The 272,541-nt window shown below is 42.8% G+C and overlaps 66 protein-coding genes across 66 annotated transcripts in view; 30 read left to right on the plus strand and 36 right to left on the minus strand.

Moving 5' to 3' along the window:
* Window positions 1-3,975: 3,975 nt before the first annotated feature.
* Window positions 3,976-8,487, plus strand: K444DRAFT_668971 (uncharacterized protein; the record flags this gene model as incomplete). Its single annotated transcript, XM_024887476.1, has 6 exons — window positions 3,976-4,008; window positions 4,062-4,930; window positions 5,247-7,053; window positions 7,111-7,760; window positions 7,813-7,829; window positions 8,005-8,487. Exons 1-6 carry the CDS (start codon window positions 3,980-3,982, stop codon window positions 8,485-8,487), a joined length of 3,855 nt encoding a protein of 1,284 aa, XP_024727906.1. The 5' UTR covers window positions 3,976-3,979.
* An 86-nt stretch (window positions 8,488-8,573) lies between these two features.
* K444DRAFT_543998 (uncharacterized protein) lies at window positions 8,574-8,786 on the plus strand (the record flags this gene model as incomplete). Its single annotated transcript, XM_024876015.1, has 1 exon — window positions 8,574-8,786. A coding segment is annotated over one exon (213 nt), but the record flags the coding sequence as incomplete, so codon positions are not given.
* Window positions 8,787-12,594: 3,808 nt separating this feature from the next.
* On the plus strand, window positions 12,595-14,744 carry K444DRAFT_601197 (phosphate permease). Its single transcript, XM_024878661.1, has 4 exons — window positions 12,595-13,245; window positions 13,293-13,532; window positions 13,589-14,194; window positions 14,248-14,744. The coding sequence occupies exons 1-4, from the start codon at window positions 12,753-12,755 to the stop codon at window positions 14,628-14,630; spliced, it is 1,722 nt and encodes a 573-aa protein (XP_024727908.1). The 5' UTR covers window positions 12,595-12,752; the 3' UTR covers window positions 14,631-14,744.
* Window positions 14,745-16,569: 1,825 nt separating this feature from the next.
* Window positions 16,570-17,606, minus strand: K444DRAFT_647381 (NAD(P)-binding protein; the record flags this gene model as incomplete). The annotated part of the gene is made up of 4 exons (XM_024885325.1): window positions 16,570-16,653; window positions 16,713-16,792; window positions 16,844-16,990; window positions 17,060-17,606. The coding sequence occupies 4 exons, from the start codon at window positions 17,604-17,606 to the stop codon at window positions 16,570-16,572; spliced, it is 858 nt and encodes a 285-aa protein (XP_024727909.1).
* A 202-nt stretch (window positions 17,607-17,808) lies between these two features.
* K444DRAFT_601200 (glycoside hydrolase family 3 protein) lies at window positions 17,809-21,160 on the minus strand. The gene is made up of 6 exons (XM_024878662.1): window positions 21,027-21,160; window positions 20,476-20,952; window positions 20,088-20,405; window positions 19,703-20,040; window positions 18,974-19,654; window positions 17,809-18,927 (listed from the first exon to the last, which is right to left on the minus strand). Exons 1-6 carry the CDS (start codon window positions 21,043-21,045, stop codon window positions 18,115-18,117), a joined length of 2,646 nt encoding a protein of 881 aa, XP_024727910.1. The 5' UTR covers window positions 21,046-21,160; the 3' UTR covers window positions 17,809-18,114.
* Window positions 21,161-21,689: 529 nt separating this feature from the next.
* K444DRAFT_544592 (peptidase S41 family protein) lies at window positions 21,690-23,992 on the minus strand (the record flags this gene model as incomplete). Its single annotated transcript, XM_024876063.1, has 3 exons — window positions 21,690-22,694; window positions 22,745-23,427; window positions 23,479-23,992. The coding sequence occupies 3 exons, from the start codon at window positions 23,990-23,992 to the stop codon at window positions 21,690-21,692; spliced, it is 2,202 nt and encodes a 733-aa protein (XP_024727911.1).
* Window positions 23,993-24,980: 988 nt separating this feature from the next.
* On the minus strand, window positions 24,981-25,848 carry K444DRAFT_223059 (uncharacterized protein). Its single transcript, XM_024871163.1, has 2 exons — window positions 25,658-25,848; window positions 24,981-25,493 (listed from the first exon to the last, which is right to left on the minus strand). Exons 1-2 carry the CDS (start codon window positions 25,674-25,676, stop codon window positions 25,111-25,113), a joined length of 402 nt encoding a protein of 133 aa, XP_024727912.1. The 5' UTR covers window positions 25,677-25,848; the 3' UTR covers window positions 24,981-25,110.
* Window positions 25,849-26,766: 918 nt separating this feature from the next.
* K444DRAFT_647382 (NAD(P)-binding protein) lies at window positions 26,767-27,748 on the plus strand (the record flags this gene model as incomplete). The annotated part of the gene is made up of 3 exons (XM_024885326.1): window positions 26,767-26,800; window positions 26,845-27,528; window positions 27,576-27,748. The coding sequence occupies 3 exons, from the start codon at window positions 26,767-26,769 to the stop codon at window positions 27,746-27,748; spliced, it is 891 nt and encodes a 296-aa protein (XP_024727913.1).
* A 1,165-nt stretch (window positions 27,749-28,913) lies between these two features.
* Window positions 28,914-30,094, plus strand: K444DRAFT_544328 (NAD(P)-binding protein; the record flags this gene model as incomplete). Its single annotated transcript, XM_024876041.1, has 4 exons — window positions 28,914-29,220; window positions 29,285-29,652; window positions 29,709-29,979; window positions 30,054-30,094. 4 exons carry the CDS (start codon window positions 28,914-28,916, stop codon window positions 30,092-30,094), a joined length of 987 nt encoding a protein of 328 aa, XP_024727914.1.
* Window positions 30,095-31,013: 919 nt separating this feature from the next.
* On the minus strand, window positions 31,014-31,502 carry K444DRAFT_620193 (uncharacterized protein). Its single transcript, XM_024881652.1, has one exon. The coding sequence runs from the start codon at window positions 31,418-31,420 to the stop codon at window positions 31,106-31,108; it is 315 nt and encodes a 104-aa protein (XP_024727915.1). The 5' UTR covers window positions 31,421-31,502; the 3' UTR covers window positions 31,014-31,105.
* A 244-nt stretch (window positions 31,503-31,746) lies between these two features.
* Window positions 31,747-33,643, minus strand: K444DRAFT_601214 (MFS general substrate transporter; the record flags this gene model as incomplete). The annotated part of the gene is made up of 7 exons (XM_024878663.1): window positions 31,747-32,404; window positions 32,522-32,574; window positions 32,634-32,855; window positions 32,904-32,962; window positions 33,010-33,110; window positions 33,158-33,253; window positions 33,298-33,643. 7 exons carry the CDS (start codon window positions 33,641-33,643, stop codon window positions 31,815-31,817), a joined length of 1,467 nt encoding a protein of 488 aa, XP_024727916.1. The 3' UTR covers window positions 31,747-31,814.
* A 2,724-nt stretch (window positions 33,644-36,367) lies between these two features.
* Window positions 36,368-38,204, plus strand: K444DRAFT_223215 (uncharacterized protein). The gene is made up of 4 exons (XM_024871164.1): window positions 36,368-36,686; window positions 36,785-36,870; window positions 36,920-37,200; window positions 37,252-38,204. Exons 1-4 carry the CDS (start codon window positions 36,543-36,545, stop codon window positions 37,893-37,895), a joined length of 1,155 nt encoding a protein of 384 aa, XP_024727917.1. The 5' UTR covers window positions 36,368-36,542; the 3' UTR covers window positions 37,896-38,204.
* Window positions 38,205-41,472: 3,268 nt separating this feature from the next.
* On the minus strand, window positions 41,473-43,705 carry K444DRAFT_620196 (HET-domain-containing protein). Its single transcript, XM_024881653.1, has 2 exons — window positions 43,665-43,705; window positions 41,473-43,605 (listed from the first exon to the last, which is right to left on the minus strand). Exons 1-2 carry the CDS (start codon window positions 43,692-43,694, stop codon window positions 41,668-41,670), a joined length of 1,968 nt encoding a protein of 655 aa, XP_024727918.1. The 5' UTR covers window positions 43,695-43,705; the 3' UTR covers window positions 41,473-41,667.
* A 522-nt stretch (window positions 43,706-44,227) lies between these two features.
* K444DRAFT_223220 (uncharacterized protein) lies at window positions 44,228-44,959 on the plus strand. Its single transcript, XM_024871165.1, has one exon. It carries the CDS (start codon window positions 44,401-44,403, stop codon window positions 44,875-44,877), a length of 477 nt encoding a protein of 158 aa, XP_024727919.1. The 5' UTR covers window positions 44,228-44,400; the 3' UTR covers window positions 44,878-44,959.
* A 1,355-nt stretch (window positions 44,960-46,314) lies between these two features.
* K444DRAFT_544550 (amidase) lies at window positions 46,315-48,310 on the plus strand (the record flags this gene model as incomplete). Its single annotated transcript, XM_024876058.1, has 6 exons — window positions 46,315-46,602; window positions 46,655-46,956; window positions 47,019-47,161; window positions 47,207-47,589; window positions 47,648-48,150; window positions 48,232-48,310. 6 exons carry the CDS (start codon window positions 46,315-46,317, stop codon window positions 48,308-48,310), a joined length of 1,698 nt encoding a protein of 565 aa, XP_024727920.1.
* An 835-nt stretch (window positions 48,311-49,145) lies between these two features.
* K444DRAFT_223352 (uncharacterized protein) lies at window positions 49,146-50,127 on the minus strand. Its single transcript, XM_024871166.1, has 2 exons — window positions 49,809-50,127; window positions 49,146-49,754 (listed from the first exon to the last, which is right to left on the minus strand). Exon 2 carries the CDS (start codon window positions 49,735-49,737, stop codon window positions 49,261-49,263), a length of 477 nt encoding a protein of 158 aa, XP_024727921.1. The 5' UTR covers window positions 49,738-49,754; window positions 49,809-50,127; the 3' UTR covers window positions 49,146-49,260.
* A 1,217-nt stretch (window positions 50,128-51,344) lies between these two features.
* K444DRAFT_620202 (uncharacterized protein) lies at window positions 51,345-52,004 on the minus strand. The gene has a single exon (XM_024881654.1). It carries the CDS (start codon window positions 51,820-51,822, stop codon window positions 51,484-51,486), a length of 339 nt encoding a protein of 112 aa, XP_024727922.1. The 5' UTR covers window positions 51,823-52,004; the 3' UTR covers window positions 51,345-51,483.
* A 2,591-nt stretch (window positions 52,005-54,595) lies between these two features.
* K444DRAFT_668983 (uncharacterized protein) lies at window positions 54,596-55,543 on the minus strand. The gene is made up of 2 exons (XM_024887477.1): window positions 55,306-55,543; window positions 54,596-55,256 (listed from the first exon to the last, which is right to left on the minus strand). Exons 1-2 carry the CDS (start codon window positions 55,333-55,335, stop codon window positions 54,924-54,926), a joined length of 363 nt encoding a protein of 120 aa, XP_024727923.1. The 5' UTR covers window positions 55,336-55,543; the 3' UTR covers window positions 54,596-54,923.
* A 483-nt stretch (window positions 55,544-56,026) lies between these two features.
* Window positions 56,027-57,046, minus strand: K444DRAFT_620203 (uncharacterized protein). The gene is made up of 3 exons (XM_024881655.1): window positions 56,732-57,046; window positions 56,537-56,661; window positions 56,027-56,462 (listed from the first exon to the last, which is right to left on the minus strand). Exons 1-3 carry the CDS (start codon window positions 56,771-56,773, stop codon window positions 56,261-56,263), a joined length of 369 nt encoding a protein of 122 aa, XP_024727924.1. The 5' UTR covers window positions 56,774-57,046; the 3' UTR covers window positions 56,027-56,260.
* A 366-nt stretch (window positions 57,047-57,412) lies between these two features.
* Window positions 57,413-58,637, plus strand: K444DRAFT_620206 (uncharacterized protein; the record flags this gene model as incomplete). Its single annotated transcript, XM_024881656.1, has 3 exons — window positions 57,413-57,754; window positions 57,902-58,259; window positions 58,401-58,637. Coding segments are annotated over exons 1-3 (913 nt in total), but the record flags the coding sequence as incomplete, so codon positions are not given.
* A 959-nt stretch (window positions 58,638-59,596) lies between these two features.
* On the minus strand, window positions 59,597-60,374 carry K444DRAFT_620208 (uncharacterized protein). The gene is made up of 2 exons (XM_024881657.1): window positions 60,225-60,374; window positions 59,597-60,165 (listed from the first exon to the last, which is right to left on the minus strand). Exons 1-2 carry the CDS (start codon window positions 60,279-60,281, stop codon window positions 59,878-59,880), a joined length of 345 nt encoding a protein of 114 aa, XP_024727926.1. The 5' UTR covers window positions 60,282-60,374; the 3' UTR covers window positions 59,597-59,877.
* Window positions 60,375-61,751: 1,377 nt separating this feature from the next.
* On the plus strand, window positions 61,752-63,566 carry K444DRAFT_573438 (glycoside hydrolase family 79 protein). Its single transcript, XM_024877403.1, has 5 exons — window positions 61,752-62,001; window positions 62,055-62,174; window positions 62,222-62,361; window positions 62,409-62,516; window positions 62,560-63,566. The coding sequence occupies exons 1-5, from the start codon at window positions 61,859-61,861 to the stop codon at window positions 63,501-63,503; spliced, it is 1,455 nt and encodes a 484-aa protein (XP_024727927.1). The 5' UTR covers window positions 61,752-61,858; the 3' UTR covers window positions 63,504-63,566.
* A 5,752-nt stretch (window positions 63,567-69,318) lies between these two features.
* K444DRAFT_223584 (uncharacterized protein) lies at window positions 69,319-70,334 on the minus strand. The gene has a single exon (XM_024871167.1). It carries the CDS (start codon window positions 70,105-70,107, stop codon window positions 69,535-69,537), a length of 573 nt encoding a protein of 190 aa, XP_024727928.1. The 5' UTR covers window positions 70,108-70,334; the 3' UTR covers window positions 69,319-69,534.
* A 20,886-nt stretch (window positions 70,335-91,220) lies between these two features.
* On the plus strand, window positions 91,221-92,253 carry K444DRAFT_223598 (uncharacterized protein). Its single transcript, XM_024871168.1, has one exon. The coding sequence runs from the start codon at window positions 91,572-91,574 to the stop codon at window positions 92,136-92,138; it is 567 nt and encodes a 188-aa protein (XP_024727929.1). The 5' UTR covers window positions 91,221-91,571; the 3' UTR covers window positions 92,139-92,253.
* Window positions 92,254-94,593: 2,340 nt separating this feature from the next.
* On the minus strand, window positions 94,594-98,255 carry K444DRAFT_601229 (glycoside hydrolase family 35 protein; the record flags this gene model as incomplete). Its single annotated transcript, XM_024878664.1, has 9 exons — window positions 94,594-94,950; window positions 95,035-95,096; window positions 95,167-96,201; window positions 96,255-96,978; window positions 97,028-97,130; window positions 97,185-97,417; window positions 97,465-97,771; window positions 97,819-98,094; window positions 98,145-98,255. The coding sequence occupies 9 exons, from the start codon at window positions 98,253-98,255 to the stop codon at window positions 94,775-94,777; spliced, it is 3,027 nt and encodes a 1,008-aa protein (XP_024727930.1). The 3' UTR covers window positions 94,594-94,774.
* Window positions 98,256-106,623: 8,368 nt separating this feature from the next.
* Window positions 106,624-107,356, plus strand: K444DRAFT_647388 (uncharacterized protein; the record flags this gene model as incomplete). Its single annotated transcript, XM_024885327.1, has 2 exons — window positions 106,624-107,120; window positions 107,182-107,356. 2 exons carry the CDS (start codon window positions 106,624-106,626, stop codon window positions 107,354-107,356), a joined length of 672 nt encoding a protein of 223 aa, XP_024727931.1.
* A 116-nt stretch (window positions 107,357-107,472) lies between these two features.
* On the minus strand, window positions 107,473-108,305 carry K444DRAFT_545062 (uncharacterized protein; the record flags this gene model as incomplete). The annotated part of the gene is made up of 2 exons (XM_024876106.1): window positions 107,473-108,016; window positions 108,076-108,305. Coding segments are annotated over 2 exons (774 nt in total), but the record flags the coding sequence as incomplete, so codon positions are not given.
* Window positions 108,306-111,352: 3,047 nt separating this feature from the next.
* K444DRAFT_601231 (uncharacterized protein) lies at window positions 111,353-113,350 on the minus strand. Its single transcript, XM_024878665.1, has 7 exons — window positions 113,291-113,350; window positions 112,726-113,217; window positions 112,633-112,669; window positions 112,347-112,576; window positions 112,069-112,292; window positions 111,884-112,014; window positions 111,353-111,831 (listed from the first exon to the last, which is right to left on the minus strand). Exons 2-7 carry the CDS (start codon window positions 112,897-112,899, stop codon window positions 111,497-111,499), a joined length of 1,131 nt encoding a protein of 376 aa, XP_024727933.1. The 5' UTR covers window positions 112,900-113,217; window positions 113,291-113,350; the 3' UTR covers window positions 111,353-111,496.
* Window positions 112,656-113,777, minus strand: K444DRAFT_223626 (uncharacterized protein). The gene is made up of 2 exons (XM_024871169.1): window positions 113,291-113,777; window positions 112,656-113,217 (listed from the first exon to the last, which is right to left on the minus strand). The coding sequence occupies exons 1-2, from the start codon at window positions 113,621-113,623 to the stop codon at window positions 112,963-112,965; spliced, it is 588 nt and encodes a 195-aa protein (XP_024727934.1). The 5' UTR covers window positions 113,624-113,777; the 3' UTR covers window positions 112,656-112,962.
* Window positions 113,778-115,568: 1,791 nt separating this feature from the next.
* On the plus strand, window positions 115,569-117,947 carry K444DRAFT_601236 (putative P450 monooxygenase). The gene is made up of 6 exons (XM_024878666.1): window positions 115,569-115,839; window positions 116,035-116,582; window positions 116,644-116,961; window positions 117,038-117,148; window positions 117,217-117,551; window positions 117,609-117,947. The coding sequence occupies exons 1-6, from the start codon at window positions 115,605-115,607 to the stop codon at window positions 117,679-117,681; spliced, it is 1,620 nt and encodes a 539-aa protein (XP_024727935.1). The 5' UTR covers window positions 115,569-115,604; the 3' UTR covers window positions 117,682-117,947.
* Window positions 117,948-119,652: 1,705 nt separating this feature from the next.
* Window positions 119,653-121,604, minus strand: K444DRAFT_223694 (uncharacterized protein). Its single transcript, XM_024871170.1, has 3 exons — window positions 120,918-121,604; window positions 120,007-120,862; window positions 119,653-119,929 (listed from the first exon to the last, which is right to left on the minus strand). The coding sequence occupies exons 1-3, from the start codon at window positions 121,432-121,434 to the stop codon at window positions 119,878-119,880; spliced, it is 1,425 nt and encodes a 474-aa protein (XP_024727936.1). The 5' UTR covers window positions 121,435-121,604; the 3' UTR covers window positions 119,653-119,877.
* Window positions 121,605-123,281: 1,677 nt separating this feature from the next.
* Window positions 123,282-125,198, plus strand: K444DRAFT_668992 (uncharacterized protein). Its single transcript, XM_024887478.1, has 4 exons — window positions 123,282-123,736; window positions 123,803-124,095; window positions 124,150-124,600; window positions 124,653-125,198. Exons 1-4 carry the CDS (start codon window positions 123,709-123,711, stop codon window positions 124,985-124,987), a joined length of 1,107 nt encoding a protein of 368 aa, XP_024727937.1. The 5' UTR covers window positions 123,282-123,708; the 3' UTR covers window positions 124,988-125,198.
* Window positions 125,199-125,592: 394 nt separating this feature from the next.
* Window positions 125,593-126,403, minus strand: K444DRAFT_706850 (uncharacterized protein; the record flags this gene model as incomplete). Its single annotated transcript, XM_024888145.1, has 1 exon — window positions 125,593-126,403. One exon carries the CDS (start codon window positions 126,401-126,403, stop codon window positions 125,675-125,677), a length of 729 nt encoding a protein of 242 aa, XP_024727938.1. The 3' UTR covers window positions 125,593-125,674.
* Window positions 126,404-127,990: 1,587 nt separating this feature from the next.
* K444DRAFT_573454 (uncharacterized protein) lies at window positions 127,991-130,713 on the minus strand. Its single transcript, XM_024877404.1, has 2 exons — window positions 130,317-130,713; window positions 127,991-130,270 (listed from the first exon to the last, which is right to left on the minus strand). The coding sequence occupies exons 1-2, from the start codon at window positions 130,369-130,371 to the stop codon at window positions 128,358-128,360; spliced, it is 1,968 nt and encodes a 655-aa protein (XP_024727939.1). The 5' UTR covers window positions 130,372-130,713; the 3' UTR covers window positions 127,991-128,357.
* Window positions 130,654-131,504, minus strand: K444DRAFT_223740 (uncharacterized protein). Its single transcript, XM_024871171.1, has one exon. The coding sequence runs from the start codon at window positions 131,393-131,395 to the stop codon at window positions 130,937-130,939; it is 459 nt and encodes a 152-aa protein (XP_024727940.1). The 5' UTR covers window positions 131,396-131,504; the 3' UTR covers window positions 130,654-130,936.
* Window positions 131,505-132,039: 535 nt separating this feature from the next.
* On the plus strand, window positions 132,040-136,081 carry K444DRAFT_656547 (uncharacterized protein). Its single transcript, XM_024886091.1, has 2 exons — window positions 132,040-134,989; window positions 135,037-136,081. Exons 1-2 carry the CDS (start codon window positions 132,123-132,125, stop codon window positions 135,695-135,697), a joined length of 3,528 nt encoding a protein of 1,175 aa, XP_024727941.1. The 5' UTR covers window positions 132,040-132,122; the 3' UTR covers window positions 135,698-136,081.
* Window positions 136,082-136,196: 115 nt separating this feature from the next.
* On the minus strand, window positions 136,197-138,332 carry K444DRAFT_668995 (uncharacterized protein; the record flags this gene model as incomplete). The annotated part of the gene is made up of 4 exons (XM_024887479.1): window positions 137,883-138,332; window positions 137,321-137,813; window positions 137,184-137,263; window positions 136,197-137,136 (listed from the first exon to the last, which is right to left on the minus strand). The coding sequence occupies exons 1-4, from the start codon at window positions 138,302-138,304 to the stop codon at window positions 136,197-136,199; spliced, it is 1,935 nt and encodes a 644-aa protein (XP_024727942.1). The 5' UTR covers window positions 138,305-138,332.
* Window positions 138,333-141,488: 3,156 nt separating this feature from the next.
* Window positions 141,489-142,859, plus strand: K444DRAFT_223792 (uncharacterized protein). The gene is made up of 3 exons (XM_024871172.1): window positions 141,489-141,704; window positions 141,758-142,582; window positions 142,661-142,859. The coding sequence occupies exons 1-3, from the start codon at window positions 141,575-141,577 to the stop codon at window positions 142,663-142,665; spliced, it is 960 nt and encodes a 319-aa protein (XP_024727943.1). The 5' UTR covers window positions 141,489-141,574; the 3' UTR covers window positions 142,666-142,859.
* Window positions 142,860-143,792: 933 nt separating this feature from the next.
* Window positions 143,793-145,158, plus strand: K444DRAFT_223816 (NAD(P)-binding protein). The gene is made up of 2 exons (XM_024871174.1): window positions 143,793-144,404; window positions 144,466-145,158. The coding sequence occupies exons 1-2, from the start codon at window positions 143,930-143,932 to the stop codon at window positions 144,951-144,953; spliced, it is 963 nt and encodes a 320-aa protein (XP_024727944.1). The 5' UTR covers window positions 143,793-143,929; the 3' UTR covers window positions 144,954-145,158.
* On the minus strand, window positions 145,159-146,279 carry K444DRAFT_223795 (uncharacterized protein). Its single transcript, XM_024871173.1, has one exon. The coding sequence runs from the start codon at window positions 146,266-146,268 to the stop codon at window positions 145,363-145,365; it is 906 nt and encodes a 301-aa protein (XP_024727945.1). The 5' UTR covers window positions 146,269-146,279; the 3' UTR covers window positions 145,159-145,362.
* Window positions 146,280-147,820: 1,541 nt separating this feature from the next.
* Window positions 147,821-148,910, minus strand: K444DRAFT_647394 (Dyp-type peroxidase; the record flags this gene model as incomplete). Its single annotated transcript, XM_024885328.1, has 2 exons — window positions 147,821-148,491; window positions 148,631-148,910. 2 exons carry the CDS (start codon window positions 148,908-148,910, stop codon window positions 147,821-147,823), a joined length of 951 nt encoding a protein of 316 aa, XP_024727946.1.
* Window positions 148,911-150,890: 1,980 nt separating this feature from the next.
* On the minus strand, window positions 150,891-152,728 carry K444DRAFT_647395 (uncharacterized protein; the record flags this gene model as incomplete). The annotated part of the gene is made up of 5 exons (XM_024885329.1): window positions 150,891-151,135; window positions 151,197-152,086; window positions 152,133-152,205; window positions 152,259-152,296; window positions 152,352-152,728. The coding sequence occupies 5 exons, from the start codon at window positions 152,726-152,728 to the stop codon at window positions 150,891-150,893; spliced, it is 1,623 nt and encodes a 540-aa protein (XP_024727947.1).
* A 752-nt stretch (window positions 152,729-153,480) lies between these two features.
* K444DRAFT_546180 (uncharacterized protein) lies at window positions 153,481-155,076 on the minus strand (the record flags this gene model as incomplete). The annotated part of the gene is made up of 4 exons (XM_024876201.1): window positions 153,481-154,252; window positions 154,308-154,552; window positions 154,606-154,757; window positions 154,857-155,076. 4 exons carry the CDS (start codon window positions 155,074-155,076, stop codon window positions 153,481-153,483), a joined length of 1,389 nt encoding a protein of 462 aa, XP_024727948.1.
* A 964-nt stretch (window positions 155,077-156,040) lies between these two features.
* Window positions 156,041-157,989, plus strand: K444DRAFT_647397 (uric acid-xanthine permease; the record flags this gene model as incomplete). Its single annotated transcript, XM_024885330.1, has 4 exons — window positions 156,041-156,453; window positions 156,508-157,578; window positions 157,636-157,745; window positions 157,799-157,989. 4 exons carry the CDS (start codon window positions 156,041-156,043, stop codon window positions 157,987-157,989), a joined length of 1,785 nt encoding a protein of 594 aa, XP_024727949.1.
* A 403-nt stretch (window positions 157,990-158,392) lies between these two features.
* K444DRAFT_636425 (uncharacterized protein) lies at window positions 158,393-158,890 on the minus strand (the record flags this gene model as incomplete). Its single annotated transcript, XM_024883990.1, has 1 exon — window positions 158,393-158,890. One exon carries the CDS (start codon window positions 158,888-158,890, stop codon window positions 158,393-158,395), a length of 498 nt encoding a protein of 165 aa, XP_024727950.1.
* A 1,041-nt stretch (window positions 158,891-159,931) lies between these two features.
* K444DRAFT_543728 (glycoside hydrolase family 76 protein) lies at window positions 159,932-161,383 on the minus strand (the record flags this gene model as incomplete). The annotated part of the gene is made up of 3 exons (XM_024875985.1): window positions 159,932-160,489; window positions 160,538-161,117; window positions 161,169-161,383. 3 exons carry the CDS (start codon window positions 161,381-161,383, stop codon window positions 159,932-159,934), a joined length of 1,353 nt encoding a protein of 450 aa, XP_024727951.1.
* Window positions 161,384-162,814: 1,431 nt separating this feature from the next.
* Window positions 162,815-166,157, minus strand: K444DRAFT_669002 (uncharacterized protein; the record flags this gene model as incomplete). The annotated part of the gene is made up of 3 exons (XM_024887480.1): window positions 162,815-163,961; window positions 164,061-165,902; window positions 165,962-166,157. The coding sequence occupies 3 exons, from the start codon at window positions 166,155-166,157 to the stop codon at window positions 162,961-162,963; spliced, it is 3,039 nt and encodes a 1,012-aa protein (XP_024727952.1). The 3' UTR covers window positions 162,815-162,960.
* Window positions 166,158-167,513: 1,356 nt separating this feature from the next.
* Window positions 167,514-169,831, plus strand: K444DRAFT_223937 (uncharacterized protein). The gene is made up of 7 exons (XM_024871175.1): window positions 167,514-167,742; window positions 167,802-168,066; window positions 168,121-168,319; window positions 168,377-168,571; window positions 168,625-168,732; window positions 168,780-169,681; window positions 169,746-169,831. Exons 1-6 carry the CDS (start codon window positions 167,594-167,596, stop codon window positions 169,610-169,612), a joined length of 1,749 nt encoding a protein of 582 aa, XP_024727953.1. The 5' UTR covers window positions 167,514-167,593; the 3' UTR covers window positions 169,613-169,681; window positions 169,746-169,831.
* Window positions 169,832-171,026: 1,195 nt separating this feature from the next.
* K444DRAFT_543887 (uncharacterized protein) lies at window positions 171,027-174,516 on the minus strand (the record flags this gene model as incomplete). The annotated part of the gene is made up of 15 exons (XM_024876000.1): window positions 171,027-171,321; window positions 171,382-171,477; window positions 171,525-171,645; window positions 171,740-171,943; window positions 171,972-172,008; window positions 172,068-172,126; window positions 172,180-172,258; window positions 172,314-172,692; window positions 172,764-172,790; window positions 172,848-173,053; window positions 173,110-173,291; window positions 173,354-173,409; window positions 173,469-173,920; window positions 173,981-174,033; window positions 174,093-174,516. 15 exons carry the CDS (start codon window positions 174,514-174,516, stop codon window positions 171,027-171,029), a joined length of 2,670 nt encoding a protein of 889 aa, XP_024727954.1.
* A 2,252-nt stretch (window positions 174,517-176,768) lies between these two features.
* K444DRAFT_573481 (uncharacterized protein) lies at window positions 176,769-178,018 on the plus strand. The gene is made up of 2 exons (XM_024877405.1): window positions 176,769-177,418; window positions 177,512-178,018. The coding sequence occupies exons 1-2, from the start codon at window positions 176,868-176,870 to the stop codon at window positions 177,828-177,830; spliced, it is 870 nt and encodes a 289-aa protein (XP_024727955.1). The 5' UTR covers window positions 176,769-176,867; the 3' UTR covers window positions 177,831-178,018.
* Window positions 178,019-178,752: 734 nt separating this feature from the next.
* On the plus strand, window positions 178,753-179,279 carry K444DRAFT_620233 (uncharacterized protein). Its single transcript, XM_024881659.1, has one exon. The coding sequence runs from the start codon at window positions 178,878-178,880 to the stop codon at window positions 179,058-179,060; it is 183 nt and encodes a 60-aa protein (XP_024727956.1). The 5' UTR covers window positions 178,753-178,877; the 3' UTR covers window positions 179,061-179,279.
* A 933-nt stretch (window positions 179,280-180,212) lies between these two features.
* K444DRAFT_620234 (uncharacterized protein) lies at window positions 180,213-183,463 on the plus strand. Its single transcript, XM_024881660.1, has 5 exons — window positions 180,213-180,485; window positions 180,567-181,054; window positions 181,116-182,183; window positions 182,237-182,564; window positions 182,616-183,463. Exons 1-5 carry the CDS (start codon window positions 180,249-180,251, stop codon window positions 183,243-183,245), a joined length of 2,751 nt encoding a protein of 916 aa, XP_024727957.1. The 5' UTR covers window positions 180,213-180,248; the 3' UTR covers window positions 183,246-183,463.
* Window positions 183,464-188,123: 4,660 nt separating this feature from the next.
* K444DRAFT_546152 (uncharacterized protein) lies at window positions 188,124-188,777 on the plus strand (the record flags this gene model as incomplete). The annotated part of the gene is made up of 1 exon (XM_024876197.1): window positions 188,124-188,777. A coding segment is annotated over one exon (654 nt), but the record flags the coding sequence as incomplete, so codon positions are not given.
* A 1,684-nt stretch (window positions 188,778-190,461) lies between these two features.
* K444DRAFT_636432 (ankyrin) lies at window positions 190,462-193,791 on the minus strand (the record flags this gene model as incomplete). The annotated part of the gene is made up of 2 exons (XM_024883991.1): window positions 190,462-193,306; window positions 193,358-193,791. The coding sequence occupies 2 exons, from the start codon at window positions 193,789-193,791 to the stop codon at window positions 190,462-190,464; spliced, it is 3,279 nt and encodes a 1,092-aa protein (XP_024727959.1).
* Window positions 193,792-194,700: 909 nt separating this feature from the next.
* Window positions 194,701-195,279, plus strand: K444DRAFT_546036 (putative UPF0157 protein YqkA; the record flags this gene model as incomplete). Its single annotated transcript, XM_024876190.1, has 1 exon — window positions 194,701-195,279. One exon carries the CDS (start codon window positions 194,701-194,703, stop codon window positions 195,277-195,279), a length of 579 nt encoding a protein of 192 aa, XP_024727960.1.
* A 243-nt stretch (window positions 195,280-195,522) lies between these two features.
* Window positions 195,523-197,518, plus strand: K444DRAFT_706893 (uncharacterized protein; the record flags this gene model as incomplete). Its single annotated transcript, XM_024888146.1, has 3 exons — window positions 195,523-196,149; window positions 196,253-196,312; window positions 196,647-197,518. The coding sequence occupies exons 1-3, from the start codon at window positions 195,912-195,914 to the stop codon at window positions 197,516-197,518; spliced, it is 1,170 nt and encodes a 389-aa protein (XP_024727961.1). The 5' UTR covers window positions 195,523-195,911.
* Window positions 197,519-198,122: 604 nt separating this feature from the next.
* K444DRAFT_224112 (uncharacterized protein) lies at window positions 198,123-199,285 on the plus strand. The gene is made up of 2 exons (XM_024871176.1): window positions 198,123-198,621; window positions 198,678-199,285. The coding sequence occupies exons 1-2, from the start codon at window positions 198,399-198,401 to the stop codon at window positions 199,127-199,129; spliced, it is 675 nt and encodes a 224-aa protein (XP_024727962.1). The 5' UTR covers window positions 198,123-198,398; the 3' UTR covers window positions 199,130-199,285.
* A 1,568-nt stretch (window positions 199,286-200,853) lies between these two features.
* On the minus strand, window positions 200,854-201,347 carry K444DRAFT_636436 (uncharacterized protein; the record flags this gene model as incomplete). The annotated part of the gene is made up of 2 exons (XM_024883992.1): window positions 200,854-200,874; window positions 200,946-201,347. The coding sequence occupies 2 exons, from the start codon at window positions 201,345-201,347 to the stop codon at window positions 200,854-200,856; spliced, it is 423 nt and encodes a 140-aa protein (XP_024727963.1).
* Window positions 201,348-206,637: 5,290 nt separating this feature from the next.
* K444DRAFT_636437 (uncharacterized protein) lies at window positions 206,638-208,321 on the plus strand (the record flags this gene model as incomplete). Its single annotated transcript, XM_024883993.1, has 2 exons — window positions 206,638-207,453; window positions 207,689-208,321. 2 exons carry the CDS (start codon window positions 206,638-206,640, stop codon window positions 208,319-208,321), a joined length of 1,449 nt encoding a protein of 482 aa, XP_024727964.1.
* Window positions 208,322-208,689: 368 nt separating this feature from the next.
* Window positions 208,690-210,104, minus strand: K444DRAFT_224130 (uncharacterized protein). Its single transcript, XM_024871177.1, has 2 exons — window positions 209,629-210,104; window positions 208,690-209,479 (listed from the first exon to the last, which is right to left on the minus strand). Exons 1-2 carry the CDS (start codon window positions 209,772-209,774, stop codon window positions 208,903-208,905), a joined length of 723 nt encoding a protein of 240 aa, XP_024727965.1. The 5' UTR covers window positions 209,775-210,104; the 3' UTR covers window positions 208,690-208,902.
* A 1,388-nt stretch (window positions 210,105-211,492) lies between these two features.
* K444DRAFT_656557 (P-loop containing nucleoside triphosphate hydrolase protein) lies at window positions 211,493-218,542 on the plus strand (the record flags this gene model as incomplete). Its single annotated transcript, XM_024886092.1, has 16 exons — window positions 211,493-211,796; window positions 214,545-214,576; window positions 214,672-214,909; window positions 214,971-215,204; window positions 215,266-215,984; window positions 216,036-216,105; window positions 216,257-216,496; window positions 216,569-216,600; window positions 216,649-216,695; window positions 216,806-216,877; window positions 216,942-216,992; window positions 217,053-217,353; window positions 217,406-217,450; window positions 217,489-217,838; window positions 217,895-217,975; window positions 218,014-218,542. 16 exons carry the CDS (start codon window positions 211,493-211,495, stop codon window positions 218,540-218,542), a joined length of 3,345 nt encoding a protein of 1,114 aa, XP_024727966.1.
* Window positions 218,543-252,146: 33,604 nt separating this feature from the next.
* On the minus strand, window positions 252,147-256,927 carry K444DRAFT_601273 (uncharacterized protein; the record flags this gene model as incomplete). The annotated part of the gene is made up of 3 exons (XM_024878667.1): window positions 252,147-253,024; window positions 253,078-256,387; window positions 256,448-256,927. The coding sequence occupies 3 exons, from the start codon at window positions 256,925-256,927 to the stop codon at window positions 252,147-252,149; spliced, it is 4,668 nt and encodes a 1,555-aa protein (XP_024727967.1).
* Window positions 256,928-257,307: 380 nt separating this feature from the next.
* Window positions 257,308-260,464, plus strand: K444DRAFT_573493 (uncharacterized protein). Its single transcript, XM_024877406.1, has 2 exons — window positions 257,308-257,799; window positions 257,936-260,464. Exons 1-2 carry the CDS (start codon window positions 257,564-257,566, stop codon window positions 260,079-260,081), a joined length of 2,382 nt encoding a protein of 793 aa, XP_024727968.1. The 5' UTR covers window positions 257,308-257,563; the 3' UTR covers window positions 260,082-260,464.
* Window positions 260,465-262,180: 1,716 nt separating this feature from the next.
* On the minus strand, window positions 262,181-265,665 carry K444DRAFT_601279 (uncharacterized protein; the record flags this gene model as incomplete). Its single annotated transcript, XM_024878668.1, has 2 exons — window positions 262,181-263,314; window positions 263,427-265,665. 2 exons carry the CDS (start codon window positions 265,663-265,665, stop codon window positions 262,521-262,523), a joined length of 3,033 nt encoding a protein of 1,010 aa, XP_024727969.1. The 3' UTR covers window positions 262,181-262,520.
* Window positions 265,666-268,209: 2,544 nt separating this feature from the next.
* K444DRAFT_601282 (uncharacterized protein) lies at window positions 268,210-271,419 on the plus strand (the record flags this gene model as incomplete). The annotated part of the gene is made up of 3 exons (XM_024878669.1): window positions 268,210-268,817; window positions 269,094-269,293; window positions 269,426-271,419. The coding sequence occupies 3 exons, from the start codon at window positions 268,210-268,212 to the stop codon at window positions 271,393-271,395; spliced, it is 2,778 nt and encodes a 925-aa protein (XP_024727970.1). The 3' UTR covers window positions 271,396-271,419.
* A 752-nt stretch (window positions 271,420-272,171) lies between these two features.
* Window positions 272,172-272,541, minus strand: part of K444DRAFT_601286 (uncharacterized protein) — a 2,366-nt gene continuing 1,996 nt past the window's right edge. Inside the window, exon 1 of the mRNA XM_024878670.1 lies at window positions 272,172-272,541. This exon is cut by the window's right edge and continues 1,996 nt beyond it. Coding sequence (XP_024727971.1) covers window positions 272,399-272,541 — 143 coding nt within the window. The 3' untranslated portion in view covers window positions 272,172-272,398.

Consider the following 272,541-nt stretch of genomic DNA (forward strand, 5'->3'; position numbering starts at 1 on the left):
GAAAGAAACTTAATTAGGAGGAAGTATAATAATAGACTAAAAGAATTAATATTACTATTAATTATATCCGAGAATATATAATAATAGCTTAGGAATATTAAGCTAAGTAAGCTAATAAGAAATAGCAAGAACTAGATTTTAGTTCAGGAAATATAATTTATATAATTAAAAAAATATAGAAAACGGACTATTTATTTAATAAATTAGACTATTTCCTTACTAGATTATTTAAGATTAATAAAATAGTCGGCTATTTATATTAATTAGATCTTTTCCTATTATATAGGATTTGGCTAATTTTTTATATAAATAGACTTTATAAGAATCCTATTAACTTATTATCTGGCTAGACTAATAAAGAGCCTAGTTCTACTAAAGTTAATAGTAAACTCAAATAGGAAGTCGAAAAGATCCTCTTTTCTAAGATACTTTATAATAAGCTTTATTATAAGGTTAAATAAAAGAAATAAGATATAGATAATAAATAGTACCTTATATTAAACTTTAAGAACTTAGTACTTAAACTATATAAATTTCACGAGTAAAATCCTAGTAAAATAAGACTTCCTATCTAGTTAAATAAATAGATTTAGTATACTAAAGAGAATAAGTTTAATAAAAACTATTTAGATAATAATAAACCTTAATAATAAGACTTTCGTAACTAGAAAAGAAAAAAAAACCCTAGATATTTCCCGGGTTTTATCTAAACCCTAATATATTTCCTTTATTTTACTATATTAGTATCTATTTTCTATTCTAGAAATCTGGGTAAAATATCTTTTTTTATTATATTAGATTATACTTTATTATCTAGGCAAATTATAAAAAAAAGTAAATTCTTAAAGCTAAGCTAAAAGTAAATACTTGCCTATATTAGTTCAAAATATTATTAAAAATTAAGAGAAATCTTTCTAATTACTTTAATCTTTATAACCTTAATTATTTATATTATTACTACTATTTTAATAGAATTATTAATAAAGACGAAATAGATAAGAAATCCCGGTAATATATTATTTATAGCCAGACTAAGTAAGGCTACTTACTAGATCCTAGATAACTTGAGTAATAGTAGTAATATCTCAAGTTTAGTAGCTATTATTATTATTAATATAATTACTAGCCAAATTATTTTTATAGACAAAAATAGTAATTCCCTTATCTAAGAACAGGTTAATATATAGAATATAGTTCGTATTATTCTTGAGAATATACCTGAAATTACTATAAAAAATATCTTAGTAAAATATTCTAAGAATAATAAAATAGAGGTTTTAGTTACTAGTAATAATAAGTCTAATAGTTAAATAAGTAAAATAAATAGTACTAATAAGGGTTACCTAATTAATCTTATAGAGCCAAATACCAAGAAAGCAAAAAAGAGTAAGGCTAGCTTATTTAAGAAATATAAGGCATTAGATAATAGCAAGAATTCTAATAATAAAAAGACTAAGAATAGAAAGACTTCTAGTAATAAAGGAAACTCTAATTATAATAAAGGTAGTTAAACTAGTATTAAGATATCTATTATAACCAGAAAACGTATAGTATTAAATAGTAGTTATTATATAAAGTACTAGTCTAAAACTAAAAGCTAGTAAATAATCCTAAAAACTAAATTAAAGAAGTAATACCTTATAAATATTAATAAATTAGTAAATAATACTATTTAGGAAGTCGGAAAACCTTTTAGAAGCTCTTATAAAACCAAAATTATATAGCTTAAGGCCCGGGAATTTAATAATAAAGTAGCTCAAGTAGCTGCCCTTAATATATAAGTCTCTATTATAGAGAGATAACTTGAGAATATATATATTAAGCTCGAGAAAACCCAGAAATTAATTAAATAGCTCAGAAATAGTATAATTAAGCCAAATACTACTATTCTAACTAAAAAGAAAGGCAAGTAAGCTATTATATTAAAGCCTATATTAATAAATAGACTTAATTTACTACTCTTATTTAAAGACTACCCGATAATAATAGTTCTAATATTAGCTATGGCCTATATAGTACTTCTAGACTATATTATTAATATGGATATAGGTATAATATAAGTAATAAATACTAAGAACTAGCCGGAATATACTAGGAACTGGGTTATTCTGGCGAAGTTAAGACTATACTTTAATTATAAGTAAGCTATAGAGATTAGACGGAATAGGATTAATAGCTATTATTTCTTCTTTTTTCTTTTCTATACTATAGCTAAATAATTCCCTAAATAAGGGCATTTAGACTTCTTTTTAGGGGGGGAAGTAATATAATAGCTGGTATAAGGGTATGATTTACTAAGGATAGGATATTAGAAATAGGTATAAAACGAAGCTAAGCCAGAATTACTTGAACGGAATAATATTAAAGGTCGAGGCATCCTCTCTACTTTATTTCATAGCTTAGTATTTTCTAATATATGAGATTCTTTAAACTTTAAGCCTTTAACTATTATATTAATTCCGCTGTTATAATAACTTTAAGAGCACCTTAAATCTCTTTAATATTAGCTATTTTATGTCTCTTTACTACTACTCGCCTTATTAACGAGGTTTGAAAGGTCTTATATTATAATTAAAGTTAGTTATTAAAACTAATATACCTTAATTTCTCTTTTAATTATCTAAAAATAAGCTATCTAAAGAACTTTTAGCAAAAAAAAAATAGCTATAACTTCTAGTAAATTCTACTAATATAAATCTAAAGTAATAAAAGTAATTTAATAAAATTAATAATTTTATTAAAATATAAAATAAATTAATAAATATATTAGGGTCTTCTTTTATAACTCTTAAATACTAGCTTTTATTTATTATAAAAACAAGTAATTCGCGTTTATTTATTTATTATTAGTTATTATTAGTATTTAAATACTAGTAATTAATCTTATATTAATCTTATATTAATCTTATATTAATCTTATATTAATCTTAGTATTTAAATATAAGCTTTTATTACTTTTATAAGCTTCTCTAAAATATAATATCTTTCTAAAGATTTATATTTTATAATTCTTATAAAATATATCTTATATTAAATTATTTAGTAATAAGTAATATAAGATATAATTGTTTTATTAAATACTTTCTAATTAATAATAAAATAAATTTAGACTTAAAGGCGCTATAACTATAAGAAGTAATTACTAATTATTAGAGAGAAAAGAAGTAATAGATTTATAAGGCTAAAATGAAGTTAAATATATTAGCGGAAATAAATTTAAAACTTGTATAATTATAATAATTATTGAGTATTTATTTCTTGCAAAATACTTTTAATTTATTAAATACTAGCTTTAATTATCGAGTAATAAAAGATAGTATTTGGTTATTATAATTACTAGTAATTGAAAGACGTGCAGCCGTGCGAAACAGGCCCTCATTTAGCATATAGCCAACCAAATCTTGATAGCGGAAGCGACGTGGTTCGAAGTAGGCTTTATGCACATGATAGGAGCCTTTTGCATCTTCTCCACCAGCTCTGCTTCCCAGGCTCCGTGGCCCGTGACACTCGCGCCACCAGCAGCGGTGGCCAGGGAGCCCTTGACCAATTGTAGCAGCACTGGCGATATTATTGGTTGTGGATGTATTAAGGCTGAGCATGTAACCCAGGCTAGAAAAGTATGCCTTGGGCATTAAGGTCCGCAAATAACCTTAAAACGGTAAGGCACAATGTTGGCGGACTTTTTGATGTGGCCTCAAACTCCAGGGGAACTCAGCTAACCCACAAAATGAGTTTTAAAGTGCTTTTTGTGAGAAGCCCTACTATTTGATAGGTGGTTGGCGATGGCGATTCTGGCAGACGGACACCTGCATGCAAGCGAAGTGGCGGAGCCGTGGCGAAGCCCTTGGCGATCTCACAGAGTCTTCAGATTATAGACTGCTGCTCGCAACATAAACTTGCGCCCCGTATTGCTGTCAACTTCAAAACTCCCCTCGTGGACTTAACCTCAACTTGTGTCGTCGTCTATAGCCCATTGACAATGTCCACGACAGAGCCTACTGCTGAAAAGTGAGTATTTCGCTCTCGATCCGTTTTATGCATCCTTGCTGAGAGGAAGAAAGGATCAGCGATATTGGCTCGACAGATTCTGTATTTTGGAAATCTTGCCGAAAATTTGAAGCTTCATTGGGCGATGGCGATAAAGCATTCTTCGAGAAATTTCAATCGCCGCGGGAAATGCTCAAGCAGATTAACCACGATGTATCCAATCACAAAATCCAGCGATCTGCTATATTGAAGTGTGCTCGGAGGATTGAAGTAGTCAGCACCAAGTTGAGCCCCTTCTTCGCGATTGTCGATATTTTTGTCCAAACGAATCCAGAATACGCCGGGATATTCTGGGGTGCCATCAGACTAGTTTTCCTATGGGGAAGTAACTTCACTTCATTTCTGGAGAAAACCTGCGAGATGTTCGAGTTCATGGTCCGCACTCTCCCCGCATACGAGGACATAGTGGCGGCTCAAACGAAGCTTCTCCAGAATAGGCTCAGCGATAGGATGCTAGACGCTCTATCTATGGTTTATTGTGATATTCTTGAGTTCTGTGCGCAAGTATGTCGAATCCTCTCACCCCACCGAACCTTTTCCAGAAAGGCCAAGATGATTTGGAAGTTGTCTTGGACCCCTTTTCACATTCAATTTGGCGGCCTGCTCGAGAATTTCAGGAAGCATGCACAGATCTTTGAGCTTGAGATGAAAAGCATTGATTATCGATTGCAGGTGGAAAACCATCAGAAGCTTGACCACTTGACGGCGGAAAGCAATAAAAAGCTTGATAAGTTAAAGGCAGAAGGTAAAAAGCTCGACCGGTTGACCCTGGAAAACAACAGAAAGCTTGATGGGCTTTATGAACAGCTGAAAAATATGAGGCTGTCATCTCAGCATGCTACGAATGATGAAGCAATTTGCCACGGGGGAAACCTTTCTGATGGTAAGTTTAGAGTTATAGCTTCGCGACTTCCTATCTCACCTTTGGAACAGACGAGAAAGCAGAGAAGATACAGCAGACAATCAATACCGTGAAGGCTTGGATTAAGCCCCCAGAATGACAAGACATATACGAATTAGCTTCAGCACGCCGACTCTCCGGCACGGGGGACTGGATTTCCCAAAATCGCTCTGTAAAATCTTGGCTCTCGAGATTGGAAAGTGCATGGTCAGAGGGAACTTCTACAGATCTGAACTTTCTATTGATCAAAGGTTCATTGACTCAGAGACTTTGACTTTGCAAAACTAATGCTGGGTAGGAAAGCCGGGATACGGGAAAACAATCTTAAGCGCCGCCCTCATCGACCAGCTCCAGATGCTGCCAGATCAGCCTTGTAAAACTTTTATTCATTTCCACTATTACGACACACTCAGAGCGTGGAGCGGAAATACTGAAGCTGCTGGGGCTCTTCGGGCCTGGCTCGTTCAATTCATCCACGCATATCAAGATAAGGTAGATGAAGAAGCACTTGGTGCAATGACAATGCTGATGAGGAAAGGAGGGAGCGGCCAGCAGCGTGCTAGTGGAGAAGAAGTAGTGGCACTGTTGAAATGGTTTCTCTGTCGCCATCCGAGGACGATTATGATCATAGACGGGGTTGAGGAGGCCGACAATCCCCACGAATTCTTTCGCCTTCTGAGCATTCTCATGTCTGACCCCATCATAGCCGCACCTTCAGACGCTATTGACAGAACGGACAATCCTGCAGTTCACGAATTGCACACAAAGAATAGTCCAGAGTTAAAGTGTGCTGCGGGAATCTTGGTCTTTGCCCGCCCCAGTGTCTCAGTTCCAGACCAAATGGCCTGCGATGAAGTCACATTTGATCGAACTCTCAATCAATATGATATCGAGTGGTACTTAGAGTCCAACTTGGACGACATAGTTGGGAGGGGCTACCTGGGAGAGATGACTCAGTCTGAAGTTGAAAAAACCAGTAAACTGATTGTCAATCGCGCCGACGGCATGTTTCTCTTTGCCAAGCTTCTAATTGAATACTTGAAGACTGAGGGGCTTTTTGTCACTCAGAGAAAGGAAGTCTTGAGAAAAGTGGTTCTTTTTGAGGGGCTTGAAGAGCTATATGGAGCAATATTGAGCACACTACAGCGGCTCCTTCCCCCAGAAGCCAGAGGGAACCTCCAAAACGCACTTGAGTGGACCGCTGAATCCTTGGTACCCCTGCATTTCGACCAACTGCAGAACGCCATAAGAGTTTCGCAGGGTTGTCCAATTTCGGTGGACGACATAATACCAAACTTCCAGAAACAACTCGGACGATTTTCTGGAGCTCTTTTAGAACCGACGGCTTCTGGAACGGTTACATTCATTCATAGTACTTTGGTTGACTACCTTTACGAAGATCGATCAAAACATCGGGATGGAAACAACCACAAACACGAATTCTATCTCAATCGACGTGAGACTCGAATGAGACTTGGACTTTCCTGCACTAGTTTCTTTTCTAGAATTGTTCCGCACGGCCCTCTGGCAAGCCAATCTGACATTACCCCTTCTTGTGAGCTCATAAAACGCCAGCTCCCAATACTCAGTTATATGGTGAAGTACTGGACAGCGCACATCGAGCAGTCTATCGCAACATTCATCGATCACGCCGACGAAAGATCTGAAAACCTATTAAACGATCTCATCACAGAACTTCACAGCTTTGTTCTTAAGAAAAGGGCGGTTATGACCCGGATTGAGGCCTGTTGGTTATTCCACACCGTCCCAAGTATGGACGCTATATTAGCTACTTTCCGTGAGGACCGCTTTCGAAAATCTTGGACCAAAGATCTTCAAAACTTGACCGTTGATCTCTCGGAGCTATCTAATGACGTGCAAAAGCTGAACCAGCAATGGGATCATGTGCTGTCTGCACAACCAAACGAAATCTGGGAGCCCAGTATACCTACCCTCTCAAAATCTCGATTTTGGCTTGAAACAGACAAGGCCAAAAGCCATCAGCTTGTTTCAGTCACAAATGACGAGCCAATTGTTATCTCTCTGAAGTCTGAAGTTTCCACAAATGGCCTCGAAGTCGGCCAAGTGAACCTCATTCCGCCACAGTAAGTATAGTATCCAGCTATTCTCAGCTCAGATAAGAGATATTGACGTACAAGTAGTGACTCAAGTGTCCGTCCAGACCAGTGCAAAAGTTGCAGTGGAGAAGGTCGTTCCTACGCAAACCAAACACCCCGTATCCATGGATGGAAAGCAAGTTTCGAGGTATGGTCACTCTCCACGAAGAGGGTATTATTTTCGGCACGTTTTGATTTGAACCAATATGACGTTAGCTCTGATATCCATATCTGTAAGAATGGGCACTATTCTCCCTGGACTGCCATCAATGTTCCTCTAGCCATAGCCGGGGACCTCCGAAGGGTCCAGATCTCTAACACTCTTCTCACGATCTTGGAGCTTGACGAATCCCTGGAATCAGAGAACGCACGCGGATGTTCTTTTATCATCGATTATATCGATCCTTGGCAGGACCTTCGTCGAGAGCTTTCAAGTAGAAATCCCATTTCATTCGTTCGCGGTACCATGTTTAGCCCCCAGAGCAACTTTTTGCTGCTTGTTGACGCACACCACGGGCTAGCTATTCTTAAATTTGATAAAGACCAATGCACCGTTCTGTCCCGCATAAAGGGTTTCGGCATCGAGGATAAGACTGGTTATGTGTTGGCGCGTTATGCTTGTTTCCATCCTTTCCTGCCTATCCTGGCGGTAGTCCGGTTCAGAGATGTGTCATTGTGGGACTTCTCACAATCTGGTTCGTAGCAGTCACAGCTCCATGATATTTTTGCTTTTGACATGATATCCAGATAATCCAATGGAGTCGGTATGCTCTCGCGAGCTCGAGGAACTTCAGTTCTCGACGTGTGGAAACTTCGTTTTCGGTTTCGATAACACTGAAGGAGGAGCTCGAAAACTCCTCTTCCTGGGCATTGCGGACAAAATCAGCCGACTTCGCCCACAAAACCTCATACAAGCACAAGCGAAAAAACTTTGAGCAGTCCATATCCAGCTTACTGAACGGCTCATCCTCTGAAGGTGCTGAGGATGCTACACCGAAAAGGTCGCAAAAGCCGAATGCCGTTGTCTTTGGCAAAGATTCCCAAGGAGTTGCTTCTGCATCCATGCTCCGAGAATTTCACGAAGAAGGGACCTTACTGCTTACCACTCTCCAGCAGGACGGAACAATCCGGACCGAAACCCTCTCTCGTTTGCCAAAAGACTTCAGGCTTACAGAAGCGGTTGTGGCCATGCCATCAGAGGGCGAGAGTCAGGATATGTTTCGTATCGTTATCAATGTGAAACCGAGGTTAAGGTACAGTATAGCGCCTGATGAGAAGAGATTGCCGGTTGTCATAGAACGCACGAGAAGTTCTGTGCCAACATTCGAAAGAAAGCTTAAAAGAAGACTCGGCGCGGATCCGAGTGAGGTTTTACATATTCTTGAAGATGGGCGAGTAAGAAGTGAGGATGAAGGCGATTAGGGTCGGATGGAGTTCCTTCCCTAAGAATCAGATATCGGGGAGTTAAGCGAGGGGGTCGGATTCATTTAGCCAGATCCATTGTTATAATAGAGAGCGGGGACCGGCACGCACAATACACGCCTTTTTCGCATTGCTGGGGTACCGCTCCAATCTGGACAACTACCAAGATTCGAAAACTTCTTCCCTACTCTCAACTACCTGGAAATTCCCAAGACGCAATAGCCGTCACACGTCTGCTTGGTCTGCAATATCTTTGGATCGACTCGTCGTGCGTTCTGCAAGACTCGCCAGAATACTAGGAAATCGAGCGTGCGAACATAGCAAGTAGTTATAAGAATGCCAAAGTCACTATTTCTATAAAAGACAACTCAAGCTCGAGTCCTAGCAAATTTCTTCAAAATCTTGCTTGTCAACCCTACAATTCTTGCGAGCTGAACGATGGTTTGACTATCTCTGACCAGCCCGTTGACCGGTCGAAATTGAGAGTCCCCGAGCCTCTTGGCGTTGTGAATGAAAGAAGCTGGATTCTTCGGGAAAAGCTCTTGTTTAGACGGCTCTTACTGTCTTACACTTCGGCAAGCAGAGGATGCATTGGCAGTGCTGCCGCCATATATGATTTGAAAGTATACACGGTCCGGTCGTAGCTCTTTCGGGTGATAAAATAACTATTTCGCAACGAAATTAGCACCGGAAGGGCTCAAACGATTTGCGACTAGGGACGTGTGCTCGTATGAAGAGTGCGGCGTGAAGTGACGGGAATAAAGGGCATTTACGCTTGCGTAGGGGTCTTAGCAGCCGCCAGGGTGTGACTTAGGGTACTGCGCCCGCTATGCCTTGTAACTCTAGGCCTGAACCCTTAAAACAAGGGCTGTGAGACATTCACAAGGTGGTGGAAGATCTTCAAGAGTTATGGTGCTGCTGGCGGATCAACGGTAGCGCTCGGATGCTATGAGAGAGCTATTATAGGGCCTTTTTGCGACTCTGCCCCTGTAAGTACAGGGTATATGCCTTCTAAAGGTGTGGTACCCCTTTATAGTTTACAGCGTGTTTACAGGAGAGTAGCCTGGAGATATAGGGGGATTTAGTGGGTGAGTGTGGTAAAAAGTGGCCTGGAAGTGGACTTGCGGTACAAATGCCTTGTAATCCCCGTCACTTTAAACCGCAATCTTCGTACTGGTACGAGGTTGTACTTGACTATTTTGAGAGACAGCTGACGAGACACATCGACAAGTTACTACCCATGGTTCGAATATATAATGGAACAAGAGTTTGTTATTGTCTGAAGTAGGAATTTACCCTACCTCCATACAAAGCAGAGCTGTCTTGAATTAAGTTAGTAAGCTCACAAAACGAGGTTCAGTCAACTTGGCGAATTATCCCTTGCTCCTTGTTCAAAGCCATTCTCCTGTAAGTTCGACCATACAATCTACCCTATTCCCTCAAATCCTCCCACCAACCCCCTTCTCTCATAAACCGGCAGCTCCTCCTTCCCCGCGCCTTCACTCCCCTCCTCCCCCTTCCCGTCCAACACCCCTCCCTTCCTCTCCAGCCTCGGAACCCAGCTAGGAACCTTCGGCTCGCAGATCTCAGACCCAAAATCATTCTTCTGCAAGTAAATTCTCCCAGTCACGTTCCGCTGATGCATCTACAGTAGCACGACTTTCCGGCACTGGGCTTCCCACTCATCGGCCGTGCCGCGGAAATCCATTTGGATGATGATGCAATCGGTGGTTTTGGGGATGCTGAAGAGGCCTTTGCCCACGGATGTATAGCCACAGTCGCCCTGTCTTGTTTAGTATGAGTGGGGTGGGAGGAGGGAAAGGGAAATTGGAAAGTGGAACTACAAACCGTTGTCCGCTGTTCTCTGCGGGTGTGGTGTGGCAATCCACGCGGATTGTATCGGGAATCGCGGTTAAGGGTCTTAGAGTGTATCTCTACGATTCGCTTATAGGAGTTGTGTTGGAGTGTGGTGGCCGTCGTATTGTGAAGGGAAGTAGATTTTCAGCTGTGTCCAATGGTCGGATGGTCCGATTCAGCAAGGCTGAATATTGGCAAACAATCTGCGCTTCCGATAGATGGGACGCGATTTGATTGATGTTGTTGGCCAGGGTATGAGGTTTTGTAGCTGGGCTTGGCCCAGAAGAGCAGGTGGAAAGAGTAGTGAAACATGTGAGGAGATAGAATATCACGTGACTAAGGAGCGAGAAAAGGGGGTTCGGCGATTTGCGAGAGCCTTGCTTAACATAGAAATAAGGGCATGCATAACCTATTATGGAAGCTTACAGGCTTGATGGGTGAAGCTTTCAATTCTAATTTCTTGCATTGAACCAATCTTATGTCGTTCACAGGTTGCAAGGCCGTGGCAAAGCTCGCGGTGAGTCCGGAGCGCTGTCACCGGATTGGCAAAAACCCCTTAGCCATGTTCCGCAGCAGCAATCTAATAGGTTGCCTGACACGACGCATTCCTATAATATACTTCTTACGTACTATGTATCCTTTCAACCATTCAAAGTCTCAAACTTTAGATTCGCATGAAGTGCAAAAATAGCAGGGCTCCGGTGCATTTCGACACCGACTGCAAGGTAGAAGTTGAGATAAGCTTTTGATGGTTTAGTTTTCCTTCTGCCCAGTGTCCATCGATCCAGATGGATCTCTTGGTGCAGTAGCCAAGTGCTCGGCGGGGGAGAGTCGGTGAAGCCGCCGCAGCTCAGCGGGGCGTAGCGGCGTCTTGGCCAGCGGTGTTTCTGCCACTAAAACTCCTCTTGGCTTAGTATTCCGAGCCGCTGTTTTGGCAAAGACGAGCGCTGAAAGGCTGTTTCAACGTCGTTCATACTTTGCGGTTCCATGTTCGAAGAATCTTTCTCGAAGCTCAGGTCCAGGCAGACAAGTGTGTTCTTCTGGTCTCTGAGTGGGTGTATTTGCACGAGCTGACCGAACCGTCGAGCCAGACTGGGGATTCTGACGTACAATTCGCTGACATCCCAAGCGAAGGGCCCCGAAAAGAGCGCATTCTTTGGGCCAGCCAGGCGCAGCTTCCCTTACGGATATGACCAACAGCAGGTACATCTTTCAGTGCAAGAACTGAACTGTGGCTGTGAAATGCAGCAGTTGGACGTCGATGTTTCAGTCCACAATGCACGTGTTGCGGGACAGTTCTCGGAGTTGGCGCCTTCTCGCCTTCCCGCAAACTTGGCCGAGTATCGGTACTGTACGCAGAAATGCCATCTGGGAAAGCCGTCCATGAATCTTGGGTTGGATATACAGAAATCAATGTTAAATTTACTTGAATTCTCCTCAAGAGTTGGATACGATACTTCTCGACCCGGCCTACGAGGCAGGGACAAGGGTGAGATTGCCATGTCGCGTCTCCCGGGAAACTCTTATCCATTGGTTACCGAGCCGTTGGACCTGGAATCAATCCATCTGCCCTCAAATTGCTTGCGGCCGCACACGTGCGAAAGCGGTCACAGCTGGTCATCGTCCCATGATTTGAATACAACAGGGCCATGAAAGATCTTTCTTCGATAGTGTTTGGTGGTGCATCTAGATATGATCTGTCAGGCTTACTGGCGGGGTTGATCTGTCGGCGGATGATGTTTGTAATTGGGATGGCACATCCGAGTACATCGCAAAGAGTGGCGTGGGCACCGGGCTGCAAAAGGCAGGCGCCCAAAGGAGGTTGTCCTCGGCACAGCCGTTGCTCCTCAAACCATCGACGGCCTGTCGTCAATCCCATGTGCTTGTTGGGAGTGCCGCATGTCGAAAGCTTGCTTGCAGCCTCACGGAGGGAGGGCCGTCACCCTGGGCGCAAATCGCGCCACAGAAACTCTTCCATCGCAAGTTGCGTAACGTGCGTGTCCGTGGGGGACCCCACGTGTTTCGTTAGTTGGATGGGAAGCGCTCCATTGCCGTGCGGGGGGGCAGCGCAGGGACGGCTGGGACCGGGCACCCATGCGAGTGCAAGAAGTGAATTTATCGTCCCATTCGCCCCCCCCCTGACAGCCAGCAGCGTGTCAAGCGAGCCTATCATGCGTCTTAGCTGTGGGTGCGCAATGCAGGAAGAATAACAGAAGAAGCTCAGCTCAGGAAGCATCCAAAGGATCCTGCATCGCACCGAATACTTAAAATCAGCGTACCGCCTCTGAGTTTCTCAAGAGGCTTCTGCTTGTTTTAGTCCAGGCATTCATTACACGACCCGGATCACCATCCTCACGCATCCACCTCCAAGAAGCCACGGAAACTCGCCTCCTCGAGCTTTCACAGTCATGGCAGCAGCTCCCGTTCTGGCGAAGACGGCCGGTGGAAACTCCGCCTTCCACAACTTCAACAATGATTTCGCTCACATTCGCGATCCCAATGAGCGCAGGCGCCTGGCTCTCGCGGAAATCGACAAGGCTCCGTTCGGGTGGTACCACATCCGGGCTTGCGTCGTCGCCGGTGTTGGATTCTTCACTGATTCCTACGACATCTTTGCCGTCTCTCTCTTGTCGACCATGGTTGGCATAGTTTATTTCAACAACAAGAAGGGTGTTACTCCTCCCAATTCCGACACTGCGATCAAGGTCTCAACTTCGGCGGGTACCGTTATTGGACAATTTGGGTTTGGGGCTTTGGCCGACGTCGTGGGCCGAAAGCGAATGTACGGACTCGAACTTATCGTTATCATCGTTGCAACCCTGGCTCAAGCGCTCGTTGGTGTCGGCCCTTCAACTGAAATTGTCGGTCTACTTATTTTCTGGCGTGTAATTATGGGTATTGGTAGGTGAACTTGGAACATATGTTCTGGGCACTCTAACGTGTGATAGGAATTGGTGGCGATTACCCCCTTTCTTCCATTATCACTTCTGAATTCGCTACCACGAAATGGAGAGGCGCCATGATGGGTGCAGTTTTTGCTATGCAGGGTTTCGGACAATTGACCGGTGCTTTGGTCGCGCTCGTTACCGTTGTTGGGTTCAAGGGTTCCCTCTCACAAGCCAAGACCATCGCAACCTGCACTGGAAGCTGCGCTCTCGCGGTTGACAAGTCGTGGCGTATTCTCATCGGTATGCAATCCACTGCTCTCCACACACTTTCCGCCTACTAACGCGACGGGAATAAGGTTTCGGTGCCGTGCCTGCATGTATTGCTCTTTACTACCGTCTCACCATCCCAGAGACGCCCAGATATACCTTCGATGTTGCCCGCGATGTTGAAAAGGCCCACGACGACGTTGAGGCTTACATGAAGGGCAAGAGCGAGGGCAACCCAGACGAAGTTGCTCGCGCTCAAGCCCTTCAGGAGGCCGATCAACTCACGGTCCCCAAGGCCAGTTTCAAGGATTTCATCCACCACTACGGTCAATGGAGAAACGGCAAGATTCTTCTCGGCACAGCTGGCTCATGGTTCTTGCTTGATGTCGCTTTCTACGGTCTCAATTTAAATACTACCACTGTGCTTGGCGCTATCGGATACGGTGGCGGCTCAAGCGTTTACCACATCCTTTATAACCTCGCTGCCGGTTCCTGTATCCTCGTCTGCGCTGGTGCTATCCCTGGATATTGGTGTTCAGTCGCGACTGTCGATACCATTGGCCGTAAACCAGTGCAAATGATGGGATTCATCGCTCTCACCATTCTTTTCATCGTCTGGGGTTTCGATTTCAATCACCTCAAGCCACACGGACATCTCGCTATCTACGTCTTGGTGCAGTTCTTCTTTAACTTCGGTGAGATGCTCTCCCCTTTCTCATACACAGATCTCGTTGACTAACGGATACAGGTCCCAACTCAACAACCTTCATCGTCCCCGGTGAATGCTTTCCTACCCGCTACCGCTCAACCTCTCACGGCTTCTCCGCCGGCATGGGCAAGATCGGCTCCATCATTGGACAAGCCGGTATCGCCAAGCTCCGCACCAAGGGCGCCACCTCCAAGACAAGTGCTAACCCATACCAAAACCACGTCATGCAAATCTACTCCCTCTTCATGTTCCTCGGTATCTTCACCACGCTGTGCATTCCCGAGACCAAGAGAAAGACCCTCGAAGAGCTGTCTGGCGATGAGCAGTATACCAGCTCCAATGAGCACATCGCCGAGGTTGCGGATAACAAGAGCGAGGAGGCACCTAAGGAGCGGGTTGTTCAGGAAAGTGCAGCAGTTTAGAGGATTGGTTACCTTGGAGATCATGTTCGAGACTCAGATGTTAGCTCTGACGAAATTGTAATTCCATATATTATACCTATCTAATTCTATCCAAATAAGTATTCTTGACGGCTGAACAGATATTCGACATTGAACCAGTGAACATGGCACAGTTTTTATTATATGGTCATTCCAATTCATCGGCGTCTTTCCGTTGCCGTCGTTCCTCTCTTTGGTTTTTCAGTCACCATTTTTGCGTACGTCACGTGCTTTTCAATGCGTTAGACTGATGACTTCTCAGCTTGAACCAGACAGCATGGCTTGCGGATATTGAGAGAATAGGCTAGTAGGGATGGTGATATGATCCTGCTTGGGAAGCCAGGGTATGCGTGAGACAACCCACTCTTATGCACAGGCAAGGAAATAGGGGCTCGCTAACAAGCGAGCGAGTCCTTAGTTTCTACAATCCATCCTGGACATGCACCTTAATCCAGAATCTTATTCGTTCTAGGCAATTACGCATGCTTGCTTCAACCGCAGCGTATACGTTTTGGACTGCTTTTTTCGCGGTATTTGATTTAGAGTGGATGTAGAATGGACGGTCCTAGCGGTCGAAAGTTTGCAGACCTTTGCAAATTCGACCATTTATTCTATCCCCCGTCACGAACCAATTAAGCAGCCCAAATCACAAGTAATAAACTACGGCAGCGCGGCACTGTATAGTATACTTTCTCTCTCTGGTTTTAAGTTCCTTCTTTCTTTTCTACAAGTTTCACACCTCTAGAAAGCTCTCCTGATGGAACATAACTGCTCTTCGACAATCCACTTCGATGCTCCTCCACAAACCTCGCGACAACCTTTTCCTGAAAAATGACCAGTACTGCGACCAAGATCTTCGATCCCAAACGTGTTTTTCTACTTCATTAAACAACAGATCGCTTAGCCTTTGCGTTTCGTGCGTTAATCAAGAAGCACTTCGAAATTGTCGTACATCAACAACCAACACAATGTCTTCACTTTCACCTAACATGGCCATAATTAGCCACCCACCCGCGATGAGCTCACCCCGAACAACGCTCCCCTACCCTTTCTCAAGCTCCCAACCGAACTCGGATTGAAGATCTGGACACGCTCTACCTGGTACGTATTCCAGACCAGATCGTTTCTTATTCACGACCGGCGCCTGACTATCTTTGCATACTATCTTCCAAGTCTCTCGAAACTATCTTTGTTAAGCAATTACTGCTCTTCCGTTGAACAAGACTCCGGATTGCCCGCCTCTGTTTTAAGGCCCGGCTAATGTTATGGTGCACCGTTGGCCATCCGACGTCGATGAATTCACCATCTACGCAGCCTCAACCTCACTCGCGTTGTTGTATGCAAATCGTGAGGCCAAGGAATTCCCATTGAAAGTCTACGAGAAAGCATTTGCCACGAGCCTGCGCAAACCTGTCTACTCTTTTTCGAGCGAGACACGATGTACGGGGATTTAAACACAATTTACCATTTCCCCCCAGAATTGCAGCATACATTCGCTAATGCCATGCTATAACGATTGTAGAGAATGTTGAGGTTTTTAAGTGGAAGGATATTCTTTGAGAAATTCTATCTGGGTGGTGGAAGACAACAGTCTGTTCCGTTTCTCGGAGGCACATATGAGGGGAATGGATTACACGAATAGAGCAACGAGGTGAGGACTAGGAGCCTTTCTCTATTGTATAGTATAATCACGCAACACGCCAATGCAATAGATCTAGCAATCGTAGCAGTTTCTCCGGATGATGATATCTTGAAAAAGACAGCTGCCTATGGCTCAGCAGTCTCAAAATCACCACACATAAGCATACATCCCTGCACGTAAAACTGGTTCATGTATTGCGTTTCTCCAATCCACTCAATATCATTGACGTGCACCACTTAAGACGAAAACACGCCGCTACACGCAAGGGAAAGCGGTCAGCTACTGAGCTCCAAGGAGACCAAAGGTAAGCTTGTTAGTGTCTTCGATTTCGCGGGACATGGCCTTCAGCTCATCGACATCCCACTGCAGATAACGGTACAGGTGAGCAAGTGGGATTGGGATTTTGGTCTTCGAATACTTACGTGCGCCCAGAAGAACTTCCCATTCAAGAATTTGGCTTCTGAGCTCACTGCCCAAACCACAGAATCTCCGGGAAGAGAGACTACCGCTTATCAGTAAAACCGGTTCATTTCGCCTGGCTTGGCTCTCTCACCTTCATCGTAGTCAAAACCGGAAGTGCCGAGTGGTACCTTTGCGTCCATCTCCGTCTTGTGGGCACCTGGGTGGATGCTTATAACCGTGAAATCTGGATGCTCGTAATGAACATATTGGAAGAAGTTTACCGCAGCAAGCTTGGAGGCTATTTTGAGCATTAGTATGTCCACAGCAATGAAGGAAGTGGAAGTATTTTTCCTCCTACTTAACTTACCATGGTAAGCAGAGAAGCCTGGGGTTACTGCCAGATTTACCTGGCCACTGCTGATATTGATGATAGTTGCATCTTTAGCGGCAAAAGGCAAGAATGCGGTGACGAAGTTGAAGTTTCCTTTTACATTGACCTCGAAACAGTTCCACCACTCCTCGGGATCTGTTTCCGAGAAAGACTGGAAAGCTGCCATGTATCCAGCGTTTGCAATCAAGACATGGATAGCGCCAACAACAGAGTGGATTACCTGGAATGCAGTGTCCAGTTGGTCTCTCTTAGCAATGTCGGCGACGTACATGTAGGCCTTGGTGTCAGGGTAATCCTTTTCTAACTGTGTCTTCGTTTCTAGAAGTGTCTTCTCTCTTCGACCCAGAATGGAAATTGTAGAAGCACCCGATTTTGCAAATGATCGAGCAATTTCACGCCCGATTCCTGAGCCCCCGCCGGAAATCACTATATTCTTGCCTTTTGTTGAGAGACGTGGAGAAGTTGGGTCGATGGCAGGATACGTGTCTGTATGATAAGTCTTGACTGGACCTGAGAAATTCATTGCGGCAAGGCTGTGTTGGAAGACGTTTCAATTTGATGGTATACTTCTCAGCTGATGTTCGTACAGAGAAGAAATGACGGCCAGAGATGTCTTGCGCTCGTAAACGCGTGGTTATCTTTCTCGGGGTAGCCACACATTTAGAGAATGGGGTCGCACATCGGGAAAGTCAGATTACACAGTCTGCGAGATTGTAGCCGGTATCGCACTTTCGAGTCTTCGGCGAAGGCTAGATTTGCTTAAATTGCAAAGGCTACTGGCCGTAAGTACGTGACCTTGTCTCTTGGCCTAGCTCAGTTGCACAACAGAAGAAGGGTCGCACATCGATATTGTCGAGTTGTACGATCTGCGAGATGCCGGTATCGCATGTTCGAGTGCTGCATTGAGGGGAGGAGAAATTCGCACACATCTCCTTATTGGTACCTACTTTCCAGAACCAGTTCAAGAGGAATGTTCTTCTCATAGGGCACTTCCTTAAAACATCCAATCTCAGGAATAACCACACCCTCCATCAAACACACCTTAGCGTAGCATTCACACTCCGATCGGCCCCTGGACTTGCGTCCTCCAACAACGCAAACGTATACCTCCCCTTCTCCAATTCCCATTCCCACTCTCGATTCAAAATCAGCAAATAACGATCAACTTCCAGCTCCATCCTCACCACCCTCTTCTCTCCAGGACCCAAATATACCCTCTGAAAGGCCATAAGCTTCCGAACAGGCTGCGTCACACTGCTCATCCTCCTCAACAAATAAACCTGTACCACATAGCTCCCCTCCACATCCCCCATATTCTCCACCTCAACCCCAAAAAATATCACATCACCAACCCCAAACGTCTCATTTCCACCACTACTCCAAGCCCGAAACCCACTCGTGGTGAATGTCGTGTAGGATAACCCATACCCAAAACTATAACAAGGCTGCCACTCCTCGTCCAAGTAAACATTCGCCCTCGCCGTCTCCTTGTACCAATAATGGCTCGGCAGCGTCCCCACATCCCTAGGCACGCTAATCGGGACTCTCCCCCCAGGATTCGTGATCCCAAACAGTACATCTGAAATCGCCCGGCCCCCTGACTGGCCTGGGAAGAAAGCATTGATAACCGCAGCGGCGCGGGAATAGAATCCCGGGATCGCGAATGGACGTCCGCCTTGAAGGATTACGATTACGGGCTTGGTGAGAGAGAAGATGCGCGAGGTGAGCAGGGTTTGGTTTGCTGAGAGGGAAAGTGTGGAGCGGTCGCCACCTTCGCCGTCGGAGTCCCAGTTTGCGCCGACTGTTAAGAGAATCACATCTGCATCGGAAGCTATTTCCACAGCCTTGTGACTGTTAGCCAAGAGCAGGGCCTTGGGAGAGGAAGAGCACCTTCTCAATGGAGTGATTCCTATCAACCAAGTTCCAGAACAGCTCAACTTTCGAGTTGAAGGTCTGGACGTTCTCACGATCCCCTTCCATCTTGAATGCCTGAAACTCAAGACGTACCTTATGCACTGCCCCCTTTCTGAACGTAAACGGCGAGCCACCAGCCGGTGCATCAGTTGAGTGTCGTTGCGTGTATTTCAGACCCGGGATATTCGACTGAATCGTGCTCTTACGTGAAAACGGCGAGCCAAGAACAAGCACATCATCGATGTACAACTTCGCGGTACAATTTGCACTCGTCGCAACACCAATCCACCCATCCATATCACCATCAACTGGGACCTCTAGCCATCCTTCCCAAACAACGCTGAAGTTATTCGACGGCAACCCATTCGGTGAAGTCAATCCCCAGTCCCGATTTGGCGTTTCTTGCTGTATGAAGATCGGGTCTTTAAAGTTCAGTTCGGCGAAGTAAGTTCCTTGAAGTCCACCTTTCTCGCCACCAGGAGTGGAGAGGAGATAGCCTTGGATAGGGCGCTGGGCGATGAAATACCAGTCGTTTACGCCCCAGCTGGAGACGAGAGATACATTCGAGGCGTTAGCGGAGATGTAGGAGAGGATTGCTTGTCGGATTGTGGTGGAATGTGATGTTGGTGAGGCGCCATATTGGTCTGAATATCCACCCTTTCACCTACTGTCAGAAAGTGTGTCAGATTCGAAGGACAGACTTACATAGTTCATTGTATCCGAAAACGGCCCAATGAGAGCTATTTTGCTGATATTCTGCTTGGCTGGCTTTATAGGCAGAGTTTTGTTCCTGTTCTCAAGCAAAACAATATTCTTCTGTGCTGCCTCGAGAGTCAACGGAATATGAGCTTCTGTCAATGCTTGCGAGTTGATGCTTTCAGGGATATACGGGCTGTCGAAAAGTCCGAGGTCATACTTCACGCCCAAGATCTTGCGGACGTGCGACTGCAACGTTGAAAGTGCCACGGAACCATTCGCAACAAGCTCAACGGTTGCGTTCAGGAAAACCTCAAACGGGTAGTCATAGTACTGGATCATTCCACCTCCAGTCCTGGTTAGTTTTGATGACATCTATGACGGAGCAACTCACCAGCATTAAACCACTGCATGATCGCCTCCCCAGGACTCCCCGCAACCCAATGCCGTTGCTCAAGCATAACCATTCCACTATCATCCGCCGTAACAAAACCATCGAAGCCCCACCCCTCCAGCGCTTTGTAAAGCATTGGATGAACATGACTTGGAGTTCCATCAATCTCCGAATACGCCATCATGACGCCTCTAGCTCCTCCTAAATCGATCACTGCTTTGAAAGGACGCAGCATATCTTGCATTACCTGTCTCGTACCAAGGAGCATGGATGGCGCACCGTTTATCCCACCTTGAGGACTGCCGTAGGCTGCGAAATCTACAACCACATCAAACTCTAATAACCAACCATCTGAAGAGGGGCGAGGGTTGGAGGCGAAAGAACGTACGCTTTACAACAGGCACAACAGCATCCCAGCTCCCCCACTGCCCATCATTCGACAATCCAGACGCCATAGCAACACCCATCTGACTCGTAAGCAGCACATCCTCTCCCCATCCCTCCTGCACCCGTCCCCATCTCGCCTCGAGCCCCAAATCAAGCACCGGACTCAAACACGCACCGATGCCCAAGCTGCGCGCTTCACTTCCAATCGCTCGCCCGACTCTCTTTACAAGGTCTGTATCAAAACTCGCTGCCATCCCAAGACTCTGTGGAAACATGGATTGTCTGTAACTACCTACGCCGTGCAGACACTCCCCAAACTGCAGGACCGGGATTCCCAATCTAGATTTTTCGAGATTGGAGCGCTGGAGGGTGTTATACTGGGAGGAATTGGTGGGGTACAAATCATGCACGATTCCAATGCTGATGTTTGAGCTCTGCCCTACTATTGTGGCGGCGGATGTGAGGTGTAATTGCATCACTTGCTCGCACTCATTGGTTAATTTTCAAACTTTGAGTTAGGAGGGGAAGGGAGGGGTCGGTAGGGAGACTAACCGAGTTCAGGAACCGTCATGTTATAGACCAGTGAGTCAAGGAAAGCATCTCGTTGAATTAACGCATTATCACCACTCTCGCGTAGCGGGAGTGAGGGACCAAGTTGAATTTGCGGGAGTGAAGAGCCTGCGAAATAGTTGACAATGCCATTGAGCTGCAACGCTGACAGCAAGCTCGAAGCCGTAAAAAGCATAGCTGCGAAAATGAAACAATACAAACGACGTCCATGGAGCTTGAGCTTTGGTAATGACAGTGTTTGTTACCGCATTTCGAGAACAATGAAGATGAGATGAGATGAGAGCCGAGAGCGGTGCGAGCCTCGTTCCAGCTCCAGGGATCCTCACTCGCATAAGTGGGGTGAACCGTGAAACGAATAACAGAGTGGAGCGACTCCACTAGAATACAGAACATTTGACCTATCTAATTGGTGCAAAACAAAGTGGTCTTAGTCCTCTGAGGAGCTTTCCCCACGGATTGTGTAACGTTCCACTTGAACGGTTATCTGGATGATTATCCTCGATCGAGATGCAGAAATGTACGAACGGTTCCTCTGCCGAGATCTGCATCCCGAGGCAGCAAGGTTGATTATCGTCTCGAGATCGAGAAGTATCACGAAGTTTTCTCGCCCGGTGAGGACTTCGATATGTATACTCTATAAATCATCTACAAGAAACCCAGCACAACCGTTGAAACTGCAGAACCTACCATCAACCCCAGACTCCCTCCTCCAACTCTCGCCGCCCCGCCAAACGTCTCCCCCATAGCATTAACCCCCATCCGAAACAGTGGATCAAGACCCATACTCCCATTGACCGGCACCCTACTCCCCTCTACACAGTTCGCCGCTGGGTCCGTCCAAGTAGCATCCACAGTCCTCTTCCACACCGCCTCGGGACTGAAAATCATCTCCTTGGTATAGAAAATCCTACAATTCGCAGGCTGGTACAGGAACTGCAACGGGGTCTGGGAATCCTTGGCGGCGAAAGCATTCTTACCATTCACAGAGCCCGCGAATGCGGTGCTGGTGAGGCGTTTGAGTGCGTAGCCATCGGCGAGGACGCCCAGCTCGCTGGACTGGAGTGCGGCTTGTTCGGATTTGGGGGAGAGGGCTATAACGGCGGCGGCCGCGTCCGAGAGTTCGTCGAGGGGGAAGACTTGAGCACCTTCTACGCCGGCGATGGATTGCATTGGTCCGGTCATTGGACGGCCGCCGATGACGGTCGTTGTTACATTGAGTTGGAGAATCATGAGGTAGGAGAAGATCGTACAGGTTGAGCCGCAGGTGCCGTCTGTTAGGATCACCACATTTTCGGGCTTGAAGACCGCAGGTGGAGGATTGGCGCGGCTCCCTACGCCCGTAAGGTTGAATTGAGGGTCCGTTTCGTTGAGTGGTGCTTGCTGGTATGCGGTGAAGACATCGCCTTTCAGAGATACTGGGGCGAGAATCTGATCGACTGTGCTGAATCTGTTGCCCTCGGGGGAGAAGACGCCGCCTGGTACGAGGTTACTGACAACGGCGCTATTTTGGAGGGCTAGAATGGCGCTCTTCTGTGCTGTTGTCGTAGCGGTAAAGTTGTTCGGGATAGAATCCGTGATTCGGGAAATTTTGACGAGGCTGTCTGCGAGACGAAGATTATCTGCTTGGAATTTCGGGGCGTCAGGAAATAGCTATGCAATGGTCAGCATGCATGCTTCAGATCAATATGGCACAGACGGACCTGGGAAAAGAGTTCAAATCCAGCAATCACGAAGCCACCACCATTAGCAGAAACGTCAACAACGAGCCTAGTTTTTCCTGCTGCCTTGGACTGAGACAGGAACGATGAGACCGTAGACTGAAAGTTGCTCAAATACTCGACCGCACCTATGTCACCAGCAGGCGAGAAACCCAAGACCGAGAGTACGGCGACGTTGTCATATCCAGTTCCGTTCAGAAAGTAGCCAGAGGTCGTGTTGGCCCCGCTGTCACGAACTACTGGGAATGGATAGCCTTGAATAGTTGGCGCCAGCTTGGGAAGTGCGGTGGTGGTATTGGCTGGTGGTGCTGGTGGTGCGGCCACAACTGTTTGAGTTGCATTGGGATTGCAGAACCTGTTGTAGAAGTCTTCCCCAGTCTTTACACCTGTAAAGTTTGCGCCGGCACGAAAGACTGCAAAACTCTCTTGTGATTTCTCCTGACCGTTATCGTAGGTGAGGGTTACATTCGATCCCTGAAATGCGAGCGATGCAGCCACGGTGAGCTCCGCATCTGGACTGGCATAGGAGGGGAATTGGGTATTCCACATCGAGTCAGGGTCTTGGAAATTATTAAATTTGAGATTCAGTGCATTAATGAAAGCTGCAGCATCTTGACCGTTGATCTTTGTGATTGCAGGTGCCGTCATGTTGCTGGTGAGGGCGGCTAGAATAATCAGCAGGTGCCTTGAGTCTCCCTATTCCAGTACAGACTCACCCAAGTGATACAGCTTCGGCACCTCTTTCCCATCCTTGGATACGGAAACAATATCCGAGGCGAGCGTATTCCTGAATCCAAATGCTTTGAAGACATCGGGACGATATCCGAAGTGCCCATCATGTGCAGTAGCAAATAGCGTAACGACACCAAGCTGGAAATCATACTCGCTCGCGAAACCTCCGGCTGCTGCAGTTGCAGAAAGATTGTCCAGACCTGCCTCGATATCCGTTGGTGGGAACATGTAAGATGGCGGGGGATCCTTTAAAAATGCCAGTGTGCTTTGCCATTGGACGAATGCCTTCAAGCTCTTCACAAGTTGCATGGCCGGCTCAGGCTTGTTCGGTACGGATCGCAAGCATTCATACGCAAGTGATGCTGGGACTGTGGGTAGTTCTTTGTGAGAAAAGTTAGGGCTGGATTTTTCATACACAATTCTCTCGTTTGAACCAGCCTCGTACCTGATGAGTTTTTGGCAAGAATTGACGCTGTCGCAGCAGAAATCTGGGCACATGCTGTCGGATTTGCTGCCGTTGTCGAGTTCGAGGCTGTCGGCGCACCACATACTGCCGCAACAGAGATAACCAAAAGAACCCAAATAATTCTGTTAACGACCGAGGATAGCTCAACTACCCTATGTCCATTTGGTCCCATCCTGAAGAGATAAAAAAAAAGGGGGTCGACGAGCTGACCAAAAGCGTACTCCCCGTCATCGTGCCATTAGAGCAGAACCTCACAATCTTAAGTCGTCGCCCAGCCGTGGAAGTCAGGGCGAGAAGTTTCGTGCGTCGGCCAACGAAAGAAAAGTTATCATAAAACGCGATCTCAAACTCGCGATAAGTTCTTGGCGACTTGGGATTCTGGTCCCTTGGCTGCAGAGCTCGCCAAACTGTAGGGCCACGGTGATTCTTGGCGTCGTGCTTTTTGAATTTGGGCTGACTGATTGGTCTGATGCTCCAGATGGTTTTATGGGTTAGCTGTTGCAGATCTCACGGAGCAGATCCTATCCGCACGGTTCAGCCCTCCTCCCCCCAAGCGATCATCTCCCGCTTTGATGTCAATTTTTAAGCGTGGGATCCAAGATGGTGAGGGTTCGGAATGGTATCATTCGGAGGACTCTGATATGACTTGGACATAGGCATCGTATGGTTGTTCAAAAATTCCGTTCCGCGCACCAATTCTTCTGTCAACCGAATTGTATTGTATCGATTCCAAGAGGTTTGGCTGCCTCCATTCATAGAACACAGGGGTTTTGGCTTCTTCGCTGATGGGGATTCTGATGGCATGATAATTGCAATTTTGGAAGGTAGGAAAAATGGCAATTGCTTTGATACAGTTCCTCGAGCAAAGCTCGGAGACTGTTGAATATTCATTGCAGCGCTCTGGACCAACGTGGGCACGGACAGGCTCCAGCGCGATGCAATCTTACATCCCACCGTATATGGAGCCAACAGGTGTGGTAACACCACATGGATTTTGTTAAGTTGCTCCCAAGGATGGACAGGCAATGGAATGTTTTACAAGGATATTTGATGCATATTTTCTGTCATCAGCGCTCCGTGGTGATAATGAGATCAGACTTGGCTCGCGTGGCAGATTGACATATATGAATTGTTTCGAATTAGTGAAGAACTACAAATTTTCTTGCCCATTTAAATTGAGGGTTATGAACCATGCGGATAAACTCACCAGAGGACCGCGGAAGAAGCATTCGCCAATGATAGTAAAATGCTCAACCGAGGAAGTACTCGAGTCGTTCCGGCTTACCAAGGTGTCAGGTTGGGCATCGTCAGAAGATCTATGACTCTGCACGTAGTCCCACTTAAGAATCCGAAAATACACCAGTACCTGTGCGCCGAGTGGCAGCTGGGTTCCTGGGTGTGTTCGTCGCAAGACCCAACGACCCATTGCTCTGGGTGGGGACAGAATCGATACACGACATCGCTGGCTTGAGCACACTTGGAACCAAAAGCAAGCTCTTATCTTCGAAGAGCGCGATCTCTTTCCCAGGGAAGCTATCAGTCCTAGTTAGATCTGTCTTGCCAAGGATCAAAACTTCCATAACCTGAACTTCTTCAATAATTGCAAGATTATCAATGCCTATTTAGCCGAGATTTTCCGACGGCTGTTGGATGTGATATGAAATCCAATCCGAAAGCTTTCGAAAATAGTCACGTACGGAGCGTCGTTAGAAGCATCCCTCTTGATACTAAACACTGGGAAGGGAGCTATCCCTTTCCGTTCAAACCAAGTACACAACCGCTCGTAAGTATCGTCAATAATGCGGCACATCGTTAGTGTTCTTTAACTGGACGACTTCCAATCCTTCAGATTCCTGAATGTGTCACAAATAACGTTCGGATTGACTCAAGGGGTTGAGATGTCAGCACAATGCTGGATGAGAGCGACGCGGACTGAACCAAGACGAAGTCGCTCTTGGTATTGGAAGGGAATTTGTTGCATCATGTTGTTTCCAAGAGTCGATTTCATGAGCGGAAGATGGATCTCCTAGAGCAACGCGGGAACAATGGTGGAGGTAGGGCTCAATCAGGGTGAAGGCCGAGAGAGAAGATCGGCCACCGGAGGTCCGGTACGTGCAGGCATCCATGCAGGAGGCGGACTTCCATGACTCCACGAAGCAACCAAATTGACGGCCGGATTTCTGCGTAACAGACCGCAGACTTCGGGATTGAGGTGTTCATTCTCATTTCAAGCTGAAGATGAGATGTTGACTCAGAGAGAGGTGCGAATTGAGGACTGAGGAGGCTGTTGTTCACATCCCTGTCAATTGGTCTTTCCACTTCTGGTCTAGCACCGCAACCTAAAATCCGGGACCGAGGTCGCCAAAGAAATCTCATCACCTCCACCACACTTCACTTCCTCACAAGGAGTCTACCCAAACGCCGAATAAATCCGCGGTACTGTGGGAGCCGTTAACTGATTCCTTGATAATGCCTTTCTCGAGGTATCTGCAAGGCAGACATAACCCATATGAGGTGGGACCTGGGACCACAAGTTGACTCCCACGACCCACCCTCCACGAGTCACATCTCTCCCCACCTCTTAAGGATGTTGCCCAAACACCGCTAAGTCCGCGGTATTATGGGACTCCTTCAACCTTCCTTGTTCAGTGGCTGGTTGACCACTCATTGCGCAGCGCTTCAATGTATCTGCAGGGGCAGATATATCACATATAAAGCAGGTCTGGAGACCTCACTCTTCGCCCCTCTCTGATCTACTTCATCCTTCTGTCGTCCTCAAACAACACAACAATCATCGCCCACCAAAATGGCTCCCTACCTCAAAGAGCCCATCTTCCATGGTCCGTAAGCCCCATTCCCCCCTTACTCTAATTGACTTCCCCAGGGAAAACCTTCTGCACTCCCCACACCGACACCTACCCCGCCATCGACCCTGCCACGAAATCTAACCACACTGGACACTACATCCTGATAACCGGCGCCTCAAAGGGCGTCGGTCGCGCAACAGCACTCTCCTTCGCCAAAGCCGGCGCCGCAGGAATCGCTCTGGCAGCACGTTCCTCCTTCGGCGACCTCTCCTCCGAAATCCTGTCCGCCGCCAAATCCGCCAACAAACCCCCTCCAAAGATCCTAGAACTGCAAATGGACGTCATGTCCTACGCCTCCGTCGAAGCAGCCGTCAAGACCATCGAGAAAGAGTTCGGGAAGCTGGATATCCTGATCAATAATGCGGGGTTCTTGGGGCCGTTTGAGGAAGTTGTGGATAGTGATATCGACAAGTGGTGGATGAACTATGAGGTTAATTTACGGGGCGTGTATTGGGTTTCTAAGGCGGTGCTTCCGCTGATGCTGAAGGGAGGCGAGAAGACGATTGTGAATGTTACGAGTGCAGGCGCTCATAGTGTGGGCACTGGTGCAAGTGGGTACGCGGGGAGCAAGTTTGCGTTGTTACGGTTTACCGAGTGTTTGGTAGTTGAGCATGGGGAGGAGGGGTTGTTAGCTTATAGTGTGCATCCGTGTGGTTCAGCGACAGAACTAGGGTTGGGGATGCCGGAGCGGATGTATTTTGGTGAGTGATGTGTGGTGGGAGGGTTGGATAAGTGCTGATGAGTGTAGTTTTTACGGATACCCTTGAGATTGCGGCGGATACGATGTGCTTTTTAACAGCGGAGAGGAGGGACTGGCTGGCTGGGAGATATGTGAGTTGTCCTTGGGATATGCCGGAGTTTTTGAGCAGAGAGAAGGAGATTGTCGAAGGCGATAAGCTCAAGATGAGAATGACGTGGTGAGCAGGCGGCCATGTCAAGTAGAAATAGCTGAGAAAGTACGAAAAAGACGAAAAGCGACAGTGAGAATCAACTAACGGGCAGCCGAACACTCTGCTCCGAGACGACCTCACGACCTCATAGTACAAATGGCTTATCAAATTGGAATACTCTTTTCTAAGCCCCGGCTTCACCACTTATTCGAGCACGTGTTGTGTTGACATACCTTCGCTGCATATTCGTTGCATATTTGCTGCAGAAACCCCCGAAAGTACGAACTTCGGAGTGGCGTGGATCCAGCGGCCAACGTCTCGACGCGACAACCTTGACAAGCTCCTCTTCTCGACATGTTCTCGCCTTTCCTTCCTCAACTGAGCAGTGACATATTCAGAACTAGGGCCAGTTCAACCACTTCTATTCCTCCCCGGCACAACTAAAAGAGATCGTCCGGCCGGGTTTCCCAATCAAGCAATCCGCAAATTGTGGGGTGCGGAGAAGCTGAGGAATTGTGGGGAGCTCTCCAAACTTGAGCTCCCGCGTCCACATCCTTCCCAAGATCGCGAGAAGCCGCTTTATGCCGTGCATAGAAAAAGAAAACATTGGACATGAACAAGGCTGAGAAGAAAGCAATCGGATAATTAGAAAGAAGCTCGTGGTGCCGAACATCCCGCGCGTGCGGCGGAAGCAGCAAGATTGTCGAGCGCCCCGCTACAGTACCCCGCGATCCAAGCCACGAACTGCATGACCCCCAACTTCAGCTGCGCCCCCAAATCTGATATCTCATCTCACCTTCATGCATTAACATCGACGTCGGCCCCTCGCTTACCAAGCCAGCTCGTGTGACGTGAAGAGCCGCTCCACTCCTGTGCTTTATGGAGGAGTGGATGGAAGAGATCTGCGCTGCTCCTTCCTTTCTTAACAAAACCTTCTTTTGGTGGGGAATCTAGAGCGAGGAATTGGCCTACGCCTGTTCTAGCTTTCCGTCTATCTCTCGCCTCCTCCACTTTACTTTTTTTGAAAGAAGCAACCCGAAGCCCGAGCTTCGTCTTGTGCTACGTGGAAAGTGAAGCGTGTGATTAGGACACAATACGGCTATTTATTAGGACGGATCGACGGTGTCATAAAATCTGCCTACCCCTTTCAACTTCACTTTCAACCTCCCTAAGCTCTTCGCTCAGCCATAAGCACTATGTCGTCAACACTGCGGCTCGTTCCTCGAGCAACAAGCCGAGAATTACGCTCGCGCTCTCAAGTTCCCTTCCTTACTCAAGCTAGTCGGACATTCTCAGCACTCCCAAGATTACACACACCCGGTCCTCCAGCTCCACCAGACGCTAAATCAGCAGCACTGTACAATGGAAACACACCATCGTACTTCGAGACCACGAAACGCTTGCCAGAGTTTAACCTCGTCGATAAAGTGGTTCTTGTCTCTGGAGCAGCGAGGGGGCTAGGACTCGTGCAGGCTGAGGCGCTGTTAGAAGCTGGTGCAACTGGTACTCCTCCAATTTCCTCCCCTTCTCCCGCTTCCAAGTTTTGTTACTAATCGAAATTATCCAGTCTACGCACTCGACCGCCTCGAAACCCCCTCCCCGGACTTCTCCCGCATTAAAAAGCGTGCAGAAACGGAACTCGGCACCTCGCTCTCCTACCGCCGGATCGACGTCCGCGACGTCGACCAACTAAATGCCATCGTGACCGAAATAGCAGACAAGCACGGTCGCATGGACGGTCTCATCGCCGCGGCGGGTATCCAGCAGGAGACGCCAGCCCTAGAGTACAGCGCGAAGGATTCGGATTACATGATGAGCATTAATGTGACGGGGGTTTTTATGACCGCGCAGGCGGTTGCGAGGCAGATGGTTAGGTTTGGGGATGGGGGGAGTGTGGTGTTGATTGCGAGTATGAGCGGGACCGTTGCTAATCGTGTAAATACTCACCTCCCCATTTTCCGTAATTGGCTTGCTGATGGTGACAAAAATAGGGACTCATCTGCCCCGCCTACAACGCCTCAAAAGCTGCAGTAATCCAACTCGGCCGCAATTTGGCAAGTGAGTGGGGCCAATACGGCATCAGAGTAAACACCATCTCCCCTGGCTATATTGTGACGGCCATGGTGGAAGCGCTGTTTGAAAAGTTCCCGGAGCGGAGAGAGGAGTGGCCGAAGCAGAATATGCTGGGGAGATTGTCGCGGCCTGAGGAGTATAGAGGCGCGGCGGCGTTCCTTATCAGTGATGCGAGTAGTTTTATGACTGGTGAGTCTTCTATTCCTCTTATTTGGTGAGGAATAAGCTGGTTGGGAACGAGAACTAATATATTTGTGTCGAAGGCTCGGATTTGAGAATTGATGGTGGGCATGCTGCTTGGTAGATTGCGATCAGAAAATCGAAGCTGGAGGATGAGGTTCCAAAACTGGCGAAATTGAAAAGGGGCATAAGCGAATTTGCGGTGGGGCTTGTCATGAAATCGTGAACCGCCGAAGAGAGAATGCCTGTATGTATAATTGGTGAAAGACCGTTGCCCGCCTTTATTAAGCGTTGAGCAGGTAGGATAGATAGTAATACCAACATCGTTCCTCGTCATCCTTCATGATTCCAAGAATCATTGTTCAGATCCGTTGGCTCTGGCGAGGGAAGGGATCGCAAGTCCGATGCCTGACCATGTCGATTTTCTGATTAGGATGTCTCCATTCTTACATCCATATGTACAGCCCCTAGTTCTGTTTACATCCTTCCATATCATACATTCCGTTCCCACTCGTCATTACAGCCCATTTACATATCATACCTTTGCACCCCTCCCCTCTCACCGTCCCTTAACTCCAGAATCAGCTCGGCACCCCAACCACACCCTTCCTCCCCAATCGCCCAACAACTCCCCTCCTAAGTTCTAACCGCCTCTCAATCTCACCCCCTTCGACCCCTTCATCCCTCATCTCAAGTACCTTCCGTATAGTAATAGCATCCAGAAACTGTCTCCCCTCCCCCTTCTTGCCTAAACTCGCAAACTCTCTCTCCGCTTCCTCTGCTAACCTATATCTCGCCGTCAACAAACTAACCGCAGGATTCTGCCTCCCTCCTTGATTCTGATTTTGGTTCTGCTTAGGAAATATACTCTGCTGCGGATTCGAAGCGCTCGGCACAAAGTTCGAGGAAAGTGAGGGGTCGTGGGATGATTGCTGTGATTGTGGAGACGAAGTTTGTTTTGATATTTGTGGATTTGCCGGGTTGTGAAGCGGAGGCCGCTGATTAAAGGTTGAGGAGTTCGAGAATGTAGGATTTGGTTGTACCGGGCCGAGGGTTTTGAGGCGCGAGAGCAGGCCGCGGTTATCGAGTGCTGGGTCTTGGGCGTCTTTATTCACCACTACCCTCGTAAAGGAAATTAGCAAATGGTCCATCTAGTAGATTTCTGCTGCGAGAGTGGAGTGGAAAAGGCTGGACAAGTCACAGAGAGGTGGGGATGGCTGTAGCCTGCACGAGATTGGAAACGGACTGAGGGGCACACACCTCGATCCCTAGCTTCCGTAGCATGTGTAGGCGGATGAATGCTCGGTCCTATTGTCGTGCTCGGCGCCTCTGGCTGAGCCTTCGTTTGTGGAGATGAGAGGGGTGGTGAGCGCGTGGGGTATTTTCGAGCTGTGTTTGCTGCGGACAACTGCGTCGCAGATTTCGCGGCTTTGGATGTTGAGGTGCCCATTGCGTTGGATCAATTAATTCGCCTTTAGGATATGGGGTAAATTCGACCTGAGGTGGTGACCTGGGTGGGACGGAGAAGAGTGTGATGATGTCGATGGATGTTGGAGTGACAAGGCGAGATTTTGGCGGGCGCCTGAGGTTTGCAGCCTCGTCCTGAAGGACCCACGAGGCTGTGACCAGGGTGACGACTTGGAAAGGGGTTGAGTTCCCTTTTCAAGCAATGGCAAGAACACCATATATTATCATGTCCAAATCAAACCCAAACAAGAGAAAAATGTCTCGGCATAAATGTTAATCTTGAATTTGAGAAATACCAGATTTCTAGCCGCAAATTGCCCGTCGTCTTCGAAATTCGATCGGACCCCTAGAATCAATACTAATTCAAACCTCACAATTCAAAACACATTTCTAAACCCCCTCTCATCGCCGGTACCATCCCCACCATCGCTCTCCCTCTTCTCAAGACCTCCATTCTCCCACCACAAGCCCCCAAAAAACACACTGACCGCCAAAACCCCCAAACAACCCACCCCAACACCAGTCGCCATCCCAGTCTTAAACCCACACTTCTCCTGCTTCGCAATAAACACATTCGCGCTCACCAAGTTCCCTAATTGACTCCCTCCAATCAGTGTCGCGAACCCGACAACCCTCTCTTTCCTTCCTTTGAGATTGCTTCCCGCCCAAACAATCAAGATCGGCAACTCTATTGAAAATCCAATCAGTAGCAGGAATATCCCGGCGTAGCGTTGATGCGGCCATCCTAGACCTGTAGAGACATCAATGTGCTTCACGGCCGCGAGTTCAAGCGTCCAACCAACCAAAGTTATAGCGGAACCGAAGAGGACGTAAGGATAGCGAATGCGTGTGAGGTCGGAAGCAAAGCCGAAGAGAAGACAGAAGAAGAGTCCGCTCATGTAGACGGGTATGGTGTGGATTTGTGCGGATGAGGAGGTGAAGCCGAGGTTCTTGAGGACGGTTGGTTCTGGGTAACAGGGGAGTCAGCAATTGCTCGATTAGGACTGTTTCGGGAGAGAGCATTGCCCCAGGAGAATCTCATGAAACGGTCGAAAATAGAGAAGGGTTTCTCCCCAACACCTACGGAAAGCTGTTGTTGCTGAGGTGGCAATGTTGCATGCAAAACATGCTAGCAATCTTGTTCTTTTCAGTACACCAATTGCGGAAAGAGGGAGGGGGGTGGGAGAGGGACGAACGGGAGAACGATTTTCCAGTGTGTCATTATTTTGATGATTTGTGAGAGGGTGAGAGGTGTCTTGTCTTCGGAGGTGGCAGTCAGGTGGTCACCTTCCAAACGCTTGAGGAGGAGGGTTTTCTCGGAGGGGGTGAGAAAGGTGACGTCTTCGGGGAGGGGGACAATGAGGAAGAATGAAGTTATTGCGAGGAGGATTGTAAAGAGTCCTTCTATTATGAAGACCCTGGGATTGTCAGCATAATGTTGAGAAATGATTGGAGTTTTAACATACCATCTCCAGCCTGCATATCCTCCAATGTTGTTCATTTTCACGAGAGCATATGTAAGGAGCTACTCATTCAGCTTCAGGGTGGTTTGTACAAGGATTTGTGGCGTACCCCGCTAAAGGCGCCTCCAATGTGTGAACTGGTGAAAAAAAATGAGTATCGTCGTTGGAACTCAAACTTCTTGTAGTATTGATTCATCAAGAACGTGCAAGCTGTCGGAGTCAGTCCCTTTCCCCTTTGATCCATTGAAAAAGCTTACAAGGTATCAGCCCCGCCTCAAAGCATCCGACCAGAAACCTGCACACCAACAGACCAGCGTATGATCTCGTAATTCCCGCTCCAAGAGTAGCAACACCTATCCAATTCAGTACAATCCGAATTGTTCTCCCAAAAACTCACCCCAACCAAACATAATAAACGCAATGTAATTCCCCGGCCGGTATCTCCTCAACGCCAGACTGGAAGGCAACTCCAGCAAGATAAACGGCACCGCATAAACGATCAACGCGATGTTGTAGTCATTCCCCTTCATATCGAGATCTGTGAGCATCCCTTCGATCTTGACATTTCCTATGTTCGCTCGATCGATGAATGTAATGATGTAGGCTAGGTAGAGGAGAGGGAGGATGTGATAGTCGAGTTTCCACAGTAGCGCACGCTCTAGGGATAAATTCTCTACTTCAGAGGATGTGGAGGAGAGCTCAATAACTTCATTGGTTTTGGTTTCCGTGAAAAAATTTGTCATTTTGCAAAATGGCACAAATCGAGATAGCGTGGACAGAGGGAAGAAGTTCAAAGTAGTGAGCTGGCTAAAACCAAGTAGCAGCGAAAGCAGAGAACGGATTTAACAACATTCCAGCAACTTTGATGAAATCTTTACTTGATATACCTCCGGGTCAAAATCGGCCGGCATGGCCCAGGTGACTCTGTTTGTGAAACGTTGTTGCACAAGGATTTATCTTGTTGGCCGCGAAATGAAATGTTGCCCGAATCAACCCGGCGAATGATATGACCCCAGACCTTCTTATCGCATTCCGACATCATGGTACAGCCGATGAACATGCTCCAATAGTTGGGTTGCAAGTGTCCGGTAGCGGACGCGGTGCGCTGGTAACACTGGAGATCTGCCACTGTGTCGGCGCGATTTCTATCATGGGAGGATCTCTGAAATTTCCAGAGGAGTAGTTGGAAACTGTGAGATGAGTACGTAGGAGGAGCTCTCGCATCGAGATGTACTTAGTTGGAAATGGGGGAGTCTTGTGAGATTAGATGAAAGTGGAGAAGGACGAAACAATGGAAGTTGAAGAGGTGTAGCTGAAAAGAACAGGGAGCAACCTTCCCTGATAAAGCTTAGTGCCTACCATGTGATCTAAAAATTTCAAGAACATGAAAAAGGATGCGAATTGCCTGAAGTATGGCTCTCATTTTCTGAGACCTCAATTTCCAAGTTTACGAATCTATCTGCTATCCCTTCGTCCTGGTGAGACATTGCCAGGCGCTACATTAGCATTAGTCAGCACAGCACTGCTTTAGGTAGCTCCGTCCGTAGATGAATTCAATAGTTCTTCACAAATCGCATATCTTCACACAAATACTCGTCCTCGACTCCTCGATCATACAACTGGGGGAAACTTATCACGACCACAGGATCTTAAGGAGACACGAATTGTTCATCAAATAAAACTTAGCGTGTGTCGAGGTTCCATCCTTCAATATTTCATCCTCTAATAAACTAAAAATTGACAAGCTCTTGTTGATCAAGGCTGCCCTCGATAGTTCGAAGGCAGGATTCGGCCCCCACTGGCGAAAATGTCCTGTGAGGGGTGGAAGTGCGAAGTCCGATATGATTTGTTAGAGACTATATGTTGTGATGGCGATAAGTTCTATTGGAATTTGCTCACAACCTTTCCGATTTGAGGACTGCATTCCACGTACCTGCACGTACCCTAGGTGTACCAATAAGGTCATCGATCTATCCTCCATTACCATCAGCCAGTATTTGCTAGATGCCTCGCGAGGCTCTACGCGTGTCTTTTGGTTTCTAACATCCCTCACCTCGCTCTTCTCAGTCTCTGCTCGATTTGATATCGTCGTTTGAGGAGTTGGCCCTCTCATCTTGATGGTGGAAGTACCGGCGCTCTAGACTCTGGCGACCCCGACTATTTGCTCCTTCTCGGAAGCCCCGAATGCCTGGATTACGGAGACTCCGATCACTTGTCCTAGTATAATTGTGTAAGAGCTTTAGGAAAGAGGATAAATATAGGCTAAGGGCCTCTTTTCAAGAGGCAAGCTTGAGTCTCTTATTAGACAACCCCGGTACTTATCCTTAACAAGATACTTGTGCTCCCTTCCAGTCTACCTTCTACCTCCTTACGTACGACTTACTCTGCTGTATTATGATCTCTCCTGCTACCCTCAAGCCCTACTGTCTATTACACCTGAGGGCACCTGCGGTGACTAACCAATCCCTTTTCGTTTAGAGAGGGCGCACAAGCCAATGAGTCACCTAGGCAAGAAGACTCGCTTCCCTTTATGTTTATTTGCTTGGCCCGCACAGAGCAGAGGACGCTTTCCTTTTCCCTTTGAATTATTTTTCTTGTATATAGGGAATACCATTCGTTTGAGCAAAACGGTGCGAACCCGTGACATTAAGTCTGTCACCTGACGTCTGCACTGCATGCTGCTTTTCCGAAGCTGAAGGCAGCCCCACTATTTGCTCGCTTAGATCCTGGCTGCAGACGACTGAGTGCAGCATTTCGCAAAACGTTGCGAGATGGCCTGCGCCGGATTCAACTTTCTTGTCCGCGAGTCTTATGGCCTGATCCACTGAATTTTCAGCTGGCATGATCTACACTCCCTCTCACATGTTCCTTCCTGTCTGAATGCCTTAGTTTCGTAGGTCATTGATTAAAAAAATCGATTCCAAAGCTGTACCTGTTGTCGTATTTTGGCCACCAACATGTCTGAAGTTCACAAATTTCGCCACAGTCACCACTCCAGCCATGATAAGGGGACCCAGATCCATAAAGAATGGTCGGCTTGGCCTGATCGCGAGTCTCTGGCACAAAAGCATGCCAATGTAGCCACGACTACCAACGGGAACTCGGACCGCCACCTGACTCCAATGGAGCGTTGGGCAATAGAGCCCGTGGCGCAGACTCCTTGGAACAGTATAGCCGCGGTCAACACCAGCAGCGAGAGACGGCCCTCGGAATTTGTAGAAAGCCCAAAAGGTGGTACCCCGGAACCTGGCTCATCCTTGCGCCCGACTTGTTTAAGTGGGATTTTCAGCATTTGCGTGGCACCTACCGATAGTGCTACCAAGTTTGATAGTGAGAATACAGAGTCAGATGGCTCAGAACCCGATGACGGTGGGATCAATGAAGTGGTTCAGCGGTTAAACTGCCGTTTGCTTTCGGTTTTAAGTGGAGACCTTGACCTTGCTGCTCGTCTGATTCCAAAGATTCACGATCTCCTGGATGGAGAAGACGAGGCTGGGATTCTCAGTTTCTCGAGGTCCAGTCAGCAAAACTTTGTAAATGATCAAGGAGATGAGGGGTTGAAGGGTAAGAACCGAGCCTCCGATAGCTCTTCCTCTGCACTAATTAACAGAAACGCACCTTCTGGCTCTTCACCGCAAAACCATGGACGTGGCTCTGGGGAATCCGATAGACGTGGGGAGGGCAGCAGTTTCAAGAGACCCAGACGAGAATCTGACGGGAATTCAGGGGGTACTCCAGATGGGAGTCCCGACGGAAATCCAATTGAGAATCCGGGTGGAGATCCGGGTAAGAACCCTGACAACCCAGGTGGGGATCCTGGAGACGACCCAAGCCTTGTCAAACCTCCCGATACTCTCCCTAACTTCGCTTGCCATTTTTTCAAGCTCGATCCGAGAAAATACGGTCCTTGGACAGGCAGCAAATATGAAAAATGCCCTGGTTCCCGCATCACGGAGTTGCGTCGCATCAAGTAGGGTTCTTTTCCACTTCCACCTAATTATATAACTCATATCTCACAGATACCACTTCAAAGCAGCACACAAAACAGCATCACTGCAATGCAAGCGTTGTTTGTGCTTATTTCAGAACAACACGATTCTCGATGAGCACTATCAAGCACTCGTTGCATGCAATCCCCCAAAAGGGGCTTTGAGTCTCAAGGAAGGCATTGATGATAGTCAATGGGAAGAAATAGGGGTTGTGCTCTCTAAGAAGCGCCAGAAGCGCATCGACGACATTGCCAGATGGTATGCGATTTGGCAAATTTTATTCCCGGGGATTAAAGAGCCTTCAAACCCATGTAGGTACAACAAGCCAATTCGCAGTTTTAAATATGTCTAATGATTTCTAGGGAATGAGCCGCCAGGATATGTAGCTCGTCCCGCGTATAGTGTTGACGCCTTGCTGTCGAAATTCGAGAGACGGATTGAAGAGGACATCAGAAATGGGACCTTACAACGAGAGGAACGAATTCATGAACGTTACTTGCATCATCTTCGACAGACCTTAGAAGAAGATAAAGCTGCTTGCGGATTAATTCAGACTCAACGCTGCGGCAAGGATCGAGAAGGGGAAGTTGATTGTGCGAACTTTGTTCAACCCTACTCCTCAGGCATTGACCATATGCCCTCAATCGGTGGGGATGACCCACATCTAGCTTTCCCAAACCCAAGCGCCGAGGTTTTTGGTTTGCCGAACGACCCATTAGCTGAAGATTTGCAAGAGGAATTCCAGCCGACGGATTCATGGCACTTGTCAAGACTACCACCTGATTCCAATATGAATATCTTGACCATGGGCTTTACAGATCCTACACATGCACCGCTCAATCCGCCCGTATCGGATTCAGCTTTTGGTCACCAGAATAGGCGATCAATATACCTTAATATTGATCCCAACGAAAGTGCTCTAAATCAATTCTGCGGATATGACATCGATTCCGAGGCTGCAAATTTCTTGAGACTCTCGGCCTCACCTCAACCCGAAGGCGACTGAAATACGGCCCGTGAATGTGATCCTATACCTGATCTAGTCGACACTAATTATTTTTTGGGGGACGACTTCGTGACAGAACTTCTATAACCCGAAGACGAGATGCCGGAAGCGATGGTAATATGAAAGAACAAGCATTCTAGAAATGGGTTTCCCAGGCGAACATGAGTTGGACATTGTATATATTGTTTGATTATCCATAGCTATTAACCCCAAAATTTCCACTTCCAACGCTCATGGCATATCTCTCAGCCCGCTCTAAAAGTAATCATAGCAGTTAAGGACGTATTTAGTCAGGCGGTTTCCGTGAATAGAGAAATAGTATTAGATATTTTCCCATCATTCGGTGTCGCAATGTGAACTGGGCACCAACATTCAGGACGCCTCCTCCTCCAGTAGCACCATCATATAGCGATCTTACTGTCCCAAACCTAAGATCTCTTAGAATGGTCTTTTCTATCGAAGATTGTGTACGCACCTGGGTCACCTGGCTGAGGTTTTGGGTTTGTGTCTCCACCTCCACCAGACACTGTTTCATTATTTCCTTGATTAGAAAGTAGCGATTTTGCTGGAGAAAGCATGTTGAAGAGTACAATTAGATTGGATTGTACGGGAGTATGTTACTGAACGAGATGGTAAGGAGAATGCGCCAGTTCTTATATCAACAATCCGCAACTAAGAATCGCGAAGCTGAAGAACATTATTCTGTGAAACTTTGCGAGCTCAGGTTTTCGACCACGTTGCGATTGATTGCATCACCATTCTGCGAAGTTTTGCGAGGCGAGAAAGGGAGGCGCTCGCTTACTTCAGGGAGGTGGTGCAGCGTTCGGTATCTTAATTCATGGGGAGGAGCTAAGACGGAGTTGATCCCTGAATGCTGTGCCACAGCCGCTAAGATCTATAATCTTTATAACGCTTTTGTTCCATCTTTTTTAATCATTCCCTATTAAACCGGCAAAGTTATAATTTAGAGAGTGGTGAATTGTTCTAGTCCTTGCCCCCCGAGTGCTCTCTTATAGTCGTCGTGATGGACGCAATCGACCTGGAAAAACGACATTCAGCCAGGGGGCCGTACAAAATTTTGCCCCAGGAAGATGGTAGGCTAAAAGATCCTCCACATTACAATGACGAATCCAAGGCAGGGCCATCTAACAACAGGCGGGGAGGGAGATCGTCCCTCACTTCCATGTCGAAATCAATGCTAGACAACACTAAGTCGTCAGTCTCAGCATCCAAATACCCTCTAAAAATGACCTCTAAAGTCGTATTCTAGATCCTCGACAAGGAACTAAATCTGAAGGTACATCGTGGTCGCAAATGCTGCCTTGGCTCTAATTATAATTCCTGTTGGGTTTTCTCTGTTAATAATATTCGTTAGAATTACAGTTCCATTCGACCAACAATGGTTCACTTGTTACACCCGTAATAATCTCTCTTCTAAAATAGTGTCTAAAAATGGCTCCTCCTTTTTTAATATCAACGTAACGTTTGGGAGAATGCCATTTGGCACAGCAAAGTTCATCGATCTGGTTTGGAATGTGAGGTTCTCCCGGCGTGCTCAAGCAATATTGGAGTGGATTGCATACCAGGTCAACACAGCTACTCTGCTCCGGACCATAGAGACTCATCCGGAAATTCCCCCCTTGTCCACCTATCACCTATCAGCTTAGTAATCCGTAGGGGGCTTCTATTCCATACCTAAGCTCGTGATTTAAACCGATGTCTCCCCTTTATGGTCCTCCACTTCTTTCACATAAATGTCCCTATCTAAACAAGCTTGATAAAAGTGGAAAAGGTAATGTGAGGCATTAAGGAGGAAGAATAAAGACGGGGATCAAAACCCACGAGCTTGGAAAGCATCTTGGAATAGATGTGGCAAAGGGATTTATATTAAATTTATCTTATGCTATAGTTAAATCACTTGGCATAGTTAGAAGGTGTCTACTTTGGGATCCCTGGGTGCTTTTTTGGACTCGATGAGTATCTCGTCAAAACTTGGCGAATTTGATATAAGAGAACGCTAAGTGCTAAGTTAAACCAAGTGTGATTAGGTAAAAAAAAATATAGGAAGGTAGAATCGCAGGACGAGATGCTCAGGTGAGCTGGCTGAGCCAAGGGTGATTAGCGCCTGAGCGAGAGCGGCAAGCTTAGTAACCGAATGCGACGCAGAAGAGAGAAAGAATTGATTCATAATACCCTTGTATTTTCCATAATATGGATCAACTTTCCTCACTAAAGCCAATACTATATCTACTAGCTTTAATAATACATAGACACCAGTCCTTGTTCACACCCTCCCTCCTCTAACACCGACCTTCTCCCAACGGCCCGCCAGGCATGCCCAGCATATACTTAACCTTTACTACTAAGAAACGTATAAGTAAATTAGAATACATCTTGCTTTATTATTACTATTACTCAAGTATATGCTCAGTATATAAAACCCATATACTTAGTATATTCTTTACCTTTATTATTAAGAAGCATATAAGCAAGCTAGAATATATCCTGCTTTATTATTGCCCGTAATATATACTCGGTATATAGAACTCATATACTTAGTATATGCTAACCCCAACCCGTAGGGCCTTTATGCTTTAATATATCCCAATGCGGGGGGCTCTCACTGCCCCTCAATCCCCCGGACTAACCCTGACCCTAAGCCCCCTCGCAAGCTCGGGACTAACCCGAACCTTCCTAGCCTGTATAGTCCATAGCCTGTATATATACAGAGTATAAGAAGAGCATATATAGAGCACATGCCCAAAATATAACTGTTACAAAACCTATTCATTTGCTCGGTTAGCTGTCTCGCTTCCTTAAGCGATACTATGGATCAGCTAAATAAACGAGCATATGCAGAGTTTGATACTATGGTTCAACTAAAACCCCAGACTTTAAAGGCCGCAACCAAATTGACTATACAACGTTGGAACATCGTGAAATGTTAAATATTTTTTAATGGAAACCATCTCCGCCTATTCAAATTCTCGTTTCATGATTTTCCTCCTCTATCTATTTCTACTTCTTCTGCTACGTTGGGGTGACGGCCATGGCGTCTGGGGAGAACCTGGAAATTGCAGATAAATGCCCCGAGAACAAAGGCATGTGCTTTCGCCACAGTTACGGAAAGCCGCAAGGATGACTTCTGCCAGCGAAAAACGCAAAAAGCGAAATCTGTCTATACCCCCTCATCAGTTGGGCATATTCTTAGTGGTGAAGAATGTACACTCCTACATCTGCTTCTCTGCTTGTAGTGACATCTCCTGTGCGTTCCATCATCATCGGTTTGTTTTCCCGTGTGGTCATCTGCATATACGCAAGCTGTTGTTCTGGTGTATTAATGGTCTAACCGCAGCCCGTGACTTGATATGATCTAGTCTTCCAGTGGGAAAGGGGCTCAGAAACGCAGAGCTGAGAAAGTCGAGTCAATAGGCAACATGATGCATACTTATTCGTATCTTAATCTCTCAATGTATTGCGGTCAGTAGTATGGGAAAAGAATCTGATTGTAATTTCTGAATCTATCTTTGCGCAATTTGTATACAAGTTACTTGCAAATCCTGCCGAATCTGCAAAGCCTGCCAACTGCTTGCAAATTACGCTAATATTTCACTTAAATCAGGCATCGGCAAAGGCCTGGAAACCTCAGGGGGAAACCCCCCTTAGAAGGAATGGGTAACTAGTTAAGCTTGTGTAATTACCAATTCAACAGTTTATATAAGTGGGAAATAAACTGTTAGACATAGTACGTCTTAGTTGGCTCTGAAACACTTCAACCCAAAACAAGCATTATTTCGTCCCCGTCTTGTTCTTGCCAAACTTCTTCCACCACCCTCCCAAGGCCGCGTCGATATGCAATGCCATGCTCCCAGAATATCCAGAGAATGTTGTGGAAGTTGTACCTCTCCGACAATTTTGGCCTCTCTGGTAGGTACCATTCGTCGATCCAGCTAGAGTGGATATATTCGCTGTTACTGACGGACCCCTTGGATATGGAAACCAATTCACACATGCCATCGCCAGCATCATGTGCGACCTCTCCTCCCGGAATATTGTGATGAGGCCGTAGAGATCCCGCCCACTTTCCTTGCTTATCTAACAAAGAGTAGAAGGTACCTGCTCGATTTCTACAATGCTGCCGCTCCCCAAGATAGAGGAAGCATTTTTTTGTCTTGCATGAAAGTAGCCTTTCCATAGTGTGGGCGAATGGGAGGGAGGGGCAATTCTTGAGCAGTTCCCGCTTCTCTTCCCGCAAGTCGCCAAGGTACCATGTCACAACCGAGGATACCCGCGCCGAACCATCTTCGTTTGCGCTGAGCCCCCGTTCCCAACTTTTCGTGTCTATCCCCCCCTGCCAGCCTGCCCAGGACCAACTTGGTGGGAGAATATCATTCTCATCATCGTCTTTCGGTGCCCTCCGACGTAACTTAAGTTCTGGCTGCCAGAGTAAAGCCAGGTCGAAGAACATGTGTGGAAGTCCCCAGACAAATCCTCCTTTGAATGTTGTTAATGAAGATAATATTCCGTCAAGGGCATTCAAAGTATCAACTGAGTATGTAAATTCGCGTTTGTTGTAGACAGCGATCAGGTGACCGAACCACTCTATGTTTGGCCGCTGTTCTGTGAAAAGGTTAGCGGCTTGGGAAAGTTGGCTTTCGTCTGCGTCGTTGCATTCTGTGATTGTGTTAAAGTCGTTATCCTCGTGCCAAGTCGCCACGCTACATTCCCAACGGATCGTCTGTCCTTCAAAAATAAGCTTCCTGGGAGAGAAGAGTTCCTCCTGAAAAGTCCATCCCCGTGATGCCCATGGAGTGAATTTCTTATCCACTGACCAGGGGTGTACAATTGCTTCTCTCTCATTGCTGAGTTTGAATATCTCTTGACGTAGGTTGCGAGCTACAGATCCTGGAACACCATGCAGACCGTGAGACGAGTCAGAGCCATCTTTCGCGATGATGGTAACCGTGGCTTCTGCATATATTGACGCCATGTTGTTCAGCTGATCTTGTTTTGTGGAGTACTCATCTTGGATAATACACAACGCATCAACCCAAAGGTAATGCTCTCGAAGGATTGCAACAACATTCATGGCATCTCGTATCGTTCTAGGAATGTCGAGGCCACCAGAATCCAAGGCACCAGGGTTTTGCAACTGCTGTTTATTGCTCCGCATAGCCCTAAAGTTTCTTGCTGCCCCCCAAACATAACTCAAAGCAACATATGTCATGCCCGGCCTGCCTGCAACTATACATCTTTTGCTGACATCTACCAACCAGTTTGGCGAAGCTGGTGCTAGGAAAGTTGAATTAGGAAGACGCCTGCACTTAGAGTGATGCAAGATACAGCAATCACTTTTCCACTGTTCCATCAACGTGCAATCAATCCATTGGGAATCCAAGATGCGCCCGTATCCTGTTGATTCTTTCTTCACGAGACCAAAGCCAGGACTTGAAGTAATCGTATAATCATTCTCTTCTCCACTGTCAGCGAAGAGTCGAATGTAAGGATCCCTCAGTTTGTGGATCATAATCGTGCTGTAAGGCTCCTCCAAAATCGTTGGTGTGAGAAGCAGCTCCAGAAGATCCAGATGAGCGACGCATGGCATCGATGATAACTCCTCTACGGACCCAATATTGAAAGAGAGTGGCTTTTCGTACGGTGCCATCAACGAGTCTGATATATCATCACATTTCGCACAGCCTTTTGTAAGCTTGAAATCTGCAGTGTCAGCAATGGCGGGAAAGATGAAAGTAAATGAATTTAACCGACCTGAAATTTGCGAAGCTGTGAGAGATCCATTGTGAGAGGATGGCATGGCGAATTGAAGGCCTATGGATTTCGTGGTATCATAGTCCATGATGTTCGGCAAAGACCCAGTACTGAAGATGCATACCGGTACAAAAGCTACGCGTAAGTTGCTACGCTAGACAAGAGAAGTCAGTTGGCTGTGCCTGAATGATTTTAATTGGAGCATTACTGCATGATGGCCCTGGAAAAATAAGCTGTGTAACCACGTGCGCCGTGAAGTTTGGGGGCCATATTGTGAAGCCTATGTCAAGATTTGCTTCTGGATTTGCAATTGGTTCTGTATCTTTGGAGAGCCTTGACTTAAGATTCTTGACAGACGTGGTACTGAGACGAGAGGAAGATAAGGTGACGATAGACGAGGCTGGGGGCTGCAGCGCTAGCTTCAGGGGCTTGCTCGCCAAAATTAGCGATCTTTAGCGTTGATTAGTGAGGTGAGGTCCTAAACGACCTCAGCGATGTTGAGAGGGTAATTTTGGGGTCCGGCAAAAGAGCATATAATTGATGTAAAGGCTAAGGTTTACAAGTGCCCAAAAATCAGAGTTTTACCCTTAGCGCCATCACGTGCAAAGCAGCCCTTTCAACAAGCGAGTCAGCCCGCTGCTTCTCACTCTCCAGCTCCGCCCCTCCTCAAACCCTCATCCCTACACAACGGCACTCCCCGCCTCTCAACAACAAACTCCACTTTCACACACTCTCCATGAGGTCATTATCATCCTCACACATAAAAGAATGGCTCCACACCAGCCCCTCCCTCGTATCCCAAATCCAAGAAACCTGCCACCTTATCCTGACGGATGAGCGTTTCACCTCTGACCCCCCACGATATCTTCGGCTCCGTGGCCGTTCTCATCCTCTCTGGCACACCTCCATTGGCAAACCACCTCCTCTCCTTTCCCTTCAGAATCCCGGAATTTGCTGCTCTGTCACCAGGGCAATTACCACCTTCTTTATTACTACGTGTAAGTTCAATGAGAAGCAGAAGTTGGTGCTTGAACTGTGGTGGAGCGCAATTCCGGAAAGTGGGAGACCGTGTAATACGCCATGGAGAATAGATGGGAAGAGGTTAGAAGGTGTGAGGAAAGGGACTGATGCCGAGAGGATGGCGTGGTGGGAGGAGTGGATGATAATTGATGACTTGCGACAAAGCTCGGCATCACTACTGATGAAAACCTGAACGTCAGTGCACATCCTTGGAAAGGCTCTGGTGGTCCTGCGGAACTTGCGACTTATGCGAAGCTGTTGTGTCAGCCAAGAACGGCGTAATTCCGAGCATGGAAAACGTTCAGGAGGCCTTTGAGGCCATTGATAAGTTGCTCACGTTGCACGGTGGGCGTGGCAATGATTTCCTTGTCCGGGTGTACTTATCCTTGCGTTGCACTGTACTTGGGGAAGAAACAACAAGCGATCGAGATTTTGACGAAGGCGAATTCGAAACTACCAGGAGAGTTTCGGCTCCACAAGTTGCTAGACGTCCCGCAATTGTATGCAATGTTTGCTATACACTCATTCCAAGACCCTCCTTTGCTGAAGTTTCTGGAGGGCAATGGGTTGATGAATGTGGAAGAAGAATTGATTACTGCACTCCGCACTCGCACTGAACGTGGTGAGAAACCACCACTTCACAATATCTCTATTGGGGAGCTACTGCAACGATTCTGGAGGCTGTCTTTGTTGTGAATAAGGGTGAGCATGTGCAGGATGACATCACTTCTCCAAAGGAGATATTGCGTGAGCCGCAAACGGAGGAGGAATTGCTAAGACGGAGGAGAGATTGGGAATATGTTTACTGTGTGAGTCCGGTGGCGCAGTGTGATGACTATGCTGGTGTGACCCGAGGAGGGGTGGAGGAAGATGCAGGAAGCTGTGGGGAAAGGGGTAAGGGAAGGGGGGTATGCGTATTTACATTACGCACATTGGGCGTTGGGCGTTGGGCGGATGGAGTGGAGATTCATCATAGTGTAGGGGATTGGATTGATGGGATGACTGATGACTGTGGGGTTGGAGAGGGATGTTGCTGCTGGGAAAAGGGGATAGTATCCATTGAAATCGGTGATGAAGGCCGCATAGCAGGTCCAGAAACCAATGAATTAACAAGTCGGAGATCCTTTAATCCTAAAGCAAGGATTCAAACGTTTCATTCCCATCTCAGTGGAAAGTAATTTTGCACTGGCGAGTTTCTTCAAAAGTGACAAGGGTGGCGAGAGTGAGGGAGATTTTGCTCTTTACAGGTGCTATATTTTTGCAAAGGAAAATGATGCATTTTCACTAAAGGATAAAGTTTCTTCACTTGCAATTCTTTTATAAATTATACATGCTCTCCCAGTGGGAGAGGAAGAGAAGAGCTACCCCTGCAAGACGTTCCCAATGCGTCCTAGCCCGTGACTACCGGTACCCCTTCCCACAGCTCCACACGCATCACCACGATAACACCTTCCTTCCCTTATCAAACCCCACTTCACGTGTTTGCACAACGCAGCACAGCTCCTCCTATCCCACTCTCCAATTGAGCTCCTGTACATAAGAACCAATGGCACCCCTCAATCCAGCCTCGCTTCCCCTTTCTTCATCATTCACACTTCAGCGCGGTGACTTGTCTCTACTGACTCCTAACATGGCAGCAACAGTAACCATCTCCTCCGGCGCCACATGGCAAGAAGTCGCTGCCGACAGACAAAAACACCGCGATGTGACTCTCTCCCTACTCGATCCTCCTCTCCCCCCAATCGAAGATATACCCCTGAACACGATCCCACTTGCTCGCAAATTCCTCACAGCGGACGAGATAAAGATCACAGAGACGCTGGTTGAAGATCTAGTCCCGCAGCTTGCAAAAGGAGAGCTCAGTTCCGTAGCTGTAACGAAAGCATTTCTGCGGCGTGCAGGACTTGCTCAGAAAGCCGTCTGTACCATTCCCCCTCTTCTCCTGTGGACACCAGCTAATGACTGAGCAGACAAACTGCATCACAGAACTCCTTCCACAACCCGCCCTCGAACGTGCTGCATACCTCGATGCCTACCTCACAGGGCACAAGAAGCCTATCGGTCCTCTTCACGGCCTCCCGATCAGCGTGAAAGAACATATTGGCATGAAGGGTCTGGATTGGAATGGAGGGTTTGTGTTTTGGGTGGGGAAGGTAGCGAAAGATGATGCGCATATTTTGAGTATTTTGTGGGGTGCGGGGTGTGTGTTTTATGTGAGAAGTACACAGCCGCAGAGTTTGATGCATTTGGAGACTAGTAGTAATCTTTATGGGTATGCTGAGGAAGTGAGAGATGCGGGAGAAGAGTGTTGCGCTGGGCTAATACGGGATACAGGGTCACCACGAATCCTTTCAATACGACACTCACAGCTGGTGGTTCTTCTGGTGGAGAAGGTGCTCTTGTTGGGTTTCGAGGGAGTTGCTTGGGCATTGGGACAGACATTGGAGGGTCAATTCGAAGTCCTGCTGCGAACAATGGTCTACCTGCCATACCTAGGCTGTTGAACAGTTTCTGACAACAAGCAGGAGTATATGGCATGAAGCCTACCTCTGGCCGTCTGCCCATGAGAGGATTGACAGCCACGCAAGAGGGCGAAGAACAAATTGTTCCCACCATCGGCCCTCTGTCAACTAGTCTCGAAGGCTGCAAATTATTCATCAAAACGATCATTGACGCGAAACCTTGGTATGAAGAACCAACTTTGCTCCCATTTCCGTGGAAAGAGGAAGAATTCTTCAAAGGTAAGAAGCTGAAAGTTGGCGTTCTCTGGGATGATGGTGTCGTAAAACCACATCCACCCATCACACGGGCACTGAAGCAAGTTGTCGACAAGCTGAAGGGAAAGCCGAACATCGAGATCGTGGAATGGAAGCCCTACAAGCATGATCTTGCATGGGAACTCATCGTACGTCCTTATTCATCCCATCCCAGATGCTCGAGGTCCGAATTGATTGTCCGAGCAGGCGAATCTCTATTTCTCCGACGGTGGTGCCGACGAAGCAGGAGCTATCAACTCCTCTGGCGAGCCCTGGAGACCCCTCACCAAGCACATTTTAACAGACAATCCACATTGCCAACCCCACTCCATCTCCTCCATGTGGGCAGCAACACTCAAACGCGACGCATACCGCGCTGAATACGCCTCGCTATGGAACTCGACCGCAACATTCGTTGGACCAAACGGCGATCTAGAGGGTATGGTCGATGTGATTCTGTCTCCTGTTGGTCCGGGAGCGGCGCCGAAGATTGATACTGCCAAGTGGTGGGGTTACACGAGTCAGTGGAATCTGCTCGATTATCCCGCGCTCGTGTTCCCGGTTGATAGAGTTGATGTTGTGAATGATGGAGAGAAGGTGGAGTACGAAAGTAGGAATGAGAAAGATGCTTTCAATTGGGGGCTTTGGGAAGGACACGGTGCGGAAGGATGGGAGGGGGCGCCGGTTTGCTTGCAGCTTGTTGGGAGACGGTGAGTCTTCTTCTTTTTGTTAACATTACCTGTTCTTTCTTTACCTCGTTGATTGCAAGTGGAGCGACTGACGGTTTGTAGGTACGAAGATGAGAAGGTTATCCAGGCACTGGAGATCTTGAAAAAGGAGGCTGGATTCCCGTTTGTTGAATATATCTAGCCGCATCAAATCACGTTATCCGCATGACCCCTTTTGTCTTGGGCCGGTTACGCCTTCCAGAACATCTTGCAGATGCACGCGTTCGTGGCGTTGAGTTGTGGAAATGTTTAGCCGCCCGGTGTTGCATGCATCGACACCCTGCAGGGATCGAGTAGTTCTCGTCAATTCGATCTGGTCTTTTTGCACTGCGATTATTGGTCATGCACATGCACACAGCTCCGGCCTCGAAAATATTTAGCCAGCCTCTTCAACTTTTGTTCGCGAGTGCATTGGCATGTTTTGTTTTGCAAATCTACTCGCACTCGACAGGTCCTCGACATTTTAGGCATCCTTCCTCATCCACACCTCCGAACTTTTTCCAGCCTCCTGATTTATTCCTCCCAAATCTATTGGTACTTGATACGTTCTTCGCGCGCGTCCCTCGTAATTAGGTTTCCAATCACCTCGGTGTTCTTCCTCAAGTGAGACCCTCCGCCACCACTCACCGCGCAGGCTGGAGCTACCCCGCCTTTTGGGCACACCGTACTGGTACCCCACGGCGGCCACGTTACTCAAACAAAACAAAGACCCTGCATCATCCTGCACGCGTGTGTTGACCTGTGCATTGGATTGAATTTGTACATGACGCCTCCCCTTGCTCTGGCGGTGCGATGCGTCACGCGTGCTAGACGAGGCCGAGACCGGATTATCGTTTTCCTTCATCCCCAAAATCCCCTCCATTCCTTCTTTTTACTCGTTTGAAAAAGCGGAACATGACGGCCCCCAGCCCCTGCGATTATTTTGGAGTTGATTTCTTGTTTTTGGAGGGGAGATTGGTGGAGTTGCGTGGCGAGGGAAGAGATTTTGCCTGCACGGGACTGCACGGTGAGAACGCGTCGCAGGCGATGTGCTCCGTCAAATGTCTCACTCTGGCAGGAGTTCCTGCACGCCCGCCACACCCTTTCTTCTCCTCACCGACTCCTCGGTCTTTTCTTGTCCAATCTTGCAGCGCTTTTCGAGAAGGATGGTTTACATGTCACTTTGTGGCGTACATCTAAGTTAGGGTTGGACAATGCTGGCGGCAAAACCTCACGATGGTACCGGAATTCGGTCGCGTGCATCAACGACGTCAAATAGAAAGAGTCAGTGATGGCGAAGTTTTTTGAGGCGGAAGATATGTGATGCGGAGCTGCCCAATGCGTGGGAGAACGCGTGAAGCTCTTGCACCACGTGCAGCGATGGGAGGGCGAGAAAGGGAAGGAAAGTCGGTGCTGCCTGCAGTTCGCGACGCTTTGAAGCCAAGTGAGAGGCAACCCCCCACCCATGGCAGACTCACCGCCCATTGACTCCAAGGGTGTTGAACCTGAACTGAACCTTCTTATATACCCATCATCCTCCCTCTGCTTCAACTTTCTTTCTTCAAGCCTGGTGCTTTTATATACTCTCATCTCAAAACTCTCTCATCCTCCCCTTCCCCTCAGCCTCACCGCTTTCTAGTCTCGATATAGAATAGAACAGCCCAAGTCCATTCATCTTCACTGATCGAAATGGCAGACACGACACCCGCACCCGTGGATCCCGTTGCGGCGCTCGAGGCGAGGGAAGCTGCTGTATGTCTACCTTCCCATGATCTAAAACGAATGGCAATGTTGATCATTTGCAGGTTCTGGCACGCGAACAAGCAGCCGATAAACGAGAAGCAGATCTTGAGGCGAGAGAGGCTGCCGTGGCTGCGAGGGAGGCCGCAGCGGCACCAGCCGCTGAGCCAGAGGAGAAGGCTGTTGAGCCTGAAGCTGTAGTAAGATTTGTTTTCTTTTCCTACTCCGCCAGAAGCTCGCACATGAGCGAGGCTGCATACAACTTCGCTCTCATTCTCTTTCACACCCTCTCCGCATTGTTAGGATTACGTGATTTTACGGGAGTTGTTAGGATATAAAAAACTAACCGAAAGAAAATAGCCCGAACCAACACCTGTAGAGGAAACTCCGGCGCCCGCTGAGCCCGAGGCTGCTGCACCAGCTGCTGTGGAAGAGCCAACGCCTGCTCCCGTCGAGGCGGAAGGCGCCGCGCCAGTTGAGCCAGTGGCCCCTGCTCCATCGGAGCCTGTGACCGAAGAGGCGAAGGAGGAAACTCCAACTGCACCAGAGGAGCCCAAGGCCGAGGAGACACCCGCTCCCGCTGAACCCGAGGTCGAGGCCCCGAAGGAGGAGACTCCTACCGCCGCCGAACCTGAGATAGAGGCACCGAAGGAAGAGACAAAGCTCGAGGAGCCCACTGCTGTTGAAACCGAGGCCCCAAAACCTGAGGAGACCCCGGCACCAACTGAGCCAGAGGTCGAAGAACCCAAAACCGAAGAGCCAGCTGCTGTCGAGACTGAAGCACCGAAGGTTGAGGAGCCAGTTGCAGAGCCAGAGGCGCCAAAAGAAGAGAGCAAGGTCGAGGAGCCAGCCCCAGTTGAACCCGAGGTCGAGGCGCCAAAGGAGTCGGAGCCAACTCCCGCTCCGGTCGAGACTACGATTGCTGCTGCGCCTGTAGCTCCTGAGCCAATTGCCGTTTGACGACGATGGTGGGCACGGAGGAAAGAAAAGGCGAGGTGAGGTTGTTTGGTGGTGTTATTAATACGGTGGCGGTGGTGTGATTTTGCTGGTAGTGGTGGTGAGGTGTGCTGAAATTGAAATGCAAGTTTTGCAGCATAGTTAGCGATCCTTGTAGCGAGTCCATTTGTCAAATGTTTTTGTTTGTGTTCTGTTGATTAGTGCGTATTGATTGATTTGTTTACTTGTTTGCTTGCTCGCTTGTTTGCTAATGCAATGAGTTGTCTCTGCTCTGCTCTTCTCTAATTGCTGGGAGAAATGAATGGGAATGAATAAAAGTTAATCAAGTGAAGTGAAATGTGGCAAAGTGTGATGTGAGAAGTGATGTAAAGAATGGATGTACCTGTGCATTGAATTCGTGACTATATACTAAAGGTGCAGGAAGTTCCTGATACCTAGAAGATCGCGAGCCGAATGTCAAGAAGGAAAACACAGCCTATTTACAGAAGCAAAGGACAGAAGCCAGCCCAGCCCAACCATATACCCTGTACCTTTCCACCCCTTCCGCAGAAGGGAACCCCAAGTTCGGGCCCCCATTACCCATTTTGTCCTTTCCCGTTTTCTCTGTCTTTCTCGACAGCGAGAGGCGAGGTGCGGTATCTAGGAACCCCTGGTGATACCTCCGCCAAATTGACCGCCGCTATGGAACCCATTACCAGGCTCAGCCTCACGCTTAGAGCCCCTGGTAATACCCCCACCAAATTGGCCGCCGGTATGGAACCCATTACCCGGCTCAGCCTCGGCCTCAGCCTCTCGCTTCTCAACACTCCCAGGCTCGGCGGTTTGGATGCTCCGTGACCCTTGGTGCTTGGCGGCGCGTGCGAGACCAATACCAGGAATGACGTTAACGCCGATGTTGGCCGGTTCGGCGACGGGGAGGGAGAGGGTTCCAGAGAGGAAGAGGGTTGCGAGAAGGAGGAGTTTGGAGAAGGAAAGCATTTCTAGGGAGGTTAGCGTAAGCTTAAGGTCTAGAGTTGAAGGATGACTTACTGGCTGAGTATTTGTGTGGGGAAATGAGGTGAGATAGATCGAAGGGGGTCAAGGGATGCGTTGTTAATGACTTGGATATCAAGAAAGAGTAGAAGACTCTAGAAGATCTGTTGAAGAGGAGGAAGATGAGGAAGGTGAGGATAATATGATGAACTCCAACCGAGATATCTCGTCCGTTTTGTATTCGGATGTCTCTAGGCAAACTCGGTCCTAATGCTATACAAAGAACAAAATCTACCGATGCGAGACAGTATATAACCTTGATATTAACCTTCATCCTCGAAAGCTATATCAGGTGTGCCTTAAGGCTCCGGAAATACATGCAATGCTTTGCAGTCCTGCGTTCAGGAGGGTTCATCCCAGGCTTTGGACGGAGGACACAAGTAGAGCGTGGACCGCACCACCGGCAGTTCATCGAAATATCGGACCGAACAAACAGCAGCAAATCAGTGTGTCAAAAGATTAATCGAGGCAATTAATTAGAATTCGATTACTATCTTAAAACCTAAAAATAATTGCCTTGATTCGAATAATTACTCTACTTAATTAAATTAATACCGTGAGGAATAAATTAAGAAACTATATTTCTTTTACTTCAAAAGCTATTTAAAGGCTCTTTACTTAACCTCTTACTCTTTCTTTATATCTCTTACTTCTCTCTCTTCTCTCTTCTTATAAACTTCCCTCTTCTCGTCTTTCTATAACTCACGTATACCCCTCTCACGTCATTATCCCTTCTTATAAACTTGTCTCTTTCTATACTTTCTTTTAAGTTTTTTCTTCTTATATATTTAAGTTAAAATTATATAAAATTTCACTCAAGTCTTGTTTTAAGATGTATATAGTCTCTTGATTTTCGCTCTTTTTGTAAGCTCACGTGACTAGTCAATTAATTAGAATTCAATTATTAGGTTTTTGCCATAATTTAATTTAATTACCGGCTCATGCCCATATTTAAATAAGTCATTTGACACACTGGCAGCAGACAGACCCGTCAGAAGGGCAATTCCACATATGCTTCAATCACAATCCTAGCACGGTAATCAGCCACTGGGCAGCACATCCCCACAACCCCAAAAGCGGGGGTGAAGTTGAGCTTCACAATCTAAACTTGGCTGCAATGCTACCACAAATAAAGTTCGCCGCAGGATTGGAGACCTGATTCGCTGGGCATTTGCATAGACATGTAGGTTTGTCTTTCTTCCCGGATCGCAGCTGTTTGTGGTATCAAAGGGGAGCAGGTTCAGGCGCGAAAAGGCGTATTTATTTTGGGAAGATGGCTTCGGGCGAGTGGTTGGGGTCTTTTTACAGCCGCTCGCTTCAGGGGGATGCTGGCGTGTTTTTAGCGAGGTCTTGAAACAAGCGATGGAGTGCCGACAGCTTGCAGGAAAAGTCTCCGAGGTCCTTGCAAGTTGCAGCATTGTATTCTCAGTCAACCGCAGCTTCAACTAGTCCCCACCCCATTGTTCGGACTATCGGGACTTTCGCATCTCCATGTTATCATACGTTGTATCGCAAGCGGAGTGGGGTCGGCATCCGTGGGCGGGGATGGCGAGACGTCGCGGGCGAAATGAAGAGTTTCGGCACCAGTCACCGGTATCACTGCCCCCCTGCACCTATTCCTGCATCCTGCGCCGCTCCCGACAGAGTGGTTCACCCGCCTTTGATGGGTGTTTCCATTTAGCTTCTTCATACTCTCCCCCCCCCTAATTAAATGTAACAGTGGGTCCCCGCAAAACCAGCCTGGCACGGTCCAGTTGCCATACCAAAAACCCCTGCACTTGGACCCACCGTTACATTTATTTAGGGGGTACAGTATCGAGTTAATCTGTTCCCAGCTGACTAGCGATTTAGCCACATTCTAGAAGCCGGCAGGGACTAGGCACGAGAGGGATTAATACGAGTACGAATATAACGTGTGAGGTTCATGGAAGTCAGTGTTTACACGTGTCGAGAGCTATATCGGAACTTTACTGGTCAGCGGTCCTATTTGAAAGGCTCACTCCGAATAGGGGCCGATCGAGTCATTCCCTAAGATGTTAACCATTTCATCCCCGGCCGAGTCGCAATACCGACTGTTCGAAACCAACATTTCCACTTGTTGATTGCTGTCTCAGAACCTTACTGGTCCTATTTTGAACACCCTTTCCGGATGGACGCCGATTACACCATGCAAATGACGATGACATTTGATTCCTGGTACATTCGCAATACCGAAGAACCAAAGCAACGGTAACGCCCGGAGTTTTTGTAATCCAGAGTATCTCGACAAAAGAGACCTGGGCCTCGGGAGTATCGCTCCTATCACAAGGCGAACGTGGTTATTTCGAGTCCTGTTTCCTCGCATCGGGAAGTTCATCTCGAATCGCCAAGAATATCTACATGGTGTTACAATCTCCTTGTTCACAGCATTCGGCTTTTTGTGACTGACTGAGAATTTGTCACGACGAATAAAGGACCAAGTCATCTCAATGCAAACTCTACCCTGTGTCAGAGCGTCCACCTCCCGTGGACGAAGAACCAACAGGTTTGTGTCAGGTAGCCGACCGCGTGGAATCGGTTGGTTTGATCCTTCACCAACTCCCGGCGTGGTGGGTTGCGGCACCGTGTCGGTGTCCGGATCCCAATAGTCACTGATTTTCGAGCAAGTCGAAGCCGACTTAGATAGGCAAGCGTCATGTCGAAATCCATCGAGTTATGCAGATAAAATACAAGTTTAATGCTGTGTGTATTCCTATTCCTATCACGCTCTATCAGGCAGCCAACTCCAGGAGAGCGCAGTCCTGACCCGTACTGCTTCCTTCGCTCCTCGACCAAGTATAACCCCTCCCCTTCCTTTTTCTTTTTAATAACCTCGTTAAATCCAATACTGCAATTCAAGTGAAAGTCGGCATTACTGTATAATCTCTACCAACGGCTTTCAATCCAAACTCGCAAATCCTATCCAACGCCAGTTCAAATGCTCACAAACGTCGTTCAATTCCTTTCCTGCGGACTCCACGTCCAACTCCGCAAGCTCTAGTCTTCAAATCCAGATCCAGATCCTTCATCTAGGTGCCACAGCCACCAGCCCCTTCCAAAAACCCAGTATTGCCCTCCATACACTCCGCATTCCGCCTCGTCGCATGCAAGATTCCCCCAAACACCGACAGCGGAAGCACCAGTAATACGACTACCGCAACAGCGATGCAGATGGATGCCTTCCTTCTGTTCCTACTCCTGTCTTTAGGTGAAGGGTCTAAGGATTTGCGTTTTGCTGAGTGTGAGGCGGCTACGGCAGGGAATGGAGTAGGAGCGCGGTAAAGGGAGTAGAGCGGTGGTGGGTGAGTTGGAGAGGAGGGCGTTGGCGAGGAAGAGCGTGAGATATGGTGGTAGATGGGGAGCTGGGCGGTGTCAGTACAACTGTCTGTTCGTAGTGGAGAGCAAATATACCAGTGGTACATCTTTTGTTTCGTGGGGCATTGTTGCTTGTGGTCTTCAGATCTCTCTCAATCCTCTTTCTCCGTTTTGAAAATTCTCGGTCGCCTTGCCCTCAATTGAATTCTCTCGCAACTCAGAATTCCCAGGAAATACTGTGACAAAGGAAAGAGTTTCTCAAGTCCAATTAGGTGTTAATTTTGATCTCAATCGTGTTCTTTTCTGCCAATCACAATTGAAGCTTCAAAGTTTCTAGCAAAAATATCCCACTCTTTAAATAGGTGGCACATCCATATGTGGTCCCCCCAGCCTTCAAATATTATTTCAACAAACAGCACACTATAGATGAACCATAGGCCTGCATGGAATGCGCCTTCTATTGGTTCAGACAGGGAGGGCTCGAGGCAAAACCGTCAGCACGCCCCGGGCACACTCAGCCACCCCCAGGTCAGACCACAGGGGATGCCTGGGGGCACAGCATAAAAATTCTGGCCAGTCTGAGTTTGATACCACACACAACACGTCCAACTAAAGAGGTCGTAACTTGTGGTAATGTATTGCGGCGCCTAACTGCCAAACTCGCGCCTTGATTCGATCGACCGTGGGTAAATGCGAGGTTTCATCAGCCCGGAACTCGAACCCTCGAGCCTGCGAGCCTGCATTACGTACTCGTCTATTCTTGTGAGGCTCCATTTAAATCTCTTGTCATGTATTGCACCAGTATTGTTCAAGGTGGCATTGATTGTCATCATTGATACCTGGCTCTAAACCCTAATACATGCCGATTTGTTGAATTCAGTTTCTCCGAGACAACATCTCTAACAGCAGTCCCATTCCCATTCCCCAACGCCAAAGGTACAGGCATACTGTCGAGTCCTTCCCTGCACTATCCCCTTTTTATTCTTACCATAGGCCCGGATGGCATCAACAGCTGCGACAACAACAGCCGCAACTTAAAACACCCCCACTCCTACGCCCTAGCTTTAATCGTAAAACCCACACCCGCCCCCACCCCAAGTATTGTCAGCACGACTACGACAATAAGTACTACGAACTTCCCCCCCATCTTCGCTTTGTCCTTTCCTGTAATCTGCCTCTCTCCACTCTCGTAGTACTTGGGATCGTAGGGGGAAGGGAAGTTATCGCGGACGAGGGCTTCATCGTCTGCGGAGCTGCCAGCGAGCGAATTAGCTGTTGCATGAGTATGTTTTCGTGGTTTTTTGACATGGGAAAGGTGGAGGCTTACTTGAGAGAGCGTGGATTCCATGGGATTGCAGGGGGAGGTGCGAGAGGGACGGATGTAGGCGTGTTGATGGGTGTGTATTTGAAGGTCCTGGTGGAGGAGGTAAACGGGTCTTTGGACTTGGTTGTCTGTTAATTTTTTTGCTATTAGTTATGGGTATGTTGATGAGGGTAGTGGGTTGGAGAAATGGGAGGTTACCTTCGACACGGCCGCTGCTTCGGGACGGAAGGGATCGGGCATTTTGAGAACTTCCGAGTCCTCTCGGCCCCTCGGGCATCCGAGAAACTTTTCTAATTCCCCTCTTCTCAAAATTCGGCGTGGTTGGATTCCAAAGTTGCTAAGGCAAGCGGCGCGGTCGGATCAAGTGCTTCCCGTGATACTTCAGTCTGCAAACACCAACACTCTTCAAAACCAGATTCCGAATCGCGAAGCAGATCTCAAGGAGCGAAGAATTCGGAATCCATCTCCTCTCTTGTATGCACAGACGACCCCAGGACCAACAGTAGATTCCGGAGGCGGCGTGGTGGAATCTGTAACAGTTTGGCGATCATTGTTGGCAGCATCCTACGCGGGAAGGGAGGTCCAATCGCCTCGTTGCAAGCGCAAATGAGGATATGCTACTCGGCCCCCCCCCCCTAATTAAATGTAACAGTGGGTCAAAGTGCAGGGATTTTTTGGTATGGCAACTGGACCGTGCCAGGCTGCTTTTGCGGGGACCCACTATTACATTTATTTAGGAGGGGGCAGAGTACGGAGGTACAGCCCATAATGATAATCGTTCGGCGGTTCCCACCTACAATTCGCCTAGCACGCCTTGTAGGTGAGGGATAGCGATACGCACAGAACAGCGATACGCAAATTTTTTACCCCACTTCCACACATCACTCCACCAAAATCACCAAAATGCCACCCGAACCACATGAAATCGAAGAGCGCATAGCTAAAGCCTCTCATGCAATGGATAATGATCCTTACCTGAGAGGTACGAAGGCTGCAAAGCAATTTGGGGCCCCATACGAACGTCTAATGGCTCGTCGACGTGGGCGTCCACCCAGCCACTCGCGAGGGGGGCAGAACAAAAAGCTCTCCGCACCACAAGACGATGCTCTAAAGGAGTATATTCTTATGCTCCAATATTCCGGCCGTGGGGCCAATATATACGAGATTCGTGCAGCTGCAGGAAGGCTCCTTTTTTGGAGCTCTGGGGATTCCAATTCGTTAGTATCGATTTAATAGACTAAAGCATGGATGGTCCGGCAAGCCGAATTCCTCAAATCAATACGAGAGAAGCCTTTATCCGCAAAGCGATTGGCTGCACATATTGTGGAGGATATTAAGGGGCATTTTCAGGAATTTGATTAATGCAAGAGAAGATATAATATGGAGGATTACGATATGTCTAACTTTAACGAAAGTGGATTCCAAATTGGAGTAGTTACCGGCGATCGAGTCTACGTTTCCCACGATTGCGAAGCTATATATAATACAGATCCAGAGAATCGAGAGCTTGTAATAGCAGTGGCTATGATTAATTATGGAGGAACCAAGGTACCAGCAATGATTATTTTTAAGGGAGCATACCACTTGCGGGGACATTTCAAAAACCAGCTTGACGAGAATATACTTTTTGCACGATCTCCTATAGGATTTACTAATTATCGGCTTGGAGTATGCTATATTAAGTATTTTGACAGATTCTGTCCCCCTTCTGGACCCGGCAGATATCGTATCTTGATTTTCGATGGCTACGGCTCTCATATAAGTCGCGAATTCCTAGACTATTATTGGAAGTATCGCATACGACTATTCAAGCTTCCTGCACACACCACTCACCTTCTCTAACCTCTTGATATGGCCGTTTTCCAAGCTTTAAAGCATTGGTTCCAAGTCGAATTACGTCAAGAGATCTTTATGGGTGCAGAGACAATGGACAAAAAGGCGTTTTTTGCGATATTCCAGAGGTTCTGGGATAAGGTGTTTAATAGCCGCACGATCACACGGAATTCCTTCAAGAAAACAGGGCTAATTCCTCTCGAACCAGAAGTGGTACTCTCAAAAATGAAGGAATATAAGCAACTTCAGAAGCAAACAAGACGACAAGCTCGTACGCCATCTCCTCTAACCTCTCCAATTCGATAATCTTTACTAATTCTTCCCTCCTCTCCTCTCGCATTTGCTACCCCGCCACCCCGCACTTCTCCTCCTGCCGAGAATTGGGCTAATTGGGCCACGCCATTAATAATTCGCATACGAAAGAAGGGTGTTATATATGTGAAGGAGCGAATAGAGGCAGCAATGAACGGTATACTAATTATACCATCTGTAAAGCATGTACAAGAAAAGGTTGAGGGTATAGCGGAGCGATCCATACTATCCGGTGCTTTAGCAAAGCAAAGAGTCCACGATTTGAGCCTTGCAGAGCAAGAAAGGGAGAAGAGAAACGATAGGGATAATGGAAGGATCGTTCAAAAGTATGGAGAGATTTATGTATATTAAGGACGAGCAGATATTGCGGCAGATAACGAGGATGAGGTCAAAGTAGTTAATATGCGGAACGCCCGATTGGCCAAACCATGGAGGAAAAAGTATCGACAGATGATGGTATTATTTCCAGAGGACTATTGGAAGGTAAAGGCTCAAATGCGCTATACTTTCCATGATTTATGGGAGTGATGCGTGGGGTTTAAGGCAAATAATGGTAGATTTTGGTAAAAAATTTGCGTATCGCTGTTCTGTGCGTATCGCTATCCCTCACCTACAAGGCGTGCTAGGCGAATTGTAGGTGGGAACCGCCGAACGATTAGTGATAGCGCCAGCAGGCGTCAATAGAAAACTCGTGATTTCAATACTCGACAACTTTTGCTACACGAAACATAAAAAGTTCATTCAAAAGCTGTAAATATCCATAACAGTGCCGTATAGTAGTGCTACGTTTTTTCAAGTTTTTGTGATACGTTGTTGTTGCGATACCAGGTTGAAAGCTCGGACCCCTGCTAGCGCTATTACTATCATTATGGGCTGTACCTCCGTATGGATGCAGTCTTGGTTTTAAGTTACGAAGTGTGGAATTGTTGGTGTTTTGAAAATCATTATCATTTATCATTTGTGTGCGGTTTCACCTGATCGCTGTGATAGTTCTTGCCGACCCCCAATGTGCGAGCGCTCGTCATTTCAGCCCCTCCAACCGCTATCTTGATCGCCCCCACCGCCATCTTTTCTCCTCTCCTCTCGTCTCGTCTCCCTGTGAACAATGGGTATAGCCAATCCAACCAATCCTTAACTCCATTCCAAAGCCCCCCAAAACAAACAATAAACAAGAATATGGTAAATTCATAACTCGTCACTCAATTCCCCGTCCCCCGTTCCCCTCTTCCCCAGTGATAAACACCACCAAAAACGCTCAGTACGACGACCAAGAAAATAACGCCCAAACAGCCCGCAAAAATCATGAGCGCTTTCCGGCTACGATTTTTATCGTGGTATTCTTCTAGGGCAAATTTATCACGATAAGAAGAGTGTGATGATTCTGTGGAAGCCCGCGGTGCGGTGTGCAGGAAGGGAATAGTGGTTGGTTGTTGATAGGTGACGTGAGAGATGTAGGATGGTGGTGGTGGAGAGGGTGGTGATTGAGGCTAGTGATTGTTAATTGATTTGATTACAAATGAAAGGTAGATTGAAGGGAAAACCGTACGGCTAGGAAAGGGGAATCCTCTTCCAATTCTCGTGGTGTTCTTTCTTGCGTAGCCATTGTGAAGCCTGTTCTGCTCAAGCGAAGCCCCTGAAACCCAAAATCTGTTGTACAAACTCGATTACAGCGGAAAGTACGTGAATTGGACCAGTGCGCAACTGTGGAAGAGTTTCAAACATGAAGAGTAGCTCCTTCCTATATTACTCTCATGATACAAGGCTGACTCCATGCACCGAAATCCCCATTCTATTCTTAGATCGCGATGTCGGGCCTGGTCCAATGATCGCTTGAGGCTTTGAGGCTGTGGCTGACTGGGCTGAGGCTTGGCCACGCAGCTGCCAAGAAATCGAGGCGCGGGTGCAGGTCGATGTGATACCGAAGGATAAGCCTCATATTTGAAGCTTTTTAATTGGCGATGGGCTGTAATACAGGAGGAAGGAGGGGGAAGAAGTTCGTTGTTGGAGGTGGGCACGTGATCATGACTTCAGGCATTGAGGACACCCGAAAGACCACGTCCGCCCAATCTCACCTCACCCATCCCTCACCGCCTACACAGTCAGCCACGCCGCCTCATTACTGTCCCGATCGACACCGAACCATCCAGAAGAAGAAGAAAGAGGATCAACAGATTCCATCGCGTCTTTGTCTCCAGGCCGCTTTCAATTGGGTCTGTTACCCCCCGTTCGTCAGTACGAGCGATTGTCAATCGGGGTCCCTATTGCCCAATTGCGGGCCCCGATCGCTTAATCGCCTGCTTAAGCGAACTCCGGTTTATAAATACGAAGTCGAATACGAGCAAATTTTTAAAATACTAAAATATTTTAATCCCTATAAATTATTTAAATCCTATTAATATAATCATTTAGAAAAAGTTTAGTTAATTATATTAATTAAGTAATATTAGCCCTAATCTTTTATTATAACTCTAAAACCTTTTTAATATAATTTTAATTTCAAATATATAAAATTATTTATATCTTTTAATCTTTAATAGAATTTAATCTATAAAAGATTTATTTGAGTCTCTTATAAGTATTAATCCTTTCTATTTAATTAAATTTTAGCCTTTATCCTTTATTAGAAAGTTATAAACTATTTTAAAATCGGGCTCTTTTATTAGCGAATCGGGGTCCTCGCTTAGGTCCGATTGATCAATCGCTCGTATTGACGAACCGGGGGGAACAGGTCGCATACAGAAGTCCGAGCGATGCTCTGATTCGTGGGATTTCTCCAGCCGGGACTGGATCAACTGCCGTCGGAACATCTGGGGATAGGAAACAGGGGGGATTGACCCCGCGATCTGAGAGACCTGATGGCTGAATGGGTCGAGCCGGCAGTATCCCCGATGAGAGTTGCAGGGCTCCCCGCATTTGCTGCTTATATCTTGGTACTGGTGACGGGCGCGGTGTCCTCTGGGGTTAGATTCGGACTGAGAAAGGTACCAAGCGGACAACCATTTCCAATTTCAGATTTTTGAACTCCTTCCCGGGCAAGATCTGTCCGAACATCTCGGTTTGAGGTGCAGACATGTGTCAATCTAAAATTCGATAGGCACCATTTCAAAATTATTATATGTAAGGTACCGTGTCTCACTTGTTTCCGCCATCGAGACCCCCAGCTTTCTGCCTCTTCAATTAATGTCCATAATGTTTCCTATGAAGGGGCAGATTGTATTCCTCTTGCTGCTGGAGTTCGTCTGGTCTGCGACTGTCACATATACAATCCCTGCATCTGCTCCGACAACAGCAACAGCTCTTGATCCTGCACCTCTGGGAATATCGTAAGTTCCCCATTTCCTTGGCATTGGATGAGAAAATGCTGAATTTTGAACAGTTTTGAATTCTTCGCTTTCCCTTCATACTTCTTGAACGTCACTGGGACCAATCAATGTCTAAAGAACTTGAAGGAGTTGACGGGGACATGGCCTCCGATTCGAATTGGTGGGACTACACAGTGAGTTGCTCTGGGGAAACAATTGGACATAAGCTGAATGTGAACAGAGATCGAGCCACATATGATGCGTCATCCTCAGCATATGTCACATACTCGGTGGCATCTCCACTCGACGCTCCAGCTTCGTTGACTTTTGGCCCGAAATTCATGGACCTTGCATCCACATACCTGGGAACGGTTGTCATGGGTGAGTAAACTTCAGAAAGGAGTTGAATTTAGCTGATGTCATTGTAGGTCTGAATCGTGGACACGACGACATCGCCAACACAATCGCCGCAGCAAAAGTAGCCAGCGACAAAATGAGTAACCTCCTCGCCATCGAACTAGGCAACGAACCCGAATGTAAGGGCCTCCATCCGCTTCCCAAGCCCCTCTAACAAAACAGACTACACCAGCGACAAACAACCTATCGCCCTTAACGCCGGCACCTGGACCCCCGCCACCGACGCCGAATCGCAAGATGACTGGGATATCCGCGTCGGGTCAGCCCTGCACCGAAACCTCATAATTCAAGCTGGCAACTCCAACGACTCGCCCCCGAAATGGGGGGCCGTAGAACTGATCGCCACCGAAAACAGCACCGCAAAATCCTACGTGCATGACTACGCGCATCACAACTACCCCGGCGGCACCCTCACCACTCTCATGTCGCATTCCAACATCGTTTCGAACCTCGCTATTTTCGAACCAGAGGTTGCGGCGGTGAGTGATGAGGGGAAAGAGTATGTCCTTGGGGAAACGAATAGTGTTAGTGGTGGCGGAGCAGCGACCGTCAGTCCGCTGTTTGGCGCGGCGGTTTGGACAATGGATTATATGTTAAGGGCCGCGGTCTTGGGGATCAAGAGGGTGTATTATCATCACGGGACGGTAGGGAAGTGCTTTTATTGCTTTTGGGGGAGGTACAGTATGGGTGCTCCGTACTATGGCGCGTATGCAGCTACTGCGGCTATGGCTGGTGGCTCGTCTATTGTTTCCCTCGATGAGGGGAGTACGAACTATGGTGGGTACATAGTGTCTGATAGAGATGGGACACCAATGAGGGTGTTGCTTCTTAATTCTGATTTTTACGGGGGGGGTGGATCGAGGGGCAGTCAGACTTTTGTATTGAGTGGGTTGACGGGGGGGAAGAGCAGTGCGAAGAGGTTAAGCGCGCCCAGTGCAAACTCTAGGGTTGATCAGGGTGGGAATCCAAGCTTCGGAGGGCAGATGTTTGCGAACGGGACATGTGAGGTGAGAGGGGAGGAGGTGTGGGAAATGGTTGATGTTGTGGATGGGAACGGGACGTTTGTTGTTGGTGCAAGTGAGGCACTTTTGGTGTATCTGAAATAATGATAACACAGGACCCCAGAGGCTTTGAGCTCTTCTAGCAACACAATTGGAACGAGAAGATTTCAGTTATGTGCAAATCAATAGGGTATTCGAAGGCTTGTAACTTCACTTTTGCTACGGGGCTGCTGGGGAAGCGTGCCACCAAGCGTGCCGTCACTTCAAGGCTTTGCAGTAGAAGATCGAGAGGTGGTGGAGAAAGCGAAGGACTTCAATAGTACATGCCGGACGCCGCATCTTAGGTTCGATGTCCCGCCAGGGATATGTGGGATCTTGAGGGGGTCTTCGCTATTTTTATTGGGCAGGTGGGATGTGGGAATGAGGATTGAGAACATGAGAGTGATGGAGTTATGACTGGGCTTATTGTTTGTTTATTGAACCGTTGCCGATCTTTGGGCGAGGCATGGTGTGTTGTGTGAGGGTTGAGGTTGTACAGTGTTATTCGGGGGTAGGGGGGAGGGTTCGTTGAGTCGGGCGAGCAGAGGATTTTGCTCAAGTGATCGGTCATGCACGTTTACAGGGCTGCTTTATTCAAAGTGACTTGTTAAGGGTATTTGCAAAACGGTTGTACGCTGTAGTGCAGGAATGGTGGTGGTTGGTGGTGGTTGGTCATAGGCCCGCAATTGCCACTCTACCGGATAATGACATGAAACTGACGAAGGATCAAATCCTCGTCAACCTGCCAGCATTATTGCGGAATGTTTCCTGCCACCCTTTATTCAATGCCGAGAGTGGATTTAAAGGCATCTTCTATAAAAATATCTCTGGAAAGAAGTCTCATTCAATCTGGTGCATTAGAGAGTAGCCCATGCAGCAGACAACTGCTCCTCAGCAAATCAGTAGCCATGCGAGTTATGTAGGAACCTTGATTTCTATTTTTAACACGTTTCCCTCGGTATTTGTACGCGGCGGAATTGGTCCCCATTCCTGGGGAGGAACATTCCTCCGATCTTACTACACCGCGATATATATGTTACACAAGATGATAAAAAGGTTAAAATGACCTCCACTCATCTATCGTGGTGCGTGTGTAACGTCGCTTCACATCTCGCCACGCTTACCTCTAGCTCCAGTGCCTTCCCGATTCTAGCATCTAGTAAATACGAGGTGATTATACATTGTCCGCAGACCACTTGAACAGATGATATCCACAATTTTGAAGCTGCTTCACAATATCTTCTCACACGTTTGCACCCTCCACAAGTATAACAGAACGCCCATCTTCCGTCTACTACAATGAAGCTATCCGCCGGGTCCGCCCTCATATTATCGATCCTTGCTAGCTGCGCAACAGCCTACATTGGCCAACTCTGTTCTTCTGGTGGTGTAAGCAGCCTCTTCATCTCACCTTCTTCCGTGTTCACCCATTTCTCTACTCGTTCCCGTCAACCAAGCGGAATGAAGATGAAATCCCGACTAACTCACAAGCGGCAGTCGACTGGAACCTGCGAGGAAAACTCTTGGTGCGATAGCCGTCAGGGCGTACACGACATCCACAACCTCTGTCCCAACGATCCTGATGACGTAATGTGCTGCTTCTACCCACTGTGCGACAATAATCAGGGGAGCTGTGACATCACTTCTAATGGCCAGACGTGCCATGGTACTGGTGGCCATTGGGTGACGTACGTTGTCCCTCCTAAGTTTCTGTCATCGCGAGAGATTCTAATGCATCAATCGTAGTGGATTTTGTCCAGGGCCGAACAATTATAAATGCTGCGTGTATTAGGGTTTGAAACTTTGGCTGTGAAAGGTGCTGTTTTGGCAGCAGGAGTGAAACTATCTGCGGCAATGTCAATGTGCACGTACTACTATCAATGGAAAAGTTCTTCATGTCTAAGGAATAGCCCAACGCCGTGCCTTGAATGCGTCCTGAGAATGTCCAGATTTCCCTACAACCCTAAGAAAAGCTCCCTCGAAGCCGAGATAACAAAGCACTCCAGCAGATGTGCATATATTTGAAGCTCTGTGCGAATGAGTCTACGAGGAAAGTCACTACACGAACTATGGCACACATAAATGAGGGGGCAACATTCGTGTGCTCGGAGTAAAAGACGGTCCTCGCTTAGCAAGCGAGCCCCTATCCAAACAAAGGGAATGACAAGATCTTGATCAATGGACAACCACCGAATTCAGGTGCTTTACAATAACCATCTATCAACTTTCTCAATAAATTGAGATCTACTCTGGAACTTGCTTCTCCAACACCATAGTGCTCTTGTCAACAACTTCACCTGAGTGCGACGGAGCTTTGATACAAGTGCCCTTTCTGAAGACACACCTCGCAGGGGTCGTTTCACGCACGTTCAAAAATCCAGGAGACAGAGAGCTGGAGATCGCAACGACAACTTGGTCGCCATAATAGGATTAGACACCAGAATGGATGATACTTCTGAAGACCTTTAGTATAGTCATAAGGCTAGCTCTCCACAATTCTGTCAGCGTTTTATGTTTCGGAGGCGGGTAGAGTGATTGTGCCCCCCCCGGACCAAAAGCCAATCGGTAATTCATGAAGAATCCCACTCGATTAATACCCCCCATTTAGCCAGTGAAGTAACTCAGAAGATAACTGCATGCCGTTGCAATCAGAACGGTGCTAACGGTTTGTCCAGCTGTCAGACCAATTCCAACCATACTCCTTCCGAGTGTGTAGGAACCAATACAAATTCCTGGGGTTTGAGGTTAGACTTGGCCATCTGAGGAAGGGGAGGAATGGAGACTTACTTGCTGTGGCCCAGTAGGTAAAGTTCGCCCATCCTGTGGATGTCCAGTGTTCTTGCTTGGATGATGGGATAAATGTCACCATTTTCCCGTCCTGTGGTACCCTGTGCTGCATACTGCTCCTGACGATTTTTGACCTCCAATTGCCGGAGGGTTTTTGAATGCGACCGATTGCTATTTCTTCTGGAGTATAGTGAACTTATGCAACGATCCACGGAGACAATAATTTTGGTGCAAGTTGAATATTGAAGGCTAAAAGATCTTATATTGAGTATTGAATCTACCCAGTTGAGCCAACTGATAGGAGTTCCTGCGTACCTTGCAAATTTAAACTGAACCAACTGATAGGAAAGATACCAGCTGTGGGATGCATTTACTACTGATCCCCGGCATTTGGTTTTCCAGGGCCTGTGATGTTCTGGTATTCTCACTAATTTATAATATGGTTCAACTTAAGCGATACTATGGTTCAGCTACTGGCTCTTAAAGTCTTGCCAACAGCCAATTCAAAGTATCGGGGCCTTTCAACTTGAGGCTAGAATTTCCATGCTTATAGTATTATCCTAAGATCGATTGATTTCCAGAGAATGATTGAACTCATGCAGGATGAGGTCCTGCACAACGACTTGCTCTGCGTCCTCTATCAGATTTCCAGATTAGAAATTCAGTCATAAAAGCTCACTTGACAACGTTTGGGAATTGCGGCCTATGCTGCAGATTTAGATTTGTTAGAAAGTGGTGTGGCTTCGCATCGGCGACACTAAAGAAGATTGGGCAGCAGCCCCTGACTGCCTAATTAACCCAAGCTGAACAATAATCCTTACTGTCCAGTGTGTCAAATGATTTAGCTTGATTTGATTATCGCCTCTGAATCAAATCAAATCAAGTCAAAATCTACTTAATCAAATCATAATCAAATATAATCAACTATAGTTAATTATAGTTAATTATTTAGTCACGTGACCGTATACCTACACTCGGAGATTAGAAAAGCGAGATAAGGCCAAAATAAGGCTTAGGCTAGCCCATATCCGGTATTGCTTAAGGTGCTCTTTACTAAATCGGGTATCGCGCCGCTTGGTAAGTAAAGCGGCACGAGCCGAAAGCACTAAAACCTCCTCGATTTTCTAGTAATTTCTCGCTACCTTATAAATCTTATTATTATAAGTAAAATAGCTAAAAATAGGCCCTCTTACAAGTAAGGGCTTTAATATTAGGGGATTATATCTAATTAGATGCTTATTAAAGAATTATCTGGATTCTAGAGGTTTCATATATAAATAAGTAATTTTCCTCAAGTTATTCTCTTTTCCTCTAATTTTATATATAAATATCTTAATAACTATAGCTCTAATTAAGAAGCTTTTGACTATAAACTTACTTATTTTTACTTAATATATTCGAAATTGTCTTAATAATCTTTAATTAATCTTAATATCCCTCAAAATAAAGAGGAATAAAAAAAGCAGAAAATAAGAATAAAAGATAAAGAAGAGATTTCTAAGGAAGATAACCATTTTTATGCCCGATTTAGACTAGCTTTATACCCTTATATATATTTTATAAGTTTTGTTTATATCTTATTAATATAGCTATTAGTTATTTAATAATCTTTTAAGTTACTTGAGAAATTTAAGTTTTCTAAATATTACGTGATAATTATAGTTGATTATAATTAATTATAATCATAATCAAATCAAATCAAGTCAATATCTACTGAATCAAATCATAATCAACTATAATTAACTATAGTTAATTATAATTAACTAGCCTTGATTTTTTTTTTGACACACTGTTACTGTCGAGTTTTGATTTCGCGCAGTAGTTTTGATTTCTTGACCTGTAGTGGTCATTTTCTCGGAGAAATTGACAAATTTCACCGTTTTCTTGACTAGAGACATTCAGCAGACAAAGATCTACTAGCCTGCTTCTACAATCTCGTTACCTTCCTTGAGAAAATCGACCAGGACGTTCCTCTTGAGATTTCGGAGTGTGATTCCACAGGTGGCCATTTGGAAATACTGTACGTTATCTTCTTTAACGCGGGATCGAATGACTTGCCTAGAAAATTGTTCTGGAAGAAGACTTCTTGGAGTATTGCTGTTTACTTGAAAACTACCACCACCAAGTTACTTCAACGCCAGCCCTTCGAGCCGTGTTCCGAAGGAAGTGGTCCGGTCAGCGCCATTAAGACGGCTCCTCTCCTTGCGGTTTCCTTTGCAATACACTCCGCAACAAGGATGCTTGGGTCCCAGAACTCGATTTCTGGAGAAGGGAGTTTAAGGAGAGCTGTGTATGGTTTTTGAAGTAGGAGCATACCGCTGAGGGACTTAGCTTGGGGGAGGGATGGAGGAAACGAACTGAGTTCGTAACTTGCCTGTAGCAGAGAGCAGCCTATGTGCAGAACTGAGGCTTCTTGCTTTGGCCTTCGATATCCACTGCTTGCAAGGTTCGACGTAGCTGCGCGGCTTCTTCGTTGAGGAAGTCTTTGTTTTTGGTGTAGTCTGAGACATGTTTGTATACTCGACCGAGGAGGAAAATTGCTTGTGAGAAACGAGCGAAGCGACCGAGTTTGAGACTCGATGGGGAAGAGAGGGTAGAGGTTTATTTGAGGTTAGAACCTACCTTATGAGGCAGTGCGGATCCGCAAGGGAAATACAGGACTTACGTCTTGGTCCACAAACCATCGTCTATCGGTAGAATGCTTGAATAATATGGCTCCGGAGCAGCTAGCGGTCTTGTGGGATTACCAAGGTTAACAGAACTGTTGTATGTTAGGATTAAAGTCTAATGGCTAGACTCCAAGACGTACTGATCAAGAATGAGTACAGCCCACCAAATTCTCTTTCTCTCCCCTTTTTGCTAAGCGGGAATAACCGAGAGCCCCTTTTAGCTATAGGTTAGCTTGTAACTAGCACGTGCTACAAGTCCCTAGGGGTGGATGGACCACGAAGACAGCCTCATAGGTCCAAAATATCCAGGTTAAGTTACAATAACAGCTTTGATCTAAGCTCTCCCAAAAAGTCGGCAAAGAGGTTTACTTTTGAACACTGTCACGTGACAGACCAAAACTCAGAAAGACAAAACTGTTTTGAATCGCGGCAGGCATTCAATAAGATTACGATTGTAATTCTGAGGTAAAATATTAAATGCCGTACTGAAGGCAATTGCCTTCTGCTTGATGTATACACGGATGGCCTTCCGCACTAGGAAGAGGAGGAGCGTAGCCTAGGAAACACGCCCTCGCCACTTTTCCAAGTTCCAATCACAAATTCACTGAGAGACATCCTGCTCAGACAAGTAATCCCTTGAATTAATCGAATTTGGGCCCACAATAGCCCAATAGTGTTTCTCCACCACGCCAGCACCACTGCCAATCTCTGGAAACTTCAATCCGAGGCAGTGCACTCGTCCACTCCTCATCCTCACTCTTCTCCTCCTCCAAAACACTCATCATCTCGTCCAGCACCTCTTTTTCACTTCTTCTCACCAGCGCAATTGTCCTCCTATTCCCCTCTTCGTCATCTTCTTCCGTAATACTCACAAAATCCTCCCAACTCACATCACTATGATAAACAACCAACTCCTCCAACCCCGCAAACAACTTCAAGCTCTCAACCAGCCCTTCACCTAGCCTCTTATACCGATCGTTCCCCGGATTGGTGCTCCAATGCCCCGCCACCGCCAACTTCCGGATATTCTCTGCATCGTCTTGCGCATAAGCAGCAAGAACGTCAAGAAAGAACGGCTCCCCATACACACCCCTCATATCAACGAAAGCCCCATCACCGCGAACAACGAAGATTGTGTCTTGTTCCCAATCAACCCATGTTCGCTTGAGGCCTAGTTCACTCGCGTTGAACAGGGCAGTAAAGTCCGCGTGCATGGACAGGATGTTTGTTCCTGCGAATGCAAGAGTGTAGTGCTCCAGTGCCACTCTTCGGCTCTCGCGACAGACATGTAGGGCAACTGGGGCCTTCGGGACTGATGGAACATAGTTGGAATAAACTGAGCCTTACTTGCTCATTCGCCATTCCGAGCCGAGAATTGAATCAATGGCTTGACGAAACGAGTGCTCGGCCCAGTAGGGTGTTGCGTTAAGGTGGGGATGAATGCCCTCAGCGACGGTGAAGGTCAGGCTGCAGGCGTACGACGGATGTGTTTTCATGAACGGGAGGACAGAGGCGGGATGGTTGAATGGCATTGAGGTCGAGCCGTAGTGGGGGATGATACTTAAGGTTCGAGGTGTAATTGTGTACTGCCAGATGGCGCGGCGGAGTTCTAGCGGGAGGGCTGAGAAAGAAGTGCGACGAGGGGCTGGAGGGTAGCGGTAGGACATGGATGGTACCCCAAACACTGGTCTTTGGGCATGACGATTCATGCTTTCAAAGGAACGACAGAAATGAATTCGGTGTCCTTTTCATTCGCGACGGGTTTGGAATGAATAGACTAACCTCTTGCACGGTGGTGGTGCGGTCTTCGAATCGGAGATGCGAGCCGAAAAGATGGGGGCTGGTGGAGTGGTCGGAATCAGCCTGTCACGAGGCGACTCGCTTACCTGCTTGCATTTATGACAGGGAGGTGACACCCGCGTGGCTTGTTAGGACATTGGAGGGGGCTGAAATTGAGGTTGAGAGGATGCAAAGAGGGCTTGACCATGGCGTTTAGGCAGGATTTATGGTTGGTAAGATGTGTTATACTTTCCTCCTGTCTTTTAGACTTCATACTGTCGGCATGTGGCTGCAATTGCTATGAACGACCGGAACAACGTTTGAGCCAAAGAAAATCCATTCAGTGTCCCAATCGTGCAAGTCTGCTATACAAAAACGAGAATACCCAGCAGCATTACCGGCTAAGACAGACGCTGTCACGCCTGCGCGACGAAGAGGGTGACGGAAAAAGTATTTAAATGTAAGTGGAGGCCACAAATGTATAGTCGGTCCGATCCAAAAGCGACAAAAAAAACCAAAAAAACCACCACAATACTAATTGATATAAATCGTATTAATTAAAACTATACTATATACTCTAGGAATTAATTCTATATTCTCAAAATTATAATATATGTAATTAAGCGAGCAAATATATTCGCGTTTTATATAGTCGTTTTTTTACTTTGGCTGTCACGTGACTGCCCCCCTAAGTTGACCGCTCTTCTATAATTATATCAATATCTCAATAACCACAAACCCAATCAAGTGCCCTTTTTGAATACTTCCAATAGCTACCTCTATAAGCCTTCAGAAGTAAGAGCATGCGGCATTGCTCGTCGTACACCTAAGCGAACACGTGACTACCCCTCACCAAAACCCACACTTCACCACTTCTTTCCCTACAAACTACCATTTTTCTTCTTTAATTATATAATAATAATAGAAGACTCAGACTCAGACTCAGCAATCCCAAATATTCTCTCTCTGTCCGTTCTTAAGGGCTACTAACCGAATGAGAACTAGAGAACTCCCGTTTATATTACTATTTATTTACTTTACTAGTAAAAGAAAAGCTATAGCCAAATTAGGGAGGTTACAGGCCTTACCAGAAAGGGAGAATTTGGATTATATATCGGCCGGATAAGAAGAATTACCCAGATTATATATAATCTTTATATAGGAGTAATAAAGTAAATATAATAATTTGGGAAGTAATTAGCCAGAATTAAAAGTTCCTACTTATTTTCTTAGTAAAAAAGCCAGAAAAGAAGGGGATTTATAATATAGCCTACTTGAACTAAGTATTTAATTTAGTTATTTTTTCTTAGTTTAATTTCCTAATAATAGAGTAAAATAAGAAGTTTTTATTTATAGAAAATAAGATAAAGATTTATAAGAATATAATAAAGCTATTTCGAAAGTTATATAAACTATATAGGTTTAATTAGCCTCTCTTTTCTTCTAATTTAAATCTAATTGAGAATATCTGGCAATAGATAAAAAATAAGATTATAAAGTTAGAAACTGTTTCTATTTTAATTAAGGATATAAAAAAGGTCTTATAAGAGCTATAAAGTAAAGTTAATTTAACGGAATAGTAATATTTAATAGAGAGGCTTACTTGTAAGCTAGAAGATGTAATTAATAATAAGAATATAGCTACTATATACTAAAGCCTTAATAAATCTAGTACTTTAATTATTTTGGGAATTACTTAAAGTATGGGCTAAAAAATCGCGATTTTGGTAAGGTTAGTAAAGTAAATTACATATATAACAAGTAATACCGCATACTCTTATAAGCAAGCTAATTCAACTCTTAATTCAATTACAGTTCTTACCCTAGCTAAAGAAGCTATAATCTAAGTAACTATTAATAAATAATATAAGAAACCCTCTAATATAGAGAATAATTCAGATAATTCAGATATTAAACCAAGTAATAAAATAGAGCTTAAAGATTTAATGCTTTTTTGGGTTTAGTAAAAGCTTTTTATTAGTAGTAATAAGACAATTATTTTAAAGAAGTATATAGTTATATAGTAAGATTAGAAACTTATAAAACAAACTAGTAAGTTTCTTATTTTATTTTCTTATTTTTATATTATAATATAAGTATATTAAGACTATTTCTAGCTTTTAGAGGCTTGTATAACTCTAAATTAATAAAGAAATTAGTAAAGCTATTAAGAACTTAATAATAATATATATATATAATTAGAGAATAAAAGATACTCAAATTATAAAGTAATTAAAGAAGCTATAATTCGATATTATTAGAGAACTAATTAATATCTCTAGGGATATATAATTAAGAAAAAAGTAAAGGCTTAAAAATAAAGATAATAGAACTAATAAGCTACTTTTAAATGCCTTTATTAGAAATGCTTATAAAGATAATAAAGCTCTAGATATATAAATAACTTATTAAGAAGTCCTTAATAATATAGATATTAAGCTAGCTTAAATTAAAGAACTATATACTTTATATATAATTATTAACTTATATTTATTCTAGTAATATACCTAATAGCTTCTAAAACTAGAGTAATATTAATTTAGAAGAATTAATATATTGCTTTTAGTAGCTTCTAGTAATTACTGCTTTAATAATAAAAAGATACTAGCTCGGTGAATTAGAGAGCTATTTAATTATTATTAATAGTAGTATAGTATTCTATAGAAAACTAGAGATAATAAAAGAGATAATACCTCTTATCTAAATAATAAAGATATTTTTCTAGCCTGCCGGACTTAGTTAATTAATTAAAAGCTTGAAATAATATTACTAAATAATTTCCTAAATACTATTAATTAGGAGATTTTACCTCAATTATTATTAATAATAGAAAAGCCTATTACTTATAATATAGCCTACTTGTAACGGCTGGCGTAAGGGCATGATTTGCTAAGAACAGGATATTAGAAACAGGTATAAAATAAAGCTAAGCCGGAATTACTTAGACGGAATAATACTAAAGATTAAGGCATTCTTCTTACTTTATTCTATAGCTTAGTATTTTCTAATATATGAGATTCTTTAAACTTTGAGCCTTTAACTATTATATTAATCCCGCTATTATATAATACTAAGCTTACTTGACTCGGCCTATAGAGGCAATATAATACTGCCGGCAAAGGACTCGTATTTGTTCTTGGAAAGCAAAGACAGAATACTGCTTTTAATATTTAATAACCTTCTCGAATTATAAAGAACTAGAGAGCTTAACTAGAAGCATAATATCCTCTATAACCTAGTTAACCTCGGAGCCTGACTCTTAACTAGAGCAGACAATATTCCCCTCCTAGTAGTCGGTCCTCTATTAACGTAAAAGAAGAAAGACATTATCTTCTATAACCTAGTTAATCTCGGAGCCTGATTCTTAACTAGAGTAGATAATATTCCCTTAATACTAATAAGAGTAAAAGAACTAGCCCCCTTCCCTAGTACAGGAAGAATTAGTAGTAGTCTACCGATTTAAAACAAGAAAAGATAATAGTCGGTTTTAGTTTACTAACTTAAAACTAGACAAGATAATAATCGGTTATAGTTCGCTAATATTAAATAAGAAGAACTTACTTAGTACTTATCTCTATAGCTAATACCCCTTCTAAAGCTACTATAAATAGCCTAGGACTAAGTACTACTACTATGGGTATATTAGACAAGAGGCCCTAGTATAATGAAATAGAGAAGTCGGACTTTGATATTATAAACCCATATTACCGGGAAAGCCATTATAATACTATCCCGGAAGAAGATATTAAGGAATAGCTAGCTGACTTAGAACTCAAAATTAGTATAAATACTCCGAAAACAGATAAGGCCTAGCAGAGATTACTTATACGGGATAACCTTATTAATAAATACTATCTTGCGGCTAATAAATAAGCGGAATACTACTAGAAATTCCACTTATATATTAACTAACTTACTAAGAAAGTTAATGAGCTAGAGGCAATTACTAGTCGACTTTATATAAGAAAAAGACTAGTATAAGAAGAAGTAATAAAATAGAGATCTAAATAGGTAGATATTTAGAAATATTATAGATTCCTATTAGGAGAACTATTTAGGGGCTAATACTAAGGCTCTCTCCTGCTTTTAGTTTATAGTAATTAACTATAGCTTATTAGAATTAAGGATCCTGCCCTATTTACGGGTAAGAATAATTACTAGATTAATAATTAGATATTTAATATAAGAAATAAACTAATATAGAACTTCTCTGAATTTAATAATAAACTACTGAAAATTACTTATATAATATAACTAGTTACTAGAGATACCCGTGACTTTATTTATAATTAACTAGAACCTGAATTAGTTAGATAGATCTTGACTATTAAATAGATCTTTAAGATCTTCTAGTAAGCTTATGGTAAAAGTAAAGAGATAGAGTACTAGGAAGTAAAAGAGGTATACCGGCGCCTAAGATAAAGAAATAAGCTATTCCTGGTATTCTGGGCAGAGTTTACTTACTTAATAATAAAATTAGGGAAGTCGCCAGATAACTAATATAATAACTTAATAGATAAAATAAATCTCGAGCTACTTAAGAGCTTAGGTAATAAGAAGTTTAATGCTTCCAGGGACCTTACCGAGTAGTATATGAAATAAGAGAATAGGCTTCTCTTAATTAAAAATTAGTAATTTCAGGAGAAATAACTAGTAGAGATTACTTGCCATTAAATACTACCTCGGGCTAGAAAGCCTGCCGGGATCTAAGGAGCCACGGTAATCCCATATCTAACGGATTAATCTTAGTAGCCGGTATTCTTATGGCCAAAGAAGGCAGTCTGCCGAGAATTTGAGAAGAGACTAGACCGGCCGGAAGGTCTTTATTATTATAGCTATAGAAAGCCTGGATATGTGAAAAGTGCCTGTCCTGACTTTAATAAGATCGCACTTATTAAAGAGGATTATTTAGAGAGAATTAATAATTCAGGAGTAAATAATAAAAATACCGGCTCTTACCTATTATCTAATAAGAAATATAATATTAATAAGTCGGGAAAAATCTAGCTCTAGGTATAAAGATAGATTTCCTAAAGTAAGAACTTTACTAAGAACCTATAGATCTTACTTAGCTAATTAGCGGGAACTAGTTCCTTATTAATTATTAAGTATACTAGAAAGGCAAAACTATAACCTTCTAGTACTTAGTAAATACTAGAGTAAATATATATACTCTAATTAACTAAAAGTATATTTGCTCCTTAATAAAAATACTATAAATGCCCTTATATAAACTCAAAATCCCTGTTTCCTTATAAGGTTTTAATAAATAACCTAGTAAAGCTATTTAATACCTAGCTATTATAGATCTAGCTATTAATTAGTATTCCCAAACTCGATAATACCTGCTTACTACTAATCTTAGCTCTTATAATATAATTCTGGAAAGGAAATAGCTAGTAAAGTATAATATCCTGCCGGACTATTAATAGAATTAACTTTATTAGCTAGAGAACTATAAGACAAATTAGCCGGACCTTACTTAGAAAATCCAATATTTTAATAAGAAATATTAAAAAGGTAATTACTCCGAAAATACTCTAACTAGGATCCTAAAAGAAACTAGTAAAATTAGACCTGAGAAGTAAAAGAATATACTTCTTATTTCTTTATAAGACCTTCTTATAAGGAAAGCCAAATACTAGGTAAGAAAGAAAGAGCTAGACCTTAATACTCTCGAAATAGTCAAGCTACTAGACTATTCCTGCTATTTTATTAGAGTAGTTGCCTTCTAATTAAGTACTAAAGACCCTAGTAACTTAGTCGGATTAGTTACTATTAATAAGATTAACTATATACTTAAGAAATAGGGTTATAAACTAAAGAAATATTTATTACTACCTATAGTAATTAGATAACTAATACTATAGCCTGCCAGGTACTATACTTAAACTAGTAACCTAATATACTCTCTAAATACGAATGAACCCGATACTCTCGGTAATATACTATCTTTTGACCCTAAAGAACTTTAAGAGCTCCGGGTATCCCTCCCTATATAGCTATATAATATAGCTAGGGCATTTTTTAAGAAAGTAGTAAATAAGCTTCTCTAGTCTTAATTCTTTAACTATAAGCTCCGTTTTAACGGACCAGATCCCTTAATAAAGATAGCCTATCTCTATAAGATAAACTCTAGTAAACTCAAAAAAATAAGAGAGTATCTTATTAAGAACCTAAAAAAGGGTTTTATTAAGCTATTTAAATTTCTCTTCTTATTACTAGTCTTATTTATTAAAAAGAAAAACGGTAGCTTATGATTTTATATTAATTATTAATAGCTAAATACTATAATAAAAAAGAACTATTACCCCCTATTACTTATTACCGAGACTCTTGACTAATTAGCCGAATTATTAGTATTTACTAAATTAGATATTTAATATACTTTTAATTAAATTCGCATAAAACTAGCTTCTATAATATGGGTAGCTTTTAGGACAAGATATGAATTCTTTAAACTAGTAGTTCTGCTATTTGGACTTTATAATAGTCCGGTAATCTTTTAGTAATATATTAATACTATCCTAATAGACTATTTAGACAACTTTTGCTTGGCCTATATTAATAATATACTAATCTTCTCTAAGAATAAGAGAAAGTATTAATAGTATATTAGAATAGTCCTATAAAAGCTCTAGGATACCGGATTATAAGTTAATATCCGCAAATACAAATTTAAAGTCTCTAAAATAATATTCTTAGGATTTATTATCTCGGATTAGGGTATATAGATAGACCCTGCTAAAACCTCTATTATCCGAAACTAGTACTAACCCATAATAAAAAGAAAAATATAGTTATTTTTGGGTTTCTATAACTTCTACTATAGATTTATTTAAGCCTATAAATATGTCTCTTGCTCCCTAAATTATCTAACTAAAAGAGATACTTTATTAAAGTTTATACTTAATAAAACCTAGCTAGATGCCTTTAATTAGCTTAAGAATCTGCTTCTCTCTGCCCCTATACTTCTCTATTTTAAATATAATAGGGAAACCTGCCTAGAAACCGATTATTCGGACCTAGCTATTACGGGTATATTCTCTCAAAAAAGTCTAGAAGACGAATAATAGTACCTAGTCTCATTCTATTTTAAAGCTTTTTAAGGAGCCAAGAGCTATTATAAAATTCATAATAAGAAACTTCTTGCTATTATCTAAGGATTTCGGGAATAGCAGGTAGAACTAATTAGCTTGCCTAATTTTCTAATTATTACTAATTATAAAGCTCTCGAGTATTTCGGTACTAAGAGGCTATTAAATAAATAATAAATCTAATAGATAGGTTTCCTATTATAATTCTATTACTAGATTATCTATTAGCTAGGCAAAGATAATATTATTACTAATATCTTATCCCGAAAGAACGAGCTTATACTAACCCAGAAGTAGGCTAAAGAGGCTAAGAGAACTAGATAAGTTATCTCATTAGACCTAATTCTCGCTTTTACTAAAATAAAAGACATAGCTTATATTCCTGCTAAGGTAAAAGGAATAAACGAGCTATTAGTTATAGTCGAAGTCCTATAAGCTAATTGGATAGACCTAGCCCTAGAGAATAAATATAAGAAGGCCCGGGAAAATACAAATTCGTGAGAAATATTAAATAGCTATTTACTTTATAATAAAAGACTTATTATACCGGACAGATATAATAATCTATAAACTAGGCTCCTATAATAAATCCATAATATAATAACTATTACTTATCCCGGTCAAAATAAGACAAAAATCCTAGCTCGGAGACTCTATTAGTAGCCTATTCTCTTAGTAAATATTAACTGCTTTATAGCAAACTATTATAAATATTAAAGGTCTTATAAGCTAAGAGATAAAATATTAGGCCTATTATATTTATTACTAGTTCTCCTAAGAATATGGGATGATTTATTTATAGACTTCTATATCCCTAGCTTTATAAGTAAGGAATATAATAATATATTTATTATAGTTAATAGATTATCTAAATAATACGTAAGCCTACTAATAACCAAGAATACTATGGCCAGGACTATTACTAGCCTATTTTACTACTATATCTAGCGATTTCGAGGTTCTTCCCTTATTATTATAAGTAACTAAGAACCCTAGTTCATTTTAGACTTTATAAATGAATTATTAAGATTAACTAGAACTAAGCTAAAGCTCTTAATTATAGAACATATCTAAACTAATAAATAAATAGAAATTATTAACTAGATTATTAATACCCGACTTTACTTCTTTATTAATTACTTCCAGGATAATTAGGCAGATTTATTCCCGGTACTTAATACTATAGGCGCCGCCTGCCCACATGAATTAACTGGCTTATTTCCCTTAATAATTAACTACGAATACGAACCCAGGCTAAGCTTTAACTAGATACTATTAATAATAGAGTTTAAAACGCCAAGAAAGAAACTTAATTAGGAAAAAGCGTAATAGTAGGCTAAGAGAATTAATACTGCTATTAATTATACCCGAGAATATATAGTAGTAGCTCAGGAATATTAAGCCAAGTAAGCTAATAAGAAATAATAAGAACTAGACTTTGGTCTAGGAGATATAATTTATATAATTAAAAAAATATAGAAAACGGACCGTTCGTCTAATAAGTTAGACTATTTCCTTACTAAACTATTTAAGATTAATAAAATAGTCGGCCATTTATATTAATTAGATCTTCCCCTATTATATAGGATTTGGCTAATTTTCTATATAAATAGACTTCGCAAGAATCCTACTAACTCATTACCCGGCCAAACTAATAAAGAGCCTAGTTCTACTAAAATTAATAGTAAACTTAAATAGGAAGTCAAAAAGATTTTCTTTTCTAAAGTACTTTATAATAAGCTTTACTATAAAGTTAAATAAAAGAAATAAGATATAGATAATAAATAATATCTTATATTAAACTTCAAGAACTTAGTACTTAAACTATATAAATTTCACGAATAAAACCCTAGTAAAGCGGGACCTCCTATCTAGTAAAACGAATAGATTTAGTATACTAAAGAAGACGAGTTTAATAAAGACTACCCAGATAATAATAAACCTTAATAATAAGGCCTCCGTAACTAGAGAAGGAAAAGAAAAACCTAGATATTTCCCGGGTTTTATCTAAATCCTAGTATGTTTCCTTTATTTTACTATATTAGTACCTACTTTCTTTTCTAAAAATCTGGGCAAAATACCTTCCTTTACTATACTAGATTATGCTTTATTATCTAGGCAAATTATATAAAAAAAAAGTGAATTCTTAAAGCTAAGCCAAAAGTAAATACTTGCCTATATTAGTTTAAAATATTATTAAAAATTGAGGGAAACCTTCTTAATTACTTTAACTTTTATAACCTTAATTATTTATATTATTACTATTGCCTTAATAGAACTATTAATAAAGACGAAATAGATAAGAAATCCCGGTAATATATTATTTGCGGCTAGACTAAGTAAGGCTACTCGCCAGATCCTGAGCGACTTGAGTAGTAGTAGTAGTATTTCAAGTTTAGTAGCTACTACTATTATTAATATAACTACTAGCCAAATTATTTTTATAAACGAAAATAGTAACTTCCTTACTCAAGAATAGGTTAACGTATAGAATATGGCCCGTACTACTCTTGAGAATATACCTGAAATTACTATAGAGGATATCTTAGCAGAAAGTTCTAAGGATAATAAAATAGAGGTTTTAGTTACTAGTAATAATAAGCCTAATAGTCTAATAGGCGGAATAGATAATACTAATAAGGGCTTCCTTATTAATCTTACGGAGCCAAATGCCAAGAAGGTTAAAAAGAGTAAGGCTAGCTTATTCAAGAAGTATAAGGCATTAGATAATAGCGAGGATTCTAATAGTAAAAAGACTAAGGACAAAAAGACTTCTAGTAATAAAAAAGACTCCGATTATAATAAAGGTAGCCAAACTAGTATTAAGACGCCTATTATAACCAGAAGACGCGCGGTGCCAAGTACTAGTTATCGTGCAAAGTACTAGTCTGAAACCAAGAGCTAGAAAATAATCCTAAATACCAAGTTAAAGAAATAATGCCCTATAGATATTAATAAATTAGTACGCAATACTATTTAGGAAGTCAGAAAACCCTTTAGAAGCTCTTATAAGACCAAGATTATATAGCTCAAGGCCCGGGAATTCGATAATAAAATAGCTCAAGTGGCCGCCCTTAATAAATAAATCTCTACTATAGAAGGATAACTTGAGAACGTATATATTAAGCTCAAGAAGGCCCAGAAGTTAATTAAGTAGCTCAGAGATAGTATAATTAAGTTAAATATTACTACCCTAGCCAAGAAGAAAGGCAAGCAAGCTATTATGTCGAAGCCTGTACTAATAAATAAACTTGATTTGCTACCCCTATTTAAAGACTACCCGATAATAATAGTCCTAATATTAGCCATGGCCTATATAGTACTTCCAGACCATATTATTAATATGGGCGCAGGTATAATGCGAGTAATAGATACTAAGGACTGGCCGGAATATGCTAGAAACTGGGTTATTCTAGTAAAGTTAAGACCACGCTTTGATTACAAGTAAGCTATAGGGATTAGATAGAATAGGGTTAATAGCCATTATTTTCTCTTTTTTCTTTTCTATATTATGGCTAAATAATTCCCTAAATAAGGGCATTTAGACTTCTTTTTAGGGAAAGGAGTAATATAATAGCTAGTATAAGGGCATAATCTGCCAAGAATAGAATATTAGAAATAGGTACAAAATAAAGCTAAGCCGGAATTACTTAGACGAAATAATACTAAAGGTTAAGGCATCTTTCCTACTTTATTTCATAGCTTAGTATTTTCTAATATATGAGATTCTTTAAACTTTAAATCTTTAACTATTATATTAATCCCGCTATTATATTACTTATAGCTTTCTAGGCTCGGCTTTTATTATTATAAGACTAAGAAAGGGCTTTATATAAATAGATATAAATAACCTAATATAATTTAGTATTATTAAGAAATGTTTTTATTATTAATAAAGAAGCTTTTATTATATATAGTTTAATATAAGGAAAATAAAGCTAGTATATAATATATAATTTAACCTTTATTTCTAATAGAAGTTCAGGTATATATAATATATTTCTATAATAAGAGCTATTTCTATAAATTTACTTATAAAAAGAGTTTTTAGCTAATAAATAATTAGTAAAAAATACCAGGAAAAAGTAAAGAAAAAGTAATTTATAATTTTGAATTTATAGGCCCTAAAAGATATATTAAAGTACTAAATAATAAAGGCATTTTTATTCTAGATAATCCTAATTTAGATACCTATTAAATTATATACTTAGGCTCAAATAAAGATCTCTAGTAAAATATAAAATAGTTACTAGTATAGATTATTAGAATACTTAATATATTTAAATAAAAGTACCTAAACTATATAGCTATTTTAATATTTAATTAGTTTTCTATATATATTTTATATAGTAAAAGTATACTAAATATCTTTAATATAAATAAGTATAAGGCATGTAATAGTAGGATAATATATAAGTAGTTAAGATAAGTAAGCTACGGAGTAATACTTATAAGTATAACTAATTCCAAGAATTAATTCTAATAAGAGACTAATTAATACCCCTTCTAAAGCTAGAAGTATCTCCCTATATATTCTCTAGTACTTAGCCAGGCATATAAAGCCCTTTACTTAATTAGGAAATCTTATATAATTTATATAATTCTAATTATAAGCTATACCTAAAATAGGAAACTAGATTTATAATATCTAATACCTATTTATATACTATTATATATACCTATTATATTAACCCCTCCTCTGGGCCCTTATTTTTAAGAGGCCTGGGAAAACTGCAAATAGCTTTATAAATATTTCCCTAAAACTTTCCTAGTTACTAGCTTTCCCTAAAAACTTCCTATAATTACCCTATTATTATGCTAGGTAAGGGAATTAAGAATATAGTTTACTAATTCTTTCTAGCTAATTCGCAAATTGCCTCTAGTAATTTCCTCTTATAAAAATAATATAAATATAGTATATATTATTAGATATAAAGCTTATCCGATTTCCTAATTAGTTCATAAATCCTAACTTAGCCTCTATTCGCGAATAAATTATTACTCTATAGGCCCAAGAGCTTAGAAAAGTTAATTTAATTTTCTAGTTTATTCGTGAATTCCTTCTTTAGAATTTTCTAGGTATTCCTAGTATAGAGCTAGTTCCAAATTCGTAATTACTATTTGGGAAGAGAATATTATAAAAAGGCCTTCCTTTTCTTACTAACTAACCTTCCTTTTCCTTAACTATAATACTATACCTAGCTTCTTTTTATCCCTTGCCTTCCTTCTTTAAGCCTTCTTTAAGCTTCTTTAAGCCTTATTTAAGCTTTATTTAAGTTCCTTTCTAATTCCCTTTTCTACTTCTTTATTTATTAAGATAAATACTTCTCTTAGTACTTATTAGCCTATTACTATCTATTTAGCTAATACTTCCATATTCTTAATTTGCCCTTATTATCTTTAATATTTCAAGAATATTACTAAGTTTCCTAACCTTACTTATATTAAGAGTAATAATTACTTAATATATAATTATTACTACTCTAAGAATAAGAAATATAATTCTATAAATTATAAATTCCTTCTTTTATTTCTTATTCTAATACTATTTAAGGTTCCTTAAGTATATATAATATAATTAAACTACCTTTTTTAAGCTATTAATATATATAAGCGTCTTTCCTATTCTTTACCTAAAAGAAAAAAGGCTATTACTACTTTTTTTTTATACTAAACTATATATACTTCTTATATTAAAGCTATTATTTAAGGCTAATAAATTCCCCTAATAATTCAAGAAATAAATCAAGTAATTCTTACTAGCTTAGTGCAAGTATAAAATACTCTTAATAGTATAATTAATATTCTTTAATATTAAGTAAGCTTACTTCTTCCTTATTTCTTATTAATAGCTAATAGCTTTATAGGCTAATTTATTACCTATTTCTCGAGAGAATCCTAATAAGAATAATAATAAGAATAATAGAAAGTAGTTATGAGAGTAAGATATTTATAGGATATAGAAATTAAAGTTTTTAATAATTTTTATATGATTTTTTCAAGAATAAATATATGGTTTTTTAATAGTTTCCTAATAAAAGTATTTATCTTTTATGCTTCTATTTAGCTAATAGTATTATAATATTACTCTTTTCCAAGTATTCTTGTAATTCTTAAGCTATATTCTCTAGATTATTTAGTAGTTTCCATATATTATTTACTAGTAAGTAGCTTTTCTAATAAACGAGATATTTCCTTTTTTTTTTGCCCTTCCTATAAGCTATAATAGATTTTATCTCGAATTCCTCTTTGCCCTTAATCTCAACTAGCTCTAGTTCTACTATAGTACTAGCTTGCGGGTACTATAATTCCAAGAAAGAAATATAGAAAATATTATAGATCTAATATAATAGTAATAATTCCAAGTAATATATCTATTTATATATTCCTATAACTTCTAGAATTTTAAAGAAGCTAAGATATCTATTTGCTAGTTTTATACTAGGTTATAGCTATTAAATATTCTTTATATAAAGCATAACTTTATTATATATCTTAAACTTCTTATTAATATATTTCTTATTATAATACTTTTTTTATATATCTATTATTTCTTGCTATTATTTCTCTAGTACCTCTCATTTTACTTGAATTCTTTATACTCTTTCTTATATTACTAGTGCCCCTTCTTCTAGAATATTATCCTTAATATATAATTTAATACTAGAATAGAATTTATATGAGATATAAAATAGGAATATTTCTATTATTAAATATATAAAGTTATTATATATGAATTCTATAAGAGTAAGTTTTATTACTTAGTTATCCTACTAGTAGCTAGTATAATATCTCAAGTATTATTCTAGAGTTTAATTTAGATTCTTTATTTATCTATTAGTTTACGAGTAAAATACTATACTTAGCTATTATTAAATCTTTAAGTAAAAATATAAACTTAACTAGAACTTACTTATAAAAATAGATCCTTTATTAGAGATTATACCTATAGGTATACTAAAGTTTTTAATAATATAGTATATAAATAGCTCTGCTAGCTTAGGAGCCAAGACCTCCTTAGTAATCGGAATATATTATACTATTTTTATATACCTATTAATAATAATAAGTATAGAATTATATATTTTATTATAAAACCTAGAAAGAGGCAGCCCCGTAATAAAGTCTATAGTAATTTCTTGCTATAGCTTAGAGGGAAAGGAAAATGAATTAAGTATACTATATAGTAAATATTTCTTTACCTTAGTTTATTAATATATAGGACAAGTTCTAATATAGTCTTTTATATTCTTTCTTATACTTTACTAGAAGTACTTTTTCTAGAGGATCTCTAATATCTTACTAGTACTAAAATACTTACTAGTGAGATTATTATAGTTAGCTTATAGTAATTCTTTTTTAAGAACTGGCTTATTTAGTATATAGATAGTGCCCTAATATCTTAATAACTCAGATATATTAAGTTCCCAAGTCTTAATAGCTCTAGTAAAGGTTCCCTTTAAGAACTATTTATATTACTAGTATTATACTAATAAATTAAGCCTTTAGTACTATAATAGTAATTTAAGTAATATTTCTTTATTTTTCTTATATATTATTTCGGACCTAGCTATTTATATAGCTAGAATCCGTAATATGTATTATTTATAACTAGCTATACTAGTAATAAGCTCAAGTAGTAATATCTCTAGTATTATTCTATTACTAAAATAAACTTCTTTTTTAGAATTTCTTAGTATCTCGCTAATTAAGGAATACCTATTTCCTCTTTCCTAGGCCTTATATTACGGTATTATAGGAATAGTATAGCGTCCTATTACTACTACTTATAGGGTTCTTTATTCTATATTTTATAGCTTATTATAAAGCATAAGTAATAAAGTGTCTTTATTTATACCCGCTATAAAGTCTGGCCTCCTTAATAGCCTATTAGCGGGATTACTATACCCCGGCTAGTACTTTAAGATAAAGTTAAAGGCAGCTAGCTTCTTTACTTATCTTATCTATTAACTATTTAGTTTTCTCTTAGTTATAAAGTATTTCAAGTTATTATAATTTATCTTAATAATAATAATATACCGGGCATATACCAGGTAATACTACTAAGTATAAAATACTAGAATAATAGCTAAGAGTTTAGAGTTATGTATTTTATACCTGCTCTTAATTATAGTTATCTTTTTTAAATAGAAAGTAATAGGGTATTACCTGGCTTCTGCTTTCTCGCTAAAAAGCTAGGAAATTATATCTATAATTATAAATCCTAAAGCATTTGTTTCTATACGAATTTTTAAGGCTAGGTTAAAATAATAAAGAATTAGTACTATTATAAATATAATTTATAGCTCTCTAAAAGCCTTATTTGCCTTATCTATCTAGCTAAACTAATATAGTAATTTTTCGCTAGTTTTTAGTAAATTAGTTAATTCTTTTATTACCCTGGAATATTTATAAATAAATCTCTAGTAAAAGTTAGTAAAACCCAGAAATACTTAGACTTCTCGGATATTATTCTTTAGGACTAGCTATTCCCTAATAGCTATAACCCGGCTAGTTTCTATTTCTATATTATCTGGGCTAATTATAAATTCCAGGAACTCTACTTTCTCTATATTAAACTCGCATTTTACTAAGTTTATAAAAAGCTAGTATTACTATAATTACTTAAGTATATATTAGATTACTATTATATATTATTCTAAATTCTCTAAATAAATTAAAATATTATCTAAATAAATTATATAAATAATATTTATAAGGCCTACTAGTATATAATTAATATATGCCTGGAATATTACCGGGATATTAAATAGTCTAAAGGGCATAATATAGTACTTAAAATATTTATAGTATATTTGAAATACTATTTTCTACTTATTATCCTCCCGTATTTATAACTAATAATAAGTATTCTTTAAGTCTAGCTTTATATATATCTTTACTTTATAAAGCCTATTTATTATCTCACTAATAAGTAATAATAGTATTTAGTTCTTAATAGTAATCCTATTTAGACCCTAGTAATTAATATATAGATATAGGCCGCCTTCTTTCTTTAGAATAAATATAATTAGGGTATTAGCTAGGCTAGTAAAATAATGAATTTATTCTTTCTTTAAGCTAATATTAAGATATTCCCAAAGAACTTTAAGCTCTCTTTCTAATAAAGCATATATAAGACTATATAGTAATTAGGATCCTAATTTCAGATTTATATAATATTCTATTATATAATAGTTAGGTAATATGCCTATAGCCTTTATAAAAAATACTTAGAAAAGGTCCTAATACTTTCTAGGAAATATAGCTATCCTATTTATAGTAATAGTAATAATTCTTTAGCTATTTATTATAGAATAGGTAATTAATAAAAAAATATATGCCTTATATTTTATTACTTTAGTAAATTTCCTAGTATTTAGAACTTTAATTTTCTATAATTAAATCTAATATTTTTATATTACTTCCCTAAAGGAAATTAGGGAATTAACCTAGTAAAACTATAGGAATCCAAGTATTATATTAATATAATTTAGATTAAAATTACATAATATAAAATATATATTAGTTTTTCTTTTATTTCCTAGTATATTCTCAGTAATAATCCCAAGAATATAATCTTTATATAAATAAATTCTTCTTTTCTCTAGTAAGAATAAGGAAATTATCCTTAATATTAACGGAATACTTATATCTAAGGCTAATCTTCTCTTTATATAATTAGTCTCTATACCCGAGTTAACTAATACTCTAATTCTTTACCTATTTTTCCTTATCTTAATAATAACCTTAATTATTATTCTTATTTTAGGGGCCTTGCTCTCTATAATATAAATAAGTATAATTATTACGGGGCATGCCCGTTTCCTGGCTTCTTTAGTTCTAGGTACTTATATATTTTATAGCTAGACTTATTATAGTTATAGCAAGTCGGTTTTCCCTAATTTAGGCAAGTAATAGTATAGTAATTCTTTTTCTAGTAAGTAAAGCAAGTTATACCCGGTCTTATAAATCCTAATATAGGTATTATATTAGACTCCGTTATTATATTTTTATTATCTCGGTTATATAAACCTTATAATAGGGATATATTTCTTTTCCGTTTTCCTTTATTATTTCCTTTTTTCTTTCTTTAATTTCCTTTCTTTTATTAACCTATTAGCTTATTATTATATTCCCGTTAAATAAACTAGTTTAAGTTATTCTTAATTCTTATAGCTATAGAAATAAGCTTTTTTCTTTCTCGTAAAGCATTCTCTTAGTAATTAATCTTATCCTAAATTTCTTGCCTTAAGCTACTAAATAAGTTATCTCGCTTTTATAATAAATCTATATATCCCAAGTTATCTAATAGGCTATCTAAATAAGATATAAAGCTTTAGATACTCTAACCTAGCTACTATTTTGTATTCTTAAACTTAGTAAGAATATTATTATTATAATTCTCCGGATCCAAGATAGAATTCTTTATAAACTTAATAAAGGTCTCCTAATCCGTAATATTAATACTTACTAATTACTTCCTATATTTCCAGATATTCCTGGCTATATTCTTAAAGCAGGAAGCATAATATATAACCTTTACTATATCTATAGCCCAGGTAATCCCGCTGTCTTTATATTATTTTAGCTTTGCCTAGTAAAAAAAGTCCTAGGCTTCCTTAATACTTTTCCTCTTATAAGTTAGTAATTCTCGGGTTTTTGGAGCCCTATAAACCAAATATGCCGCTAGTAGTATAACAGGTTCTATAATAGGTACCCGAATATTCTTAAGATAATAAATCTGAGCTTCTAGATCCTCTAGATTCTTTCTCTATTATATCTCTGCTTCTAACTCAGTAATATAATAACGAGCCGCCGCTAGCTTCTCCGTTATTATTATCCTACTAGCTGGTTCTGGGGATATCTGAGTTCTACTCCCTTCTCCTAATTAGGCAGTAGCTAGAGTAGCTAACTAGGCGCTCCCCTGGATACCTGACTAGGTCGCCCTAGTAATAGCAGAGGCGCTTCTTCTGGTTAATACTCTAGCTATTAGTGGTTTTGTCTATTAATGGCTTGACTACCTTATAACGAACTGCTCTCCGAAGGTTAGATTAATTAGAATATGAGGCACGTAATAGCAGGGTAGTATATAAGTAGTTAAGGTAAGTAAGCTATAAAGTAACGCTTACAAGTATAACTAATTCCAAGAATTAATTTTAATAAGAGACTAATTAATGCCTCTTCCAAAGCTAGAAGCATCTCCCTATATATTTCCTAGTACTTAGCCAGGCATGCAAAGCCCTTTACTTAATTAGGAAATCTCATATAATTCATATAATTCCGATTATAAGCTATACTCAAAATAGGAAACTAGATCCATAATATCTAATACCTGTTTATACGCCATTACGTATGCCTATTATAATAAGTTACTAAAAGAAGTTAAAAAGGGTAATATTAAAGCCTATAGAAAAGATATATACTTTTTACTAGAGTATATAATTCCGGGGTTATAAGGCACTATTTAAGTTCTTTAGTAACTTAATCCGAATAGAGAAAGAAAGCCTAAGAATATAAAACAGATTCTTATTAAATAAGATTATAATATATCTGGCTTAAGATTTAAGTATCTAAAGAGTACTAAGTATACTATATCTCTTAAATACTCTTCTACTATTAAATAAATATACTATTTAGCTTATATACTATTAAATTACTAAGACTTCTTTAAAGAGAAGTTCTAAGTTAAAGAGCTTATTATAGATCGGAAATATAAGGCTATATTTTTACTAAAGTTCTATTATAAAATTAATCTAATTAAGATATACTAGAGATATAGCAAAACTCGATATTATTAAGTAAAGAAGGCTAGCTTCCCAGATACTAAGATTAAGGTAATAGAGGCACTTAAAGCTTATTTAATTAAGACTATATAAAGGTTTTATAACTATATATTTCGCTAGATAGATATATATCGGAAGGAATTAAGTATTAAATAAGCTACTTAATATATATAGAAGCAAAAATACTATAGAATAATATCTAAAAAGGTAATAGATAAATAGGATAATATATAAAAGTAAGGGAAAGAAAGTAGCTAAGTAATAAGTAAGGTTTATAGATTTAGTTCGGCTAAAAGTTAGCTTGAAACTCATATAATTAGAGCCCTACTATATATATAATATATATAGTACCAGAAAAAGCTATATTTAGTATTTAGGAAGGTTTACTTAAGCTTATAGGGCTTAATTATTATTATTATATTAATAATAAGGCTAGTGAGATACCGTGATCTCTCCCTGAAGTCCGGGATCACGTAACCTTAGCGAGCAAATATATTCACGTTTTATATAGGGGAAAATCAAAGAAAGTAAAAAGTGTCCGTATACTTTAAGCCTCGATTATTAATAAACCACAAATTATATTAAAAATCTAATTAATAGGTATTTTTCGCCTGGTTCTATTCTATAATCGCATTACTTGGTATAAATTAATTAGGGTTGTGGTTAAAAAGTTATTATGGGCGTAAAAGAGCGACCGTTTTGTCGCTTTTGGATCGGACCGACTGTACATCAAGCTCACTATAGAGATTTATATTGGCACTCTGAACGAAACGTTGAAAGAAATACAAGGCATGACCTAGAGTTCCAAAACCCAATCTGTGTTGAGCATCGCAACTGGAGTTCTCAGTCAACGATTCGAGGTCGTATCGGATTCTTTGAGTGAATGATGTGAAGGAAGTTGCCCATTAATTGAAGTGCCTTCCTGTGGGTGTAAATTGTGTTTCAGGTATTGGTCTATCTTACGAAAGCGGGCGGCATTGAAATTCGTCCAACTCGCTAAGTAAGGACAGGCGCAATTTTAATGCTGCATTACAAAAATTCTCATAATTCCGCCTTATATTCTATTGTTATAAAACTTTCGCCAAACATAGATTTGCTTCTTTTTTATAATGTAAAGCACTTTTGAGGAGTTTCGGGCGTTCTATTGACATTTGGTGTGATTTTCTAAGTGTAGCGATTTTGGTATTCCTCGCATTTTGGCAGATGGACGGTTTTCGACGCCACGCGCTTTCGTAGAGGCTCGGCGATCGGGATCACCAAGAAGGACTCCAAAGATGATGTTGACAGTCATGTGGAATGGACGGTGATAGTTCAAAGGACAAAGAGGCAGAAGTGAGACTTGTACCAGGTAATCGATCAACGGAATAAAAACAGACTTCACGCGATACGAAAGTGAGTTCTAGAAATTGAGATATTTTCTAGAGAGAAGCCTAATGCTCGTGAAAAGTTTGTGGCAAGACTCAGTACTCCCTAGCGTGAAAGTTAAGCGATGTAGGTGCCTAAGGCTTACATAAGAGAATACTCCCCCGCACAATGGCCAGGGGGTCCAGCCATAGGTACTGTAACGGGCAAAGTTCCTGATCACCAACTCATGCATGAAAGGGACTTGATGCGCAGGAAATACCAACAAATATGCAGGAAACTTGCAACATCTTGGGGAACAGCCCTTTGCTTGGAATATTTAAATTGTGTTGTCCATCCTGAAGCAAAAATAGACCAACTTGAAACTGTTCGTCTCGTCTGGCCCCACGCATGGTCAAGATTACAGGGCTGTGACACCTCTTGGCGGGCTCCCCACCGTAAGTCTGAGCCACGAACTCAGCATTGCGGCGTAGCAGCAACATCGAACAGTACGAATAAACTACGACAACCAAATTCCTTCTCTTCCCCTAAATAAGCTTCGACCTCTCAGCTGAAGTTTGCAGATACGAATCGAAGAAGCAACAGCACTCGACACCTGGAGACCTGTGAATCGAGAGTGCGCAAGGCTGACGAGGCTGCAATAAACACTGAATCATGGCGGACCAACTCAGCGAAACATCTGTACCCCACGTCTCACTCTCTCGACCACTGCCTCCTCTCCCTCCACGTCGAACACACGCACTGTCCATATCAATACCATACCGCGATGATCCAGAGATCGAAGAGGTTGAGATTGAGATTCTCGAGGACCTCCAAGCAGAACGCTCACCGCCGGGCTACGAACCCATGTACGACTACCTCCGTTCGCAACAATCGAATTCTCAGATTCCCTTACCGAATTGCCAACCAAACCCATCACAAGGCTCAATACGAGTTCCTTATCGAGACCAACCCTTCATCATCACCATAACCGACACAGATGGAGACACGATCTCACCTCCTCCTTCCTACCATGATATATATAATCCGAATGAAATAGAGATGCGCAACTTGCTGCGGAGCTATGAGCTAGACGGCACACCGGCAGAACAGACGGAGGAAATTTGCAGGTGGCTTGTGGCAATGCTGCTCATTGCCCTGACGATCGTAGGTGTGGGGACTGCATTCAATTGGGGACGAGCGAGTTGTCAGTGGCCGAATGCGTCGGCGTCGAAATGTTGATACCCTGGGAATTGGGAGGGGAGTGATTGCATATTTGAGTTTAGGTTTGGGCGAATGGACTTGGGATATGGCATAAAGCAGGTGTTCGGATGAATGGATGGAAAGAAGGATACCTCCTCAAATCGACTTGATGTCACGTGATGTGATCCAGATTGTGATTCTGAAAGGGAAGGCCGAACTTGCTCCTTTGATCCTGGCGTTCTGACAAGAAAATTTGAGTTGACGGAGGTCATGGCTTGGTCTTTACCCTTGTAAGCAACAGTTTGGGCAACTTTCTCACTTTGCACCACTGGAATTTCACCACCCGCCATTGCGTTTCACTGCCAGTCATTCCCCCATCATGCAAAATATCCTCATTGCTCGATAGCTGGCTGCTCCGACCTCCCATAGCACTCTCATAGCCGGGATGAGAGAAATATAGAAAGTTGTTGGGGCGAAGATGCTGGCCGCACATAAATATACTCCCAGCGGTGCTGATTTTGAGTCGGGACTTCCAATTCGTAGTGCTCTGAAGGCGGGCTAGCTGGCTGCCATGCACGCTCGAAGCAACGAACTGGCCTTGCATGAGAAGAGCTCCTCAGTCGAATGGAGGAGTGAATTATTGACGGTTACGTCCCTCCACATGCTCGGAAATATATGAGAATCACCGAGCTTCCACCGCAAGACATTTAGTAGAAAGGGTATTATTACAATTTCTAATGTATTTCAAAATAGGCCGTTGAAAATGATAAATCCTTTACATCTCCATTCCAGGCTTGGAATGGATAATTTGAACTTTCCTGCCGGCATCGTCATTTGAAGAAACATCTCTGGCTACTGTAACCTCTTTCAATCTAGCGAAAGCGGGAGAGATCATCTTTGTGGCCGTCACCAAGAGGCAACATCGAGTAGCTTTGTTCCCCGCTAAATATGTTGGGGTGGTGTTTAGAGTTCATGGTGCGTTCGTGGATCGATTTGAAGAAGAGGGGTTAAGAGCTTGGAGAAACGCGGGTTAGTGAGTGAGTGGTTGAAGAGAGGAGAGGAACTTGCCTGGGAGAGATGCGCAGATAATGGAAGCATTAATCTCGATCATTGACCAGATATTGATCGGAGTGCCGTGATATGATTTGCCTTCGGAGGCTGAGAACTCGAATTGTGTTTGTATAACCTGATAATGCTGGTCAAAGTGTGGTAAGCTACTGCAGACTTCCAAAGACTAGGAAAAACTGGACACATAAATGTACTAACCCTGCAATGCAAGCCAGAGCGCTGAAACCAAAAACAACAGAAAGAACAAATTTGTCTCTTCTTAGTCTTTTGATATCATTGAGGATCTTGATTGGTGATATCAAAACCCAAATTTCCAATAAGATATTGAACACTTCACAAACTAGAAGACAGGATCAGCTATTAGAGCTTTGGGTGTTCCTAAAATTCCAAGATGTGGACTTCCCGCAAAAAAAAAACGCCTCTGCATTACTGTCACGTGCTGCGCACAGGCGTATATATAGCTTCTTCACCGCCCTTAGGGCACGATCATTCATACATATATTTACACAAACACACCACATTCCACTTCCACAGCTTGTCCAGGCCAGTGTGTCAAAGAATTATTCAAGTTATTCGATTTATTCATGAATAATTCATGAATAACTTGAATAAAATAAGAGTAACGAATATCTTAAATAATTTGAGTAAAATAGAATAATTATTCATGAATAACTTGAATAACCATGAATAACCACGTGAAAGTCACGTGAAAGTAATAAATCAGCATATATTTAAATTAAAAAAAAAGAACTAAGGTACATATTAAGCAGCCTTATATAAGCTAAGCTAATACTTATATAAGGCTACTTAAATACAGATTTTCTATAATAAATAAACCGATTATCGCTAAGGTTTGATTCACTTACCAAGCGCCACTACCACCTGATTGGGTAGCAAGGTGGCGCTAGGTGACGCTAGGTGCGGGCCCCCCCGAAGCCTTGCTCGATTAGGCTAGCTCAATCACGTGCATAGATCACGTGCGTTATTCAAGTTATTCATGAATAACTCGAATAATATATGAATAAAATAAGAGTAACGGCCGTTATTCTACTCTACTCTATTCATTTGACACACTGGTCCAGGCCGTGACAATTACTACAGTGGCCTTTCACTTGACCGGTCAGATCACATATCAGATGAACAAGGAGCGCCGTAAAGTTGTGATTATCTTCGTCTAGAGAATAAGCATTGCTATCAAAATAATAGTGCCACATGTCATTTTCGCGAAGAAGTTCATCGCTCGTAACTAGATATGTAAATACTAATAATTTTTAAGGACTAAATATTCGATTTGCCATTTGTCTTAATAAGAGATTCATTGGATTTATCCGAAAGTGGTTTTACGACTCCGTTACATAGTGGCCTTAAGTTTAAGAAGTATTTGAATTTAAATAAATTTATTCTTGAGAGCTAGCTTCTAGCTTAGCGCGTGTACTCACAATATTAGGGACACCCTGGATATTCCCTTCTAGTTCCGCCTTCGTCTTTGTAAATTTTTGTTCTCGTCTTTACTTAGCAGGGCTACTATCCAACCGTACTAGCTATTGTCTCGAAGCCGACCTCTTGTAGTACCTCCATCGCCCCGAGTTGCCCACTGTTGAATGAAATTAGTAGGCACTGGGTCTCTGGCTGTAGCTAGGGATTGGGGCCATAGCAGGCTGGAGCATGGATGTCCAGACCGCAGTGCCGGCTTCTAAAGTGAAGTTTGCGAGGTAGGCGCCGGTGGCTTGTTGCGCCCAGAGCTCGATGGCGAGCCAGTTTTGGCCGTGGTAATTGAGGATACCTATCGCACATCCGTCAGCCGGGCCTTCTCTTGAATATCTCCCACTCCATTTTTACAAGTAGGAGAGGGATTGGAACATCTTACCCTGCGGCACAGGAAACACCGTCTGCGGCCCAATATTATTCGTATACTTCCCAAATTGATACCTAGTCACAAAGTCCCAGTCAGCAAAGCCCATCCTAAAGACTTCCCCCAATCCAGACTGATAATACTTACCCATTAACCCACAGCTGCGCCCTATAATCCGCCGTACTCCCCCCAATCGTCGTATTCCCAAACACAAAACTCAACGGGATGTCATAATTCTTCGGCAAATCCAAGTGGAAATCTGCTTGGTAAAAAGCCACGCCCGCGTTCTTAATCCCAGTCAAAGGAGAGCCTGATATCCAATTGTGATTTGGGGGAAAGGGAGCAGTGTAGCCTTGTCTCTCTGCGTATAGACCCCCCTCGTTTAAAGGACCACGGGTTCTGTCGATATATGACTCGCCGCCGAGATTCCCGGTAAGTTTCCACGTTATAGCGGATTGAGGACGGCCGCTAAGCTCATAATCCAAAATCCCTCTCGGCAATTTCATTTGGTCAACACCCACAACCCAATTTTCATCCAACCCATTATTATCAATAACCACCGTTAACACATAATTCTTCCCAACCCTCAGGTTCGGGAGCGAGTAAGTATCATTGTGGTTCGATGCGGCGTCGATGCCGGGCCAGGAACCGAGATATGTGCTATTTAGCCAGACGGAAGAACCATACGCAGAACCGCCTTCTGTAGAGAGGTAGATAGAGCTTTCGTTACCGGAGGCAGTGAAGTGACCGCGGTAAATGAGCACGCCTGTGTTATACCCGTAATCACAGCTAAATAGCGATGTGGGTGTTTTTAATGTGTATGGGTTTACGGAGGTGGTATTGCCAGCGACCGTCCATTTTGAGTCGTCGTATGTGGGTTTTATCTCGGGCAGGTTGTCGAGGAATTTCCAGTCGAGGGTGGAGAGGTCCGGGAGGTTGATGATAGGCGCAGTATAGGGGAGGGTGGAGGACCATTCGCCGGTCGTTGGGTCGGTGGTAAAGGGGATTTTGAGGCTATTGAAGTGTAGGTCTTTGGTAGTGGAGGGGGCGCCAATGATTTTTATGGGGACGGTTGCGTTGAGGTCGCCGTTGATGTGGAGTGCGGTGCCTTCGATGTAGACGGAGCGGACGAGGTAACCCGCTTCGACGATTACTGAGGTAGTGTTGCCGATGTTGGCGGTACTAGGCAGCCGTGAGTGCCAGTTCATCATGAGAATTGGTGTCAAGACACTTACTATGCACCCCACTTATCGTCCCTCACAAAGTCGGGGACCCAGTAGTTATATGCAGTATTCCGGTCCAAGATATACACTAATAGATTTCCAATTTGGACGACAATTCTCGTAGACGAAACCTTCCAGTTGAGAATAGTCGTACCAGTAGTGCTCTTAGTAGTGACACCAGCACCTTCGACAATCTTAGCAGGACTCTGGGAGTCAACAGCCAACTCATGTTGTTCGTCGGGTCCACCATAGACTATTAGTACAGTTTTCTGGCCGAATTTCTTCCAGGTGAAGATTTCAGCGGTCGAGTAGAGGAGATTGATTCCACCAAGATCGTAGTCAGTTACATGCCATTTGGAGTCTCTAGCGCTCAATACGAGGCTGCCACCCAATTGGGGAATTGTGAGGGCTCCTTTGCTAGTTGAGACAGTAAGGCTATAGGTAAGAGCAGTCAATTCCGCATAGCTGTTATGTCTAACAATATAGAAGTTGGTTGCCGTTCCATTGCCGAATAGAGGTGTAGTAAATGCTAAGGAGGATGTTGTATAGTGGCCGGTTACTGAATTGCCCACTGATGCAGTGAGGTAGGCGGGCGAGACTTTCAGAAAGTTTGCTTCGAGTTTCAGTTCGCTGTACTTTTCACGGTAGATTTCACGGTTCTCGGTAAGTGACGATCCATAATCGTATGAAGTGTATCCACCGGGATGTCCAAGATTGCCCCAATTGGTTCCACCGACTTTAAGCCATTATTATCTACAAGGGGTTCGGTCTTGAGTTAGACTTACAGATCATGTAAAGATTCAAGAGGGCAGCTCCGGCTGCAAAGTCATTCTTGTAGAAGACACGCTCAAACTCCATGTTGAGCAATACGGCACATTGAGCAAATCCCTGTATAGTATTAGCTGTAAATCTATGAAGATTGCCAGCGTAGCTTGAACCCACCAAACCACCCCATGGATCAAAGGAACCGCCCTGAAACTCATTCAAAGAATAGAAAGTCGAAGGACTCTGCTCCTCGTGGCTAGCATGGAAGTAAGTTGGCAAGTTTCCTGAAGGCCAGGTGTACGGGTGAGCACAATCGAAACCAAGAGGGTATGAATCATGACCATAAATATCTACATCTCCCTCGGTTGTGCCATTAACGACCTCTCCTGGTGCGAAAAGTCCTTGAGCCCCTAATAGAAGTTAGCAACGTATACGAATAGCACCGTGGGAGTCTTACAAGCATCATTATTCACAAATGGGACAACTACCCCAGCATCCCTCAACTGCTTCTTCACGTAGGCGAAGTATACAGGGTCTGGGAAGCCCCCTGTGACTGGGCCAACTGAGCCAGAGTATTCGTTTTCGGGCTGGACAAGAATGACTGGTCCGCCATTGGTAATCTGTGCCTTTGCAATAGAAGCCCCAATGTGTGCCATATAGTTGTCTGTAGCAGCTAGATAGTCTGGCGCTCGGGTTCGAAGTTGTCCTTCGACTCGCTGGAGCCACCCTGGGAAACCACCACCGCTCGATTCTGCATTAATATACTACAGCCTATTAGTCTAGGCCTTTAGTGTTGTGCTTTTAGACTTACAGGACCGGGGCGAGCAATGAGATATATTCCGGCAGTCTGGGCTGCCTCGTAGAAGGGTTCAAAGGCAAAGACGCCTTCTGCAGAATAATCTCCCGGCTTCCCTTCGAGCAGGGCCCAATGGACATAAAATGACACAGCGTTGAAACCCAAGGCTTTGACCTTCTGGAAGACGTCGAGCCAGAGATCGGGAACTGGTAGACGGTAAGGATGGAATTCGCCTGAGAAGACAAATACTCGCTCGCCATAGACCATTAGGGAATGTTCATCGTATGTGACCTAAGTATTCAATTAACGCTGCCAGAGGTGAGGTTGGCGGAGAATCTCACAATATCCTGAAGTCCGCTCTCTCTTTCAACATGCATGTGCTTTCCCCCAATTGCCATGGCAACAGCTTGCGCTGCCAGCGCAAACACCGCGAGAGCACGTAGGAACTTCATTGTCACAGGCAAACACAGCTGGATCTCACAAGAAGGAAAACCAAAAAAGAAGCGGGGACCCCATCATTTTTATATGCTATATAACCGCGCAGCTCAACTGGAGTTCAGGCGTATATTACACCTCCTGCTAGCTGCAGAATCCAGGGTGGTCATCTCGTACATCTGCAGCAATTGGAGAAAAAACGGGGCTCTACATCCCATAACATCCGAAATAATGAGGAATTCTCGCGAGCTTGTCCATGCAGGGCATAAATGATGAGGCGATGAAGCACTAACTTACCCCGCAGGCACAGAGGGATCCCAGCGCACCACAAAGCTTGAAGCGAGGAAACTTCCCTGTCGGTGCAAGTTGGTTCGCTATTTAGGCAAGTGGGATGTCAGGGGTGACACTATTCAGACAAGATTGCGACGGAGGTTCCACAGGAATTTGCGCGCCTATCAGATGGCTTCGGGTTATTTGTGGGAGAGTGGCCGAGATGCAGGATTCGGATGATCAATTTTCTACAGTAGATTTTGAGTTGTCCGTCCGGGGAGTCGGTGCCTATTAGAGCATGTACCGAGGACCCTTGCTTGTTGTACGAGGCCACGGAGCGAGATGGGACGAGATGGGACGAGATCTCCCGAGCGAGAGACGGGCAGGCTGGAAATACCTGGCAGAGAAAGGGGTAACGTAACTTCGCGGGCCGTCTAGCCTTCCGACTGCCGCTCATATAAAGAGCAGATCTTTAACATTTTCGGAGAAACCATCTAGTTGTGCTTTTACATGCCGACTTACGCTAAAGTCTGACTTGCTACTAGTGTGTGATCCGGGGAAGAGTGGGGAAGAGCCGTCAAATCTTCAATGGATTTTAATAAAAGCGCTCCATTATTAACAACGGTAGATAGCTTCTTGACTAATTATATCAGTGTTAGTTGTCACGCCCAAGCGTTGGGTTGCAATGATTACCAATCACGGAAGGTATTATAATTGCTAAAGTTGCACGCACGCAATACTTCTAGGCAAGGCACATATTGCCATCTTTCTTGGCTTTCTTGACCAGCTATATGCATCAGATCTCCCCCGTTTATCCATACAAGCAATTAATTAATCGGGCTCCCGATTAACTAATAGTAGCGCCCAGTTAGTTAATAGAGGATCGATTACGATTCGGGCTCCAGAGTGGGTCCCGATTGGTTAATCGCATAATATTGAGGTCTCGGGGCTAAAGGAGCTAAAATTCCCTTATCTACTAGTTTGTTGTCCTAAATATATCCTTAACCCTATACTATTTACTCTGCTTAAGCCTTACTCTTTATAGTATAATATAGCCTTATTGTAATTAATACTAACTATATCCTCAAGCCTAATTTTCTTTTTTTCTTACTTTGCTACAAAGGCTGTAGTTAAAAGTCTGGAGATTATTAGTATATCAAAAAAATAATTAAGGTAATTAATTATATTTAATTAAATTAAATTTCTAATTAATTATAATTTGATTATTGAGTTTCAGAAAAAATTAATTATTAGACTAATTATAATTAAATATAATTAATTATTTCTAATTATTACATAAAAGTCATATAAAAGTTAAGTAAATAATAAAATCTCTTTATTTTCTCTAAATAACTATAAGGCCATCGGATAAAATATTAACTAGACTAATAAAATATATATAATACTATAAAACTAAGCTTTTTCGGGAAGGAAAAACTAATTCTCCGGCTCGAAATCCTTTTTCTCCTTTAATCCCTGTTCTTTTTCTGCCTTTTTTATCTCTTCTTCCTCGTTTATAAATATCCCCCAGCTCTTAAGATATATAATCTTCTCGAAAGTAATCTTATTAAGTCGATTACGTAGTTTAGTATTAATAAGAGCCCCTTGTAAGAAGAAACGCTCGCTGTTACGATTCAGCTTTCGACTTCGTCAGCTGACATGGTCAGCTGACATGGTTGCCCATGTCCCGTTGCCCATGTCCCGTTGCCTCCTAGACGCACGTGACGCGGCCGCCTCGCTAGGGAAGTAGGCTTGGAATGCACTGGAGATATTTAGAAGGCTAAGCCCCTTCGGGACTAGCGTACTGTGGGGTGCATATACTCCCTCGCAGCCTCCTGTATTCTAGTTTTCCCTTCCTTAGCTTTGAATCGTCTTCGTAAGGGACCTTCTACCTTGCTTTCCAAGCCCTGAATGCCGTACCCGTGACACTCGCTAGCGGCGGACGAAGCGGGTATTCCTAAGTACTTCCTTACTATAAGGGATAATACAGGAAACCTAATTTGATTAGCTTTCCAGTAATTAAGTGGCCGAATCTAGAGCTAAATTAGTACATATAGATAAAAAAATTATAATAAAGGAATTAGTAGTTCTTAAGGGAATTTGAAATTAAATAAATAAATATTACTTACTTTTTTATCTGCTCTTTTCTCCTCTAAATAAGTCATTAATTCGTCTTCTATTTTATCCTCTTAATTATTTATATAAATACCAAGTTCATCTTCGTCTAAATCGTCCATAGATATATCGGAATTAGTATCTTGAGAATTAGCTATTAAATAGTCTCGTTTATACTTATAAGAGAATTAGTAATTAAATAATTTAAAATTTAAATAGAAATATATACTTATATATTATAGTCTGTTTTAAGCCTATTATATATATCAGATACCGTACCAGAATCTAGGCCAATTTCAGCTAGTTCTATTCTTTTAATTCGAGGATCAAGAATAAGAGCTAAATATAAAGCTTTATTCTTATTATCTAAAATACCGATTTTAGGATAATATTTGCGAAGCTTAGCTATACCCTTATTAATAGCGTTTTCGAAAGTTTTATTCTATTTATAATTAGTATACTATTAATATAATATAGTTCAGAAAAGACTTACTTTAAATTCGGGTTTAAAACTCTCGAGTTTATTATATATTTTATATATTTTATATATTTCAGGTATAATATAATATATAATAGGATAGTTCTCGGCTTATAACTTAGTAGTAGCCTTAATAAATATTGAAATTATATTTAAAATATTATTTAAATAAGTAATTTCAATATTAGTTAATACTAAACTTTTATTTTTAAAAGCCTTCGATTTCGAGCTATTAATAACTGCTTTAATAGCTTTATATATATAAAGAAAGTCTTTTAATATATAATAAGTTAATAACTACCGTATTTTTTGATCTATAAGTAATTAGTATTAATTAATAATTAAAGGATTAATTAATTACTTACCAAGTTAAGGAAATCGAGTATTTTCTATATTAAAAGCTTTAATCTAAGCTTCTAATAGCCGTCGGTTTTCCTAATTATATTTAAGACCTATAATAGTCTTTCTAACCTTTCTTCAAATTAATAAATCTATAATTTATTAGTAAATCTCTTATAAATAATATAAGAAACTTACTTATTACTTGTTCTACTTCTTCTCTCTCTTCTCTTTCTTCGATTTCATCTTTTTCTAGCTTATATAAATCCATAGAATAAGAGGTATTATAATCGTTCTTAATAAGAGCTTTTAAGATATCTTGAATTACTAGATTTAATATATAAGCTATACAAGAAATATCTCCTTGAAATTTAATACCTTCCTTATTATAATGCTTTATAAAAGCTTGTAATAAGGTATTATTTAAGCTAGTATTATCTCGAGTAATACTAAATTAAATATATTAGTAGTTTTTCTTAAATAATAAGAGTTATATTACTTACCTAATAATATTATACTCGATATTATATGCTTTTAAAGCTTCTAGTAAGACCGAATTCATATATTTACTACTATAAATATCCTTTAAATCTTTTATAACTAATAAATAAGATTTTAATTTAAAATCTTTATTTATAAAATAACTAGAAATTAAATTAGTAAATATTATATTAATAAGTTAATAAGAATAACTTATATAGTAATTCCTAAATAAGCCTTTTAATTTATAGCTATTCAGGCATCTAAAGTAATAGAGAAAGCACTATTTAATAAGATATTTTCTAATAATTCTTCTTTAATAAGGTTACTATTTTTATTAAACCTTAAAGTAAGTTTGTCTATAAGAACTTGAGAATATAAAGGCAGTACTTTACTATAAAGAAGTTAGTTTAATAATATATAAGATGATTTTTTAATAACTTACTAGTTCAAGTAATTAAGAAGCTTTCGAAAGCTTGAAGTAATAACTATATAAAAAGAAATATTATTATTAACTATAAAGTCTAATAATAACCTCTTAAAGTAAGTTATAATAAAGAATTCTAAGTCCGTATTACTAGAACCTTTATTAAAGGAACTTATAATAGATATTTGACTTAATTCGGCTATATTTTCTATAATAATATCTAAAATAAAAAGTTAGTTTATTATTTCTTTAAGTTTTAATTATAATTTAAACTTACTTATAGGAGCTTTAGCCTTTAAAGCTTTATTAATATTAACCGATTTATATACGTTAAGATAATGAGTTTTATAATTACTTATAGTAGTATTAACTCTTTGCTTTCGAAATACTTTACTAATATTATATTAGCTTTAATTCCTTTAATTCTAATAAATATAACTTATTTGCAGTTCTTAAATAAGCACTTAATAGTAACTGTTTGATAGTTAATTAGATCCTCCGGGTTCTCTTTAGGAGGGTTAAGAGTTTTCGAATAATATCCGAGGGAAAATATAGAAGATTATTATTTAAGTAGTTCTAGTTCAAAATCCTCTCTATTTTGAAGGATATTAAGCTTAATAGATAATATTTCCAGATAGGTATAGTAGTTTCGAGTAACTTTATAGTAGAAATCTTTTTAATAGGATAAGTAGTTAATATAATATATAGTTTTGAAGTAAAGAAATCGCTAGAAAATCGAGGAGAATTAGTTATTTATATATAAAATGTCTAAAAATCTAGAAGATTCTTTAATAAGCGTCTAATTAGAAATACTCGCCTGATTTCAAACTACTAATTTCTAAGATCCCTTATTTGTAATTACTTTATTTATAATTATATTATTTATAATTATATTATTTATAATTATATTATTTATAATTATATTATTTATAATTATATTATTTATAATTATATTATTTATAAGGTAGTTATTTATAAGGTAGCGAAGAATCACTGAAAAGTCGAGGTGGTTCTAGCGCCTTCCGGCTCGCTTACCAAGCGGGTGTAGCCGCTGCTAAGCCTATTGCGGTAAGGTGGCATCCAAATTAGGCTAGAGCAAACCTTATTTTCACGCCACAACGCTTTTGCTATTTCCGCAGTCACGTGTAATACCACGTGACTAAATAATTAATTATATTTAATTAAATTAAGTAAATAATTAATTATAATTTAATTACTACGATTCTGACTTAATTTAATTTGATTACCGGCCAATAATTATAATTAATTAAATTATTTGACACACTGGAGATTATCCCTTCGTCCACGAAGGGACAGGGTATGCCCCTGTAGTATAGGGAGTGGGCCGCTAAAACCACAGGAGCTTATAGGCTGCTTTAGCGAGGATTACGCTATATTACGACGTGGCGTTAGCTGTGCACAAATCGATAAAGACGCCTCCGACGGGAAAGGTTATATGGTATTATATATAGCGCTTGGACGCTATAATCCCCAGACTTCTGACTGCGACCTTCGTATACCTTACTTGTTTATGATATACCCTGTAGTATCACATAGTTTATCTGATTAATTCTAGGCATAAAAGGAGGTAGTAATAAGGGTAGAGATACTTCTCTAGAGCTCATAAATACATAAGGGGCCTCTACTCCGTTATTACCTGAATACAGTTAAGTAAAGTATCTTAATATATACTGATTCTGCTATTCCCGAGACCTCAATATTGCCCGATTAACTAATCGGGCACTTGATTGACTAATAGGGACCCACTGCAGAGCCAGAGTCGTATTCGACCCCTATTGACTAATCGGGTGGTAAAATTAGTTAATTGGGATCCCGATTGATGAATCGCTCGTATTGGCGAATGGGAGAGGATCTGGTCATAGGGAGAGGCTGTCGACGAAGATTAAGCTGTGCTTGATAAGGCACGGAACAAGTCCTTTCACGAAACACATTACAGTAACCGATTCGACCAGAACAAGAGGGTTGGCAAAGGGAGAGCGCACTCAACCACCCCGGGCTGAAACACACCAACCATGTCCGTATCCGCATCTAGAATCTGGAAGTATGTGTGGTGTTATGCGGCACAGCGCCATAATCTCCTGGTCTCAGTACTCTCGTGCTTTCATCATCGTACTTATTAGCCCAAAGCTGGAATAGGCCACGAAAGTTAAAGAAATTTTCGTAGTGTGCTTCGTGAATATGTGGGAGGATGCCCAAGGGACGTGGACCCAGGGGCATTGGTACTGGTGAGGGAGAAGGCGTAGTCTGATAATGGACCAGTGGCAGGGTAACGATACACCTGCGCCCCAATCACGCAGACACCGGCCATATAGTGGGCAATGGCGTACGGGCGGACACAGGCATGAACTTCAGTCACCCAAATAGACCTCGAAGAAGAAATGTTCGTGGTTTGTGCTGCAGCTACAAATTCAACGGCCGCAGTGCTGGCAAGAAATAATTTGGAAAACGTGATGAAAAGTCAGAACGAGTGGAAGGGTTCAGCCAGCGAATGCGAGGGAAGCGATCGATGCCTGGGCGAAGCTATGAAGCAAGACAGCCATCCTTTTTTAATTTCCATGAACTGGGGAAAATGTGTGATGTGTACAGTGGGTCAAAAGCCTATGATGGAAAGTAAGATTACAAAGGGGAGAGACATCCAAGTTGTCCCACAGCCTTCCTAGCCGTCGATTCACTCAAGATCATGACCACACCATCCCCCACCCTTGAGTCCCTGCAAACTACCTCAGGTCAATCATGGGGTGGGTATGTTCGTGAACATTCCAGAGTGGATGCTGAAAATGTTGAGAGTGTGAGTGAGAAAATCGCAGTTTCTATGTCGTGTTATAGAGAGAAAAACCAAGAGAAGGTGATTAGAACTGCTCCTCAGCTAGCCCTGAGATGGAAGCTCCCTAAGATAAGATTAATGGTGAAGAGGTATGACAAAATATTAGAGATCGTGGGAGAGTCTCTTTTGTTCCTTATTAGGTGTGAACGAAAGGAGAGAGAGTAGATGACAGATACGCTGGACAACGAGTGGGATTTTGCGTCAGGGGTAAGAAAAGCACCGAGAAGTGGACAGCGACGTAATGGTCTTGAACTCTTGACAAGGGAAAACTTTTGCCAATGCACTGTCACTCCCACAACACCGGCTTACAGTGGTTTTTCTCCGAGACAAGCGTCCTGAGCCGAGACGAAACGGTGGGTAGCGTATATCAGATGAACGATCTACAAATCAAATCTTTGATGGCAACTTAATAAGGTCCTCATCTTTCAATTAGACAAAGAATGTTTATGTTGAGACATCGGCTACAGCAATTATAAGAAGAATCCAGTAAGTTATTAATCCTTCTGAATGATCTCATTCCCAAGAAGCCGCAGGGAACAATTGCTAATTTCCAAAAGACTCGCTTAAAACACTTCCAAATTTCAACAACTTCTTGAGATCGATATTGAATGGACACAAGTGTAAATAAACTAAATTGCCCTCTTATCTGACTCATGAACTGTCTTCAATTACAAATTCAGTCGTGGTTTGGAACGTTTGAAGTATTTCGGATATACAAGCGAATCGTTTGTCGCAGGAACTTACTAGGCATTAAATACACTCTAAACTCCTTATTATAATTTAACGCTTCCCAGAACATCCTCTTTACAGTAAGAACACCGCACTTAATAATGTCGGGGAAGTTTGATATTTGAGGACGGTCGCATCAGATTTTTTGTCTCTTGGTGGAAGTTGTGACTGTGTTATTCTGTGCATTTGAAGTTATGTGGACGCATTGAGGAATGATAATAGAAGTTTTTATTCGCTATTAAAAATTAAAAGTGGCAATGGAAATGCTCTACCGGGCGCATTAAGGCGGTGAGGCCTGTCGCTAATGCAGGTGTGTACTATGTGTCAGACCCTAACTCGTAGGCCATTGTCCAGGTTTCTCGTCATTATGCCATCTCCCAATAGTTCCTTTCCACATTTGGAAATCTTTCGAAACCTTGACCACCAACGTTGACCCTTGCTGCAGAGCTTTGTTACACCAAAAGAAGATCGATGTACCCGTCTGGCCCGGAGCAAAAGGTATTAGATCCGAAGCCTCTTGTGCATGTCCAAGTCTTGCATGCATCGTACCACCGCAGATCCATACTGTGTTCCGTAACTTCTGTCTCAATTGGAGCTAATTGCTCCAGTCTATCGAAGATGTATAAATTGACAAATTTCTAATCTTATTCTTAATCTCTTGGAATTTCTCGCAACTCTACCATTCAGGCTCACGTACCAAAAATGCAATTCCAAACTTTTCAGCTGTTGTCTCTCCTCCTCGTAACCGGTTCTCAAGCTCTGCCTCTTATCGAAAGGTCTGCAGCGAGCGACGCAAACACCAAGCAATGTCCCAATTACTGCGCGGGCACAAACACCAATCAATCCCTAATCCACGACTACGTATGTGGTGACGCTCGCCTCGGCCCGAAACGACTCCCAACACATCTACCACTCGATAGCCTCCTCGACATCTATGATCGATTTGGCGGACTCTGTCCAGGACAATTCCTGGCCAAGTGGTTCAACACCACATCGGGATATTACAATTACCCTCCCGTCAGCGGCTTCCAGCTCAATATTGCCAGCGCGCCTATTGAGGGGACAATCACCTTCCCCGTCGGCTTCTTGATGGACAGATTTGGCAGCGAATATGGGGGTTTTGTGAGCCCGGCCGGGGCACCGTACATGCAGAGGGCTTTACCACCAAGTAATTTGGATACTCCAGCTACAGATCCGAGGTCAGTCAGCCTTCTGGATACACTTCGTGACCTCGAACTGACTGGCAATGGGATTGCGTAGATTCCCGTACAACTATCACGTTTATCAGGTTTTGCAGCCGTTCAATGCGCTTTCGGGACCAATCGCGGCTTGGTTTGAACAGCCGGGACAGGGGGTCCAGTATCAGCTTTCTACAAATATCATGGGATTGATTAATGGTGGGTTTATCGAGAGAGTGGATCTTTCTAAATTGTAAGCATCTGGACTAGGAGAAAGAGGAAGAGGTAGTTGGCATGTTGCGGTGCAGAAGTAGAAGTTATGCTATAATTCTTCACATGTCAATCTTCCTTATGTAAGAAGAGCATTAGGGATCTACTCTCTAATAATGCGCAAAATATTAGCAATCCACGTTAAGACAAGGGGCCTGAATTCGGGGAGTGAATCAACCTCTCGAACCATGCCTTCCATCTTCATTCTCAAAAAAAAACATTTCACGGCCATCTCTTTTGCGAGCAAAACCTCAAGAAGCGTCTTGCCCCCCTCACTTTCTTCGGGGTTCAAAACCTCCACGATAGATTCCTTTACAATTGCCCATCCGCCCTTTGTTTCCAGATCCAATGCTACGAGGAGTTGCCCCAAATGGCTCTGGAACAGTAAATGGCGAATTTTGCTCCATGCCTCTTGAAGGTTGTTGCATGCTAGGTAGTGATGTGGACGCAAAAAGGACATATCGTGGCCTTTTAATTGAAGAGTTGGAACGTGGAGTCGAATGCCACCGAAGTCGTACACGCCGAAACTCTTCAACTCCTTCGTTTTGACGCAGAACCGCGCAACGATATTCTGACCATGGGCTTCGAGACAGATGCCATGTTTCACAAGAGGGGGTAGGACCAGACTCAGCAGGTACGAGGTATAACTATAAATCTCTTTAGCAATTCCATTAAATATGGCAAGGTGCTAGTTTAGGAGACGCACTTCTTGACCCAGAGCTTCTTCTTCTCAACCGTATCCGGCCCAAAAATCCCAACCGCACAGCATATCCACTCGCCGCTCATAATTTTCTGTGCCGGCGCGGCAGCAACGATTAGCGCCTCACCTCTCTCCCTTGCTCTGATCTCCAGATGCTCACGCAAAACACCGCCGAAGTGCTTTGACTCCTCAAAGTCATCTTGACTTCCTGCAACAGCTGCAGCCTCTCTGAACACTCACAAGTCTTCTGGGACTAGCTTGCTTAGCTGGCCCAAGATCTGACTGCCAGCGCAAGCCGTCTATGGAGGGATTCTCCTTAGCGTGCTGGTCATGCAGCACGCTAGAGGGAGTTCAATCCTGTAGGTTAATGCTAACTCAGAGTCCAACTTTGCAATATGAGAAGAACTAATTTAATGAATTTAAAGAAAGTAAGGAAAGAATAATATAAAGGGTTAAGACCCGATTTTATGCTTAATATAAGGTGCTTGCGCTAGATCTTATATAATACTTACTCTTACATAATACTTACTCTTATATAATACTTACTCTTATATAATACTTACTCTTATATAATACTTACTCTTATATAATACTTACTCTTATATAATACTTACTCTTATATAATTTATATAATACTTACTCTTATATAATACTTACTCTTATATAATACTTACTCTTATATAATACTTACTCTTATATAATACTTACTCTTATATAATACTTACTCTTATATAATACTTATCTTATATAATACTTACTTTTATATAATACTTACTCTTATATAATACTTACTCTTATAAAATACTTACTCTTATATAATACTTACTCTTATATAATACTTACTCTTATATAATACTTACTCTTATATAATACTTACTCTTATATAATACTTACTCTTATATAATTGCGTCCCTTATTTCCTAGCAATTCGGGCTCGCTTTAGCTTCTTTCCTTTAATGAATTCTTCTTATACCAAGGACTACTAGTCTTCTTTATATTAAAGGCCTGGCCCGTAATATTACAATTTATTATCCTTCAAAAACCCTGGGAATTCTTTTGCGAATTGGTAAGATAGAGGCTATGGCCTCTATTTAAGCCGTTATTCGAGGGACGAGGAAAGCAGAGAAGGAAGACAAGACAAAAGCCCTCGTATAATGAGGCGAGCGGACACGTAGCCTGCAGAAGTTTTATAATACCTGCGAAGAACGGAAGCCCTCGCGGACTACGAGGCTAGCTCACGAGCAGCCTGCGGAGGATTTATAATACCTACGGGCGCTGCTGGCCAAGTTGATGACAACCTTCATTGCGCCCCCCATTACCCTATGAATGTTCCAACGGAGCTTGAGGGATAGGAAATAACAGATCCTACGATATGGCGCTTTAAGCTGCCAACTATTAGCACCCGAAAAGAAGGTCGACGTAGTGAGGGAGGATCTAGAGGAAGGGGATAAGATTCATGGAGACAATTATAAGGGGCAAATCGTATACTATAGAGAGGAGGAGCCGATGAGAAGGGAGGAATACAAGAAGAACGAAGGGAAGGATGATGCCGACAAGGAAATTGCGACCTTAGCCAAAGTTAATTGAGAGGAGTAGTATAAGGCTACTGCTAACGCTAAGTTGATACTCAATTCCATAATGCCGCTGGCCCTGCAGAAACATCGCAGGAGCCCTTTAGACCAAACACACATCAACTACACCATTGCAACCAAACCGGGGGGTCTCCCCTCTGTGTTTTGTATAAACTCCCAATGTCTATAAAACATCGTCCACCCATCTCAGATGTCACATCGCAATCCATTTACACTTCGCCAAGCTAACATGCGTAGCTCCAGTCACCGACTCCTTTTGGTAATACCATTATCGCCAGTGTTAGGACCTCGAATAGCTTTGGAATGGCTAATCTCTCCAACGGCCAACCGGGCTATAGCAAGAATTATATCATGGCGTGCCTTCGGCATTGTGGGGAAAGTGCTTGGAGTGACCCGCGGGATGGTTGGGCGTGCGTCATGGCGTGCGCCGCTACCGTGAGTAAACCCTGTTATTTCCCGGAGTGGTGGGACTGGAGATGGTGGGGGAGAATCTGTTGGATTCCTCCGCCTTTGACTTGCTTAATGCTCGTGCAGAGCGCCCACCAATCTTGGTCCCGCAGGGGGTGCGGGAGACGGGGAGGAGAAGGGCTGGCCGAGGTGCTCAGGAGTGTAAGAACTCGAAGATGGGACAGGAGGAAGAGGCCGAGCTCTCCAGGTGGTTGCAGTTCAGAAGTGGGAAATCTGCTATCAATTTTCAAAGCATTTTCACCTAATTCAAGAGCAAACTCAGACCAAGCACGTATAATGAAAGTGTACGAAGATCACGGCATAAAATGACGGGGTTACAGGGCATTTGGGCCCTTGGCATCCCCAGGGCACAATTTAGGGGTTGAACCCCGCTGTGAGGCCCAATGACTTTAGGCTATACGCCCTAAGCAGATCCCAAGAGGCGCTGTAAGACATTCACATGGTATGAGAATATCTCCAGGGGTAAATACCGTTGCTAGTGGAGCAACGATAGCGCTTGGACGCTAAATGTGTAGTTATGATAGGGCTCTTTAGCGAAGTATCCCTTGTAAGTGCATGGGATTCTTGGGGCTAAGGTGTAGTACCCCTTGCTCCCGTCTTCTAGCGTGTTTTAGGGCAATTTAGTGGCCGAGTGCGCCAGAAACGGACACTGAAGTGCCGTTAAAGCACAAATACCCTGTAATCCCGTCACTTATGCCGTGATCTCCGCACGGCAAAGCGGTCGTGTTATTTTTGTGTGCATCCTACGAAGTAATTCGATGGTACTCGTAATTCATGGCGCGCAAGAGTTAAAACAGTGCGAATGATACAGTTGATACAGTGGGTTGTGCCGAGACAAAGACCTGCCCACCAGAGAGTCGAGCCAGGACGAAATAATCGAACAATAGCGTCGTCTTGTGCCATCGGTGGTGGGAGTGGCCGACCGTGGGACGGAGTGCGGAGGGCAGGAGGTTCCTAGGAAGGCCCATAGCCTTGTAGCCTGAATCTGAATCGGGGGAGGTTCTTCGGCCCAAGCCCCCACTTTCCTTTTTCCGTTTTCTTCTTCTTCTTTTCTTGGTGTGCGAAGTTCTGGTCAGGTGGGTGCGGGGTTTCTCTGTTCCCCTTCCCCCCATCCCTCTACGTCCACTGTCGTTAGCAAATAATTGCTTTCTTGGTGTGTCGGTGTCAGTATCGTTGTGAACAGTTAGGGACCTAGGTAGGATAGACATTCACGTCACGCAGCTCCGTACTAAAATGTGGAATGAGAGGAATGAAACATCCAGTGTCTTCATTACAAGTCCCCATCGTGAATCCACACCAAACGCCCCTGTCTCAAAATAACTTCCACTCGGCATGAAGCCCATAGTGGTCCGTCAGCCATGTGCTGCTCAGTTGTAAACAGACGATTTAACATCAACCTCGCTTTTGACCATAATCACACGCCTCCCCTTGGGTACTTGACGAGGACTTAAAGTGTCCATTTCGCAAATTGTATCGCTGCCCTGAGTAGAAGCATCAAGCACTTCAGTGAAGCTCCTATTGCCATCTGAATCCATGTCTGCAAGTTCTCTTGTAGAGTCAGAATAGTCCTTTTTGAGCGTGTTCAGTGTCTGATGGTTCGATCTGTCGTTCCATGATACAGAATGAGTTCCGCTTTGTTGAGTGCTTTGTAGAGAGCCATTGAACACCAAGCGATATATAGGGCGAAGTAATGGAAGGCAGACTATAGCAATAAGACTTAGCACTGATCAGTAATGAAAGTGGTATTTACATACCCGCTATCACAGCCAGATTGACCTCTACTGTTGCCCAGAGAGTCATTAGAGCAAAATTCCACGTGTAGTCTGGTGATGTAACGTTGAGTTGGAAACAGATAACGATCTGGGTGATAGTTGCGAAGCAAATACTATCATTTTAGATTAGCTGGTAATAATGCAGCGAGCGGAGCTCTTTGACTTACAAGCCACCAAGCAGAAACATAGCAAACACACAAATCTTCTGATACAAGCTGATCTGTAATTTCTTGATATATGGCCCTGGCAATGCAAGGATTGCGAAGTCCATTAATAGGTGGGCTAGCACAGAACCCACAAAATATTTCTGATCGTTAATGGGGCATTTCCCTGATATCGTTTTGTCCCAGTAAGCTTGAACAGGTGTGCAGTGCAATAAATTCACCACAATCTGCAAAAGCATTAGCCCAGAAGTCCATGGCTAGGGATTTGCAAATATACATACCCTTACAATGGACCAGCACATAACTGCTGCGGCCAGGATCTTTATTGGCAGCCTCATACTCGAGACTCCGAAAATACGCCAGTAGAACGCAAGGAAAGCCAGCTTGGCAGGAGCCAGAGCAAATGTATAAAACAACTCTCCGATCCACAGGTTTAAGAAGAAGTCGCGGTACACTACGGTAGAGTCTCGGTGGATCGCTTCGATATGCAGGCCAACTCCACTCCTGATAACTACGAGCGGTGTTGTTATGGTGGTGCTCAACTGGAATCATTCGAAGGAGGCTCACAAAAGAATATATTAATGTCAAAACCGATTGTCATAAACTTGAAGCGACGTTATTATCGAGAATTGGGGGCTCTTGGATGGGGGAGTAGCGCACCAGAGCTACAAGGGTCAACCAATCGTCGAGCCACATCGTGGAGTGAACAAGTCTTTTCGAAATGAAACGCAAAGCAACGACCATAATTGCTAGGATAGGCGTGGCAATGACCGCAGCATAGAGATTTGGTTGCAAGTTCCCGGCTGGCAGATCGCTGCGAGGCATGGAATCCATCTTGAAGTCAACAAAAGAATGATGAAATCGCAGACTGCAGTAAGGACGACAGGGTGCAAGTCTCTACAGATATATTAATGGATCTTGACAGACTTGGTGGTTTGGGGTCGCATGTCTGTGCATGATTTGCTTTTCCTCTCCACAGTCTGTGCACATGTACGAAAGTCGCGGCCAAATGTCTGGGTAATACAGGGGCTGTCGGGTCGCAGGGTATTTACCGGGACCCCCTAAAAGGGGGGACGAGGGCCCCTGGAGCTGAGCTTGGCGACCGCGTGCTGAAGGGACTGTGAGCCCCCCTAATGGTACTGATGAACAGCTCTGAAAAAGGGTTAGTGCTTCCTTGCAGGGCTGAGAGCACCTCCAGTAGTACGAAGGCGTTGAGGGCTCAGACGTTTGATCGTGACCTTCCTGCACCCCATGTACCGCCACCAAATAGACTAGGGAAAATCTTCTCGGCCCAGCATTCTGACCCTAGGGCTCTCAGACAGTGCGGGGACACACTACCGCGGCCCGTGGGACTGGAGCGAAGTCTGCTACGGTAATATCCAGCGGTCAGAGCACGATTCACCATTGCCTGCGGAGTCAAGCAGTGTTCCTGGGCCAGGAGAACGCCAGACCGACAGTATGCGGGAAGCACCGAGCCAATCAGAGTTCTTGCTATCCGGGCCGCGCCCGCCGACCCGACTCGTCTTCTCGCAAGCCCCCAGCTCTGGATCTGCACCATGGCGCGGCCGAACGCCAGCGTGGTCACGGTATGTGAAACCACGGCTCGGCTGGATATGGGGGATCGAAGTCTTCCGGACACAGAGGGAAAGAGCTGTTTCCCTCAGGGCCGTTGAGACATCCTAGCAACTCAACATTAGTTGGCGTAATTTGCTTGAACTGTTTCTGTTGGCAACTTGGCAGAATTCTACGTGACAAAACCTAGTGGTCAGCCCCGCGTAACTGGCTGCTTCGGCAGAAGCGAGTGTGTCGTATTCGCAATTGTGCTGCAGCAAAGTTAGCGCACGCCTCGCCTGGCAATCCTCACTGGGAACATCGCCCCTGTCAGCTTCTCTTTAATTTACATCATAACCTTAATTATACCAGATAAAAAGTTAATATACTTGAAGGCCATATTTAAGCTTATTAGAATATTAACTTTATATTCTTAAGATTATAAACTCACTCCTGAACCTAGAAACTAGCGCACTCGCTTACAAGGCACATTTAATTTCACCAACTAATGAGCTTGCAAAGAATGTCGGTCGGATACAGTACGTGAGTCCGACACTTAGGAGCGGCGAAACTCAGCCACTGGGGGGAAGGGGGCAGGGGGCTGCATGCTAAACTTCTGCTCACTTCGTAACCAGGTTGGCACCTAATGGTTACTCCTCGTTGGCTTTCACCCCATGAAATAGTGATAGACCGTTGAGGTCCACGGAGTGAGTGGGTTTTTTCCACTGCCTTACTGTTAGTGCATTATTTTCGAGATCCTCTGATCACTGATCAGCGACTGTCTGAGGCCTGGAATTGATTTCGGCGCAGAAAAGGCCCGAATGCGACCAGCACGACATCCAAACCTGCGATCGGTACAGTAGAGTACGGTAGAGAGCACTCCGCTTACTGTACGCTGCGGGGTTGGCAAGGGTTCCCCGGCCCAACCAAATAACCATTACTCACATAAGGATTAAAAAAAACTCTCATCACTGAGGTGTGTTTCCAGTAGGTTCGCTCCACAAACCCTTTTGAATTCCAGCTGTCTTATTCGTTAATACTCCTTGTTCAGGCGTGTGTGGATCCGGACAGGGCATAGGTTTACTTGTATTCACCCAAGTCACCAAATATTCAGCGGATGCTCCCCGTCCCCCTCTTCCTGGAAACTTTATCGTCTTCATAAGGGCGATCGCTTTACACTAAAATAAAAGTGTAACATTATTACACTAATAACGCAAAGCAGAAAGTATCTTACTCGTACACTTGATAATATAGATGTGTAATGCACTAACCCGTCTAAGTAGCGCGAAAGGGGTCGCTAAGCCTAAAAGGGAGGAGAAAATACTCGGCTTGGTAAAATTTTTAGATTGCGCGTCCACTCTGCCGAGGGGGCAGGGAAGCCTGGACGAGAGCTCGAGAGGCCCCCAGAGGCCCTAAAGCAGCCCTCCCCGACCTCTCTAGGCTCAAAATTCTTGGAATCCCCCTTTGAAAAAGAAGAACAAAAGCACGTGCTGTAAGGCTCGAGACTCTCATTCGTTACAACACGAGAAGTGGCGAGTATCTTACAATTTTACGCGTAATGTTACAAACCGGCACCCCTAGTGTTCATTCAAATGAGTTAAAAGAGGACAGCTTCGTACTGCTTAATCTGTACTAGCCTAGCTTTTTTACTGGTGCATTCGTATCATTGACGTCTGTTCTACTCCTCGCTTGTTTTCTGCGAGGGGGAACTATGCACTATTTATCCAGAAACAAAAGTGGATCGTTTAAGATTATGCTCCTATCAACTTGACACAACCCCGAGTCAGGTTCCACCTGTTCATCCAGTAACAAAAGTGGATCGTTTAAGATTATGCTTCCACTATCAACATGACACAACGCCGCGTCAGGTTCCACTTCTTTGTAATCAACGTGTAGCGAACAGCAGAGTAGTTGAGCAACAAGTTCTCTCTGTGTCTCAACCTCTTCACATTATTTTCCTGGTGTTTTTATTTGGATTGGACCGCAGAATGGCACTCCTTTTTTCGTGGACGTTGTCAATGTCTACTGTTGCAGGTGCTTTGCTCGCGTTGTATTCCTTCTATGTCGTTGGTGTTGCGATTCATCGGCTTTATTTTAGTCGATATGCAAAATTCCCAGGACCCAAGTTGGCTGGCCTGACATATGGCTACATGTTCTATTACGATGCCATTGGCGGGAAAGGCCAGTATATGCACAGGATTAGGGAGATGCATGAGGAATACAGTACGTGCTATACAAAACCGTTTTAGTCTTCAGAACTTTCCTTCTGCCCCAACGAGTGGAAGTCTATGAGAAAGGCGATAATCGATTTCTAATTATCAAGCTCTGGGTCACGTTCAGGCGCTTTCGACGGCCGATTCATTTCGAATTTCTTTTTGGGAGTCAAGTGATTGCCACTGACCGAACCCCCAAATTTAGAAAGCCCAATAATCCGAATCAGCCCGCATGAGCTCCACGTAAATGACCCGGACTTCTACGACGTTCTCTTCGCAGGCGCGCATACCAAGCGCGACAAACCACCAACGTGGTCCCACGCCTTTGCGAATATAGACTCGGTCTTCGGCACCATATCCCACGAGAAGCACAGAGTTCGCCGTAGTGCGCTAAATCCACTCTTCTCTCAATCGTCTCTCCGCAAACTTGAGCCTTTGATCCAGGACAAGATCGATCGGCTGGTTTCCGTATTTCGGCGTTATCAGCAAACAGGTGAAGTTTTGCCTATGAGGGCCGCATTTGCGGCCTTGACCAGCGATATCATCGCAGATTATTGCTTCGGTGCTTCTGAGAATTATATCGAGGCCGCTGGATTTAATGCTGTCGTGCTTGAAACGACGGATAGCCTGACGGAGAATATGCACATCACTGTGCAATTTCAATGGCTTCCTCGGCTTATGGATAGCCTACCCGACAAAATTGTTGAGGGGATGCTCGGAGAGGGGATGGCAAAATTTAATGAGTTAAAGCGCGTAAGTGTATCTGCATCTAGATCATACGTCGAAAATTTGTTGACAGCCATCTAACACACAGCATTGCGTTAAAAAGATCAAAGAGACAATGGCCTCTGTCGGTGATTTTCGAGATGTCAAGCATCGAACTATTTTCCATGAATTGCTAGGGAACTCAACTCTACCACCCGAGGATAAATCGGTTGATAGGCTTTGGCAAGAAGCCCAAGTTCTCTTATCGGCTGGAACAGTTACGACTGCCACCTCTATATCGTCCGCGCTTGTGTTCTTATTGCTTGACCAAGATAGATTAAAGGTGCTTCTAGAAGAGCTGGAAGTCGCAATGCCGGATATCTCGAAGCCGGCAAGAGAAGCAGATCTTCAGCGATTGCCTTACCTGGTGAGTATTACCGACCGCTAGCAGCTCAGGCTCAGTCACCGCAATAGAAAGCAGCACATATCCTAACATCTTCCAGAATGCCGTTGTTCAAGAGACCCTTCGGCTCGTTTCGGGAGTTTCATACCGTATCGCCCGATCTGCTCCAGATGAGATGCTTCAAGTTGGAAAATGGAATATTCCACCCAATGTACGTACTCTGCCAGCGACCCTCATTTCCCACTCTACTTTCCGCCCCGTCTAAACAAACTTCAACAGACAGCAATCGGCATGCACGCACCCCTAATCCACCACTCGCCGGTCGTCTACCCCGAACCCCATGCCTTCATTCCCGAGCGCTGGCTTTCGTCAACCTCCACCAAACTCACACATCTCCCGTCTCGCCCACCAGGCATCCCGCAAGCAAATCCCAAATATCTCATGCCGTTTTCGAAAGGCACAAGACACTGTCTCGGTCAACCACTAGCGTATGCGGAGGTGTATATGACATTAGCCGCTGTGTTGAGGACATTTATGAGGTTGGAGAGGGCCGAAGACGGGACGGTGACCGCTGTGAAAGGGATGAAGCTCTGGGAGACGGATAAGAGGGATACGTAAGCATATTGTGGGAGTGCCCGCGTTGAATATCACTGACTCTATGGTTTCTACAGGGAATTAGTCCATGATATGGGCTTTCCGAGCCCGGCAGTGGGTAGGGGGAATACGAGAGTTGTTTTTGATTAGAGAATTATTGGTGTTTGAGGGGACTTGGAATTTGCGGTCTGGAAAGATTGAAAAGAGCTAAAATTGTGTCTTTTCGATAGGGGTCAGCTGGTTATTTTCGTACATGTTAAGTTCATGGTGGACTTTTGGGATGGAATTTTGTCAACGTCGTGATCCGAACGCGACTAAATGGCAGCCAAATCCTCGCGCCGTATTGAATCACCCACTTTTCCAAGCTCTATTCTTTCGCTTAATCTTATAATTATCTGTTAAGAGACAAGTTTTCCTTGCTTGTGCTTTGCACTTGGTTACTAAGCTTGCTGCTCCGCCACGAATTACTTTAACAAGCTTCTCAGGCAGATGATAGAACCAACAGCAGATGATTGCTCTCAGTTCGCTGCATCACTTTCCCCCGCCCCTTTTCCCCTGGATATGCAGCGGTTCGTGTAGCCCGGTCTTCTGGCGTTGTTTCTTTATAGAGAGCTTGTGATCAGGAGTCACAATCAGGCTCGGCTTCGATACCTGAGGTATCGATAAGGTATCGATACTGAATTATAGGTTACTTCTAGATACTTATATGCTGCGGAAGATGACATTCCAATTTTTCTAGCTAGTCCCTCGGAGGTAAGGAGGCGAAAGGGATGATCCTGTAGGGGTTTCGTGAGCCACTTCCTTCTCCACATAACCGGACACCGTCCCTCCATATCCTTATGCCCCTTTGCAAACACCCCGAACGACCATCTTTGATTAGCATCGGGGGCCTTATAGCAGAGCATCCAGTAATGATGGGCTTGGTTTGAGGAAGTCGTGGAGTAGCAGCAGAGCGTGCATTGGGCGTGACAGAAATTGCAGAATTCAGTATGCAGGTGATGCGGAAGTAGTGACGCGGGTGACGGTTTGAGCAGTAGGAAGAGGAGGAGAGACTGAGTAATTTTAATTTGGACTTTCTCAACTGCGCTGGCTGTAGATAGATAGTTAATAGATAGATCGAACTCTGTGGTGGCACTGCTCTGTTGACTTCCACACCGCGGACGTGCAGTCGGGGAGTTTTTACGAACGATGATGGATCGAGAACAAATATCTATTTTAACGCGTAGCAGAAATTTCATGACGGTCATGGGATAAGGTGATCTATTCCTTTTCGAGTCTTCGCTGGCATATGAACCTTTTTATTGGAAAGTGATGTTGCTTTCAATTTTCTCACTCAAGCGAAGCCTTCCCCTATCTTCCCCATTTCCGTCTCTAGCCTTTAACTTGCACTAAGTTGAAGTACAACAAATATATAACCATATTCTATTAACGAGCGCTTGGAGCACATAGATCCTTTCTATTATAGTCATTTGGTCTCTATCTTGAAAAGACCGCAAGCTAGTTTATCTATCTCAAAACTCTGGCCCAAGGTGGTAAAAGTAGGTTCAACCCACCGACATATCGAGTACATTGGAACCCAGCCTAGCAGTGTCATTACTCTCCCACTTACGAATAGTTCCGTGAATAAATCACTCAGACCAAAGTCTACTATCCGGGGAGTTATGGGGATGGTCGATTTGCAGATCTGCATAACTCTTAAGTTAGAGGAAGGTTGCACGTGCTCTGATGTTTGCCTTATCACGTGACCATTTCCTGAAATCCCCAACGGTCAGGACTTATAATTCTATTATATTTAAATTACTCTCCTCTCAGACGTAGCCCCCGATTTGACTACTTTTCATAGTTCCAATTGACATCGACAAAATAGGTGGTACCCTGAGAGGCTGGGCCCAAAAACAGATTAGGCTCTCTCACGGTTTCTCGGGAAAGGCTTCAATATTTGAGGTGATTGACAATGGATGAAATTCACATGGCGGCTGGAGTTTTTATTTCGGCGACGGAACCTTCATTTGCAAGAGCGAGTATATGGTGGGGCCTAGTAATCCCAAGGGTAATAGTGTTCTCTTTCCCTTTCAGGGTTCCCTTCATTTTATAACGGATCACGTGTGAAGAGTTCAAAGAGCAGGGTCTTTTTAGGCTAGTACGCGTGCTTAGCTATATGGCTAAACAAACCTGGATGAACTATCACTATAAAGAGTTTCAACCTGTCATGAGTCGTAAATCATAAATCATAATAAAACATGGATCTCCTTAATCACCCAATTCGCCATACCTTTCCCAAAAACAAGCAAACCACCCAGCTCCAGCTTCCTAGGTAGCAATCACACAACCCCCTTGGCCCATCTACTACTGCGGCCCAATCTGATTCTGCACAAAAACCACCATAACAGCTGAAAACCTGCATTCTTTTATCAGTACCCATTCTCCAAAGTAGGTTTGAATCCTCTCAAAAGAATTGAAGGAAGAACTACTTACGCAGCAGTAGCAGTAAAGATCTCAACCCTAGAGCTAGTGGACGACAGGAGCACCAGTCCAAAGGCAAAGATAGCCGTGAAAAGAGCAATGAGGCCGAGAATCACACCCATGCCATGGACTTTGGCAAGGATGGTGATGGCGATGGTGGGAAGAAGACAGGCTACCACTGTCGTGATTATAGATGTGACTCGTAAGATCCAAAAACCGGAGTACTCCTTGAAGCTGCCGGTTATGCTTTTTACCGAAGAAGCGCTAATGTCAGTCTCATTGCTTGCCTCAGAATCGTTGGACGATGTGTGACCCAGTGTGCCACTACTCGATGCATCCGAGGCGGCTCCCTTCTCCAAAGTCGCCGCGTCTGTTTTGTTCGAGGGCTTGCCGGAAAACACCGCCTTCCTGCAGAGCCAAAGGAGAAGACGGAAGAGCGAGAAAAAGGTAAGCCCGAACAGGATACCAATATCCCAAAATGGAAGGAGATATCTTTTCTGGTTGCGAAAAGGGTTGTCCTCGTGCAGTTGGTCGTAGAACGGGATGAAGCAGCGCTTCACCCACTGCGTCAAACCATCTGACGGCTTTCCCTGACGAGGCACGATAAGTTTTTCTTGGAACTCATTAGCTTCCCCTCTGGGCTTGTCATCTTGGGAGGAGCTTGTGAAGAGACCCCGGAACAGATCCCGTAGTGGTTTCTTCTCTTCGTCTAATTGGTTGTAATCGCCCCAGGCAAAGGCACCGATCCCCGTGAGGGCCGTGGACCCTCTACCAACCTTTGCAACACAGTTGCTCATCAGAAGGTTGACATTGCAGTTTTCGGTGTCCCTGAGTTCCGCAACTTGTGAGTATTCCAACAGTGCAGAATCTGTTGAGAGTTACTAAGTCAGTCATGTTTTCTTGGGCATTTTGAAATCGCTTACTGTACTCCTTAAGGGTCGCTCGGATCCTTTCAATGAGGACCCATTGCCGCGGAAGAGGGAGTGAGTTTTCATTATCTTTTTCTTTGCTTTCAATACTAGCTTCTCGACCCAAAATCAGGGCCTCTAGATTGTCTGCATACTTGGAGCTCTTCTCGATGTCGTCTGTCCGAAAGTCTTTCCACTCCTCCTCGTGCAATTTTTTCCGTAAGTAAATGAGTTCTGCTTGATAATAAAGCAAGGACTTTATACCAAGATCGGTAAAAGATGCAAAAGCCTCAAGATCGGGTTTTGTGGCGATTATTCTGGCTAGGGTAGGCCATCCATCCACTGGGAAGTTGACGTTGTTGGCAGGATTGCGTTCATCGTCAGGATCGGTTATTGAACGGGGGTCAACATGGGTGGACGCCTGAGAGAGGGTTGGAGATGGCAGTGGAGAATCAGATACTCTGGGCAAGCTTGTGTTCGACTTCGCCATGGCCGAATGGTTTTGACGTTGCGTATAGACGTTCGTTGGCATTGTCGTTTCAAAGTCCGTCGGAATAGCTAACCTACCGTTCTAACGGGCACGGAAGCATCAGGATTTGACAAGTCCGGTACGGAAATGCTTCTCGATCTTGCCTTTTGAAGTGATTTCTGGGCCAGGGCGCAGCAATTGCAGGGAACGGGCTTTCTGTGATTGCTTGATGTGTTGTCCACTGACATTTGAGGCCACTCTCGATGCGGGAGATGAGGCAGCCGTGCCCAACAAGGCGAGGTGCAGCAGCAAAGACCGCCTTAAAAATATTGGATCTTCTATTGGACTCGGGAGTGCGGAATGAGCATGGCTAGGAGAATGGAACGTCGTAGAATGTGGGCGATCTAGCATGTGGGTGGACAAAATTTGACTGCATCTGCATGTGTGATCCTCTGTGCTATTCGTCTAGCAGGATTGGGATGACCCTCACAAGATGAGCAGGTTTTGCACCGCCGGCAGACGGCTGGGCCTCGCCCGTTCAGATGGCCAGAGAGCGTGTTTCTTGCCACTGGTCTGGACTCCATCGTCTCTGCTCGTCATGGAAATTTCGCTCCAAAACCAAGAGTGAAGTTTAGATTCTGGGTCTGGAGGGCACGCACGGAAGCACACGCGGATTGACCCGCGATGAAGAGACTTTCTTCGGCGGTGGTGTTCTCAGCCCATCTCCGATGGCGAGTAATATTTCCCTCGGGACAAGCAATGATCCCTCATCTGCTGATGTAGGTCAATGGCGAATGGATTGTGCAGACCTGCGATGCAACTCCTATTTGCTGTATGCTTGGTGTGTGCGAACTGGTATCTGATTAGCCAATCTAGCCCAATGGAGATCGTCCATAGCATCTTGCCTGTTCTTCGTAACCAAGGTGGCATTGGGTGAGTGGAAAATATTTGCAAAGCATGACTCTGCCCGCTGTATCGAAGTTGAAAATATTTTTTGGTAGACGGCGCCAGGCCCTCGTCAAACGTCTCAATATAGATAGAAACCAAAACAAAATCAATGATGGCAAACTGAAGCCAGAAAACAAAAATTGGCATAATAGAGTATATTCAGGCTGGCCATAGTGAAGGGCTGCGATGCGCTGGCATCCACGCCCGTTCAACCCTCCATACAGACTGATGCAGCCTGCAGCATCACCGAGTGGATGACATGAGAGGCTCAGCTACGCTGCAGCTGCCAAAATCCGAGCTGCACAGAATGGATGCCTTGAGTTTGGCCGCCAAACATGTGTGAGGCCGGATGACCGAGTTATTAAGAAGCGTCGGAAGGCTCTGATATATAGAATCAACACTTCCAACTCTTGAAACCGCAACCCACTTACCTCGCTTGAGGCTCAAAAATGCGAAATGTTACAACCACTGAGAAGTAACGAAGCTTTCTCCCGCGCCCTCCGTGGACTGGTTCAAGCTGCGGTCGATGATGCGTATGGCTGGCTGCAGCCGACTCTCGGATCGCGGACCACGTATCATCTGGTCCAAGTTGCGGACGTCCCACGTCAACATGCGACAAAATTTTAGCAGGAGAGGCAGGCCACCATATCTATATATGGAGAGAGTGGCCCAGAGCGGATTCCTGGGACCTTGAGTCATGTGTGTGACCAAGATGCAGCACGAGGCTTCCTCAACCATCTCTTCAGCGACAGTTACACTCAGAATGGCGGTAATCTCCCGAAATGTCTCGGCCAGCTGACCGCTCTCTTTGAGAGAGCCTCGCCACACCATTTTGAAAGCGGCGGCACGGCACACACACGGGCTGAACAGCCAGGATATATTTTGCGACGGCGTCTTCTATCAGCAGGACCACCTCTTTCCAAGTGTGTGGCAAGGCAACCACGTCTGCCTTCGGAAAAAACAAAAGAAGTTCTGTGAACTCGGCCACATTCGGAGAGCAACGGGTCAGACTTACCGCAAAGAACGCGGGTGCTGGGGTGCCGAGCCGCTTTGTCAACACCCTTGTTGCTTGGTGCTTAACGTGTAACCCCAGATATCAGTGTCCAAACGCCGGTGAGCCTTTTTGCGCAGATCCTCCTTGAAAAACGCGATCCAGAGCCCTTCGCCGCTCTATACATTGTTCCGCGGTTTACTGAATGTTGGTGAGGCTCTGGAAAGAAGCGAACCATTTGATTAAGAAGGGGAAGGGTTGGCTGGTGTGCGCATCACTCTGAAAAAGGCTGCGACTACTTCTAGCTTCTTTGCCCACAGCCTGGTCCTCAGGATCTCCGTCGCAATCAAAACTTCGAGAGCGTTTGTCCTAGATTCATCTCCGAATAGCAAAGCAAGATGGCCAGCAGTCCACCAACTATAAACGGTTAGTTCACGATTTTCACGGGATGCTAGCCTTTGAGATTTTGTGCGCTGACTTACTTCGTTTCAGGATGCAATCCGAAAGCCCCAATCTCGACGAAACCAATGGGCAACTTCCCGATCTCTCATCGGGCGTCGTCCGTCAAACCCTCTATGCGACTTAGCATATCTCGAACTACACTGCTCGATTACGATGCAGAGTCGGAACTGAAGACCGATGTTATGTACGGAACCACGAACACTGTGAAGGAGTGCCGCTGGTTTGATCATCTGTTAGGAGTCTTCTGCATATCAAGGGGACCAAAGTTTGCATCAGTCCCAAAGTCCATGTCCGTTGGATCACAAGAACGCAACAATCGCGAGGTGCGTATAGAAAAGTGGACGGTGAAAACAATCTAGTGCTGACCACAACCTCAGGCCCACCTCGATTCTGCATGGGTTCTTCCCGTCTACGTTCTTTCAGCCGAGCGGGACGAATACCGACATCGAATACCGAAAGAAGCCAAATGCACCATTGACACCGGTAATTTGCAGGGCAACATTGTATCTCGAACGTTTCTCTTCAACGTTCTCGGTTACTCGGAGGCAGACTTCCAGAAGCTGACTACTGGAGAGGAGAATGGGGGTACCGGTATTACAGGCCACAAGCTTATCCCGGATGGCGGCATCAACCTGACCTGGTACCACAACAACAGCACTAGGGTATTCCGCGACATGCGTTTCCTTATCTCGGAGCATCCGATGTATGATCTTATTATTGGTGCGCATTCCATCCAAGAGAACAATATACTCGACGTGCCAAACCTCATGACTACCCCTGCCGAAGGGATTGTGCTCTCGAAGTCGCTCTTGAAGAATTCACCACGCAGTACGGTTACCCTTTCCTCACTCTGTCAGCTTAAAAGCTAATCTTCTCAAAGATCCGAAATTGAAATCGCTTGAAGTAGACATGAACAAAGAAAAACAGAAAAGGGACAACTTCCAGATAAGGGAAGAATGGAAAAAAATCGATCCATTAATGCCCAAAGAAGAACAGGACAAGCTCTTGCGTGAGAAGACAGCTATCTTCGAGGCCAAGAAAGAGACGTTCCATGATGCGTGTCGACAGGAATACGAGGTCCTTATACAGGACGCAACGGATCAGAACCGTCAGAAAGACAAAGAAGCATTGGAAAAAGAGTACAAAAAGTGGGCTTGGTTCAAAATTCAAATACAGGAACCACAGCATCCAGAGGAGGATCCAAAGAAAAAGTAGGTGCAAAGATTTATAGTATGGAGAGGAGTACTATAATTCACATCAGTGCAAGATTTCTTTCGTTTCTTGTATAGGTTCTCGAGCGATCGACTCTAGGAAGGTGTTATTATGGATATTGGGGCGTTTACTTCTTTGGCAAATGAATGTCTTTTCTACTTTCAATGGAGTTAGAGGAAATAACACGAATTTATAATCTATTTCTATGCCCATGAGAAAGGTAATAGAAAAGTAAGTTAAAAAGAATAAGTGAGACTTTATTTAAGCTATTATTACACTCCGAATCTCGGCTTATCTCGGAAGCGAGTAACAAAACGGGGCAATACCCTGCTTCGTTCTCTGGGCCTAAGTTGAGTAATAGTATTTAGCTATATGAATATTCCGGCATAAAGTCATGCGACTACCTGCCCCTGTAAAAGCGAGGTTTATTAAGGCCATAGGCTTAAGTCTTGTAAGTAGTTTCAGGGATTAAAAGACAATTCTAGGGTATGCCCCTGCAAGTATAGGGGCTTGATCACTAAAGGGCCCTATAAGACCTCCTACTTACAAGCGCTCTCTTTTCTCTTATATATTCTCTCTGGTCTCTAAACTTGTAATATGTTATATTGTGACTTTTCATCAATTTTTTTTTTTGGTTAATTTGTGCAACTACTCTCAAATCAAACTCTTAACCTCTATTCAATCTAGCGTTCAGTTCCACATTGTAACGTTTAAGTTCATCCCCATCTGGTTCAGCATCTCGATGTGAGGCTGGAAATCATCCGTCATGTGCCAATCAATCATGATGAAAGGGTGCTCCTGAGCATCCTTCGCACCGTTCTTGACATAGTCCCTGACCCAAGGGATAGCGATCGAGCAATCCATGATATGACCCGGCCGGCACCAGTCATTCTCGAGCAGGTTGCGATCCGTTGTGCCCGCCCAAATATTCACCACCCGAGGCCATCCCCACTCGGCGGGGATGGCATCCTTGGAGGCAGCAATGGCGATCTGGGTGCCGCACCGTCCACAGAACCACCTGTCTCGTTTCGGCGAGGACTCATAGTGCATCAACCATAGGTTATCGAGGCCGGCCACGGTGGGTTCATCCATCAGGCTGGCGGCGGGGACAAATGGTGGTCGCGTCTCGTCATCTTTGCTCTTCTCCCAATCAGGCATTGAAGCCCTTAGAAGGATAGACAGTTCGAGCAGTGCCATGTCCGAGGTGAACCCATAAGCGCCGAGGGAGCCCGTAGCCTGCCGGCAGCCGTCGCAGTGACAGACAACCGCCGTCGGGAGGCGGACATCCCCTATATCCGTTCCCGGTGTGTGATAAGGATTGGCCGCCCTCTGGCTGGCGTTAGGGAGTGACATGCGCCAACGCACAGCCGTGCAGTTGCAACCGCCGTGTAGTACAAGCGGGTCTGGAGGGAAGGGCATTATGAGAATCGGTAGCAGTAGTCGTAATGATGGGTTGCACTGATGAACTGCTAATGTTAAGTCAGAAAGGGTGTTGGTTTGGAATTTGCTTAGAGACGACACTGAACGTACCCAAAAAGTCTTTTCTATTTGGTCCCGATACCCAGCGTACAGCAAATGCAAAAGCTAGATTTCTAAGAGGGAAGACTGAGCTCTTTAATGTAAAAATGTAAGCGCTCATATTCATTTTGTACCCCTTTTCAGTGTGTCAAATGAATAGAATAGAATAGAGTAGTGGCTACTACTCTATTCTATTCATCAAAATTTACCCACTACTCATATTCTATTCATATTCTAATCAAGGTATTCATGAATATTCATGAATACTTTGAGTAGTGCGCACGTGATTTTGCACGTGAGGAGCTAGCTATATTAGGTAAAGCTTCCGCCCGCTCCCGCTCTAGCGCCACCTCACCACCCAATTAGGCGATGGCGAGGCTTGGTAAGCGAACTAAAGTACAAGATTCCGAGGAGAATAATTAGTTTATTATTATAGAAAATTAGTACTTGGCTAATATTATATAAGCCTTAGCTTAGTCTAGATAGAGCTACTAATAAGCGCCTTAGTTATTTAATAATTATTAAGTAAACCTTGTTTTTTAATAGTCACGCGACCAGTAATTACCAGTATTCATGAATATTCATGAATATATATTCTACTCTACTCTAATTTTTTGAGAATTACGCTACTCATATTCTATTCAAGATATTCATGAATATTCATGAATACCTTTAATACCTTGAATACCTTTTTGACACACTGCCCCTTTTTAGTGGGTGCATCCACTGACGCATAAACATGATCTATACGATGGGGTTGCTTCTACTGGTGTAGAACGCGAGACCGACACAGCCACGTCATTACTCGCTTTATTCAAGTATTTAAAACTCTTCGCAATATTTCCAGAAGGTTCTCAATAATAGCGCAAGGGACTGTTCTCATTAGCCGTCCTCGTAGATAACCAGCGGTGTTCTAATCTTAAATCTCTCGATTTCTAGAAAAATCCCAACTGCACAGGTATTTCGGGCGTATTTGGGCGCGATTGAGCTTCTCCCGTTGGTCAAATCCCCTGGGAAAACCGGCATATTTTGCCAAGAGTTTCATACTCTTGAACAAAGCGAGTACTTACCAAGTGTTTCGCCAATAATCAACTCTGTATAGGAAGGAGGTGTGACATCTTACAGACGGGCCTGTACAAGTGCTGACCCATCCAGCTCCTCGGTTATGGCCCCCACCTGCACCCCTAGAAAAAAGTGACTGAAATAACAAAAGTCTTAAGGTTAGTTCGCGCTTATTCATTCGTTTTTCGTTTGGTTCGCTAGCAGCGGTTGCGCAGTCCATGTTGGTATCTGTCGTGGCTGGACCTCGCCTAGAATCGGTCTGCACAGGAATCTGCGCGAACGGGGTTTCCTCCTCTAACAGGTCTGGGACATATCTCATAGCTACAATGGAACGGTAGACGCTGTAAAATTTAAAAATAACAGACTCGTACTGTTATTACTTATTAGTATAACTTCCCAAATGAGGTGAGTAATTGTGTATGGTTTGGGAAGTACACATGCAGAGTATCTCACCTCCAAGTAGTTGAGTTGCCCAATGCACATAATCGAGTTCCGAGAATACCAAGCTGCTACTTCTGATTGCCTCACAAAGCCAAGACACCAGGGCTTTGAGTACTTTTATCATTTCTTAAACATAACATGAGTCGTAAATCTCGCGATTCCCCCAACCTTTTAATACAATGCAAATACAATGCAAATGCCGCCCAAACACCCCTGCCCACCATCTAGCCCACCCCACCACATATCCCCTGACATGCAAGCAATATGTATAGAAACTTTTCTTTTTACCCCAAAATATACACAAGAACAAATCATCTACCTATCTCCTTATCATTCAGATCACGAGAACTGATTAAAGCATCAACACTGTAGCTGCCATCGCAGAGACGGACACAGACATTGTGACCGTTCTACTAACACTCGAAGCAGCGCTGAGATTGACCTCCCCAGCTTTGAATGCTGGGGTGTAATTCCCTTCAACAGGAGTTGAATCGACTGTTCCGTTCCAGCAGTAGCGATTGAAGCATTGCGTGCACTCATCAGGTACTGTAGTGCCTGTTCTATCGAACGACCTTGAGAGAACGGCACACGCCATACAAGCAGGCCATTGAGCGTCAAGTGTCCCGTTGGCAAGAGTAGCAACCTCATACCCATTTCGGATTATCGCGTTTCTCTGAGTGTCGTTGTACTCCGGATCAAAAGTCGACACATTCGAGAAGGCGATGTAAGGCGCATTTGGTAAATAAACAACCAACGGCGCAGGACCCGTCAAATTACTCGCATTGCACCCGAAAAATGTCGGCCTATTGTTCAGCCCGAGATTCACGAAGGTGTTCTGGTCAGGTATAGAAGGGAACGCTGTCCCGTTCTCAATGGTGTTGTTCAGGCTCCTCTGGTACGTAGCGACGAGGGAGGTCCCGTTCGGCCAGTTATATGTCGTGTCCGCACTTGAATCGACAGCAAAGATGACATCGACGTTCCTCATCGGCTGGAGCAATGGATAAAGGGGGATGTTCTGTCCGTCTTCGCCGCCATCTACTAAGGTGAGTTGTTGCGATTCAGCGTTCCGGTTCGTGGCGTTGTTGTATTTGTAGAAAGGGTTGGGTTGCCATTGCGCGATGTCGTTGCTGTCTTCGCCCAGGTCTGTGAGCAGCCGCGTGAAGATGTCTCTTAGGGTTTGTGGAATGGCAGTGGTGTTTATTTGGAGGAGGAACTGGTTGAAGAGCGTGGAGGAGGTGCCCATTACGAAGCCGGCTTGGTCGAAGCCTTCAACGCAGGAGCCATCGCTTGGTACTAACCCGGCGGAGAAGTTCGAGCCGACGTATTGCAGTGGCGCGAACGCATAGGTGGTTGGATCCCAGGAGCCGAGTTCGAAGGGACTGAATTCGTAGACGGTCGAGTTGAGGGACACGATTGATGTGCCTGGGGCACGGCCGTCGGATACGAGGAAGGGCATGGGGATGCTACCGGATTGGAAGTTGGGTTCTAAGGCGATGGAACTGAAGGTGTAGGACGGGCCTCCGTTGGTGGCGTTTACAAGCTGGTAGGAGAGCGCGCGGCCCCAGTAGTCCGTGATGGAGGTGTTGTAGCCGGCATCTTCTTTCGAGGAGACTTCGTCTTGGATTGTGGAGAAGTAGTTGGCTGTGGATAGGATTTGGATCCCGTTTGAAGCAGGCCCTTCGAAAATGCTGTTGCCGAATTGCCAGACTGAGGACCCCTTGGACCCGTCACGCAGATCTTGCACACTGCTGAAGTTGTTGGTGTAGATCGAGCCGACGAGCCATCCTCCTCCTGATAACCCGGCCACGTAGGTTGCGGATTGAAGGAGCCCGCCGATTTGCCCTCGATTCGTGGCGTTGTTGGTGCGGTTGTCGGCTGCTGCGAGGAAACCTGCTCCGTTCATCAAGGCTCGATATCCACCTCCCGAGACTGCAAGGCCGATGTTTGGCAGGGCAGAGACATTATTTCTGATGCCATTCATGTACGAAGTTGCATCAAAGTTGGAGATGTTCATTCGCGAGAGCCATGAAGTCATGGGATCGAGAGTGTGGTTCCTTCGCAATTCGAGCCATGCTGTCTCGTTTGGTGAGAGAGAGGTTGCTTCTCTGATTGTTGGTCTATTTGCTGGGCAATCGACTTGTTTTGGTGCATATCCTCCTGACGGTGAGTTTGGGAATGCACGCTTAACTGCCGCCATGGGTCCCGCGAGAGCCTCAGCTGCGAGGACTTGCGGTGATGCATCCCGAGGGAGAGTAATTGTTTTTGCTTGGAGTGTCAGTATAATTGAACATTCTTTGGGGAGATTAGTTACCACTGCACAGAGCAAATGATGCAATGCTCGCTGAAACCAACGCAAGGGACTTCATTGTGAGGTGAGGAGTCTGCCAGAACCTCGAAAACAGTGAAGCAAGAAGATTGCGTATGAATCCCCCAACCTCAATTCACTTGAAATGAAGCAGACGGGGAGGGAGTGAGGGAGGTATTTGAATCTACGACGTTGACGGCGTGAATGGTCCCCTATGACGCCAGCAAAGGAATCAAAGGTGTGTAATGACGGAGCCAATCCTCGGCGGGAGATCGCCAGCTGCCCCCTGACTAATTGGGTAAGGGTGGTCGGACAACAGCAACACAAGTCAGACAACACACAAGTGATCTGATCTTCGTGAGTTTGACGTTGCGAGATAAAGGGAAGGGCGGATAGATCGATCGGAATTGACAAAGGGAAATAATTAATTTCTGACTTGCTGGTCAAGCCAGCTCGCTCACACGGCTGTATGAGGTAATCCAGTGATGAGAGGCAAACGGCTAGCTCGATTCAGCCTACTCCTCGCTCACCTTTCTTACAGGAGCGTACTCGGGAGGAGCTGCATTTTTTTAAAAGATACTGGACTTATGCATGCATTATTATGCATTCGTACAAGGCGCAGCCCTCTAGAGGAAAGTTTGACATGTGGTCCAGTACAGCGTGCCAAGCCTAGTTAGAGGCATGTGGCAACCATGATGATCGACGGCGCATCGTGTGTGGCTGCATTCGGAGAAGCATCCGATAGCCAGAGCACGACGAAAGAGCGAAAGTTGACAAGCAAGATCGCCGCAAAATCCATCCAGTAGAGACGTCTTCTCGTAGTGTACGAGTATACGAGCAGCCAGCTGAGAGAGAAAAGGAAGCGCTGGCGGCAAAATAGGCCCCTCTTCGCTGCAGCTGTAAGCTATCCCTGCCCGGAAACTTCGGACAATGAAACTGAAACTCGCAACAGGCACGTGATCAGCAGAACACCCATCGAACTGGATATCAATTGGAGGAGCAGAGATCCGTAGAATTGCCTTGCTGGGATATGCTCGGTATGCACTACCAGCATCGGATTGTAGACTCGGTGTTATAATGGACATCGGACAAAGGATTTCCCTTCGGGTCCTGGAACAGCCGGCATCCGTCTGATGGGTACCATCGTAGAAGTTGGGGGAGGCAGCTGAGTCACCACGCCATGGTAGAGTACAAAATTAGAGCCTGCCAATCCTACATGAAGAGGTAGAAGTGCCACGAAGGGACGATCGCTCACAGGCTAATCTCACATTAATGTCTTCGGAATCCGGCGCTTATCAGGATGTCTTTCGGATAATTAGCCAAGCAGCTTGAAATTTGAGGCAAGGGAAGGAACCAAATCTTCTCAATGGCCACGGCCACCGTAGAGTAATGCTCCTTGTGATGAGGGTGTAATATGGGGTGTAAGTGGTCGATGTTGTGACGTTGAACACTGTGGTGGATGAAGGCGTGAGCATGTGACCAGACTTCGCGTTGGGATGTCCAGGGCTGAAAAAAATGATAGGATTGCCAGATTCCGATCTTCATGATCTACTGAAAAGAGAATGTCGTGCATGAACTATTCAATTTTGAATCTTGATTGGGGTACAAATCCACGTGAGATAGACACGCCTCGTGGCGTGGGACGCTGGTGTTGGCATGGCAACTCGGCTGAGCGGCATTTCCAAGACGCAGCAAGTCAACAAACAACCGACTCTTCTGATAAACACAACCGAAGACTTCGACATCGCCCAACAACAACCACCATCGCGTCAATGTAAATCGACAATTGTATTTCCATTCAATTCAATCACCATGAACGACCAATCCCCACCAAAGCGAGTTACACGCGCCCGAGCGGCGGCCAAAACAACAGACACCGCTCCTAAAACCACCAAGATCGCGACTGCGGCTTCGAAGGCCAAAGCTACTCGAAGTGCACCTATGACCAAGCGAAAGACCCGAGCCGACGATATCCACGAAGACGAAGAACAACCCGACCCTGAACCCATAATCGAACCAGAACCAAAGCCTACTCGAGGCCGAGCCAAGAAGGTTGTCAAGCCTGAGCCTGAACCTGAACCTGAGCTAGAAATGGAGGGGGAAACTCTAGCTCCAGTCAAGACAAGCAGAGGCCGGCCGAAGAAGGCTGCCATCGAAACGCCTGCGCCCGAGCCTACACGATCTACACGAGGACGTGCGAAGAAAGTCGACGTCCCCGAAGAACAATCCGTTGTTGTCGTCGAAGAGCCGCCCAAGAGAGCTCCCCGCGCTCGTGCTGCACCCAGGGCCGCTCCCAAGAAGACAGTCACATTCGAGGAACCAGACAAGGAGAACATCGTCCCACAGGAGATCAATGCAAAGGGTAAGCCAGAGACCGGCCTTCGTGCCAAGCCTGTCCGCAAGCCCGCAGCCACCACAACTCGAGCTACTCGTGGGAGAGCGAAGACTCTCGCTGAAGAGAAGCCCGAGAGACAATCTCCTCTCAGTCCAAAGAAAACTACACAAATTGCGACCGCCAAGGAATCAGTCTCAGAGGACGAGCTTGCTTCGAACGAGAAGACACCCATGAAACCTCTCTCGAAGAGTCCGATGAAGCCTCCGGGAAGCATTTTCGGAACTGCAAAGAAGCCGGACTTTTCTAGTTCTACCACTGTTAATCGGGTCACCATACAAGACCTTTCCAGCTCAGTTATGGGCAGTCCTGCCCGTCGTCCACTACAATCGCCCTTCAAGGAGTCGATGAAGGCATCTCCCCAACGAGTTCCATTGGGTGGCTCAATGCTTCAATCGCCATTCAAGCCCTCCTTCCCACCGCCGAAGTCTACAGCGGCGAACTCACCATTCAAGGCCTCACTGCTCGGATCGCCAGCGAGACGCCCACAATCACCCACGAAAGTCGCAGAGAATGGTTCTCCAAGCAGGCCTACAACGTCCGTCTTCAATGCAACACCCAAGGCAAGCACATTCAAGATCTCGAGATTTGCAACTCCACGAACTTTGACAAAGAGTGCTGCACAACCCGGCCAGATGCTTCCACCAAGTGCTCGAGGGACTTCGTCTACGGGAAGTCCTGGAGCTTCTGCCAATGATATCGATTCAACCTTGACAGTTCAGCCTAGCCTCTCATTCTCTGGACGACTTTCATCTATAATGCCCCGCGATGTTGACCCATCATTCACAACATCTGAATCAATTGTTGAGGAGGCAACCGAAATGTCAATTATCCCTGAAGCTGAGCCTCTTACCGAAACCGTGGTGGTTGATGACCCTGCACACTCAATCGTCGTTGAAGATCCTATGGACTCACAGAGCACCACTCCTCCAGTCTCACCTCCACGCCATAGCACAGGTACTTTTGGTCTCCGCCAAGAAGATGAGAATCCATTCCAAGACTCAGACTCCGAAGATGAACTCGCATCTGGATCCCCGAGATTCTCGCCAGCTCCACTTACTGGTTTCCAAAACATTTCTCGAGGATTGTCAGCTTCACCAGCTACGCCCACCCCATTTTCCGGTATGACGAAGACACCGAGAACAGCCACAACCCAGCGCTCTGTGCGTCAACAAAAGATTGGATTTACTCCTCTTGCAGCACAGTTGACTAACTGGATGGCTGGAAGCCCAGAGAAGTCTGATAGTGGTTCGGATGGTGAGAGGACGCCAGTCGCTCAGCGGACTTTTGCGCCTGTTGAACCCTCTCCGGCCAAGAGCACGTTCTTTGAGGATGAGATGGTTGTTCGTGATGAGTTTGTCGCGGCACCAGAGCCAGCGTCCGTTGAGCCTGATATTATCCAAGAGAACTTCGAGGCCGTGGAACCTGACGAGGAAGACTTGGCTCTTGCCCATGAGGCTGACGAGATGTCGCTTCTTGAGCCTGACGAGATTCTCAACCATGTTTCGGAAGAGATGTTTGAGCCCGAACCAACCGTTGAGGGAGAGACAATTGAGACTGAAATTGTCGAAGAAATGCCCACCGAGCCTGCTCTGTCAGAGGCTAGTCAAGAGTATGGTGATGAAAATGCTATTCCCATCGACCCAGCACTTCTCGCACTTTCAGCGCCTCAACCACCGGCTCCAGTATATGCGACTCCCAAGCGTGTGCTAACAGAGAGAGTCTTCCACACGGTTTCCAAGGTCCCTCTCAAGGCTCCTACAGATGTTACTCCTATGCGGCCTTCATCAATGAAGCGCAGTGCTAGTATCTCTAGGCTGCCTGTTCAGAGACCAACAAGCAATCTCGCCCGCAGCAACACAGTCATTTCATACTCGCCAACCAAGAGTACAGCCCGCGTCACATTCAAGGAACAGTCGCTGGATGTTGTGATGCAAGACACAATCGCAACACCTTCCAAGCCCGAGATGACTACCTGGTCAACAATGGGTACACCAGCCCGTACTCCTCGCCGCGACCTCAACACTGCTCTGTTGAAAGGAGCAGTTGTCTTCGTGGATGTCCATACAACCGAAGGTGCTGACGCCAGCACACTCTTTACTGAGCTTCTCACCCAAATGGGCGCTCGATGTGTCAAGCGCTGGGACTGGAATGGCAACGGTGATGAAGGCTCAAACAAGATTGGCATTACTCACGTCGTGTTCAAGGACGGCGGAAAACGTACTTTGGAAAAGGTAAAGGAGACCAACGGCGTCGTCTCCTGTGTTGGTGTTGGATGGGTTCTTGAGTACGTCCTCCTAACCCGTTTGCATTAAATGACTAACATATTTGCAGCTGTGAGAGAGAAAACAAATGGCTCGACGAGGCACCATACCTTGTCGACACAGCCATGGTCCCTCGGGGCGGCCACCGCCGCAGAAAGAGCATGGAGCCCCGCGCCCTCGCCAACCTTAACGGCACCCTCGTCCCCTCTACTCCTGGCCGCATGTCCATGTCTCCAACCAAAGAGTTCCTCAGCCTCCCAGATACACCCGGCTTGAACTTCTCAAGCAAGAAAGGCCGCCGAGAGACAGTTGAATGGGTGCGCTCACCGAGCTCATCTACGCCTGAGGCGGAGTCCCACGATCAGACTCTGATCTTGAGTCCCGTCCCTGCAACCCCTGCATCAGAAACATTGTCTTCAATGTACACCGAAGCAGGTCTCTACGGGAACGAAGCCGAGACACCAGGTGGACAAACTCCTTACTTCCTCCACAAAGAGCAGCTTGTGCAGAAAACTGCTCCTGCTGGTGGACGGTATGTTGACCGTGAGCAAGGCGAGCAAGCTCTCGGATTCGAGGGTGGAAAGGGATACCTAGGATCAGGAGGCGAGATGGGATGGTTGGAGGAGAAGAAGGATGAGAGCGTTATGGTGCGGCTTATGGCTGCGAGGAGGAAGAGTCTGCAGTTTGCGCCGAAGGTTGGGAGTCCGCTTGCTAGAGGGCAACTTTTCTAGATAACTCGTTGAATTGTTGTGAATGAGGTATGTATGGGGTGAGAACGTTTGAGTTCTCGGTTTGGTTTGGATTGGGGAAGGGAGGAAGCATGGATACATATGATGCTGGAGTTTTTGCTTTTGCATGAGGGGAGGGGAGGGTTGGAGTATTATATTGTTTGGTTTGATTGAATTAGTGTTGGATTAAATTGTCAATATGTTGTTTGTTCTCAATATTACTCCGGGGTGACCGTGTGATGTGAATGTGATGTTTGTGGGAATTGAATTTGTGGGCGGACTGCAGTTGGCGCTAGGTTCGAGGTTGTTTTGATGATCATTGTGAAGTGGTTGGAGATTTATGAGGGGAGGCTGATGGCTTGGAGAGAGGGAAAGGGGAGAGAGATGGAGCTTTCGTTTCAATGATTGAGGCAAGGTTCGGAACTTTGTTGGTTTTGACCGGATCAGTGTTGACCCGATACGCTCTGCGTTTCTTTCGTTTTGGGATTTCTCTCTCGCTGAATTAGTCATTATGACCATAATAGTAGCCACGATAGTACTCCTCTTCCCAAGAACCAGGCATAGCCCTCTCTGGGTGTCCGATCATCTCCCAGAAATCCATGAAGTAATTCGGCATAACCGGTGCCAACCAGAACTTCCAGTCATCTAACTCTGAACCGTAGGTAAAATTGATCAAACGTAGCTTTCCCCTCACGAAAATCCAGCCATTCGTTCTATTGGGTTTGGAGTGATACACCCATTCTCTAGCCACGCTTTCTGTTCTCAGAAGGAGTTTTTCTTCTCTTCCGTATCTTTCCAAGTCCACTCCAGAATCCTGGAGCTCCTTTAACCAGAATTTTAAAGGCTCACTATCTCCATTACCAGCTGTCAAGCCATCTGGATACCCACGATAGTAGCATAAAAAGCCGCTTAGAACTTCAAGCATCGGCGAGAAGCCCAAGAGTGTGAGAGAATGTAAATTGGACCCGCCATTCACTAGGTCCCTTATAAGAGTGCCTAGATTGTGTAGATTTTTTCGGACCGCTTCCTGATCTCCAAATCTTCTTGTAAATAGAAAACCCAGATTCCGAGCAGCACAATGGAGAAGCGTATTCTCATCCTTCCTATCGACGATACCGCATAGATCCTTGTCTATCTCTCTGCAATTAAGAATCACTCGCATCTTTCCCCACATATCCAGGGTATCACAACTGCAGACTGCAATCGCGAAGGTGACGCACTCCTCCAGACTTCGTTTTTGATGTGTGGAGTTTGAGGCCTGTAGAAGCCAAGCAAAGGTCTCCGTATTGCCGTTGAAACAGGACCATTTTCTGTTCTTAAAGGTTTCTTCAAATGGATCGAGAAGTTCCACATCTTGAGACAGGAGCTGAATTAGATCATTGACAGTACCGCGACTACAGGGATCACCTTTGCCCCCCCAGCAAGCTGCGACCAGAGCAGTCCTGCAATCCGTTAAAGAAATCTCGAAATCTCGTTCATGTTCACTTACCCAGACGAAGAAATGTTAGGATCTGCACCTTCATTCATCAATAACCGGCAAAACTCCAGCTCGTGGAATAATGCTGCCCTCTACTCAACGTCGGTTAAACCACTACGGCAATTCTGCTCAACATGAGAGTAACTTACATCAAGAAGAGTCGTTCCATCGGAAATTCTGTCAAATGGCGACGCTTGTCCGGTGCTAAACAAATGTTGAATTCCCACAACGTCCCCAATTCTGGCCATGCAAAATTGCGGAGAGTCGTATGATACCACATTGTAAACCTGGATGTTGAAAGTCCAACCCGCAGTGGCTTGGGATTCGTATATCTCAATGGCGCGAGAAACACTAAACAACCATTTTGGGGTCTGAATTCGAGCTTTGAGCTTGTTTTTTTTCTTAGAACAAAAAGATGACATCTGTCTCGCATTTTGAGATCCAATTGCGCTCGAAGACTTTGATTCACAAGAAGGGATTGTCTCAACTGCCGTCAATAACCGTTGAGTCGGAATTTGGAAGCTCGCAGAAGAGAGTATCATCTCTGTGGATTGAGAAACAATCACCTTCAATTGCTGAAGTTCCTGCTGGTGAGCCTTGGCCCAGTCATTATGGGCTTGTTGATTGCGTTTCTGGAGTTCCCTATGACCAGTAAGCTCACTCGGACAAGAAACACAACCCAAGAAACTGGAATGACATCTAAATACTTACAGAAGGTACATATTGTTTGAAAGCATCAGCATCGACTGCGCTTTCATCAACCTCTCCCTCAACTTCTCAATCTCACTCTTCTTCAAGACAGCTTTCACACTCCCGGCCCTCCTTCTCTTCTTAATCTCTGCCTCGACCTGTCTAGCCACAGCTTCCAGAATCACCACAGCCTTCTTGCAGAACTGAAAGCATCTGGACGTAGCCTCGTGCCCGATCGTCGGCTCTGGTTCACTGGATTCGCTGGTTTCAAAGTCCGAGAGCACGAGGCTCAGCATCTCGATTTCGTCGATCAGGTGCTTAATTTCTTCTGGTGCGTCTTTGACGGCGTCCCAAAACGATTTTAGCCGCATAACATAGTCTCCGACTTGCAAGGCCAGCGACGCCATGCCGAGGCCGCTGCCTGCCATGCTGATGTCTGCCATGGCGCTCTCCGCCGTACGTACCCGATGCGTCTATCGTTTCTCTCACGAATTTTGGGCCGGCGAGTTGATCCCTGGAAGTGGTGAGATGGGAATGATAGCTCAACTTGAGAGGTGATGGTGAAAAGGGATGGAAAGTTGAAAAAGGTCTCAAGGCCCAGCCTCGTTGGGCGCGAGGTCACACAACGCTAATGTCCTGCAGCCATGGCAATCTGCCTCGCTACATGACCCAATGACTTGTAGAGCTGCATGTATATTTTGTGCGGGGCTCTCCAAGCCATATGAGAAACAATAGACTTGGTGAAACAATTCTAGTACAATTTAGTCCATCCGCCCTCTAGCCTCAATATTATCTTCCAACTGCTCTACAATAGCAGCACTGTTCAGACGGCTTGTGCGGAGGTTTACTGTATGAAGTAGTTGTTAGAACTTGAAAGGTTCACTCAATGCTGAATAAATAAAGACTAGCACCTTTGGGATTTCAGGATCGAGGAAATAGAAGGTTGGTTGTGGAATGGGGATGAGCTGGTGGACCATCAGGCGAAGTCCTGGCTAGGTCAGTTAGGCAAAAGACAGGAGTAGTTGAAGGCGAGATTGGACAACCTAATCTATGAGCAGCTCTAGCAAATAGCATGTATCAGGTGGTAATGCAGTGCCATGGTTGGGGAACACTTTTGGTAGGCTCCCAGCCAAAGAGTCGGTCTGGCTACAAAGAAAGAGACATCATGCTCAACTGGCTCAATTTCTGACATCGAGTTTGTTGGTCAGCGTTTTAGTTTGAAAATGTTAGACAAACAGAACAGAGAAAATCGAAAAAGGGAGGAAGGTGGAAAGGAAGCATCAGAACGTGAGGTGGTTTTTAGCGTGCTTTTTACAGAAACCCCTAGCTTTCTCTCGAGGTTGTTCAATCGACCTATCGCGTGCATGTATGCAGCTCGAGTTGTATGCTGCCTAGCACAAGCAATAATCGACATCAAATTTTGAAATCCCTTCACATCAATCTTGACTGGAATTACTTGAATATTGAAGAAAATAAACAAGTGTCTAAAGGCTAGGGCCTATGTTGACACACTGCGAGATTCGGGGCCTCAACGGAGTAGCGAAGCGGACATCAAAATGGCATTTAGGATCCGAATGATCCATTTCGGATCCTACTGGATCGGTAGATACTGGCCAGCGGGGATCTGATAGAGGTGTCTTCTACCGGCTACCTTTCTCTGGTAAGACTCAGTCCATCATCATCACCTCGATTCTCTTGGCATAGTTCCCCGATGGGATCAAACAGTACTACGGAAGTCAAGTAAGAGAAGTTCAGTCGAGAAGCACATTGAACATATAATTACTTGGCCTTTGCACTCAGTCGGGAGGCTTTGTCCCGTCCTGCGCTTGCCAACCTGAGAAAACCAAGCTGTAACTGTCCACAACCCGCAAACATATTCTCTTTACAATTGCCTCTGCTCCTAAACACATTTTTCAGGCGATCAAGTGAGAGGGTCATGTGAAATCACGTGTATCGTGTTCGAAACTTCAAGAACTTGGCCCCTTGGCTGAAGACAAGCGAACTTTCTGAGCCAAAACATGTTCCACTTGACCAAGCCAAGTCCATGCGCCGCACTGCCAACACAGATCCTAGACCAAGCTTTAAGGATCTGGAGCGACAAGACTGTCCAAGGCGTCAGAGAAAAGTCAAAAAGTGGATATTTTTGGATCGCTGCGAACGGTCAATACAAGAGGGAGACCTCACTTGAGGAATTTGTAGAAATAGTGCTGGTTCATTCATTTTTTGTCACTTGGAAGTCTTTGAAAATAACCATAAGACTTTGCTGGGCATATTTCTTTCCTCTAAGATGAAATTTTTTCTCTGTTTAATGGTGGCAGTAAGCGCGTCTGCGTACGCCTTGCCGAAGGTGATCCTCGAGGGAGAGAATGGTATCATCGGTGAGCCGTACTGCACGACTGGTCAACAACGCACTTCCTAACATAGCCACAGTCAACGATGACGGGAGCACCCAGGTTGGTGGCGAATCGGGCATCACAACCAACTCCCAAGGCCAGACTACGAATATTGGAGGCAGCTCCGGGATTACCATCATACAAAGTGGAACAAATATCAATGGGGCGAGCAACACAACGGGTGCGAAAGAAAGTTCGACAACGTCCGGGGCGAAGCCCAAGGGTACCGGAAATGCCGGTGGTTTGGCTGCCTTGATTGGTGCGTTGCAAGGTGCTTCTGCTGGTTCGAAGAACGGTACTGCAACTGCCAAAGCACCTGCTGAAGGACCGGCAGCGGCTGCTGCACCCGTAGCACCAGGTTCAGGCGGCGGGGCAGATGGGCTGATAGCGTTGCTTGGGGCTTTGCAAGGGGTTTCCTCAAGCGCGCCGAAGAATGGGACAGAGTCAGCGAAAGCTCCTGCAGAGGCACCGGCAGCAGCACCCGCTGAAGGGCCAGCACCAGAGCCAGCTGTAGAGCCAGCGGCAGGACCCGCGGAGAGACTGTAAGGCTCTGTGATGGTGGTGGGGACATGAGTAAATGGCAAAGAGGACAGTTGGAGGTCGCTGGTCGCCAGCCGCTGGCGGCAAAGAATATAGACAACAAGTAACCAATAACATAGAGAAGTAATATGGGAGTATCACATGTTGAGCTAGTGAGCGATCTGTATGCACGAGCACCCAGTCCCGTATCCGATCCGCGAGGAGCAAATTGCCAAATCCTGGATTGAAGCAACCAAGTTTCATGACCCAGATGCTATTTGCGTATTCGAGAACCTCTTCCGAGTAAATGTGGAATGCACAATTGAGCAATGAGAACAGCAAGTGGGAATTCCTCAACGAATTGGAAGAACAATGAGTTGATCGTCATTTTGAATTGAGGGATGCTCCATGAACTCGCGTGCTCGTACAAGAAAATGCAAGGACCACTCTTACTAATTCACATGCAGAACCACCCCGGTATTCTACTTAGAAGGATCAGGGAAACCGAATATCCTACCAAACGTTCTCACCTCAACAGAGTCGTGGCACACAGAGATGGAGTGGAGTGTTGGTGTTGTTGAAAAAAGGAGAAGGCGCTGTGAAAATCGGGGAAAGAATTCAGGGGTGAGGACGCTAACGCTCGCTAAAATCGCCGCTAAACGCGGGGTAGAACTAGTGACTGCCGAATTTCAAACACCAAATTGTCGCGTTATCGCGACTGTTTCGTCTTCCCTCCTCAACCTCATCACTACGCCGGAGATAGGCCAGAATGCGAGATCCTCTCAATCGACTTCAACTGCGATGGCATCTCGAGCGAGGCGAAGTACGATGCTTCGTGCCCCCAGATGGGTGCTGCCACCGAGGGCCTGCAAAAACAAGGGACTGTCCAAGCCTTCACCCCCAGTCTGCCATTTCTTGCGTCTCCCACCAGGTACAAAGAACTAATCCCAAGGCTGCTTTGTTGCGACTAATTAATGGGCGTAGAAATCAGGTGCATGATCTATCGGTGTCTCTTTGAACCGGAAGATTCCCGAACCCTCACTCCCAAGCAGGTTTACCCTGGTATCGAGTTGGAGAGCACAAGAACGCCACTACCGACTGAGATCCTGCGCTCCAATCGTCAAATATATTCCGAGGCTTCATCTCTCATGTACTCCGAGCTCATCGTCGTCCTGACCCCCGGAGACATCGTCTGTCTGCGATCAAATTTGGAGGATACATCTGCTCCCAACCGGGGTGTTTGGAGACACAACCCCCTTGCTGGGACCGGAGTACTAGGTCCCCATAACGGGAGAATTTACAACACACCTGAAATGGATGGCAAGATGGAGCCACATGTATTCTCCAGGTTCAAACATATCAGCCTCGAATTAGAGTTCAACTGCAACCCTGAAGACCTCGCTGGATGTCCACAATTATCCATTGATCCTGACCTGAAGATTGCTTCCGAAGACTGTGTCAAATTCCAGGACTTCCTCCGCCAAACCAACATCTTCCGCGATCTTGCAGAGATCATATGCAACTCCCCAAGGGTGACGTGTCTCGAAATCTTACTGGAAGTTTCCGTCGACCCAGCAGACGACATTAATCTCACATATCCTTACACCGCTGACGATAACCTGCCTGACGTTTACTTCATGACTGTTCACACAAGAGCTGTTGAGATATTCATAGAGTCTGGTATCATGGATCCTTTACGAAGTTTATCAAACGTCGACCTGACTTGCATTTGGGTTGTTCAACCGTGGACCGGAAACGATCAGAAATTGCAACCGAAGTACGATGCTATGCTACGGGAACTGGAGGAAGGTATCGATTTTCACTGGTCCTCTTCGTCGAATACAGAAAGTCCTTCATCACTGCGTGCCTCTGATTCACCAGATATAGATTGATCAGAAGTTGGAACAGCAACGAGTATCGAGCAAAGCCGAAGGCGACAAGAGATGAGAGAGAGAATACAAAGCGACCACAGACGACATTGATGAGATGCATTCTCTGACAGAGCAGTGCCCTTCACGCGCTATATTATGGTGTGTCTCAGAACTGGCTCACAATTCTCGTCTCCAATATGGCGCCGATTAATGTAAGATCTCACGCAACGAAATGACATTCTCTCGCACCGAATACTCACCGATCAGTTGTCAAATATTTGTAAGGCTGCATTCTTCGCTTCTTGCTGCCTGGTCTGCATGATCGGCCCAACATCAAATCCCTAACTACCTCGCCTGAACTGCTCTTTCTGTCTCTCCACTTGCTATTCCTCCCTCTAGTCTATCTAAAATGAACTCCACTATTACTCCCATGCTGGCTACGTCGGCATTAACCTCCAGGGTCTGTACTCCACCTCGTTTCGCCTTCTCGTCTAAACGCCAGTTTTGCCCCTTCTCGAAATTCCTCCATACAACATCATTACAATATCCCTCGGACTCTGAGTCTTGTCCTCACTGTCATCGGCAAGAGGTAGTATATATATGGCGGACGTGTAACGCGACGTTGCTTGGCTACAGCTTTCGTAATTGACAGTAAGGACTTTAGGTCCAGGAGACGCATCAACTCGAGTTTATCTTCATATTCGGTGAGATGGTACGCCTCACGCTGTTTCTCCTCGTCCTCCTCAGAACATCTCCCACCGTCGCAAATGAAGAAGAAGCTGTTATCATACAAGAAGAAGTCTGCTACCCAAAAAGGACGAGGGATTCTTTTGATCTTCGTTCTTGCTACCACTTGTTGACTTCGACCCGCAAGCGCTCAATAATCTCAAATTAATTCCAATGTCCTCCCGTCGACATTTGATTAAACATATTGAAGAATGGAGGCTGGAATTTGCAGTCTGGGCACGTGACTGCGGGGTGTCAACCAACTGGAGAAAAGCTCTGTGCATGAAAGTCAAATGAGAATCTATTTTTAGACGGCGTGCGGGGAAATCTCTCGGTTCGTAAGGAACTCCTCATTTGACATCACGTTTGCTGGTGGACTTTTACGAGCTGACGGTTGTTGAAAGCCATGTAACGAGGCGTTCACTCGCTTGAGCAGCCAACCAACACTGATGTAACCTTGTGTGAGAAGGTTTTCCAGACCACACTGAAGATCATGAAATAAACAACGCAAAGAATCGCAAAGCAGCAGAGCAGCAGAGCCGCCGAACCGCTATTGAAGATGGCGCCTCCCAATTGGCAACTCATTGGTGCTGTTATCGCAATTGTTGTTAGCATCATCGCTCTAGCCTTGCGTCATCTATTGGCAGAGATTTTCCCATGGTGGATGATTCGCAAACAGAAGAATGCCAAGCTCGCCGCCCCTACCAAATCCTTCAAAGGCAAGACGATCTTGATCACAGGCGCGAACGGCGCGTTTGGCTCCAGGGCCGCTAAGATGATTGCCGACCTCGGTGTTGAGAGGCTCATCCTCGCGGATGTCAGGGATTGCACGGGAGTGAAGCAGCGTATCGAAGTAGAGACGACAGCGACAAACAAGCCCGACATTCAGGTCTGGCATGTCGATATGATGTCTTACCAGAGCTGTCGGGAGTTTGCTAAGAGGGCGCGAGCGCTCAAAAGCCTTGATGGCGTTTTGTTGGTTGCTGGGATACTGTCTTTCAAGCGGCAGGAGTCCCCCGAGGGATGGGAAACATGTTAGTACCAAAACCAAGCAACAGTCAGCTCATTCGAATGAAGTGCTAACATGAGTCTTAGCGATCCAGGTCAATTATTTGAGCACAGCTCTTCTGGCCCTCCTTCTCCTCCCCAGCCTCAAGTCATCGCCATCAAATCCCGAAGCACCAGTATTAACCTTCGTCACGACTTTCGGACTCTATCCAGCCTCACCCTTTATGGGAGCGCCCAAGAGCGGATCGTATCTCAAGCATCTGAGCAACAACAAGGACGGTATGATGCAAGCTAACCAATACGGACGATCCAAAGGTCTCCTCTTGTATTTTACACGTGAGCTAGCGTCACGGGTCTCCAAAGCGCAAGGCCTTCAAGTGACAGTGAATTCTGCCGATCCTGGCGCTGCATGGACTCCACTAACTGACCCCAACCGAAACATGTTTATCCCTCGATTGATCATGGCAATATCAGCGAGGGATGTTGAGAGTGGCGCCAAGGTGCTGGTCAATGCAGCCTGTTCCACCGACCAGTCACATGGCGGGATTCTCTTGGATTATGATCTGTGGCCGTAAGTCAGATTTTTGCCGTGTTTATTAGTTCAATATGATTGAGCCTTACTGAACATAAACGTCTAGGTATCCGAACTTCATGGAGAAGCAGAGTGGGCGCAGATTGCAGCAGCGTATCTGGGATGAGACTAGAAATGTCCTCGAAGCAGGTGTCCCAGATGTCATTGATGTCTATAAGACGGTTCCCGATCAATGAGATGGGGTTAAGAGCTCGGCCGTAGACAGGTAGCAGATGTTATAGTCACATTAGTCGCAAGGTAGCAGCGGGGGTCACGTGTTGCACATGCAAGGGTGGAGGATTATATTGATTATAATAGCTGCTATGTTATGAACAGGACAAGATAATTGTTGATTGAGAAAAATATCCTTCGGTCAAATTATTGACGACTCTGGCCCCTACAGGAGTGACTGACTAAGGAGAGACCGAATCTGCCAAGTTCCATACACCTGACTCTCTGCACGACTTTCCATCGATCAACAACTTCCCAAACCTCACCACTAGCCTCATTTGAATCCCTTTCAAAGCCTCCTGTCTCTCCTGCCCCTCTTCCAAAGTGACATCATCCAACCAATAATCCGCTTCTACTATTTCCTCCAGCCGCTGAAATTGGAATTCAAGTTCTTCCTTGGCGAACATGAAAAGCAACTCCCGCCGCTGCTCCTCCCCATCCTCTAATTCCACAAACTCAATGCTTTTCGGTCTCTTTTTCGATCGATCGAACAACTCAAAAGCCAATTGCATGCCCTCCGGCAATTCGCTATTGTAGAAAATGACCTCTCTGATCCTATCATTCCCAGAAATCGCGTTGACTTCAGTCAACTCGAGGGGGTAAGCCATCCATGAGACCTCGATAGCGATCGAGGCTCCTTCTGCTGGGACATCACTTGTCAAAGCATCAGGGATAGCATCATCACCTCTCGCTCCCAAAAAGAGTATTGTATCCATTCTCCAGTTCACATAAGTTCTTGCCGGGGCGGTCATCGTGATGCCCTGATCCTCATCTACGATGTTCGTGCATCCGAATGCCAGGACGTAATGCTGCAGCGCGATGGCGCGGGATTCCTTGTTCACATGCAGAAGAGAGGGGACGCGGCGTGTGGTGCAGAATCTGTAGGTGTTTACGAAGTTTGGTTGTTGGTTAGGGTATGTGGCATGGAAGGAGGGCGTTCCGATGGGGAGGCGCCAGAGGTCGAGGGTGAGGGGAAGCTGGGCGGCAAGGTGCCAGATTTGGGCGCGTATTTCGGGAGGAAGATTAGTGAATGGGTACATGGTTTGAGGTGACGAAGTGATTGACTTTGATGAAGTGTAGGAGGACATGTTGTGAAGTGGATGAGAGGTTGTGAATGTCGTGAGATTCAGCATTCGTCGAGGGAATTAGGTAAGTTTTGGCGATATCACGTGAGCGGGAATCACCCCCAGCAAATTCATATCCTTGGGGGATGCGTGTAAACACCTTGGATTAATTAATCTCTATTGATACTTCAAGTCTCCGCTTATATGTAGTTCAGAGAATCAACTTGGACGTTCCATTGTGATTGATTCAGGGCAAGTCACAAGATAAAACGGGTTGGAATCACATGGCAACGCCGTTACTTTCTCCGGCATAAATATTAGTACAACGACTGTGTGGAACTGTGTGATGCTTCTTGGTTAATATTATGGTGTCGTAGCGTCACAGAAGGTAAATGGGTCCTTCCCTGGGGTTGTTTGACGTACCAGCAGAACTAACCCATACATATCCATCAGCAACATCCACATCGGCAGGTGAAGATGTCGACTGTTCGTTATTCAGATAATTGTGGCCTTTCACTAATTCCTGATATATGCCTTGGCTAAACTCCTCAGACTATGAACGTAAAGTTCGGCGCTCTTGGATCGGCAAATTATAACAACTCAATTTTCGTTCCATCCAAGCCAAGCTTCACCACCTTTTGATCTATTCCCATCTACCCGGAAATTCGCCCCGACCTCTCTCTGCTCACTTTTTTTGTTTCTTTACATGTATCAATATAATGTATAGCGGTTACTGAAACGACACAATCCAAGAATATTTTACTTCAATTCGAACACATCTCTAAGGAAATGAACAACGATGTTTGGATCAAGGGAAGTGACCCAGGCCAAGGGGGCCAAGGTTATCCTAGGCAAAGATATATCCTACCTATCATCATGAATGCGCCATCAGGTGGAAGGCCAGACCTACGTCTCGCTCAACTCTCTCAAAAGGCCACTACCATGCACCTAACGCATACTCAGACGGCTGTATATTGGGGGATGCTGGACAAAGGGAATTGGAATTGGTTTACCCTATTTGTAGACAGGGTTTTGGAAGTGGGAGAGGTCGCCATTTGCACCGTCAAAGGATGCATTAAGGCGATCCTCGAGTTATCATATAGAAAAAGCCAGGATCAATCTAGCTGGAGCAAACTTCGTTGAGCTTGGAAAGAGCAAGTCTTTGTCAAATCGATGCTTTTCTAAAAACAAATCCTTCTTTTTTTTCTTTGGTGCAGAATGTGACAAGAACAGAAAGATTCTCCTTATTTTCTTTACAGCTTATTCAGAACTTACTCGAGAACCGAAAGTGGCTTATTTTAACTCGCGGTCTTCAGCTTCAGCTTACTCCTCCTCTCCAAATCACTTTCTCTGCAATTAGAAAACGATACGGATTATTAGCTACCAATTGACTTTCCCGACCGGAGCAGTTGTGATCGCTGGGAGACCAGAGTCATGACTACGAAGTACCTTTCAGAATAAGAAACAAGATAGGGAAAGTCAAACTTCGAACTGGCAGACAGGTTTTTCTAAGAAACAGATTCCCCTCTAGAAATAAGCCCGCACAGATGTCCGATCTGCTCGCAGACAGAAGCCTTCAGTTCGAGTCTAGACTGGCAAGTATACTTGCAGACGGTGCGAAAAACGTTGTGCCAGTCAACGGCTTCGAATAGTCAAGGATACGATCATGAAGTCCCGGAGGCTCCCCAATATACATCCTATGAAGCATTTTTTCAATAACCCACAAGCGGCGAGAGTACCCAATAAAATACGTTCCAAACTCTCCTGAACCAGGAGAACCGAACGGCATATTATCTCGGAGGATATCATGCTCGACACCATTTTCGTCTTCGATCGTGTTAAGCGTTTTATGTGAAGCTTGTTGGCCAGTAGGTGCATCGTCAAGCTCAACGTTATCCAGTTTCGTCCGGCCGATGATGGCTTCTTGCTGCTCGGCTTTGAGGGTCTTCCATCCCTTCATATCGTGGACGTACTTTTGAACTACGATGTAGCTGCCGCCAGCTGCAGCTGTATCTTCCTCAGCAACCAAAATCGAGGCCGGCACTGCTGGCCCAACCGGGTTTGCCGTGCCATCCACAAATCCGAGGAGGTCTCGAACATCGAAATACCGGAAACCAACGGTCTCATCGACAACCTTGACAGAGTCGCCGAGGAGATCCAGCAGTTGCTTCTCGAATTCGAAGTTCAGGTCTCGACGCTCAGAGCGAATGTGAAAGAGTAGATCACCAGGTGTTGAGACGGCAGTATCTGAGATGGGAGTTAGCATTCCCACGTCTTGCTTAGCTTGTCACAATAGGAGATAGGAGCGGTGACACAAATCTAAATTTTCATCACCAGCATGAAATAAACATGACAAAGATAAGAAGTGAGATTCTTGAACACTCACGCTTCGCCCCCTCAATAGGGGGGAAGGGATGAAGCTCCGAAGGCTTGGGTAGACCAGTGACCCTATCCCACACATCACTTCCAATGCCAACAGTGCAAGCAAATGAGGCACCCAGATCCCGAATAGCGACGTTTTTGGCGAGACCATCGATATTAGCTAGAGCAGATCGTACTGTTTTGACAGCGTCCGGACTTTCCGTGACTGAAAGGACGAGGAAGGTTGCTGATGATGTGAGCGGCGCATCGACGCGTTGAGACTCGATTGGGACGCGGCCGCTCATTTTTGCTCTTGGTGCCAGCCCAGGCGAGCGAAGTTGAGTAATTAAAGGTCGACGGTTAGCACGTATTGCTTGATTTGAGAGTGGCTGTCGACGCTGAGCTGCTTCCGCTGTCCTATGCCAAGGGATCCTCGATCCGGGATACAATCGACTTCCGAGCCCTGAATAGAAGCTGTCGTGGAAGGTACCGCGGATCCTGTTTGTAAGCATTCCAGTCTAGCTCCTATTTGATCCTCAGTTGACTCTTTTCAGGTCGAGGACAATGTCGGGGAGTTGTGAAGTCAGTGAGCAAGCTGCCGTGCTGGCTGCGGGGTGCTTACTAACAAGACTGTGGTCCTTCTGATTGGATGATCGAGAGTCCTCAATGTGACGGCAATTCACATGACTCCCCCCTTTTTCTACTTTCCTCTCTTCTATTTCTTGTTCCTACGCTCTGGAGGCAGCTACTCAGAGTTCCCATTAATCTTTCATGCCTCGTATGATCCCGACTCCCACTGGCTTCATCCAATAGAATACTCTTACTCACTTCTTTTATATTGCATGGTCCACACGCGGACCACATATTCGGAGGCGATGTTTTATGACATACTCGCTTTCCTAGAAAATCCATATTCTCCCGTTATCCAACAATGGAGTAATAAAATGTAAATATGGAGGCTCATGGTTCGCCTCCCAAGAATCGAATTCTTCCGTCCGTTGACCCCTCTGACTAGTCCCGCGCTGCTGTAATTATTCCGGGACTGTTCATAACTGTAAGTGCGCAACCAAAAGTCGTAGATAAATGACCGACTTACAATGGCTTTGACAACAGACTCTTTTTCTCGACAAGAACAGTCTTAACCGACTCCCTCTGCACTAGCTCTCCCATCCATCCATCGACATTCGGAAATCCTATAATCACCCACTCCGTATCTTCCATGCAAACAAACTTTACTGGCTATGTCAACAGAAATTTCAATTTAACCATTCCCAACATCAGATCTTCGATCCTGAGTGGATTTTCCTGGATTTTAGATGTTTGTAAGAAGATGCACCGGAATCACATTATGCCGGGTCACAAAACTCAAGTCTGCCATCGTGAGTTTGTCACCAACGAGATAGTTCTTTCCTTCCAGAGCCGTTTCTAGCACGCGAGGACACGTCGGATTTCTTTGCTGTAGCGTGAGATAGCTAAGGGAAGCTTCTCAAGATGCGCGTAGCTGAACCAAACACCTGGCTCTCTGTCAGCCTCTCTCTGCTCTCAATGTAGCCTTTTCCCTACTCACCTTGGCCAAAATAATCGCCTTGGCCGGTAGCTTGGAACATCAACCACTGATTCAGAAGATGCTTCTCCGGCCCAACAGAATAAGTCAATCTCCCAGGATTGTCATGTTTCTCAACCAGGTACCGGAAAATGGTAGTCGAGTAAAGAACCACATTTATCACGTCTTATCTTAAGGAATTAGAGGAAGTGGCTGTATATAACTTACCTCCCAAAGAATAAATCAATCATTGTTATGGTCAACAATCACGGGCGTTCGCCCATTTGGATTGAGGTCCTTGAACAGTGCTTTCTTCACAGAAAACATGTCCAGCCGGAAGACGTTATATTAAAAGTATCCGAGTCCTACTAGGATTATTGCTACTTTTCACGGATTTGGGAAGTTTGGGAATGCTAAATTGAGACTTGAGTTGAGGTTGATGGGCGAGTTGGAAGGCCGGAAATGATGGGCACTCACCAAGAACTTGTGCTTCTGGTAGATTGTAGCCATGGAAGTACGGTCTTTTCGTGGTGGGGGATAGGCAGAATGATCTAGGTGAAAATAATGGCACGGCATACTAGTATGTTATTCCAACAACACATCTACACTTGACAACAGATTTTACCCTCGCCGTCAATGGCTTTACTGTATATTCGACAGCCTACAAGCTCCTGCACCTCTACTGCTCAAGTTCACCCATTTTCTCAAACCGAAACTTCTGTAGCATCCTTCTCATTCGTAATTATTCCTCCCTTCGTCGGGGTAACCATGCCACTGCCGCTATCAGAGCCAGTGACACCCAGGCCTTCGATCGCGCCGGGCCCTCCCAGGCCTCAAACGGCTCACCGATATCTGTTCCCGGTGGTGGGAACATCTTGTTGGCGGCAAAGAACAGTATTGCGCTGATAACGAAACCGACGATGCAGTTGAGTTGATAGATTTTGACCGCTGAATTCGTCTTGCTCATGACGTTCTCGACAAGACCAGCTGTGTAGAATTGAATTAGTCTCTGATTGAAACGTTGGGTGCCATAGCCGAAGAAACTTACGCATTGAAGGCAGGATTGCAATAATGTAAGGCACTGTGGAACGAAAGTTGATGCCCTTGTAATAACAGTAAATGGATTGTGGTCCACCGTTGAACATGTCTGGGATCTTCCAGTTTCCTTTGCGGAGGACATAATAGTCGATAATGAGGATTGCAGTCGTAGGTCCAGTGACGACACCAAAACTGCCGATGACGGAAAGGAAGACGGTGGCTTGGGTGAAGAAGCGCCATGGCTGGCAAAGAACGCCAAGTGTGCAAAGGATGAGAGAGCCTCTCTTCATGGAGACATAGCGAGGAAATCCGCCCGCGAGGTCCATTCCTGCTGTGATATTGTTCTGAGTAGCGTTTACAAAAACCTGATGACCGAAGATTGCCATTCCGGCGAAGAAGAGTGCAGCTCGAGATCCGGCTGTGTACTCCGATTTTAGTACAAACTGGAGATAGGTCAGGGGTTGCCAGTACGTCGTTCCATAATGCGCCTTTGTTGCAGAGGCAGTCAAAACGCCGAGGAGGGAGCAGAGAGTGATGACAATGGGCATTCCGAGAATAGTTCCAATAACATGGGAATCCTTCTTCTTGGCAAAACGGGTCCAGTCCGCAAATCGATCAGCAGCACCTCCATATGTGCCAACGACTGTGGAGATACACTGAATAAACCTAAAAGCTCGGTTGCTCGAGGATATGGCAACTGCAGGCGAAACCAAATTTCCAGCCGAGCCTCCATTCACACTGACGGCATAGGCCATGATCCCAAAAACGGTTCCCATTGTTCCGATGAAGGCTGGCCACATAAGTGGTTCTAGCTTATGTGGTGGGACGAACAGAATAACTGGAACATATAGGATCATATAGAGGAAGAAGCCAACGAGGTTTTGAGTGGTTACTCCAGAACTATGTTCCCGTTAGTCTACGTTTATATGCGGATTTGAACTGCTACCTTTCAGGCAATGTATTTTTCAGATGCAAATATGAGGGAGACATAGAACCAAGCATTAGTGAGATTGCTTGCCCTAGAACTTGGTTAGGACTTGACGACACTTTAGGCCATTGTTAATTGACAAACCTCCATAATATGCTTGCAAGCCGAAAAAGACCATATTGCTTAAAAAGCCGAGGATTAAAGGGAGATACCATCCGCGAAATCCAAAGGAGACACGCGCGGACATGGTATATGAAAGTCAGGTTCATATCTAGATGGCCGGGAATGGAGATGTGTACAAATCCCAAGTGGTTAATGGCCCCCACCTTGCCCATAAGCAGGGCGTTCAAGGACGAAAGAGATGCGCCGATTAAGACAGCACCACAGGTCTGACCAGCAGTTAAGCCAAGCGTAACATAAGACGATCCAATGGCGAAAGTAGAGAGACCACCGCCGCAGGTGACCCAGAAAAGCAGGTAGGCACCGATTCCGTAGGTGCGCTCCTTCTCCACGATGGGATACAGGTCGTGGTTGCCCCATTTTGTTGTTCCTTTATCTTGGTGGATATCTGTCCGAGCTGGCAGCTCTGCCCACCTCAGCCATGATGGGGCCATTGTTATGAAAGGGAATTTACAAGAAAATGAAGACCAAAAACTCGTTTATTACTGCTGTGTAAATGAGAAAGGTGAAGTTCAAAGAAGACAAACAATTGGGAATATCAAAATTAAAATAGCAGATGCAAGCATATAAGAGCATCTTTCTTATCTTTGCGTTCGCCCCGCTATGATCTAGATGGGGATCTTGACCCATCTTAATCCCACTATGGCGCCTGCAAAGCATGGCAATATCCACAATTCCCATGTTGTCGGGATGGGCCTGCGGATGGGCCTGCCGATCAACATGCGGAGGTTGAGATGCATTAATAGCAGCATTAAAGATAAGGAAACCACCAGAAATTAGAATAGAGTGGGCCAAGTTCGCGATCAAGGGAGTAAAGATAAGGATGTACAACTAAGGTCAGCTCGACAATAAAAGTTTAAAAGAAAAGGAGGGGGTTCGGCAGTGTTTCCCGCTGCCAAGCATTTAGATAAGAACATCGTTCCAACTCTGCAGAAATGCTTGGCCGCAGCACCAAGTAATAACTGGGAAAGAAAAATGTTGCTGATTTGCCACATCGACTATCACAGAGAGCTGTACGCCGTCCTCTGTTTAAGTGCATAAACCCAACTCATGGCGTTTTTGCACGGTATCGCCATCACCACTTTCAGGCACCCACCAGGAGTGGGAACAGGGACACGAGTTGAACTCGGTTCTCCGGCCATCTGGTTCAATGCTGTGCAGAGATACATTTCTCAATTTCGCCGTCTCATCGGATGGGCCACCTCCCCTTAACCTTTTCCGTGAGCCTTGCTCTCTTCACAACCTCATGCCCTCTCTTCTCCCCCTCCTTCCACACCTCCTCCTCATCCATTGTCGTCAACTTCCCACTTTTCACCACAATCTTCCCATCCACAACAACCATGTCGACATCTTTCCCTGTCGCACAATAGACCACCGCACTGACCGGCGAATAGTACGGCTGCAGATGCACATACCTCATATCGATAGCCACAAAGTCCGCCTTCTTGCCTACCTCCAGACTCCCAATCGAATCATCCAATCCCAAGGCTTTAGCACCGTTGATAGTAGCCATCTCCATCACGGTTTCCGCCGGAACGAGCGTAGGATCATAACTCTTCGCTTTGTGAATAATACCCGCCAACTTCATCTCTTGCAGCAGATCATTCGTGTTATTGCATGGTGCGCCATCGGTTCCCAAGCCCACGTTCACGCCAGAGTCCAGCAACTCAGGGACTCGACAGATGCCAGAAGCAAGCTTCGAGTTCGAGGTCGGGCAGTGAGCGACATGAGTTTTGGTCTCAGCGAGCTTTGCTATATCGGAATCATCTAAGTGGACCATGTGAACGAGGACAGTGTTGGGACCTAGGAGTCCTACTGAGTCGCAGTACGACATCGGTGTGTGCGAGAGCGTTTTGAAGAAGGCGCGGTCGGCGGCAACTTCGGCGCAGTGCATAGTGATTGGGATTCCTTGGGTTTTCGAGATGGATGTCATTTCCTTGTACAGGGCGTCCGAAACTCTGCAATCAAACTATAAGCACCCACTTTACATAAGAGGGTTGGAGGAACGCTTACCCGCCAGGTGTTCTGGCACCAAACCAGACTCGAATCCGGTCGTTTGCTGCCTTATCCCATTTCTTGTGCATATCAAGAGCTCCGAGTAAGGACATCTCACGGTTTTCGACCAGGCCTGGATGCATAGCCCACTTTGGATCGCCTGCGTATTTGCCGCTGTCCATGACGATCTTGCCTAAGCAGCCGCGGATACCGCTCTCTTCTACAGCACGACAGAGTCCGTCGAATCCGTACCGATCGGCAAACTAATGGGATGTTAGTCCTCTGAGAAGAATCACGTGACGAAGAAAGTACTCACCATACTCTCGAGGAAACATGTTGTGCCAGTCAAGAGCATTTCAGCGATGCTAATGCGGGCAGCTGCATACCCATCTTCGTGTGTAAAGTTACCTTGAAGCACCCAAATACGTTCGCATAGCCAGGAGACAAGTTCGAGGTCATCAGCGGCACCTGGTTGGTACATTTCATGTCAGCACCTTGAACACTTCACTACTTGGTGGCAACAACCTCCCCAAATAAAACGGAAACTTGATCGAAATCAATGCTCACCTCGCAGCAGTGTTTGTGCTGTGTGCATATGAGTGCTTATCAAGCCAGGGATGATGATGCGACCTTCCAAGTTCACAACCACCTCGGATGGGTGCAGTTTGGTCAAGGCATCAGTCTTGTCGACGGCTGCTATTAAGTTGTCTTGGACTAGAATAGCTCCATCGAGAATTATCTCCCTCGAGGAGTTCACTGTGATAATCGTTGCGTGTGTGTAAAGCATTTCTGCCCTCAATTCGGGTGATCCCGTACACGAAAGAGTGGTCGATGCTGAGGGTTGCAAGACTTTCCTAATACAGGTTTCAAATTTTAATATCCAAAAGCCATGAGCTTCAAACGAGAGAAAGGTTGTTTCGAAGCAGACACTGTGCTTTATCAATGAGGTACCTCTCAGAATTTGACGTGAGTGAATGCGGTGATCATTCGCTGGATGCGGGGGCTGATAGGCGTTCGTGGCTTGACAACAGTGGAGTCCGCCCTATTTGCTGGAAGGAAGCGGCCGCTGAGGAGAGCAAACAACTTTTCCTCGCCAAAGGATCCTCCTTTGGGGAGTTTGATAGAAAAAGCAAGACCAATTCTTCGCTCTCCGGGGTCCTGGTGTTGGAAGGAAGCGGCTCCCGCGGCCAATTCGGGGAAATGATAGAGCGTGATTTTGTCTCCCCAAAATTTTCCCTTCCACAGGAAAAAGGAAAAGGGGCGAGGTTGTATTTTGGGTGCCCGTCGGCGGGCTCCGATGCTTCTTGATTGGCTCAACCCCACTGCACCAAACCTCCGACACTTCGGCCTCGACCACGGTCTATCACCTGCACAGAATTCTCCCCGAAACCCCAGACTTTGTCCCCCCACGGGCCGCGCCACCTCTTGCCCAAAGTATCGACGGCTTGACATCCGCACGGTACCGACCCAGTGGTTGACAGCGGATTGTAAAATTTGGAACAAACCTCATGATCCTTATCTTTGAAGCCTCAATGTGTCGTGAGCTACTGTATAAAGATGTGCTCTGGCGCCTCCCACCGGACGAGAGAACTGGTAAACAGTGCCACCTCGACCCATATCCATCACTGAAGTTGTCAACTTGCTAGGTTCGCTTTGTAAGGCAAGTTGAAAAGAGCAGCGCTCCACTGTCCGCCTGCTCCATCCCAACCCTCACAGGAATCAAGGGCAAGCTACTCAACTTCACCGTCAACATGTCCGAAGATGCTATCGTACCGGCCAATGCCCGAAAGCCGACTTTTGGGGACCGCGCCTCAAGCCTTGGACGCCGTATTGTGAAGAAGTTCACAACCAAGCATGGCCTCCTCGGTGACTACGACTATGGCTTCCTGTTCCTGCCCAACATCCCATTCATGAAGAAGGACCCCCGTGCCGCTCCATTCTTCGGCCTCAATGACCAGATGCCTGTTGTCCTAGCACTTTTGCTTGGTTTCCAGCATGCGCTTGCCATGTTAGCTGGTATTATTACTCCTCCTTTGATCATGAGCGGTCAAGGAGGTGTCAATCTGTCGGAGGGAGAACAGCAGTATCTCGTTTCGACTTCTCTGATTGTGTGTGGGATTCTGTCTGCTGTTCAGATCACGAGATTTCATATCCGTGGAACACCGTGAGTCCCTTGAGATCAAGATATCCAGTGGTAGCAGATGCTGATGAAGTGTAGATACCACATCGGAACAGGCCTCATCTCCGTCGTCGGCACCTCATTTGCAATCATACCTGTCGCTTCTGGTGCTTTCAAGCAAATGTACGCTAATGGCTTCTGTCCAAGTGCAGCAGACGGCACGCCCCTCGCCTGCCCAGACGCCTACGGCGCCATCATCGGCACCGCAGCCTGTTGCGCTCTTGTCGAAATCCTCATCTCATTCATGCCTCCTCGTTTCATCCAGAAACTCTTCCCGCCCATTGTTACCGGTCCAACTGTCATGTTGATCGGTGTCACTCTCATTGGCGTCGGGTTCCAGAACTGGGCCGGAGGCAATGGCCCTTGTGCGGCGAGACCGACGGATGGGTTCTTCGAGCTCTGCCCCAATATCGCTGCCCCGCATGCGCTGCCTTGGGGGAGTGCTCAGTATATCGGCCTTGGATTCTCAGTCTTCGTTACCATCCTGCTCTGTGAGCGCTTCGGATCTCCTATCATGAAGTCCACAAGTGTCGTGATTGGACTACTTACTGGTTGCATTATCGGTGGAGCCACAGGATACTTTGACCGCTCTGGCATTGACTCAGCTCCATCAGCATCCTTCATCTGGGTATACACTTTCAAACTCCAGGTCTATGGTCCCCTCGTCCTTCCACTAATGGCAATTTTCATCATCTGTGCTTGCGAGGCTATCGGAGATATCACCGCTACCTGCGATGTTTCCCGTCTCGATGTCGAAGGCGAGCTGTTCGATTCTCGTATCCAGGGTGGCATTCTCGCCGACGGAATCAATGGAGTCCTCGCCGCTTTGATGACTATCACTCCTATGACGACATTCGCTCAAAATAACGGAGTTATCGCTTTGACACGGTGTGCGAACCGCTCAGCTGGATACTGCTGTTGCCTGTTCTTGATCATTATGGGTGTTTTCACGAAGTTCGCTGCTTCCTTGGTCGCTATCCCAGGCCCGGTTCTTGGAGGGATGACGACTTTCCTCTTCTGTGCTGTGGCAGTTGCTGGTATGAGTATCACGTCCAAGGTGCCCTTCGACCGACGAAATCGGTTTATCTTGACAGCTGCTATGTCTCTTGGGTAAGTCGCCCCCCCCCCCAAACAAGCTTGACGGATTGCGCTGACTAGAAGATGTAGATTCGGAGCAACACTCATACCAAACTGGTTCAGCTACACCTTCACTTACGCTGGTGACAATCGGGCTTTGCAAGGGTTTTTGGACGCTATTGTCCTTGTCATGGAAACTGGTAAGCACTTTTAAACTTTCCAGGGCTTTACAAGGCTAATTTTCTGGGCTTAGGGTTCGCGGTGACAGCCGTGGTGGCATTGATTCTTAACCTCTCGCTTCCGTATGATGTCGAGGATGATACTGAGGCCATCAGTGCGACGGATGCCCAGGTTGCAACCTTCACAGAACATGACACCGGGGCTGAAATGAGTAAGCAGACGCCTGAGGTGGCTGAGAAGAATGTCGAAGACTTGGCTGTATAAAGTTGAAAAACATTCCTCTTCTTTTGGAAGGGCCTGTGACTGAAATTGCTTCAATGGTGGGGTATTAACAAGCGAAGCCTCTCAGGTTTGATAGGGAAGACCTTGCCTCGAAATAAAACACATTGGAAATCGAATCCGTTTTTTTAACTTCATGAAGGAAGAAAAGGAAGGAATGCAGTTCACTTGAGCAGTTGACCGTCGCCTCGCTCAGCCGAAATAAATCTGACAATCAATACTTTCACTCCTCAAACCTCACACCCTCCGCAAAAGCCTTGTGCAATCTTCGTCCCCCGTCTTATAATGAGCACTAAGCTGCGCCGTAACACTAACATTACCCCTTGCCTCAAAGAGACAAACACACAAACAATATCACTGCCCCCAAATTGGAAATAACCAATCCCTTCTACTTCCTCAATGTGGTCACAACTTCCGCCGTTAAGATAAGCGACGAAACCTGCGCCATACCCAGTGGCAGGACGGCCACGAGACCAATGGCATTATAGAGCACGATCAGGCCACCCGCTTGATACAACTGGTAGCCTGGGCTGTCTGGTGCGTCGAAGGTCACTTCAGAAGGGCCTGTGGAGATGGAGTGCAATTTGTAGCCTTCCTCGTGAGTATCGGGGTGAAGGCGGATGTGGCTGTCGTTGTGCGGGCTATGCGGTTTCCTTTGCGGCACCAAACTCAGCGTCCTAACCTCCGTCGTCTTCCGGATAAGTTCAAGATACACCCGTCCCAGAATAACCCTCGCCTCCAACACCACACCACCAACCGGTGCATGCTGACAATGATACTCCGCGGGACTCAGAAACGAATGCGCGAAGATGCCGTTACTAAAGTGCTCTTTGTACGGGTTTCCTTCCAGTGGCTCCGAGATCTCCCAGTGGATGGACTTGATCATTACTTCCAAGCCGGAGCGGATCCCGCATTAGCCGTCAAGGGCTCGAGTCTGCGGGCGACGGGAGGACGGTGGTGTCGGAGATGGCAGCGGTGGGCTGGTACGGGGTTGCAGTCGCGGGCGGAGAGCTCGTTGAAGGGTTTTCCGCCGCCGCGAGGCTCAAGGTGAGGTAATCGCCATGTTGTAGCTTGAGAAGGCGAGGGAAGCCTTTAGCAAGGAGAGAGTGATGGATTCAGGCGTGTCGAGGAATTGGCCCATGGGCGGTGGCGTATTGGACCATCCAGCTTGAGAGCCAGCTTAGAGCGTCGGGTTTCGGACCAGGCGGAATGGGCGTTTGGAGGGGCTTCGTTGTGGGTTGATCCAGCACGGAGCAGAAAAGGCGTAAGGCGTTGTTGTCGTCTGTCTCTTAGGGGCCTTTGCATGAGACCCAGAACAGGAGAGCATTGAGGAACGTGTAGTAGTTTGAGACTGATTTTATAGCGGTCATTCCACGGATGCCGCGCGAGCGGACGCTGGCGATTTACTGCGTTGGATTTGGAGAGCCAATCCTTCGTTGATGAGCTCTGACAACCTTTTTATGCCATGATTGCTGTTTTCTTCTGTCGTTTCTCTGATACAGATTGGAGGCGGCTTCGACAATTTTTCCGCTCAACCCAAATCGCTGTGTAGCAGGAGCATGCGTTGAAAGAAGGAAATGGTGAAATACAAAGCTTGGAGCGAGAAACCTTCAGGCAGAGCTTGATCTTTTTAAATTTAAAGAGCCCAGTCCAAAAGACACTTATCAACTATTGCAATTTGCTTTCCAATACATCGGCGTCGCAAGTTAGCAACAAACGATCTAGTACTTAAGATCGTGTGATCCAACACAACTTGGATCCGCTTTCCCCTTTAGTCTGCCGGGTATGGGAACTACCACCCGACCAACTTCACTAATTTAAAAACTGACACTTGCCATTCTGCTCTATGGCAAAGAAGAGGAGAAGCAAAAGGGGCCGCATGTGTTAGAAAATAGGACGTAATGATGCAGGGAAACAAATGCGACGTCTATTCCAAAATCATAGTTATGCTTCCCCCCAAAACGCCGAGAAGGACCAGCGCCGTCAGAATCCCCGCTCCAGCCCGATCAGCAGTCGTGACTGGGCCCGTAGTTAATCTCGAAGAAGCCGTACTCCCAGTCCCAGCATTTACATCCCCCCGACTCGTCCCCGTACCCTTCACGGCGCTCACCCACCCAGGCACTTCATCCACCAAGTTGCTTTGCACTGCCTCTAGCACTGCCATCTGCTCCCCAACCCCTAAGCTACCATCGTTTGTCATGTTCCATCTCAACCCGCACTCTGTCCCTCTCTTACCCGCAGTACAAGTACCGACTGCTGCTTTTGCAGTTGTTCTCAGTTTTGCCATGATAACGTCGTGCGTGAAGGGAGCAAGTCCTGCGGTTGCGGCGAGCCAGCGAGCGAAGTATGCTTTGAAGGAGCGTTGATCGATGTTGCACTTGCCGAATTCGCAGGGCTCGAACATTATGCCGGCATCATCGAAGAACAATAACGAGGCGTTGAGCAATCCAGTGACTCGTTCTTGCCACAAAGCGCTCCCATTTGTCTGAAGACCATGAGCTTAGAATCAAAATGGAGAGGGACGCATACTCACATAGTTGTACATCGCTGCACCACCCAGAAGAAAAATCCCGGCATTGTATGTCCAAGTATTCGGATCCTTCTGCGTGCAATTATCGGTGTTATGCGTTCCATCGACAATTTTATACTGCGGCGACATGAGACCAACCCCATTCATCCAATCCCAAGTCTTGAGGGCCCAATCCGCATATGTTGCATTCCCCGTGTATAGCGCAAGCCTCGCTGCCAAGTTGAAGACACACCCGTTCGATATACTATTCTTGTAATTGAACCCATTGTTGAAAGTGAAGATCTGCCATCGGAAGCCTCCATTACATGTTGTTTCGTCCCACCGCGGGGTCTGTGTGTTGAATACCCCCTGAGCCAGTGCAAGCCATCCTGGCTTCCCTGCTGGCGGATCTGGGAATTTCGTTTCTGCCGCCGTCATCGCTGCCATTCCCCAGAATCCTTGATCGTCATTTCCTTCTGTTTTCGTCTGATTCAACGGCATATAATCCCCATCGTCTCCAGCCTGGTGTAGCAATGCTTGCGTTGTCACAGCGTTGTAAGTCGAGTCGCCCGTATAATACCAGTAGTTGATCATCGTCCCGAACCTGAGGAGAATGCTGTCAGCAGCGCAAGGAACACTGGGGGGCGGATCTCACATAGCACCAGCCTCCCACCAGAAGTATGGATCTGGAAGGTTTCCAGGCACGTCCCCGGTATTGTTTCCCGTGTAGTAGCTCATTAAATCGAACGCTATCGTGCTCGCTGCGGCTTTGATCGAATCTTTCGAGGTGAGATCGAGGGTGATGGCAGCTTCTGCTCCTTGACCGGCAAGCACGCAGAGAGACCAAACAAGCTGTGCCCTTACCCTCATGATGGACGATTTATAAAAGGATTCGGGAGAGAAACGACAGTGGATGGAAGATCGTGCAGGTCAACTTCTAACGAGCGACAGAACGCCGAGACAATGCTTCTAGGAAAGATATCGAGATTTCCGATAGCGACAGGAAGACGAAAACACCTACAATCTTAAGGTAGCTCGTGCGGAGGGCTTGGAAAGAACCCTCTACATGCCAAGGTACCATTCCAGCACAGCCCTGATGAACTGTCTCCAAAGGTGCTGCCCAGGCGACGGATCCTTATTATAAGATGGCACATTGCGCGTCGCCAATTTCTCGCGGGCAAACATGTTGCTGCCCAGAGTCTTGGGTCAGCTGTTCATAGGACGATGACGGGGATAAGCTTTTATTGTGGGCTGCCAAGTAGCCGGAAAGACTTTATGAGACATCATCTCGTGTTCCCAAAACATTGGCAAAGTTCGAACAGACGCCGGATAGGTCTTGGACGGCAATTGAATCGGGATCATTGGAGGCGAGAAGAAGATGAGTCCTGGGCGATGACTGCTCGTATTCTTGATGTGGTTGTCGAAATTGTCAGTGGACCACGAGGCACGAAGAGATAAAATGGAAAACGCGCTAAGAGAGTCATGCACGTGACTCGAGCTTCTTGCCCCTTTTGACCCCTTTTCTCTATCATCTCTCGGTTATAAGCGAGGCTTGCATGAACATTCTAAGGTCTTTCCTCTTGACAGTGCTAATGATAAGTAAATACATCAAGTAATTCTCGAGTACCTAACCCAGCCTATGGTTACACATCAAAACCATACCGCAAATGCAATGCAGGGATAACAAACCTCCCGCGTAAAAAATTTGCATCTCCAATCAAACGCCATCGAAATATCAAGCTTCGCCTTGTACGACTTCACATCCCTAACAAGTGGGTGTTAGAGCAACACCTCCCTCTTATCACAAGTTAATCCCACAGGCAAGTGAACCTTGTTCAGGTCACCCGGTAACCATATCGTGTGCCCCTTCTTTTTCCCACCGTTTGACACGTGTTCCCAAACCTCTCCAGCCCATCTTCAGATATCCCAGTCTTCAGCTGCACGCTCATACTCAACGGCTTTAGGTTGTTCAGACCTCGCATCCACTCATCCCCAGGGGCCCTCTGCTCCCTGGGCCTGAAGATCAAACGGGTCGATCATAAACTCATAAGCATGGTAAACCCCGTTGAAAGCGCGATATCTACTCTCCGCAGATTTCGTAGAAGGAAGGCGCCATCACGTGCTTCTAAATTTAGAACACCTTGCATCGCAGGTTTGCTTGCAGTTAGGTCTGGGAACGCCATGTCGGAAAAACACAAGAAGCCTGTGGTCTCAAGTGGAAAATCGAGAAGTTGGAGGCAGAATATGGGTAGGACAACGCTGGAGATTGTGATCTCATAGCTGAGAAAAGTCATCGAGTTTCGAGAAGTAAAGTGATCCTAGTTTTCTACATATCGAGACATTCTCCCATCGCTGGCTCCACATAATTTCTGCCGATGCCCGACTGCTGCTCAACTTACTCCTTATGAACTTACATCATTATTTTCCAAGGGGTATCGCTTCTGAATTCACGAAGAAAGGGTTTCTTGGTCCTCATAATCGCTCTCTCTCCTTCTTTTGGACCAAGCCCGGCTTTCGGATTCAGAGCTCTCACGTTCATGCTTCCGGTTCCGGAAGTTTCCCCCAGGGCGTTCAAGCTCATTGGTATCATCTGGTGACAAGTCCTCATTGCCCAGGCCGTTATATCCATGGCCGTGCCCATGCCCGTTGACGTATGCCCTTCCCGGGCTGCGCTCTCTGTGTCCAAACCTGGGATCGGGTCCCTTGTTAAAAGAGATTGACGGAGGGCTTCCCAAAAATGGACGCTGCTTTGCGCGATTTGGCGACGGGATGCGTAGTCCCAGAAAATTGGACGACTCGTCCTGGCTTCTATCGAAAGGACTGCTCGGCCGTCGCCCCGTGATGGATGGCTGCCGCTGTCCAAAGCCAATTGCCCCGGCATATTGGCCTCCGGGTGAGAGAGCACCAGGGTTGTAAGCCTGAACATCCTCTGCTCTGGGTTGCTCACGCTTCCAGTGATCGGAACGGTCACCGCGCTCGAAAGCCATCTCGCCGTCCGTTTTGCCCACAGTTTCCTGCATGAATTGATCAAAGTCTTCCGTGACGACGTGTATCATTTTGAAGTGCTCGGTAGTCAATCTCGGCTGGATGTTATCCTTCCTTGCATCGAAATGTGCGAGCGATGAGGCAATCTGGATAGCGTTGCGGATTTGCCTGCCGTTCCAACGATACTTACCCCTGTACTCGTTGAACTTCTCTTCAGCCAGCCGCAGAATTTCTTGCTCATTAATTTGAAGAGGTGGCAGGTTCGTGTCCATGCAGCGTTCTTTTTCGACTCTTCGCAGCCGATCAATGTTCATTTTCCAGATCTCCATTGTTTGCTGCAAGTCAAGTGGTGGGTAGTATAAGGTGAGGTGTATTCTTGACTTAAATGCTTCGTCAAGGGCTCCGGGGCGGTTGGTAGTCAGAAAGAGCAAGCCATCATAGTATTCCAGCACCCGTAAGAATACTAGTACCAACATTCGTCAGTCGTTGCCCAAATCTGTAACTTTGCAATAGGAACTATGGGGCCGCGCAGGAGGAGAATTGACCCAGTAGAGATTCTTACCTGAAACCAAAGCGTTCTTGGTCAGTGTGACATCTCCTTTTGACCTCTGCGAAAAAAAGGTGTCGACTTCATCTAATAGTAAGACACAGTCCCAGGTGTTCGCAAGTCGAAAGATCCTTCGTAGTGCGGTTTCCACTTCGGTAGGCGTCAAGCCAAGATCTCCACAGGTGATGGCGAACAACAGCTTTCCACTTGCTTGGGCGACGGCCTCAGCTGTTGCTGTCTTGCCAACGCCGGGCACTCCATGAAGCAAGATAAACAAACCCTTTCCTTTGCCCTTAATCCAATCCAAAGAAGTGCGCGTTATGCCGTCCTTCCTGTCTGAGCTCTTCTTCATGAAATGATCCTCAACAAGTGCCTTGATCAAATCTTTGTAGCGATGGTTGATTTTGAGACAATCAAAGCCATCGCTGGACTCTTTTACAGGACCAAGTCCGTATACATCCAATTGTACGAACTTCCGATCCCGTAGTACGTAACCAAAGACTCGGCTTGGGAGGAGCGGTAGATCGCAGTCATGCAGGCATTCGGAAGTTGTCAGTCTGTTGTTCTTGTTGTTCTCTCGAATTCTGGCTAGAAATTTGTCTTCGACGAGGTTCTTATTTCGCTCGTACGTGCTGATCGCTGCACGTAGGACGATTATTTCGGTTGTCTCGGCCAGAAGCGTTGTTCTTTGGGAATCCGACCAACAGCATGTGTAAAAATCGTCGACCACAGTCAACCTGCGAGGCTCTTGGGGCTTCAAAATAGACGGTACTGGTTTCCATGAGGGGCATGTCTGAAACGCCTCGACAAAATCGATAATGACTTCACTATCGACATACTCGGAACGCTTAAGATCGTTACCCTCTGCAACGGTAGTCGGTTGTCCAAGGGGAGACCTCGTCACCGTCCACCAATTATATGCTCTGTGTCTTTCCTCGATACTGCAGAGGAATTTTTGCCCATACTGCGTGTAAAACTCGAGTCTTTCTTCGTGATTTGTGAGAAACCGATATGGAAACACCTTCAGCGACTGGATCGGACGCACCCCTTCATACGGATGAATCTCGAAAGTGTCAGTTACTACGCAGAATTCTTCTCCAGTAAAGTCGATATAGTAACATTCAACTTCAAAAGGGGCCTTCTCTCCGTCATCATCGCTGACGTGATTTCGATTTTGGGGAGACGTGAATTGAGTCCCGGCCGCAAGAATGCGCCAGGCTCTGTGACCGAGGCTGAAATCGTTTGTCTCCTGGATCTGGCCGCCTCCCACAGATCGGTAGATAAGTTTGCCAGTTCTGAAAAGATACCACAGATCGTGAAACCGTACTTTTGCATTGGAGGTTCCATTCAAATTGTCGAACTGAGAATAGAGAGGTATGATCTCGCTTTCCATGAATTGAACATAACATTTCAAGTCTGCAAGCGCTGCTGCGCTATCACCCACAGAAGCTTTGTCTCCCTCAATTGTTAGTTCGGAATTTCCGTCTAAGCTAGCCGGAGTTCGAGCTGCTTCAAGAGTTTCATCTTTCTGGCCCCACTTGAGCTCCAGCTCTTTCAGAAAATCTAAAACCTGTGGATGGAAATAGATGAGGGGGCTGAAGGCCGAATGAACGTCCGAGGCTGGCTGCCCCAAGACTCTGGCATGATCTTTGACAAAATGGACAGGATTGTTGGTGATTGTATTCGAATCCTCGAAATCAACTTGCTGTCTGCCTTCCCGGTGTGGATGCCTTGCGATGGCTGCGATACGGATTTCGAAGGCTTGCCTCTTGAGGCCAACTTCGATGTGGACATTAAATCTTTGCTTTTGGACTTTACGCGATTCTTCGGGATGCTCTGTCGGAGTCGCCGTTCTTGCTGTATCTCCTCTTGGTCAAGAAAGGGGTCTGACAAGAGGACGTCCACGGCGTAAAGACCTTCCTCGGCGGCGTTGAACCGGTTTTTGAAGTGCAAAAGGTCACACTTCCGGACCTCTGGAATGATGTCAATCTGGCCTAGATACAGAGAATTCCCGAGCCCTTCGTGCTCATCTATCTCCGTGCCGAGGTCGATCCTCGAACCGCGCTCGGAGTCCATCTTCGGATCCTCAGATGTGTCTGCATTGGAGCGCATTTGGAAAGTCTTCTGCGGTGTTGGTCATTCTAAATTAAAATTCGCTAAAGGAAACTTACGGCGCCGTTACACTTCTTTATTCTTAAGGCTAGGATCACGTTTTCCTGGAGGCTCCGCTGTGGGGATCGGTGTATTGGGAACTCAACACTAACAATTCCGGATAGACGGCCAAAAAGGTTCCTTGAGAATTATTAAATCACTGAAAAGTAGGCGAGCTTGAATATTCTGGTGCTAGAAATGGTTAAGTAACAAGACAGATGAGAAGTACAAGTATCATTTTGAGAGATTCTTGCTCGCTAGTGCGGCTAACGATTCATGCTTGGATCTGCCTGGATCAGACAGACTCTGCCTAGATTAGATAAGAGCGAAGAGAAGGCTGTAGCGCTGCAGTAAGCACGCTATCTACGAATAAGCTCTGGGAGAAGGCCTAATAGTCGGACTTGACGTCGCGCTAAAGGGGCCCTTCCCTTTAGTCGGGGAAAGCGAGTTGTCCCGGGAAAGCGAGATGTCCCGCACCAAATAAAATCCTTAATAACTTGAAACCTTAATCTTTTTAAATAATTCTAAGTAATAGAATTAAAAATATAAGCCTTATAAACTAGATATAATTCTCTAAAACTTAAAAAAAGATATAGGTAGAGAGTTATTAAGGTTTTAGTAATAAAATTACGAGGAATACAAAAATCGTAAGAATTATTTATTCGTAACCATTTTGCAAATATTAGACCTATGACTTTTGCTTAATTATAATTTTTATTCTTTTACTTAAGACTTTAGCCCTTAAATATGTAACAGGTAACTGTAAGATCGCGAATAAAACGTATTAATTAGATTTTCTATAGCTAGTTCCTAATATTATTTTTTAGAAGGCAAAAAAGGCCGGTACGGGACATCTCGCTTTCCCGGGACAACTCGCTTTCCCCGACTAAAGGGAAGGGCCCCTTTAGCGCGACGTCAAGTCCGACTATTAAATCCAAGACCCGTCAACTCTTTCCGGGGTCGGGTGCAGCCGAAAACCTCCGACTCATAGCAGCCGGGCGCGCTTGCAAGAAATGTCGCACCAATAAAAATCCAGAGCCAAGAGGCAGCAGGGCAGGCTGAAAGTGAGGCTTGCACTACGGGACGAGGCAAGGCAGACGAGCCACACCTTTCAAAACGCGTGCGGGTTAAGTACCAAGTTCATGCGGAAGGAGCGGCAAGATTTCTAAGCTCTTCTGAGAGTTGGGCGAGTCCTATGGCGACATCGAGGCCCTGGGAATCACATGTGAGTTGGTAGTGGATGTTCTCCACAAGATCGGTCATTAGGACTTGAGTACTCTCCTCTTCCTATTACTCTCTCAAGCGCAGCCATGATAAATAAACATCAAACACTATTGAGCCTTTAGAACCCGAAGCCGCATCCATTTCATTTCATTTGCTTTTCCTCTCTGGGCAGAATGGCAAATGAACAAACAGGACCTGCAACATTTGTGACTCATTACCTCCAGGAAAGAGGACCGGAGATAGCGGGGATACATGATGCATGGGCCGTGGAATCCAGCTTCAATGAATCTAAGGCGACATACGAGGCAAAAGAAAAGCATGAGTATGTTCAATTTTGCAGCATTACTAAATACCAAAGAGTTCGAGGCTTACTTCGAGTAGGGAGTTCATGGAAGCGCTGCACGAATACGGAAGGCCTGAAGGTCGCAAACTCCCGTTCAACCCTGTCGATTGCTCCTGGCGAGATGTGCTCAAGGAGCTAGACAAGGCCGAAGACGCTGCAGCCACCAGCGAACAAGATGACAAGAAGCTCTTAACACTCAGCAGGAGGAAATTGAATACTATGTCAAATTCGATTATGCCTCTCCTAGATGCTATTCCTAAGGAGTTGTGGATCCTTCGGGGTGGACAAGCCATCATCTTCCACGTGTGCATTGCCCTTAAAACCCTCCATTTTCTAAGACTAATAAAACTGTTACAGCTTGCTCAATATAGAGAGACGGTCAGACGAGACATCTTAGACACCTTTGAAGACATACCGGGTATTATTACAATGGCCTACAGCAAGTCTCAGAGGTTTCCCCAAGATGCCAAGCTGCATGATTCGATAGAAGATTTGAAAGTGACACTCTTCGATGCTATTCCCAGCCTGATTGAGATTTTGATGCCGGGAAAATTCTGTTGTGGCCCTAGCCTAAAGTAAAACTGACCTCATTCAGGGCTGATATTGTGTACAGTAGCCAAAGTTACATGCCTCTTTCGAGGATTCCGTGTTCAGGATATACTGAGCTGTGTCCAGAGAAAAGCGAGTGGCGTGGATGCGTGCGGCAGAAACCTTCAGGATGGGCTCATCGAGAAGAATTATCTCGCCACCAAAGAAGTTCAGGAGGTGACAACAACAACTCAAGTGCAAGTTACGGAGATACGTGAAGGTGGGTTACCGCAATGGATCAAGGGGTACGCGGACTGGATAACCGATTCCAAGAAATCGACTCCAATATCGTCGAGCTGAAGGATTTTATCTCCGAGCAAATAAATGACGCCTTGGCAAGTAAGAACGGCATGTTCCAGATGTTGAAAGACGTCATGTCTGGTAAGGTAACCATTCCTGTTACAGAAAGTGGCGCTCATTCCAGACAGTTTTTCTATGCGACGAACCAGAGCCAGGGCTTATTATGAATCCCACACGGACTGCCACTCTCTCATCTCCTGATGAACTTCTAATTCTGCTTCGTGTGCCGCTTGAGCAACCAATCTGCGATCTAGACTTTGTTCTTCGTCAAAGTAAAGAATTCGACTTGACTTCCAAGTCTTATGGGGCGTTGGTTATGGCGAGTCCACGATTCCAACAATGGGTAGCTGCTAGCGAAACAGACTTGATTTATGTTGAAGGCCACCTTGATCCCTCCAAATTCGGAAAGACATCACCTATTTCGTACTTTTGTGCAAATTTGGCACTGCTATTTGCAAACTCTGCAATGAGCATCACACTGCACTCCTTCTGCAGTCAGCACGTGGCCTGCAACGATGATCTCCAAGGTCCGAGAGGCTTGATCAGGGGTTTGCTCTCACAACTCCTTCACATTTGGCCTAATGCGCCCTTGCATGGTATCGACCTCCCAGGTTTCAACGGTAATCACGAATTTATTCCGATGGAGGACCTTTGTCAACTCTTCGAGGTGCTATTGAGCCAACTTCCGATACACACCACCGTGTTTTGCATCATCGATGACTTGGTCCAATTCGAGAAGGAACGTTGGGATGACGACTATTGGCATTTTTTGCGTATATTGGGCACTCTCATGGCTGGTCAGCAATGCGGCATCAGATTCAAGGTCTTGATAACGAGCTCAACGAAGAGCAAGCGGCTACAGGAAAATGTTCCCGAAGACATGCGTATACAAGTGACTGAAAGGGACCGGTTAATAGGGCATAGAAGGCAGCAATCGCGGTGGAGGACGGGAGCCAGCTAGAAGAGCAGAATGATATCCGTAGGTGAGAGCGGATCCTTCACAACAAAATACGGATCAATTTTTACAGTGGTAGGCCTCTTGGTCCTTAAAGAACCCCAAAGTTTGCGCGAACATTTTGCTAACCTTGGAGAAGCGACCCTCGTGGTTCAATCTCACATGCAATATTGTAGAAATTGGAGAAACGTCAGGTGACTTGTACTACATAGAAGTCTGGTTCTTGTTGGTTGCCCAGCGAGTCTGCATGATGCATGCAACCCTGGGGTGGAAGAACGGCATAAAACGTCTCAGAAACTCCAACCGAGATGAATTGCAACCATCGCCAATTCCTTTTCCCTGCGGGGCATTAATTTGATGGCAATGGAATGAGACCATTATGGCTGCAAACTCATCCAATCCTCTGGTGCAGCACCTTAGGGCTCCACCCCAATCGCCAACTGCGCCAAGGACAATGCTCGCTCAAACCCCTTTGGAAGAACACAAACGCGCTATTTCTTCTCTCGAATCCGCTTTATTTGAAAGAATGGTATTCCTCAGCGTTCTAGTAGTCTTCAACGGCCCATATGTTGATCGAGGGAGTGGGGCAAACACCAGCGATGGCAGTGAACAGGAGTTTCGCCGGGATTTCCAATATAATCTCAGACGACAAGTGTGCCCACCAAAGTCCATTTCCTTCTTTGGAACTGAGCAGTCGATGCTCTAACCTGAGCCCTGAGCCCTGAGTATACGTTAAGGGCATCATTTCCGGTCCCGTGTGAATCGGTAATAGCTTCCTTGTCGTCTCTATATAAAAAAATTTCTAATCCCTACCGCATTGGACACACCCCCCTCTTTTGAGCTATCAAAAATTGTCCATATTGGCATTCATTTTCGCTCCCTTAAACGTATAAGGGTCCCTCGGAGCCGGTTTTAAACCCCTCTAGTCCTGTCTCACGTGACCAGCAATTTAAACTTATAAATTATCGAACGTCACCAATTCAACGTCATCTATACAAGTATGTGGCCTCAATTTACTACACACTTATTCAAACTCGCTACCATAAGGGTCGTTGGAAGTTACGATTAATAATCCCAGATACAAGCCTTTCATTGGCACCGTCTGGATTCCTAGCCAAAATTGGCGCTGCTGATAGCTGTCATGATGATGCTATTTGTTCTTACATACAGCTTAGATAGGACACCTTAGCTTTTACTCGATGGTTAATAGAGGGTCGGAATTACCGAATAAATATGATATTTTTGAAATATTCCATGTGGATCTGCATCCGCCGTGTGCCATCTGCCATCTTTGTACCACAAGCATCCAATAGCAATTTGCTCTGCATCTTACACGTTCAGCAAGTTTTACGAGTCCTCCTCTCACTACTCTGCCTACCGACGTGAAGCCCATAACAGAGTCGAAACTCCTTGTTCGCATTTAGGTGCCAACCGTAGCCTGAATTTGTCGAATTTTCTCCCGCGCCGTTTTAATCTCGGCTTCCACACGGCCGCGAAAGTCTGGGTCTTGCTCGCGCTCTGGTGCAACATTTTCGCTCTTTACAATGTCTAGCGTCCTCTGGACGATGTCAAGATGTGTCTCAATTGCGGCTTCTATGCTCCTTTGAAGATTATTAGCCAGATGACTGAAGCTTTTCCTAAAATTCTCCATCAGGTCTTCGAAAAGGCTCTCTTCCTTGAGTTTATCATTGATGATCCGTTTTCGTCGAAGATCACTACCTGCACCTGCCGTACTGTTAGTAATATAAATAGTTGTTCTGAATAAAGGGTCTCACTTACCAGACTCTGAATTGCAAGCGCGGTAGGAACTCTCCATGGCTCGTCCAATAAAAGAGGTACGGATACCGGAGAGCGCGTCTGTTCTCAGTGCGCTAATGAATGTCAGCCAGTGGAATTTCTTTTGGCGAATGAAACCTACGAAAGATTGTATTCGAAAGTTTTGCACTTTTCCTCGACATCCCAAAGAAGAAGGTGTTGACGCGATGTCAATACTTGGCTAAGAATAGCAGTCAAATCCGGGAAATCTTGCAACTCGGTATCTAATCTAAGGTCAACAACTGAGCGCGAGGGAATTGTTTCCATCCTGTTTTTTTAGACAATCCACTATAACATATGAGAGCTCCTGTGACGCACCTAGATATTGAATTGCCAAATCCATCAGATCCTCAATTGATCTTGCGATGCTTCCATGTTGGTTCTGGAGTGTTGTGCGCAATCTCTGCCATGGGGAAGTTAGATCTCTGATCATTCTTTCTATTGCTTCTTCGTTCCAGTTGTGGCTCCCGACCGTCGCGGTAGCATAATGGCCGTAATTACGACAAAAAGCAGCATAAGTTGCTGCAGTACGGTTAGCTTCCACCAGCACAGAGTAGGTTGGATATTAGGCGCCCACAATGATGAAACTATACAGGATCGGTTAGTGGTTGGAATCTCTAGAATTAAAAGAGATGATTATACTTACCATAGACCACTCCAAGCCCGCCTCTATCGCTCCTTCACTCCAGTTGTGGATATGTTGTCCTTCAAAGAATTAGGTGACTAAGATATGCAACGGCCAAACCAGGAGTACAAACTTTTATATAGTTGTATGTGGAACTCCTCCATCATTGATGTTTCAATGCTATTAACTTGAGAGAAATTTTCATTCAAGTCCTAGGTACTCAATCAGCATACTCCCTACAAATCACCTAGATTCTGACAAATTTACCCTCCTCAGTCGGGCCTCGAGCGCATCAAGAGTCTCACGAACAGTCTCCATTCGCTCTGTGTTTATACTTTCTGTACTAGATCGGACCCACAGCGCAATATCACAGAGGATGGCCGGAATATCGTCTCGGATATACTTCATAGCAATGCGAAGTTGATCATCTTCCAATAAAGAGACACAGTGCCTCCGGAGTTCGATAATCCCACTCAAGGAGATGAGAGGAAGGGCACTGTCCTTCGGTTGATCTCGATGCTCCCAGTAGTCCGTATTACTGACACAAAACACTTCCAGCCTACCATCAGGGACTCTGCTCCGGTAGAGATCGTGGAGCTCTGCCGTAACTCTTGCGTTACGAGCCTGGACGAGGTACTCTTTTAGTCTAGAATGTGTGCTTTAGTACCTGGGGTTCCACGTCAACCTTCCAAGAGATCCGTGGCGGCGTGGACTTACTTGTATTGATGATCATCTATCAGCTTCCTGTTAATGGGTCAATAATGTCTATAAATAAGTGAATGCAGACATCTCAGCACTTACCTGGCTTTTCTAGATCTTCGATAAAGGTCTTGGACTCGCTTGGGATCATCTCCACCTTCTGATAAGACATCATCATCATATTCTGCTAACTGTGTCTCAACTTCATTGAAGTCTTCTCGACACTTAGTTACCACGTCAATTAGAATTTGAATATCTTTCGCTCTTTGGCCTTTCCAGTCATTCTTGGCTTCTTCAGCTCGAATATCCTAAAAGTTTATTAGCAGGCGGGTCATCCGTTAGAAACCAGATGTTATTAGCTCACATCAGACTTCGTACAAATGATAGCTACATTCGATAACATAGCTTGTCTAGCAAGCTCAAACACGTTCATGAGTCCGGCATCTGTAGTTGCTCGGCCAATGTAGCAGACAGCAAATATCTTATCGCACTGAAGCAGGTAACGCTCGGTAATGTTTTGTCGTGCAGAGTTCAAATCACGAAGTCCTAGATAAGAACTTGTCAGAACGGAGTCTCGTCTTTCATGAATAAGCGATAGATAGAGCTACCAGGAAAATCGACAAGCACGAGACCTTTGCTTAGGGCAGGTGTCTTCAGGAATACCCTACATTTGTTAGCCGCCTGCATATGAAGATCTTATCAATAAGATTAGGGAACACGAACTTGATCTTTCGGACATAGGGCCAGATTGCTGGCTCTTGGGATGAAGCCTGCCCCAAAGTGTACCTCATCAAGCGAGCAGAGCAATCTGCTAGAGTGGATGTGACTTCCCTTCCGCCAATCGCTGAAAGGCCCATATCCTGCGTCCAGGACTGCAGGATTGCTAGCACGGAATCTTCTGGCTGGTCGATGAGGAACTGCTCGCCGTCAAGCCGACCCCTGAACATTGCCTGGAAAGTATCTTGGGCTATTTTCGCTCGATCTCCAAAGTCTTTCTTTTCTTCTGGATACATGCCCGCGCCGTAGAAATGATAGTGGCGATAAGACTGGAGTAATTCGGTTATTTGCTCCATGACCTCGTCCATACTGAGCAACTCTGTCTCAATGACAAAATTGTCCCTATTATGGTAGTGATATTCTGTGACAATACAGGTACACACAGCTCCGCTGTTGCTCTGGTCGGGTCAAAGTTTCAGGGCTTAGCCAGACAAGACGTTAAAGGTGTAGGAGCTTACAGTTGGGACGAGGCCCTTCACATCAAGAATGGAGCTGATTATACTACTTTTGCCTACGGCAGACCCGTCAGCTGCCTCCAACTTACTACTCTCTGGTCATAAGGCTACTTACCAACTCCAGAATCGCCAACGAACCCAATCTTTCGGATTACGGAACTTTGAAAACAGCTTAAGACCTTCGCTTCTTTGTGTAGCCGTTCTACCGTCGAGTCGGGCTCGTGCCGGAGAGAGCTAACGGTTAATAATTCTGTCACTTCAGCCATGATTTGTCTCGCCTCAGCGAAACCTTGCTGAAAACTCGGCTGATGAAAACGTTCCACGGGAGGCATCTCATCCTCCACATCCTCATTAGTAATCAAATTTGAGTTGGAGCCTTCCGCAAGCTCCGTTTTACCCGAATCCCCATCATTACCGCCAGTGGCCCAGGGAAGACACCTCAGGGCAAATTCATGAAGATGCTCAGCAATGTGGTCGATATTTGGCACAGAGATGTCGGTAGTATAATCGCAGAGGGGACAGCAAAGTACCTCAAGCATTCTCCTTTGGCTCACTTCGCTGAGTGATGAAAGTTGGGAAGTGAGCAAAGCGGCGCGGTGCATCTTATATATATGAGTTTCCCACTGTTCAAAAGATTCGAAAATGTTTGGTTGATAAAGTTTCGAGGAGCAATAGTCGCATACCCAGCGGATGACGCTGTGCTGACTGCGCATGTGATTGAGGAGCTCATCAGACGTCAAGTACATTATGTCGGGTGTTTCACAGCCCTCGTAGATGCAGCTATATGGAAGTATATCTTGAGCAACGTGTCCTCTGAGAAGTGTCAAATCAATTCAAAAGTTTGTCTAGGAATGTGTGATGTGCTAGATGACGTACCTCCATCTAGACGAGTTACTTGAATACTCCACTGGAAGTAAATCGGCGCAGTACGGGCACCGCAGGATCCCTCCCAAGATGGGAGTAGGACAGCTTGGATAATCCTGCGTAGCACCAATCCTTGTTACTCGCGTCACAACAGACGGCGTTTTCTGATTAGAAGTAGCGGCTTGCAAGTTGAACTGGGAGCCAATCTCAGTGGCACTTTGGATAGTAGATGGGGCATTAATGCTCGGTGCTTGTAGTGGCGCGATAGGTTCATCAGAAACCGTCTGCGTTGGCTTCAGGGCGATGCGTATTGCGGGCTTAACCTCCGACAAAGGGAGGTTAGCCGTCTCTAGCAGCCCTTGCTGCTTGATTTGCTCAGCATCCTGACTTTCAATTGGGCCCATACTTCGTGTGACCAAAATGATTCTGTTTCTTCTGACGACATTTGCGTGGATCAATCGCCTTTGGACTGCGCTAAGCAATCCTGGGCCAAAATCTTGAGATATAACTAAATAATCAGCGGCAGACTTCTCAGCGTTGAGATGAACCGTGCGCATCAGAACTAAAAAGGTGAGGTGATTTTTGAAATCTTCGAAATCTTGTTCTTTGAGTGACGAGTCGGCCTTTCGATGCCGATGTTTGGCTCCAGACCGTCGGATCGCCGTGGCCAATCTCGTAAGTTGTTCCAGGATGGTTTTTATGTTGAAGTATGCCTCTGAGAGGGGTCCACCAGACTCTCCAATGCTAGGCAGTGAGTAGGACTCGCTCCCTTCACTGGAGAAATCCGAAAAGATAGAATCTGCATCTTGAACTTCTGGCGATGAGTCCAACTCGGCCTCTGGTGAGGAGCTTTCAGACTTAGTTTCGGCTAAAGTTCGTAAGAATCATTGCACAACCGAGGAGTACGATCCGTACAAGTTTGTAGATAATTCTCTAGCGCTTCTGCTAAACCATCCAGAAGGTCGCAGATCAATTCTCGCAGCTCAGGTCTATCCCGCACTCGATGGTCCAGGGATGACCTGCCAACGGGTGTGGCCTTAAGACCAGCGTCCCATAGATTGAACTCTCCTTGCCGGTTTTCTAACCAATCGAGTCTGCTGGAGACTGAGATGGATAAGCACCTCAAAAATAGCTCATGGCATGCCTCGGCTCTATCGCAGATGTCGCCTGAGAGCGCCATTATTTGCCCGCACTTAGTGTAGTGTAGTGACGGCGAAGAAGAGGAATCAGCAATTCTGCAGATAGCGCATTGAATGAGGCATGAAGCCAACCGGGTGTTTCTTGACGAACTCGATCTTCGTGACAATTTTATTTGGGTGGGATTTTGGGTAAGGATCTTATGCGCATTTGTGGCCTAAGGCACGCATTGTTCCACTTTTTGAAAGACTTAAGTGGGGCGTAGAAGGGTTAACCGCCACTTGAAATAATCATTTTATAATTCAACCACGTAATATTTTTGACTAAACCTGGGACTATAAATAAGTTAGATTAATAGATCTAAGGAAATGTATATTATAGCAAAAAGGAGTTCACGATTACGGTGCAAACTACGAAATGTAGCTTTTTGAGATTTTTTGGTGTTCCTCGCTAAATTTTTAGTATAGCGGACCGCCTGTAAATTCAGGCTTTAAGCCTGATTTTAATCACTAATTTGAAAACAAAAAATTGCGACGAATAAACTTACAAAAGCAGTTTAAATTGCTGTATGGATTGTTGCTATACTAAAGCTTGACCTAACAAACTTGCATGCTAAAATAATTAGTGAGTAAGTTGATTTGTGGGTGGCCGGTTGACCAGGGAACCCTTCTATGTACACAACCAGTATACAAACTACAGCTTTACAGCGTACACTATATCATAAAGTTCTGACACATGTGATTGTCCCGCTAATTTGAATATGACAATGGCGTAACCTGCTGCCTTCGATCGTGAACCGCCAAGATTGATAGAAATTAGTTAGCCCCAAACGACTGCCGATCGGAGCTGCTTGTTGGATCGGAAGGGGCCGAACACGAATCCATAAACCATGGCGTCCAAATGCTGGTTTGTACTCCAACAAACACACTATCCCCCGCCCCTTTTCCCTAAGAATGGCACTGGCGTTGCAAGCGGGCCATTATGCCTTGGGCATCTCATCTCTGACCTCAAACATCTCGACAATGTCATCAACAGAAGCGGCCCCTTAAGGATTCCGCCAGATATGCCCATATACCCTACCAAAGCCTGGGATCTCAAATGGGATATGAGTAGATCCAATGGAGTAGACGTCTCGGAGAATATAGGGGTTCCTATTGCAGCAGCAGCTGGACTGTCAATTAATCTGGATACTGGAGTCGCGTTCCAACGAACGATTCGAAACTTCTGGGAGTTCCAATCGCTTGAGAGCTTCATTTTTCAGCCCACCAGCGCTTATATTGAGGACAGCTTGGAGGATGAAGAGGTGTCCGCGTACTTCAAGAAGCGAGGCTTGCTGAGAACTTCATCTCTTTTCATGATAACTGGGATTATTGTTGCTCGAGGAGCTAAGATGGCGGTCTCCCGAGTTCAAAGACAAGAAATTCATGGCGGTACTGGCGTGTAAGTAAGCCGATCTTTTTCAGAAATCGGAGTCAGCTTATCAGAGCGCGGTGGATGTGCTGTTCCTTTTACAGACGCTGACATGGACCGCAGCCAGTTTCCCACGATTGTCGAAGCGGGAGCGAACGTTGGCATATCATCAGAAGGATGTGCCTCCTCATCAGCTCAGAAGGTAACGGACTTTGTATGGGCAATCCGGCTAGCTAAGATATCTAAGGGCTTGCTCAATCGAGAATGGTCCCACGAAACATTTTCTGAAGGAGCAACCTTTGGCTTAGGTGAAGTGAAACCGGGAGAGCAAATTCTCAAGGCTTTGGAGAGTGAAGGACTTCGAGGGTTTGAAAGAGTCAATGTTGCCACAGATGATGTTGTATTCGTGGTCCAGGAAAACTTGGAGTCGACAGATTTATAATAATGATGGTTTTCTTTTATGGTTATTTGGATACGAGATCAGGGCCGCTTCGCTAAAATTCAAGCCTGGCGGCCCTACGCAAGCCCCGGGGTCAGTCTTTAATTTTGCCCTGATCTCGATTCGAGATTAAGAGGGTCACGTGACGTCCTTATAATAAAGCTCTCTTATTACCTATAGGCCTTCTAAGCCTTATACTCACTTATAAAGCTCTTTCTCTCTCTCTTTATAAACTGCTATACTCTTTAATTATACTTATAGAGCTCTCTCTTCTCTTTTATAAGCCCTCTCAAAGCTCACTTCTATTTGCAAAGCTATTTACCTCCCTTTACGGGCTATTCTAAGACTCACTCTTATTCGTAAAGCTCTTTACTTCTCTTTACGAACTGTTAGAGCCTTTAATTATACCAGTAAAGCCTTTTCTTTCCTTTTATAAGCCCTTTTAAGCCTTACTTTTATTTATAAGCTCTCTCTCTTACTTATAAAACTTTCTCCTTAAATATAGCCATATTGCGCTTGTAAGCTTGTACTAACGTAACGTATTAGTATAAGAGAAATAGGTTTTTAAGAGGTTTTATTTAAATATTTAGCTTTTTGCTTTGCGTATTATACTTGCGGGCCCTCCCAAGCCTCACTCCTACTTGCAGGGCTCTTTCTTCTCTTTTACGGGCCCGCAAAGCTCTCTCTCTCGCCCGTAAAGCTTCCTTTCTCGTCCGTTAAGCCCTCCCAAGCCTTACTTGCCCTGGAATTAAAGCTAATAATTATTACAATATTCGTATTCGTCTATATATAACTCCGCTTGCCTCTCTCTCAGCTTGCAAGCCTGCCTCTCCACTGGTCCGCAAGCTTCTCTCTTAGCCTGCCCCTCCCTCTCCTCCCTCTCCTCCCTCACCCTCCTCTCCCGATCTTCCCTCTCCCTCCTCTCCCGTTCTTCCCTCTCTATCCACTCTGCCCGCTTCTCTCCATCCCTCTTCATTTTCCTCCTTGCCTTATCCCTCTCTTTTAAACTCTCATCTGCCCTCTGCCTCTCCTTCTCCCTCTCCTCCCACCATGCCTCAAACTCCCCTCCCCCTAGAAACTGGCCTCGTTATGCCCGTAACTCCCTTATCCGCTCCTTCCACTCTCCCTCCTAAACCCTCTTCTTTACCTTCCCATCCTCACGCTGCTACTGCCGGTCCTGGAGCTCCTGCTCCTCCTCTTGGGTCGGCTCTCGCATATAATCGTCGACTGTAATTGCCCGGTATCCGGCCTATCCCCTCTCCTTCTTGCCAGTAGCCTGCTACCGGAGCTGGATATAATTCGCGAGAGCGGCGTGGGCAGGAGAAGGGTTTGGATTCTGAGTACGAGATCGATGCCGATTCGATTTAGTATTCCGGCGCCGGTAGGGCTTACAGGTAAGAAAGCGGCCGAGATCGCGGAGTTGCAAGCAGCTAGAGCAACGGGTTTGCGGGCCTAGAAGAGTTAGCCTGCCCGTAAATAGGTCCGTTAACTTACCTATAGGCTCTTCTCCCTCCCACTCCCTCTCTCTCTCTCGTTCTTCTTGAATACTTGTATATCGCAAGGCCTGCCGCTCAAGGCAAGAAGTACACGTTGCGGTCCGCCAGCTATCCTTTAGGGGAAACTGGAAGATCGATCGAGGGTAGTAATATCCGGGGCAGTATAATTGATTTAATTTAGGTTAGATTAATTGAGACATTGTAATCGTGAACCAAAGTAAAGCGTGGGTGAGTAAAACGCGAGTGAAGCCTGTACAGGTTTAGTGTTCCTATATAGGCCTCTACGTGACAGTATAGGAATCTACAGATTATAACTCGATATTATATAGATGATGAGGGATATTAACTTGAGGGGTTTAGCAAGAAAAAATTTATGCAATCTCTATTTGTCGGTATTCAATAGCTAATAGACAGGTACTGTAATGGCGAGATATTAAGTTTGAGTGTTTTACTATACCGAAACGGGTTGGATAGTTTAAATAGTTGCCGTTGCAGGTCTCGCAACCAATACTCTCCAAGAAATAACTCCATATCACGTGACTTTGCCATGTCTAACCGAGATTACGAAGGCGGGCGGCATTAGAAATCGTCCCATTCGCTAAGCGAGGGCAGGCAAAATCTTGGCTCTCGCAATATAGAAATTCTCGTAATTCCGTATTATATTTAATCGTTAAGAAAATCCTATTAAAGTTAGATCTGCTTCTTTTCTATTTCACAAAGCTATTTTAAAGAGTTTTAGACATTGCATTGAGTTTTGGTGTGATTTTCTAAACGTAGCGATTTTGGTGTTCCTTGCTTTTTAGCGGATGGACGATTTTTATTGCCGCCCGCCTTCGTATTAATCAAACGAAGTAGAAGCCTTTAGGCGCCAGCCTCGCTTTTGGTGTATGACTTTCGATAACGACTTCTTGGAGCTCCGATGATGATGGCAGAACCGGATCTGCAGACTTCAATATCGTTTGCACGCGATGTGGCACAGGGACTTCGTGACATTGCACATGAGCTCTCTAAGCAACGAGGCATCAAGGCATTCTGCAGCGAGCTAGCTGCGGAACTAGCCAATGTACAACAAGGACTTGAGGAACTTGGTGACCAGCGAAGCAGCGCTATTGGAGAACGCCGAGTGCTGAAGTTACTGGGCAACCTGGAAAGGCTGTGCCAGGTGAGTTCTATCTGTGGGAGGCGAGCATCACGCGACGGATGTGATTCCATATTTTCTTGGTACTGACCGTATGCTATGCAGCCAACCCTTTCGGTTCCCTCATCATCGCAGAGCGACACCTTCGATCAGAGACGATACCCGAGCCTAAACCACGTCTTGATGAAGAAGGAAGTGGGGAGAAAGGTCATAGGCGGATTCGCTGTCAGTCCGCTTGCACGTCGAATGAAATTGATAAAGCTCCTGAAAGCATTTGGCAAACCGCAGCAAAATGGCCTTCGTGGGCCAGAGCTCTCCGAGCTTCTAGGCCAAGAACGCGCGCAACAGCAACGAGACGACTACCAGGGATATATACATGCGCTTTACGACATACTTGCCTCGTGTTGCTGGTGCCAACGCCAGGATGGCCCTAAGGATATCACAGCAAACCTGCGCCTGAATGGCTGCTGTAGCCCCGGGGAGGTTCCAGACAGTATGAACTTCAGGTTGTTCTTTTTGGATCATCCACACGGCCATGACAGCGGCGTTTACTGTCAATGGCAAGATGCACAGATATCTGTCCTACGCAAGGGGTGAGTGTCCTTAGATCCTCGGCTATGCCGGTTCTCGCTCGGCTGCTGATACTATTTGCAGAAGAGTCAAGTTCAACACTGAGAAAGTTGTTCCTAATGGCCCTCGATTTGGAGAGGTCCTCACAATAGACACATTCTGCGAGTTGATCACCAATCGGATGCATTCGCAATTGAAGTTAGCTGCGTTGAATGAAAGTCTCGTGCTCAACGGCCCATGTCCTCTTTCGCAAGACTTTCTTCTAGATGCCTCGAGTGTCTCCCTTGCCGAATTATTAGATATTGCCAAGCTCTCCCCGAAGATGAAGCTTCTCTTGTCGTATTTCTTGGCTAAGGCAGTCTGGCAATTCTATGATTCTGACTGGATGCGAAGCGAGTGGACCAAGGAGACTGTTCATTTTATGTTCGAACGACGATCATACACACCGAAGGGCATCTTTGTCAATGAGCCATTCCTCTCCGCTAATTTCGATGGTCGTCACATGGTCCAAGATGATACTTTTCGCTCACATCTATTCCCGAAGATTCTTGCTTTGGGAATCATGTTCCTCGAGATCGAGCTTGGTGTTAATATCGAAAAGGACAGAACACCAGACTGTTTAGGACCTAACGGGCAGCCAAATGTAAATGCGGACCACATTGCTGCTATGAAAGTGTTTAACAGTGCAACGTTATGGAAGGAAATGGACACCTTCACGGCAGTTAAGGGTGTCATAGAGGCTTGCCTCATACCAGTACCATTCATGCCCTACTTGAATGACGCGAATGGACTTCGTGATGCATTCGACAAATACATCGTTACCCCGCTCCAAAAGCTGTATAGGAAGAACTGGGAGGACCCGGATACATCCAGTATTCGCGCAATCGAGATCGCCGCCGCCCCTAGACAAGCGACGAATGAAAAAAACCATCTTTCTCTGTCAAGTTTACATACCCCGCGAGCAGTGGCTACATATCAGGTACCGCCTTACTCGCCTGCTCCATATCAACCCACCTGGATGCCTGCCCTGCCACTCCATCGAACAAGACAGGACGTTTTGAGCTTCTCCAGGGGATTATATGATATCGATGACGGTGCACGCAATTTCTCGTCATCTCCAAGTCCACTACCTGACCGCGTAATGTCGAATAGGTGAGTCTCCTATTGATGGACCGACGACTGAATGTCCTAACTCAGGGAACAAGCACCCTAGGGTTGTCATCTGATGTCTGGTTTCAGGAACTCAACAAACTTAACTTTGTCCTTCGGTGTAAACCAAACGAGGAAGATACGCAATACACACCGGCAAGAATAGCTATCCTCGACACAGGGGTAATTAAAGACTACGCGGAATCAGTCAAGGCCTATAGGGATTTTATCGGCGAGAATGATGATGACCTGCAGGACAACACAGGTCACGGAACAAATGCAGTCCGCTTGATACTGAAGGTCTACGACGCGGCGGAAATTTATGTTGCCAGAGTTTTTGAGAATTCGAAGGCAACTAAAGACACTGCTCGTCTAATGGTGCAGGTATGCAATTCCTAAATTTTTGGGCTCTTTGTTGCAATACTGATTACCCAGGCAATACACCATGCAAAAGATATATGGGAAGTTGATATCATTGTTATGCCGTCCGGATTTGAATCAATAAATCGAGATATGACACTGGCGATCGACGAGACGAACCATGCACGCATTCTTGTTTTTGCCGCGGCGTCGAACTACGGAAACCTCAGAGAAATAGCCTTTCCGGGCCGGCTCTACATGTATAGTAAATTGATTTGCATGTTTTCCACCGACTCTAATGCTCGGTGCCTCCCTAACTTTAATCCTTCGGCATCGTCAATTCCGCCGCGCAGTTTCGCTATTCTAGGAGAAAATATCGTGCTTCCGTATGTGAAAGAGCCACTATCGGGGACATCTTTTGCAACAATGATCGGAGCGGCCCTAGCAGGGCGGATTCTTGATTTCTCACGACAAAGTGACAATCGTGGCAGAATTCGAAATGCTGAAGTGTTGAAAACGGTCGAGGGAATGTCTGCTGTCTTCGCTAAAATGGCCCCAGGTGGCAAGGATAATGGGTATGATTGCATGGCTCCATGGAAGATTCTCCATCGTCTCGATGAGGATCTGGGAAAGAGGAGGAAAGATGAACGAGCTCACGTATGTGAAACTATATCAAGAGCTCTAGAGGATATGTATAAAACCTAATGCTTGGTTACATATTGTGTTGAAGGGCTCATACGGAACTTCTATGGTAGTTTAAATACGGAAGGAAATCCTAATAAAGGATGAAAATACATCAAAATTAGCGACCAGAAAATGCGATGTTTATGGGTAAGTCCGTAGTTAGTTGCAGTGAACTTTACCGCAGGACACCCAAAACTCGGCGGTAGAAAGACATAAGCTGGAAGCGACCAAGATCAGCGATATGTGCAACATATCACAACTCTTCAATAATGAAATTCATATTCCATCACGCCATCAGTCCTCAAGTCCGGCAATCTCATACAGTCGGTCCCAGTGTATCAAAGGATTATTCAAGTTATTCAAGTTATTCAAGTTATTCAAGTTATTCAAGTATTTATAAATAATTTATAATTAACTTAAATAGAATATAAGTAACGAATATTTTAAATAACTTGAGTAAAATAAAATAATTATTTATAAATAATATAAATAACTATAAATAATTATATAGAAGTTATATAAAAGTTAATTAATTATAGTAAATTAAAAAAAGAATTAAGGTATTTATTAAATGGCCTTATATAAGCTAAGCTAATACTTATATAAATCTATTTAAATTCTAATTTTCTATAATAAATAAATTAATTATTACTAAGATTTAATTCGCTTATTAAATACTACTATTACCTAATTAAATAATAAGGTAATACTAGATATATGCCCCTTTAAAGTCTTATTCTATTAGGCTAGCTTAATTATATATACGAATTATATATATTATTCAAGTTATTTATAAATAACTTGAATAATATATAAATAAAATAAGAGTAATGGGGTTTTAGCTTAAATAAAATAAGAGTAATAGCAGTTATTCTATTCTACTCTATTTATTTAATATACTAGTTAGTCCGATCCAAAAGTAATAAAATGGTTGCCCTTTTATATCTATAATAACTTTTTAACTATAGCCCCGAGTAATTAATAATAAGTAATACAATTATAGAAAAGAACTAAGTAAATGAAATCTATTAATTAGATTTTTAATGCGATTTGAAGTTAATTAGTAATCGAGTTTTAAATATAGAATATTTCTTACTTTTTTAATTTCTAATTATATAAAACGCAAAAATATTTTATAAAAGTTATATATACCTAAATAAATAATAAATAAAACTTAAACTTATAAGGTTTTATAAGGCTCCTTAAGCTTCTATAAGCTTAGTATATCTAGTATAAGCTTAAATTTTAAGAGTTATTACTAAAGAAAATATAAAATATAAAAAGTTTATAATTTTAATTATATATAACTTTATATATTATACGAGATGTGATTTTTTACTCTTATAAAACGCAAAAATTTCTATGCGAGCTCGTATAAAAATAGTTATGTGCTTTGTAATTCCTGTAATATTAAAGGTATTAAAAATCAGAGACCAGAGAATTAATTACTACAAGATATATAATAGTTCCGATTCATACGATTTATATTAATTAGTATTTTGGTAGACTTTTTTATTTATTTTATTGCTTTTGGATCGGATCGACTGAATACAAGAGCTGACAAATAACGAATCTCAAACCCCTTTCCCCACAACACATACCTCTCTAAAAATCACTTCACTAATGTCGCATACCACAAGATCGCAGTGTCACAAGTCTTACATCAAGTCAAGTCAAGGCAATCAAGGCAATCAAGGCAATCAAGGCAATCAAAGTAATATTGAAGAGCAAATAAATTCATAAACCAAGTAATTGAAAATTTACAGTTACAGAAATGTGTTACATTGTTGTGTTAGAAGACGAAGCAGTTCGAGTCCTGGTGTTCAAATTCGGTATGCTTTAAGTTTTATCACGCGGAACATTCAAACTTTACGCCGAAAGCACTCTCAATTGTAGCACTCTGAATCTAAAAATAGTTTCGGGTGAGGCTCTGACGTAGGCATGGACCATTGTGGTCAGCGTTTTATCCACTCCCAACCCCAACCAAAACCGGCTTTCAATAGGCCCAGTGTGTCAAAAAAAAACAAAAAAAATCAAGGCTAATTAATTATAGTGGATTATGATTTGATTCAGAGGCTATAATCAAATCAAACTAAATCATTTGACACAGTGAATAGGCCAGACGGGAGCCCAAATCGAACCCCGGTATGGAGTGCTCCAAAAATGGATCCTGAGTTTGAGCCGCTCCTCAATGGTGCGTTTAACGCAGCTTTCACTCTTGATAAGGTACGATTCGTCCTCCCATCTGACGCATTCATCTAACCCCCGATATAGACAGGTTGGAGCAGGTTAATAAATAGTGTTAGCTAAAAGATACAGAACAAGGGATTAAGCTATCTCTTAAAGGTGCTAGGTAAGGAATGGAAAAGACACCAATTTGCGAACATTTCTTTTGGCTTTGTATTAAAAAGCGGCCGTCAGCGAGGCTCCTGGCAGCGGGGTTAGTTTTCCCTTTCACATCGTATCAGGGCATTCTTCGCGCTACGTCTTATACTCTAGAGTAATACATATCTTTGAACCCTCACGCACTGCATAGATGTGGATTCCGCCTATTACGCGAGTCTATCTTTAGATAGTTTGTCCACGTCAGTACCGCATTTCTCCCTCAACGCCTGGACTTCGACTTCCTGCCTGTCGATCTCCTCTTCAGCTTGGTTCACTCTAGACTATAGACGCTCAAGTATTCTAGAGCTGAGGCAGCACGCTAGGGGTTATTTACTGGTTCTGAAACCTCCTCTGTAACCTACCTACCATTAATATACCATCAGATCCATCAAAGCCTAACAGGTTGGGAGGACACTTAAATACTTATGCCCAAGACTCTCTCCGGGATGATTATTTATTTTGGTAACGATGGGGTTGTAACGGGCGGCGAATGGGTGGCGTTGTTATAATTGAGGAAGAGAAGAGAATCACCAAGAGACAAAAACAGGAATATGAACATGATATTCGCACCTTCCATCTATATCGCAGGTAATTCAAAGCACATAGATAAGCACTCTCTTGCCCATAACCACTCTACTATCTTTTTATGCCGCCCGCGCACTTGTCACTAACAGACGACCAAAGACTGACGAGACGAGTATTATCGCAAATATATTTAGTTTTAACAAACGGGTTCATTAAACCAAGTCACCGACCCAGCACTGCAAGTCCCTACTGTCATCAGAGACTTCCGCATACTCCAAAAGCAGCCGCAATACGTAAACCTGCTTATCCTATCGCGGTGAACTGGACTCGTCGACTTAAGAAACCATATTCTGACTGGCTCGTAACGAGTCACAAATAAAAACTCCGGGATGTTACTTTAAACCAAAGCAGGCCGATTTCCAGTACTACAATCCAGACTGCCTGGGCTTGAAGCATTGAAAGTCGGTAAGCTCCAAATTCTATTGTGCCGAATAAGTATACCTTAAACCAAAACAAACCGAAACATAGTACTCTGATTCAGACTGCTTTAGTTTAAAGAATGAATAAAAGAGGTGTGTTGTTAGCCTGTATTACCGTCAAGCGTGGGGAAGTTAAAACTTGCCTCGTTAGCCTTTCCCTCGTCAGGGAGCCGGATTCTGCTCCTTTCTTCTTTTTTTCACGGCGCCCACTACACCATTACAGTACTGGACTACAAATGGTGTAACTCGAAGGGCTGACACCGCGCTATGTTGCCAGGAATATGCACCTTGAGGGATTGAAGCTTTATTAGGCGTCCTGTTTATTCTCCCTAGGAGGTCGATCTGGTCTCCCTAAATATAGTCGTGTAAAGTTAACAACTTTAGCAAGGCAGAACCGATTGGTAAGTAGATCATTGGATTGGTCACTTGACTGGAGAGCAGAAACGTGACTAAGTAACCTGAGTACAGGGTGGGGCGAGGGTGAGTGGCGCCTGAGCGGGGCGGCGACGCTGACTAACTGTATTGGAAGCGAATGTGAAGAAATGTCGTCTGAGACTTCCTCGACAAGATCGCATATCTCAGGCATACTGAAAAGGGAGGGTCAACAGTGGCCGGGGATGCACTGCAAGAGCTTCAACATTGCAATGTATTGTGTCTGGCTGCTAATGAAGGGGTCTCCGAGAGAGTAATGAAATTTGTCGAGTGATTAATCACGAGATCAGGGCCGCTCCGACAAGCACCGGGGCCAGTCTTTAATTTTGCCCTGATCTCGATTCGAGATTAAGAGGTTCACGTGACTCTCTTTTAAATATAAAGCTCCCTCTATATTTACGGGCTGCTATATTCCCTAATTATATTTGCAGGGCTCTTTCTTCTCTTTATAGGCTATTTTAAGCTTTACTTTTACTTATTAAGCTTTCTCTTACTTAATTTCCCCCCTTCCTTTTCCTTAATTATAGCCATATTATACTTGCAAGCTTGTACTAATATAACATATAAGTATATAGGAAATATAAGCGAATAGGATTTTTTTTTAAGAGCTTTTATTTAAGTAATCCTCTATAGTTACAGGCCGGGTTATAAAGTTCAAGCTAAGCCTATACTTGCTAGTAAGAGCTAGAGCTTGGATCGCATACTCTAATTACTCGTTTATAGCCTTCGGGCAAGGGGGAATAGCTCTTTTTTACTTTACTTTCCGGATATACCCATGTTTTAGGAATGCTATGCGAGCAAAACAGGGATATTGCAGGGATTTGCAGTGGCATACTGTTTTTCTTTTCAACAGATGAAGTTTGCGACAGTTTGCCGTAGGGACTTGGCGGAGTTCAGGGAAGACCCAGAAGGTTTAACTCTCACATCTGTAAAGGCCCATTCCCCAATACGAGCGGTTTACCAATGGGAGGGTCCCCATTGCCCAATCGCGCGCTACGATTAGTCAATAGGAGGGGAATACGAGTCGGGGGGCCGATTACCTAATCGTTCACGCCCATTGGTCAATCGGGAGGCCTATTCCTATTATATTGGGAGAATTGGCGCCCATCGACACGCTGTTCTCACTGTGGTCGAGGCGTGGTGTCAGGTTCCGTCTTTGAAGAAGATAGGCCTTGTTCGCAAGGTCCCGCCAGCCGCTGCTCGCATAGTTGAGCAATCAACAGAGGGTATCGACCCGTACAAAATGGGTATGGATATCTGTAGGCGGCCTTTGGAACCCAATGCGGCACAAAAGTGCCTGCACGCATTTACGGATATCGACTTTAAGCGCGATCTAAGAGCCTCGATCGCCGAAAAGAGCTTGGATTTCAACAGAGTGCATGCGGAACTCTTACTCCTGGAGGAGTTCAGCCGCCATGATCATAAATTTGTTGACAACGGCAGGTACATAGGGTGTAGCAAGGGTGCGTGCTACTTTTGCTATAAATGGATTGTGTTGCACCACAAAGACTTTGTCAGTCCGGCTAGCCACAACAAAGTCCTTCTCGGATTTCGAGGGTTAGATCAAGACCTCAATACCAGTGGCGCCACGCACTTTAAACGCCAGCTGGAGAAAATGATTGGTGCTGTTGAGCAGGATATCATACGTCATCTCGATGTGCATTCCACCATAACTCGTCAACATTTATCGACCAACGGCTCGAGTCGAGCCCCTAGCACTAGAGCTTCTTAAGCACTAGGCTATTGGCATTTTACGTGAAGGCGGACATGCTGTGATGCGGATAAGAAGTAAAATTCTTGACTGAGCGTGGTGATCTTGTTAAATCTTGTTAATTTGCAGAAGCGAAACTGCTGGGTGCTTGGTCTTTGGATGACCAACGAACCCGATACGAAGGAGTGATGGCCTTGGCACACTTGAAAGAGCTATTGGTGAAATTGGAGTAGGAAGCAGAGGTGGAAAATCTCAGTGGTATTAGTGGGTTAACCAGTTTCTTTCAGAATATCCAGGCAGCATGGAAACTTGTGTCCGCAGTTTGCCGAAGTCCGCCACAGTGTGGGTTCCTGCAATTGATGATCCTGCCTAATTTCCGCTAGCCGTTAGCATTGCAAACGATTGCCCTTTTTTTCTCGCCTTCCAGAGGCTGTCTATATGAGAATTCTTCCAAACCTCGACTTTAACAAGGTTGGAATCCTAAAAGCCACCCCAATTATACCAAGCCGTTGCCGTATCACTAAAACTATCATATCTAAACCTCCTCTCATACACCGTCCCACTCACACCCTCCCACCATGTCCTCGTAAGTCCGGGGAACAATAGAATCTTCATTCTAAGTTTTCACTATTAGCCGTGATTGCGCCCGTTCCTTCATTACTGGTTGTATTCGTTATTTAAACCAACTATTAGAAGTATTTCTCCATCCTTCCTCGATAGTAATCAGTGTCAGTCACGGATTGGCTGAATTATGTCATGCCTCTCCGACGCCCCTCTCTCCTTGGACTTTACACACTACCCAAGCACTTGGAACCTTCGGAATAGATATTCCCGCAGTTAGAGGTGACTCGCGCAAACTGTGACTTGGCTGTACTCAGTAAAAAAAATGATTTTCCTGCAACAACCTATGAAAACACATGACACATCACATGAGTTCAAAACCTCATGATAACCATGCAACCAGAACCGCTTATATGAAAGCTTGGGAGGCAGTTTGATTTGTAGAAGCTTGCATTCTAATTCACACTTGAATGAGTTGTCAGCTTCGAATCGTGAATTGACCTTCAATCCGACCCATATGAATACGATCGTGAGTATTTTCTTCACCTCCTCTATATCTTGAGTGATAAAGGCAAACATCCAGAAAATGCCCCACCAACACTGCGCCCCTTAAAACCCGCACCATTCTTGCACTGTCAGAAGCCCTACCAGCGGCTTCCTCGCCACCCAACCGCACATCCAACCCGTCCCCACCTTCGCCATTGAAGACGACGCATCCATCTTCCCACGACCATTGCCACGATATACACATTGGGCAGCACAACAAAACATGGGTCTGCCTCCCCTCTCCATCTAGACTCAAGAATGCGCATTATATGCTTTCGACCCACGATTTCTCCTTCAAGTTCTATACTGGAGACCAGGCGGAATGGTGTAGTCAGAGTATTCATATGAAGGACTGGAAGGATAAGAGTGTGGGCGACGTGAAGATTCATTGTGATAAGGATCACCGAGCCAGAATTACTTTAGTGTTGGTATGAAGAGGCATTAGACGATGGGAGAAGGACTTTTGGAAATATTGTCTCCCATGCTATTAGTACTACATATTATACATTCCATTCAAGTTTTCGTTCCTTCATTTTATACATCTCAAAACCCCTCCCCTCCGTGTCCATTAAAACGCCCCTATTTTACCCAACATTCCCTAAGCCATCTCATAAACCTCCCCCTTCCCCATCTCGTAAATCTCCCCACCCCCAAGTTCCTGTACCTTCTGTTCCTCGGCCATCAGGTCCCCCACATGGCTCATCCTGTTCGGCGAATTATCCCTTGTGAAACCGCAAGGCAAGAGCATCGATCTCGCAGGCCTTAAACTCGAGTCCCTATGCGAAATCTTTAATCCTGCCCCGTCGCTAAGGAGGGTAGAAAGATGCGAATTCTTGCTTGTGGATGTGGGCGAGAGGTTTGATTTAGATTTTGGTTTGAATTTGGAGGCAGGTGGAAGAGGAAGTGGTGGAGGTTTGTGTACCGGGGTTGGGAGGCTTTGGGTGGGCGGTGAGGAGGTAGCGGACCTTACGGGGGATGGGGAGCGGGTGGAGAAGAGAGAGGCGACGGAGGATTTGGAGCGTAGGGATTGGGCTGAGAAGATTGAGGTTGGTGATTTGGGGGATTCGGTGTACGAGTCTTCCTTTTCTGGGATCTCGAGTGTCGTGAGCCTAAACTCGGGAAGGTTTAAGGTCGATGGTTGGTGATGAGTTGGTAGAGAGGAGAGTTCCGGTACATGTATGAGACCGCAATCTGTGCTTTGCTCTCTGATGAAGCTCATCTGCGAGTTGGTTGTTGAGCTTATTCTTGAGCTCATTTTGCTCTCAGCGATCAGAAGCAGTTCACGGACTCCGTGCTTCCTATCTTCTGAGACATCCTTGGCAAAACCGATCCTGTCCCGCATGGGCAAAGATTCATCCGCTTCATCGTCCAGAAACTCAGCACCAGCATTGATCAGTATATTCAGAGTCTGGGGTCGTCCGTAATGTGCGGCGTAATAAAGTGGTGTAAATCCATGTTCATCTCTTTGATTTAACGTTGCTCCCCTCCGGATCAACAGTCCAACAACACTGACATGTCCGGCTTTGGCAGCGACACAGAGTGGAGAGTCGTGATCAGGCCGATCTTTGAAGGCCATGGTGAGAGGTTGCCGGAGAGACAAGAACGTCTTGACGACATCAACATGGCCGTGGTGGCATGCAACGGAGAGGGGTCGATGTCCCACGGAGTCTCGGGCATCCATCGCCACGCCGTGCTGGTAAAGAACACCGATTGTCTCCACGGAACCCCGGGCAGCGGCAACATGGATAGGTCGCCGACTGTCTCCCCGTATTTCTGCTTCTGCTTTTGCGCCAGCGCCGAGAAGGAGTCGCACGATGTCTGCATTATCAGAATCGCAAGCGTAATGTAACGGCGTTCGTCCAGCACGGCATCGGACTTCCAAAGTCGCGTTCTTCTTGAGCAGAAATTCAACAGCATTAAAGTGAGAGGCAATGACGGCCTGATGAATTGGAGTTAAGCCACCTGCATCGACAGCATGAATGGAGACTTTGCTTCCCAAGAGGAATCCAGCGACCTCGACGTGGCCATTTGCCGCTGCATAATGCAATGCATTTCTTTCTTCATCATCGGTGCCTTGGAGAGATGCCTCCTTCGAAAGCAGGACAACAATCTCTAGATGCCCAGACGCAGCAGCGAACGTGAGAGGAAGCCTTGAATCTTTTCCAATTGACTCGATGTCGGCCCCCTTCCGTACGAGGAGATCCACAACCGGTAGATGGCCATAATCACAAGCATAATGAAGCGCGGTATTGAAATGAACATCTCGCGATTCGATGTGTGAATCGTGTCGAAGCAGTAACTCGACAGTCTCCACGTGGCCTCCTTTGGCTGCGGCATGTAATGGGGTCAACTGATCTTTGGCACGAGTCTTGACCCTGGCTCCCTTGTTTAAGAGCAACTCGACGACTTTGATGTGCCCACCTTCTGCCGCTACCCATAATGGTGTTCGTTTGCGATTGTCTCGCGACTCGATTCCAACAAACTCGTCCAGAAGCAGCGCGGCGGCTCCGAGATGACCCCGGGAAGCTGCCAGATGTAGAGGAGTGGACAGATCCATGTCCCGGGCGTTCAGTTTGGCTGCACGGTTGATCAAAAGTCCCACCATCCCGGTATTCCCACAATGACATGCAACTGCAAGAGCTGTGCGCTTCGTGGGAAGGTGACATGTTTCAATGTTCTCGCCCTTGTCCAACATAGCTTCTACCTTGGATCGTGACCCAGCTTGAGCGGCTTTGATAATTGGCGGTGCTTCACCACTATCCACGGAAGCCAAAACAATACGTTGACGTGCTTTGAACTGCTCGCTGCGTTTGCGTACATGAGACGGGGCAACTCGAGAGACGTCGGAGACAGGTTCCGCTTTCAATGTGGAAGTCCTGGTATTTAAACGCGACAACCGAACGGACCAGAATTTCTTGGACGAGCCAGAAAATGTCTCCATTGAAGACGTCGAATCTGGAATTTTCGATGCTGATAACCAGCGACGCCCGAATGGCTTAGAATCCGTGGTGGACTCGGAGCCATCGCCGGGAGAGTGAAATATACTTACACTATACCCGGTTAATAATTGCTGATCCGAGTTTCTCTCGCCTAGGCGAACTTTGACTTCTGAGTCTGGCGTCCCCTGGCGAGACAACATCGAAGACCACGTCCGAGAACGGCGGGAACCGCGAGGTGAATCGGTCTCATATCCTTCATCAGTTGATGCGGGGTCCTGCCGTTGCGGCCTTGTTTTCGTGGGATTGGATTTCTCAAAACGCGTCCACCTCCTCCGGGTCCCAGTGGCATGAGCTGTGTCAGCTGCGAACCGGACAGTTAGAGTCGCAGGCGAGCGGTTGGGACTTTGAGGTTTGCGAAGTGATCTTGTGTCTTCTTCAACTGTTTGAAGCAGCTTCTTATTTTCCCTCAACCCAAGGAGATGTGACTGTGAAGCTGCATCTGAACTTTGAAATTGTGAGCGAACAGTATGGGGAAAAGTGGGGAAGAAAATCTACCATTGACCTGCGGTCAGAAAGAGCTGCAATAATGCCTGTACTTGTCCAAATAGCATGCTCCGATGTTTCATCGTGGCAACATTCCAAGAAATCTCTCTATCATCTTTCAAATCGAGTGGCCTTTGCAGCACATCCAGATCTTTCACTTCCGCCGAGAGAACCTGCATCAGAGCTTGACATCCATCAAGCGTAACTTTGAGTCCATTCATGAATTCCGTCCCCTTGGGAGAGCCATCTGAATTGAACTCTGCCCAGTCACAAATCTGAGAGACAGCAGCTTTGATGGTTGAAAGCTGACTGATGAGCTGCCGAATCGTACTGTCGGCATTTTGAAAATTGCCCTTCAGCGAGTGCAGGCCTTGTATCGTTGACCCTATGAGCCCCGCAATCTCCAGGGCTGTCGCAGCCAGCCCCGCGATGGCGACTGCTTCCATAGGTTACCTAGAAGGTTGAGATTCCATGGTCTGATATGATCGGCGGATGGATGTCGAAGAAGAATTCGAACGAAGAGGAGACGATGGAAGGTGAGGTCGGAGGAAGTCGAGAGTGAAGCCCTGTGCCGCCTCGTGTATCATCTTCAGCCTTCATCTTCTTTTGGCCAATTTGTCAGCGATCTGCGCTAAAGAAAACAAAAGGGGCAGAGACAACGCCAAAGCTTTCCCCATTCCCAGCGATAAGCAACCAATTAGGAATGGTTGATCTGGACGTCCCTTCCTTCAAGCCACCTCATTTCACTACCGTCCCAACGCCGTCCGTACCCGTATTTCGATCCCGTCATGAGCTTCTTCTTCATCATCTTCACTCCTCTGTTTTCTTTCCCAGAGTCTGGGAAGATGATCCTTCAACACGGCGATCGAAGATGTGATCAAAGCCGAAGAGAATGGTGGTTCTGTTAGTACTGAAGGAGGGAATGTTTTGAGAGGCATTTGCATGACTCGCGAGGGACAGAGAAAGCGGCACAGCCTCAATGTCCCAAGTCGGGCTGGGCCATTGTGGTCAAAGATTCCTTCGACACACGGTACATTGAGAATCCGCCTTCGAACTTCTTGAATCTTGGATCACAAACGTACATTCTAACAGCTCCAAGTTCGGTCGATGTCGAACCTTGATCCGGGACACAGGACAGCATGCGGCTGTTTCTATCCGCCGCAGGGATGAGAAATCCCCGAAAGGCTAGCGTTGAGCCCCTGGAGCGAACCACTCACTGGGAACAACCCTGCAGCCACTGGTATTTTGATCCTCACAGCCGTATCTCAAGAAGACGAAAGGACTGCCCATTTCATCATCCTAACACAATCAAAACCTGTCACCTTCCACGCTGACCCTCGCTCAAGTCTCAAACAATGAAGGTAGTCATTGAGCCGCACAACCCCGCTTGGGAAGCTGAATTCGCTCGAGTCCGAGATGATCTTCACAAGATTCTCAAGGACGTCCCAGTCTTGTCCATCGAGCATGTGGGCAGTACATCAATCCCCGGCCTGTCCGCAAAACCAGTACTTGATATCGACATTGTCGTGACTCCCAACACTCTCGCTGCTACCAGAGATGCGCCGATTGCTGCGGGGTACGTCGACTTCGGAGAGATGGGTGTCCCAGGTCGCGTTGCCTTTCGACAACCAGGACATGAACACTCGCAAGCAGCGACTGGCTTGATTGACAAATCTAAAGCGATGAGAAGAAATACTTATGTCGTTCTCGAGGGGAGCGCCGCACTGAAAAATCATCGGGATTTGAAGCGGGTGCTGACGCAAGACGTCGAGTTGAGGAAGGAGTATGGGGATGTGAAGCAGCAGTTGGCGACCAGAGAGGTGCAGGATGTTGATGAGTATTGCAGAGGGAAGAATGACATCTTGTTGAAGATCTTGAAGGGTGCTGGTTGGAACGAGGAGGAGTTGGAGGAGGTGAGGAAGGCCAACAAGTGAAGACAAGATTGGAAGCACCTCCCTTACCAGGCAGAAAACTTTTCATCGCACCACGAAGCCATCACCTCTCATCAAGGAATTTCCCCACTGCGTTTGTCGCCTCCACCGAAGTCCCCCCTACTCTTCGTTCAGGCTTTGGAACACGTTTGTGCTCCATCTACAATCTTCCTGGGTTGTTTCAAGGTCTGAGCAAGACTGCTGGAAGCTTGCGAGGGCGGCCTGTCTGCTGCAGGGATAGGGCGAACTTGCTCAGTATACCTGGAACATTCTAGAGCAACATGAACAGACATTGGTCTGGACAATCTGCTAGGCCTAAGAAACCATGGATTCGTGGCGATGCTGGAGCATTCTCGATCCAGCTTTTGAAATGGGGACAATACCAGGGCTCTTGAATGTGGCGGAACTATATGGATACGAATTATTTTTCCTTGCCCACTGATCTTGCCTTCTTGCTCGAACACCAGTAAAACGAGTCTAGTCTTTCGTTCAATGGTTCAAGGGGCCGAGATCAAACGATTGTTCAATATATACGAGCGGCCAGCGAGGAGTGCGGAATCTGTTTGTATCTGGCAAACATCGAACGGAAGTTGAGTGGAGATTACCAGCTTTTTGATGGAGACGACCTTGAATCCATGGTGCACAGCGATCTGGAGACAATTCACGAAATAGTGGGACGCAAATCCGAGAGAATGCCATTGACAAGAGTTGTTGACTTGGATGGTCATCAGGTTGCCGAGAAGTTGAATTACGATGAAAGCTTTTTCATTCGAAGCGTACCTTTCAGAATGTCAAAGCCCGGCAAGGAGGAGTATGCTGGGTATAATAAACACAGGAATGGGTTTACTGCACATGTCTATCCACCCCCAAATGGTAAGTACTTTCTTCTTCCCGTCTTTCTTCACGGCTGAGCCAAGCTCCCAGGCCCTTGTTTTCACTCCCAAGAACTACCGACATGCATTTTTGTTGGGTCCAGCCTCAGATGACCGGGATCACGAGAAGCAGATAATGACGATGATTGATTGTCTGATTGACGGTATGTCTAGCAACCCAGGCGATACAACATACCGCGAAGATCTCGAACAAATTTGCAAGTGGATCATTAGAACTATGAGGCAGTGGAAAGCTTGGCATTCTCTACCAGAATCCGAAGAGAGGTGACCCCCCCCATTTCTTTCCACGCCTGCATCTCCCATGTTGTCGGAGATTTCAGTCTCGACTTTCTCGCCTATACCTATTATCCCCAGACGCTGAAGCGCTTGGAGAGCTACCAACGTTACGTGAAAGCAGCTGGCGGTGATATTGCTTTCTTGCTGTGCAATTGTACCACACTTGGGTTTCACAATGAATTAGATGACTTTATCGTTCAGGTATCGAGCGAGGCTGCATGCAGATGCGAGACATATCACAATCCCGCACATCTTTTCGACGATGTCTACATGCCACTTCTGAAAATTATTCTTGCAATATTGCAGGAAAAGGCATCAAGGTAGAAGGTTCGCCATTCCAGCAATTGTTCCGGCGAATCCCGAGTCTTTACATTGTTGAGTACGTCGGAAAGGAGCCAGCTGCTCAACCGAATTGGGCTAGGACACCTGTGGATTGCGACTGTCCGCATTGCCACTCTCTCAACGAATTTCTGCACAACCCAACGGAGATATCTCGACGATTTGAGGGTATTTCCGAAGTACTTGAGCACATTTCGAACGCTGCCACATTTTGGACGCGTTGTGATTGCGAAGGCGACGAAAAAGAGTTCTCTTTAACAGTCATGACGACCACGAAAGATTACGAAAGGGACCACAAGGGATGGGCGAAAGGTTACGGTTCAGCTCGGAAGCACTTGGCAGAGCTTCAATCGGAGACTCTCAGAAACCTTCTCGACGATATGTATGGCAGCATCATGAGTTTATGTGCGACCGAGCTGCGACCTTACCTCGACAATCCGCATGACTGGAAGCCCCCGGCTGCCTTGTTGGTGGAGGAAGATGGTGCGGCTAGCAATTTCTCGCTCGATTCTGCCAACAGCGCGCTGGAAAACCAGTCCTCATCTTCATATGTCCTATATGCAAATACTGGCACGATTTGCGCTCAATACAACTTCTCAGACACGTCAAACACACAACCCAATGTTGTATCGAGCGATTCAGAGCCCGTGGATAGCTCAAAGGAAAAACTGATTTCGCTCGCGGAGAAGAAGGCGTTCTCGGAGTCATCGGATCTCATCGATCTCGATTTCTAGTGACTGCCTCGCGATTTCCCCGGTTTCCAGTTTTTAGAAACTCCTTTTCGGGTTAAACAGTCGGAAGGAAGGCATTTGATGTCGTTTGATTGCTGTAACTTACTGTGATAAGTGCTTGGCGTTCGGCAATTGCTGCAAAGCTACCTTGCAAGCGGAATGCATGGACGGAAGAGTTTGGTTTGCCCGTACCATACCCAATTGCTTGTTGTGAGGAATCCAAAAGTTGCTCTCTGTTATTATTGGGCCCAAGTCCCGTTCGTTATGCGTGCAGGGTTTCAAGTGTTGCCGAGTGATCATGATCATGGTGGGCCAGGCCGAGAACTGAGAATGAGGGGTAATCACGTGCCGACTCCCTATTTCAGGGGTAAAATAAGCTTAACTGAAACGGGAGGAAATTCTTCTGGATGATTTATCTCCTCCACAATCAGAAACCTGGCGTTTTGGGGCAAGAAGTTCACTTTCCCCTTATCCCAGCTAATGCAGGAACCAGACATGACAGGCATGCCAAATCAAGTCTCGATGTAGGGTAAAGCCTTAAATTTCAAATCTCACGATGGCTTCATTTATTCATTATCTCCATTGTCCAATCGCAAGCCCCACAGCCGTTGCCCCAGAACTGTGCCCGAGCTGCATGCCGAGTGGTTTTGCGTTTGCCGTGCCGCTCGTGTGGGAGACCTCTTTGGCGGGCGGGGTAAAATGGGAAAATTGAAGGCGCCTTTAAAACAAACAATACCCCCGTTTCACGATACCTTCAGCCGTTCGCCTCCCGTGTTCAGCAATACTCATTTTATATATCGCAGAATACCCTCACTTGAGTTATTCGTCACTCGTTGCTCTTTCAACAGTTAGATTTTGTAAATACCTAGTCTTGTCAATCAAAATGCGCGCGTCATTTTTGGTTCAGGTTCTTGCCTTCGCGACCGCCGCTCTCGCCCAAACTCCCGGCTTCGATCCCTTCTTCAGCCCGCTCGATCAATCGAAGTACAAAGTCGGAGATGTACTACCAATTGCATGGAATGCTACAAAGACAGGAGGAAGGATATCACTCACTTTAGTCGGAGGGACGAGCGCAAAGGGTCTCGCGCCTGTAACTGTCATTGCTGGTAGTTCCCTCCCCTTCTCCTCCCGCCATCAGTCAACAAACTAATACACCCCTCAGCACACATCGACAACACCCCCGGCGCACCCACCACCTACGCATGGCCCATTCCGCCAAACATCGGCTCCTTCGCCTCCTACGGCGTAAACCTGACTCTGGATGGGGCTTCAGATTTTCAGTACTCGAGTCAATTCTACATCAGCGGAGGCGTCGGCGCCGGCTTTTCCTCTACCACAACAATTACAGATACCACAGTCACACAAACAACGCAGACGACGAGCACGATTACGGTAGCGAATAGTACAAGCAGTTTGGCGACGACGACAATGAGCAGTAATATGACGATGACGACGGCGAGCCCTACGCCGAGTAAGACAAAGACGGGGGCGGGGACTGGGACGGTAAGTGAGAGTTCGACGCCGAGTCCTACGAAGAATGCGGGAGAGGCGTTGAGGTTGGGTGGGATGGCGCTGGTGAGGTTGGGTGGTTCGGTTATGGCGTTTTTGTTGTGAGGGTTTGGATGAGTTGGGGTACTGGGAAGGTAGGACGGTGTCGTGTGCAAAGAGCCTGTGGGACTTTGCTTGGGGTCTTGGGGAATAGGGAGCTTTGGTGTTGAAGAACAGTTCAGGCAAGGCAGTTAGATGTGAGATTGTAAATCCTAATGCACCTTTTTCTCTATCCATGGTGATTCTCATTTTAAAACGTGAAGTATCACTTAAAGGTCAGACAGGATATACGTTAGTAATTTTCTCCATGTCCCTTGCAATGTACCCCACAAAGAGACACCCCTTAAATGCAAATTTACGCTAATTTTATTATTTGGGAAGCTTTCCCACGGAAGCGCTACTGCACGCGGTTTGGCAGCGTTTGCTCTAGTGGCCAATTCGTGGATGCGAGGCTAAATAATACAGCGCCATAGAGCGCTGTTCCGGGTTTGGGGAAATTGGTGAGTAGTATGATTTTTCAAATATGTGAACGGGCACCTTTGCATAATTCAAGAAAGCCCACGATATCTAGCCAGGTTGACAGGGACATCACACTACAATGAGTTCCGTGCTTTTAACACCGAGTTCCCGCTCTACCTAATAACGCCCAGCACAAGCCTCCCTAAGAATACAACAATTATCCTCACAACGGCGTACACAAATTAGCGTGCTTCAAAAAAGCAAAATGTGAATCAAGTCTCTTGGAGTAATTAGTGTTGACCAATTCTGGCGGACATGTTAATACGCGGATGACGGCACAAAGTGACGGGAATTAGGGCATACGAGCAGGTTCAGGGCTCTGAAGGCACTAATACATGCGATTTAACGGTTTATACCCGCTACAAAACTCTATAACTACAGGCCTTACGCCCTAATTTAATGCCGTGAGACATTTACAAGGGGTACCATACCTTTCAAGATCTGTCCCCTGTACTTATAGGGGAAACCCCGTTAAAGAGCCCTATAAAAGCCACACTAATAGCGCCCGAGCGCTATAATTACCTTGACAGTAACGCTACAACCTTGAATGTCTTCCGCAACCTTGCCTATACAGCGCGCCTTTAGGGCAGAGGCCTGGAGATATAACTGGTTTTAGTAGTTAATTATGGTGGAAATTGGGTTTATAGTGCCCTGAGAGTCTTAAACATGCGCCTATGCCCTGTATTCCCGTCACTTTAAGCCGTTGTCTCCGCTAATTTCCACAGGATAAAATCTCTTTGAACAGAAGGCTTGAGCGGATCCCGGATATTGAGAAGAAGGCCGAGGGAATAGAGATCGAAAAGCAGGAGAATAAAATCCTCCCAAAAGAAGGATATTTGCCGGAAGGAGACAGGACACTCGCTGTCCAAAGGCGAAGTAGTCTTAACGAAGCATTATACGGGACACTCTGCGGTGTGCATATAACCATACGTCCATATTAGAGATCTTATTCTTATGATATCACGTAGTTTACCCCTGAAGTGGGTGCAGTAAAGCTCGGAGGAGGAGAAGCATGGACTAAAGTTCAACATTGCATTAAACAAAAGACTAGACCGCAACAAGAAGTGGACGATAACCTCTGCATTCACATAAAAGGTATAGGGAAAACTGTCTTTGAAAGACAGGGAAAACCCATACCAAGGCCCAACGATCCATTTCTCCATCAACCTCCAGAACGACCCCACACATTACCACAGCGATTCCTCGGCAGTTCGCTCGTTGCAGAAAGGTGTTGTTGCAAGCCTTCTAGCTTTTGACGATTGCATGGGAGATTAAAGGTGGAGTCCCGGAATCTAACCATAGTCAATATCACTCCCTCCCAGCTCAAGAAGGAAATAAAATCAAGACAAGTAAGTTAACATACCAGACCAGCGCCAATGCCGCCAAGGGTGCAGATGGGAGTCAAGAGTCTACCAGCAGCAGCCATTGTACCTCCTCGTTGGTACTTGGCCGCCTTGTCTTGAAGGCAGCTGTAGAAACTGCAAGCGGGTGCAGAGCCAGAGGCTCCATCGTTCATCGATTTCACCCAGTCGTGGGCGCAACCGAACCAGTCAGCGACCTCATAGTCTGGGATGTTTGGGAATTGGCCTGGTTGAACCCCTCCGATACACTGTTGAGGTGGTGGTCCGTAACCTCCATATTGCTGGGGCTGGTAGCCCGAGTACTGCTGGGGTTGCTGGGGCTGCTGGTAGCCTTGAGGAGGATATTGGGCTACGGCAATTGAAGCCAACATGGCAAGTGGGATGGAAACAAGAGAGAACTTCATGGTGCTGTCCTGGGAGTAGCAATTAGCCAGTGTTCATTGCCCGAACCTCTAGACTTACTTTGGGGTGGATTTGAGAGTATTATGTTTGAGGTTTTCGTGGGAAGTGTTGGTCCGAAATTGTTGATGGTTGGCAATTGTCTTGACCACGGGGATGGAGAAGGCTTTTTATATTCTTTTCTTTTGGCCTTGTTTTGCCATATTCTGCTTTGCAGTCCAAAGCCGCCTCTCAAACGTTTGACTTAAAGATGGTAACCTCTGTGTATATTGCGTGATACCTCAACGTACCTTCCCGATCCGCCGTGGTACTTATTCAATACCATGCATTTACCCTGATCTAATGTGATTTGCCCTAACTTGAACTCATCTGACAAGATGTTGTGAAGCCAAAAAGTTAAACTTGAAGAACAAGTAACATGTGATGTCAGTCTGAGGACTATTGAAATTTGTGTTATGTTGTATGTACTTTCTCCTGTATCACGTTATACTTTCTTCAGAGGTGAAAACTACCATGGTACTACCAATAGATGCTTCGATGCGCCAATTGAGTCTTTTTTGTCCTACACTTCTGCTTGAACCAGCTCGGCCGCGGCCTGGGGCGAACATTAGATTTCTGTGCAGATGCTACAGCAGCTCGAGGGTAGAAATACTTGAGGCCCAAGAACCAGCCACTAATTAGAGTACGGGAGAGGGTGTATGTAGTATGAGAGCCGATTCACTCCGTTATTGATGTTAAGTGGTTGCGATACAAAAGTTAACTTGGTGTTAGTAAAGAGGTTCGGCCAGCAATTGGCCCCGAATTCCCCCCTTGTCTTCCAATCGTCGACGTCACTTCACATTACACAGCTACTCCACACTTTGCGCATTTCACACGGCGCAATTTGAAATAGTAGTTAGATGATGCAACATTGAGTACTGGTATCACTTCTCCAGGTACCCGCCTCCACCATGCGAGTTTCCGGAACAGTGGTACTGATACCCCCCGTTCGTCAATACGAGCGATTGATCAATCGCCCTCCCGATTGATCAATCATAGCGCCCGATTAATCAATGGGGGGGATTACGATTCGGGCTCCACAGTGGGTCCCGATTAATCAATCGGGACCCCGATTGCCCAATCGGGTAATATTGAGGTTTCGGGAATGGCAAAAGCAGTATATATTAGTATACTTCACCCAAATCAAGCTTTATTATACATGCCTCCCACTTCGTCTAGGTGCTTTTATAGCTACCCTAGCCCTTTTTGGTACCCTCACACCCACTTGTTCACCTGATTCCCCTTCTCTAGCTCCATCCTCACGTGCTTGCTCAATAGCTACTCTCTTCTTTGCTCTCTCAGATACCCTTCCAGCCTTCTGAACTGACGAAATTGAACCCCAGTTATTCTCCTTTGCCACTGCTTTAGGGAGGGTAATTTTGTCTTTCTTGTAGGCCGCACCAGTAATAGGCAAATCAGGATAAGTTAATTATAAAGCAACTTTATTAAGAGTATTATGCGGCCAGAGGGTTATAAGCTCACCATGCTTAGTAGTCAACCGGTAGCCCTGTTTTTAATTAGCTTTAGCCAAAAGTATATCCTCATAAGTTACATACCTTTGAAGTCTTTTCCAGAACTCTCACTGGAATCCGAGCCATTTCTGTACTAAATCAATATTACTTTGGGATCTATAGGGTTGCGATCTCCTGAATATCATATTCAAGAGCTTTAGTACTAGCCCTCTTTACTATCTTCTCTTACTATTTCTTTATATGCTCCGTAATCCTCTTAGTTAGTTTAGATAAAATTATCTCCTCTGCTACTTCCTCCTGTTCTGCTTCCTCATTAACAAATAAGCTATTCTCTCCATTCTCTTCTTCTCCTTAAACCTTAATAGTAGATAATTATTCAGAAGCACCACTCTCATTAATATTAATTTCCCTCTCTCCTAAGGCTATACGTATACGGCAAGCACTCTCCTTATAATTCAGGAAATTAGTAGGTGGCTTTCGTCCAAACCAGACCTCGTACGGCGTATTACCCTTAGGAAGGGCAGATATAGCCGTAGTATTAATTACCCATATAATCAAAGGAAGTAATTATATCCAAGATTGGATACCAGTATCCGCTCGTACGGCCCGCAGTCGTTTCTTGAAGATTCGATTAGTAACCTCAATAGAGCCCTGAGATTGGGGGTAATAAGCTCGTCCGCGAATAATCTTTATCCCTCTCTTCTTGCAAACCTTAATTACTTTCCCCTTAAACTCGCCCCCATTATCACAGGCTAGAATAGCAATATACCCATTATTATTTAGCCATTTAATAAGCTCATCCGCAGCTTCGTCCGCAGTCTTAGCCTTAAGCCCACGGATCCAAACGAACTTGGAAAAATGGCATTTCAATTGCCAGATCCACGTATATTCTTTATCCGGATCATGCTATAATAATATTAGTAAGTGGTATAGATAAAAATTGCGATTTTTATGATTTTCGCGAAAATCGCGAAAATCGCGAAAATCGCAGGAAAAGCTCAAAAATGCAGGAAATGCAGGAAATACAGGAAAGGCTAAAATAGGGGTAAATCATATGACTTAGGGAACACTTACACGGAAATCTATTAAATCCAGAACCATACGCTGGCCAGGATAATGAGATTGAATGGGTATTACCCCTGTATTATTCTTTTGAGCCTTCTCCTTATTACAATGAGCACAATAGGCACTTATCCAAGCGTGATTATTACGGGATAAGCCATACCAAAGTCGTCTTATATACTCAAATATAGTATTAGAAGCTATTATATAATTAGTATAAAAATTAGTAGCTTTAAGGGAATACTTACCTACATGTATTAATTTCTCATGAATAGTAGTCAAAATCTCAAAGGCATTATTATAGCAAAGAGTATACCGGGCTAGAAGGATCTCATTGCGGCGAGTATCGTGGTACTCCTTACGATATACTTAATTATCCTGAAGCTCGTACAAGTGGGATTCGTGCTTAATATTAGCCTAGTAGCGCTTCTCTGCCTTAGTTCCACCAGGAAGCGGAGCATTAGGATTTTGAAGCCACTATCTAATATCCATACGTTTCCTAGTAGTAAGAATTTTCCTACTACTCCCCTTAGCAAGCCTCTAATCCCATGCAGCTTCGTCTTTGGCAGACTAATTATTAGTAGGCTCTTTAGTAATTAGGGAGGGCAAAAACTAGGTGCCAGACGAACGAGCTCCTGGAGTAGTAATATTAAAATATTACTCTGCTCGCCCATAAATACGCTAACGAGGCGTATACGGGGTTAGGGATAAACGAAGGGTTAAAAGAGACATATTAGAAGTAAGGTAATTAATTAATTAAGAGATATAAAAATCAGTGGTTATGCTTGGTAAATTAGTGCTTGTGGTACTTGTAGTATAAACTGTATCTAGAAAATAAGGGAGTAAAGGCCCCATATATATCTAGAAGCTCTGGAGAAGTGTCTTTACCCCTATTATTACTTCCCTTAATGCCTAGAAAAAAATTAAATAAACTATATAATACTATAGGTATAGCATAAATAAGTGAGGTATAAGCGAAATAAGAAAATTAGACTTGAGGATATACTTAGTATTAAATATTAGAAATCTATATTATAGCATAAAGAGTAAGGCTTAAGCGAAGTGAAGAACATAGAATTAAGGATATATTTAGTATGAACTAGTAAGTAAAAGCTTTTAGCTCCCTTAGCCCCATTAGCCCCGAAACCCCAATATTATACGATTGATCAATCGGGACATCGATTGATTAATCGGGACCCACTGTGGAGCCCGAATCGTAATCCCCCCCCCATTGATTAATCGGGCGCTACAATTGATCAATCGGGAGGGCGATTGATCAATGGGAGGGGGCGATTGATCAATCGCTCGTATTGACGAACGGGGGGGAACAGTACGGGTGTTCTTCAAAATTTTCGGATCCCGTGAGACATGAGCCAAAAATGTGCAACGATATCTCGGGAGGTGCAGAGGTTCTCGTTAGGAGTGTGGGGTCTTGTTGTATCGGTACACGCTTCCTGTACGCAACATATCACTGCATTGGGCCCAGGGTATGAGGCAAGTCGAGACGGGAGGTTACAGTACACGTTATTTAGCTTCCGTATTAGCTTCCCCGCCTCTTGGATAATGCTGGATCTTGTGGGACCTCACTTATTGACAGTTTAAGACTCATTTTAACTTTCCTCGTGACCAAGGCTTATATGTCTGACAGAAGACTGTCGAAATCAAAGGATTTCGAGGCCACAGGATAGACTAGAATAAATCCTAGATCTGGACCAATATCAAAAACACCCAGTATCTGTCATTTAGACGCCCCGGAGAGGCCGCTCACCAAACTTTTGGTTGCACTGTTGCGCTAGAATGGACCCCGACTTTATATTAATTTTATGAATTGCGTGTTAGTGAAAATGACTGTGTTTCCAAGTGCAAAACTCTCGCTCTGTTGTACAAAACAAGAAGTGGGTTGTAAAAAGAGGCAGTGGTTTGAAATCAGGTACTATTTGTTAGGAAAAGATCAACAGTCTGGCAGAACGGACGAGTGTTTGTAACAAGACATAATTGTTTTCACCGGGCATTGTTCTGGGGCAAGGATCAACCATTCCATAGAAATGAAGACTATTGCAAGACGCTGCCGCGGTTTCTAAACGGAGATTGGTCGGTATGGGACAAGAGACGATGCTGGGCTAGTTACGACAGTTCTACAGGGTATCACTAGCACTGGGATGGGTATGGTCAGCGTCGTGGGCCTACAGCACTAAGGTTGAATTCTATGATGAAACTTAGAAAGGTAGCCCCTGAGGTGGCTTGCACATTTGCATACGTGTACCACTGTCTGCTGTGCAAATGACTGTGCTACTTCCATCCTTATTGAAGTAGCCGAATACTAGGTAGAGAACCCAGCCGGCCGTTATAGCATGCATGGAAACGTGCGTGAAAATTGCTTTGTGGACATAGGGTTTACGCAGGAGCTCTAGGAGGAAGTGGTGATGCTGCGTAACTCTGAAAACCAGATTTGCGACGTATGCTGTGATACAATGGCCGGTACGTTTCTTCACCAGTATTGTTGGAAGTATCGTTGTGATGTGCCCTTGCTCGCACTAAGAATTAGAGGAGTTTTGTAGAGAGCCAATGAAGCTAGTGTAGTGAAAGAAGAAAGTAATATAAGTAGTGGCTAATATTAGCCATGAAAGCCAAACTTCAGAGCACTCACACTTATTACATCTGAACAGATTCGTACTCTTCAGCTTTCTCTGTCTATTTTCTTCTTTTTTACCACCTCTGCAATATGCGAGCTCGAAGCATCCCTTTACTTGCCCTCTTAGCTAGCAATGCCGCTGCCGAAAGCTGCACTGCGGAAGTATCTCAATTGCCATGGAAGTTTGCCGCACCCACAGAGGCATCTTCTTGCCCAAATGGGACTTCACTCATTGTGGCTAACGAATGTTTCAAGTTATATGCATGCTCTGGCTCCCCTGCTGAGAGCAGTCATGGTTCTGCTGGAAGAGCATCGCCAGGACTAACTGGTCAGGGTCCAGCAGGAGGAGGTGGAATTCAAGGCTCAGTTGGAGGAGGCTCGGGTGGTCAGAATCCCCAAATTCCTGCCGTAGGAAATATTTATGGTTCAACTGGGGGACCGGGTTCCCATGTTCCAATCATGGGAAGTCAGCCAGTTGGCGGAGGTCTTCACGCTTCTGTTGGAGGAGGCTTTGGAGGTCAAGCTCCTCTGGAACCACATCCATTTGGAGGCTCAGCTGGAGGAGTTTTCGGAGGTGGTGCTCAAGTTCCCATCGGGGGTTTAGCTGGTGGTATTCTTGGAAGTGGGTCTCCGGGCCAACTTGGAGGCTTGGCGGGAGGAGTTCACGCAGGCGCTCAAGTTCCAGCCGGGAGCAATCCCAATATCCAGGTTCCAATAGGAGGGTTGGCTGGAGGTATCCTTGGTGGAGGTGCTCAAGCCCCTGTTGGAGGAATTCCCCATCACCAGATTCCCGTCGGGGGGTCAATCGGTGGTGTTGTCGGAGGGGGTCCTCCAGCTCCAATCGGCTCCAATCCCAATCTCCAGGGAGGAGCAGCCGGTGGTATTTATGGAGGTGCTCAACCTCCAGTAGGTACAAATCCAAATCCTCAGGGAGGCTCGGCAGGGGGTGTAATCCGAGGTCAGGTTCCTGTTGGAGGTAGTCATAATCCTCAGGGGGGAGCTGCTGGTGGAGTAAACACCCCATTTCTTTGTCCCAAAGCCTAAGCCCCCTAATCCACTGGCCTGGAAGGTGTCTCATCATTCCGACTGGATCCCGGCTCCGCTTTTCCCAAAAAAAAATTACGGTGCTAACTGGTTCTAGGTCTACGGTGGTGCTCAAGCTCAAGTCGGTCCCAATTCAAATCCACAAGAAGGCTCAACAAGTGGAGTTTTTGGAGAAGGCCAAGTTCCAGTGGGAGGAAATCCTTACGCCTCAGCTGGAGGAGTCTTCGACAGCGGTCAAGGCGGCAATCCCAACCCCCAAGTCCCTGTCGGAGGAAGTGGCGATCACGGTTCCTCATGGAGCTCTCTCTGGACTACATCCTGGGGCACTCAGCCTACTCCATCTCCAGTTGGGGGAGGTCAAAATCCCGCTGGTGGGGCTTGGAGCACAAGCTGGAGTTGGCGTAGTCAGCCGACTCCTGGTGTTGTTGAGGGAGCTTATGACCCTCATTGTTCAGCCTGGGTCTCGAGCTGGAGCTCAGCCTGGGGCAATCAAAATCCTCAGCCGACTCAGAGCACTGCATGCGCCAATCAGAATCCCCAGCCCACTCCAGCACTAGGCGGTGGCTCTGGAGGAAGTCAGAATGCTGGCGGAAATCAGTATGGCCAAATCCCGTACGGTGGATCTCAGTATAGTTGGAGTGCTCAGCCAGCTCAGGGTATGGCTCAGATTCCCGCCGGTCAGCCGCCAGTCTTGGGAGGCAAGATCAATAATCTTTATGGCAGGCGTTAGTCATCGGTGGTCTTCCTCTCTGGACATCAATAATTGACAATATTGCGTTTCAAATACTTGTACTTTTAATGAGTTTTCCCCCTTCTCAGGATAGCTTTCTTTTGCCTCTGGGTACTCTCCTAGCAATTAATTCTTTGGATACGCGGCTGCCTTGACTGTCAACAGTCATCCCTACCACCGCATAAAATCTTATTCCACACAAGTAGGCAGTGGCGTGTTCCCTCTCTCTCTCTATGGTGTATTCAGATGCCCCCTCGTTATATTTCCTCTACGAGGAGTTGATATGAGTGCTGAGAGGATGGATAGAGTGGCGTAAGAGCTTCTTGATCTTTAATTACTTGGGAAATGGCAAAATTTTGCCTATGAAACGCATACGCATACAGTGTTCTTAACGCATTAGGACTATCTGAATCACATCCAGTTTCTCCATTTGAAAGGTTATGAGAGATTATCCTAGTGGGACTTGTATTCAATGTACTCGAGACGCATAGAATGGTAATACCATAGAAAGTGCCAATGTTGTATAACTGGAGGGAATCGGGAAGATGACGAGGAGATTGTTCCACGATAGGATCGAACAGTCAGGGAGTAACCGTCAAGAGAGGAACAATACTGCCATCTTGCTTCATCATCTTGACCTTGTCTTTTGCTTCCTCATTTCCTTCCAATACAGCCTCCACCAAAGTCTTGATATCGGGAGAACTCTCATACTTAAAATAGAGCTGCTTCAGTGCCGGCAAAGTCAAGATTTTCCAGATCGGTTTCGCGAGTACACCAACATTGCCATGTATGGGGTATTCTAGCCATCCACGACTGTCTGTGTGGGGGTAAGTGATGATATTGACCATGGCCGCCGAAACTGACTCAAGCCCCTTGAAGTATTTCGCCAAGGCTCGGCTGACCATCTCCAGTTGGCTGATGTCCTCTTTGCGAACACGGTGGAAATTTCTGTGTCGGTTGTAGAAACGCACAAGACAGATGTCGAGCTCGATCTTATGAATGAGAGCAATGCAGTCCTTGGGTACTCGTCTAATGAATTCTTTCAAGGCTTGCACGTTGACCTGAGAAGTTGAACCCCAGGATCCATTGCCTACGATGAATGTACTGCGTGCGTAGAATAGGGTCTTTGCCTCTTGATTGATTTGCTTGTTGACTCTCCTTGATGGTAGTTAGTAATTGCTCACAGATTGTCTTACGAACGCTGGAACAAGGAGCACAAATTGTCTCTCGAAGCCCGTAGCACTCTTTTGAGAGTATTCATCGTTTATCAATCTGAAATAGGAAAGGGGCTCTCCCCAAACACCTACAGTAAGCTCGCAAGGCTGGAGTGTTCTTGCTTCTTCCGTACATGCTCTTTGCGGGGCGAAGCGATTGGGATTGGCTCATCGAGGATGATCAGAAGGTCGTAGATGCTGTTTCTGATCTCAGGCGGAAGGCCCGTGAGCTTTGCCATTGTACTCGTGATGGTTGGGTGGTTGATCTGTCTATCTGCTTGTGGCTTCGCCGCTGACGGGCTTGAGATCGAAGGGGAAGGTGGCACCGTCACAGCGGGGGGTGGGGTGGCGCCGAAGTTGGCTATTCCAGAAGGAGACGAATGAAGGCTCGAGAATCTATGCAGCAAGATAGGTACGCTAGGTTGGAGGCCACGCCGCGGGCGTGAGGATTCGATGGGAACGTTGAATGGTGTGCGGGCGCAAAAGACATTTGTCAGGAAACAGGCTGCGATCTCCGGAAGGTGAGATTACTAATGTGGCTGCCTAAAAGTCGACTCAGTCAACTTAGCTACCGTTAAAGAAAGTTATAGAGACTTAAAGTCGCGGTCAAGTTATCAAACTGGAGTGTATAAGAAAATTTAGTTCAAATATTGTGGTTCCGTAAAAGGGCGCGCCCCGCCCACCATATTCTCATCGCGGCTCGCAGAAAGGTCCTTCTCACTCGCCCTGTCAACAGCATCTGGCAGATCACGAGGCGAACCTTTGTATCAGGAAGATATTAAATTAGATTAATCAATTTATCTGAATGCTGCCGTTATACCACGGACACGCGGAGCAGCGCCACCATATCCAATATTTCTGCCCGTGGAGAATGGCCATAAGGGTATCTCAAATCGTTCGCCAATCTCATCATGTCCTGGATATCTGGGACGTGCCGTGGCGAGACGACCGCAGAAGCCAAGAAATGCTCTTTTCCAAGAATGGGAAACATATCGTGTGATTTCGACGAGTCCATGTAGTCTTCCTTCGAGAACTGGTCGGGCTCTCTAACGACAGTAACATTTTCGCTACCGACCACTTGCACAGCCCGGCCCATAAAGTCATGAAACTTCTGAGAGCTGATGCCAGGGAGCAAAACAATAGGGTCTTGACCTGCAATGCGGCCTGTCATTGTGATGGAGGTCAAGGTAAGTTACCTATACGTGCGTTGACAAACCAGAGGGGAAGGATGGGCACGAAACAAAAACGGGGAATCTGCGTTAAAAATGGCTGTACTCAAGAGCACGGTGTAACGAGATCAGCCAAGAGACTTCATGATGTTCAAGGGTTCACGAAACAAACCTAAGCCCCACCAACCGGAGGAGGAAGGAAACGGGTCGAAATAGATAGGTCGAGAGGGCCCGACTATGACTTCTTACCTTATAATATTGGTTTCACTGCATGTAAGTAACTGCTGGCGAGATTGAGGGGCTAAAGGTCAGCACAGACCAACAGCCATGCCCTCCTCGGCGGGCCACAATGACTCCCGAGCCCGCCGGTGTTCTACATCTTATATCTACAGCTTGTGCCGCAATATTCCTATTAATTCTCCCTGTGAGACTTTGGAAGCTTCGCAGTTCTGGCATTAGAAGTGTTCCAAGCTGGAAAGGGCGCTTCAAAGCTGTTAGTATCTTAGTATCTCCCATCTCGGGAACCTGAAGCTTCTCCCTTGGCCTAATCATGTCGCTAGGCTCTCGGGCTATTACTTTCCATTACATTATTCGTGTACTGGACAAAAGTTTCAAGCTTAGATGTTCAGCATGAGGCTCATTGTCGGTTCTCCCTGTTTGCCTCCTCAAATGCTTCGCTGGGCCTCGGCCTACTTCTGCTCCTAGAACAGCGGCGCCCTCATCAGATTTCAGATCTAGCCACGCGATACCTTCTTGTGTTTGTACTGTGCGATGTCGTCTATCTAACTATGCCATCCGACATTGCTGGGCATTCGACTCTCTCCCGGCCGGTGCTTCTTCGCTGTTACATGCAATCGACGCTGTTAATCTTCGAATATGGCACACAACGCCCCGCCCTTGATGTTTTTAGCAGGCACCAATTTCCCCAGGAGCTCCACGGCCTCTTCAGTCGGCTCCTGTTTCTGTGGATCAACCTAATCCTCCTTCAGGGATGTAAGGATATTTTCACCCAAGCAGATATGCCACCGCTAAACCAAGACATGATGCCAGAGTCCACAAGAAAGTCAATGGTTGAGATATGGTCTCAACGAGGTCAGCAAAGGGCCCCTCAAAATCGCTTATCGTTTTGCTTCTCACTTGTGGAATAGCAAAACCCGAAACGCAGAAGAGTCTACCCCCTGGCTGTGCTGAAGTGCCAGAGAGCTACAGTACTAGCCAACTGATATTACGAGCCTAGTCAGATAAGTCTGTGTCGCACAGGGCATTTTAGCGAGTATTTTCAGGCTGTCGAAAACCCAAGTCAGCTACTTCACTTGTATTTAATTAAACAACCACTTATTATTTATCTTACATTTTAATAATTATAATAGAGAAGAGGTTAAATTATAATGTTAACCCCTAAACTAATTACTTGTTACATTGCGCAAAAAGTTTAAAAAAATATTTGTTAGTGAAATGCCCTGTGCGATACAGACTTATCTGACTAGGCTCGTTAGACACGACCCCGTACCACACCACACTTCTCATTCCCACCCCATATTAATTACTTAATTACTTAATAACTACTAGGGCAATTCACGTGCAAATTGCATCGTTTTAATTATCGCAATTCGCTCTTTTATATGCCCAAATATTATACAGTTTCATCCGTCTAATTATCTTAATATTTAGTATACCACCTATCGGCCGCAATACAAGCCTTTATTCTCGCCGGTATACTTGTATATAAACTATCGAATAACCCCTTATCTAATATACCCTACGCCGCTTGAATATAAGACTCTAGCCTCTGTCTTGTATACTCTGACTCTGATTTATCTGCCGCTACCTCTGGGAATATCTTATAGGTCTATAACGGCGGGATCGAGGCAATGGTACAAAGGCTCAAAGATCCAGGAAAATCCCATATATTGAGAATACTAAGCTAAAGAGAAGAAGGAGAAAGAGAAGGAAAGGGAGTAAAAGGAGGGAAATACTAGCTAAAATCACTGAAACGCCGGCTAGCTAGGTGAAACCAGTCATGTGACAGCCACCCCCCTTTAGCCCCCAGCCAGCGCCGTTACAAGGTCCTTATTTTCAGGTGCTACTAGATATACTTAATTGGGTTAAGATCAGGGAAGTATACGGGCCAATTTACTATCTGTATAATACCATAGAGTGCAAACCAAGCCTGAACTATATATACCCGGTATATAGAAGCATTATCTTGTATAAACAAGTAACTATCGTCAAGTTATAAGAAAATTGGGGCTACTTCTGTATTACAAACCTCCAGGTAGGAGTTAGCTAAGTACCCATACTTTGTCGACTCAAAATCGCGGTCCATAATATAATAATTGGACCTCCTATAGTCCCAAAAGTATTCCCAGACCATAATCTTTATATTCTTGCCCGTACTATAGATTTGAACCATCTCCTTATACCACTTTTGCTCCGGTATACGAAAGCACCATTCCCCCCTTTTACCCCGCCCCCGCTCTACAGAACACTCGTCACTCCACACCACCAAGCCCCACTCCTCTTCTGTCCATCCTTCTCGTACGAGACACCAAGCAAGCCGTGCTATCGCGTGAGCTTCTGTAAGCTCCGGGCGTCTCTTTGCTCTCCAATTGCATATGCCATGCCTCTTGAGGATCCAGGCTTGGCAAAAATACTTTTGGTATCGATAAGGTATTGATACTGGATGGTATTACTTAGGTATCGCAAGAATCGATACTTGGCCTTAAATTATCTCTTCCATTTATTATTTAATTTATATAATAATATATTTATATATAATTTCTTTATTTTCTAGTCTTTCTATTAAAGGAATTACTTAATATTATTAATAAAAGTTAATATTATTTTAATTTAAAAAAGCTCTCGTATTCGGAAAATTTAGTATCGTATTCGTATCTCTTATCGGAACGCTTATTATAAGCGAGCCTCACGAAAATCTCAAAAGCTATTTTTTGCTTAAAATAGCCGCATTGAGACGAGTTTTAGTCTAAACTATAAGATAAGTAGCTAAATAGAAAGCCTAAATTAAGTAGAATATTTGCGCTACCAAAAGCTTTCTTATAAGGGAAGTGGTTCTAAAGTTAATTGCAATTAAAGGGGGGAATTGGGTTCCGGGAATCGATAGGAATCGATACTTTATCGATAGTATCGATACCTTATGATTCTGGCATCGATATCTATCGATACCAGAAATTAGGTATTGCTGCCAAGCCTGTGAGGATCTTCTTGATGGTTTTACGCCTATAACCCAGCTCTAATTAATTAATAACCTGTTGGTATATATCCTTTGGGTTCAGGCGAACGTAACGGAGGATTTGACGTTCATTGGCATCGGTATATGATTTCTTGCAAGGCTTTCGTGGTAGGGAGTGGCCGTCGTTGCGCAATTCGTCTTGCTAAAGTGTGTAATTAACGGTGCTGCGAGTCAATTTTAGGTCCTTTGCAATCGAGGTAGGATCTGCACCCTCTGAAGCCTTCCCTATAACTTGACCACGTATATAAGGAGAGATCTCTGACCCCTTAGGGCGATTTCCAGAGATGGAGCGTAAAGGAGTGCGTAAAGGTGGCATTTTGGGTAATATGTGTAAGGGGGTTGATGGGGGAAATCGCGTCGCGTCGCTTAAATACGCGTTTCGGCTAATATCAGTTGGTGGTGACTGTACGGAAGGGGGTTGTAAGAAGTCATGAACACCTCCCCTGTTCTGCCTCTACCAGAGTAGGTAATTTATGGGGCGAATCGAGCGAAATGGATTTTTTATTGGTCCAAGCGCTTACCGCCTTGCAGGGGGGGGTTCATGACTTCTTACAACCCCCTTACGTACCACAGACACTGGCTTATAGTATTTGCCGTGGCAATATATGTTGGCATTGCGGTACGCAGCCAAGGCTCGTACTCTTCTTCCCGCACGCTAACGTTCAGCTTTAGCTATCGACAGCTGCGTACCAGAATCGTCTTAACTGATTGAAGCTGATGACTAGCAGTGCCTTAGTGGGACTTATTCATGACCATACCATAAAGTTAGCGAGCGTCTCGTACGATAATGGCGCGGCCACCACACTCATGAGCACTGACACTGATGGCCTCGATGGCATTGCCGAAATGGTTCATGAGATATGGGCTCAGATTTTAGAAGTATTGATTGGCATATGGCTTCTGGCACGCCAGGTTGGGTGGATCTGGCCGCCTCCGCTCTTTCTTATATATTGTATGTATCTCATTCCACAGCTCCCTGCGTTGACAGGTACTAATATAAGGTACCTACGTAGTATGCTCTCAAATGAGTCGGTTTGTTGCAAAGCACTTGCAACCTGGCCAGAAGGCTTGGAATAACGCAACGCAAGATCGCATAGCTGCTATAAGCTCAATGCTCAAGGCGATGAGAATTATCAAGATGCTGGGGTTCCAAGACCATCTGAGTCGTCGTATTCAGAAGCTTCGAGAAATAGAGCTCCAGACAGCCTCAAAACTGAGATGGATCATGGTATACTACAATGCATCAGGTTTGTTATAAGACCAGATGAGTTTTAACTGCTGCCCGTTGTACAAGCTAACGGATATTAGCTAATGCCCTCGGGATATTCTCCCCAGCCATCACACTGGCGATATTTGCGGTGACATCCGAGGCCAAGGGTCGCAGCCTAGAGACGGACACTGCATTTACCGCCGCAGCCGTCTTGGGCATGGTCACGCATCCTGCAAACATGGTAATGACAATTGTACCCCGCGTAGTGTCAGCGCTCTCGGGATTCGAAAAGATCCAAGCATTCTTACTTCGGCCGCCATTACAAGTCAATCGTAGGGAGTTACCGAAAGCTCCTCTGGCTTGGAATTCGGCACCTAGCAATCTAGTAACACCCGGCCCTGCCATTCGGATCAGCGAAGTTCAAATCGGCCATCCACAAGTTGTCTTGGAGAACATCAACATCACCATAGCCACTGGAAATTTCACCCTCATATCTGGTCCTACTGGCAGCGGAAAATCGACTCTATTGCGCATGATCCTTGGAGAAGCAATCCCCGCTCATGGATCAGTCTCTTTATCCACGCAAAGGATAGCGTACTGCGCTCAGAGGCCGTGGCTACCTAATGGTACAATCAAGGAAGCCATCTACGGTGCTACCAATATCTATGGCTCAAATTTTGAAAATTTTGAGAAACGGTATGACAAAGTTTTAAATATGTGTTGTCTCACTCATGACATCGATTCACTTGCGGATGGAGATCAGACACAGATTGGCAGTAGGGGACTCAATCTGTCCGGCGGACAAAGACAACCTGTGGTAGGTTTCTTGAGACTGCCCCAGAAGGACCGGATACTCAACAAACTCTAGGCACTCGCTCGTGCATTATTTGCAAGATGCAATATACTTCTGCTGGACGACACATTTAGTGGCCTAGATGGTGAAACCGAGTAGACTGTTTTTAGCAATCTATTTGGACCGTCCGGTTCATTGCGGCGGCTGGGGACCACCGTGGTCCTCGTTTCTAATTCCGGTGAGTTAATCCCATGCTGTTCGCTAGTCTGTCCGCGTACTAGCTTACCCCTGGATAGCCCAGTACTTTCTAGCTGCAGACCACATCGTGGTTCTTGGAGATCGTGGAATCGTCGACCAAGGGAGCTGGCAAAACCTCATTATCAAAGCTGCATCCATAGCAAAGTTTGCTTCCAGCCATACCAGCAAGGAAAACGTTGTCTTGTCGGCCAACTACAATAAACTCAGCGCCCAGTTGCGGGCAAAGGACGCGACGGAACTGGACTTGGCGAGACAGACCGGCGATACCGCTCTATACGGTTCTTTCACCCTCCCCTATTTTCTAGTGTTGCGACTAGCGTAGGCTAACAACACCTCAGGTTAATATCTAGGTTTCAGTGATTTTGTAAACCTCCTCTGTCTCGTCAGCGACACTTCTATATATTCTTTCTGCATGACGATCCCCCAATAGTGGCTTCGGTTGTGGACCGAGTCAGGCAGCAGCAGCATCGCATTTACGTTGGTGCATATGTCTTTCTCTCCACAGTGTCCTGGATCACGACTAGCGCCCAAGCTTGGTACGTTTACTGGCGAGCTCGGGCTGTTCGTGGCTAATCCGTTTCTCCAAGAGTCGTCCTTATCCGACTTGCTTTACGGTCTGGGTCACGGATACATCAACGCCTTGTAAACATCGTCACGAGGTTTGTATTGCTGCATATAAGGATCCCTGATTGGATGATGTGCGAGACAGCTAAGTATAAACAGCGCTCCGTTATCTTTCTTCTCTCAAACAGATAACGGCTCAATCCTGAATAGGTAAGAATGGATGCTTGCTTAGGTGGCTTAAGGTAGTTAATTAATATTGATGGTTACTAGGTTTAGTCAAGACATCCAGCTTATCGATAAACAACTGCCGTCAGCGTTTCAAACCATTGTGACTCGTAGGTTCCACGCACATTTTCCTGGAGGCTTTGAAGCTAATAGAACTATCAGAAATCTGCAAGCCTGTTATGCAGGTTATAGTTCTTTGCATGGCAGAGAAATGGCTTACTATGCTATTCCGGCCTGTGTGCTTCGGGTTTACTTCGTGCGGAAGGTCTATCTTCGAACGTCGAGGCAATTGCGATATCTGGAGCTAGAGGCCCGCGCAGGCGTCTTCTCGAGTTTCTTGGAATCTGTAGGTACCCATATTCTAATCAAGACGAGCAGGTAACCTGGGATTTTGTTAGGTTGAGGGCCTCGAAACAATACGCCCCTTTGGTTGGTCCAGAGCCGTTATCCAGAACAACATTCTGGCGTTGAACACTCCCAGCGCCCAGAGTTTCTTCTCCTTTGTCTACAAAGATGGCTTAATGTTGTTCTAGATCTCTTGGCTGCAGGTGTGGCAACAACTGCGATTGTCATAGCTGTGGTATTCCGAGAGCATGTCAGCGGTGCGCAAGTCGGAATTGCGCTCAACATTATCCTCGTTGCAAATACAACGCTGCTGAAGCTTGTGGAGAACTGGACCATTATGGAGATCTCTCTCGGTGCCATTTCTCGCTTGAAAACTCTGGAGAAGAACACTCCGCTTGAGGGTGGAGCGAACTGGAGTATGGAGCCACCTGCAAACTGGCTTTCCAGTGCGCAGATCGAGTTCTGCGATATCACTGCCGCCTACCAGTACGTACCTGCCAGAGAGCTCTCTCTGCCAATAGCTAACTAGTTGCCCATCCCAGCGCCGAGTCTCTTGCTATAAAGAATTTGAGCCTGAATGTCAATCCTGGTCAGAAGCTCATCGTCTGCGGTCGCACAGGCAGGTTAGTCAACCCTCGCTTTTAGATCGTCTCCATTCCAGGACTGACCTTTACATACGAACTGGTAAAACTACGCTACTATTGACGCTGCTCAGACTTCTGGAGCTTCGGTCTGGTAAGATTAAGCTGGATGGTATCGATATCAAGCGCGTCAGGCTTAATTTGCTGCGCCAGCGCTGCTTCGTCGCGGTATCCCAGGACCCCCTCCTTTTGCCCGAACAGACGCTGCGCTTCAACTTGGACCCAGACAACTCAAGACCGGACGGGGATCTGATTGATGCATTGGCCAAAGCGGTGTTGTGGTCACACTTTGTCGAAAGCGACAAACGCGTTGAGGGAGGCATCGCTATTTCTGGCTTTGGCGAGCACCCGATCCTCTATCAGAAGGTTTCATTGCTCCAGGAACTTTCTGTGGGACAGTGTCAACTATTTGCGATCTGCCGGGCGCTTGCCAAAACCGGCGCGTTACGAACTTTAGGCGTGACGCCAGTGGTTGTCTTGGATGAAGTCACGTCCTCTCTTGATGTAGCTACGGAGTCCACCATCTTACTGAGGCCATTAGCAGGCTAGTCGACAAAACCGAGAAGCGAAAAGTGATTTTCTGATTTTTTGATTTTCGCGCCCGCACCCCCCCCCCCCTGCCCCCCCATACCTCACTAAAAAAAGAAGTACAGCATACACGCCTTATTCTCGACTACTCCTAGCTCCCCCTTAGCTTGCATGGTCCGTAAGGCAAATCCTATGGATTACAAGGCATATCTCCATCTCCCTTACTCTCTGTATCCTCCATACTGCCTAGATCACTCGAATTATCTATATCTTCTTTGTCCCCTTCTCCTCCAGTATCCTTGCCCTTCTCTGCTATAACCTCCTTCCCTATTGCCTTCTGACCTTGTATCTGTCTTTGTATTGCTTTCTATATCTTATAGATAGTCAAGGCTTTAGTATAAAAGGTTTTACAGATATAGAGTAAGGCTTTCCAGACTTAGTAGAATTAGTATTAAGTTAATGGAAAGTATAGACTTTACTATTATTATTATATCTGTAATTTATATAAGTACTATCGAATTTGCTTTCTATAACTATATAGTATTTGAAAGGGCCTTTTAGTCTCTTCTTATTACTATAAGTAGTATAAGCTTAAGAGAATTCAGTTTTATAAATATATATTAAGCTTATCTCTAGATTTGCCTTACTTTTCTTTAATTTCTTTAGCTCTCTGCTCTAGTATAGCTCTATTTCTCTAACTTTAGTCTTATTATTAATTTGCTTTACTACTTTAGTAATATTATTAGGTAATATAAGAAGATTAAAGTATTATTATAGAGAAGAAAAAGAAGATTATATATAAAAAGAAAGTTAAGAAGCAAAGAGATTTATTAATTAAATATATTAATAGGAAAAAATATTATAGACTAAGTCTGAATTATTAGAAGATATATTATAAATATTATATTTTTAATAAAGAAAAGCTTTAATAATAATATTATATATTAGAATTAAAGTTATTTTCGGAAGAAAATTAAAGTTAAGATTAAAGCTAAAATTAAAGCTAGTATAGCTATATCTTTATTATTTATCTTTAAGATATAAAGATATATATTTAATATAATTATTTAAACCCAAAGAAATTTATAATAAATAATATCTAAAAATAAAAATATTAGTACTTAATAGCCCTAAATTAAGTATATTTAAATATTAAAAAAATTATAATTTTAGATATTATAGTTATAAAAATAAAGATATAAATATTCTTTCTTTTACTAACTTATAAAAGCCAAGATATACTAATAATAATTAAACTATATTTAATCTATATAGTTAGCTAATTTATTTTACTAATTATAAATAATTCAAGATAATTTAAATCTTCTCAAATCTTTATATATAGCTTATTATATAAATTTCTATATTTCTATATTTAGTAATACTATAATTATAATTTTTAGATAAGAAGAATTCTCTTATTCTAATATATATAATTATATTTATTTCTTATTTTTTAAATATATAATTATTAAATTAGAAAGGCTTAAAAATTTTAAGTAATACTTTTTCCTAAAAGATATATATTTTTAATAAATAATAAAAGTAAATATAGAATTATATAATAATATAATTATTTTATACTAGTAACTTTATTTTCTATAAAACTATAATTCTATTTTATTTTTATTCTAAAATCTCTATTCTTTTTCTATATTTTTTGACTTTACTATTAATACTAAAAGCTTCTGTTTTTTACTAATATCTTCTCTATTAATACTTTTATTAATATCTTTATTAATACTTCTATTAATATTAAGAGCTAGTATCTAATTATTTTATAACCTTTCTCTTTTTTTCTAAACTCTTTCTCTAAATCTCTTTTCCGAACTCCTTTTCTTTTAATACTTCTACTATTAATACTAAAAGCTAGTATCTAACTATCTTATAATCTTTTTCTTCTTCTTTAAACCCTTTCTCTAAACCTTTTCTTCTTTAATACTTCTATTATTAATACTAAAAGCTAGTATCTAACTATCTTATAACCTTTCTTTTCTTCTCTAAATTCCTTTTTTAAATTCCTTTTTTAAATTCCTTCTCTAAACTCTTTTTCTAAACCTCTTTTTCTTTAATACTTCTATTAATAATACTAAAACTAGTATCTAATTACTATTTCCGGGTTACTTTTATCTAGAATTCCTATATTATAAGTCTTTAATTCACTTGCTTTTTAGAAAGCTAAATTTTAGATTCTTTCTTTTTTTCTCTAATATCTTTTTTTTCTCTTTTCTAATATCTCTTATATTTTTAGGCCTTTTAGAAATACTTTCTCTTAAACTTCCAAAAAAGAAACTAACTTCTATTTAGCTTTTTCCGGACTTTAATATTTTCTCTTCTTTTCTAATATCTTTTATATTTTTAGATTCTTTAGAAATACTTTTTCTTGAATTTCTAAAAAAGAGGCTAACTTTTATTTAGCTTTCTTTAAACTTTAATATCTTTTTTTTCCTAATATCTCTTATATTTTTAGGCTCTTTAGGAATATTCTTTCTTAAACTTCCAAAAAAGAAACTAATTTCTATTTAGCTCTTTTTAAACTTTAATATTTTCTTCTTTTCTTTAATACTTATAAAAGCCTTTAGGCTATTACTAAGTATTTCTATTCTTTATCTTGAAATATATACTAATTTATTCTTATAGAAAATAACTTTTTTTTTTAATCTCAACTTTTTTAATATATATTTCTTATTTTCGGGCTATTTAAATATCTTCTTATTTACTTTTATAAAATATATACTAACTTATTTTTTAGTTTCTTTTACCTTATCTTTCCTTTAATATTACTATATATATATCTAGTTAATACTAGTTCTTATAATTTATAGTTAGACTTTCTATTTATTAAATATCCGGGTATTTTATTTTATTTTTACTTTATATATTTTATTTTATATACTTTATTTTTCTTTTATTATAGATTAGAACTCAAATAATATTTATCTTAAATACTTATATTTTTAGGTATATAAGATTTCTATAGATTATTATAATTCCCAGATACTAGATGCCTCCTAAATACACGTAATATAGCTGCCTTATTAGGGAAGTATATTTGAAATATACTAGAGATATTTAGAAGGCTAAGCCCCTTCGGGACTAGTATACTATAGGATATATATATTTCCTTAAAGCCTCTTATATTCTAGTTTTCTCTTTCTTAGCTTTAAATTGTCTTTATAAGGGACTTTTTACCTTATTTTTCAAGCCCTAAATACTATATCTATAATAGTATTTAAAGCTTACTTCTTTTAATTCTATAGAGGATTTCAAATAAACTAATTTAGAACTATTAGAAATATAGGTATTACTAAAATAACAGAATCTTAGAAATACGAGTAATAGACTTTAGAATAATAAAAATAAAAAGCTTTAGAACCCTTAGAAAAATCAGGTATTTATATTTTTATAAATATATACTAGTAGTATATTAGAAACTTCCCTAAAAACCCAAAAATTAAAGAATCTTAAATAAAGGCTACTTTTTAACTAAGTCCTAAAGTAATAGGCACTTATAGGCTAGTAACCTAACTACTATCCTTAAGCCCTATTCTATAACCTCATAGGCCTTATATATATATTAGTAATAAGATTACTAGGAAGAATATAATAGAGGAAAAGTATAATAGGTTAATTTCCTAGAATACCACGTGACTAGGAACTATATTAACTTCTGCTAAGGCTTCCGGTAAAGCTCCTACTAATTCAGGTTATTCTATTAGTAGCTTTTCCCAAATCAAATATCTTATTAGTATTCCTAGAGAATTTATAAATAAGTCTATAAAAATAAAACCCTCTGCTTTTATTATAGAGCTTCTAGAAACCAAAGACTATATTATTACTAGAGAGTTATATAAATAGGCTAAGGAACCTAATACCTTACTCTCAGATATTAATATTATTATAAAAAGCTACCGGGAAAATATCTAAAGAGCTATTTTATATAAGAATACTTATAGTTATAATAAAGCTATTCTCGAGAATACTAAGCTCTATAATACTAAGCTCGAGAATAAAGTCAAATACTATATAGCTATAGTAGATTAGCTTATAATAGCTCTAACTACTTCTATTTTGCCTGTTCTGGCTACTCCGAATCTCTCTTAAAAGAATTCCGAACTATCTCTTACTTATTTCTATTTAGGATCCTCTATATCTTATATTCTCTTTAGAGATACTAGAATTACTAAGCTCCCAGATCTAACTCTCTTTATTAGAGATTATACTATCTTTAATAACTAGCTAGTTTAGATTAAGAATAAGCTATAAGAAAATACTAATTTATATCTCTTAGAGAATCTTAAGATTATCTATATTTCTAGTAAACTTACTAATAATACTCTTACCCTAACTAACCCTTATATAGACAAAAATAGTCCGAATTAGTACTATTAGCTCTCAGAGTTCTATTCCTACCTAAAAAAGCTATACTCTAATCCTAATAAGATATAAAATACTTATTATAACTTTAGTAAGCTTTATATATATTCTAGTTAGGTATTCTAGAAGTTCTATATTCTCTTCTTATAATTATCTATAGAAAATAATATTAGTCTTTAAGATATTAAATATAAACTAAATAAGAAACTCTTACTAAAGCTTTAGGAATTAGTATATATATACTATAATAACTTTTCTATTAATATTACTTGCTTTACTTAGTACTATATTACTAATAATTAATAGATTAAGGCTATATATAAGAAGACTAAGAAATATAAGAAGACTAAGAAATATAAGAAGACAGGAGCCGATCTAGCCAAGTTTATTTCCGGTACTATACTCTTATATATTTCTAAAAAGAAACCCTAGAAGCTTATATTTATTACTCTAGTTAAATATATGCCTTTATATAAGTACAAGTAATATCCTATAAAGACTAAGGATCTCTTAACTATTAAGTACTTTAATTATAATAAGTTCGGCTATTATACCAGATATTACTTATACTTATATAATAAGGAAACCAAGATAGCTTTATCTAGAATTAAGCCGGGCCTAGTTCCTATTTCCCTAAAAAAACTATATAGTTTAGTTTCTGAATCTAAAAAGAATCCGGAAAACAAGTATCCCTAAAGAAAGTCTCTATTTTAGGGGCTTATAATATGAATTTAGTAGAGATTAACTTAACTTGTTTAATAAGAGGAAATGCTTTTATAATACCCTATACTATTAGTATAAATAAATTAGAAATTAAGTCTTCTTTCCTTATTAATACCAGAGCTAATAGTTATATCTTTATTAATATAAAGCTTATTTAGTTTATAGAGTAATTCTTAGGAATAGAACTATAACTCCTTCCCTTATCCTATATTATATATGGTTTTAATAGAAAGCTAGCTGAGTTTACTAAGAAATATATAGAAGTCTTATTTCTAATTAATAAATAAAGTATTAATATACCTATAATTATCCTAAATCTTAAAAATTACAATATTATTCTTAGTAGAAAATAGGTAATATATATTAATATTCTAATTAATTATAGAAAATATAGGCTTATATAGCTAAAGAATAAGCCTAAATCTATATAATTCGGTTATATTATTAGTACTTTATAATAATAGCTAGAGAAGTAACTAAATAAGAAGTATTAAAAGAATACTAATTAATAAGATTTTATTATAAGCTATTTCTGGAAATCTTTTATTCTAAAACAATTTTTTTCTTTTTAGACTAATTAGAGAGAATTATATAATACTATAGAAAAAAAGCTTCTATAGCCCGATTAAAATATAATACCTAAGTAAAAGCTAAAGAAATAGGAAGAGATCCTTAATAAGAAATAAATACTAGATCTAGCCATTCTTATTTCTATAGTATTTAATTATATAGCTAAGAAAAAAGAAAGTATTATTAGCCAAATCTTTATTTATAAGATTAATAAAGAGCTTAAAGCTCGAGAAAAAGAAGCTATTCCTGGCCTAGAGAATTAATAACTAGGAGAAATAGAGCTTTAGTAACTCTAGAGAATATTATTTCCGGAACTTAAGAAATATACCTCTATTTTCTCTAAGAAGAAATCTAATATCCTTTTCTCCTATAAATTATATAATTATAAGATTCAGATTAAAAGCCTAAAAGGAACTAAAAGTATTAGATACTAATCTCTCTAGTAATAGTTTACTTAAAAGCTTCTAGAAATCAAGTATTTCTTAGAAAATAATCTAGCTAAAGGCTTTATTAAAGCTAGTTAAGCTCCCTTTACTTTACTAGTTCTTTTTATAAAGAAAGCAAATAGAAATTTATACTTTTATATTAATTTCTACTATCTAAATAATATTACCCGAAAGAATTAATATCTTCTTTTACTTATTAATAAGACTTTAAGTTAATTATCTAAAGCTAAGATTTATACTAAATTAGATATTTACTAAGCTTTCTATTATATAGCTATAGACCCGGACTTTTAGGAACTAATAATATTTCATACCTACTATAAAGTATATAAATATAATATTCTCTAGAAAGGCTTTATAAATAGCCTGGCTATATATTAGTACTATATAAATAATATACTCTTTAAGTATCTAGATAACTTTTATATAATATATCTTAATAATATTCTTATTTACTTAGAAAACCTAGTAAAATACGAATAATATATATAAAAAGTATTAGACTACTTATATCTTACTAGCCTCTAAGTAAATATTAAGAAATCGGAATTTAAGATTATATATATAAAGTACTTAGGTTTTATTATATTTATATCTAGTATTAAAGTAGATTCTAATAAAATTAAAGTAATATATAACTAGTAATTTCCAAAAATAGTTAAGGGTATATAGTTCTTTCTTGGCTTTTATAACTTTTATAAATACTTTATTAGAGAATATAGATAAATTATTAGATCCCTTATTTTACTTATAAAAAAGAATATTTCCTTTAAATAGTTCAAGTAATATTAAGAGGCTTTTACTTATCTAAAAAAAGCTATAATTTCTATTCTAGTTCTATAATACTATAATCTAGATCTGCCTATAATAATAGAAACAGATATATCTAAAGAAGTAATTACTAGCCTATTCTCTTAATAAGACCCAGAAATAGGCCTTTAATATCTTATAGCTTATTTTTCCAAAACCATACTTCCGGTAAAGCTTAATTATAATATATATAATAAGGAAATACTTACTATAGTACAAGTACTAGAGAAATAGAAAGCTGAGCTAAAGGGCCTTTAGAATACTTCCTTTAAGATCTATTCTAATTACTATATCTTAGAATACTTTATAATTACTAAGAAGCTTTCTTCTTAATAAGCTAGATAGACTAAGCTCTTATCTTACTATTATTTTAAGCTTATATATTATTCTAGAAAATCAAATAAATAAATAAATACTTTATTATAAAAACAGGATAAAATAAATACTTAGAATCAGATTAAGGAAAAGCTATAAACTCAAATACTTTTTCCCAGAAATAAGGTTAATCCGGAGATTATCTATAACTTATAGCTTATAATAATACTTTATAAAGTTAGCTTACTTAATTCGGAATTCGGCTCTAAAAACCAAGTATATACTAAAGACTTTCTAGAGAAAAATATTCTTATTAGAAATATAATTCCCCTAGAAAAAGGTATTATCTTAGAAGCTTTACTAGTAGACTCTACTATAATTGCCCCTATAGAAGTACTATTAGAAGCTCCTACTAAGTATAATAGCTTATAACTTATAAATAAGATCCTATAAAATAATTATATATTACTAGATCTAAAGAAGCTATATATAATAGCTCAAGCTAAAAGTAATATCTAGATACTATAAAATAGCCTTCTTTTATACTATAGAAGACTCTATATTATAGAGAATAAAATATCTCCCGGGCTACTCTTATAGATTACCCTAATTTATAAAATATATAATAAATTCTTTTCTAAATATCCTAGATATATAAAGCTCTATTAATTACTAAAGAAGTAATATTACTAGCTATTTATAAGTAAGAATATTAATTAATATTATAGTAATTACTATATTTATAGAAAATCATATATATCTAGTATAAGAGGGAAACTATAATAAGACAAAAACTTATATAAAGTATACTAGAGTATAAAACGTAACTTAATAGTAAAATAATAAATTAAAAGCATAAATAGTATATAATATATAAAAGCTCAATTAATTAAATACTTATAAAGGATTATTCTCTAAGTCTATAGAAAAACTAGTTTTTTTATATGATTTCTATAAGTTATATATAAAAGGCTATAGCCTTTACTATATAATCTAAACCTTAAAACTACCAAAATAATATAATTTTCGATAAGTACGGCCTGCTATACTATATCCGACTCTCTATTTATTTGTACTTATTCCCTAAATACCAAAAATAATAGAAAAATCCTATTTAAAGTCCGAAATAATAAAATATTCAGGATTCTCCTCTATTAGTTAATCCAATTTCTCCTCTATATACCTAAAATAAGACTTATTACTCTCAAATAGTTTTATTTCATACTTCCGAACTTACTTAAAGGCAATTCGAATCCGCTTAGCTATATTCTTATATTAAATCCGATATAGTTCTTTATATTAATTAGTATCTGCCTTTAACTATTACTCAATTTCTGCCTTTACTATAGGGTATTAAGGAGACTTATTATAGCAAATCATATTATAAATCGTACTAATATATTCTAAATAGATAGCTTTTTCGAATTTCGAATTATTTATAGTATCCTTAAATTAACCTTTAATAAAAAAGGAAAGCTCTAGATAAGAGGCTTTAATAACTTTATAGGAGACTCCATTTTCGTATATTTCATTTTTAATAGTAACTAGACTTATAGGAACTATAGTAAAAGGCCTATTAAGTAGTAAATCATTATTAAGCTATTCTTTAACTTATATATTATCCGAAAATTAATACTTTCTTATAATTCCAGACTTATAGATTATCTAGCTAAAGGCATTTATTTATCTAGTTAAATAGATTATACTCGGAGTCTTTCCTCCTATTATCTTTAGTAAATACTTGCCTAATTCCTTAGCTATTTCCGGCTCAAATTCATTAGAAATAGAAAAGTAATTAATGTTTTTAAAGAACTTTTTACTAAAGATAATAGCCTTCTTATAGTCTATAAAGAAAATATAGCTAATATTCCAATACTTTTTACTAAGGTAGAATTCGCTATTTAAAGCTTTAATAGTAGCCAGATCTTTAGTATTGCCTTTATACTAATTATAATTAACGTTTCTAGGAATAAAGTATTAGGCTAGCTAAAAATAAGTAACTAGATAAATAAAATACTTATTTAATACCTTATAAAATCCGAACTATATTAATAGATCTACTATTAAAAATTAAGAGGCTAAAGTAAAATAGCTATTATTAAGATCTCTATATATTAATATATTATCTTTTTGGAAATAGAACTATAATATCTCTATTTCTTTTATTAAGAGCTTTCGAATACTAAGCTTCTTAATTTACTTCAGGTAATTCTTCTTATAAATATAGCTATTAGTACCTAGATTAGTAGTACTAGACTCAGAAATAGGAACTATAATATCGAATTAGAGCTATAGATTAGAGTAAAATTAATTAGAAATACGGTACTTATATCTATATTTCTTAATTTCCTAGTTCTTAAAAAAGAAATCTCGTATTTCCTTATTTATCTAAGTAATAGAAATATACTTCTTGCCTTTAGTAACTTTATAGATCTTAGTAATTACCTTTAGAGTATTCTTAATCTCTTATATATTAATAGAGAGAATATTAGTAAGTTATTAAATATATATTATATAAGAAGCTTTAAGGAATTTATTATTAATCCTATAGTATTCTTATTTAAAGATAGGTCCTATAATACTACTATATACTTTTTTAAAGATATACTTATCCTACTAAATAAGTATTAATTTCCATTTAGCTAATATCTTACAGATATATTTAATACTATTATTAAGCTCTCCGGACTTAATATCCTTAGTCTTCCGCTTCTTGGTTCTGGGTATAGTTAAGGGAGTTTTTCTAGACAGTATTTTTCCCTTTAGTATAGAGGGCTTCTTCTTGCCTTCTGCTATTTTACTAACTTTATACTTGGTTTAATACTCAGATCTCTACTATCTATTAGAAGTCTTAGGTTTAGCTTAATCTCTATTCTTACTAGGTTTTTCTTATCTAGTTATACTAGTTCCGCTAGTCTTACTAGTAGTTTTCTTATTAAGCTTTATTAAATTAGTTCTATTTTTCTTAGCTAGATCCAATTAAATTAAAGCTAAAATCATAATAGGGGCCTATTCTTTAGACTTATTTCGGAAAGCAGGAAAAGGCTCGTTACTATAAACTCCCTTAATTAGGATTCCGGAAGCATTAAAGATATACTATCTAGCCTTGAAATTATTAGCTAATAGTAGCTTAAACTCTAATTCTCTATATTCCAAAATAGCTTTAGTATATTTAAGTATCTTAGTAATATCTAATTTAGTAAATATACTAGTATTTTAATACTTCTTATCCTTAATATACTCCAAAGTAGCTTTATTAATTAACTAAATAGCTTTATATACTAAAGCTTTTGTCTTAAAAAGAAAGTATAATTTTTTATAGATATTCTTACTAAGATTATTATAGATATTATTAATATATTAGCCAAAAGCTTTACTATATAATATAATTCTATTCTATTTCTTGGTATTAAGACCGTTTACTATAATCTTAATCTTATTAAGCTTCTCTTATCTGTTTTTAGAAATACCTTTAATAATATTCTCGAATTCCCTATTATTAGCTTAATAGTTCTTTAGCTCCTCTTTAGTTAATCCTAGTCTAGTTCTATCTCTAATAAAAGTTTTCTATTTTAAGAGCTTATTATATATATTACTTAGCTTATCCAGGATATTTATATTAAATTCAGTAATTATAGTTATCTTTTCTAGTATTAGTAGGCTTTCTATAACTACCTAAGCTCCTTTAATACTTTAAACTTTAATATTATTAATCTATAGGCTTTCGATAATATTATAGCTTATAAGAACTAGCTACTATACTTTACTAATTTAAGAAATCTATTTTTTAGCCATTTTATTATTCTTAATAGATTATAAAAATATTATTAGTATAATAGTTATAGGTTATAGAGTTAAAAGTTCTCGAAATTATAAGGATTTCTTTTAAATATATTTCAAAATAAAAAGTAAATTGAAATAGTCTTGAATTATATAAATATATTATATATATTCGAGTTTTTCTTTTTTCCTAGTAAGAAAACAAAGCTAAAATAATAGTATATATAATAGAGAAAATAGATATAATAGTTAGGTATATTTAAGGTAATATAGTTATAAATTAGGAATAATTATAGAAAGTAAAATATAGAATTAGGTTTCTATTATAGAAAAGAATACAAATATATATACCTAAGGAAATATAATTAAGGAAATAATTAAGGCAGATTAAACTAAATAGTAATAATAGAGAAATAAGAAGGTAATATAATAGAAATATAGATATAGTAATAGTATTTAAAGTATTGAAATATAGAAGGAAATAATAAAAATTTTATAATATAGGTATATTTCAACTTCCTATTTATTTAGAAATATTTCTATTAACTCAAAAAATAGTATAAAAGAAGAGAAATAATATAGGAAATATATAAAAGGTAAGATATATAAATATATTAAAGATATTAGAGAAAATATAAAATAAGTATTAATAGAAAAGAAATTAGAATAATAGGATTAAAAAATAATTTAGAATAAGGTATTATTCTTTCCGAAACTAATCTATATCTCTTCTAAAAGCTAATTGCATTTATTTAGTACTTATTAAAGTCGGCTTTAAATAGTATAAAACTATTTAGCTATTTAGGACTTTAAAGTAATATCCATATTAATAAAAATAATACCGAAGATATTAGAATATATAGAAAAAAGAACTATAAGATAGTATAAATAGGGTTTATAATATTATTATTAAGTTTGGAATAATTAATATTAAAGTTAATATAGAATATAAAAAAATCAGGTATTCCGAATTAGTACTAAGGATATAGGAATTATTTAGATAATATTTAATAGTAAGAAATAGATTAATAGTAAGAAATAGATTAATAGTAAGAAATAGATTAATAGTAAGAAATAGATTAATAGTAAGAATTAGTAAATTATACTAGCTTTTTAAAGAAGTAATCGGTTCCTAGTAATAAAATAGTATTATAATTAGAGAATGGGTTCTATATTAGAGAAGTTCTCTATAGAAATAGAAATATATAATATACTAACCAAGCCTTAGTATATACTTTTAAAATAGCTATAGTATATATCTTAAATATAGCTATAATTATATTAAAGAAAAAGTAGGTTTTCTAGTATAAAATAGGTTTTAAATAGGCAAATTCGGTTTATCTAATATCTAAGAGATTTCCAGAATTATATATTATTAAGCTTCTTTGGAAATATCTATTAGGTTTAATAAGGTTTCTCTTTCCTCTTATAGGGCTTCTAGTTCGTCTATTCTATCTATATATAACTCCTAATTAGGAAATTTATTTGAATATTATAAGGAAAATTATAATAATAATTCAAATTAAAGTTGAGATCTATAAATATTATAGTCAAGCTTTAGACCTATATAAGCTATAAGAATAGCTAGTTAAAAAGGCAAGTAAAGCTTCCAAAAGATTTCTATTCTAGTAAGATATATATAAAAGACTTCTTTTTTTCTTTTTTTCTTTTCTTCTTTTCTTAATTCCAAATATAATTACTATTTATTACTATAGTTCGGAGTCAAGAGTTTATAAGATAACCTCTCGACTCCCTATTTATTTTTATACTAAAAGGGATTCTTTATATTTGATTCCCAAGGTCTAGTAATAGAATTTCATATATTAAAAATACTATCTAGTAATAGTAATTAGATAATAATAAGAAATAGGTAATAGTAAAGCTTATTTGATTTCCAGAATAATAGTCTAATAATAATATTCTCTAAAGATTATAAATATTAGTTAGAAAGAAAAAAACAAAAAATATATAAAGAATTAAAGGTAATAAGCTTTATTTCAGGTTAAAAAGAGTTTTTATTATTAGATATTTCTTTCTAGTCTTTTATAAAGGAGATATACTTTACTCTTTCTAATTCCGGTAACTCTAGAATATATATAATAATACTAGTAGCTTTCTCGATCTCCTAAGTACTATTTCGCTTATAGTACTCTATAACTACTTCCTTTTCTAGTTCTATATTTGTCTTAAAATGTTTGTTTATAGGTATATACTTATTATTAACTTTGTCTTTAGGTAAATACTAGAATTTATTTCTTTTAATAAATTACTTGAGTTAATTCCTAATATATATCTTTTAGAATATAGTACTATTAAGTTCTTCTAATATATAGTATCCTTTTAGTTAATCTATATACCTTATTCTATACGGGCCAAGCTAGTAGTATAGTAGCTTTATATTTCTTAACTTGTCTTAATTTATTAATTTAATATTATATACGAGAACTAGATCCTTTTCAGAAATAGGCTTTATATAAATCTAGTAAATAGTATCGAATTACTTTTCTCTCTCTTAATATTATCTGTCCTTCTTTATTCTAGCTTCTTTAATATCTTTATCTCTTATCTATATTTACTTTATATATATTTCCAGAAGTATTTCTCTATTATAAACTTTATTCTACCCAAGTATTCTCCAGGTTAGAAAGCGTATTTCTATAGGTAATATAGCTTCCCTATTATAGATTATATAAAAGGAAATAAATCTAGTCGGTCTATATATAGTAACTCGGTTAGTAAATAGAATATATAGTAGTAAATCTACTCAAGGCTTCTTTTTATCTATTATAAATATAATAAGTACTTAAATAATTAATTAATATTCTCTTTTAATTATACTATTTCTTTTGGAATTATAGGCCAAAATAATAATTCTATTAATTCCTAGCTTATTAAGTTCCTGAATTACTATTCCTTTAAATTCCGATCTACTATCTATCTTAAACTACCCAAATAAACTATATCTATAAATAATTTCTTCCCAAATAAACTTGGTAACCTTCTTACTAGTTAGGTTCTTTAAAGGCCTAGCTTTAACCTATCCTGAGAAGTTATCTCTAGTAATAACTAATAAGTTATATCTTTTATAGTCTAATAATTTAACTATATTAATCCCAAGGTAATAGAAAAGAAATATAGCTTTTATTAGATATAGAGCTTTTTCTTATCTTCTTTTACTCTTATACTAACAGATCTTATAAATATTAATATACTTCTATATATAGTTATAATAACCTTTCTAGTAATAATAGCTAGTTACTAAGCAAAAAATACTTTCTCTTCTAGTATATCTAATCTTATTATATAGTTCTTTAATAATAATTTCCCTTTACTCTTAATTATTAATAATAAATCGAAATAGGTATACTTTAAATATAATTCTCTATAGTAATTAATCTCTTATACTATAATTTAAAGCTTCTTTACTTAACTTTTAAAACTTGGCTCTAGATATTTCTTCCGGTCTAGAGAGTATTATAAGGTATTATATAATATTCTAGTATTATTTAGAATAGCTATTATCTAAAAAATCTAGTAAAATAATCGGATTATTAAATAAAACATATAAGTTAGTATTATTATTTACTGTTTTACTAGTAATTATATATAAAAGGCTATAGCCTTTATTATATAACTTCCGGATTTTATTATTTTTTAATATTACTAATTCGCTTCCAGATATAATAAGGCTTTAATTATTAATCTCTAGTAACTAAATACTATTATCCAAATATCTAGTATGAGAAATAAATAGATTAGATTAGATTAATAGCTATTAATCTAATCTATTCACGAAAAATACCTATTAATTATATTCTATTCACGCATTAATTAGATTAATCATGAATATTCATGATTAATTTAATTAATGCGCACGTGATACATACACGTGACGAGCTAGCCTAATCGGGTAGCGCTCCGGGCGCTCCCGCCCTAGCCACCCAATTATAGGATAGCGAGGCTTAATAAGCGAGCCGAAGCTCAATAATACTTCTAGAATTATCTCGACTTAAGTACTTATTATTAATAGTAATTCTATTAATAAATATTATAAATTAAATAACTGGAATATTCGAAATAAAGAAATTCTTTCTAATTAGAAGAACTATTAGGAAGCTCTTAGAATATTAGAACTTACTATAAGAATATATGATTTTCCTTTATTTTTCGATTCTTACTTTACTTTACTTATATATAAAAACTCAACTACTACTCCTACTATATACTTTCTATTACAAATATACTCTTTTATATTCTATATACTCGAAAATATCTCAGTAATCCTCGATTAACCTTAACTTAGCTCAAAATTACTCTGATTTTAAGTTAAAGCCACTTAATAAATAGCCTTCTCTTTTTAAAGAAGGCTACTTAGAAAAGATATTAGATCCTATATAAGAGAATCCCGAAGATATATATATATATACTATAAAGTACTTAGTTCGGGGGTATTTATAAGTTAATTTATTAATATATAATAAACTTTTAATTAACTAATATAATAGTAAAAAATGAAAAAATTAATAAATATATATATTTATAAGTAATTATTATATTTACTTTCGAAGCTCTTATAAGTTTATAAACCTTAAGGCTCTTAAAGAAAGAGAGAATAATAGTAAGTCCCCTAATATTAATTAAAAAGCTATATTTACTAATATATTTAATAGGTAAAAGCGAAGCTTCGAATTAAATCTCTTAACCGACTATAAATAGTCTTTTTAATAAGTAATCGGATTAAAGTAAAGAAAGCTTTACTATTAATTACTTTAAGAAATTATTATTAAGCTTTATTATTAATAATAATATCTCTTTTTAAGCAATTACTACTCCGAGTTTTAAATTACTTTTAAATTATTTAAATTAGTAAGTCTTTATTATATTTCTCTTTATATTATATATACTAATACTTAATAGTCAAATACCTCCTTTATATTAATAAACGCTTATAGATAAGCTTAATTTAAATTATATCGAAAAGAGTTTAAATATTAAAGAAGAATTATAAGAGAATATTAAATCTCAAGGAACCTTCTCTATTACTTTAGATACTTGGATAGCTATAAATCAAAAGGCCTTTCTTAGAATTACTCTATAAGTATATATATTCTTATAATAATTAAGGAAAACTTATACTAATATATTATTAGATACTTTATAAATAAGGATTTTAAATTAAAATCCTATTTATTAGCTATAAAAGACTTAAATAATATATACTCTAGTATTTATATACTTTCTGTCTTATTAGATACTTTAAAATAATATAATATCGAATATAATATTACTAGATAAATAATATAAATCTTATTTAATTTAAATAATTACTAATATATATTATAGTATTACTCGAGATAATACTAGCTTGAATAATACCTTATTAAAGGCTTTTATAAAGCATTGTAATAAGGAAGGTATTAAGTTTCAAAAAGATATTTCTTATATAGCTTATATATTAAATCTAGTAGTTTAAGATATTTTAAAAGCTTTTATTAAAAACAATTATAATACTTCTTATTCTACTGATTTATACAAGTAAGAAATAGAAGAACTTGAAGATAGAGAAGAAGAAGGAGAAGTAGAATAAGTAATAAGTAAGTTCTCTATTAATTTATAAGAGATTTATTAATAAATTATAGATTTATTAATTTGAAGAAAAGTTAGAAAGACTATTATAGGTCTTAAATATAACCAGGAAAACCGACGGCTATTAGAAGCTCAGATTAAAGCTTTTAATATAAAAAATACTCGATTCTCTCAACTTGGTAAGTAATTAATTAATTCTTTAATTATTAATTAATACTAATTACTTATAGATTAAAAAATACAGTAGTCTTCGACTTATTATATATTAAAGAACTTTTTATATATATATAAAGCTATTAAAGTAGTAATTAATAGCTCTAATTTAAAGGCTTTTAAAAATAAAAGTCTAGTTTTAACTAATATTGAAATTACTTATTTAAATAATATTTTAAATACAATTTTAATATTTATTAAAGCTATAACTAAGTTACAAGCCGAAAACTACCCTACTATATATTATATTATATCTAAAGTATATAAAATATATAATAGATTAGAGACTTTTAAAAAGAAATTCAAAGTAAGTATTTTCTTAACTTATTCTTATATTATTAATAATATCATACTAATTTTTAATAGGATAAAGCCTTTACTAATACTATTAATAAGAGTATAGTTAAGCTTAGAAAATATTATTCTAAAACAGGTGTTTTAGATAATAAAAGTAAAGCTTTATATCTAGCTCTTATTTTTGATCCTCGAATTAAATAAGAAGAATTAACTAGTATTAGCTTATCTACTAGTATATCTTCGGATATATATAATAGACTAAAGACTAATTATAATATATAAGTAATCCTTCTTATTATCCTTTAGTAAATTATTACTAATTTTTTAATTTAGATATAAATATAATTATAATTTATCTCAAGCTATATCTGATTTCTCGGATATTAGTATGGCCGATTCCGACTCCGATAACTTGGATATATATATTACTAATTCGTTCTCTAATATAGAAGACGAATTAATAACTTATTTAGAAGAAAAGAGAAAAAATAAAAAAGTAAGTAAAATTCACTTAAATTATATTAAATAATTACCCGATATTCTCTTTATATTTTTTAATGAATTAGTACTAATATATATATAGACTAAGCCCTTAGACTACTAGAAGTCTAATACCGCTAGATTTCCTGTTTTAGCTTTAATAACTAGGAAATATCTAGAAGTCCCAGCTTCCTCAGCTACTAGTAAGAGATTCTTCTTTCAAGGTACTCTTATTATATCTAAATTACGTAATAGACTTAATAAGAGTACTTTTGAGATAATATCTTGCTTAAAAAGCTGGGGGTTATTTAAAGACGAATTAGAAGAAATTAAAAAGGAAGAGGAAAAAGGGAAAAAGCAAGATTCTAAAGAGAATAATCAGTTTATTATTATAGAAAATTAGTATTTAGATAGCATTATATAAGTACTAGCTTATTTTATATAAGGCTGCTTAATATATACCTTAATTATTTTTTATTAATTAGATATATATCGTTTTACTTAAGTTATATAACTTTCACGTAATTATTCATGAATATTTATGAATAATTATTCTAATCTAATTAGATTATATAAGTATTACGTTAATTATATTCTATTTAAGCTATTTATGAATATTCATGAATTAATTAATTAATCTGAATAATTTTTTCTCACACTACAAATATCTAGTAAAGGTCTTAGGAGTCTAATTCCTTAAAACAATATTATATAACTAAACCGGAACTATTTCCTTTATTCGAATTTTCTGCCTAATAAATACTATTCTAATAATATTAAGCTCTATTACTAACTATTTATTAATATCCTTATTATCTTTAGTATTGCCTTCTTACTATAGATGTTTCAATAACCTATTAGTAGTAATATACTTAGTTTCTTTAATATACTTGACTTTAAAATTAAATAGTTAAATATATACTAGCTAGTAAATAATTAGAACTTCAGGAAAATCCATAGCCACTTTATTTAGCTATATAATAAGCGTATTAGTATCTAGTTTAAGAATAAAGTAAACTTCGTATAGCCAGAATTATACTTTCTATAGATACTTTACTAGCCCTCGGTATTTTCTTTTAGTAATATTATATCTCTATTTGGTATTATTCCAGATTCCAGACTCATACTATATAACTTTCTTTTTCCCTTTATTATTATATTAACTAAGAGTTCTGCTCTATCTATCCAGGCTAGTATCTACTACTAATACGATTATTCCCTAACCTTCTAATAGATTATAGTATAACTTATAGAGTATTAAAACAGTAGTAAGCTTTTCCTAAAAAATTTATATAGCTTGCTTTTATTTATTATTCCAGTTCTATATTATATCCTTCTTTATTAAATAATAAATAAATTTAGTAATAATTATAAAGCCTTTAATCCAAATATAGTAATAAATAATAATTCCAATAAATACCTTGTTTTTAGTTATACTATTATAATACTTCTATCTCAAGATCTTAGTAATTCCTGAACTCAAAGGGCTTCTTCCAAATACTCTATAGATAAAGCCAATAATAATTATACTATTATAATAGAACTGCGATTTTTCTCCTATACTAGCTCTGGCTTATTTAACTCTATCTAGGGTTATATCCAGGTTTTAAAGATATTTAAATACAAAACGCCGAATTCCGGGTAAAATAAGCTATCTATTATAGTTTATATAAGGTCTCTTGACTCTAATATTATTAATAAATAATATAGTGATTTTAGGAAATAGATTCTCTAGAATAGTTATAATAACCCATATAAACTATATAACGGAATTAGTAGCTTCCTAAAGTAGTATAGTTATTCTTAATAGCCCTAAAGGCATTATAAATATAATTAAATCTCTATTATAAGTATCTAGTATAAGTTAATTATATCCAGAAAAGAAATTAATTAGAAAAATATAAGTATACCTAGTAAATTTCTCCGAGATCTCATTAGTAAATAGGAATAGGTTAGTATCCTATAGGGTTACTGAATTTATCTTTATAGTAGTATTAATTAGTCTATGAGTCCCAGTAACCTTCTTTATAACCAAGAACTATAAATTTCGGTAAAGTCTATTATATTTCTTAAGAACTCTATAATCTAGGTATTCTAATAGTATTTTTACTACTATTAGTACTAGAGCTTTGAAATACGGAAAGTTCTTTTCTTATTAGGCTTTATACTTAATAGTCTTAATTAGAATAAGAGGGCTAATATTCTTATAAACTTTTCCTATTTCTTTCTAATTAAATATAATAATACTTTTTTAATTAATTATTAATTCTCGGAATATAGCTAGTTTCTTTTCCCAGAGCCAGTTACTAATATCTAATTATTTAAAGCATTCCGAAGTAAGTTATAAACCTCTTAAAATAGTAGATATTTTCGGTAAAAGGTAATTCTTATACTTCCTAGTATACTCCTATAGGTATTCTCTAGCTTTGGATCTCTTAAACTAGTCCGGATATTTACTAGGGCCTTCTCTAGTTCTATTATTAATATCTACTAGTTAAATCTTCTTATTCTTTATTTTATATATTCCTGTAACTAGAAATAGACTATAGTTATTATCTTTTTCTTTAAGAGCTATAGCCATTTTCTCTAGTATTCTTTTTATCTAATCTCCGGAGTTTATAACCTTCCTACTTAGCTCCTTTCTAGTTAGGTATAGAAAGTACCTTTTTGTCCGGTATTTTAATATACCTTCCTTAAGTTTCTATATATTCCAGAATCCTTTCTAGTCTTGAGTTTAATATTCCTTAGCTTCGGAAATATATTCCTTTACTATTAGAAAATACTATTCTATTTCTTTTTCAGAAATATCTTTACTTAATACCCTTTTTATTTCCTTTTTTATTAAATCCAGAACAACTCTTAATAATACTCTAATTAGAACCTTTTTTACTTTAGTTTCTCTAAAAATATTATTAATTTCCTAAATTCCTAAACCCAAAATAAAAGAATCTATAGGAAATCCCGGTATCTTTCTATTTCCCCTAATATTACTACCGGTTATAATACCAAGCTCTATTTTTCCTTTTTACCTTTAGTTTCCTATTCTATATTACTCAATTCCTTAATTCTAGGAGCTTAATATTCTTAAACTATTACTTTCTTCTATTTCCCGGTATTCTTTAAAAATAGAATAATTATAATAGTACAGGTATTCTAGTTATTTTTAGAATTAGTAAACCTTTTATCCTATAAACTATTACTTCTATATATAATATTTATTTTTATTTTTGCCAAGAATAATTAACTAAGTAGAATTTTTAAAACTCTTTTAATTAGGAAAAATATATCTTTATATTCTATTTTATTTATAATCTTAGCTCTAAGCTTTACTATTTCTATAAATCCAAATTCTGTTCTAGTAGTAGTAAATATTTAATAATTTATAGTATTATATACTATTTTACTAATACTTCTAGAGATCTTTTCGGGAAGAATATTAACTTTAGCTCTAGTATTAATTATTCCTTTATATTTAATACTTCCTTAAGGTCCTCGAAGTATGAATTAGAGATATAGAGATTATATAATATATTTATAAGCTAGTAATATCCGAATATTAATACTATTGCCTTTAAATTAAATAATTCTATTAGTATTAGATACCTGAGCTAGTATTTCTAGTTCCTTAAATATTCTATCTATTATATAAGCTATAGCCGCTAGTTCTATAGATTTTCTAGTATATCTAATTATACTTAATATAATAGTATTTTCTATTTATAAAATAGTAAGATAGGGAATATTATCCTTAATTTATTAGTTCTAAAGTATAATAGCTAGATCTGGCATTTTTAAAATATTAATAAGTATTCTTATTTCTTTCTAAGTTCTCAGAAGTAAGACAATTACTTTCTTTAGTAGTTTTATTAGAATATTATTAATTTCGGGAGTTCTATACTTATTATAGTCAAGTATATACTGGGTTCCTAATTCGTCTTATTTATTTCCGGAATTATTAATATCTATATCCTTAGCTAAACTATTTCCCTATCTATTATTTCTTGGAATAGTATTCTTCTAGCCTCTTATATAAGATAGCCTTTCTTCTATTCTGGCTTGTCTTTAGAAAACCTCTTTAGCTATTTCTATCTTCTTTCCCTTTCTCTTTAATAAGGAATCTATTATAGTATTAATAGAAATACTATTTATAGCTAAATCTTAATACTATTTATTAATTCCAGAACCTAAAATATTAGTAATTCTAATATAATTTCCTTTAAGGCAAAGCAGCTATTTAGATTCCCTAGATATAACTTATTTACTTTTATATATAGATCCCGGTTAGCCAGTTCTCTTTTCTCTCTCTTACCTAGTAAACTAGATATCTCCTATTAATCTCTGGATATTTTTGGGCCAAGTATTCAAATTATAGTCAAATTCTCCTCCTCTAACTTGGGAAACAATTTAATTAAACTACCAGTATTTACTAGTAAGGAAAAAGGGAATACTTTCTTATCTGGGCTTAAAGGGCCCTTTATATTACCTTCTATTAAATTAGTAAATATATCTATAATTTATAAGTTCTTTTATTAATAGGTAATAGAATTAAGAAATATAGATATATTCTAGATTAATATTATTATTCTTATTCCTACTATAGTATCTATAGCAAATTCGTTCTCTCGGTTCTGGGTCTATACTATAGGCTATATTAATTTAAGTAATATTTTCTAATTATATTTAAGACTAACTTCCTCTAGAATATAATTATTCAGACTCTCTATTTATTCCGGTTTGACTACTATAGCTACTATAGTATTCTCTATATTCTCTACTACAAATTCTAGTATATCCTTCTCAAAAACCCGAATTATATCCGCTAGGCTATTAATACTATTATACTAGCTATATCTGCTATAGTTAACTGAGTTATATAAGCAGGCTATAGATATTCTCTCGAATTATAATAATAGCTATATTAAGTTATCTCTATAGATTCTCTTGAGTTATAGTAATAATAAATAGTTTTTCCAGACTTCTTACTAGCTAGTTAATATTATCTCTCTTGGGTTTACTATTTTTAGTAGGCTTTATATAATTAGCTATAAGCTGGGTTCTCTTTTTACTTATACCTATAATAGCTTCGGGAAATATAATAGAAGGAACTAGTAAAGAATAATTATTTTCTAGTTTAGGAACTATATTATAGATTACTATATCCAAGTATTCTTATCTAAGTCTGGATATATTTAGGTTATTAGTAATATTAAAACGGTATTTCTTCTCTTTATACTAATAGGATATTACTGCCTTTTTATATATTTTACTATATTTATAAATAGAAATATCTATAGGTTTAAAGTTCGTATTCTTAAAAATATAATCTCTTACTAGAATAGATAATTCCCTTATAAATTCTCGATACTAAGTAATTTCATCTATCTCTTTTCTCTTTAATAATTCCTTTAATATTCTATTAAATATATTAATATAAGACTTGGAAGAAATTCCTCTATTCTGGGCTTATATAATAATCCAATTAAAAAAGTTATAGCTAATTTTAAGTATCTTCTAGTTATACTCTCGGAATTCCTTTAGTAAGGCTTTAAAGAATTTAGTTTCCTAGTAATTTCCTGGGTTATTAGTATAGTACTCTAGTATAGCCTTAATCTAATTCTTATAAATAGATAAGATATAACGGATAATTCTCTTTCTTTTAGTATTATTAGAAATATAATAGTTCTTATATATATTTATATACTATTCTAAGAATATAGAGATATTACTTCCCTGAAACTATAGTACTTCAGGAGCTCCTGTAAGTAGTAGGTTTAAATCCAGTACTAGTATATATTTATTCTCAGCTATATTAATCTCAATAACTTCTTTTATAGCTAATTATAAAGTTTCTATACCTGAGACTTCTATTAATAATATTCCTAAAGAACTAATTTCCTATTTAAATATATTTTTTAATTTGGGAACCGGGATTAGGAAGAAACCGGTTAATAATAATAGATATAGTTAAGATTCGAGTTTTAGTATTAGTAGTAATAAAATAGTAGCTTTTCCTGTCTTATTTCTATTACTTATACTTTCTTTTCTGCTTCTTTAGCTTAATACCTGCTATACTTTCCTTTAATTTCACTAAACTAGATATATCTATTAATACTATTAAAGGTAATAATAAAAATAACAAATATAATTTTACTAATTTTTCTAACTTTTCTGAATTCTCTTTTATCTCTTTATTTAATATCTATTTCTTTCCCTAGAAGCTTCTCTAGTTTATCTATATAATTTCTTATTTCCGATTTCTTTTTAATTCTTATTTCCGATTCTAGTTTACTATTTTATTTGAATTTAAGGGTATTTCCTCTTTTAGATATCTTCTCCGGACTTAGAAGTAAGCTTTTCTACTAAAATTAATATTATTTCTATTCCTGTTTTTATTATAACTAAAAGTAATATATAAATTAATAGTATAATTTTATTTCTAAATACTAAAGTCTATTTCTAACTAAGATCTAACTTATACTATCTTAATATAATTTTTCTTATTTCATTTCCTCTGCTTTTTTTCCTTCTATAATTAGCCTCTATTTCTACTACCCTTATATACTATACTAGTAACCACATCTTATAGCTAACCCGTATCCAAATTACTAGATATATCAGAAATTAATATAAGATACTAAAATTAATACTTGTATATCCTTAATATTTTGGCCTTAGGCTCAAGATATTATAATAGCCCTTTTCTTCCTTAACTTACTAAGCTAATAATCCGCCTTATAAATACCTCTCAGAACTTTATAAAAGTATTACCTTAACTATAAAGTTTCTATTCTCCCTATATTACTTACTATAAAATATATAAGAGGGAAACTATAATAAGACAAAAACTTATATAAAGTATACTAGAGTATAAAACGTAACTTAATAGTAAAATAATAAATCAAAAGTATAAATAATAAAATATAAATAGTATATAGTATATAAAAGCTCAATTAATTAAATACTTATAAAAAATTATTTTCTAAGTCTATAGAAAAACTAGCTTTCTTATATGATTTCTATAAGTTATATATAAAAGGCCATGGCCTTTATTATATAACCTAAACCTTAAAACCGCCAAAATAACATGATTTTCGACAAGTACGGCCTGCCATATTATACTAGAGATAAGAAGCCTAGTTTACTTTATTTTTTTCTAGTTTCTAATTACTTCTAGTAATATATTACTATAAACTTTAAGAGCTATCCAGAAAGCAAATCGGGCTATAATATAGTTACTATATTTATAAATTACTTATTTAAGTACCTAATTACGATTCCTATACGAGATATAATTATAGCCAAGTAATTAGTATTCCTGTTTTTATTTTATATAATATACTAAATAGGTATTCTAGAAATAATTATATTAGATTAGGGACCCTAATTTATATTCGATTTTTGAAGTAAATTCTATATAAGAATTAGTACTAAGCTTAAGCTCTTAATAGCTAATTACTCTTAAATAGATAAATAAACAGAAATTATTAATTAGTACTTTAATTAGAGATTATATTTATATATTAACTATTACTAGAATAACTAGGATAAATAGATTATTATAATTAATTATTAATAAGCCTTTCTTTAGTATAAAACTATTAGCTAGTCCCTATTTATAATAGAAAAAGGCTATAAACCTTATACCTCTCTAGACTAGAACTCTCTTATTAAAGCTAGCTTACCTAAGAAAAAGCTAAATAGAAATAAAGCTAAAGTATTAGTAAATTAATTATATAAATTATAGTAATTTACTTAAGGCTATATAGAATAAATATAGGAATAATATATAATATAAGCTAATAAATACTACTATCTAATTAATTTCAAAGTTAGAAATAAAGTATAAGTTACTATAAAGTACTAGAAATCTAATTATCTGAGCCAGAAGCTAGGGAATTAAATAAAGAGCCTATTTGAGATTCTAGAATAGTATAACTACTTGTTTCTTCTAAAGCTACTAGAAATTATAAAGATATATCCAGTTTTTCATATAGAGAAGCTATAAAAGAACTCCCAGAATTCTTTATTAGGTTAAGCAAACCCGGAACTGCCTCTATTAGTACTAGAGAATAGCAAATAAGAATATGATATTAAATAGGTTATTATAGTTAAGCTAGTAAGAAATAAGCTAAAGTATAGAATCTAGTAAATTAGTTAAGATAAAGATCCAGAGTAGTATCTAGCTTTAATACTAAGTAATAGCCCCCTGGTTTTATAGAGTTTTCATAATAATAATATTAATATATTAGGACCTCTATAAAACCTATAATACTAGCTAGACTATATAAAAAACGAGACTTATCTAGAATCACGCGAAAATAATAATAAATTCTCTTAAATTACATATTAAAAATACTAGTTTTTTATATATAATATCTATATCTGAAATACTAGTTTACTTTAGAAAAAAGAATAATATAAGATTAGATAAATTAATAGCTTTTATAAAGCTCGGGAATAAGCTTATTCTAAAAAGGGAAATAATATTATAATTCCCAGATACTAGATATCTCCTAAATATATGTAATATAGCTGCCTTACTAAGAAAATATATTTGAAATATACTAGAGATATTTAGAAGGCTAAGCCTCTTTGGGACTAGTATATTATAAGGTATATATATTTTCTTAAAGCCTCTTATATTCTAGTTTTCTCTTCTTTAGCTTTAAATTGTCTTTATAAGAAATCTTCTACCTTACTTTCTAAGCTCTAAATACTATATCTATAATATAGATCTTTCGGGATTATAAACTAGTTTATTTTAATTCGGGAAAGCTTTCTTAAAAGTATTTCAGAAGTTATAGTATTTATTATAACCCTTTCTAAAAATTAATATAATATAGATATTTCTGGTCTATTTTTTTTATAAAGTAAATTATTACCTTAAGTCTATATAAAAGTTCCAATTATTTCTTAAATTAAAATATAGATATTCCTTATTTCTATTAAATTAGGTATAAAAAATAGTAAATACTTTTAGGCTAGACTATAATACTAATTAAATACTAAAACTTTCTATATCTATTTTATAAACTTATAGTTTAAAATATATTATATTTAATAAAGCTTTTATATCTAATTACTTTATATTATAATAAAATGTCTTAATATTATAATTAAAAGAGTTCTGTTTTATAATTTTATTTATTACTTATAAATTTTCTAGCTAATAAATCTTAGCTAATAGCTAAGAAACTTATTAGCTATTCTATTTAAAATTTCTAGAAATAGGAAGTTATTCTAATAAAGACTTAATATTAAAAATGGATTTAACTAATTAATCTAAATAAGAAGTTTATAATAGAAATCTCTATATCTAGATAATTTTATATAATAAATTCAAGTTTCTATTTCTGGTTATATAAGTAAGCTATATAAGAAACTTTTATTAGAATAGTCTCTATTTCTGGTTATATAAGTTATAATATATAATAAACTTAAAATTTTCTAGTCTATTAGAGCTTAGGTTATCTTTAGAAGAATTAGTAAGCTTTTCTAAATAGGCTTATTAAGACTTTAGTTTTTAAAGATATTAGTCTAGTCTTTTTATTTCTCTCTTAAATAATAGTTTAGCTTTTAGGAATTATATATAAATATTAATAAAATAAATATAAGAATATATTATATATACTTTCTAGATAAATTAAAATAGAACCTATAGGATTTCTATAATATTTATATTAAATTTATAATACTAGCTAGTAAAGACTTTAATAACTTTAATAAGACTTGAATTATAAGCCTAGGTCTCAGATTTCCTATTTAATTTAAAGATTAAGTAATCTATAACAGGTTACTTATTATAGAATATATTATACTCTTTTTCTAAAAAGTACTAGATATTAGTAATAGTTCGGAAGCTCTAAAGCTTTTAAGATTCTTTATAAGTTTCGGGCTTTAGAGCTTTTCTATAGCTAGCTAATTATATAGATCTAGTATTAATATAAAGTAATTAGTAACTTTATATATAGATATAATATAATTTTTAGTATAATTAGTCTAATATATTATATATTTATATATAAATACCTGTAATTTTATTATTATAATATAATATATCCTTAATATATTTTTAATATAAAAATTTCTTTATAATTCTAGACTTTTAGAAGTTTTCTCTATACTAAAAGTAGAATATATAATATAGTTTAGGTATTAAACTTAAAAGATAAAAAATTATAAAGGCTCTAATAATTATAAGACTTTATAAACTTAAGTGAATTTAAATATTATAAAAGTATTAAATTTAGTAATTTGACTTTTAAATTATATAAGAACTAATTAAAGAGTATTACTTTAAAGTATTAATTATAAATTTCAAGTATATATATATTTATAAGAAAATAAGACTTAAAATAGTACTAAGCTAATTATAAGATATAGAAAAAAACATATTAAATATTAGATCTATTTTTTCTTAATTATCTTAATTTTAGTAGATATTTATATATAATTTATTAGACTTTATATAATAGATTTACTTAGAAGTAATAAGGTTAATTAGTCTAGAAAGTTTAATAATAATAATTAAACTTCTATCTAATATAATAGATAGAATACTAGTAATAGCCCAGATATCTTGGGTTTTATTTATAAAGCTAAAGATATTATATCTATTAATTCTCTATATCTAATAAGAAAGAGAGATAATATATTTATATTTTTAATATATTTATTACTATAAAGTAATACTTATATAATTTATAAGATTAACTATAGTTTTCTTTACTAGAAAAAAGAATAATAAAATTAAAGAAGAATCTAATAGCCTACTACTATTATTATTATTATTAATAGTTTAATATTATTATTATTATTATTATTAGAATTAGCTTTAGTAGTATTTTTAGTAATACTTTCTATATTATCTTATAGTTTCTAGAGATTAGTAAGTAAAGAAAAATCCTGGTATATATAAGTTAATTAAACCTAAAAACAAGAATCTATAAAAGAAATAAAAAGTAGAAACCAGAATTAAAAGAAAGAATTATATATATATCTTTATTTATTTACTAGTTTATTAGATTTTTTCTTGCTTTTAAAATCTTATATCTATACTAGTAAATAATACTTTTCTAGACTTTCTAGATCTTTTTAGTTTATTATTTAATCTTCTCAAATTACTATATTTTCTAAATATTTTCTAGTTCTTTATAAATAACTTCAAAATAGAAATCTTTATATAAAGTCTTATTCTAATATAAAATAAAGAAAATTATTCAGATATTTTTAGGGATTAGATATATATTATAGTAGAAAAGGTTAAAGACAGTTTAAATAGAACCTAGTAAGACTATAAGTTTCTAAGCTCTTTTATTATTAGGACTAATATAGAATACTAGTTTATTTATATTATTAATAAATTAATAATAGTAGATAGGTTTACTAATATAGAAAGAGAAATAAGAAAGTAGCTACTAAGAAACTATATTAGAAAGAGTAGAAAAGACTTAATTATTTATTTTAAATTAAAAGCCATTTATTAAAAAACATTTATTAGAATTTATATAAAGAATCTAGTAAAAGAAATAGAAGAAAACTTATTACTAATTTCTTTAGAAAATTGAATAGTTCTTTACTTAGCTTTCTAATTCTTTATATTATTAAATATTTACTTATAAAGAACTAGCTATAAAACTATAGTCTATAATTCTATAAAACTAGATCCGGCTATATTTTAATTTATAAGACCTTAAAAGGCTTCAGGTAGCTTATTATTAATATAAGAAGCTATAACCTAAATAGTAGCCTAAATAACTCTTATATTTATAACCTATTAAACTTATATAATAATATAAATATTACTAGAAAAGTAATTAGATTAAGTAATATAGCTTATAGTAAAAGGAAATATAGAAAAGAGTAATTATAGAGCTATTAGAATAAAAGAAGCTTGAAATAGAATAGAAATAATACCTAGTAGCTATATAGTAATAGTAATTAGAGAAATAGATATAGTAAATATTTCTGGAAAAAAAGATATAGAATAAGAATACTAAAAAGAGCTAGAGATCTAAAGTATTTTAGGTATAAAAGAAAGAGTAAATATAGGCAGAATTTTAGAGCTATAAGATTCAAATCTACTAGTATTACTATTTTAGGCAAGTAAAATAATAGTCTTTATATTATATTTATTATTAGTAGATTAATAGAATTTATAATATTAGATATTATTATATTAGTATTTAACTATAAAATATATAGTATTAAAGCAGGTTTTGAGAAATAATAGTACTATTTTAAAAGATAAGAATTTGAGAATATAAAATATTTATATAGTAAATAAACTTAATAATTCTATTAGTATTATTCTTAAAAGTAAAAAGAGAATTTCGAAAATAATATATTTAATAATAAATAATATTTATCTTAATATATCTAGTTATTTTATAACTAGCTTATTTAACTATTTTATATTATTAGAAATATTACTAATAAAAAGCCATTTCTAGATAAAGTTCTAGACTATTAGGAACTATATAAGTATTCTTCTAGCCTATATATTACTTATATATTCTATATTTATTAGAATAATTTATTTGAGAATTCTATTCTATATAATAGTAATATTATATTTACTAGTTAGCTTTTCGAACTCTCCTAATATTAGTAGCTGCCCTGAGGCTATATATATCCGAACTATATATTAGAGCTAGTAGTAAACTTGAATATATAATTAGTTACTATTTCTATTAGTATTTTTTATATAAATATTAGTTATATTTGTATTATAAAATATAAGCTTCTAATAATACTATTCTAGTATTTCTCTTAATAGAAACTTATTAATATCTATATTAGTATATAAGTAAACTATTTATATAGAGCTATATAAAATTATATTACTTATCTTAAACTAAATAATTATTAAGAATTATATTATAAAGCTCTATATCTATAGAATAATTCTAGTACTATATCTTACCTAAAAGTCTTATATATAATCTAAATAACTTACTAGCTACTATATTAGGCCTAGATCTGTTTTTTCTAATTCTATAGATATTTTATAAATCTATAAATCTATATATCTTATTTTAGATTTACTATATATAAAGTACTAGTAAAGTAATCTAGTTCTATAAATATTAGTAATTATAACTTCTAGTATAGGCCAGTTCCTAAAAGTAGTTTTATATATACTAATTGAAATTAGTTATATAATCTGCTATTATAATATTAGACCTAATAGCCTTAATAAAAAATAGTATAATTATTAGTATCTAATACTTTCTTCTAATAATAGAAAGAATAAGAGGCAAATATAGGGAAATAGAATTACTTATATATTACTAGTATAGCTGGCTTTTCTAAAGCTTCTATTACTAGAATTTAACTTATTAATTCTTAGTATTTTTTCTAGAAATAAAGTAGTTCTCTATATATATAACTAATAGATTAGCTATTTATAAGAATGCAAAGTATATTTTAGTAATAAAGGGAAGTTCAGAGCCTTAATTAGCCCTAAAGAAGTAAGGGCAGTAGTCTATTTAAGTATAAATCTAAAGATACTACTATATAATTAAATAGGTAATCTAATTAGAGATTCTAATATATACCCAGATAATATTATATAAATAAATATTAATATAAGTATATATCTTAATTTCAAATAGTAATAGCTTATTATATCTATTAATTAACTAAATTCAGTCTAGCCCAGATATAATATATTCTTTTTTCTTAAACTATATCTATTATATTTATAATATAATTGTCTCGGAATCCAGAAGTTATAATATTATATATAAGCTCTTCTTATAAATAATAAAATATATTAGTAAATAAGGCTCTAATCTTTTAAGCTAGGGCAAAATAGTAAAGTATAAAAAGACTAATCGGGTTACTAGTAAACCTTATTAATAGAAATATATATATAAATACTACTATTTATAACTTGTAATCTGTCTATTATTTAGCTTATTCTATAATATTACAAATAGTTATTTATCTACTGCTTACCTATCTATTATAGTTATATAGTAAATAAGACTAAGCTTCTTGTATATATAAATAACTCTAGTAATTAAAGCTATATAGTTATAATTTTTAAGATCCTTAAGTATTTTCTTATCTATATCTCTCAGATAAGATAGAATTATAATCTATATATAAAGAAAAGGCATATTTACTATTTGAGTATATACTTGAATATTCTATTCTTATAGTTAGTATTCGATTATATAGGTATTAATATTGATTTTCTATAAATCTTTTAATCTTATTATAATTGTTTTATAGGAAACGTTTATATAAGCCTATTTAATAATAGTATTATAATATAGTAAAAGATTTATAGAATATTATAGCATTTTAATATAATTAAATAAGGTATTAATAGTATTAATATATTATAAGTTCAGGCCATATATTACTATTACAAAGTACTTTTAGTGACATAAGCGCTAAATTACTGGAGCAACAGTGAGGCATACCCTAAAAATAGAGGGGCAGGCATGCACGGTTGTCAGAAATCAGAAAATCAGAAATCAGAAAATCAGAAATCGAAAATCAGAAAATCAAATCTTGCTTCTCTGTTTTGTCGACTAGCTAGCTGTGGGCCTCAGTACATCTACCAAGTCGTTGACGAGGAGTTCACGCAGAAAGGCCATACTGTCATCATCATTGCTCATAGGCTTGGCAACCTACACACGAAGGTTGGGAGAGATGCCGTGGCATTTATGGCAGATGGTAGGTTGCAAGAAGTTAGAAGGGACTTGGTGCCCTCGACTTTCCACCAGTTTGCCCCGACAGAATAGACACTGTGTTGGCGCTTTCGGGGGGCTCCTCATCTCAACACCCTGGTCCACGGATTTAGGATCCAACTCAAATCCACTGCGACGTTTATAGTAGATAGTCTCGCAGTGTGTTGCAGAGAAGAATAAAGAGGTGGGTCCATTTTTGTGGGGTGGGGAGTATATGCTGAAAGAACATGATAATTCGAAAACGGTAAGGTTCCCGCAAGAATTTTCAAAAGTGTATGTTTTGCTTAGGGCAAGATACTCGCCTAAAGTGTTATTTCGAGTTGCAAACGTCGCTATACTATGAAATTTATCTAAGCAATTCTCCCTTGCTGTCACCTGGTGAAACGGAGTACAAGCCCGCTAATGCCCCTTTCCTCCGCCCCGCTTCACCTCAGTTGAGAACTTGCTCTGATTTCTCCCGTCGAAGTCGACCGTAGGCCATGAAGCCAGCTGAGAGTGAATATTCGTGTTTGTGGTCCTGTAACAACAGCCACATTGCTTGTGAGCATCCGTTGGATGCCCTCTCGGCGGGATTCGATCACGTGACGGGCTTGCGAAACCAGGTAACATCGTACTAAACATACAACGCTACTATAGGAACCGGACCCCTGATTTGTCTTGCTAAAGCCTCTCAAATCCGATAGGTATTTCTCCTCCTTCGAGCCAAACCCGTGCTGTCTCTGTGAACAGTAGGGGGTTGCCTCATCTTCGGGCGCCCCCAACAGTCTCCGATTTAGCTTTCTCCCATTTTCCATAAGCTTGACCGCATCATGAGGACGATCTTCTGAAGAGATTATACCACCTTGCCAGCCGCAACGATGAGAGTCCGCGCAGGCCATCGGAAAAGCAGGTAGTCCCTATATTGCGGGGACAATCTGTCGGCAGAGAGCCGATATACGTGAGCCCGATTCCCCACGCCGGATGTCCGTACCATTCATTAACCAAGTTTTCAAGGAACCGGGCACGAGTTTTTGGATTCGATGGTCAGCCCAGATAGCATACAGCGCGAAGTAGGAGAAAGTCGTGGGCGGATAGATCCTGAAGTCTGAGACGAAGAAGGCATTCATTTCGTCCGGGCTTGGCGATGACACCTGAGGTAAAACCTGTATCGATCCTGGATCGATTTTGGACTGGATCGCTTAGGATTGTTGAGGATCGATCCTAAGCGAAATTCTCACTGAGGGCGTAAGGAGGCCTATTATATATTGAAGGGAGTTAAAATCTGGGGTGCCTCAAGCCATTAGAAAACCCTGTACATATTCCTGGAGGCACACCTTACCAATTCTACATCACCTTCTTCCCGAACCTTTTCTCATCCCACACGTCAGCGTAACTAAGGGGCAAGCCGTGATAGCCCGGCGGTTGCTCTCCTTTGCTGGGTAGTATCCTTTTAAAGTAGCGGGACTTTAATGTGGCAGCTTCAAGGCATGAAATGAGGGCTTCCTTCTCTTTCTCATCGGAGTCCCAAACTTTCATTACGTATTGCTGCGGCGAGTACTCTATCCCGTCTCGGTCCATGTAGAGATACTTTTCATCTCTCTGTGGGTCGTGGCGGATATCTAGGGCCTTGACCATGGCCTTGGCCGTCTCAAGCCCGTTTTCCATTGCCCAATGGAGAATCGTCATGTTTCTATACCGCCACTCTGCACTGGTTACACCAGCGAGGAGGTGCATTGTATCTTTCTGCCGGTTCTTCCAGTCCGATTCTTCGTTGGCGATCTTACACCAAGGGTGGGGCGTCGATGCGCAGACACAAGCAAGCGGCACCATGTTGTCGAACTCTTCTGCTCTGTGGTTTGCATCATGAAATTTTAGAAGCCATTTGACGAATTTAGGCAGCGCCAGAAGCGCGGCGAGGTGAAGCATTCCGTCGTTCGGCGTCATCTCACGCGCTACGAGGCGAAAGGCTTCGAAGTTGCCCAAGTGTAGACAGGCTTCGGGCAGAAGGAGCTCGCCGGCAGGGTCTAATAGGTCCGAGTCCTTTTGGAATACCTGTGGGTACATAGCCAGGGGACCAAACGAGGATCCAGGAATCACGTAATCTGATATTTGGTCTCTATCCAGATCGAGCAAAGCTTTCAAGATGGGAATGCGCGTTTTGTCCAGGAGGCAGCCAAAAGCCGCAGATACCTTTGTCAGTGGCGTCGAATACGCTGGGAATGCTGCACCGTTTTTTAGTCGCAAGGAAATACAATATGGCAAATGTACAACATACCTGCTTCTCCTCGAGACAAGAGCATGAGGATGACATTGTTCTCAATCCTAGGCTTTGAAAAAAGAGCCCAGATCAGGGCTGTACATGGTTCAGGCTTCCAGCTAGCGCAAAGGGAGTGATCCGTTTTCGCTGATGCAGACAACCCTTGGTCAAGGAGAACCTTCAAGAGCTTGGTTCCTCCTGGGAATTTTCGCATACATTGGAACACTAACTCATCCTGGCCAATTTTCTCCAATCGGGGTTGTTCCTTAAGACACACCTTAAACCACTCTATGATTTCCGATTCCTCTTGGAAATTTTTCAGAAGCACTTTCAGAACTACTCGCCGCTTTGCATATCTACTGAGAGCTCGAAACTCGGCCAGCGCTCCCGTTTTGGCAGTTACGGCAAAGCAGTGGCCATTGTCTTTGTTTGGGTCGGCACCCTTTGCCAAGAGTAATTGCAAAAAGGAAATATCGGGGCAGCCGCCCTTGAAGCTATCTACAAGAGCTTGAGAAATGGACGATTTGCGGATGTTCCATTCCAACAAGAGACGATAGATCTCCACTCGTGCATGCTTTTTGGGCAAGGGAGTCTTGCGTACAACCTCAAATGCACCAGCGGCCATGTTGTCGTCGACAAGGTATTGGGTCAGAAGCCTCACAGCCACGAGAGAGTTCGGGGAGTTCGCTCGAAGGGCAAGGGAGAACGGTTCGCCTTTTTGATAGCCGGGAGAGGCGCCATTTTCGAGAAGTAGTTTCGGAAAAGACAAATCACCGAGGTCAACAACCTTCAACGAGTCAAGGAGCTTCAACGAGTCAAGGAGAGCCTCAGAAACGTCATCGCTTGGGATCCCTTTGGCCAACAGATGTTGATAAATCCAATATCTCCTTTCTGAAGCCATCGTGATTTGCCGGGCATGTTTGAACGTTCTCACTACTGTGTCGGCACTCTTGATGCTGCTAACCAGCACGTCGAGCAATTCGAGAGAAGATGTTTCCAGAGCTACCTTGAGGCTTTCAAATTTAACTTCGGCGCCATATGCCAATAATAGTTGTGGCAGCTGCGTGCACTCTGGGAGGCTCATAACAGAATGAGCAAGTAATTTTGACATGTCCTCTGTCAATACCCCAGCACTAGGGGCAAGCAGAGATTGATAGACTTCTTGTTTTTCGTTCCAACTTATCGTAGATGATGCTGTTGCAAGACATGCCTTGGTGAAAGTGTAAGAAGTAGCTACTGCTTTATGGCGAAGGAGGAGCCGAAGCCCTGCAAAATCCCCAGATAATGCAGAATGTATCTGTTGCAATAGAGATTCTGATTGCCCAATCTCGGCCGACTTCGCCTTCTCCAAAAGAAGCCCCATAGTATCAAGTTCCAAGCTCCTAGGGTTGGCGTAAGTGGCTGTATGAAATGCTGCTTTTAACGAGGTAATGCTCGGGTTTGCAGAGAGAATCCTTACGAGAAGAAGAACATTCTTTTCTCGGATGGCGAACGAGAGGAGGACTCCGTTTCTAAGGTTGACATCCAATCCATGTCGAAGGAGACACGGAACAATCGTAGTTATATTAGGATTGCCTCTCAACTTCTCAGAGGACCATAAAGTATTCAACGCAGCATCAGCATATCGGGTGGAGCTAAGAAGTAGTTCCAGAGCCTCAGAGGTATAATACCGTGGATCGAGGGCCACGAAGAACCCAGATTCAATGCTCACTCGTTTAAGCGGACACGATGCGCATAGTATCTGTAACAATTTGAAATTCGATGTCGTAAGCGCAATGCCAAAGGAAGCGCCGCTCGCGTAGTTTGCGTCAGCACCATGTTTCAGCAAGAGGCGTACAATATCCAGTCGGGATTGCTTAGCTGCAGCCAGGAGGGTCTGGTGGATTGGTAGGCCAGCCGCCCCCTTTTGAAGTAATAGCTTGATCATATTCTGTGCCACATCATACCCGTAAGTATCCATCACGCTGAAGGCGACGGGAACAGCCCAAGACAAAGTCTCGTTTCGGCAGTGGCTAGCATCACATAGCATTCTGAGTATCGATAAGTTGCCTCTCTGCGCGGCTACCAAGACAACATTGTTGGCGTTGTCGCCAACTCCATCCACGGGTGCTTTATGCTGAAGTAGAAGCTGAATTAATTCAGAGTCTACATCGCCTTCTTCAGACACCAGGCTCCGTAGCGGAATGCCGAGCTCTTGAGGCAGTACTCCTTTCTCGACGAGAGCCTTCATTGCCTGTAGTCGGATATGTCTCGGTTTTAAGATCATCGCGGTGGGTATTGTAGCCGAGAGGAGCTTCGCTGAGCAATTGTTCCGAAGAAGGACGCTGAGTATGTCGAGGTCCGCATTTTCTAGGGCTGTCTGTATAACGCAAGCTTGTTCAAACTCAATCGACGCGCCATAGAGAATTAACGCGCCAACGAGCTGAAGGCGCCGCCTTCCCACTGCACGAATCAAGTACGAGTCCAGCGCCTCGCCAGCCAGTCCCAGCGGCCCCAAAATTCCCACGAGCCGTACCATATCCTGCTCTGATGTTGAGTCGGGCACGAATTTCAGTGCCAGTGAGATGGGCGAAGTGAACTTGCAACTTTTGAACAACTCCAGTATGTCAAATTCCATGCGCGAAACTGCCCAGTAGAGTGCGTTATGGGGCTCCGTGTCCACAATGACGCCAGCTTCAGCTAAGAGTTTGATCAATGGGAGGTGACGAGTTTTCACGTCCTTCACCAACTCTTCGCGAAGAACCAGACTGTCCGCCACGAATTCAGCTTTAACAAGCACCGTGAAAAACTTGTGCCTACGGATGTCGTCCTGAATACGGGAAGCAATTTCGCATGTGAGCTGGCGAACGTAGGGGTCGAAGACATTTCCAAAAAGGTGCTTCCCCCACCCGTAAGCGAGCATGATTGCCGTGGCCGGGAGATTCTGTAGTTCCAGTGCTTTGTGGAGCAGATGCGTGCAAGCCACCTGGGGACGGTGAGCGAGGCACAGTAGGAGGGGTTCGAGAGATCGTATCCATCCGTCATCCAAGCTCTGAACTTCCGCCTCCAAGCAACCCCGCCAGGCCTCGACGCTCATCGCGTTTGGAGCAGACAACAGAAGCCTCACCAAAGCAACATCACGAAGCTTGACGCGTTCTTGGATAGCATCTCGGCAGGCAGTAGAAGCAACCGCACCAAAGCTGAGAAGCACCTCCATTGCCTCCATTGAGTGCTTCGACAGTACAATTCCGAATGCCCTGTCCAATGCAGCCTGGTCCAACCCAGCCTGGCACATCAAACGGATGTATTCAAGGTTTTCTTGGCCACAAACCTCGTCCAGCCACGTAATCTCGGGAACCATGGCGAATGTCTTCTCGAGAGCCACGGATGATCTAATCCTGAGAACCACGGAAGATATGGACTTAGGCAGCGCGGGAGGCTTAGGGATTTTGGAGCGGCTTGCCGTTCTCTTCTCCAACTGTGGATCGTAGAAGTGACACCATAGCTCCTCCAAAGAGGCTACGCATGCTTGAGACAGCAGAGCTTGCGCAATACCAGGCGCTGGGAGCGGCGTGCTAGACAGGAGATCATCAAATGCCTTTGCGACCTCATGCTTAGTGAAAGTCCAATTGACTGTATTGCATTTTGCCTCTTTGCTCTTCTTCGACCTGAAAATATGCCGTTTCTGCTGGCCGGGTTGCCGGTAGCCAGGCTCGCTGGTTCGTTCTTGGACGAGCAAGGACCGTACTTCATCGATGTTGCTTGGAAGTGAGGCCCCAAAATCACGAATCTGTGGCTCGGCCAAAGTCGGAATCCGCTGTGGTGGAGATAACTCAACCTCGTCTAGGATGGCCTCGATTTGTAACTCAGCCTCGTGGAGGGAGTCCATTATTCGACCAAAGTCGTGGGATGTCGCGACTGCTGAGCCCAAATGGGACTTCGAAGGCAAGGAAAGATATGGCATGCTTGAGCTCGCGAGCAAGCACAGATGCACCTGCCAAAAGCGCGGAATAGGAGATGAAAAGGAAGAAGGAATGGCTTGACGAAAGTCCGCAGCAGCTGTCCCCCCCTCTTCGGGCCTCGATGCTTACATGAGATGAGCCGCAATATTGGGGCGGGCCGCAAGGTATCTTTAGGCGATCAGACAAGAGAATGCGTTCAATGAGGCAAGGCACCAAGCGCAAATAGAACCCTTCTCTGAGACGGCTTATCAAGCTGCTTGGACTGATCATAGGCTCAAGAACAAAAAAAAAACGCGCAAGAGGCGCTGGCTGGTGAACCTTCTCCAATGCGAGCCATTACTTTGACCAGCAGGTGTGACGTGGCCAATGCAATGCCGGCCAAACCCCCCATCGGGCTCTGCATCGGGTCAGTGCCATTTTCCAGTCGTGCGAACCATAAAGCATCCCACGCTTCAGCTCCTTTGGGTCTATATAGATAAGGCTCTCAGCAACCCCAACACCAGCTCCTACTCAGTACAATTCGTGTGTTCTGAGGGCAGTTCTACATCCACGGTCTCTTCAACATGGCCTCCAACCCACCTCCCTACACCTCGCCCCACTCTGTGTCCCGCTCGAAGACTTCGCGAGACGAAATTCGATCGTTGGCAGACGAGATGCTGCGAGCCTCGTTGACCCGCGGCGCCGCTTCGCCTGCGTCGTCGGTGGGTTCCACTCCGCCCTCCTACCGCCGCTCCGCCCGTCCCCCTAATCCCGCCGAATTGTTGAGTCGTGAGCGGAATCCCGGCGCCACCCGCGTAGGGTCGGGCTCGATCACACGCGACAGCATCACCCGGGAGAGCATCACCCGTGACAGATCACCCGCGACAGCATCGCCCGGGACAGCAAAAGCAGCAGTGTCAGCAGTGTCGGCAGCTCGCTTCCACATCCACCACCAGCACGTTCTCGGCAGCCGATGCCAAGGCTCGGGTGCGCCATCTGCAGCGGGAAGTGGAGCGGGCGAAGGCGGACGTGCCGCAGCGGGCGACAGGGGGATTATTCAAAGCCGCATGCTCGGCCGACCTGCTGTTCCTCATCGATACCACGGGGTCGATGTACAGCTATATCAACGCTGCTAAGGAGCAGGTGAGGAGCATTGTGGATGACATCAAAAACTCATTTCTCAACGAGTCCGAGGTGCGTGTCGCGGTGGTGAGTTACAAGGACCATGGGGACCTCCCGAACATCGAATTCCTCGACTTCACGCCGTCAGCTGATCAAGTCTTCCAATTCCTGGGCCGTTTGAACGCCTCTGGCGGAGCGGACGCCCCCGAAGATGTGCTCGGTGGCGTGTATCAGGCGCTGAACGTCTCGTGGAAGCAGCAAACGCGTTGCATTATCCACATTGCAGATGCACCACCACACGGCGCCGGCGTATTACACGACATGGGCGACGGCTCGGATCACTACCCCCACCCTGGGAGTGAGCCGCATGGCCTTACCTACGAGCCACTCCTTAAGCAGTTGATCCAACTCGATGTCAACTACGCCCTGCTCCGTGTCAATTCTTCCACGGACCGCATGGCCTTGGCCTTCGCCCAGGTTTATGCTACCTCCAATGCGGACGCCAAGCTTCTCCCGTCCAATATTTACTCCACCCAAGTGAATGGCATGTACTCTAAAAGTCGCAGCGGACTTTGGAGTGGAGCAAGCACCAAGCACGCCGATCTCCAATTTGAGGAGATGGAGCTTGGCACCACGTATAGCCAGCTCCGGCATTTGGTGGTTAGGACTGTCACTACCTCTGTTTCTCGCACGGCGGGTCGTATGTCATTGGCATTAAGCACTGTACCCAGGCGTAGTGCTGCTGGCGGGAAAGGTAAGAGCATGGCTACCGATCTTACCGCCATTAGGGAGGATGAGGGTAGCGGTGGGAGCGCCAGGGAGGTGTATTTCGAGAAAGACCCGCCGCAGTGGGACACACCTGGCTGGCTGGATGAGACTCTGGAGGTCGAGGGGTTCTGCCCCGACATGGTGGTGCAGAGCGCCAACTCGCTCAATGAGATGATGAACGCCGATGAGAATATCAAGCTGAGCGTTACACAGCTTACTATCCGTGCACGGTCGAAGCCGTTTGCCGAAGGCTCGGTACGCGTAGCCTCTTATGCCCGCACAGCAGCCTCGACTAGCAAGTTCGTGGTTAAGTCCTTTAAAGACGACAGCAAGATGCTCGCACACCTCGCTGAGGATATGCGGATCCAGGCCCTTTGCAAAGCTTTCGCTCTCGAGTTTAACGGTCTGCTGAAAATTGAGCCCCCGATTGATTTTATTGTAACAACGTGCCTACAAAGCAAGGCGAAAGTAGGGTCGGAAGGCGGGTGCCTCTCCCTTGAGCCCTTTATCGACGGAGAATATATTAAGTATAATAACAACAGCATGTTTGTGAAAGAGGATTCTCTCGACGAACCCGACCCGTTCAACCAGATAGCACAGGCCTTCTCGCACTTTACCTTCGAGCGCTCATGGGGACACTTCCTAGTGAACGATTTACAAGGAGTAGGCCACTTGCTGACCGACCCAGCTATCCAGACGGTCGACCACGAAAGATTCAAGCTAGCTGAAACTAACCTCTACGAGGAAGGCTTCAAGTTTTTCTTCGTCTCCCACGAATGCAATTCCATCTGCCGTAAGCTAGAGCTCAAGAGCAACCGCGAGATGGTTGTCTCAGGAAACTACGAGTTTCGAGAGCGTTGGCCGGCTATAGAGCCCACCGTATGCTGTTCCAATAAGCTCTGCCGCCGGATCGTCCGCCTGGCGAGCACCCACGAGTCCGACAAGTTCCCCAGCTACCACTGGTGCAGCACGTGCTGGCCGCAGCTGCAATCGTCTATGGTCCGCTGGATCTGCATGGCCCCCGGTCCGAACCATGAGTTCGATATGTCCAAGTTCTTTTACGAGTCCCAGGGCCAGCTTGCGCCCCGCAGATGTCCCGAGCACGTCGAGAAAGACAAGAGTGTGTCGAGCGCGGCCGTGGTGGGTGGGAGCCTGTGGAGCAGGATGAAAGCTGGAGGTCCTAAGCGGTCTATCGCTGGGAGGAGTTGGTGAGCAATTATCAGATGTCCGATAAGGGATCAAACCTACCACCTGAGGAGGTGCGGGGGGCGGAGGGTTATGAATGGAAATACTGGAGGTGACAAATAAAAGGATTCTCGGGTTATGACCTTCCTTGCACAGAAGTATATGAAGAAATACGGATCTGGATTAACACACTCTGCAGATGAATTAAATCACGGGCAGCCTGCCAGTGGGAATTTATGGACAGTAAGAAATCAACTCCTGATTCGAATTTTGGATACATATCCACCGCTCTCAAAGCTCTCACCACAGCCTGTAGTAAAATACGCTAGAACTGTTCCTCGCTTATAAAAAGGAAATCCTTTTCTCAAAGGTGGATTCCTTTTTCATTAATTTAATTATCTTCTTGATGCTACCAAACGGCCTCGTACCAACACCAAACTGCTTTTCGCCAAAAACCTCATTCATACTAATAAAATTCCTCAACCTCAAGTCAAGATATGTTCCGCAATCACCCTCATATGCATCGGAGACCGTAAATAGATACCTCGGAGGAAATGTTAGGCCAGCTCGGGAAGGCTAAGCGTGTCTTTTGTAATATATGCATGGTCTTTAGCACGGTTGGACGAAGTCTGGAGATATCTAAGGATCCATTTGGTATTAATAGATAGCGTTGGTATTAGATCTGAAGATGGCAAGTAGATCACGATGACATTCCCATATCTTAGTTTATACTCTGTGTTTGACGTGAATAAGAACACTTAATAAGAAGATAAGAAATGGCCTGTTTGACTACGACCATATTCTAAGGAGGACTCAATATTCCGTCCTGCTCTGTCATTTCTATGAAGGATCTATCTTTAAATTAGTCAATCCACGTTCCTGGGACCCTGGGAACCTTGTTCATTCTTCGTGGCTTCATATAGCCCACAATCTTCCTTTTCCAGCGCCTGTCAAATCGTTGAACCGTTATATCAGCCATCTTTCTCCGTTCAATCTCCATTGGCCCCAGATCGACAGAGTCCACATAAGAGTGCCAGCGCGGATAAAAATAAGGCCAGTTGTACAAAACATTCGGCTCCCAGAAACCACTCCGCTTCGAATGGTGCATAGGGCCCAAATGTCTAAATTCGTGCAACGCCTCGAAAGCCTGGCTGCGTGGATCCATAGCCCAATCAGTGCTTACCCCCCATCCTCCCCCCTCCTCTGAGATAATCGACGCTCGTTCCCGTAAATGGCGACCACTCAGTCTAATTTTCGCCAAAGCATCCATACCGTCGAAATGAATAACTCGTTCGGTGCATGGGTATTGCCAATCAATTTTCCCCCTCCTCTGCTCCCCATGCGGTCAGTAAGCTTGCCGCTCTTACTCAGGCGCTAATCGCCCTCGGCTCACTCTCGGCTCAGTCAACTCACCTGAGGAACCTGAGCACCCTGAGCAAGATTTGCTATACTGTCACGTGTTTTGAATTCTCCTTTATACTAGTCACACTTGCTTTAACCTCTTGCCTAAGCTAGAGTTCCAAGGAAATTTCCTCTCTGTTTTTGATTTTCTTTTTCGACTAGAGTAGGGGCTTACAGCTCGGGTACCTTTCAAAAAAGGTCCGGTACCCTAGACCTACTTCTTTTATTTTATTTTAGATCAAATACCCTACAAATCCTTAGGAATTACTATATTAGGTTAGTTAGTAATTATAGTAATAGAAATAATTAACAATTGTCGTACGGATACGGGTACTAGGGAGCTTAGCTTAACTTACTCAGTAGCCCCTTTATTTAGCTAGATCCAGAGGCTCCCTTAGAGCTTCTTTTTAATCAGACAACCATTTATGCAAATCACTGTTCCTTATTTTCTGCAATAATAATTAAACACTTCCCCTTATGTGACGGGCTCTTACGAGCAAGGTCCGGACCGGTGCGGGGACCGTTAATATAACAGATTAAGTATAAATGAGTCCTTATTAATTAACTAAGAATACTAAACTAGAGAAAAGAGAAAAGGATCAAAGAGCTTGCTGCTTGTGACGCAGGTTGTAACGCAGTTAAGCCAGGCCTGTAGCGGACCGTAGGCGGGTCTCAAGTGCCCTTTAGTGCCAGGCGCACGAGAACCGTCACACGGGCTTAGAATCATAAGGACCTCCGTAGGTTAGCCCTCTTTCTGCTTATTTTGGAAAATAAAGACCCGGAAGAAGCCTGTTATCGTGTCTAAAACGATAGGACGGCTTCGATGCTCAGGTTCCAACGGGTCCTATTTAGCAGTTTCACGGCTGTGACACCTTAGTCATTATCGACCCAATACTGCGGTAGAATATACGGCAGACCAGCGAGCTGACTCTGTTGACTTTACTCGTAGAGGAGATTATACGAAAGCTTCTAAATATTGCTGTATAGCGTCCTGGTATATTATTTGATGTTCAGTTCAATAGTAGGAGCCTGTACGGCCACAGTGGATGCACTCTTCTTTTCCGATTATGCGCCGATGTGAATGAAGGGCGCCCAAATACTTGGCCTATTCGGGTACTCGGATTGCAGCTGCAGGGTGGCCCTTCTCAAAGCCGACGCGGGCGAGGCATATCCGCTTTGGCCCTGCGGGCACGTCAGGTGCGTGTAGAATAGAGCCGCTAGACGCGTGCAGGCATCATCGTCGGCGGGCCAGAGGGCCGCAACGATGTGCACGAATCCTGCTACCTGGAAGGCGCTGGCCAGGTGCAGGCTCTCTTCCTTGAGGCGATCGGCCCGCACCGCGGCTGTCGAGCAGGCCGAAAGAAAGGCCAGCCAAGAGCTATCGTGCGTTACGGTGGCGGCGGATATCATCGAGAAGGTCAAACTGTCGGCTGCCGGGCCCCCGCCGCCGTCTTTCTGCAGCATGAAGCGGCTCTTTAACGGATCCACCAGGTCGGCGGACCCATGGCAGGCGAAATGGACCATGGTTGATCCGGGGATGCAGGCGAGAACCTGCTCTGCCGTGGGGTGCCGCAGAACTTGGCAGGGAGAGAGCGGTGCGAAGATGTCCTTGATGGCATCCGCTTCGCGATCTGCTCCTTTCAGCGCTCTCTGTCCAGGAGTTGTGGGCATGGCCACAACGAGGACGCGATGGGCTTTCACGGCCCGCCCGACGACGCCGCAGCTCGCCGCCCGGGACCTCGAATAGCCCAGGGACTTGATGGTAGGTGCGTACGACGGTATCATCTGGTCTGCAGCACTTTCGACGGTGCAGCCGCCGCCGTCGGATGTTGTGACCACGGCATGTGCAGTGTCACGGCCTGGACAAGCTGTGGAAGTGGAAACGTGGTGTTTGGTGTAAATATATGTATGAATGATGGTGCCCTAATGGCGGTGAAGAAGCTATATATACGCCTGTGCGCAGCACGTGACATGCAGCGTGGAAGGGAAGCGCGGTTGCGACACCCGAACCGATCCACCAAACGCGCGACAAGACATCGCCGTCGCCGCCGTCGTCGCCTCGAAGGCCCAAGAGCTTGTTCTCCCTCATACGGGAGACGACCGGCTTGACGCACCCATGCCACAGCCACATGAGTTCTTCGTCGCTGGTTCCGATGCCGTCGTCGCCATCTTCTTCCGCGTAGATATCTCGCTCCGAGGCGAGTGCCGTCCGGGCCGCCCCGAACCGGGTGTATGCGCGCTGCACCAACGATGGGGCCTGGACGGCGCGAGCCTTTGGCAGTGGGATTGCGTCGGCGCCGTTCGGCGTTACGATGACGGCGTCGGAGCCGATGTCAGTGAGGTTAACCACCACAATGGGGCCGTCGACGGCTTGCGCGACCAGCTCGTCGAAATCCGGCTCGAGGAGAAAGTTCCCGTAGCCATCAAGCTTGCGGATGTCGGCGAGGCAGCTGACCATATCCTGGATGGCCCGCCACCTCTGGTGCCGCAGCACATCGATTAGGGCAGGATCTTGGGCATTAATAGGCGCCTGCGCCTGGAGCCGCAGGGTGTCGTAGCGCGCGGCGAGGGCCGGGTGACGCTGTTGGAGGGAGGACAGCGCCTCAGGTTCTTGCTTGTCGTCCATCATGTACCCGAGGACGATGCCACGGCCAAATTCGAGCCACTGGATGGCCTTGGCCGCATGGCCGAGCTTGAGAAAGACTGAGCAGGTGTCGGCCGCAAGCCCCGACACATGGATGGCCGAGTTCTGCTGGTCTTCTCGCGTGGCCTGCCGGCCGCAGATGATGGGGAGCAGTTGCATGGCGGACTCGGCTACTTGGCCGGCACGCTCCCAGAGCTCTCTTCCCGCCAGCACCCGGATCACATTCCGGGCCGCGGCCATGCGAATAACCGAGGGCGCATGCAGAGACTCAAAGGACTCGACATAGCAGGCCAGGGCCCGGTCGGCATCTCCCAGCGGGACGGATGCGGCGTCCTGGTTAGCTTCGTGCACGGGCAGTTCTACCACGTTCCCGAGGTTCATCAGCCACTGCCCCCGGGATGGATGGTCCTCGGCAGTGGCGTCGACGCTTGTCTGGAGGACCCGGACGGCTTCCATCCTGGCTGCGGGGTCGCCTGTCTTTCGGGCAATCTTGCCGAGGGCCCAGCCAAGACTGTTCAGCTGGGTGGCGTGGTCCGGACTGTCCGGATCTTTCTCAGACGTCGACTGAACGCACTCCCGGAACAGCTCGACGACGGTTCTCATCATGGAGATGTCGTCAGTGACCTCAGCCAGCAACATGAGCTTTGTGGCGTAGTTGTGTTTCCAGTCGTTCTTCTCTGCGAGCACGTCCGGCGTAGAGTTGACAGCCTGTTCCGCGAGCCTGGCGGACTCCACCATGGCATCGAGTTCCCCTGTTCGTAGGAACGAGCTCCGCAGCAACTCGGAAAGATTGTCGAGTCGCCGCGCGATGGCGACGTGGGTATCGGGCGTCTTCGCCACCGATTTTCTGCAGGCATCAATCGCCAGCTCCAAGACGCGGGCCTCATAACTGCGCTTGTAGTATTCGTGGAGGGTAACACCCAGGCTGTTGAGCCATTCCGGAGCTTCCGGGTCGCCCGGACGGCTGCAGTCGACCGCTTGTTGGGCGAATTGGATGGCCTCGCCGCCGACGGCGAGGTCCCTGTACCGTTTGAACAGGCTATTGAGCTGGTTCGCTAGGTTACCCAGCAATCCTGACCGCTCCCAGTGATCTTCGGACGTGACGCCCACCACCCGGCGCATCAACTCAATGCCCTGTTTCAAGTAGGTCGTGTCGCCGGTGACGTTGTATTGGGCCTCATACATAACACTGAGGTTGCTCGCCCTGCCGGTCCACATGCCGTTGTCCTCGGGAGTCTCGTCGACTATTTTCTTGCAGATTCTGGCGGCGTCGGCAAGGACAGCTGTGTCGTGGGTTCTCTGGAAGAGCAGGTGAAGCATAGCAGCAAGGTTGTTCAAGGGGAACATCCTGTTGAAGTGTCCGTCGGGCATTGCCTCGACAGCCAGGTGGGCGAGCTGAACAGCTGTCTCAAGAAGCTGAGACTCGCCATAGATCTCATACTCCCCCTTCAAGATGATGGCGTGGTTGGACAGGTTTTCTGCTACATCATAGTCTTTTATAGCTGGATTAGCCAAAACCTTCTCCAGGCCATTTGCTATCAGGGGTGGGAGCAAGTCTTCCTCCATTGGAACGGGCCGATGACGGGCGTCTGAAGCCCTGAAATTTTGCGTGCTACTTCGAAAATCCTAGCCACCTTTGGGACGCTGTTTCTTCGCAGGGACCCAGGACGCAAGAGATGAACAATGCGCATAGAAGGATTTTGGTGCGGGGACAAAAGCGGCAGAATTCTGTTCTGGAATAGCTCGAGCTCGGGTGCTTGATTGCAAGATGAGGTTAGGAAAAAGCAAAAAAAAAACCTAGTTTGTCAAAGTGAGGCTTTCCAGCGCGGTTGCCTTTCTTTTTCGGAACATCGATTTTGCGTTCCGGGCTAGGTAAGCCGGATCCCCATACAGTAATAACTCAGCCTTAACGTGCTCCACAAGTAAGCTGCGCACGCCCCACTAATTCGCCCACCACATCCACCATTCAAACTAAAATGCCTCAATCAAATCGTGTCCAATTTGGCTCAAAAGAAGGCCGTATGGCTCTTGCAATTAATGCGTACAAATTGGGCCATTTTATAAGCAAACGGGGCGTTGCAATCGCGTACGATGTTCCGGAGTCCACATTACGAACGCGCCTCTTAGGAACACGAATGCATCAAGAATTACGGTCAGTAAACCTTAAACTTACGGAAACAGAGAAGTTAACGCGTGTAGAATGGATATTATCTATGGCTAATAGAGGTCTACCAGTTTGTCAAGCTTCTATTCGAGAAATGGCCAATTTGTTACTTCAAAAGCAAATATCTACCAATAATACTCCGATGCGTCAAGTTGGCCAAAGTTGGGTCTATAACTTTATTAAACGCCACGACTCACTTAAATCGAAATACAACCGTAAATACGATTACTAACAGCAAAATGCGAAGATCCTACGATACTACGCAATTGGTTTCGGCTTGTACAGAATAAAATTTAAAAATATCGGATTTAAACAGAGGATATATATAATTTTGACGAAACTGGTTTTCAAATGGGTGTTATTTCGACTGAAATGGTAGTTACAGGCTCTAAACGAACCGGCAGACTTGTAACTATCCAGCCAGAGAACCGTGAATGAGTTACTACTATTAAGTGTATTAATGCCAACGGGTAGGCATAACTTCCATTAATTATACTTAAAGGAAAGGTCCATATTACAACATGGTAGATAGAGGGCAAAATACCACTTGATTGGTCAATTACGCTCGGTGATAACGGGTGGACTATAGACACCTTAAACTTTCTGTGGCTTGCAACTATATTTGAGAAGGATACAAGTGGTCGAAATCGTGGTGTATATCGACTATTAATCCTCGACGGGCACGGAAGCCATCCAACCCCTGAGTTCGACTTGTTTTGCAAAGAACACAATATAATTTCACTATGTATGCCGCCACATTCGTCGCACCTTCTTCAGCCACCTGACGTTAGCTGTTTTGTAGTTGTAAAACGGCTATATGGTCGCCAAATTAAGGGGCTTATACGAACAGGAGTTTCTTATATTCAGAAATCAGGCTTTCTTCTAGCTTATACTATAGCTCATACAGAAGCCCTTTCTTCGACTACAATCCGTAGTGGTTTTGCAGTAACAGGAATACACCCTTATGATCCGGAACGAGTTCTTTCAAATCTTAATACTTAGTTACGTACACCAACTCTCCCGTTACAACCCTTGAATGTGCCTAGCCCTTGGGCCCTTGAAACACCCACATAATATACAAGATCTAAAACACTAATTAGCGGCAGTTTATGGGTTTATTCAACGCCGTACAGCCGGCTCTACAAGCCTACAGACCAAGCAATCTGGCAACTTGTAAAGGGTTGCCAGTTAGCCATGCACAGTGCAGTAATGCTTGCTGATGAAAATAATAAGCTACGGACCGAGAACGAGCGTCAAAAGAAGAAGAGATGTGTAAGAAGGCAGTATATAGCTACGGGAGGGGTTTTGACTATTCAAGAGTGCTTAGATCGAATAAATTCTACTGGTTTAGGGGCAAATAGTGAATTTGCAGGGGGGGTGGAATAACACCAAACGCGTGCGCCACAGACGTGTAGTTTGTGTAGATCACTTATACACACTGCTCGTACGTGTCAGTTAAAAGGCAATTCTAATTAGAAACGTGTATTAGGGCTAATTTAAGTGGTTGTTGTGTAATTCGTATTTATGGTGGGCGAATTGGTGGCGTGTGCGCAGCTTACTTGTGGAGTACGTTAAGGGCCTTGCATAATTCAGACTTTGTCTTCATGATGCCGCTCACGTGAATTCTCGTTTCTTTTGCCTGCCTCGCGAGGCGTCCAGTCACGGCCCTCTCGACCCATCTTGCCTAAGCCTTAACAGTGATAAGGAAATTTTCAGATTTTGTTTTCTTGGCAATCCTGCTATGGCACAGGTCACATTGCGCCTGCGATTAGTTTCTGTCTGCACTCGACTTGCTTCTTTCAATTGTCGTGCGCAAGTTGTCGAATTGCTCTTCTTGTAACATCCCTCGAAATCGTGGGACGACATTTAATATATCTAGTGAAATTGCGGTTTGAGCGATGGATAATTCCAATGAGACTATCCGACGAGGCCTCGCAGCCCTTGACATGATTTCAGCAGACCACCCTGACCGGATAAAGCTGCTGAACAGCATTGGATTATTGCTCTACCTCAAATACACAGAGACAAAGGCGATGATTGACCTCCAACAAGCCATTCGAGTGGCGCAGGAAGTTCTCGAAGCCACCCCAGAAGGCCATCCGAATAAAGAAATCTGGTCAAACAACCTCGGAAATCTGCTCAGCGACAAATATTCGAGCACAGGGGAGATGGCTGACCTTAATGACGCTATTCGAGTTGCAAGACAGACCGTTCATATGACTCCAAAAGAGCACAAAGAGCGGCCAATGTGGTTGAACAATTTTGGAGTTCTTCTTAACAACAGATATTTGAGGACAGGCATCGAATCTGACCACGAAGAAGCTCTCCAGGTGTCATGGGAAGCTGTTCATATCACACCTAAAGATCACCCAGAGCTCGGAGGGCGATTGAACAACCTAAGAGTCCAGCTCGGACACCGATATTCGAGGAGAGGGGAGATGCCCGATCTCGAAGAAGCTATCCGAGTGGCACAGGAATGTGTTCGTGCGACACCAGAACATCATCCGGATCTGGGTGGGCGGTTGGAAAGCTTGGGAATCCTACTCGACAGCAAGTACTCTACAACCGGAGCGACGGCTGACATAGAAGAATGTATTAGAGTAACCCAAGAATCCATCAATATGACACCGAGAGACCACTCATATCGTGGATCGCGGTTAAACTTGCTTGGAGTTCAACTTGCAAAGCGATACATGAAGATGGGAGAAGTGGCCGACATCGATAACGCCATTCGAATTACGCAGGAAGCTATCAGTGCGGTGCCGGGACAGGGAGGCCAACCAGAGCGAGCAGGATGGTTAAATAACCTGGCAATCTGCCTCGGCCAAAGATATACGAGGATAGGGGCACTAGGGGATCTAGAGCAAGCCATCCAAGCATCACGAGGAGCTGTTAACAACACTCCCGAAGCCGACTCAAATCTAGCGAGTTGCCTATGCAACCTTGGCTACCTACTCACAGACAGGTACTCAAGGGTACGGCAATTGACCGACCTCGACGAGGCCATTATGTTGATACGAAATGCCATTGGTTTGACTCCGGAGGACTACACAAGTCAGAAAGCTGCCTTGAATAACAACCTTGGACTGGCACTTGGAGAAAGGTTTTTGGACACGGAGACGGAGACCGACATTGACGAAGCTGTCCGAGCCGTACAGGAAGCCGTTGACCTGACGTCAAGAGACAATCCCAACTGGCCACAGCGGTTGCAAAACCTGGCAGCCATTTTCGGTAAGAGATATGCGAATACAGAATCAATGGCCGACCTTGAGGCATCAATTCGAATGGCACAAGAAGCTGTCGATGCGACTCCAGAAAATATTCCAAACCGTGCGATCTATCTGAGCTCACTTGGGAAAGCACTCTCTGCCCGGTTCTTGAAAACCAACGCGCAGGCTGACCTCAAACGAGTCATATCTTGCTCTAAGTCTACTCTATATCAGCCCAACTCATCGATTACTTCTCGCATAGAGGCTGGCAAATCGCTCCTTGCCTGTTATGGGTTCACGTCAGACTGGCAACTGGCCTACGACACCGCAAAGGTTGTTCTCAGCCTCATTCCTCAGCTGACCCCGCGCTCACTCAGGAATTCAGACAAACAGCACCTCCTCAGTCAGATTTCTGGGCTGGCATCTGATGCCGCAGCTGCCGCGTTGGAGATTGGAAAAAGTCCACTAGTGGCGCTTGAATTTCTTGAGCAGGGTCGCGGTGTGCTTGCAGGATCCCTCGATGAGTTGCAAGTGGATGCTCTGGACCTACAGGAGAAACATGGCGAGCTAGCAGAGCGGTTCACCCGTCTCCGAGACGAGCTAGAGCCGCCAATCATCCGAAACATCTCATTAACGGAAGAAGACCCTCAGCCTTGGCAGGCTCAGGCAACGCGGCGTTACGATGCAGCAGACGAGTTCGCTCGACTGATAGCCGAAATTCGTCAGCAACCTGGGTTTGCGGATTTCTTACTTGCGCCAAGCAGTGAAGATATGCAAGCTGCCGCTACTTATGGTCCAATTGTTATTATTAATGTCAGCGGGTATCGCTGTGATGCGGTAATCGTTGAACGCCAACAAATACGCTCATTGGCCTTGCAGAATTTAGATACCAACGAGATTGAGGAAATAGCTCGGAAAGGTGATCTAGGGCATCCCGACACATTAGAGTGGCTGTGGCATACTATCGCGAATCCGGTTCTGGATGCTCTTGGTTTTCGGGAGCTACCGTCTGCTTGGCCACATATGTGGTGGATTCCTACGGGGCTTCTGACCAAATTTCCTCTCCACGCGGCTGGACTTTTCAACAAGAGTGGTATCGGTAACACACTTGACAGAGTAATATCATCTTACAACTTGTCCGTCAAGGCAATCATACGTGGCCGCCAACGTCGCATCCCAGCATCGATACCATCGGCTTCACCCCAAGCGCTCCTCATTGCCATGCGAGATACACCGGGATGTATCAGTCAACTCCCCTTCGCAGCCAAGGAGGTGTCTATGCTACACGGCATTTGTAGATCTATGGCTATTGACACTATTGAACCCAGACGATATAAGAAGGATATCTTAGCTCTTTTGCCGAGTTGCAAAATCTTTCACTTTGCCGGACACGCCAACGCGAACAGAGTTGACCCTTCCCGGAGCCAATTACTCCTAGAAGATTGGGAAACGGACCCGTTGATGGTCGGTACTCTGATGGAGATGAAACTTCGTGAGCGTTTGCCATTTCTCGCTTACCTCTCGGCATGTGGGACCGGTCAAATCAAAGACGACAGATTTGTCGACGAGAGCATCCATCTAGTCAGTGCTTATCAGCTTGCGGGGTTTCGTCACGTTGTGGGCACCCTGTGGGAGGTTAATGACGAAACCTGCGTAGACATAGCCAGAATGACGTACGAAGGGATGAGGGATAAAGGTATGACAGACGAGGCAGTATGCTGGGGCCTTCACACAGCGATAAGGGAAATTCGGAACAGGTGGGTCTCGGAAATGGCACATCCCAGACAAGCAAGCCAATTGATGATATCGGGCTCGAATGACGGAGACCTGGGAGGTGCTACGCTGCCAAGGGACATTGAAGCCAGCGACCAGGATGATGAAAAACCTTTGTACTGGGTTCCCTATGTTCATTTCGGGGTATAAGAATATCAATAGAAGCAGAGTCGCAGCATATATTACTAAATTTTCTACGTCGTATTTTAAGGCCCAAGTAAGCAATGTGAAGGGCAACAACACCGTGGCTGATAGAGGGAGAAGCTAGCAAGGGGAAAAGTCGACCCAGGACCGCTTTTGAGATATCTCTCGACATACGCCCCGACCTGAGTTCACGCGCCACCCGAAAGGACACTCGTATAGGCGTCTAGTGGCTTTGCCTTGGCAACGGCAATAACTCCCACGAGCCACTGAAAGCATGAGAGCTATTCCGTGGTGTTAGACGGGTATTTGGTCGGCGTAGCATTAATATTGCGATTGGGAATTTTGTTGGTAATAGTTAGGTATATGATGTCTACTTCGTCAAGCCATGCTTAGATATCGTCTATGGCACAACAACTTCAGAGGCAGGATTAAGTCGTAGATACCCATTAACGAGGACATAACAATCCTAATCAATCTGCTGCGAGTGCCTGGGGTATAGTTTAGGGCGTCATGAATGAACAAAGGGGCGGGATGTTTCCTGTTGCCTGGACCTCGGGGATGTACTTACACCTAAGTCCATTAGAAAAAACAACGGCGAAATGTATGGATGTGGGAGATGATTTCTAACATGGGGAAGAAGGGAAGGGAGGAATACTTCTGTTGGGACAAGATCAGAGGGAGTAAAAAATTGCGGCTTCTCTGGGTATAACAGAGAAGAGAATAACGATCGTCTAAATATATAGCAACTTTTTAATTAGATAACTATACTAGTACTTATCTATACTCTACTTCCTTATATAGCCCCGTTATAATATTTACCCTAAATCGTAGTCTTATTACTGCACTATTAGCGCGGTGTCTATATATCATAGTATTACCTTTATAGCTTTCCTTAAGCCGCCCCCTAATCCGCGCCTCCAGCGCTAATATGATGCGGTATAGCGCGAATACTGCAGCATGATAGTTTTGCCTCAACAACTTCATATTGAAGGAGCTCGCTGCCGCAGTCTTATTTAGCACTTATCCAAACTGTGAACGCTAGCGCTGCCCAGTCTTCTGTCATGTCATCCTCGATATTGCCCGATGATACGCGAGAGTGCGACAACTCCTTCAGCTCGGGCACTGACTGCCCGAGCCTCGGCAGCTCGAGCG

This window comes from Hyaloscypha bicolor (assembly GCF_002865645.1).
Source record: "Hyaloscypha bicolor E unplaced genomic scaffold K444scaffold_182, whole genome shotgun sequence".
In the NCBI taxonomy this organism is placed as follows: Eukaryota; Fungi; Ascomycota; class Leotiomycetes; order Helotiales; family Hyaloscyphaceae; genus Hyaloscypha; species Hyaloscypha bicolor.

Coding starts and splice junctions, on each gene's coding strand:
- K444DRAFT_620196 (XM_024881653.1), bottom strand. CDS start 43,694: ATGGATCTCTCACAGCTTCGCAAATTTCAG. Junction 43,606..43,664: donor CACAGCTTCGCAAATTTCAG/GTCGGTTAAATT, acceptor GCAGATTTCAAG/CTTACAAAAGGCTGTGCGAA.
- K444DRAFT_223352 (XM_024871166.1), bottom strand. CDS start 49,737: ATGAGAGTATATAAAAGCACCAGGCTTGAAGAAAGAAAGTTGAAGCAG.
- K444DRAFT_573493 (XM_024877406.1), top strand. CDS start 257,564: ATGGCCTCCAACCCACCTCCCTACACCTCGCCCCACTCTGTGTCCCGC. Junction 257,800..257,935: donor CCCGGCGCCACCCGCGTAGG/GTCGGGCTCGAT, acceptor ATCCACCACCAG/CACGTTCTCGGCAGCCGATG.
- K444DRAFT_668983 (XM_024887477.1), bottom strand. CDS start 55,335: ATGCCCCACGAAACAAAAGATGTACCACTG. Junction 55,257..55,305: donor AAACAAAAGATGTACCACTG/GTATATTTGCTC, acceptor GACACCGCCCAG/CTCCCCATCTACCACCATAT.
- K444DRAFT_223215 (XM_024871164.1), top strand. CDS start 36,543: ATGGACGTGGCTCTGGGGAATCCGATAGACGTGGGGAGGGCAGCAGTT. Junction 36,871..36,919: donor ACGGAGTTGCGTCGCATCAA/GTAGGGTTCTTT, acceptor CATATCTCACAG/ATACCACTTCAAAGCAGCAC. Junction 37,201..37,251: donor TAAAGAGCCTTCAAACCCAT/GTAGGTACAACA, acceptor AATGATTTCTAG/GGAATGAGCCGCCAGGATAT.
- K444DRAFT_573481 (XM_024877405.1), top strand. CDS start 176,868: ATGGCGTCCAAATGCTGGTTTGTACTCCAACAAACACACTATCCCCCG. Junction 177,419..177,511: donor ATTCATGGCGGTACTGGCGT/GTAAGTAAGCCG, acceptor CATGGACCGCAG/CCAGTTTCCCACGATTGTCG.
- K444DRAFT_656547 (XM_024886091.1), top strand. CDS start 132,123: ATGAACGACCAATCCCCACCAAAGCGAGTTACACGCGCCCGAGCGGCG. Junction 134,990..135,036: donor GGTGTTGGATGGGTTCTTGA/GTACGTCCTCCT, acceptor ACATATTTGCAG/CTGTGAGAGAGAAAACAAAT.
- K444DRAFT_620233 (XM_024881659.1), top strand. CDS start 178,878: ATGCCTCAAACTCCCCTCCCCCTAGAAACTGGCCTCGTTATGCCCGTA.
- K444DRAFT_223220 (XM_024871165.1), top strand. CDS start 44,401: ATGAGGTCATTATCATCCTCACACATAAAAGAATGGCTCCACACCAGC.
- K444DRAFT_601231 (XM_024878665.1), bottom strand. CDS start 112,899: ATGGATTCCATGCCTCGCAGCGATCTGCCAGCCGGGAACTTGCAACCA. Junction 112,670..112,725: donor GGTTGACCCTTGTAGCTCTG/GTGCGCTACTCC, acceptor CGTCGCTTCAAG/TTTATGACAATCGGTTTTGA. Junction 111,832..111,883: donor CAATCTGGCTGTGATAGCGG/GTATGTAAATAC, acceptor TTATTGCTATAG/TCTGCCTTCCATTACTTCGC.
- K444DRAFT_223740 (XM_024871171.1), bottom strand. CDS start 131,395: ATGTCCATTATAACACCGAGTCTACAATCCGATGCTGGTAGTGCATAC.
- K444DRAFT_223816 (XM_024871174.1), top strand. CDS start 143,930: ATGGCGCCTCCCAATTGGCAACTCATTGGTGCTGTTATCGCAATTGTT. Junction 144,405..144,465: donor CCCCGAGGGATGGGAAACAT/GTTAGTACCAAA, acceptor CATGAGTCTTAG/CGATCCAGGTCAATTATTTG.
- K444DRAFT_620203 (XM_024881655.1), bottom strand. CDS start 56,773: ATGCCCGATCCCTTCCGTCCCGAAGCAGCGGCCGTGTCGAAG. Junction 56,662..56,731: donor AAGCAGCGGCCGTGTCGAAG/GTAACCTCCCAT, acceptor AAAAATTAACAG/ACAACCAAGTCCAAAGACCC. Junction 56,463..56,536: donor TGGAATCCACGCTCTCTCAA/GTAAGCCTCCAC, acceptor GCTCGCTGGCAG/CTCCGCAGACGATGAAGCCC.
- K444DRAFT_668992 (XM_024887478.1), top strand. CDS start 123,709: ATGGCCAGCAGTCCACCAACTATAAACG. Junction 124,096..124,149: donor AAGAACGCAACAATCGCGAG/GTGCGTATAGAA, acceptor CCACAACCTCAG/GCCCACCTCGATTCTGCATG. Junction 124,601..124,652: donor CTTGAAGAATTCACCACGCA/GTACGGTTACCC, acceptor ATCTTCTCAAAG/ATCCGAAATTGAAATCGCTT.
- K444DRAFT_224112 (XM_024871176.1), top strand. CDS start 198,399: ATGCGCGCGTCATTTTTGGTTCAGGTTCTTGCCTTCGCGACCGCCGCT. Junction 198,622..198,677: donor GCCTGTAACTGTCATTGCTG/GTAGTTCCCTCC, acceptor TACACCCCTCAG/CACACATCGACAACACCCCC.
- K444DRAFT_601197 (XM_024878661.1), top strand. CDS start 12,753: ATGGCAGCAGCTCCCGTTCTGGCGAAGACGGCCGGTGGAAACTCCGCC. Junction 13,246..13,292: donor GCGTGTAATTATGGGTATTG/GTAGGTGAACTT, acceptor AACGTGTGATAG/GAATTGGTGGCGATTACCCC. Junction 14,195..14,247: donor GCAGTTCTTCTTTAACTTCG/GTGAGATGCTCT, acceptor TAACGGATACAG/GTCCCAACTCAACAACCTTC.
- K444DRAFT_573438 (XM_024877403.1), top strand. CDS start 61,859: ATGTCCATAATGTTTCCTATGAAGGGGCAGATTGTATTCCTCTTGCTG. Junction 62,175..62,221: donor CGAATTGGTGGGACTACACA/GTGAGTTGCTCT, acceptor GAATGTGAACAG/AGATCGAGCCACATATGATG. Junction 62,517..62,559: donor ACTAGGCAACGAACCCGAAT/GTAAGGGCCTCC, acceptor CTAACAAAACAG/ACTACACCAGCGACAAACAA.
- K444DRAFT_573454 (XM_024877404.1), bottom strand. CDS start 130,371: ATGAAGTCCCTTGCGTTGGTTTCAGCGAGCATTGCATCATTTGCTCTG. Junction 130,271..130,316: donor ATCATTTGCTCTGTGCAGTG/GTAACTAATCTC, acceptor TGACACTCCAAG/CAAAAACAATTACTCTCCCT.
- K444DRAFT_601200 (XM_024878662.1), bottom strand. Junction 20,406..20,475: donor TGTTGTGCCTGTTGTAAAGC/GTACGTTCTTTC, acceptor ATGTGGTTGTAG/ATTTCGCAGCCTACGGCAGT. Junction 19,655..19,702: donor TTTCGGATACAATGAACTAT/GTAAGTCTGTCC, acceptor AGTAGGTGAAAG/GGTGGATATTCAGACCAATA.
- K444DRAFT_223626 (XM_024871169.1), bottom strand. CDS start 113,623: ATGGTGCAGATCCAGAGCTGGGGGCTTGCGAGAAGACGAGTCGGGTCG. Junction 113,218..113,290: donor CAGGAAGGTCACGATCAAAC/GTCTGAGCCCTC, acceptor ACCCTTTTTCAG/AGCTGTTCATCAGTACCATT.
- K444DRAFT_223795 (XM_024871173.1), bottom strand. CDS start 146,268: ATGTCCTCCTACACTTCATCAAAGTCAATCACTTCGTCACCTCAAACC.
- K444DRAFT_620234 (XM_024881660.1), top strand. CDS start 180,249: ATGGCAGAACCGGATCTGCAGACTTCAATATCGTTTGCACGCGATGTG. Junction 180,486..180,566: donor ACCTGGAAAGGCTGTGCCAG/GTGAGTTCTATC, acceptor TATGCTATGCAG/CCAACCCTTTCGGTTCCCTC. Junction 181,055..181,115: donor ATATCTGTCCTACGCAAGGG/GTGAGTGTCCTT, acceptor TACTATTTGCAG/AAGAGTCAAGTTCAACACTG.
- K444DRAFT_223694 (XM_024871170.1), bottom strand. CDS start 121,434: ATGCCAACGAACGTCTATACGCAACGTCAAAACCATTCGGCCATGGCG. Junction 120,863..120,917: donor AGCGACCCTTAAGGAGTACA/GTAAGCGATTTC, acceptor AACTCTCAACAG/ATTCTGCACTGTTGGAATAC. Junction 119,930..120,006: donor ATCTTTACTGCTACTGCTGC/GTAAGTAGTTCT, acceptor AAAAGAATGCAG/GTTTTCAGCTGTTATGGTGG.
- K444DRAFT_224130 (XM_024871177.1), bottom strand. CDS start 209,774: ATGGCAAAGCTCACGGGCCTTCCGCCTGAGATCAGAAACAGCATCTAC. Junction 209,480..209,628: donor TCCAGCCTTGCGAGCTTACT/GTAGGTGTTTGG, acceptor ACTACCATCAAG/GAGAGTCAACAAGCAAATCA.
- K444DRAFT_620193 (XM_024881652.1), bottom strand. CDS start 31,420: ATGGGCACCTCAACATCCAAAGCCGCGAAATCTGCGACGCAGTTGTCC.
- K444DRAFT_601236 (XM_024878666.1), top strand. CDS start 115,605: ATGGCACTCCTTTTTTCGTGGACGTTGTCAATGTCTACTGTTGCAGGT. Junction 115,840..116,034: donor GGAGATGCATGAGGAATACA/GTACGTGCTATA, acceptor CCCCAAATTTAG/AAAGCCCAATAATCCGAATC. Junction 116,583..116,643: donor AATTTAATGAGTTAAAGCGC/GTAAGTGTATCT, acceptor TCTAACACACAG/CATTGCGTTAAAAAGATCAA.
- K444DRAFT_223598 (XM_024871168.1), top strand. CDS start 91,572: ATGGCGGACCAACTCAGCGAAACATCTGTACCCCACGTCTCACTCTCT.
- K444DRAFT_223937 (XM_024871175.1), top strand. CDS start 167,594: ATGGCAAATGAACAAACAGGACCTGCAACATTTGTGACTCATTACCTC. Junction 168,572..168,624: donor AGTTACGGAGATACGTGAAG/GTGGGTTACCGC, acceptor ACCGATTCCAAG/AAATCGACTCCAATATCGTC. Junction 168,733..168,779: donor GTTGAAAGACGTCATGTCTG/GTAAGGTAACCA, acceptor CATTCCAGACAG/TTTTTCTATGCGACGAACCA.
- K444DRAFT_620208 (XM_024881657.1), bottom strand. CDS start 60,281: ATGGCTACGCAAGAAAGAACACCACGAGAATTGGAAGAGGATTCCCCT. Junction 60,166..60,224: donor AGGATTCCCCTTTCCTAGCC/GTACGGTTTTCC, acceptor AACAATCACTAG/CCTCAATCACCACCCTCTCC.
- K444DRAFT_223584 (XM_024871167.1), bottom strand. CDS start 70,107: ATGCACGCGGACTTTACTGCCCTGTTCAACGCGAGTGAACTAGGCCTC.
- K444DRAFT_223792 (XM_024871172.1), top strand. CDS start 141,575: ATGGCATCTCGAGCGAGGCGAAGTACGATGCTTCGTGCCCCCAGATGG. Junction 141,705..141,757: donor TTTCTTGCGTCTCCCACCAG/GTACAAAGAACT, acceptor TAATGGGCGTAG/AAATCAGGTGCATGATCTAT.
- K444DRAFT_620202 (XM_024881654.1), bottom strand. CDS start 51,822: ATGCTTTCCTTCTCCAAACTCCTCCTTCTCGCAACCCTCTTCCTCTCT.